General features: G+C 45.0%; 6 protein-coding genes and 2 long non-coding RNA genes across 27 annotated transcripts; 6 read left to right on the top strand and 2 right to left on the bottom strand.

Annotated features, from left to right (window-relative positions):
- Positions 1-1,147: 1,147 nt before the first annotated feature.
- PSMA3 (proteasome 20S subunit alpha 3) lies at positions 1,148-14,999 on the top strand. Its single transcript, XM_083439932.1, has 11 exons — positions 1,148-1,367; positions 6,273-6,355; positions 8,693-8,816; positions 9,119-9,220; positions 9,362-9,435; positions 11,391-11,466; positions 12,074-12,139; positions 12,514-12,560; positions 13,342-13,409; positions 14,292-14,356; positions 14,825-14,999. Exons 1-11 carry the CDS (start codon positions 1,347-1,349, stop codon positions 14,867-14,869), a joined length of 771 nt encoding a protein of 256 aa, XP_083296058.1. The 5' UTR covers positions 1,148-1,346; the 3' UTR covers positions 14,870-14,999.
- A 2,791-nt stretch (positions 15,000-17,790) lies between these two features.
- On the bottom strand, positions 17,791-25,242 carry LOC310677678. Of its 2 annotated transcripts, none has more exons than XR_014511361.1 (4): positions 25,134-25,242; positions 22,010-22,275; positions 19,336-19,418; positions 17,791-18,059 (listed from the first exon to the last, which is right to left on the bottom strand). It is a non-coding gene; the product is annotated as an uncharacterized lncRNA (long non-coding RNA). The 2 variants fall into 2 exon arrangements; XR_014511362.1 differs by having other exon boundaries at positions 22,010-22,278; positions 25,134-25,239.
- A 217-nt stretch (positions 25,243-25,459) lies between these two features.
- On the top strand, positions 25,460-87,507 carry ARID4A (AT-rich interaction domain 4A). 6 transcript variants are annotated; one of them, XM_083433921.1, is made up of 26 exons: positions 25,460-26,212; positions 27,321-27,398; positions 27,656-27,725; positions 29,468-29,578; positions 31,321-31,386; positions 32,305-32,395; positions 41,073-41,152; positions 41,245-41,339; positions 43,027-43,159; positions 45,883-45,962; positions 47,561-47,637; positions 51,161-51,327; positions 66,571-66,643; positions 70,129-70,223; positions 70,344-70,441; positions 72,216-72,444; positions 73,022-73,266; positions 75,084-75,281; positions 76,352-76,436; positions 76,592-76,793; positions 77,271-77,333; positions 78,082-79,212; positions 81,388-81,492; positions 83,530-83,742; positions 83,861-84,043; positions 85,620-87,507. In XM_083433921.1, exons 3-26 carry the CDS (start codon positions 27,720-27,722, stop codon positions 85,721-85,723), a joined length of 3,930 nt encoding a protein of 1,309 aa, XP_083290047.1. In that variant the 5' UTR covers positions 25,460-26,212; positions 27,321-27,398; positions 27,656-27,719; the 3' UTR covers positions 85,724-87,507. The 6 variants fall into 6 exon arrangements, with proteins under 6 accessions (XP_083290047.1, XP_083290050.1, XP_083290045.1 ...); XM_083433923.1 differs by having other exon boundaries at positions 25,822-26,212; positions 27,321-27,491; XM_083433922.1 differs by having other exon boundaries at positions 26,049-26,212; positions 27,198-27,491.
- Positions 87,508-91,636: 4,129 nt separating this feature from the next.
- On the top strand, positions 91,637-98,797 carry TOMM20L (translocase of outer mitochondrial membrane 20 like). The gene is made up of 5 exons (XM_083440566.1): positions 91,637-91,799; positions 92,907-92,950; positions 94,452-94,533; positions 96,707-96,849; positions 98,609-98,797. The coding sequence occupies exons 1-5, from the start codon at positions 91,667-91,669 to the stop codon at positions 98,651-98,653; spliced, it is 447 nt and encodes a 148-aa protein (XP_083296692.1). The 5' UTR covers positions 91,637-91,666; the 3' UTR covers positions 98,654-98,797.
- TIMM9 (translocase of inner mitochondrial membrane 9) lies at positions 98,735-103,303 on the bottom strand. Of its 4 annotated transcripts, none has more exons than XM_083440676.1 (4): positions 103,205-103,303; positions 101,793-101,856; positions 99,946-100,041; positions 98,735-99,316 (listed from the first exon to the last, which is right to left on the bottom strand). In XM_083440676.1, exons 2-4 carry the CDS (start codon positions 101,829-101,831, stop codon positions 99,182-99,184), a joined length of 270 nt encoding a protein of 89 aa, XP_083296802.1. In that variant the 5' UTR covers positions 101,832-101,856; positions 103,205-103,303; the 3' UTR covers positions 98,735-99,181. The 4 variants fall into 4 exon arrangements, with proteins under 4 accessions (XP_083296802.1, XP_083296804.1, XP_083296805.1 ...); XM_083440678.1 differs by having other exon boundaries at positions 103,200-103,270; XM_083440679.1 differs by lacking the exon at positions 103,205-103,303 and adding an exon at positions 103,145-103,200.
- A 213-nt stretch (positions 103,304-103,516) lies between these two features.
- On the top strand, positions 103,517-178,953 carry KIAA0586. Of its 11 annotated transcripts, none has more exons than XM_083433551.1 (33): positions 103,517-103,748; positions 106,237-106,592; positions 108,241-108,323; positions 109,091-109,157; positions 110,373-110,439; positions 112,291-112,456; positions 112,859-113,095; positions 114,426-114,591; positions 116,589-116,765; positions 118,373-118,493; positions 119,849-119,951; positions 123,299-123,340; positions 124,115-124,204; positions 126,171-126,394; positions 126,570-126,642; positions 126,849-127,004; positions 128,343-128,517; positions 130,943-131,122; positions 135,213-135,400; positions 136,161-136,244; positions 136,813-136,896; positions 140,702-140,886; positions 141,340-141,458; positions 144,399-144,589; positions 145,691-145,847; positions 146,477-146,708; positions 148,757-148,998; positions 150,961-151,037; positions 153,470-153,604; positions 153,752-153,923; positions 156,705-156,829; positions 159,575-159,662; positions 178,583-178,953. In XM_083433551.1, exons 2-33 carry the CDS (start codon positions 106,265-106,267, stop codon positions 178,720-178,722), a joined length of 4,674 nt encoding a protein of 1,557 aa, XP_083289677.1. In that variant the 5' UTR covers positions 103,517-103,748; positions 106,237-106,264; the 3' UTR covers positions 178,723-178,953. The 11 variants fall into 11 exon arrangements, with proteins under 11 accessions (XP_083289677.1, XP_083289684.1, XP_083289680.1 ...); XM_083433558.1 differs by having other exon boundaries at positions 119,804-119,951; XM_083433554.1 differs by having other exon boundaries at positions 119,804-119,951; positions 124,115-124,231.
- On the top strand, positions 162,483-166,821 carry LOC310678060. The gene is made up of 2 exons (XR_014511592.1): positions 162,483-163,328; positions 163,557-166,821. It is a non-coding gene; the product is annotated as an uncharacterized lncRNA (long non-coding RNA).
- Positions 178,954-217,684: 38,731 nt separating the features above from the next.
- Positions 217,685-245,655, top strand: DACT1 (dishevelled binding antagonist of beta catenin 1). The gene is made up of 4 exons (XM_083435430.1): positions 217,685-218,271; positions 232,633-232,765; positions 235,561-235,716; positions 236,924-245,655. The coding sequence occupies exons 1-4, from the start codon at positions 217,900-217,902 to the stop codon at positions 238,753-238,755; spliced, it is 2,493 nt and encodes an 830-aa protein (XP_083291556.1). The 5' UTR covers positions 217,685-217,899; the 3' UTR covers positions 238,756-245,655.
- The last annotated feature ends 347 nt before the right edge of the window (positions 245,656-246,002 follow it).

Here is a 246,002-nt window from a genome sequence, read left to right as displayed (position 1 = left end):
GTGAATTTGGCAAACTGCATTATTGGGGAAACTGACACAAAAAATACAAGTAGCAAGAGGCTAAAACAGGCTTCCTCAAACTTGGCCCGCCAGATGTTTGTGGCCTACAACTCCCATGATCCCTAGCTAGCAGGACCAGTGGTCAGGGATGATGGGAATTGTAGTCTCAAAAACATCAGGAGGTCCGAGTTTGAGGAAGCCTGGGCTAAAAGAAACACAGCATTTATGTCATTTGGTGTGGTTGCATTGATTATACAAATAATGAGGTATATTGAAGAACAGTACCCATCCTTTATAGCACAGTTTGGTGTGAATGAAGTATATGTGTTACTTTTCCCGTCTCCCCTATGAATTCCTATAAATTCAAATCGTTATTGAGTCAAAACACATTTTACTTAATCTCTTTCACCCCATGTGCTTCTCTTTTATGTAGGTTTACCTGGGAGTAGGAGTAGACGTCAAGTTCTGTTTTATCAGAGAGATTCTCAGTAGCAAGAACAGCTCTCTTGGGGGGGACACACTTATTGCAATGCCTGTCATTTAAAAACGAAGCATGCTATCCATCGTTCTTTAGGCTAAACTGAAAAATTGTGCAGAAATAACTCGTCAACTGATTAAGGTGCTCTGCAATCGGTTTTCGGGTATAATGAGCTGAGTACATTTACAACACACCCTTGGATGGATGAATCCCAGCTGTAGAAACGAATAGATGCAGTCCCCAGGGAGTTGTGTGTGTGTGTGTTGTGTGTGAGAGAGAGAGAGATTCCAACAGTTTGACTCTTCTTTTAACTCTTGAGAGAATAAGCGATTCGTTTTGCTGTAGGGGTTTTATTTTGCATGCATTTATTTTGTAGATAAACCAACAAACCACCGCAAAAGGAAAAAAAACCAACTGCGCCCAACGTGGGGCTCGAACCCACGACCCTGGGATTAAGAGTCCCATGCTCTACCGACTGAGCTAGCCGGGCACTACGTAAAGCTGCTTCCCAGAAGGTTTGTTGGTCTACTTGAGCTACGCGTGCGTGCTCCATCTGTTTCTCTCTCCCCCGCTTCTGACGAGCGTGCGCGCCCCGCCCTTTCCTGCAGTGACTCGGCGGTCTCTCCACGAGCGCGCACGCAACGCGTCCGTGGCTCCGCCCTCCGGCCGCAAAAGACCAGCGTGAAAGGCCATTGGCCCGGAGCGCGGAGTGCCCGTCCAACGGGCGGGCGCGTTGTTGAGCGGTGGGTGAGAAGCGCGAGCGGGTGGCTGCCTGAGGGGGTCTGGGGAGGCGAAGGGGAAAGGCAAGCAGGCCGGCTGGCGAGAAGGCGGAGGAAACGGTTGTTTCGGCTTTCGGCTCTCCGCCGCCATGAGTTCCATCGGCACCGGGGTGAGTGTCCCCTGAGGGGAAAGGGAAGCAGCAGCAGGCGGCGGCGGGGGAGCGCTGTCTCTGGGCGAAGCCCCTGAGGGGCTCGGAATGCGGGCGAGGCAGGAAGAAAGGGCGGCCTTTTTTCCACTCAGCGGACTCTGTCGCAGAAGTGGGTCTGTGAGGAGAGGTGTATGACGTCACACGCGCGCGCGGGGTGGGAGACACTGTGCTGCTGCTGCTGAGTCACTTTGGGGAAACCGAAAGCAAAAGGCCTTTTGGGGAGAAGCTGGGAGAGGAGGGGAAACATGGAGCTTGATTAAAAGATGTGCATCCTTTAAGTCAAGGGTCAGCAAACTTTTTCAGCAGGGGGCCGGTCCACTGTCCCTCAGACCTTGGGGGGGGGGCAGACTAGATTTTGAAAAAAAGAATGAATTCCTATGCCCCGCAAATATCCCAGAGATGCATTTTAAATAAAAACAAACATCATACTCATGTAAAAAGACCAGGCAGGCCCCACAAATAACCCAGAGATGTATTTTAAATAAAAGCACACATTCTACTCAAGTACAAACACACTGATTCCTGGACCGTCCGCAGGCCGGATTGAGAAGGCGATTGGGCTGCGTCCAGCCCCCAGGCCTTAGTTTGCCATTAGGCCCAGTCATGGCCGACTCTGGGGTTGCGGCGCTCATCTCGCTTTACTGGCCGAGGGAGCCGGCGTACAGCTTCCAGGTCATGTGGCCAGCATGACTGAGCCGCTTCTGGCGAACCAGAGGAGCTCATGGAAACACCGTTTACCTTCCCACCGGAGTGGTACCTATTTATCTACTTGCACTTTGACGTGCTTTTGAACTGCTAGGTTGGCAGGAGCAGGGACCGAGCAACGGGAGCTCACCCCGTCACGGGGATTCGAACCGCCAACCTTCTGATCAGCAAGTCCTAGGCTCTGTGCTTTAAATTAGCGGCAGGGAGACTCTGGTCTTTGGGACAGTGTTCCCCTGGCAAGCCGCTAAGTCCATCCCACCAAACGCCAACCTACTCCATACAAAATGTCATATCGTTTTATAGATTATAAATGTTTATATCATAGGGCTTAACACTATAATTGAGATGTTTAGCCTATTTCTTAGTTGCTGCTTTGCTAAGTGTTTTATAGATTGTAATTGTTTTATTGATGTTTCGTTGATTATGATTTATGCTGTTCTTGTGATGTTTTGTTATGTTGTTGTTTCTTTGTAAGCCGCTTTGGGATTCATGTCTTCGGAAGGAGGCGCAGAAATATAATCAAACTTGTATGCACAAGACCTTGTGTGGAGTAATTTTAATTACTATTGTCATCATCAATTTATAAACCGCTTAATCACAAATGTCTCTAAACAGTGTACCAAAAAAACCCTCGATGAACATAAAAATCAGAAGTCAGGTAAAACTTCCCTGGATTTTTTTTTTTAAATTTAAGTATTTGGGAAGTTCAACAGGGAGGGGGGCTGTCTGACATCAACCAGGAGCCTTAAAGTGCTCATTTGATTGTTTCCTGGCAAGCCGGGTGCCTTTTAAGTTCCGATTGGGCACCTCAAAGTACAACTGATCCCTGCAGAAAATGCAGGTTGCAAATGGCAACATCAGCTATAACACCTGGGATTGGTCACTTTGGCAGAGTTCCTAATCAAGTGTCCTGGAGTGCAGTCTATCCTGGCCCAAAACGGGGGTTGCCTTTGGTGCTGATCAGTGCTGACACAACCCTTACCCAGAATTGTTTTAAGAATAGGAAAGTAGATGGCTAACCTGTTAAGTATATTTTTGTATTTTATATAACGTTAAAGGATCATTAAGGATCTGGCTTTCTTGAAGTGGGTGGAAACGTACCAAACGGTGGGGTGGTCTACACATGGGTTGTTTGGAGGTAGTGGGTGGCACTGTAGTCTAAACCATTGAGCTTCTTGGTGAGCTCCTTTGCTCTGCCCCAGCTCATGCCAACCTAGCAGTTCGAAAGCATACCTGTGCAAGTAGATAAATAAGTACTGCTGCAGTGGGAAGGTACTGGCACATGCGCTCTGGCACTAAGATTTGTTTGGCCTCCCCACCCCATTGAGCTATAAAGTCATGAGGACCAATCTATGCCATGGTGTGATGTGCAAACTCTGCCAGTGTCTCAAACTTTAAGCAAGCTTTCATTAGAACAGACTTTGTCTACTGCTGCAAACTTCAATGTTTAGCACTGCAATTCTTTCTTAGAAGCTTGCACATTAGCTTTTAGGCTGGCCCAGCCAGAGGCCTATGGGCTTAAGAAAAATATGAATTAACATCCACACCCAACACCTGAAATAATGACCTGGATTTTCCATTGTATAATGTGCGAAATGGTCTTTTAAGATGAAAAGTTGAAACAGAAGAAAGTCACTGCAGTTCTTGGTTGGCCAGGAGAGGTAGCTGTTGACTCGTCCAAGTCACTGTGAAGTTTCTGCACCTGGTACCAAGAACCAAATTAGCTCCGCAGAAGAAAAAGAGAATGGAGCTCACAAAGGCAACAATACATGCATATTATAAATATAATTAATTAAAACAAAATGCATTTATTTCCAAATACCAAGACCCAAGAGGCAGCCTTACTCACCTGAAAACCCTGTGTTTGTATGCATTGTGGCATAAACTATAGCATGGGCTGGTTGGTAAAATGTTGGTGGTCTGCTATCATGCTTGCTGAAGACGGGTGAACAGAAAATATATTTATTTTGTCACCCAATAATTGATAGGTCTCAAACAAAGGAGGAATAAGCACCCTTCAAACAAATGCCTGATTTCTGTACTATACAGTGGTGCCTCGCAAGACGAAAAGAATCCGTTCCGCGAGTCTCTTCATCTTGCGGTTTTTTCCGTCTTGCGAAGCAAGCCCATTAAAGGCTTAAGGAATTAGCGGATTAGCTGCTAAAAGGCTATTAGCGGCTTAGTGGGCTTAGTGGATCAGCTGATAAGCAGCTTAGCGATCAGCTGTTAAGCGGCTTAGCGGCTTGGGGAAAAGGGGACGGGAAAAAACCCTGCAGGAACTCGCAAGTCCATAGCAAATTTGTTTTGCGAAGCACCTCCAAAACGGAAAACCCTTTCGTCTAGCGGGTTTTCCGTCTTGCGAGGCATTCGTCTTGCGGGGCACCACTGTACTGTGAAGTGTCTAAGATGACAACTGAGGTATTTGCCTCAGTGATTCTATTAAGACTGAAATGAGGCCTTGGGCTGCAGCAGAAAACAGCAGCCCCATACTGCCTGTTTTTCTTCCCTGTAATGTCAGATGCAGACCAGTGTTATTGCACTGCAAGTTTTCACTCTGCTTCAGGAACTCACTTTTGTGGTGATGGGGTTCTTGAAGCATGAGGTGATGCAAACTGTCCAATGTGACTAGATGTTATTGTAGAACAGCTTGTTGTGCTTCCCTGGCTGTACTGGAAGGCTATTGGTAATAGTACAGTGTGGATTGTTTTAATAAAATCAATGTAGTTTATAAACGACAACATGAGAAGACACAACTTAAATCATTTTTTTGAATTGGCATTTTCAGATATTTCCTAAATATACGTATTTTTCGCCCTATAGGACGCACTTTCCCCCCTCCAAAAATGAAGAGGAAGTGTGTGTGCGTCCTATGGGGCGAATGCAGGCTTTTGCTGAAGCCTGGAGAGCGAGAGGGGTCGGTGTGCACTCTCACTCTCCAGGCTTCAGGAAGCTATCCGCAAGCCTTCGGAGCGCGGTGGGAGTGCCCACCACGCTCCAAAGGCTTGCGGATAGCACCCTGCAGCCCGAAGCCCGGGGAGCGCTGCGCAGCGCACCCCGGGCTTCGTGCAGATATTGGGCAGCCCCACAAACTTGAGGGACAGCGGGGAGGCGCAGCGCCGCCATCCCGCTGTTCCCCGACCTGGTTTGGAGGCTGGCACTGGGGAGAAGCGCGCTTCTCCACACCGCCAGCCCCACAAGCTCAGGGGACAGATATCCGCAAGCCTGGGGAGACCGGTGCAACTTCCCTCCGGGCTCCCTAGGCTTACGGATAGCAGACTGTTCTGGGGGCTGGGATCGGGGGAAGCTCGGGCATCCCCCGCCCCCACACCTGGGGGGGGAATAAATCCCCCCCCTTTATTTCCCCCCCCAAAAAACTAGGTGCGTCCTATGGGGCGAAAAATACGGTATGTAATGAATTGCTTGAATTATATATTGTGCCACTTCTAAGGGTATGTCCCCCCCCCCCAATATATAAAATGCTTTGCAGATTCAGAAAATAGTGCATGGCATGTGCACTTAATATATTGCTTGCTCTTAATTTATGTGAGAGTTACAACAAAAAATTAGTTACACCAAACATACGTTCTATTTTTATGTCAAACATGAATATTTATTTGGTTCAGTATGCATATATTTCAAACATCTTTTTCTTTCTCTTTCCAACATTTGTAGAGAGCCTACAAATGTTAAACTGATGGTCAGACCCAGCAATTGTTAGCTACATAGGAGCTTAGTTCTCTGAGGCTGCAACCCTAATTTTGAACTTTGTGGGACTCAGTGCTCAGTAAATGTGCTTGGAATTAGAAGTTGGCTTTCTATAGGCCGTTGCCCCCAGATTTTCAATTATTAGGCAGAATGATTTCTTCTATTATTGCATTTGTTTCATGTGTAAATCATAAAATACATAGTTTTAACTGATTTTTATTCTGTAGTCTTATCTATTGAAGTTAAGCAGTATATATGTTGTTTAAATTAAATAAAACAAATATTTATAGTTCGAGAAATGTGCAAATTTAGAGATTGTTTTTATAGTAGGAGAGCAACACACCTTATTTATACAGCATGCAGCGGTATGCAGTGAAATTGACTAAGGAATCCCAGTTCCACTGCCACTTGCTGTTCTTTGAAAAAAAGCTACAAATGTATCCTTCTCTTTTGCAGTATGACTTGTCGGCATCTACATTTTCTCCAGATGGCAGAGTGTTTCAAGTAGAATATGCTATGAAAGCTGTGGAGAATAGCAGGTAAGAGTAAGACCATTTATTTATTTATTTATTTATTTAAAAAAACCCTTTTTTAAATGACCAAAACCGTGATATAAAACTTAATGTTAAAAAGAACACTTTTGCAGAGACTAAACAGTAGAATTTACAAATGAAATTGCTTTATACTGCATCATACCACTAGACAATATACCCCAGTATAGCCTCCTTTGACTGGCAGTGGATTCCCTTTAGTGGGTTGGGAGGTTTCCAGCTCACAGGCCTAATTACGCCTGGCATGTGGTCCCTGAGACAATCGTCCACAAATGGTGACCCTCTGCTATCATGTGTGATGGGTATAAGCAGGTAAGAACACAGACCCAAGGCAACAATTGGCTGAAAATGAGTGCTCTTTGTGCAAGCCCTGCTTTGTTCGCAACACATTTTGAACCTTACCTGCACCCACAAATGAACTTCAGAAGGGCTTGCTGCAGGAGCTGATTGGCAATTACACTGAGCACCTCTGAAGTTGTCATCATGACATTACTCTGACATGTGATTGATAGGTCAAAGTTGATCTACGGGGCGTGCAGTACTGAAGGATCCAGCCCACTAGCCATGTACACTTCCCCACTCCTGGTTGTATAGCGTCAGACAGAAATTTTCTATTACATGCTGCTACCTGGTTCTGCATGCAAAGCATGGGTTTCTCCACAGAACTGCAGGTCCTTTTATTTGCCCAAGCGGCTCAGTGGTTTCGACCACAGTGCCACCTGTGTCCCCCATAGTCGCCTTTAACTGGACTACACAATCCAGTGGTCCTTTAACTGCTTTTATTTGTATGTGTTCTGACCTCTTGAATTCTGTGAACTCCTTCTTGTACCTTGCTTACTTGGGAGTAAGTCCCATTTGGAAGTGATATCATTAAGTGAAGTTGGGTTTTAGCCTTACAGCCTTCCATCATGCATTTTTACTCAGAGGTAGGTCACAATGTGAAGCCTCTGTTTTCATTAAAATCAAGCAATGTTTTGCTCTGAACCTCTGTCGGAACAGGATTGCTGCTTTTTCATTGTTCCACCTTGGCAGATACATGATGTGATAGCAGCTAGTCAAACTAATTTCAGTCAAATCTACTTTCATCTAAAGCCCAGTCTGTGCATGTTTCCTCAGAGATACTTACTCATATGGAAGTATGCCTAGGACTGCAGCTGACAGCTATAAAAGTAATTTGGTTCAATTTTTTTTAAAAAAGTTGCATGGTGGTGTAAAACTAGCTTTAAAAAGTTTGGATATTGTTGAAGTTAATGTATACACATGATTTTCTTAGGAAATCAGTGTCTATGAAATGCATTGTTTCATTCAGGCTATATTTTCATGCCATAAGGAGGAAGCTTTTTTAAAACAGTGCAGTGAGGTTGCACATAGCAGGCAAGCTAACACATGCTGCATGGGTGGTTCAAAATATTAGTGCTATACAGTACTAAGTTGAAGTTCTGTCAAAATGGATAGGATTCAAGTAATGTGTCCCATCAGTGGAAGCCCTGCTCCAGGACTTCAACTTGTTTAACCAGGCTTTCCCTCTTTCCTCTGCTTGTGCCCCCACCCTATTAGCTCTGTGGGAGTTGTTTGAACCCCCAGAACAGTGGGGGGGGGGGTGTAATGAGAGGGTTGGGTGTTCTGACTAGAAAGTCAACGTGTGTGACCTAGCAGAACTCGTAATTGCCTTAGCTTGATGTTGAATTCCTCCCACAGTACATGTGTATGTTTTCTCGACTATATTTGATAGTACTGTGGTACCTCGGCTTACAGACGCTTCAGGTTACGGACGCTTCAGGTTACAGACTCTGCTAACCCAGAAATAGTACCTCGGGTTAAGAACTTTGCTTCAGGATGAGAACAGAAATCACGCAGCGGCGGTGTGGCAGCAGCGGTAGGCCCCATTAGCTAAAGTGGTGCTTCAAGTTAAGAACAGTTTCAGGTTAAGAACAGAGCTCCAGAACAAATTAAGTATGTAACCAGAGGTACCACTGTAGTAGCTTTTTATCTTGATCCAGTACTGTCCTAAAAAGATGAAAATTTGAATAAATACTAAAAACATAATATTTTAGTTCCAAAGCCATATAATATACCTTGTGGTTCTCTTATAAGCATCGTGTGCAGGCCTTTCCTGAACTGGCCTGGTTTTCATCAGTTGCAGATACCGTTTATTGTAGATTAGTCATGTTTGTTTTTTAAATTAATTAGGTTGGATTTTAATTGATGTTTTAAAAAGAATTGTTAACCTGTTTTTCCTAGAGCACCTTCTGATTGAAAATTCAACTGAAAAATCTTAGCAAGAAATACTTTTAACTGATTACTGTATCGTAACCTTTTTTTCAGTACAGCAATTGGGATACGGTGTAAAGATGGTGTAGTCTTTGGAGTTGAAAAATTAGTTCTGTCCAAACTGTACGAAGAAGGATCCAATAAACGCCTCTTTAATGTTGATCGACATGTTGGAATGGTGAGTTGGTCCTCCGTATCTTAGAGCATTCATTGCCGTTTAGCACGTGCTGAGGCTTATCCCCCTGTCAAATGGCCTCTTGGATAAGCCACTGGTAACTTTTAGCTTGTAACCAGGAAGGAAAGCTGGAGGCGTCAACTTGCAAGGGTGGAAATGCGAGTTTGACCAGTTCTGGAAACATGTGCCTGGCAATCATGTGTCTGTTGTAAAGGATAATGCCAGAGAGATACACAGGGAGTGTGGTATGTTGACTCAAATTTCTGTTTTGATTTTTGTTGTAAGATGGCTGATGTTTATTTCAGGCAGTTGCAGGACTCCTGGCTGATGCCCGTTCTTTGGCTGACATAGCAAGGGAAGAAGCTTCTAACTTCAGATCCAACTATGGCTATAATATTCCATTGAAAGTAAGGGGCTTTGTTTCTTTTTGCTTCTATCCGTATGCAACTTCCCAAAAGCACAGCATGCTTCAGATGTTTTGCAGGAAACTTATTTAAAAATATTTCCAGTGCTCTTACCATTCTTCTTTCTTCCCTCCTCCCCAACAGCATCTTGCAGACAGAGTGGCTATGTATGTACACGCCTATACTCTGTACAGTGCTGTCAGACCTTTTGGTTGCAGGTAAGAGCTTTTATTCATTTATACTGCAATTCACAACACACTTGCCAACCAGAACTGAGACCAGATAGTTACTTAAAATGTGTGTTTGTATATGAGAAAAATACATTTGTAAAACACAATTTAAAAGCCTTTATCTCTGAGTGCTAAATGCACAAACAAGGGTAATAATCAAGTGAAGATGCTCTGCTGGATTCTTGCAAGTTTCAGAAGGCAAGATCTCCAGATCTAAGGAATGCACTCTTGCTGCTTGAACTTGGAAATCTGGATTGCTTACTTAACACAGCCTCTTAAAAAATCCACCAAGACTGCTTAAGAGTGAAAAAGAAAAGGAAGGCATCAGCCAAAAGGGGAGGGGCAAGGAGGGAGGCAGGAAAAACACAACCTGGTGCTAGATGGAGAGTTTAGGCAGGCATGTTTTGACAGAGTCCTTCCTCAAGGGGAAATAATTAAGTTCTGCTTACAAAAAGGTGCGTCCTCTGGGTTCTGTTGGATTATATTCAAAATGTGTCGTGGTGTGTTTTATCCAAATTCTTGCCTATCAGCATTACTAAGAATATTCAGTGGCTTGGATCCAGACCTGCTGTTCCACTGTTTCTGTTTGTCTGCATTGGATCCAACTGAAACTCCTCCTGGATGGAGATACTTTTTTGGATGACTCCTTTGAAGCTTCTCTGAAAGTCTCTTTTGGCTGAAGAGCAGGTTTTTTTTTAAGGCTTTAAAAATGATTACTCCCCAGTTTCTTCTCTCACATTATTTTTGAGGGCTTGCCAACCTTCCAGAGCAGACTTTTGGAGGCATTGAGGGACTGCATGGTGAGGGGAATTGTCAGAAAATGCCTGTCTTTCCTCTGCCCAAGGGAGCATCCAGTTAGCAGAGTTCCACTCCATGCAATTCTGGATGCAAGTCCAACCCAATATACCTACAGTTCACAGTTAAATCCTATTCTAGAGGTCCCAGGCCCTAAGGAAGTTAGATTAGCCTCAACCAGAGCCAGGGCCTTCTCAACACTGGCTCCGGCCTGGTGGAACGCTCTGCCTCATGAGACCAGGGCCCTGCAGGATCTGATTTATTTCCGCAGGGCCTGTAAGACAGAGTTGTTCCACCTGGCCTTCGGCTTAGAATCAGTTTGATTCCCCCCCCCCCTTTCTTTTTCCTTTCTCCTTCTATGAAGAGGCTGCATCCTAATGTTTTAATGTTGTATTTTAATCTTTTTAAATTGTATTTTAATCAACTTGTTTTTATTATTGGTTGTTAGCTGCCCTGAGCCCGGTCTTGGCTGGGGAGGGTGGGGTATAAATAAAAAATTATTATTATTATTATTATTATTATTATTATTATTATTATTATTATTATTATTCTCTCCTCAGTATGTGACCTGGAAGTATATTCCTACCGTATTTAAATTAGCTGAATAAAAAGGATTGACCTTATAATTTCTGATTTGGAATAACAAATATTGGACATCTTAATCTTTCTATTAATTTTCTGGGTATGCTAGAAGCTAAAAAAAATTGGGAACCTTAACAAGTATCCATGGGTCAGCAAAACATACCTTAAGAACATCCCACGTTCTTAAGCAACCATTCTCAGCTTGACATAGTCCACATGTAATAATTTGGGAAGATATTTGCTACAAACAGAGCTTTTCCAGTGTTATCTGAGTGAAGGGAAGTGTGGCAGAACTATATTTACCGTTTGGCAAGGTGATGCCTATGGTAGGCAAGTTATAGTAGTTAAATATGAACCCAATGGTACATTACAAAATAGGGTGGCAAGTACAGAAGTTTCCCAGTTGTGCAGCTGATTTCAGTGAAACTTTCCCAAATTGCTTACTTGGAAGTAGGCCGCATTGAGCTCAGTGGTACTTCCCATTAAGTGTTTGTAGGATTGCAGACCTTTTGTCATTTATTCTCTGTCTGGCAGTTCTTCTTCAACAAAATCTTTTACATTTCCAGCTTCATGTTGGGTTCCTATGATGGTGATGATGAAGGTGCTCAGCTATACATGATAGACCCATCAGGCGTTTCATACGTGAGTTAAATCTTCATAGGTGGGGAACAGTTAGTAGATAGGCACTTGTGAGACTCTTGCTCATCCACTGAAGTCCTTTAGTTTAAAGTGACTGGGGCAGCGGGGAGCAGCTGGCGGTTGGTATTGGGCTGCTTACTGATCCCTAGTCCAGAAGATCACCAGATGTTCAGTATACAGTCATACCTCGGGTTGAAAACACTTCGAGTTGAGCGCGTTCGAGTTGCGCTCCGCGGCAACCCGGAAGTAACGGAGTGCGTTACTTCCAGGTTTCGCCGCATGCACAGACGCTCAAAATGACGTCATGCGCAGAAGCGGCGAAAAGCGACATGAGTGTGCGCAGACGTGCCATCACTAGTTATGTTTGCTTCTAGATGCTAACGGGGCTCCGGAACGGATCCCGTTCGTATCTAGAGGTACCACTGTACTTGTGCAGGTCTCTGGAATGGGACTGACACAGTATGAACTTCGTCTGAATTAAGGTTAGGACTGCACTGCTGTTTGATAAGGCACATGCATGCATTTGTTTGTGACATTCCAACACTATGTAAAACGTTTGCAATAATTACAGATATTGTTTGGTTTAAAGTTGTTCCTGTTGCATTTACAGGGTTATTGGGGATGTGCCATTGGAAAAGCAAGACAAGCTGCAAAGACAGAGATTGAAAAGCTCCAGGTAAGGCATTGCCTTATGACTTAGCTTCTAAACAAACATCCCAGGTGTCTCTGAAACAATTTTTCCACAGGGCAGGAATTTTTTTGGCTTATTAATCCAGGTATCTAGAAGTGTTGCCTTCTCAGTAAAATACTGGACTGCTGTCACCAGTTCAAACTTGACCTTCCAAGAGCTTTGTGAAGAACAAAGGATGTGTGTAGATATAATCTTGGTTCTTCAGGAATTAGATTGGTGCAGAAATGAGCTTCCTGAGAATCTAGATAGAATTTATTTCACACTTAACCATAGTGCATTGGGTTTGAGAGCTTTAATTGAGAACACAGTAAATACAATAGTATGTGATTAAAATGCTCACTGTATTTGTATATCCACAGATGAAAGATATGACTTGCCGTGATGTTGTTAAAGAAGTTGCAAAAATGTAAGTTTCTTATAATGTTGGTTTGGGTTGATTCACTGGGGCAGTTCTTATATTGAATTGTCTTTGGATGATGGGCTGGGATCTAGCAGTTCAGATAAAATGGACTTTCTGTTTACATCCATACTATGACCCTATTTGATTTCAAACTACTTTAAGGCTATGCATTTCATACTCATAATTTCATATTTTTGTGTGAAAGTCTACATAGCTAAGGGATGAATTATTTAGATGTTGAAATTTTGAGTGAACTTTCTGTTTGGAAGGGTGGATTCAACTTTTGATAGGTGATCGATTTCACGTGTAATGTTATCCTGGCTTATTGCGTAAGTGTTGTGCATTCAGCTTCACTCCTCCCTTGCTGAAAGCTCCCATCTAATCCTGACTTGTTTACAAGCCATGGGAAGCTATGTTTCAAGTGCTGAATCCTGGCTTATTTTACTGCTTGTGCAAAGGGAGGAATGAAGAGGCAGGAAATGATGGAATTGTGTGCAGCTTTCTTTAAACACTAATATCAAATTAAATCATGCCAAATAATTCTAAAAGAGGACCCTTTTAGAAGCATTTTATCTTCAGTAAGTAACAGGGGAGCCAGAGTTTTCATGTGATTTTTAGGAGTCCTGAAATTGTGATGTGCATGTTTCTGAGTATATGCTCTATTCTGAATGTATGTAAAAACTGTTTACTATTGAGTTCCTCCCGTCCCAAAGCTGTAAGTGGGTTCCTACTATACTTCTTGAGAGATACTTGGAGTAACTACTTTTTCTGTGTTTATTTTTTCTAGAATCTACATAGTCCATGATGAAGTAAAAGACAAAGCTTTTGAACTTGAACTCAGTTGGGTTGGAGAAAGTAATGTATCGTTCAAATCTTCTCTTCCTTCATTACTGTTTGCTGCTTTATGAAAATAGTTATTTTTGTAACTTGCTGTGATTTATCTTTAATTAACAGCATAGCTAAGGGACGCGGGTGGCGCTGTGGGTTAAACCACAGAGCTTAGGACTTGCTGATCAGAAGGTCGGCAGTTCGAATCCCTGCGACGGGGTGAGCTCCCATTGCTCAGTCCCTCTTCCTGCCAACCTAGCAGTTCGAAAGCACGTAAAAATGCAAGTAGATAAATAGGTACCGCTCTGGCGGGAAGCTAAACGGCGTTTCTGTGCGCTGCTCTGGTTCGCCAGAAGCGGCTTAGTCATGCTGGCCCCATGACCCGGAAGCTGTACGATAGCTCCCTTGGCCCATAGAGTGAGATGAGCGCCGCAACCCCAGAGTCTGCCATGACTCGACCTAATGGTCAGGGGTCCCTTTACCTTTAACAGCATAGTTAAAACAATGAACCTGTGTCCCTCCAGATGCTGCCAGCCTCCAACTCGCACCATCCGTGACTATTGGCAGGGGTTGTTGGAGGTTGGAGGCCAACAACATCTTTCGGGTCTCTGGTTCCCCGCCCTTGAATTAAAATTGAAGACATGTGCCCTTGTATGGGGGTACTTAATCTAAATACCATGGCTGTATACAACAAGTCTGCTCAGGAGTAGATCCATTGAAATCAGAAGCCGTGACTTAAGTCTGTTGATTTTAATGAGTCTACTGTATGACTATAGCCCATACTGTTTTTCAGGTAACAGTACCACAAAATGAGTTTGTGGCACATTTGTTTATGACGTTGCCTTTGCTTCAAACTTAGAAGATAGGTTTGCATTCTAAAAAAATAAAAATTTCCTCTTTAATTCATAGTAACCAAGGGAAAACATGAAATTGTCCCAAAAGACATTAAGGAAGAAGCAGAGAAATACGCTAAGGTATGTGCCGGAACGCCACTGTCTGTTGTACATAGGAAGCTGCATTAGACATACATTGGTCTATCTTACTCAGTAGTCTATTCCAGCTGGCAGTAGCTGTCCAGATTTCAGGCAGGGAATGGTCCCAGCCCTGCCTGGAGGTCCCAGGGATTGAACTGGGGACCTTCTGCTTACATTCCTGGGAGGAAAACATCTCTTCCAATTCCTCTTAAGTAATTTTGGTTTACAAAAGATAATCTGGTCCAGAAACTGTTGGATCTTAAAATACCAGTTACCTTTAAGTGGAGAAGTGATGATGCAGGCTGCTGTAGAATTTTTGTGTTTTTATGTAAAGTAGGTATAAAATGTCAGCTACTTAATTCCACAAATTGTGAAGACAGCTAGATTCCTGGTGTATGTATAACATGTGGGGTGCTGTCTGTAAGCACGGAAGCAGTAGGACCTGATCTTTTCTCTTTATTTCTACAGGAATCTCTGAAAGAAGAAGATGAATCAGATGATGAAAATATGTAACACATTGTTACTTTAAAACAAATGTTTTAATCTGTACCACAGGCCTGTGTATGTATTTGCCATGATGTATGTGCTGGAAAACTATTTTGAGTGACCAACTTGCACTAAAACATTTTCCAATTACTGTTTATATTTGAGTATCAATTATTTGCCCAAAGGCTAGGACAAGGTAACTCTGTGCAATGGGAGCAAGGGCTTGATGGAGGAATGTAATGAAAACAGGAAGATATTCCTGACTAGGAGCCAAAGAAACTTGGTGCACTGATGAGGACTTGCAGCTTGTCTTGAAATGCCACAATTGTCTTTTCCCTCTTCAGTGCCTCATAGCAAGCCCTTTTGAAATTTCCAAAAGCAAATTGGTTGTTGCATGGGTGGTGGTGTGGAGAAGGTATGTTGTTGAAGGAAAAAAAGTTTAAAATCACATTGGGCACCCTGATGCAGCATGCTAGATTGCACCCACTACTAAGAGAACTACACTCCCCAGCCCTGTTGAATCCAGGCCTTAAAGAAATGGTAAAAAACCCGCTCCCTCCTGTCAGAAGGTAGCAGCCCAGATACCTGGTCATACAAAGAATATCAGGGCTGTATCCTACAACTGGGCAAGTTTATGATTCAACCTCCGTACCTAGCAGTCCAACCTTCCTGTTGTCTGGATTGGATTATAGTAAATAGGATTACTGCTGCTTTGAGATGCAGTTTGTAAAAAGCTTGTGTAAAGCACGAACAATATGTATCTGTCTGAAAAGTAATATATATAGTAAGGTGTCACACTCAAGCTTTATCTTTCATCTTCCAGTTCAGCAGGTGGGGTGGCCTGAGGGCAAATAGTGAGCCTGAAGCTTGGTCATGCTTGAATAGAAGGGATCTGACTAATGCTGTTGGATATTGATTTGTGGCTTCATGTAACAGAGTGGTGGTTGTGAAAACATAATCTGAGCCCTACTTGGGAGAAGAAAATTGTTGCAGTCTTTTGTGTAGTGCTGTGTTTTAGTGCAGTGATCACTTTCAACTAATTTTTGCAGTGGCTGGAAAATGCTATGATTTTACAGTGAGATTTTCACACCGGATTCTTAAGATAGAAACCAGAACTTTGTGCTCAGATGAGATTGCTGTTGTTCAGAAACTACTTAACTTTCCAATTTATTGCACTTGTTTAGATGGAAATGCTTGCACAAGGATGCTTGTATGAAAAAAATATTTTTTTTTTACCTCAGAACCCTCCAGGGCAAATTTGGGAGAAGCCTAGCATTTCCTGTCCAGAAAGTTGTTTTCAGCCCATAGTCAGCACATTAAGCCACCATTTCACCCACTTTTGATTAACATCTGCACAAAATACAAAAGCTTGCTCACTATTTTGTGACAATCTTGGCATTCATGAATTTTTCAGATACTTAGCCAATTGCTTACACTGACCATAGATGGAGGTGGGGCATGGGATGCTAAGTATCTCCATGTTCATCCATCTACTTTGTCTACAGTCAAAGCCAACTTGTGTACTCAGCTGCCCCTGTGAATAGCAGGATTATTTTAACATTCTCCTCTCCCACAGCAGCTTTCTGCCATCATTTACACAAATCAGTACATGAACTGGAGCATTTCTTACATGATCCTGTTTAGTGTTGAATAATTCAGTACTGAAGTTCTTGAATGAGCACTAGTTTTGAAAGAGCTGCCAGTAGTGGAATATTTTTGCCTACTTTCCTACATCTATTGATAAAAAAGTAAGGTGAAAGGAAACATTTTCACCAATTAAGAGTTATCATACTTCTACTTATGAATATGTGGTAGAATAATGATTGCAGCTTCCTACTGGGAAGATGCTGAACCACACAGTATTTATTAATGATAGTTCAGATGACCAGTGGCAGTGTCACTTGACTCACTACTACTTCCTGTTCCTTTAAAAAAAAAAGTTTCTCAGTGTATTTACAGTGCTGTACTCAAGACCATGTTTCCACTTTCTCATGTCAGTCATGGCATCCCCAAACCACAGCCCTGCTTACGTCATAAATTAGTGTGACTAAGCAGGAAGCAAACACATGCAAACCAGCACTATGTGATTCACAGCACAAAGCACTTAATATATGTGCTACAGATAATTTGTACGTACAATATGTTGTAAAGGACAGGAGTTAGTAGGTGCAATCCAGCAGGTATGAGTAACCTCTTTTGCAAATGTAGGGCAAGTTTCTCCTACCTCTGTGAATGGGGAACCTTCACCCCAAGAACCCACATTCACTCAAGTGCAGGAGTCACATGTCGGTAGTAGAGATCAGCAGTAAAATAGTCACAACAATAGACGGGACTCTTAATTTTGTAGAGTAGACTATATTCTTCAGATTTACACACAGCCAGACAATAAGCAGCATCAGCACAATTCAGTGATACCTTCCAAACAGGCAAAAGCTGAGCAGGGCCAGTGAACGATGGTCTAGGCCAGCGTTTCCCAAACTTGGGTCTCCAACTGGTTTTGGACTGCAACTCCCATCATCCCTAGCTTGCAGGACCAGTGGTCAGGGATGGGAACTGTAGTCCAAAAATAGCTGGAGACCCAAGGTCTCGTTCAAAAAAGAAGCCGCTCTAGTTCTGCTAAATTAAGAGGTGCAGGTATTACCAGTAGTGGCCCTTCAGCGAGTAAAACAGGCATTATTAGGACTTATTAGAACTTAAGATGCAATGTACAGGTTTTATATTGGGAGTTATGGGTCTTCTACATGAACAGCAGACAATTAGTCTCTTTTCAATGGCTACTCTCTTGTTTATCCATAAATGGCTCCTCAGCCACAACCAAGACCAGAAGAAGCTGTGGTGCTCACACCAGGACCCAAATGCACAACCCTTAGAAGAGTGTCTTGAAACATCCACAAAGCATGTTTGTCCAAGCTCCTAGCTAGTGCAAGGTAAACAAAAGATGCCAAATGTAATCATAAAATAGGCTTTTATTCCATAAATCAGTGTTTAAAGTATCTGTTCATCTTGAGACATTCTGTCAGTGCTTGGATACAATGAAAGTTCTCTGCTTAACGAAGATGACTCGGAACAGATTATAAGCAGTCGGCACAAATGTACTGAATCCCACAAGCAAGATAGCTGATGTTTCATCATGGTTCCGGCCATACACACAAGCTCACACTGTTCTGTGCCTTTGGAAGTATTTTCTGCAGGGATCTCTACGTTCAGGGTCACAATTCTGTTGAAAGAAAAGATTAAAATGACACAAACATACAAATATTGGGGAAAGCTATATGTTCTCATCCTAGGGAAAGAGGCAAATCACACAAGTGTTTTGAAGATACTCTGTCCAACTGGCAAATAAAAAAACCTGTCACCTTTAGAGAGAAAAATCAAAGAGTACAGAGCTAACACCATACAATTAAAGGAATTATTTGCACATAATAGAATGCATAAGCTGAGAATACAGAAAAGAGTTACTGAGCTTGGGTGGAAGCCAAAAGTAAACATTTGCTTCTGCAGTACACCATTACTATTTGTAATCTTAACATGATTTAAAAAGAATAAAGGCTATATTGACTTGTAACATCAAAGTGAAATAAGTTGTCATCCTAAAATAGTAATTATATCCAGGAAGATGAAAACTAGCAAATTACATATTTTAAATACTAATACCCAAGTAGACAGATACAGATCAAAGGGTTGTATGAACAGAACCAGCTGTCATAACTTTTCTCTGCCCTTCTGCCCCCCCCCCCCAAATCCCCATTGGTGGTTGTCCTGTATAGCTATGAGTGTAGGAAGAAATCACCTGAACCAAGGCAGTAGGCAATGCTATACAATGCGGTATTTTTAAGTGTTTCCCCAGCAGCATGGGACTAAGCACCCACATCCCTCCAGGAGGATGTCAACCAAACTTAAATCACCCTATGCAGAGCTACTTCTGAGATCACATTGTTTTTCTGTGCAAAATGCCTGGTTTCTCATTTAAGCAGAAAAATATTAGCAACTTTGCCTGACCAGGCTCTTAGCTATCCATTCCACTGACAGGCATCCAGGGACCTCCTTACAAAGACCATTCCACATTGCTAAAGCTTATTCCCACATGTAGAAAACTTTATTAGACTCCAACAATGAAAGCAGGAAGCCAGGTGAGCAGACCAGTTTCAGCCAACAAGCAAAAACAAACAAACAAACAAAAAAACCAGCAATGAAAATCAGTCTAGCTGCATTTTCATTTGCTGCTACTTGCGGTGAAGATGGAAGAATAAGTGTCTTTATTCTACACAGGCAGAGCTTTACAGAGGAAAAACACACTGGGGATGCCTATGATTGGATTTTATTTGTGCGTTGGACTAGCTCCATAAGGATTAGCACTTGGAGAATGAGTTCACTATCAGCATATATGATTATGCAATTCTGACACAACAAAGCACAAAAGGCAACATGAAAATTAAGAGAAGGGGAAAACCTTCACAATACATAAGCTAGCAAATATTGAGAAACTGTCTTACCTTTCCAGATGGCTTGGTGATTAAACAAATCACTGATTTCCAAATGCTCTCTGGAATAGGACGGTAAGCAACTTGAAAGGCACCTGGTAAATAGCAAAAAGAAGTTACATTTCTAGAAAGCCTGGCTGTCCCCCCCCCCCAAGGCATTCCCTCTGCTCCAACACTTCTGCACAAATGGCAATATCTGTATTCTAAATTGCCTGATTCAATAAATTATAGTAAAATGCTCCAGCTGACAGTGCCTATTCCTTCTCTATACTGCTGTCATTACCAGTCTAGACCCTCATAGCTCAGTCAGTAGAGTGTGAGGCTCTTAATCTTAGATCCCTGCCTTACAGGGTTCAGCTAGTCCCTTCTCTACAATTCTATTATCAATGTGCACATTATTGCTTTCAGCATTAAAGGGCATCAACTGGTAATATAAAGTTTTCTTCTAGTTGTGGCTTTATGGAGCTAGAATACTGCTCTGGAGAGGCAGCAACAATTGAGAGACCAGAACTTGGGGAAAAACAGGAGGAAGGTGCCTGAATCACTGTTCGCAAGACAGATTGTTTTCCCAGGGGAGGAATGCTCAGGCTAGAACAAGTATTATACCTTTGACATTATCATAATCCAAACATTCACAGCAGCATGTAAATTATTTATGATGTATTGATTTTAAAATGCATTTTAAAAGCAGGTATCTGATCAAACTACACTTCCAAGTTTCTAAAAACTGTAATACCAAGTTTAGCCAGATCAGTAACTGGAAGAACACCCATAGCTTTTCCAGGATTCTCTAATCACTGTTCATCTCCATCTCAAGTAGCCATGGAGAGCCTGGCATGACAAAAATATTTAACAGCTGCTATAAAGCTGAACTGCTTTTCCTTTCTTTGGAAACATCATTGTTAGTAGCTCTTATGGGCAGAAGAAAAGCAGTGAGCAGACAGCAGGAAAAAAGGCAGGCAACAATAGCGGAGTGTGCAAGCAACAGGAATGTATTCAGCTGCTTCCTTCTCACCTTAGCACACAGTGGGACACACTCAAGTTTTGCAGATTCAAAGTGTTACTCTATGAAGTCTTAGCAGCCTTTCCCAATATATTTTTGTGCCACAAAGCAGCAAGAGCTGTAGCCTACTCTTGGATATTACCTTCAATCTATGATAATAAAAGCAGTCTTGTGATGAAGTGCAGCATGGGAGCTGATTCACATTGAATTGGCTCACCTCTAACACAACAGCAGTTAATGCTTTTGCATTGTGAGAGATTCTTGGGCTCTCAGGCATTGTGGTTTGAATAAGAGGAAAAGAACATCTACTAGTTTGAATGTAACAGTAAATCAAGGTTTGACATAAGGTTGAAATCAAAGCCTGCAAGGGGAGGGGGCAGCACACAAGCTCAAGCCTCAGTGACATAACATCAAACAAAAATTCAACCCAACATGTGAACCAAGCCATTCCTCCCATTGTGTTCACTGTATTTCTTAAAAAAAAAAAAAGACCTTTACACATATGTTAATAGCATGGATTTGTGTATTCAGCTGTAGCCACTTTCTGTACCACAAACTCTGTGAGTTAGTACAATGTCCAAGATTTCTTTCTAATAAACCTACAGTGGCAACTGCCCAAGTTGAATATCTGAGCTTCTAAGGATAATTACTTCCTTTGAAGTGTACAACCCAGCTAGCTTCCCCCTCCCTAAAATAAAATCAGACACTCACACCTTGTTTCATTTAAGAACTGGGGCAAAAGGCAAAACAGAAGAGGAAAATAAAAATGCAGCTACATCCATTTCCTTCCCTTCTTGGTTCCCAGGTTTATGAAGACCTATTCAGATACATGCTAGAACAAATAACATCACTAAGTCAAGCCCTAATTGCTTAACAGCTCATGTGTAACAAAAACAAAAGCATCAGAACTGAGTCTCCCAACAGAGACATCAAACAGCATTCACCACATAAAGGACAGCATGTGAGCTACGATATGAAGTACTAATTTGCTATGTGAAACATAGTTAATGGTCATCATCACAATTATCTGTACATGGCCAAGTTTATTTTGCAAAGACACAGAATAATCTTGTGATAAAAAAAGGTAAAGGGATCCCTGACCATTAGGTCCAGTAGTGACAGACTCTGGGGTTGCAGCGCTCATGTCACTTTATTGGCCAAGGGAGCCGGCGTACAGCTTCCGGGTCATGTGGCCAGCATGACTAAGCCACTTCTGGCAAACCAGAGCAGCGCACGGAAACACTGTTTACCTTCCCGCCGGAGCAGTACCTATTTATCTACTTGCACTTTGATGTGCTTTCAAACTGCTAGGTTGGCAGGAGCAGGGACAGAGCAACAGGAGCTCAACCCGTCATGGGGATTCGAACCGCCAACCTTCTGATTGGCAAGTCCTAGGCTCTGTGGTTTAACACACAGCACCACCCGCGTCCCAATCTTGTGATAGTTTGGTCTTTATTATTTTCATATTCTGTAAGGATTGAAGTTCACACCCCATTCCCACCCATCACCCTAGCAGGATCACTTTAATAATAGCCGTCTACTAGCAGGCAACGTCTATGGCTGGAGTATTTGGTCTACCTACAGTGCAGCTGTGTTTCCTCTCCCAACTGCAATCACAATGCAAAAAATACACTGTACTGTATGTGTCGGGATCAACTAATCAGAGCCAGTGTTAAGACCCACCGTCTCAGTCGTAGTTTACAGCCATCTTGTCTCCGGCATCATATGAAGTGCAGCTGCCCTCGCTCAGCTGTCCCACTCATCCTATGTTCCATGCGGATTATCTTCCTCTTGAGTTAGATAGCCCAGCTTCACAATGGCAGCAGCATCCTCCACCACATGCCTTTTGGCACCACGAAGTCGTTTGCAAGGTGCTCCAAGTTTATTTGTCATCACCATGCTGAACACGTCCCTCTGATGTCTCACTGGGTTAAGTAAGTAAGAAATTGCTGCTGGAATAAGAGATACAAAGTGTCAGCATTTTGGGCAGAGATTATAGGCCCCAGCTCAGTATGAGCTTGTCACCCGCTTCTCAATCAATTCTGTCCTATGATCCCCCTTGTCAAATCAGAACCAATAGTCTGCTCATGGCATGCAAAGGTCTTTGCATGTGGGACACTATTCCAACAAGGTAAGAGTTTTAGAAAAGGGGAGAAGTTCCTGCCAAATTAGGTGCGAGCTCACTCATCCACTTAAAACTCAGTATGAATCAATGAAGATTTTCTGCTGGGGTGTTCAGCCCATCGTGTCTTGGCCTGCTAGGGAGGAAGGTTCTACATGGCTTAAGGTTCTATCTCTTTTTGACTTTGAATTCTCCTTCCACGTGTTAAAGGGAGACTGCCCTACTGTTTGAAAACCACTGTCCTGGGTAGTTAAGTGCAAACATCCGTAATAAATACAGTCAGGTGTGACCAGCAGTTACTAATGGTCTCTTTCTGGCAATTTCTAGATGTCCTGGACAAAGCAAGATATAGCACCTCATTTCTCAAATCATTGCATGATTTGCAGACAACCCAAGGGGAGGGCTCTTTCTTCGTAACAGGTTGGAAAGGGAGACTACTCTCTCTCCAAGTTCTCTGACACACACAAAGAAGGAGCCTGCCTCTTTTAGTACCTCATTTAGAAGATATACCAAGCATTCTTGCTGTTTCCTAGTGTGTTGAAAGCCCAGGGTAAGTGAAAAGCTCTTCCCCGTGTGTGCCAGAGGATTCTGTATAGGAGAGGAGCCAGTGGCCAATACAAATGGCTCACTACTAAGGCCAGCAATAATTTGTGGAGCCCTGCTTAACATTCTCATGAACAGTCCTGTATTTTCTGTATCCAACCTGCAGATGGAAAACCTAGCAAGTTAGCCACGGGTGGCAAAATTAAGATAAATTACAAAGGAGGAAGGACATCCTCTCCCCACCCCATTCCAACTTGTGTGTCACAGATGACAAGATGGCTATGCGGCCTAAAGCATGATGAATATCTACCTCGTGCTCTGTAAATGTCACAACTGTTCAATTTTGTGTTGATTTGAAAACTGGTGTAAAATTATGTTGCTTGCAAATATGCAAATCCTTCTTAACTGAAACAATTTAAATACTGTGAAGGAGGTGCCGGCATACTTTCCCCTTCAAATATCAAACAAGTGCTTCTTGAAATTGGGGGACAAGATGGAGTTCAAACTGCTGGAAATACAAAATTTTAATCTGAAATCTTAGGCACAATACTGTGCCCAGAGCTCAGAACCTGCTTGCGATTATGAAATTCTGTCGCAAAATGTGCCTAGAACAATGGGAGTTTTGAACACTGCCCCTAGTTGCATAATTACCATCCTGAAGAACCAGTGAATTCATAAGTACATCTAGAGTGCAAAGCATACAAGCACATAAAAGATGGGCTGAAGTGATTTAAGAATTTTAAGACAAGAGTTAGTATTTGCAAGGCCCTCGTGAAATTTTATTTTACTCTCTTATAATCCTCAGTAAAAAGCTCTACTCATATTCATGGCAGAAGTTTCTGCTCTACTGATGACAAAAAAGCACTCTCTTATGAAGCTACCTTCTTTTCATCACTTGGCAAGTTGATGGAGAGCACAAAATTCCTAATTCTTATTCACGTTTATAAAGAAATGGTCCTTTTGACAAGGTGCGGTGACTTCTGTTCGGACTACCAGAAACTACTTATGATTTTAAAAAAACAAGGATGTCTGAGCAACTTGCATTTACTAGAAATAGAAGACAGGCACAAAAAGTCTGCACTACAAGAAAGCACAGCTTGCTGCCCCTTGCAGCACAAACATCTCTTAATCCACATTGAGCAGGGGCTCACACATGGCATACTGAAGGTATAAGATATGGATACCTATATATTTATTTGTATGGGATGGCAGGGAGAGAGAAGCATACAGCATTTAGACTTGAGAGTAGTCCTTTGCTTGGGACAATTTTTCGGCTGCAGGGCTAACCACACATACTTATGATGAGTGAACATGACTAGGAGAGTGCTATTAAAGCTAATACTCAACATTAATCCTGAAGAGGAAGTCAAGCTAGTCTTTAATAGAAAATGTTTTAATTCTTCACAGTTGAAGAAAGGCAATAGCCGAAGCTTTTTGTGGGCTAGAGCCCCTCTTCATCAGACAACAGAAGTACTATTCTAGGTTGAAAGGTGCAGACATACATGGATTGTGGAATGTAAGCAAATAGCCAGCGGGGGTTTATGCACAATGGAGCAGGGCCCAGCTGCTTTATGGACAGCCTCCTCGCGCAGATCTCTGAACAGATCTCACGACGGCGCCCCTGATCCACAAATGCATATCCCTCTCAATAAAACGCGCCCTTGAGGCGTCGCAGGATAGTTGGTCGTTTGCGGGTAGCTACTGGAGCAAAAAAAATAATGAAAACGCTATAGCCAAGTAGGGCTACGACAAGGCCCTTTTCACGAGGAAGGTACAGCCATTAAGCACTTTCAAGAAATACGAGGGTGGGAGAAAACTATCGCGCGTCCCAGATCCTCGCGGGAGTCCCTGGTCTATCAAAAGGAAGACTGAGGAGGGAAACCCGGAAGAGGAAGCCCCGCCCCCTTATTGGCGGCTGCGCAAGTCCTGACGTCACACTCGGCTTCCGGTCCGCAGCCCCGCCCCACTACGCAACGTTTACCTCGGGCCGTTGAGGTAGTTTTCCGCGGTAACGGTCGCGGGGCTCGCGGCCCTCTTCGCCCCTCGACGTTCTCCACACAAAATACGGCTGTTTTTAAGCCAACGGACGGAGGTCGCATTCTCCCCCGCCACACACATTAAAAGGCCTCACCGCACCCACACCTACCTCGGCTTCGTTTACCTCAGGCCTCCGCCGGAGCCGCTCCTCAGCACCCCTTCACCTCCAGCCCTCTCAACGAAATGGGACCGAGACGTGACTGAAGAGCGCACAAAATGGCGCCGGGCGAAGGCGATGGGGAGGAAAAAAATAATGAAACCCTGACGGCCGGAGGACGCATGCGCGTTAGGACTCGGCTTTCCCTTCGCCGCCTCCGCAAGCTTCTATTGGCCCCGCCCTCCACCTTTCCGTTTCCATGAGACAGGCGCGGGCAGCCAATCACTTCTCGCCATTCCTCCCACCAAGTCTTCCTCCAATCGCCTCGCGGCGCTTCACATCCGGCCCCTGCAGGCCTCTCGCTCGCTTCCCCTGCTCAGCCCAGGGAGGCGGGGCGGGTGGAAACTTTGACTTAACTCCCTTTTTTAAGCCCCCGGCCGTCCAACGGCGCTTCGCCCTTCCTCGGTTTGGACCAATGAAAAGTCTTTGATGATGGTGGGGGGGGCGGGGAAACGAAGAAGAAGAAGAAGTCAGGTGCGGGCGGGGGCGGAGGAAAGCGGCCGCCCAATCGCGTGGCGGAGAGCTGCCCTTCCGCAGTCCAATGAAAGGCGGGAGCTGCGCGCGGCGCCCGATCGGGGCGGGGCAGAGCGCCCCCTCGAGCGTCACGGGCGGGGAGGGGGCCCCGCGGGGGGGGGAGCCAATGGGAGGCCGCGCCGCGCAGATCCTGCTCAACAGCTTGTTATTTGGGTGTTGAGCCGCGCAAGGCAGCAGCAGCAGCAGCGCTGGGCGAGGGAGTCCCGCCCGCCGCCCGTCAGGGAGCCAGAGCGCGCGAGCCAGAGGCAGCCCGGGCTGCCGGGGGCGGGGAAGAGGCGGAGCTGAGGCGCGAGACCACAGGCCCGTCCTCCTTCCCCACCTCCCTCCCTCCCTCCCCGCTGCCGCCGCTCGCTCGCTCCGTCGTCGTCGTCGTCGTCCTTCGCCGCCTCAGCCGCCGCAGCCGCCGCTTCTTTCCTGCTGGGGGTCGGACGGCGGAGACGCGCCCACGGAGGAAGGAAACGGGGCCGCCGCCGCCGCCGGATCCTCGTCGGCGGTGAGTTGGTGGCGGGGCTGAGGGGGCCTGGCCGGGCTCGGAGGGAAGGCAGGGGACCCTGCTCTGGAACTCGGGATCCCCTCCGGAGGGTGCGGGAGGCCCGGGCGGGAACCTGCTTCTCTAAAGCCTCACCGGCGAGGCGGAGAAGCGCTGCCGCCTTCTGCCTCCTTCCCCTCACGGAGGAGCAACAACACACCGGCCAAGTCCTCCTTCCTCCGGCCACACTTTGAGCAGGCTCTCTTTCCCCGCCACATCTGGATGAGGCCCCCTTCAGCTCGGGGCGGGCCTCCTTCCCATTACTTCTCGTTTCCCTTCTCCCCCCTCAGATAAAGCCCTTCGTCAGTTGCCTTGGCCTTCCTCAGAGGGGGGGGGGTGGAGGGGTTCTTGCCCCCCCCCGCTTGCCATCGCCTTGGTTGGGGGTCCGAGGGGCTTGTGTCTTGGGGGGTAGTCGGGGTGGGCCGGGAGGCGAGGGGGGTTCACAGAGGCCAAGGCCTAGAAGAGGGGTAAGTTTTTTTAATCGGGTGGGTGGGAAAGGGGGGGAATGTGTTTCCTTTCGGAGTCGAGAAGGTTTCCCAAAACACAGCACGAATTTTGTTTCCACTCTGGGGGGCGGAAGGAGGAGGGCTTGGGCATATGGGGAAGTGCGTTTAAAAGGAATGGGGCTTGTTTCGAGCGAGGCCTGGATGTGAATCGGAGTGGGAACTAAGTGCAGGGGGTGGGGAAAGAAGGTCTGAGGTGCTTTTCAGCCAGGAAAAGCAAAAGAGTGATTTTGCTAAGCGATCGAGGGGATGTTGCCGACAACTTGCTGCAGCCCTGTGCACCCTTGGGTGCAAGTCCCACTTGAGTACATACTTTTGAGTAAACAGACAGAGGATCAAGCTGGAAGTCGTAAATGGAGGGTGTGTCTGCATTTGACTGGCCTGTCAGCCTCCCCTTTGCCAGGCAGCATTTTTACCTTCAGATGTATTCTTGTCTGTCTTTTCAGATTTAAGAAACTAAGGGGGCTGAAGATCCTGCCTACTTGGGATTCCTCCTGTTTCTTGATCATCCTCTTGCTTCCTTTAAGTGAATGTCGTCTCCGTGGCCTTAGAGTTCCTTTTCTTGACAGGCTGAAGAGAAAAGGATGGATGACAGTTACTGACGGGGGATGCAGAGATGAGCAAGAGGGAGCTGAAATAGAGAGAAGGTAGCAGCATCAGCTGCTTCTCAACCAGAACTCCAAATTGCCCACTTACTACTTTTCAGCACTTTCCTTCTCCTTGACAGTATGAGGCCTGGAGTGAGTGTTCTACAGATGCAGAAGTTCTGTGTTGTGTACACTAAGGAGAGGATTGTGTTTTCATAATTGACCACTGACTTCATAGTTTAATTTCTTGCTCTTGAGTTCTGTCACTTTTTTATTATTACATGTATGAATATTACCATTTTCTCCTTATTTTCTAGATTTTTCTTCAACTGTGGTAAAAAGAAAACTTTTGAGCTGGAATCCCTCAAATAACCTTCAAAGATGAAGGTAAATCTGTTTCTCAACTTCTCAGTTTTCCCTTCTATGTATTAATTTCCTTCAATGTTAAAAGTACATCATCCTGTTGAGTACATATTTAGTAAAATATGGTTCATATGCCACTGCTAAGGAAGCTTACCTTTTGCTAAACAGCCACATATGTCTGCAAACCCAGTGAACAATTTAATATTGCAGTATAGAAATACAATAGCATAAAATAGGATGCTGCCTCACACCAGGTCAAATTATTGATTCATCTAGGCTAGTACTAGCTCTCCAGTATCTCAGGCAGAGGTCATTTCTGTTTCATGCTACCTGATGCTGGAAATTGAAGTTGGGACCTACTGCATGCAAAGCATGGGAGAAAATGTTTATAACTTACATAGGCTTTGCAGTTCCAAAATGGTGGCAAGAATTTTGTTTTACTTATGTGTACTCACTGGGAAGCTACTTTCCAGCTCTGGAAAGAATCGAGGCATTCCTCTTCTGCTTCTTTACATTCAAGAACTTATATATCCGTAACATCAGTGCTAAAATTACGTTGTGTTTCACATGTTTCTCTGAAAAGTTGAAATTGCTGTTTTCCACTACGGTGTATTGGGAATGAGAAGTGAAATTGTATCCCTGCCCACTCATTTTCTGGATTGTAAGATTGTTTGCTAGTTATTACTTGCTGTTAAAAACATCACTATTCAGTGCTACTTGTTCGCTAGTTATTACTTGTCATTAAAAAGGTCACTATTCAATGATGCTAATTCATTGAACAGAAGTATGGTCAAAGTTGATCAAAGTGAAAGTACATAAGACACTGCCTTATACTTATTTTCTAATGAATTAAGTCCTAATTGTTGGACTAAGGCTGCAATCTAATGCACACTTACCTGGGAACTACCCTGTTAAAATGTGCTGTTAAAGTATTTTCTAATAAATGGGCTGTTAAGCTGGCAAATAATCCAGTGTTGTATCAGCAGTTAAAACTTTGTTAACCTCTTCTGTTCTGTATCCAGGTGCTTGTTTTTTTTGGGGGGGGGTGCAGCTTTTGGAAAAAGTGAACAGGAAACTAAGGAAAATTAGTGTTGCATTCTATCCTCATTAAGCAACAATTGGGCTTGTTTCTCTTTCTTTCAACTGTATATGAGAAATGTATTCTGAAACAAAAAGTTTGACTGTTGGTATGTCTGCCTGAGAAACCACTTGTGGCCAGTAAGACTTAAAATACATTGGCTGAAGCAGCAGCTGTCAAATTTTTTGTTTACAACTGCAATGTTTGAGTATTGTGCACTTCTTCAAAGACTTCAGAGCGTACAATCCATCTTGCAGAAATACACATTCTTGTAGGATTATTTTTAGTGTTTCCAGTGTGTACTGTTAAGTATTGGTCACTGTAAGCTGCTGTCCAAATAGCAGATTACAAATGGTATAAAGATTTGGATTAATCTATATGCTATCTTAGTAAAAGCAAAACACAAGAACCAGGTCCTTTCTCTTTTTGGTGACTAGAGTTTTTTATGAATGGATACACTAAATAAATCGCAATAGATTCTAATGACTTGTTGGGTCAGAGTAAACCTGTGTGTATATGCAACTCCACTGATTGCCAGTGGCAGGTCTTAGCCTGTCAGTTACTTTCTGGAGACTTAAAAGTTTTTCATCGTGGTTTTGTTACGATTAAGCTTAAAATTGTGCCACATGAACCTTGAGAAGTGTGCTTGAATGCTTCCACCCCTTGACCATTTTTTATCTCTCTTCAGGCAGCAGATGAGCCTGCCTACCTGACAGTTGGGACTGATGTCAGTGCCAAATACCGGGGTGCCTTCTGCGAGGCAAAAATTAAGACAGTAAAAAGGCTGGTGAAAGTCAAGGTAAGAGAGAGCACTAATGCCAGTGCATTAGCCACAGGTCTTTCACATCACCTATTTCCTTAGATACTTTTAGCTAGAGACCCAATAGGGCACCCTGCGGAAATAAAAAGCCAAAATGTAAGGTAGCATCATTTATTTTCCAGCAGTAAGAAACCCCACTTATTTTCTCTCTTCTGGTCCAAATAAGTGTTGCGGCATTGGGGTTGGGGAGAGAATCAGGAAATCCCTGTATTTCTCCTTGGATTTCTCATTTTAGGATTCTATCTTTGCTGAAGAGCAGGGTTTTTGTTTAAAAAAAGAAAAATCAATAACAATTTGTCCTTACTATAAATTTGATGGGTCTTTTTTGTAAGTGCTGAAATGGGTAAGGATTAAGGAGAGCCCTTCATAGGCTTCACCTGTATGATATCTAGAAATTCAGCTTTAAAAATACATTCATTTCTGAAGTGTTTCCTTTAAGGGTATCTTCTAGCAATGGAGTGCACGGGTCTACAGTTGCTGGATCGTTAAGAGAGCTTTCTAATTGGTGTAATCTGCTGTGTTGTCAAAGAGACAGACTTATGGCTAAGTTGCTGGTGTAGCAGGAATTGTGATTTGCTCAGTCATTGATCAAGAGAAAGCAAATCTCTAATGGATCTGAGTTAATGGATCGGTTGCATGTGAAGCCATGATCATGTTGGTATTTTGCCTCACAATTAGTAGTCTCATGGCACCTTTCAAAAGACTCACAGATTTAGACTGCAGTCTTGTGCCCACTTTCAAGTCCCTGTGACCATAATGGGACATCCTGTGTATGATTGTCCTGTTATTGTGGCATAAACCTCAGTCAGCTAAAACGTGTTCTTCTTTGATTTGTGTCAAGAGTTTCAATGTACTACACTGTATGTAAAAAATAGGTTTACTAAGGAAACATCACTGGAGTCCCCCATCCCCAGATCATTTATTGACCTGACTTGGCAACCAGACAAATACCATATACTCAATTGATAACGTGAAATTAAATTTATTGCAATTTCTTCCATAGTTGTGCTGCTGTTTTATTTGAATGCTTTTAGGGACGCGGGTGGCGCTGTGGGTTAAAGCCTCAGTGCCTAGGGCTTGCCGATCGAAAGGTCGGCGGTTCGAATCCCCGCGGCGGGGTGCGCTCCCGTTGTTCGGTCCCAGCGCCTGCCAACCTAGCAGTTCGAAAGCACTCTCGGGTGCAAGTAGATAAATAGGGACCGCTTACTAGCGGGAAGGTAAACGGCGTTTCCGTGTGCGGCTCTGGCTCGCCAGAGCAGCGATGTCACGCTGGCCACGTGACCCGGAAGTGTCTTCGGACAGCGCTGGCCCTTGGCCTCTTGAGTGAGATGGGCGCACAACCCTAGAGTCTGTCAAGACTGGCCCGTACGGGCAGGGGTACCTTTACCTTTACCTTTAATAAAAGCAAACTTCCATGTTTGAAAAATCTTACTTAGAATAATGTTCTACTCTGCATGCTGGCATATAGGGTGAGATCCGATGTCACAGCAATGTGCACTTCCTCCCCTTCTGCTCTCACCCCCAGTTGGATCTGGAAAGTCCCCATACCTGCTGGGGAATACTTTAGGGAGCGACCTACTGGCGCATAAAAGCCTTGTGTGCACACATGAAAGTCCATTGCTCAAGTGGGCTGACGTTGAATCTCACAGTAAATGACATGCATTTTTTAACCTCTTTGCAAGTAAAATCGTTTCCTTTAAAATCCCTCTCAAAATATGCAGGTGATCTTAAAACAGGATAATTCAACACAGTTGGTGCAAGATGACCAAGTCAAAGGACCTTTAAGGGTATGTATGCATGTTTTCTTCAAAAGTTATCAGTAAATTCAAAAAACTGTCCATTTAAATGCCTGATTCAGAGTAAGCCAAATGACAGCAGCATTCCTGTTTGACTTTCGTTCTCACATTCATGCATATATATATATTCACTGAAATATTAAAGTGAAGATCTACAAATAGTTCAATCAAAAAACGGAGGAAGGAATTATCTACGAAAGGAAAACTGTATAAAGTAGAATATTTCAGTGCAATGTTTATGTAACCATTCCTCACTTCAGAAACTTGATACAAAGTTTCTGAGTCCCAAAGCATGGCCTTCCATGGGATAATTTTCAGTCTTGGTTCCATGATAGTACAGACTATTCAGCTGACAATGAAACACATCCAGGTCCCACCTCAGAGTTCAGTCATTACACACTTAAGTGCTATTGAAATAAAAAGCCTTTAAGTGCAACATCTAAGGGCATTAGCTTCTTTAGTCTTGAAAGACTTTACTGCTGAGAGGAGTGTCAAAGTCTGCTAAGAAAAAAGTGTGCTGGGTGCATCCATTGCTCTGTGTACAGTGGGAAGGCCCCAAACAACTATTATTCCCTCTGCTGCTCGATGAGCAGTGGTATCATCCTGATGGAGGGCATAAGGAGGCACAAACTGCACGGCAGCTGATAATCCCACAGAGCAAGAGCCACACCCTTAACTGTGACTGAATGGGCAAAAGGAAGGCAAGTATACAGGCGGCTATCCCACACTTAAATGCAGGATGCTGACTTGTTCTGAAAGCAAATCGAAAGCATGCCCCAAATTCAAATCCAGGGGAGCAAAACTAGTGCCTTAGTTGTCAAAAAGGTTGGGGAACACTTATGCACCGCTGGGTTTAAATTTAGGGTGTTGATCTGTACGAGGAACTGAATGTGATTTCTAACATTATAGGTTGGTGCCACTGTTGAAACCAAGATGTCTGATGGATCGTTTCAAGAGGCCACTGTCAGTAAACTGACAGATGCAAGCTGGTATACTGTAGGTAAGTAGATTTCTGTGCCAAACTAGATTTCACTGGCACTAAGATATACATAATTTCTTCTCTGTCCCAGATGAACAGCGGTTTTTGAGCAGATCTCTTATGACTTTTTAAACTTCCCAGTAAAATACGGTGTCTGTATAGAAGGAATATTGCCAAATGTTTAACCATGACTTAGAACTGGGAGGGAAGACATGGAGCCAACTAAAATACCTCAAGCCACAGCCCTCGCCAGCCCTGCATGAGTCCTTTTGCCTGGATGTAATGTGTCCTTGAACTCTAATGGTGATAGTAATACCTGCTTTCTTGGATAGAGAGGGATGTGTGAGTGTGAAGACACTAACCAACATTGCAGAAGCAAAAAAACACATTTATTTCTGCACCTAGTATTGCCTCCGCTCTGCCTGTCACTGCCGTGTGGCTCCTATAAGGTTGCCCAGAGGGGAATGTGACCCTTGGGCTAAAAAAGGTTCAGGCTGCTTACATAGTGGACTCTTCAGCATTAGAAAGCAATACATCAAAAGTGTCTGCTGGGTTGTTGAGTTAATCCATGATCAGTAGATGGACTGTACTACTTCAGATTGTACTTGTGGGTCCGCTGTACAAATGCCCAATTATGCTAAAAACAGCTCCCCAAAATGTACCAGACTATCAACTTTCAGATTTCTCCTGCCTGCAGACTGAAATGGTGTGGTTAAGCAACAGATGCTTCATGTGGAGCTGCTCTGTTTTGCAAGGGATGGAGAACTTCTGGTCCTCCAGATGTTGCTAGAGTACTATTCCCATCATTCCCGACAATTGGCTGTGCTGGCTGGGGTTGTTGGGAGTTTTTCCAACATCTGGAGGGCTACAGGTTCCCCACCCCTGGTCTGAGGATGCCAGGCTTTGAGTTAGGAGCTCAGCCTCTTAGGAAAAACCAGGCTATGTGTATAAAGTGAGCAAACAAGTTTAGAAAAGTTAAGTGTAAACTACTTCCCTAGGGCTCATCTTTACCAGCTTCACTAAGCACCTCCATTAGTGTCATGCTTATTGGCTGTACCTTCATACTGTAGGAGATACTTTTGAATAGGAGAGACAAGAGAAGGGATGGATTGTTGCGAGTTTTGTCTTTCCTGATATGGCTTAGCCTCATAAACATTTGCCTTCTTGTCATTGGGGCTAAGGATTGCTTTTGGGATTCCCCCTTGTAGGTCACAAATAATAAACATACGTATGTATGAGCAGAGAGACTAGTAATTTGTGTGGCACTATCAAGGCTTCTGGAAGGGATAAAGGCCAAGGCAGTGGATTTTCTTTTAACTTCTGTGTTAAAATAAGTTAACAAGCTGAGAACAGTTTGCTGTATGACAGTGTTTTTCAAGTGTAATTGTGTTTACATAGCAACAAAATATTGGAGAACATAATTCCTTTGGCTGCCCTGAGCATCACTCCTAAAGTTTAAAGAAATTGCAGAATTGGTTTTGGCATGTTTGCATTTGATAATTGTGGCCCAGGAGCTTAGAAATTGTTTCAGGGACCCTAAATGCCTTCTCTAGCATTTCTTATTCTTGGGGAGATGAAGGAATAAAGAGTTCCTAGCCTGAGAGACCAAGATTTTGGGGAACTGCTGCCAGTTATGGTAGATCATACTGAGTTAGATGGGTTCGTGGTCTGATCTGGTACTGGATAACTTTACTTATTCATATTGCCCTCTGCCACATGAGAATTGTTAACAGTGTCTTGTAAAATAAAACATAACAGTATTTTAAATATTTGTCACTGGACTTTAAATTAAGTTGTAATGTTGTTGTTTTTAATAAAGAGTATTTGTAAGTTTAGAATGCCCGATATATTGTTGTTGAGATAACTGCATGGATTTTAAACAAACTTTATCCCATTTGAACAAAGGCTTATTTGTAAGTTGCTTCTTTCAAGAAGTTCTGCAAGTCCTTTGCATACTTAATTCTTGAGTAAATATTATTCTCTGGAAGAATGGCTTAAAAGTGTTCTAGGGCTGTTTCATGCAAGTGTCAAGGACAAGAATGTAGTGGCAGTCAAATTTCGGGTTCCAGCACTGCATTAAGAATTGAAAATTGACTTATAACTGTAAAGTTTGTTTTGGTAAGCCTTAATGTATTAACTAAACTTCACAGGGTTTCATGTGTTAAATTGTTTGGCTTTTGTCCCCCTTTACAAAAGCTCCAGGAAAGTGTATCTGTACTTTGCCCGGCTGCAGGGATATGCATTAAAATATTACCTGCCTCTGGAAATAGCTTGTGTGTGTGCCTTTAAGCAGATACTGACACTGCTTTATGTGGAATATGAAGGTTCTGGTTTGGTTAATTTCACTCTGGTCCATGTTTGCTGTCATATTGAGCAGGGCCAGGAGCTTCTTGAATAGACCAGCATTTTATCTATTTAACAGCTGGTCTCTGGTTTCCAGGTGGATACCTAGGTTCTTGTCCTAAGCTGGAATACACGTGGATAGAATTGTAGCCTTATGCCTCAATGAATAATTGTCTTCACCTGAACAAAGGTGGTTTGGTTGTAGTGAGAGTAAGAAAATGCTAAGGAAAGCATTGAGGAGTGAATGCCCCCTTTTTGTGGTGACACATGTATGCAAGGGGAAATCAGCGTCTCAGAGTTTGTTGTGGCTGGTGGGATCTTCCCCCGAGTGGAGTTCTGCTCAGGTGATGCTTCTGCAGGCAGAAGTGGGAGGAGACTTTCCTCAATTTCTGCCTGCAATCTCTTGCACTCTCCGAAAACCTGTTTTAGAAGGTTGGGAAAAGGCTAACTTAGGATCCCAGCCAGAATCATTCCTTCTGGTAAGCAAGTTCTAAAAAATATTGGCTGTGGCCCAAAGATGAATGCTGCAAGATCCGTGGAACTTAAATTTTCTATTTTAGCCGCAGCCCAGCCTCCACACTGCAAGAGATGCTGACATTTGGGTCACTCTCACTTGACTTGGAGTAACGTTTACATAGTTCAAATGGAATTCATGACTACAAGATGGACAGCAGCAATATACCTTTAAATACCAAATAAGGGGTGATTTATCATCTTCTTGCCCTGCTTGTGAGCACTTGGGTGGCAAAATCTCCGAAATGGAAGACAGATAGGGAGGCAAGCAGTTCATAGTTCTTTATTATTGAAAGAGAGGATAAAAGCCATAAGGACCACTGGTCAAAGATTTGACAGGTCTCCTGATTGCTGACAGACAGAAAGCAGTTCTATACAGTAACTGAATGGAAATTTAAGCTGCTATCTCTCAAAATACGGGTAGCCAACATAGTGCCTTCCAGATGTGATGCTACAGCTCCTATAATCCCTGACCTTTAGCCACTCTGCCTGCGGCTGAGAGGAGTTAGGAGTCATACAACACCCGGATGGCTCCATCTTGCTTACCCTTCCTTAAAACATGGGTTAGTGTATTGACCAGATGCAACTGCTGCATAGTATAAATCAGTCAAACAACATACGGATAAGGATGGGGGAAAGCTACAAAATAGGGAGTGAGCTATTGACACCCTAAGCACCTTTAACTCAATGTTGTAGATTCGTGTCAATTGCTTTTTTCTCAGTCTGCAAACACTGTTAAAGGAATAGAAAATCTTAGGCCTTCCCTATTAACTCCTCTGGGCCTGCCTCACACTGGACCGGTGCGAAGGCAACACTTGTTCCTTACTAAGAACAAACCTTCATTTGTTAACTGCAGGTAGCTGGAGCCAGCATTTAAGCCAGCTGTTGTTTAGCAGGGCACCAGTGTTACCATACATTGATAAACGTCTGGCCCTCAGACTCTGTGTGGCAATTGAATTGTTTCTTCCTTATTAAGGAAGTAGTTGTGTTAGTGGGCTTCAATTTTGGAGCTCTCCCCTCTCTCTCCAGCATGAATTTGCCATATCCAACTTTCTATCTTTTGGGGGAAATTGTTGCTGATTGTTAGGCATAACTGGCTACAGCTGCATGCTTGTCTGAAGTGAGTGCCATGGGAAAGGAGGGGGGAAGCTGTCCCTCCCCAGATGTTGGTGACTCCCAACTTGCATCAGCACCAGCCAGAATGGCCAATGGTCAGGAAAGATGGGAGCGGGATGGAGCCCAACAATCTCTGGAAGGCAACAGATTCAGACTTGAAGAGATTGAATTCAGTTCTTCCCTCAGCCATGAACATGAAAGGTGTCCCCTCAGCCTCTCAGTCTCATCATCTGTTATATGGGACTGATAGTTGTAGTCAGGAGTGTACTCAACATTTTTCTGAAATGTGTACCCATGTCCCCTAATTGTCACACATAAACCAGAGTGTTGTAGTGGTTAGAAGGCTGAATTGGGAATAGGGAGATTTGTGTTTAAAACCCCGCTTAACCGTAAAGCTCAATGTGTTAACTATGACCCAGTTGCTGTCTCTTAGACTAGCTTACTTTAAAGCATTGCTGCGGGGATTTTGTGTGTCATTGTGTGAGGGTTTGTTTGGTTTTGTGTGTGTTTTTGTGCCATGGGGCTTTTATACAGCCTTGAGCGCCTTGGTAGTACAGTATAGAAATGGTGATAAGAATAAAATGTCCTTTTGAGATCTCAGGGCTTGCCAACTTGGTGCCCTCCAGGTGCCCTTGGGCACTAACTCCCATCACTGAGGTCCAGCGCCAAGGGCGTTCTGGCGGTTCCCTCGCTGCGAGAAGTAAGGTTACGGATAACCAGGCAGGGGGCCTTCTTGGTAGTGACACCTGTCCCGTGGAACGCCCTCCCAGCAGATGTCAAGGCAATAAACAACTATTTTACTTTTAAAAGACAACTGAAGGCGGCCCTGTTTAGGGAAGTTTTTAATGTCTGACGCTGTATTGTTTTTAATATTCGTTTGGAAGCCACCCAGAGTGGCTGGGGAAACCCAGCCAGGTGGGCGGGGTATAAATTATTATTATTATTAGCCCTAGCCAGCATGGTCAGTGGTCAGGGATGATGGGAATTGTAGTTGAGGACTACGTTGTCCACTCTTGCTCTAATCATAAAACTTCTAAACAAGGGGACCAATTAAGTGTAATAAGAATGCTTATTCGGTTCTCTCATTTCTTGTTCCCCTGTGTTTTGTTGCACTTTCCATTTTGTATGTTTCAGTAAGGGAAATGTTGTAGAAATGGTGATGCTACTGAGCTAACTTACAGGTGTATAGGTATGAAGTGCTTTGCAAATTGTAAAGATGCAGCCTGGAAGCAGAGTAGCATTTACTATCTTTGATGTGTGTGTTTTTGGTGGGAAAAATATGGCCGGATTCTGCTGGATCTGCACTAGCAGTTAATAAGAGAGCAAAACAGTGGCACTGAGCTCTTGTCAGTTGTTGTTCTTCTAGGAATCTTTAATTTTCATGGCTCCTTGACAATGTACTCTTTTAAGAACAGTTAAGTGTATTGAAAAGGTCATGCTCAGGGAGGCTTTAATTTGAAGTAGGCTGCATGTGAAGTAGATTAAAAAGAAAGGAGATTTAGAACAGCAAGGAATACTTAGCTGGGAGGAAAGAGTGGGTGGTGATACAATGGAAGTGCGGTGTTTTTTTAATAAAATGCTTGAACCAGATGCTTGAACACCCTCTTCGCAGTACCAGTGAGACTGGTAGAAGCAGAACATTTAATTGGGTGGAAGATACTATATCTGTGACATAATGCTAAATTACTAAATTTCTGTCGCTTGATTTCACTATGTCCAATAGAAGTCGAACTTCCTTTTTAAAACAGAAGTGGATTAAATACCATTGAAAAGCACTCCTTTTCTCTACTGCAGTGTCTCTGGAGTGCTGGCTGGAATAGGGAAAACTGATGCAGTAGAAGAGTGATGGGTTCCTACCCTGTAGCTCCTTGCAGCAGAAGGAGGGCTGTGCGGAAGCAGTTTTTACTACACACATGACCCCTGCTGTATATGTGCAGTCCTTGCCTCTCCTCCAAGCGTAACATTTGAAAATAGCCCAGGCATGTGACCTGTCTCCAGTAGTAATGGGCAGATCAGGGGAACAGGCCCTGCATGTTGTGTTCTGTGTGTGGCATGGACACTGTCGCCCATAAACTGCACATAGAGGGACCAAGTATGAAGTGACTCCAGATTCACATATTGAGATAGCCAGTGGTCCAGCACCTCTGCCTTTCCTCATTGCTCAGTGTGGACCCCAAATAAAGAAACAGCCAGCAATGGGAGTGTCTCCCCATTTCAAATCCTTTCTGATAAAGGATTAGATCTGTTGCTTTTTCCATATACGTCTGACTCAGGAAACTGCAGTATTTCTCATCATTCATCCTTTACTATTCTAATTCATAAAAAGAACCAAACCTTAATTTTTTTTTTAAATCTAAAAGTCATATATTCGAAGAACTAAGTGTTCCAATTCTGTATTTATTTATTTTTTGTTTAGTATGGTGTGTTGTGCTGTCAGCTGAGACGAGGGAAACAAGCTGGGAACAAGTTTCAGGCAAAATGAGAGCCAGTATTTCAATAAATGTTGGCTCGAATATAGTGGGGGTGCTTGGTTACCTTTTGGCTCCTTGCCCTCATAACCTGCACCAGGGGTGGGGATCCAGTGGCTCTCCAGATGTTGTTGATCTCCAAGTCCTGTCGGTTGCAGTCGGCACAGCCAGTGGTCAAGGATGATGGGAGATGGGAGTCCAACAACTTTGAACTTTTTTTAAAAAGTTGAATTTGCGTTGACATACTTTCTTGTTTACTCTGTAGTCTAGAGGCGGTTAGACTTGATAACCCTCAGTGTCCCTTTCCAACTCTATACAGTTCTGTGATTCTATGACTTGATCATAATGCACCATGATCCTTTCTTGTGCCCTTAGAAACATCAGTGGTTTTTGATACACCCAATTCTGCTTAGAAAGTTAGTTTGTGGCAGTAGGGAGTTGTTTGTTTGGGGTGCTGCTGCAGGAGGGTCACTAGCAAAACACTTCCATCTTATGAGGCATTCCCAAGAGTCACACCTGCACAGGGAGAAAGTTATTTACCTGGCAACACACAGCTTACTCATAGTGCCGATTCCAATTTTAGTGTGTGAAGTAGCCTTGAAATCCAAAAGTAGACTGCAGCTCCTTCAAGGCAGGATCAAAGCAGATTTAACACATTGTTTGGCTTATCTTTCATTTAACTAATCTTTCTGATTTGAAGACTTAGCCCTGCACCAGCTCGGAACATCAGTGACATAACACTTCACCCCAGCAGCTCTTCACGTGTCAGAAATCGGGACTTTGATTAAATGAAAGGATCATGCAATTCCAAGATCAGTGGTGCATTTCCTCTGCCCCTAGGCAGAAAAAAAAAATCCCATGTGGCTGCTGAAGAGAGATTTTCCATCCTTGCTTAACCTTTAAGCCAATTGCCTTGGCTGCTACAACTTAGAAACTGGAAGTGGTTTCTGTTCAGTCCTGAACAAATGTGCAGCAATACTGAGGAAATGCCCAGAGGGCCCAGTTTTTTCACTGTTTCCTCCACTGGATCATAACCAAGTTCCTGACCCTCAGCACCCACCCCATTCTTTTCCCCCTGCTGTCCTTATTGTGGGCATTCTTTGCTGCTTGCAGTTCACATTCTCCTCTTCCCCCACCTCCGGCAGCCTAGGCTGTGGTGGATTTGTTCATGTTGCTGGTTTTCTGGTAAAGAGCATTCCTGTGCTTTGAAAGGAGGTGACTGTGTGTGTTTAAAGTGCAACATTTAGGTTCTAGACTTTGGTTAGGGGCTCAGTAAGGAGTTGAAATGCTTGTTCTAGGACCTGTCAAGATGGAAAGGCGATTCCAACAGTTGGATAGTTGACATTCACTCTCGTGTATTCCCTATGTACAATTATGTATGAGATGCAGCCCTTGGTTCAGCTCAAGAGAGATATGCAGTTTATCCAAACAAGTTCTCCTCAGAGTAGGCCCATTGAAATTAATGGGCCTAATTTAGTAATGTCAGTTATTTTCAGTAGGTCCACCCTGAGTGGTTGTATAAAAAACGCATCAAGGAATTTTATGCCGGCAACATTAAAAAAAAAAAAAGAATGATTATGCATTGCCCCTTAGGTGATTTTTGACCCCCGCATGCCTGGGAGAATGAATGTTTATTTATTTATAGTTTTTATATTTCACTGTTTCCTCCAAGAACTTCAGGGTGGCATACACAGTTCTCCACCTCCTCATTTAATGCCACAACAACCCTATGAGGTAGGTTAGGCTGAAAGTCAGTGACTGACCCAAGGCCACACGATGAATGTCATGGGGAAGTGGGGATTTGAAAACCGGTCTCCCAGGTCCTAGTCTACACTCTAACCACTATACCACACTGGCTGGCTGTAAATTTATATTGCATTGATCTATCGCACTATTCTGGAATGATGAAGCATTGCTTCCAATTGGCTGCTTGAGGTGATCGTTGCATATTGATCTTCAGTTTGTACATGCATTCTTTCTCTCTCTCTGGCTTTACAACATCTAAGCATATGTCCTTCACATGCTGTTCCACTGCAAGAAAGCTTTCATCACTAGTTGGAATATTCCATAAGAAAAAATGAGCAGAAAATGTGTACGATGGAATGCAAACAATGGTGTAACAGCAGCTCAAAAGTGAGACTATTGGGGGCACTAAATATATTCACATAACAAGAATAATTTGCACTTGCCATTTACTTGCCTTTGCAAATAAAGTGGTTTTTCCTTTTATGTAATTTTATTGGTTTGGCTTTGTTTAGTTTTTGATGACGGTGATGAAAGGACTTTGAGACGGACATCGTTGTGTCTGAAGGGAGAGAGGCACTTTGCAGAAAGTGAGGTAAGGCTGTTTCACTCTGAAGCTGTAAACTCAACACTCTTCTTTTAAATGAAAAATTAGCAAGTTGTCATTTTTTCCCCTTCCTCTCCCAGACACTTGACCAGCTGCCACTAACAAACCCAGAGCACTTTGGAACGCCGGTGATTGGGAAGAAATCCAACAGAGGAAGGAGATCCTCTCTTCCTGTGTGAGTGTGTTTTGTGATGCCTTGTTTCTAATAGTATTACTGGGCTTTTCTCAGACTTAATCTTTCCCTTGCATTGGAATGAGGAAGGCAGGCTTGGTCTTCAGTGATGAGCTTAGAAGAAGTGTGTCCTTTGCAAGGAACATAATGTTATGCAATTACACTTTGCTTTCCTTCTTCCCACCCACAATCATACCACACACAGTTTCCTGAAATCCCGTAATTTTCAAGAGATTTGCCATACGAAACACAAAAAATGCCCCACTCAGAGGACAAAGTTTCCTCAGAAGGATAGGCTACCCATTTCTTCTGATGCAATCCAGAAGGTGACAGCCTTTGGACAAAGGGCATAAATGGCTTCTGAGGTGGAGAAGTGTCTTGGGCTTCCAGTCTCCCTTCTTGCGTCAAGTCTCTTCTGAAATGGAAAGCACACTTCCCATTGAAATATCCTTGAGGATCTCGCTATTTGGTGGAGTTGCAGAAGTGGGTGAGAAATGCAGTGGCAGGAAGCATCTGGAACTTGGGTTTTAGGATTCTGCAGAAATGTAGCGCTGCGTGGAATTCTGCATCCTTTTCTTCTTTAACTTTCTTCCTTCTGTTGCTGTGAAGTCAGATTTGAAAATGTGCTGGAGTTATAAGAGGACAGGACCCTGCAAAAGCTCCTTGCCATTTAGGGACTAACAGAAGCTGAATTAATTATGCAGAACTATTTCACACTTTTTAATAATTTGTATGCATGCTGGCTTGTCTTGGTGTATGACTTGGACTATTTTTGGTACACAGGGCTTTCAGTTTTTAAATTTTAAAATGTGTACACACACACACACACACACACACACACACACTGTATTTCAGTACAAAGCCTAAAATAACAACAGAAAAATGTTCTGAAGTATATAGAAGTATGTATGTGAAGAAACATGCCTAAAGTAACAGGCAATGGAAGCCAAGCTGCATTTAAATCTTCCTTATTAAAACTGCGATAGATGCATGCCTTGTTCTAGCTTGATTATTAGAGAGCTGGAGGAGGCTGTTTCAAGAATAGAAAAGGCATGGATATGAGAGTGGTAGAAAAAGACAAAAATTGGCAGAATATAAGCTTGAGTGGAAAGAACAAGGGCATAAGAGAGGACAAGGAGGAGATACGGTTGAAGCACATAAGTGCTTTAAAAGAAGGACTAGTGTTTTAAGGAGCTCCATTCAAGCCTTGATTCAAGCTTCCCTGGCAACAATAAATATTGGCAGTTTATTCTTGGAAGTGCTGAATTTCAGAACTAACTGTGGACACAGAGAAGCTGTCTTTGCTGGGTCACCAAATAAAGCCCACGCTGACTTGGAATCCTTCCGGGTGTAAGGGGACCGGTAGGCTATGTGGGTTGGTTGAGACACTTTTGAGAATAACAGCAGAGCCCAGCCCCATGAGCCCTCTGGCTTGCAGCCATGGCAGCACCACACATGCAAGAGTTCTTGATTCTAGCCCCAGCACCTCTCGACAGCACAATGCACGTATGTCAGCACAGGACGAATCTTTAGTCTGCTGCATTCTGCTTTGTGTTAAGCCATTTCCCGCAAAAAGGAAGAAGGTTGCAAAGCAAGAGCTGTTGAGGTATCAAGGCTGCGACGAGGTTATGTGCTCCTGTTAATCTCCACATTCGGGCTGTCTATAATCACTGTATGTTTAACCCTCTAGTAATGAAGATGAAAAAGAGGAAGAAAGTAGTGAAGAGGATGATGATGATAAGAGGCGTCTTAACGATGAATTGCTTGGTAAAGTTGTCAGCGTGACTCCCAGCTCTGAAGAGGCTGAGTGGTATCCAGCTTTGGTGAGTGAGAAATATTTAGGGGCTTTTATAATAGGGCACAAAAGCCAGGTGCTTTTCAAAGGGGAGGAACTTCAATGGGGCAAAACGCCTTTTGAAACCAGATTTGAGTGTAAAACATTAAGTCCATATTGAAAATGTTTTTTTACATTCTTGGTAGTGCAACTCTTGCTCAATCAGTTCCTACACAAAGGCAAGTTCTGCTTACTGACTACATAGAATATAAACCTTCCTGGTAAATACGTTCGGTGGGGAAAACGTTGTTTCCTATGGAACTTGTTTCTATGACATCTGCATCATCACTGAGATCCTGCTATAAATTCATGGTTGTTTCCCCTAGTTTCCATCATAGCTGCTTCCTCTAGTTCCTCTAGTTCCCACCTTGCCTATTATCATAATTTGGCCCTACTCAACCCAGTGGGAGATACATCTTCTGAAGGAAAATTCTGTAGCTTCTCCTCCTCCTGCCTGCTACAAAGTTCAGCATGATGAAACCCAATTGTGGTTTCTGTGTGTGCATGCCCATGTGGTTTGAATGCTGTTCGCGTCAAATGCAATTAGACCTATAAATTATTTTTAGCATGCATTGTAGGCACCTAAACACTTTCATTTCTTAGCATGTTTCAGAAGGAAGATATGCCTGTTTAGGTTGAGCCTTCGGACTCATGATTAAGTTGGAGAAAATGTAGCTTTAGATGAAATCTTACTGTGTTACTCATTTGATTTGCCATGGTCATTCTTTTCATAGGTGGGTTTTTTGGTGTGAAAGCAGCCTTTTTATTTAGATTTACTATGATTCCTCTTTTTGGTACAAGTAAAATACGCTTGCATGCACTAGGATTTTCCTTTTTTGCATTTGCAGAGCTCACTATGCAGTCATTTGGACTGGGTTTTTTAATCATCATGATTTATGTCGCTTGCGACAGATTAAAAACAAGACAGAACCTATTCAGCTGAAGAGCAGGATATAAATGCTTTGCAAATAGTCCTACCTGAAGGCTTGCATTCCACAAAACAGTAGGCAAGAAAGGGACGGGGAGGGAAAACAAGCCAACCTGGGCACCAATTCTTAAATATACAGAGTTGTTATTAAAGTGCTCAGTTTGAGTAGAAATAGCTCAGGAACTAGAGCAGCCTGATGGAATGGACCCACTCTCTATCCCTCCTTCTGCTGCAGCCTGATGATAGTTGAGGAGAAGGGGAGCCAAATGGGAGTCAGTCTTCTTTTAGTTAAATATCTGGATTTGTATATAAATATGTATATTAATAGACAAGCATGAGGATTTAGGGATCACTGTCAATAGCGCATTGCTAATCCCTGGAGCTCCTGCCTTTATGGCAGTGAAATTTTTCTTACTGGTATAACTTTCCTAATTGGGAAAATGTGCTGGAATGCATGGAGTTCCTCAAGATGGTTACAGGAGGAGGAGCATGTATAATGTGTGCAAAATTGGAGGAAGTTAAAGATTTAAAAGCAGTAGGGTTCTGTGGCATTGTCACAGGAAGCAGCTATGTTTAGTAGTTCCCATAGCCCCCGGTGTTGTTTAACATGCATGCATCCCCTCTTCTGAGATGAGGGTTTATTTAGTACAGTTTATTTAGTACTTTCAGCCTCTCAAAACAGTGGGAATGAGCTGCCCGATCATGTGGTGCTGGTGTGCATTTAGAATGCATGACTGGCAAACGACAACACTCTCAATAAAGTAGGAAGATTTTACTCTATGAATAAGCTTCACTTTTCAGACTTATAGGCTTGAATCTCCTGGTGCACATTAAGGTTAACAAATTATTTCTGATGAAGAGCTTGGCACTGAAGAAGCTAACCAGGATAACCAAGAATATAGAAAGTTGCTTTATTCCACTGTCCTATTTAGCCCTGTATTGTCAACACTGACTGGCAGTGACTCATCAGGGTTTAATGCAGGCAGTCTTTCCAAGCTCTACCTGGAAGTGCTGGGATTAGACCTGATGCATGCAGAGCAGGTCCTCTGCCCCTGAGCTATGACCCTTCCCCAATCAAACCTCTTTTAACTGTAAACCTGAGCAAGTTTGATCTTGGGAGTACATACGCATATGTAATCTCATAGTTGGGCTTGTTGTGCGGGCAGAGATCTTGGCTGCAGTTGTTCTATACACATGATTTTAATGATGGAAACTTACTGGATTGTCTGTCTTGTTTTGTGGGGAGTTTGCAATACTTGAAAAACATAATAATTGCCTTTGGGGATCAGATCAAGCTTCTTTTGGTCTCATTGCCTTTCTGACAGTAACTAACAAAATGCCACATAAACTGTACAGCTGGTGGCCTTTCCTCAAGTTTGTTGGCAGCATCTGATATATTGCATATGGTCTCTGATTATATTTAGCCATCATAGATTATAACCAGTGTGGCATCTGTCCTCCAGGAATTTGCTAATTTTTAAAGAAATAATATTGAGGCTGTTATTTCCTCTTGTATCTTTATGGCTCATGGTGTGAAATGCTTTTTCTGTCCTGAGCTTACTGCTATTTTAACTGGGTGATCTCCAGCATTATGAGAGATGGAAGAAAAAATTACCTCCCCACAGTGTCATTACCTAGTGGATTTGTTCTGGAAAATAAAATGCTGCTATTAGGAGTTGCCATAACAAAGCTGAAACGTGATGTATGAAACCTTTCCCCCCACCCCCTTAGTAGGAGGAATTTTTAAAAATCCTCAATGCCATGTGTTCTTTTTGAAACTTCAGGTCTTATCTCCCAGCTGCAGCGATGACATTGCAGTGAAAAAGGACCAGTGTTTAGTGAGATCTTTTTCAGATTCCAAATTGTGAGTAGTTTTTCTATACATCTCTCTATCTCTCAGGTTTGGTGTGTTGCAAAATAAATACATAATCAACTGACAAGTTAAAGTTCAATGGTTTAACTTAGCTCTCCTCCAAAGTCAGAACCTTTTCTACATAATCCTATTGTCAAGAGTTAATGCAGGAAGGACATAATTAAGGTAGCAGTCTAAATTCCACCAGTGATCATGGAATTTAACAGGATATTCTTAATTAGGGTATTCCAAAAGGTAAGCATGAATCTTGTGGAAGACTTTCATTCTTCACTAGGATGATCAATTTTGTGTTAAAGTTTAAAATAAAACACTATCTTGCCTTTGTGGCATGCAAATTTTCAGCTGTAAGCTATTAGCTGTGGAGCTACCAAAATAATTTTGGAAGTGTGTTTAAAACTCACAATCCATTTCCTGCTTATATTTTTCCTACTTCATACAATATGCGATGGAATTTTCGCAAGACTTCTTGCCCCAACCCCTCGTTCAGAAAGGCTTCCCATTGGAAAAGAACCAATTAAGGGTACAGACGTACCAAGACAGTTACAAGATATTTCACATTTGTATTTTTACCTTATTTTTAAAACAACAAAATTTTTAAGAACTATGCTGATGAAGAAGAAGATGGTGATTAGCTATGTCAGATTAAGTTACATTGATGCTGACTTCATGCTCAGAGCACCTTATTACTTCCTTGTTGGTATTTGGGTACTTAGCTTGGTGAAACTGCCTTCAGGTGAACAGTTATTTCCCTGAACATCTGAACTCTTCCGTACTGTGAGACTGCAAGTAAAGAAAGGAAATACGTTGAAGGATGCTGTCCTTTATAGAGGCACATGTAAAAATTTTGTTTCAGTACTTATTTGGCTTTTTATCAAATGATTTCTTTTTGTTTTTAATTTTAAAAAATGCATGTCACCAAAAGTTAAATACAGCTGCCCTTTGAGTTCATCAGTGAAGATAAGTTACAGTTCAATAAAAGCTACTGCTTGTTAGAATGAAAGATTATAATTGACATTTTTGTATCTGTATCAACGTTTTTCCATTGATTGCTTTGAACTTGCTGTCTGCTGCTTTGGATTTCCTTTTGGCAGAAAAAAGGGCACAAATGAAAACAAAATGAATAATATTTTACTTTCTGTATTTAATTATTGCATACCAGATACACGATTGCATTGGAAAATACAGTGTTCTTAACTTGCAACCTCATGGACTATTCACCTAGTTTAGTTCCTTTACTGATAAAGGCTTGCAACTATAATATGTATCCCCATAACTCATTAATTAGTGGTGCGAGAGAGCCATACAGGAGTATGGCATGTATTTCAGATTAATCTGACAGAAGCACTGCATCACCCGCATTAATTCATGCAGAAACATCTTCATATAGATGGGTGGTCCCTGCCCATAGGTTAACTTTAGTAAATTTAAGCATTGGGATAACCTGTTCAGCTGTTTAAAAATGAAGATTGGTGCAAATTCATGGTATCAAAGACAGAGTACTGTATACACAGAGGTATACTTTTTTAAAATGAGAAGCTTCGGGAAAATGAATGTGGCATATTTAATCCAATTAAACAATTCTTTTGCAGTTATTCAGTAGCAAGAAAGGACATTGAGGAATTAGACATCCTAAACGTTACAAAATCCGAGTTGTCTTCTAGAAAAGGTAAATTTCAAAAGTTACTGTTTACGAAAGCAAATTAGTTATGCAATTATAGTTATGCAACTAGTCATAGAGACGGAATCCACATGGTCCCGGGCAGGTCCATCCAGTGTTACGTGGACAATAGACTTGTACAAGCATAGAAATGGAACATAAACTGGTAATTCACTTGCAGAAGGGAGGGGAAAAGATCAGTAGGCAGGCCTGTCCACAAAGTACAGGTTATTGATTATGGGTTTAAAGGTAAAGGACCCCTGACAGTTAAGTCCAGTCGCGAACGACTCTGGGGTTGCAGTGCTCATCTTGCCGAGGGAGCCAGTGTTTGTCCACAGACAGCTTCCAGGTCATGTGGCCAGCATGACTAAGCCGCTTCTAGCGAAACCAGAGCTGTGCACGGAAACGCCGTTTACCTTCCTATTGATCTACTTGTGCTTTGACGTGCTTTCGAACTGCTAGGTTGGCAGGAGCTGGGACCGAGCAACGGGAGCTCACCCTGTCACGGGGATTCGAACTGCCGACCTTCCGATCGGCAAGCCCAAGGCTCTGTGGTTTAACCCACAGCACCACCCACGTCCCTGTGGGTTTAATGACATACAAACGTGCATACACTAACAGACAATTTCTGACATGGAAATCAGCCTGGGTAGGGAGACATCTGAAGGGCTGAAGCAGTGAGGGGCAGGTGTTTAATACTTTCTCCACTTGCTACTTTCCCCTTTTTATTCCTCTTGCCCAGCAGCCTTTCTCTGGTGTGTTGGCAAGGGGGAAACGGATGTCAGGAAGCATGTGTGTTGTGAGAACAAAAAGCATAGTTGCAGCTCCTCCCACCTGACGCTGCTTATCTGTCCCCACTCACAGCTGCTTTCCTTGATAATGAGCCATGTCTGTTTTATTAAAAGTTGTTTGCATCTAATCTGTAGGTAGGTTCTATTAAGGATAATGAAGCACATAATAATAATAATAATAATAATAATAATAATAATAATAATAATAATTAATAATAATAATTTATTATTTGTACCCCACCCATCTGGCTGGGTTTCCCCAGGCACTCTGGGCGGCTTCCAACAAAGATGAAAAATACACTAAAATGTCACATATTAAAAACTTCCCTGAACAGGGCTGCCTTCAGATGTCTTCTGAATGTCAGGTAGTTGTTTATCGCTTTGACATCTGATGGGAGGGCGTTCCACAGGGCGGGCGCCACTACCGAGAAGGCCCTCTGCCTGGTTCCCTGTAACTTTGCCTCTCACAGTGAGGGAACCGCCAGAAGGCCCTCGGAGCGGGACCTCAGTGTCCGGGCAGAATGATGGGGGTGGAGACGCTCCTTCAGATATACTGGACCGAGGCCATTTAGGGCTTTAAAGGTCAGCACCAACACTTTGAAATGTGCTCGGAAACGTACTGGGAGCCAATGTAGGTCTTTCAAGACCGGTGTTATATGGTCTCGGCGGCCGCTCCCAGTCACCAGTCTAGCTGCCGCATTCTGGATTAGTTGTAGTTTCCGGTTCACCTTCAAAGGTAGCCCCACATAGAGCGCATTGCAGTAGTCCAAGCAGGAGATAACCAGAGCATGCACCACTCTGGCGAGACAGTCTGCAGGCAGATAGGGTCTCAGCCTCTAAGTGTTTTAGGCAGTTCATATAGATTGCAAGGAGCAGAATTCCTAAAAGAATGGAAATGTCCATGTGGCTATTTGGTGGTCAGTGTGCAGCAGAAGTGTCCCAAGAATCAAGGATTTGTGGCACACCTGGGTGTGAGCAGCAGAGCCCATAAATCTGGCCATAAGAGTTAGGCTGCATATATTTCTGTTTCCAGCCCACATTGAAACAGCTGGAAAGGAAAATGCAGGAATGTGGCTATTCTGGCAGTAGATTTTCTAAAGGAAACTTCCCTGTCAAGCAATATACAGTGGTACCTTGGCTCTCGAACATCTCCGTTGACGAACATTTCGGAACCCGAACACTGAAAACCTGGAATTAAATGCTTCCGTTTTCGAACTCAGCTCATAAGTCGAACGGCTTCCACTGTCTGTTTTTCAATTTTCTCAGCTGAATTTGCAAACAGCCCTTTGCGCCTCAGTTTTCAAACGTTTCAGAACTTGAACTGTCTTCCAGAATGGATTGCATTCGAGAACCGAGGTACCACTGTCCAATTTTCTGGTTATCATGGGTACTTAGTTTGCAATTTCAGAACATTATACTTCTAGGATAATGAATGTTATAGTGGGATACTAATAGTTTGACACTTGGCAGAAGGTGAGCATTATTTAAGATGTTAGGCTAGTATTACCAGTAGATACCCTGGTAACAAATGCCTAGATTTAGGGTGTATTGACATCTTGGATGTCATATATTGAAAGCGGCAAGTTATGAGTGAAATCAGAAGTGTAAAAATACTGTAGGGGCTTATAGGGCAGAGATGTATGTATCTATATGCATGCGAGCCAAGTTTGTACAGTGACACAATTGGATGCTCTCAAGAATATGACAGGCTTTTGGAACTCCAAGGACAAACATACTAGTATTAGCTTTGAGGTCCAGGGTACTGTCAAGTATTGGTGTAACTATTCCCACATTTTAGTTGATGTGTGATGCGGGGAGGACAAATCCTGCTCTTGGCGGGGGAAAGTCAGTGGAGAGTTGATTCCATCTGGTTAGGAAGGCTATGGCTTAGTGGCAGAGCTCACTTGCTACATGTAGAAAGTCCTAATTTCAATCTCTAGTATCTCTAGCTGAAAGAATCTTCATTTTGGGCCTTGAAAAGATCTGCACCCCAAATCATGGAGGAATGCTGCCATTCAGAATCGGCAATACTGAGAGCCAGTGTGGTGTAGTGGTTAAGAGCGGTAGTCTCGTAATCTGGGGAACCGGGTTCGCGTCTCCGCTCCTCCACATGCAGCTGCTGGGTGACCTTGGGCCAGTCACACTTCTTTGAAGTCTCTCAGCCCCACTCACCTCACAGAGTGTGTGTTGTGGGGGAGGAAGGGAAAAGGAGAATGTAAGCCACTTTGAGACTCCTTAAAGGGAGTGAAAGGCGGGATATCAAATCCAAACTCTTCTTCTTCTACTGAACCAATAGTCAATCTTCATTTGAGGCAGCTTTATATGCTGTGGAATATGTTCTTCTAGTCTGGAATAACCATAAACCCGCATTATGGTGTAAGAGCTTTGGTTGTGTTTTAACTAAGCCTTGTAAACATCAAGATGATTAAAGGAATGCTGAGGGTTAAATATTCCACATTGTAGGAACTGAAGAATTTACACATAAATGAAGGTTGTGAATTCTGTGCTAGTTGTTCGAAAGGTAATCATGTCTTAATTTGGTATATGCCCCTAGGAAGTGCCCCTTTATTTTATTATTTTATTTTGGCATTAGTTTCTCACCTTCCTCTTGATAACCCAATATTGAATTTGTGACCTTAACGTATGGCTGAAAAAGGAGCAAGGATAGCGCCAATTGGTAATAATGCAGTTTTGATTCTTAGTACCTTGAATGAGTAAGCACGGGACGTTTTCCTCCGAAGGGTTACAAGAGGCGAGCTCCTTCTTCAGTCTGAAAGTTATACCTTCAAATTGGAAGATGGATATGCGGGAAATCTTGGAATCCTCCAGCAGTGATGAAGAAGATGGCGGTGAGCCTGGGAGTGATGAAGAGGAAGACAAAAGAGAACATAAGGAGGAAGAAGTAGTGGTGAGTGGGTTGGCTTTCCTTTGTACACACGTGTAACTTAATATGCTCCACATATAACAGAGCTCCTCAAATGTCATGTTTGAAAATAATTTCAAGAAAAAAAATAGCTTGATCCTACAGATTGATCCTGTGGTCCTCCAGATGTGACAGCTAGCGTGGCCAGTTGTCAGAGATAAGGGATTTACAGTCTAGCAACATCTGGAGGACCACAAGTTTCCTATTCCAGCTATAGACACTTAAATGGAATCAAATACCAACATTTTCTGCTGCGTTTGCTCCTAGACGGAGCTACAGGATGGCTGGTGACACAGTGGAAGGAGCCAGTGAAAGCTCCCCAATCCTATGCCCCTACTCTAAGAAGCATGTCTCCTTCTGGTGGCTGGCTGTTTCTGTCTTTTAAGAGCTGTGAGGTGTGTGACTTCTCCCTGACCCAAAACTGTTTTGGGGAGTAAGTGCTGCCTAGCTAGCAGGAATAAAAAGCAAATAATACCCTATTTGATCATGTGCGAGAGATGCAGAGAGAGTAGCAGGGGAAGATTTCAGTCCATCTTTGGATGGTGTCCCCACTGCAACTGGAAACTGTAGAATGTTCTTAGCTTTTTAACATATTCGTGTGAAAGAGGAATCCATTTGTTACTTTGAGCAATTTCTTTCCAGGTTACTTTCCATAGGAACATTAATGTAGCACATTTTGCTAAATACTAGGCTTGAAAATATTAATTTCAGAGAGTTACTAATTTCAGGAAATTAAAAATGCTTTAAAAAAAACACTGAAGGCCATTTTGAGTGAGCAACACTGAAGCATGGTTTTTCCTGTGACATATTAATATTATCCTGCACATAATTTTCTTATTAGTTGCATTATTTTGTGCTCCTTGGATGCAGAACCAGGTGGAAAATGCATGAGTGTGTTATAGCAGGCACTTCCAACAGGTCAATCATGATCTACTGGTAGATCATTGGACATCTGTGGTAGATCACTGGGTCCCCCTCCCTGAAGAAGCTCAAGTACTTTGGCTCCCTAAAAAAAGCTCAACAACTTCGACCTCAACACCCCAGATCACTGCCAGTTTTTAATTCTGTCACTAGATCGCAGTCTCTTGGGAGTTGGCCACCCCTGTGTTATAGGTAGTAGACAATGGCAACAGGATGGGGGTGGGGGTGGAGATAGACTTTTGATGTTTCTTCTGCGTGTAATAATGATGGTACATAAGAATAGCCTACTGGATCAGGCCAATGGTTCATCTAGTCTAGCATCCTTTTCTGACAATGGCCACCTCGATCCCTACGTGAAGTCTGAAAGCAGGACCTGAGTGAAACAGCACTCTCTCATGATCCGCAGCTACAGAGCCATTGCGGCAAGTAGTCTTTGGCAGCCTGACCCATGAATTTGGCTAATCTTTTAAAACCATCAAAGTTGGTCATTACTGTGGGAACGAATTCCATAGTTTTACAATGCACAATGTACTTTCTTTGTCTTTCCTGAATCTTCCAACCGGGTGGAATCCTAGGAGATGTCTGTGGCTTTTTAGTTGAACCTCATTTTAGTTTGGGACAGCATTATAACACTTGAAGGCTACTTAACTAACTCTCAGCTGTGCATCATTGAAGTTACTGCAGACGAGATGCAGATTATTTTCACATTAATTTAAAATACGTGTAGTCTGAAGAGCTAAAATACAAATATTGCAGACAATTGAGGCAGAATTTCTATCCTGATATGCTCAAGAGTCATTGTGCTTCAAGAAGGAGGTAGGCATTTTCATACTCAAGTTCAGAATCAGCTGTCCCCCACTTCACCAGTTATAGCTATTGTTCCTCTTAATTTTATGTGGTTATATTTACATTATCGCCTATCCCAACCATCGGTGATGAAGCCTCAGGACTCCAAGCAATTGTGGTTTCTCTCAGTACTCTTTCCAGCAGTGAAGGAATCAATCTTCAGGGTATACTGAAGGTATAAACTTCAGGGTAGACTTGAGTTCCTCTAACTCTTTCTTTCTGAATCCATGAAGAGTGGACTTGGCATCTTCAAATAAAGCTGCTTGGGTTTTCCCCCCAGCAAATCATAATGTTGCTCTTATACCATGGCTTAGAAGAGCTCTTTAAGGCTGCATCCACACAATACATTTAAAGCACATTCTCCCCCCCCAAAAAAAGAATTATGGGAACTATATTTTAAGAGGGATGGTTCTTAGATGGGAGGGAAATACTTTAAATTTATTGTGTATATGCAACTTAAATGTACCACTGTGTTCTTGATCTCCTTTTCACAGATTTTTTTTATTTCCCTTATTTTTTGTACATACTTTTAGCCCACTCTTCACCACAGGGTCCCAGGGTGGGTTACAAAAAAAATACAATTAAAAGGAATACAGTGCACAATGTTTAGATCCTAAAATAAAACTACAAGACAAGCAATATCGGAGTTACAAAACAGCAGCACACAGCAGTTCAGGATGAATGAGATAGAAAGATGCAAGCAAAAAGAAAAAAGTTTTCATTGAGAGATCTCTCCTCACACCCCCTCTGATTTTTTGAAAAGTGCAGTGGAGGAGCTGACTGGTGGAGTAAATGGAATAGTTATCATGGGGGTCACCAACCTTTTGGGGCCTGTGGGCACATTTGCAACCCAGAGAAACCATTGTGGATATCAAGCACACACCAGAACCTTTTCTATGGGCAACAATAAATGCTTCTTTCAAGTCTAATTTAAGCAGGGAGGGAACACTCTGCAGGTGCCAAGGAAGGCCTCTGTGGGTATAAGAAGACGTCAGGTGAGCTTCCCTTGGAAAGTGATTTCATAACGGTACCAGTACTGAGAAGGTCTGCAGCCACCTCCCTCTCTTCACTTCTCTCTTAAGGTTTGGAGAGAGAGATGCGAGAGGAGGTGATTTTTCAGGTAATCTGGCCCTATTGCTGTTTAGATTAAATCCAGCGCTACATAATTGGGCCCTGAAGCAGGGCCTGTGCAGCAACCCTGTAGTCAACCTTTGTTAACTTGGGCAGCCATATTTCTAGATGGGGAATTTGAGAGCAGAGGCATAGTGCTAGACAGTCCCCGCACTCACTGTTGGAAAGTATGGGAGGGCTGGGCCCGGAGTGTGCCCAGAGGTTAGGTTAAAATAAAATGTAGTATGAACACCAGGAATTAAATGACCGGCATGTTTTTAGATTCAGGTTGGTAGCTGTGTTGGCCTGACACAGTCGAAATAAAAAATTGTCCAGTAGCAGCATACAGACACGAAAGCTTATACCAGAACAAACTTAGTTGGTCTGTAAGGTGCTACCGGACTTCTTCTTCTTCTTCTTCTTCTTATTTCGATGGCGTATTTTTGTTTCAGAAGGAAAACAATGTTAAGGATGCAGTTAACAGGGGGATACCAAAGTGTTCTTTTTCGTGCTGCATAGACATTGCTAAAATACTTCCAAGTGCTTTTTTCCAGTCCTTCAGACCTCTTAAATTAAGACACATTGTTTGAACATATTTGGTTGGAGTTTTCAGCAAGCATAGCAGAAAGCTATACCATACATTAGCTGATAGATAATACTCCATAACCATTCATATTTCTGGAACCATTCTTGTCGGAAATTATGGCCCTCACTGTTCTTTGGGTATAAATTAAGTTTAATCTGTTGAATTGTCTCACTCTTTTTTGAGGTAGGAGGGCAACAATATACCTGTTTGCCTCCTCCTGGCTGCAGTGCAACAGGTGATTTATTAGTTGCTTGTTTCTGTCATTTGTATGCTGTCCCATAACAAAGGTCTCTCTGTGGTTTACAGTAAACAAAACAACAACAACAATGTAAATATATGATAAAAGATACAAAGTAGCTGCATAAATACAACAAGAACTAATATTACCGCACACCCAAAGTTAAGAACACAGATATAAACATAGATGCCAGTGAATTATACAAATCGTTTGTATAAATCATATAGTACTATAGAAAAATGATACAGTCATACCTCATGTTACGTTTGCTTCATGATACATTTTTTCAGGAAGGGTTACTTCCAGGTTTTGCCGCTTGCGCATGCGCAGGCACGCCACTGCGGGTTGCGTTCTGCTCATGTTGCGAACGGGGCTCAGGAACGGATCCCGTTCACAACCAGAGGTACCACTGTATTTGCACTTAACAATTACTACCAAGGTTGTGGTCTGAAGCAATAGTGAAAGTTATACCAAAACATAACAAAGATCCTATGGTACCTCAGCCATACAGACTGATTTCTCTGCTAAATCAAGTTGTTAACATAGGGTCCTTCCTAATTGCAAAGCAAATAAACAACATACTCTACAAATATGTAAAACAGGATCAAACAGGTTAATAAAACAGGAAATTACAGCATAATGTCAAAAAGCAAATTAACCATGCAATCACAAACATCAACAAACAATAATCCAGGGTTTTTTAGGCACAAAAAGGGCTTTTGATAGGGTAGACTGGCCTTCCCTACGAAGAGTTTACAGTAAACTAATATGGGAGGAAAGTTCAAAACCTGGATAGATTTATTATACCAAAGACCTACTGTCAAAGTGTTTATCAATAATCATTTATCTACATTTATTTATGTGCAGCAAGGAGCACATTAAGGTTGCCCGTTATCACCTTGCTTGTTTGCAAAAATTTACTCAAACTCTGTCTCAGTTAACCACAATTTTAAAAAAATGACCAATAACCAAGTATAGCAAACTATTGACCTGACTATTTGGAATAACCTGTTAAACCTTAGTTGTTGGCTTGAACAAGAGCATATTTTCTCCTATGAACAGGTGGCAACAGCCTTAATTCAAAGGTGACCACCATTAGATATACAGTGGGACATTTATGGATGGAATTCTATTACAATCTGGTAAAAATAAGGAAATTGCAAAATATATTTAACACTTTCCCAGTTTAAAAGAAAACAATTAAATAAAGGCAATGCATGTGCTTTTGTAATCAAAGAAAATCTTTAATAGAAATTACTTTTAAAAGAGAGAACAATTGGACTTGTTAACTTAGTCCCAAGTAGAATAGGTCTGGATGTTCAAAAATATCCCAACAACACTACTAAGTGTTAATCTGAAATAAAACTATTTCAAGACACTCGTTCAATAGTATCTTACTCATTATAGCCTGAGCAAAATATAGTCAAAATACACATTGTGGGGGTTGTAAAAATACAAAGACAGAAATATTTTGGAACTGCATAAAAATAAAGACTCTGGGGGCAACAATTTTGAAAATTAAGCATTGATTATACACTTTCGAGGAATTCAAAAACTGCTCTCATATGCATGCCTTGGTCTGAAGTTATAAACAACAATCTCTAATTGGTAAATAACTGTTCTGATAGCAGCAAAGCTTTGTATAGCTTAGCAGTGGGGAAAATAAAAATCTTCCAACACTGATAGAATGTGTGAGGAAAACCTGGGAGACCATCCTGATGATAAAATTAGTTTACAAAAGGAACACTATATATTACAATCATGAAAATAAACTTATTGAGAGGTGAGCCTTATTCGTTTTTTGCAGGATAAAGCAAGAGATGAAACACCTCATTCACATTCCTGTAATGCTATGCAGTCTTCTCCCTTCTTTACAAAATAACACTTTCTGGCTTAATAGAAGCTTCATTCCTGGAATGTAAAATGCGATTTTTTTTTAAAAAAAAATGTGCCAAGACTATGAAAGTTACTTCTAAAGCACTGTCATAAAATGATCAAATTCTCTGCCAAGATCCCTAATGCCTCTGTTTTGAACCAACTGCAGTTTCTGGGGCGTCTTTAAAGGTAGCACGCATGCACACCGAGTTGTGAATAGTCTAAACTGGATGTTAACCAGCTACAAAGTCCTAGAACGGATGGGGATTTTGTGGCCCTCCAAATGTTGCTGGACCTCAGTTCCCATCACCTCTGACTGTTGGCCATGATGACTTGAGTCAACGAGGGTTGGGATCCAACAGCATCTGAAGTTCATCTGAAAACAGGAGCACCATTTGCTATATTGGATCTCTCTGGCAGGATGCCAGAGGCCAGGCCTTGTAGGGAAACGAACCATTTATGCTTCTGCTGTGTTAACGCCTTCGGTTTGTGGGGCACCGTCTGCTTTATCAGAGAACGTAAATACTGAAAGAGGGGACTGCCTACTAATGTAGCCATGTTGGTTTTTCTCTTTGAAAAGACCAGTTTTGGGCATCTCAGCACGTTCAGTGTTACCTGTGCATTCATGAAGAGAGCCTTTAGCAAGCTGGTTTCCCTTTGGATAGTCAGTCTGTGAAATATACTCCTGGCTGAAGTCAAACAGGCCTGCTCCTCTTCCTCCCCCCATTAACGATTATTTCTTTATTAAAGCTTTCCTGGCTCCTTGGTTAATCTTAACTTTTATTCCTCTTGCAACCTCATTGCACACTCCTTAGAAATAGTTACAGATAGGTAGCCATGTTGGTCTGCTGTAGTCGAAACAAAATTTAAAAAATCCTTCCAGTAGCACGTTAGAGACCATTAAGGGCATTAAGTGGTTTTAATAAAAACTGGAAGAACAAATTAAGGCTTCATTCTGCTTGCCAATCAAGTGTCTCTCTTGATGGTTGTTCTACTGCTCTCTTGGGTCTCTTCCTATAACAGTGATGGGGAACCTGTGACCATAGTTGTCAACTTTCAGATTTGAAAATAAGGGATCAGCAGCGTCACCTGTCCCGGGTACAGTCTATGGGATATATAACAATCTGGGATAGCAGCAGGAAGCAGTGGGAAACATTCTTGGACCCCAACCATTGGCCATGCTTATTGAGGTTGATGGGAGATGGAAGTCCAGCTGCATCTGGAGAGCAACCCATTCATTCTCCAGTCTTTTTCTGTAGCTTGTGGGTCCTGCTTTTAGGGCTTCAAGCCTGGAGCGGGATTTCTGAGGAGGCAGTTTGGAGAGTGAGCAGCGTGGGTGGCTTCACCTGCTACAAATGGGCACATCTGGCATAGGAGTGAGCCCAGTTTATAAACACAGGTTCGCAGCCCGAATCCCTGGCCTGACTGCCTTTTGTGGATGGGGGAGTGGGGACTACAGTGGCACCTCGGGTTAAGTACTTAATTCGTTCCGTAGGTCCGTTCTTAACCTGAAACTGTTCTTAACCTGAAGTTCCACTTTAGCTAATGGGGCTTCCCACTGCCACTGTGCAGCCGCTGCACGATTTCTGTTCTCATCCTGAAGCAAAGTTCTTAACCCAAGGTACTATTTCTGGGCTAGCGGAGTCTGTAACCTGAAGCATCTGTAACCTGAAGTGTCTGTAACCCGAGGTACCACTGTATTTCAGAGGAAACAATGGTTTGTGAGACCCATTATTCACAGCGTTCTTCCATGCCCCATCCTTGGTGGTCCTTTTTAAAAGCACATGGCAGGCAAGCACTGTCGCGCCCTTTGGGGGCCTAACCCCATTTGTCTTTGTTTAAGGCAAGAGAAGCCCCAGAGGTTCATTGGGTGTGCTTAAGAAAACTCTCAGGTACTTCTTAATTTCTCGATTTAAGTTCTTTTCTTTAAAAAAGTTAGCAAATGCCGAGAGCCCTCAGTGCATCGTTTTTTCCTAGGGAAGCAGCGGCAAAGCATTGCACCGCCCCTGAGGAAGAGCTTGTTTTACTTCGCCTGGCCACAATCCTGCAGTTACATGCTTTTGGGTGTGCGTTTGTTTTAAATCCAAGCACGGGGTGAGAGTGGTGGTGGTTTGTTTGCTTTTTAATGGCTTTGTGAGGGGTTTTTAATTTAGGATAGGCAATGTGGACTTTGCGAATCCCCCCCCCCTTGCTCCCTAACACCGGGGGGGGGGGAACCGGCTCTTGAGCCTGTTGGACGAGGAGGAAACTTGGCCGGGCTGAAAGCGCGGCGACGCGGCCGTGTTTCCCTTTCGCTTCCCCCTCGTCGTCTGCGGCCTTGCGAGGCTGCAAACAGAATGGCTGTTCATGCTTCGAGGCTGCCTGCGGGGTTGCCATGGCGACGCACTGTTGGCTGCGAGTGCGCATGCTCGGGGGCGAGGGGACGATTGAGCCGAGGCTTTTGGCAGGCTGCCCGGGGAGGCTTACCAGATGCTTTGAAATGGGCTGTCTCCTTTCTTCTCCTCCTCCTCCTCCTCTCATGTAATGTCCGATTCCTCCCTTTCCTTGCATTTACCTATTTATTTATCTATTTATTTACCTATTTATTTGAACGGACCGGGGGAGAGGATGTGAGGAGCAATGCTGCAGAGCGGCGGCGGCGGCTTCGGTGCAGCGAGAGAAAGGGACGCAAATATTTGCAAGTTAGGCTGAAGTACAGCGAGGCACCGCGAGCAGATTAGGTAGAAAAAGCAAATAAATATATATATATTAAAAAAACAACCCACAGTTTGCACTTGGGAGGAAAACGCAGCACCCGGGTAAGGACTCCTCGCGCGTTCAGTAGGTGTAGCATTAATCCATTTCGGCCCCTGTGGGTGGGGGTGGCTTTTTCTTCCTTTTCTTTTTTTGGTGAGGGGTGGGGTTTACTTTTCTTTTTTTTAAGTTTTCTGATCTCTTCAGCAATGCATGTGGCCATGCATGTAATCCTCTTTTTTTCCCTCCCCCTCTCCCCCCCTTGCAAAATAAAATAATTAAAAAATGCATGTATAGATATTTTTTGTTCCTGTGCCAGGAAAAAGAATGGCTTTTTAAACAAAATGGAGTCACTTTCCATGCAAACATGCCTTAATACTGAGCAAAGTGTAAGGGCTTGATCGTTTGTGGAATGTGGATTCTCTCTCCTCCTCCCCCCTCCCCCTCCCTCATGTTGTTATACAGAGTGAATAGGCCACATTTTGCAGGGTGTGAACTGTTGCAATCTGCGCTAGGGTTTTTTTTGTGTGTGACTGTGTGTGTTAGCATTTGTAAATACACCGTTGTCGCAGGTAAGTGAATGAAGGGCGATCCCCCTTCTTTTAACCTCTGGGTAATATTTTTATATGTGGTTGCTTACAACTGATACTTGGCTCCTAAAGAGCTTCTGCCTTTCAAACAAAAGAGGAGGGAGGGGGGAGCTTTGTTTTTTCTTTTTTTAAATAAAAACTGCATTCCTGTGCATTTCTTTTTAAACCTAACTTGGAATTAAAATGTTGGTAGAGACTGGAAGGTAAAGTACACCAGAAAGAGAGATTAGCATAGGGGGGGAAATGCAGAATCTATTGTTTCATGTGGCAGGAGAGAACCTTTATATAAAAGTGAAGATATGGAGATCAGTCTGGCTGGTGGAACACTGGCATTTGCTTTTTATATTGTCAGCAGAAATCATTCTTACTGGATCATTAAGTCAAAGTGTTATAAATGTATCTCCTTAAAACCTAGTCCAGTCCTTTCCTCCTCCTCCTCCTCCCCCCCAGTCCCCCCACAAGGAAATATTCAAGCATATTATGTTATTATGTCAGGTTTTTTCTTTAGTGGTTTGATTCAGAAGTAAAATGCAGTTCTAAGAAGGGGCATGTCATCCGGCTTCTCTTCCTGCTATGTAAAATCTTTTACATTTAAAATAATGTAATATTTAAAATAACTGGGGTGGAGTTCTGTTCGAAACGGGCTGTGATTTTTTATAAACCTGCTTTTGTGCTGCGATTTTGTCACCTGGTGGTTTTTCTTGCAGTTCTGGCAGTGGAATGGGCCTTGGGACTGGTAAGCCACCTCTGGATAAAGGCTACGCTGGGTCCAATCCACCAGTCACGGCTTCACTTGCTCCAGTGGAGATTGTTTGAGGCTCAAACCCATGCCCTATTGAAATGTACGGCGCCTGCGTAGCCTCAGCAGTGCTTGGTGTGCAGCTTAGTGTTGTGCCTCCCCTTTTCTGCATGCAGTTTTCACTGTACCTGTGTAGGAATTTGAACCCAGAACTCGGTCAGTGAAAAGAAACCAGTTCCCCCATTGCAACATACTACCCCAGGGGTCAGCAAGGTTTACCTCGCCAGGGCTGGTTAACTCCAGTGGAGATCCCTCCGTGGGCCGGATTGCACGGCCGCGATTTCCTGCACCTGTGCAGATGTGATTTTCTGCATCTGAGCATGCGCAGATGTGATTTCCGACACCAGGAAAGCAAGTCCCTGCGCTGCGCTTGTTTAGCACAGCACGCAGGGACTCACTGAATGGGCAGCTCTGGGGGCGGCTCATGGGCCGCTTAAACGACCCCCGTGGGCCACTTGTGGCCCATGGGCCTTAGGTTGCCTGCCCCTGTACTAACCCTTTCCCACATGGATATGTTAATACGTCAACTATTCTTATTCTTACATATTTATTTATCCTCTGATTTTTCCCCCTGACAATACTATAAGTCCCTTGAACCATTCAAGTACTGAGTTTCGACCCAGGAAATGTCTTCCTAGCCCTTGTAGCAAGTTGGCAATTTATCTGAAGCGACTTGTAGAAATGGTGCGTGTGATGTGGCTTTGCCATTCTTCTTCCCAAAGCCTGGTTTCTGGCTTTGTTATTACCTCCATGTGCAACAGTGCATCAAGGTACCATTATCCAGGTGATCAGGTTCTTTTTTTGCAGTTGTCCCAAAATACTGTTTGTTAATCCTGAGCTTTAATGAGTTGCTCTTGAGTTACAATTGAAAGCTTTTGTATTGAGATTTTATCAGGTTGAAAGCTATTCCAGTTATTATTCTCTTGCTCTTTTTCACTTAGCTCAGATCCATACCTATCCCATTCCCCAGCAGGTGAGGAGCTGATTTCAGTAAAACTATGCAACTCAGTAAATTAGCAGAAGGCACTTTCTTTCCTCAGACATTGTACCCCTTGGATCCTCTGGTGTTTCCAAAAATGGGGACCATGTCCTCTGGCCTTCGTGATCTTGAAGGACCTCTACAGAGGTTCAGAGGGTTTATCTCAGAGGAGGCAGAAACACCAAAAGCAGCCATTTTGACTTTCTTCAGATTTTTGTTTTCTCTTTTTCTCGCTTTTTATAGTTATTGGAGATCTGCCTTAGTCAAGAGCCTAGATCAGGATTGGCTAACCTTTGGTTCTCCAAGTGTTGTTGGACCAGCTCCCAGAATCCCTGACCATTGACCATGATTGATAGGTCTGGAGGGAGTTGGGCGTCCCAACACCCAGAGGGGGCACCATATGGATTACCCCGGTCTCCCTGCTAAATTCAGTTCTAAAGCTGGGCTTACACACACTACATGCATTCGGTTCAAAGAGTTTGGAAAGTGGGGTGGAGGTGGTCATAGAATCTGATGAAACCCCTAGATTAAGATTGAAACCAGGGTTCCTGTAGATGATTGGTAGCTTTTAGTACTGTTCTTTATTCATATTATTACAGGATTTTATTGGGAGATCAGATTGTTCCCCAAAGCTTGGAGACAGCTGCGTCTGCAAAAAAATACACGTTTGTTTAATGATAACTTTCAAAAGTGTGCAGGACTTTCATGTTCTGAAATTCCTTAACCTTGTAAACATAAATTTCCTTTCGGCTGAACATATTCAGCGCCCGTGTGACTGACAACATCTATACCTACTGCAGCATAATAATTACAATAGCCATTTGACTCCTGTGTCCTTGTTGGAAGGCGCATAACGTTTCCTGCGCAGAATGGACTTGACTCTCTTTCCAGCAGTTTCGTAGTACTTTGATAAAATAATGCAGTAAAAGAAAATAGACATTTGTGGCGCTCTTATTTATTTGGAATGCAAAAACCTAATTAAACCCTTTGCAGCATGTTTCAACACCTTGATACTGACACAGTGTGGTAACGTCAGCTACCGTTATAAATGTTTTGCATAAATGCTCTATACTCATATTTAGAATTCTCACTATATATAGACATTCCTCTGAGCCTATAAAAAAGATGGTTGGGAGGTTCTAGAAACTGCACACCAGAGGCAAATTCAGTGTTTATCTCCTTTTGAAGAATAACAAACTCTGTTAAATTTTCTTGCCATTTAAAACCCTTTTAATATTTAAGGCAGAACTAGGAATGAGAGGTCCTCCCCAGTGCCATTAACACTTCCTTAGTATTTATAATAATAATAATTTGTTATTTATACTCAGCCCATCTGGTTGGGTTTCCCCAGCCACTCTGGGCAGCTTCCAACAAAATACTAAAATACAATAGTCTATTAAACATTAAAAGCTTCCCTGGACAGGGCTGCCTTCAGATGTCTTCTAAAAGTCTGATAGTTGTTGTTCTCTTTGACATCTGGTGGGAGGGCGTTCCACAGGGCGGGCGCCACTACCGAGAAGGCCCTCTGCCTGATTCCCTGTAACTTGACTTCTTGCAGTGAGGGAACCACCAGAAGGCCCTCGGCACTGGATCTCAGGGTCCGGGCAGAACGATGGGGGTAGAGACGCTCCTTCAGGTATACTGGACCGAGGCCCTTTAGGGCTTTAAAGGTCAGCACAAACCAACACTTGATTTGGCTGTTGATTTCTGCAGGTGCCGGCTATATGTGTGGAGGAGGAACCGCTCCTCAGCAGCCTGAACAAGGGCTCCTGTTTACTTCTCTGGCAACAAATCAAACTTGGGTCACTTGCTGTACTTCCTTTATCACTGATAAAACCATTCTAAAAGATTGTAGTTACTCAAGAGAGCCCGTAATATTCCACAAGTTCCTTAGCAGCACACAGTGCCTGCAATTTAGTCCAAGTTACTTGGGAGTAACACCCAATCTACACAGTGGGGCTTAAACCTTGGGTAGACACATAAGATTGTCCTATGCGTTTGAGGTTTCAATATTTTATTCTATGCAGAGCATGGCCCGCAATACTAAATAATTAAATTAAGAAAACTGCAATGAACTTTCGTTATATTTCTTTTTCCAAGCTGATGTAAGAAGCACAAAAGTGCAAGTCAAGCTCATGAGTTTGGGGAAAACAACTCCCATTTTATTTAAAACTATATCCCATAGCATCACTAAATGAATTTGGCAATCATCAAATATGAAAAAATAAGAGTCCTGCTTCCAAAGAGGAATCTATAGGGGGTTATAGCTTTGTTTACAGATTAGTAGGTTTAAGGCTAAGGTGTTTTCCCAGTGCTCCTAAGGGATTTTGGGATTGAATTTCTGTCCCTGACACCAAGCATCATTCACCCTTTCCAGTCCAATCCCCATTTATGTGAAGCAGGTTAAATCAAATGGTGCATATTCAGAACTCCATTCAGCACTTTGCTCCCAGTAAAAGTAAGTGTGCACAAAAGAAACCCTTAAGATTACTTTTAACCATTTTGCTGCTACAGGATCACCTTGGTGTAATATTTAACATTTTGCTCAGTTACACCTGACACACATGCGTTTAACTCCTGAAGTACTTCTGAAGCATTTTATTGTGATGCTGTAAAATTTAACATAAAGGCTGGTGCACACAGTCTGTCAGAAAACAAGAAATTGCAAAGTCTTAAGGATTCATGTGATGCTACTGGAGCCTGTCTGAGAAATAAACATTGAACAGAATGGCCCCTGCAGCACTGTGGAATAGATATATTTGGCTTTCCTTCCCTCTCCTACCACAAAAAGTGAAAGAATATGAACACTAAGTGACTCTAATAATGTCAGCCCCCAAATACTCTCCAAATAAGCACTTGGGTGACACAACTTAGTTTTTTGTTCAGAACGAAAAGTTCCTTTAGTGAAGGAGAACCACGATAAATGCTCAAGAATAATTATGATTGTCAGTAGAAATGTTTGTTTGCAAGATCATGGTTTGTAGGCTGTCTAGAGGGGAGAATAACTCCCCCATGGAAATAATCTCCTTTCCAGGAATATTTCTGTCATTAATGATGTGATCTGGGATTCTCTGCCGTCCATCCCCCCCCCCCCCACCAAGGCATGTAGATAGATGCAAAAGTCACTTATGGAGAGGAGTTACCTATGTATCTCAGATATAGTTGGAATCCTGGGCTAGGAACAGGGAGACCAGACTTAAGTTCCCATTCAGCCTAGAAGCCTGCTTGGTGACCTTGGGCCAACAGCCCTCTTCCAGCGTCGCCTGCTACCGCAGGGTTGCTATCAGGACACAGCGGGGTGGGAACAATGTATTCTGGTCCTGTGTTCCTTGGAAGGAGACTGGGATTGGTAGCTGTCCCGCAAGAGGTGTGATGCTGCAGCATAGTCATGTGTCTCCCGTGCTTGGATGAGATTTAAAAATCTGTCGGCAAACGTGCTGCAGGAGTGAAAGCTTCATTCTTGGCATAGATCGCTTAATAGGGAACTCGGCCACCAGAAATTGAGTGGAAACATGAGAGAGGTATTGGCATTCTTGGAGGAACCCCAAGGTTTTCAGAAGTACAAGCACCTTAAACTATGCAGAGGCCGAAGAGCCCAGCGGGGACTGAGCATGTTCAGTAGCCAGAGAACGTGTCTTGTCAGTTGAAACCTGGGGGTGGGAGAAGGAGGCAGTGGTCCTGCTGGGGCCTCTTAAAGCAGGGGCGAGGAAGTGGCCCTCCAGGCCTCTTATCTGGCCCTTGGAACACTTCCCGGGCCACATCCCTTATTGGCCCTGTTTCACTTGAACTTTGATCGTTCCTCTTCCTTGTCTGGATAGAGGAGAGATGGGGGTGTGTGCGAAGAAAGCAGCCTGCTGTGCAAAGGTAAAATTCACATTATTTGCTCTGTTTGCTTTTATTCTGGCCCCTCCATCCGCTGGCCTCTGGCCCTCAGAAGATTGTCTGGAAGGAAACGTGGCCCTTGTTGTGCAAAGGGCTCCCTGCTGCTTCCCGACAGCTCACAGAATCCTGCAGAAGGGTGTAGTTGGCTGGAAAGAACCCTGAACCCAGAGCACTTCTGCTAAGAGAGAAGGGTATACTTTGTGAGTTGAAATTTGAAGTAATGCTGCTTGTGGTTCCATGACTTTCCAGCTGAAACTGAACAGAGATTAGTGACTCTAATAGAGACCTAACTTCAGCTGCTTTTCAGGTTAATAAGCCAATCCCTGTATATTTTCAGGGGCAGTGGTCTCTTGGGGATGAGGCCAGGCATCAGGGTCCCTTCAAAATGAAGACTGACCACTTGCATTTAACGGCAGCTCCAGATCCTGTCAAATCTCCATCAGACGTCAACATGCAAGACACTTTCTATCAAGTTGCTTGGATACCATATAACGTATTTTGGTGAATAGTTCCCTCTTGCCAATTTTATAATACTGTTTTTTTGCAGATCTGAAATTTGTCGAACTCGGCTCTCCGTATGCAAATGCTTATGATGCTGCAATTAAGGCAAAAGCATATACTTTTTTTAAAAAAAAAAAATGTGTCTCCTTTTTTCTTTTCTTTTGGCAGCCTGAGGAAGAGCTTGATCCTGAAGAGAGGGACAATTTCCTCCAACAGCTTTACAAGTTTATGGAAGACAGAGGTAAGACTTGACTGCCTTTTAGAATGATGGAAGCTCTGAACCTAGTGTGGAAGTGCATTTTAACAGTGCTATATTTACTGATTGCGCCGAATGCTTGTGATGTGCTCTGAATGCTGTTGAGACCACATTCCTGTGTATTCGAGGGGAAGTCCCATTGAACTTGGAGACATTTACTTCCAAGTAGATGTGCAAGGCATTTGGGCTGGTGTTTACAAACATTAAGCATCACCACCACCTAAAACGAATCCTCTTAAGCAATCTTACTGCAGTAATGAGTTTGCAGCAGCATGCGAGAGGAGTGAGGCATAGGGATCTGCAGGTATGTGGGACCCTTTTTTGGGTGGAACATGGGCACTGCCAGATGACCAATTTATTGAGCATCCATCCTGACTTGTTTGGAGGGAGGTTATAAGACATTGCATCAAAGCAAGTGTTATCCCACATTTTCCCGTGTCTTTCCTTACTGCAAAATTTCAATCTTTGGGGGAAGTGGGTTTGTTGCGCAGGACCTCTCAACCAGCTATAGTTGCACAACCTGAATTTGCCGGTATCTGACAGAGTCCCACCTGATAATAGCAAGCCCCTGAAAACCCCCTATATGTGTGCACCAACATCTTGTAGTATACCCAGAAGGTTATAGAAAGCCAAGTATAGAAACGTGTTGATACTGTAGTTATATGTTGTTCTTGTATTTACATGAAAACCAATACAAATTATTTGGATTAAAACAAAAACACACACACTGTAATATGCTCCCAGTGACCACTTCTTCCAAACTTGATCTACTGTGCTTGGTGCATGTTGTGGCCTGCACCTTTTCAAGGGCCAGGCTTCCATCATGTTTGCTGTGGGTAGTCTAGTATCAATGAAATACTGCTTATATTCACTGCAACTTGAAGTGCCAGGCAGAGTGATAGCAAACTAAAGCGCTATATGCTGTGAAAGCAGCAGCTGAGCATGATTGTTTGCAATCATGTTTTTTAAACCTGTTGTCATATGTTTGCGTTGAACTGATCCAAGGTCAAGGGGTTTAATTCACATAAATGTTCCCACATTGAAAAAGGGATATTATCATCATTTTATTATTATTATTAAAATTGTTTTTATTTAAATTTCTACTGCCCTTCATCCGAGGATCACTGGGCGGTTTACAATATTAGTGTTTCGGTTTGCCTGGGATTCTGAGGTTGGTTGGTTGGTTTGCAACTAAACCATCTTAAGATTGGTTGAAAAGGACAGATAAGACATTGAATTGCCTTCCTCAGTGCAAATTGTTGCCTGTTCATCACCAGGATGATGAAGAGAAACTTGCTTGTATTTCCAGGCTGGTAGAAGTTCGCTTTTTAGCGTTAGCCAAGGCTTCAAAAATCTCTTGCCTTGCACAGCTACAAATTCTGAAATGCATAAAATTGATCATTTTTAATCCTTGGCAACAGTGCTTGGCTGATGTTGCTGTCTCATGTAACATCTGTCTCCAATACAGTGTAAAATACTGGGCAACTAATTACTGTTGCTGAACTAATCTAATACCTCATGGGAGGAGAAGCCCTAGTTCATTTTTGTTTGTGGGAGGTTCCTGGTTCAATCCGTAGCAGCTTCTGTTAAAAAGATTTCTGGTAACACAGTGCTGGACTAGATGAATCTGTGCTCTGTGTATAAGGCTACTTCCTGTATGCTCATATATTAATGTCTTGCTGTGGGTAGCATAGATCAACTGCCTAGAGAGATCCCTGCTACAGAACAGGATCTGTCTAGGAATGCTTGCTTTGGATGCTCTCTGCTGGTAAATGATGGAAATGAAAACGACTTCTGGAGATTCCTCATTTGGATTTGACATTTAATTTCCTGGCATCATGCTCTGAAAATCTGAAAATCTCAATTACCAGTAACCATCCATAATAATAGCAGGCACATATTTAAGGGTGGTTGACCTCATGGGGCCACTGCATATTTTCATTTTCTATAATAAATCCTGGATTGCAGATTATATTTTTGCAGTGGGGGACTGTATTTATTTTTTCAGTTTGTATACTGCTAATTGCAGTTGTCTCTAAGCAGTGTACAGGAGACCCAATGCAATGAGACTAAAAATGAGTTAAAACATAAAATAAGAATTGAATGAAAATACCTTCTAAAATACTTTTTAAAAAGAAGTTCTGGAAGTTTATTAGGAAGAAGGCCTGCCTGACACCAGCTAATAGAGAGTTCCACAAAATACTGAGCATACAGATCCTTATGGATATGAGCCCTGGGGGACCATGCTGAGATTCCTGCATTGCAGGAGGTTGGACCCTAGATGACCCTTTGGGTCCCACCTTACTGTACGATTCTGTGACCACCAACAGTGACTCCACTGAAGACTTTGGTGATCAAGCAGAGATACAAGGGCCTTATTTAGGGCCTTGTAAATTATTACAAGACTTTGAACCTGGCACAGCATCAAATGGGCAACCAGTGTGACCTTCTGAGTCTTGAAGGACTCAGTGTTGGGGATTGCCTGTCCCAATCTACCATCCACAGTGTTTTGCACCAATTTGAGTGGTTTTCTATGGTTGAGCCTTGGTCCTAATTGAACCTAATAAAATATTAGGCTGCAATCCTGTTTCTACTTTCCTAGAAGTAAGCCCCATTGAGTTCAGGAGGATTTGGTTCTGAGTAGACTGTGAAGATTGTGCTTTTAAGCTCTTAATGGTCATTTCCCCCTCCCATTTTTTGCTGCTTGTATCCTCAACTCTTAAAAAAAAAATACTCCTCATTTGCAAAAAATGATTCTGTCAAATTACTAATTGATTGTTGAGTCTATTTATGCCCCACTCCGGAAGGGAGAAGAGATTGGAATTTCCACTACCTTTAAAGGTGACATTTAACTTGACACATCATTATCTTAAAGCCAGTCTGTATCCTATTTAGAAGAATCTGTTTTACCAAAGCAGGCACCAGGTATCAACTTCTGCTTCCAGATGCTCACAGCCAAACAGTTAGAAGAAGAAGCCTATAATGTAGCCATGCAAATAACTTACCAGCCAAATAATAATAATAATTCACTTGCCAATACAGTGGTACCTCGCAAGACGAAAAACTCGCAGAACGAAAGAGTTTTTCGTTTTCTGAGTTGCTTCGCAAGATGGATTTCCCTATGGGTTTGCTTTGCAAGACGTAAACGTCTTGCGCCTTTTTTTTAAAACCGCCAATGCATTCCTATGGGAAACCGTCAATACACAGTGGTGCTTCGCAAGACGAAAAAATTCACAAGACGAAAAAACTCGCAGAACGAATTAATTTTGTCTTGCGAGGCACCACTGTATTTGTTGATTGATTGTGGTCTAATAGGCTGGAGGGGAATAATGGGACCAGCCTGGGTGCCTCGAGATGACATCAGGCAAGTGGCTATTTATAAGCTGTAAAGTGTAGATATGTGCTTTAGAGTAAAAGTGCAAAGCCTGTGTAATAAATGCTTCCTTTGATATCTCTTTTATATTAATTAGGAACTCCTATCAATAAGCCACCTGTTCTGGGCTATAAGGATCTTAACCTCTTCAAACTTTTCAGACTGGTATATCAGCAGGGTGGGTGTGACAATGTAAGTATGGCATTTCATAAAGCTAGCCTTTAATTTCAAGCTAACATTGTTTTAGTTTTCTATTTAATTTATATATGTGCGATACTGTACTCCTAAAATACTTCTCTACCTCCTGCGCAGATTGATAGTGGAGCCGTATGGAAGCAAATTTATATGGACCTTGGCATTCCTATTTTGAACTCCGCTGCTTCCTACAATGTAAAAACTGCTTATAGAAAGTAAGTAGTCTCTCTTTTTATTTAAGGCACAACTACTCAAAACTTAGACCCGAATGAAATCATAAGCAGGATTTGGCAGGGGGAGGAGGCAATATAGACAATAGCAAGGGGGAATATCACTAACAATAACTTCACGGTGCTGTACAGGTTTTTAGCTACCATACATTTTTCTGTCTTGCTAACTCAGCAGTCCCAGCTGCTGTCTGCTGTGGCTAACAACTTAAACTTCCAAATGTAATATTACATTTAAAAGCAAAATGGTAAGTCGGCGGCAGCTAAAATTTATGGCCTCATTTGGGCAATCATGTTTCTGCTTAGTTAAGCCCTAAGTACAAACAAGCCTTGCAACTCCTCCTATAATCCTTCTGCTCCTCCCTTTACAGAAGCGAGTGAGCAAACTAGGAGAGAGACTTCAACTTAACTTAGAGTTTTGCATCATGTCCATACTGGGAAATGGTGATTAAATGGCTTCAGGACAAAACAAGATATTAAGCCATGGTTTGAAATTTTATAGTTTGACCTTTTTCTCTTTTTTTTTTAAGTGTTGGGATTCTTGTACCCTGCTTAGAAACTATTGTAATTAAGTGGTATATAGATTGTCAAAATAAGGAAGTCAGTACAAATGACATGGGGAAATTGTAGCTAACTGAAGACTTCCTCTTGACTTATTTATTCATAAACCACCCTTTATCAGACAATCCTAGGGCAGTGTACAACATTAAAAACATAATACAGTGGTGCCTCGCAAGACGAAATTAATTCATTCTGCGAGTCTCTTCGTCTAGCGGTTTTTTCATCTTGCGAAGCAACCCTATTAGTGGATTAGCGCTATTAGCGGTTTAGCGGCTATTAAAGGCTTAGCGGATTAGCTGCTAAAAGGCTATTAGCAGTTTAGCGGCTTAGAAAAAGGGGGTGGGGAGCGGAAAAAAATCTGAAGACTCGCAAGACATTTTCGTCTTGCAAAGCAAGCCCATAGGGAAATTCGTCCTGCGAAGCGCATCGAAAAACGGAAAACCCTTTCGTCTAGCGGGTTTTCCGTCTTGCGAGGCATTCGTCTTGCGGGGCACCACTGTATACATAGCTTAATAACAATTTAAAAAAACTTTAAAACAATTGCAGAAAAAAGTGTATCAACAATTCTCCCCACATTTAAAATGCCATAGATTGTGTAAAGAGGAATGTTTTTGCCTAGCACCTAAAGACATGTAAGGATGGTGCCAGACTGACCTCTCTGGAGAGAGCATCCCACAGTCCAGGAGCCACCTCAGAAAAAGCCCTTTTTCTTGTTGTCACCCTCTGTACCTCTCAGGGAGGGGGAACAGGCACAGAAGGGCCTCAGGTGACAAGCACAGAGTCTGGGTCAGTTCGTACCGAGAGAGGCAGTCCTTATTTGTCATCTCAAGCGAAGGAGCTGCATGGTTCATTCATATCTCTGCTTATTACCCTAGGATACGGCCACCCGAGCCAACCTAATAAAAATCACATTTCCAAGAGTCCTCTGTGCACTGAGCAGCCATATGTCAGGACACCAGGAAGACAGAGAGAAACCTTCTTCCCACTGTGACTGAGGATTAAAATGAGAGGGTGGCGTGGGGGAACGATAGCGCTGCAGTTGTTGGGAGAATTATTCTGTACATCAGAACCTCCTCTTTACTTAGAGCAGAACTTGAGGGTGTTAAAGGAGTGCGCGTTCTCCCTCTGTGCTTTCTAGGTGATGGAAAAAGCCTTTTTTTTTTTTTACATTGCCTATAAATTCCTTTTCCGAAACCTGTAGGTATCTTTATGGTTTCGAAGAGTACTGCCGGTCTGCGAACATTCAGTTTAGAACCATCCACCACAATGAACCAAAAATAATAGAAGCAGTACAGAAACCAGAAGAGCCAATGGAGGAAAGTATAAAAGAAGAGCCAGAGATGTTCCCCATAGAGGTTCGCAATGAGGAGGATGAAAACGATTGCAGCAGTGAAAGTGAAAAAGAAGAGATTGAGCAGAGGTCTCCTAGGGTAAGGTCCATCACTTAGAACCTTGTGGTATTAATTTGTTATGTTCAACTTTGGAATGGAAATGTGTTCCTATATGATTAGTTCTAGATATCTCTTTCTACTTTTATTTTATCTGACATCTGTTATACCTTGCTTTGTTATAAATAAATGGAAAGAAAGAAAAAGTACAGTAAAAAAGGAGGTTCCTACTCTTGCTCTCCCAGCAGGGGTTTAATTAACCAGCTATAGGCCAATGAGAGTAAGCTAATGTTCTGGAAAAAACTCGCACCTCATTTCCTCCTGCGTTTTCTCAGTCCTGTTTTCCTCATGGTTGTATCTGTTGCTGCTCACGCTGCTTACGTGGTAACAGAATCCATGTTTTTAGATACCTATTCATAAAGCTGTGATGGTGGCTTTCAGATATATATTTTGCTTGTCCGTGAATTCCCTGATGCGCCGCTAGTCAAGGAAAAAAGCTTTAACTTAATACTGCAGCAATGTATTGTGTAATGTTACTGCCTAGAAGGCAGCAATGCAGTTTAAACCGCATGCTTTCTTCTCCCCCCCCCCCCCCCAAAAAAACCCCCAACTATTATAGGGACGAAGGAGACTTGTTCGTGATGTCACTGTCGCTAAAAAGGAAGGCGAAGATGATAAAATGCCGGACAAACTAAGAGACAGCAACAAGGAGAACAAAGATGTAGAAGACGTGTCCAGTAATGCAGAAAAAAGGGAAAATGAGCTGCCACTTGGAAGCAGAAAGACCACACCAAAGCAAAAGGAAAAGAAAGCAAAAAAGGAAGAGGAATCTGACAGGGAGTCAGATGAAGAGGAGGACAGGAGGCAAGAAATATGTCTTTACTTCTACTTTTTGTCTGATGCTTGACATTGGACACCCAGTGAAAATGACCCTTAATCCATGTTAAATCGCATCTCAAAAGGTGTCGTTTTATAGGGCAGGCCCAGTATAAGAACGCGAATGGACAAAGTCTTCATCCTTTTTAAAAAGCTTGCGGCCAACAAAGAGCTTGGTAGTATGATGGCTCCAAGAGGAAGAAGGTTATAGGAGGCTTCAGTGCCAGGGTTGGGGAATCTGTGCACTGTTGGACTACAACTCCCATCATCCCTGAATATTGGCCATGGCAGCTGGGACCAGTGGGAGTTGGAGTCCAGCAATACCTGAAGGAGCCACAAGTTCCTGCAGTAGCTCTACACAAAATTCCTGCCTTTTCTTTGGGGAAATAAATATATGCCAATTTCCATAGTTTCCCATTACCCACAGGCTATGAATCTTTGTTGTTGTTTTGTCATGTCCGACTCTTCGTGACCGCATGGACCAGAGCACGCCAGGCACTCCTGTCTTCCACTGCCTCCCGCAGCTTGGTCAAACTCATGCTGGTAGCTTCGAGAACACTGTCCAACCATATCGTCCTCTGTCGTCCCCTTCTCCTTGTGCCCTCCATCTTTCCTAGCATCAGGGTTTTTTCCAGGGAGTCTTCTCTTCTCAAGAGGTGGCCAAAGTACTGGAGCCTCAGCTTCAGGATCTGTCCTTCCAGTGAGCACTCAGGGCTGATTTCCTTCAGAATGGATAGGTTTGATCTTCTTGCAGTCCATGGGACTCTCAGGAGTCTCCTCCAGCACCATGATTCAAAAGCATGAATCTAGGCTGCCTTAAAGCAAAATCCTGGGGTGTTCATCTTTAGCAAAAAAGAATCCCTATCTAAGGTGACTTCCGACAGCATAATCTGTGCTTGAGCACAGCTTATTCATCAGTTCCATCAGAAGGGAACTTTTTTTAGAATGTGGATAAGAAGTGCTGTTGTGGTGCTGGGCTGTACCAGGCATTTACAGAAGGCACTTTGAAAGAGCTTCTTGTATAACAGTAATATATTTATGTGCAGGGTTCTGTAAGATGTAATATTCAAGTTGATGTAGCTATTAGGATTGCCCTGTTTAATCCAGTTAGATTTATTTTATTTTTAAAACCTTGAGTTGATAAAAAGGTACGCCTGGTTTCATTGGGATTTATTTATTTACAAAATACGTAATAAAAACTGAAGGCAGCAAGCACCACCTAATGAGCCATTTCTCCTTCCCTGCATACACAGGAGAAAGAACTCTTCTAAGAAAATATACTTCTTGCTTCAGAAATACTGTTTTACCGATCTTCCGGTTTTAATTGATTGACTAAAACTCACGATGATTTGATTTAAGTGGGTTGCTGCTCTAATTCCTATGCATCCTTTGGCTTCTCAGATAATTGTTTGGGTACAAATTCAAGGTGGCATTAGAACACCATTCAGTTGTGCACTTGTTCGTGAAAGGCCTTTCTTTAACTAGTAGGCAGTCACTTGAGAAAAGTACTCAGCAGTAACAAATTAAAATGAATGTCACGAAAGGCTAATCGCGACTTGCATTGGGATTGACTTGAGCGCTTCCCATCAGCTCCACTGTGGCTCTGTGGGATTGATTAGGTGCTTGCGCAAGATTCATTACTTGGAAAAGTGCACTTTTGCCTGGATTCAGTTGCTGAGTCACTTTCATTCAAGGCAGAGGTTGGCAGTGCTGCATTGCCGCCATGAAAGCATAATGTCAGTGAGGAGGATCACAGCTGCTGCCCACGCCTGGCCTCTAATTAGTTTGCATCCTGTTACCTGCAGGGAAGAACTTGAAAACCGAGGAGAATCGGAAGGAGAGGAGGGCGACGAAGACACAGAGCCTTGCCTAACGGGAACCAAAGTGAAAGTAAAATACGGCCGTGGCAAAACTCAGAAAATTTACGAAGCCAGTATTAAAAGTACAGAGAATGATGACGGAGAGGTTTTGTATTTGGTGCATTATTATGGCTGGAATGTAAGGTGAGGAGAGAAGAAAGTCAACCTTGTCATCTTGTTTTGCAGTCATATTGTAGTGGCAAATAGACGTTCAGGTGGACTACCTGAGGCCCTGCAGACAGGTGCCTTCAGTCCGGCCCCTCCTCCTCTTTTATCCTGGTGTGCTTTGATCAGGCGTGAGCATCGTCAAGTGTTTTGCCTGGGCTGTATTAGGAGCTGCTTCATGCAGCCATTTTTAAAAATCAACTTGGGATGAGTCAGTGTGCCCCAAAAAGGTTCGCTTAGGAAAATGATACTGTCAAGAGTGCCTGCACATGGTAAGATTTGATGGACAGCCTCTTGTTTACTCAGCAATGTTAAATGAAGACATGGCAAACCTTTGATGATTTCCCTTTTCTTTATGGACACAATTGAACACTTAAGGGCAATATCCAGGAGCGTGTGACGCAGTGGGTCAGTGGGTCTGGTTGTTAACCAGAAGGTTGGTGGTTTGAGCCCACCTAGTGACAGCTGTGGCAGAATCCCTGCATTGCAGGGGGTTGGACTAGATAACCCTTGGGTTATCTATACTGTACAATTCTATAATTCTGTTACCAGTGCAAGGGTTTCTGCTTGTGCAGTGGAATTCCGCCTCTCTTTCTGCCACTCACCCACTGTTCTGGAGTGTTCTCCAACTCTCTGGAGCAGATTTGGGTAGGTATGGGGCACAGAGCAAGGGAAAATCTGTAAAGCAAGAGATAAGTTGAGATACATTTATATATATGTGTGTGTGTGTGTGTGTGTATATATATATATCACAAATAAGTCATCAGACGGTTTCTTCATTTTGGAAAAAAAGAAATTTATTTTACACCTAGAAGCATTCAATATCTGAAATGACTACTGACACTGGAAATGTTGGGATGTGCTGTTTATAGTTCACCTACTAACTAACCCTTTAAAATATTTTTGGGGGGTATGGTGCAAGACTTCCTTTGTAGGCTTGAAATCTGGGGGTGGGGATGCTTTTTCGGGTGAGATTCTTTTTACAATTACCTTTCCTCTAAAGCCATTTTTAACAGGAGTAATAATTCTGCATGGTATGTTTTCCGTAGATACGATGAATGGGTGAAAGCTGATAGGATTATTTGGCCTGTGGAGAAGGGAGGCTCAAAGAAGAAGCAAAAGAAAAAAGCAAAAGTATGTAGCATTATTCATAAGCCTTATTTTTCTAAACAACCTTTTTATTTTCAAAAATGGGACTTTTCCCTTTCTGATTACCCTTTCTTTCTGTAAATCCTTTTAAGATATGTTGCACAGTAGTAAAATGACCATTCGTATGTATCTGTGTTCAGAGTAAAGAAGAGAGTGAAAAAGATGAAAAGAGAGAAGAGGAGAAGCAAAAGGTGAAACGGGGGCGCCCTCCTCTGAAATCGACTCTTCTTTCAAACCTGTCGTGTGGTCTGCCCAAAACTCCTAATAGCGAAAGTAAACCAGGAGCCCGAAACTCGCGCGGCAGCCTGCCAGATTGCTCACCCTTGCCTAACGGGACTGAAGGTATTTCCAGTTCAGGACTGGTATTTTTGGTGCATGGTTTTTTACAAAGGCTCTTGAACAAGCAGCTAATGGTGCTCTTTAGGATGGCAAATCTTTTCTTCTGATTTAAAAGGCATGAGGTGTAAAGCATAATGTGCTAATAATAATAATAATAATTAATAATTAATAATAACAACTTATTTATTATTTGTACCCCGCCCATCTGGCTGGGTTTCCCCAGCCACTCTGAGTGGCTTCCAACAAAGATTAAGAATACATTAAAATGTCACACATAAAAATTTCGCTGAACAGGGCTGCCGTCAGATGTCTTCTAAATGTCAGGTAGTTGTTTATGTCTTTGACATCTGATGGAAGGGCGTTCCACAAGTAATGGAGACACACACACACACACACACACACACGGAGAATAAATAAAACCTTTTCTTTATAGTGTTCTTGCTCCCAATCACTGATACACCCTCTTCCTTTAATTTTTAGGAATGTCTCGCAGGCAAACAAGACGTAGCTCAGGAATGTTGGATTCTGACAGAGGGTCAAATGGTGAGTAGATTTTTTGTTTTTCTTATGTTGTGGGAAGATGTATTATGAAATCTGCAGAGGGTAGAATGTATGGCAAGAGGATTGAGACAGGACACTAGCTGCAGGTGGGGAGAGGAGCAATACCTATTGCTTCCGTTGGCTCTTGATTACAGCCTTTCATGGTGTAAAACAATGTGAATCTCATAAACAGATTCTTCATGCTTCTAATGAGACCTATTGTACTCTTGAGACAGAGAGCAGAGGGTGAAATGCAGCTGCGTCATTACGTATGAAATACTTACACTTTACAGAAGTTTAACCTTCTGAATACTCCCATCTCCCCAGTCATCATTAGCAATGAGAGAGGAGCTGTACTTTTATAGACACTTTCAAACTATACCTTTGTTCTATCCTACTTTCTTTGTAGCTTTATTGAAATGATATTTCTCTTTAGCTTATGGGGGGTATCCAACTAAGGTGACATTCACGCTATACGTTTAAAGCACTATGATACCAATTTAAGCAGCCATTCTGGGAGCCATAGTTTGTTAAGAGTTCTGAGTGGAGACGTATTCCCTTCACAGAGCTACATTTTCCAGAGTTCCCTGTGAAAGAGGGATTTCTAAACTACTCTGGGAATTGGCCTCAGTCATAAGAATAGAATGATTGAAATCAATGGGCTTTGAATGACTTAAGTGCTGATACCAACTTTCATATGAAGTTGTGCCTTGACTCCTTGTTCTGTGCTATGTGTGTATTTTTTTTCTAGATTCGATTTCATCTGACAGTGATGCAGATGAAGCTTCTGAAAAGAATGCGAATGAAGAGTTTTCTCCAGCCAATTCTGACCCAGAAAAAGACGAGAAACGAACAGTTGAAAAACCTGATGAAGAAATCCCAAAGATCTCACTGGTGCTGAAAGAGAATGACAGGAATCAGATCCACCCTTTGGAACCTTTGAAACTAGAAGTTGAAGAAAACGAACAAGTGGTTCAGATTTTTGGAAACAAAAGTGACCAAGTAGAAGATATCAAGAGAGAGATGGAAAAATCACCTAGAGCGAAAGGACGGCGGAACAGAACAAGAGACCCCTCCCTGGAGAATGTAAAGAGCACGCCACTAAACCAGGAAGAGGCAGCAAGCGAACATCTCTCGGATTCTGAAAGATTAGACACGTCGTCCTTGGACAGTAAAGGACTGAGCAGCCCTTCTGAGAATGAAACAGATCCTTGTGCAAAAGATAAGAAGCTTTCGAAAAGGAAGACGGCGGAACAGCCATCACCCGACAAGCGGGTCCGGCTGGTGGGCGAGATGGAAGTGCCAAATATCGTGTCCGAGGGGAGGACAAATGAATGTTCTGGGACAGAAGAATGTAAGGACTTTGGTGCCGATGACTCACTCCGAAACGAGAACGAAGAAATGCCGTCGCTGGTAGCAGAATCCGACCAGCGTCTTCAGGGCCGGGGAGGCGAACACTTTGATTGTTCCGAGGAAAACCGCAACCCCGCGCTGAAAGACGAGGACGATTCCATGCCTCAGATTGGGCCCGAAACTCTCCTCTGCCACGAAGTGGACTTGGACGACGTGGACGAAAAGGACAAGATCGGGCCTGAAAAGTTAATAGCAGAGAAGCCGGACTCCAGCCACCCCACTTCAAACCCTCCTGCCTTACCTCCCGTGGTCCAGCCGAACTTCTCTGTGGCCTCTCCTCTCACCTTAAGCCAGGATGAATCACGGAGCATCAAGAGTGAAAGTGACATCACCATTGAAGTGGACAGCGTGGCTGAAGAGTCTCAGGAAGGTCTCTGTGAGAGCGAGTCTGCCAATGGGTTTGAGGCTTTCACTACTACTTCAAGCAATTGTAGCATCGCCATCCCAGAAAGGGAGATCGGGGAGAGGGGTAAGTGCCAGCTTCTAAATGGAAACTTCATTTTGATGCCTCCATAAAGTGGTTTTTGTAATCCACATGGAGGTTTGCTTACAATCAAGCAGAATATAAATTTTGTTAAAGTAAGATTCCCTCTCTTCGTAAACATTCTGAAAGCATGACTTGCAAAAACACTGAAGGATTAGAAGCAAGGAGTTACATTTTGCTTAGTCATTCATTCATTCATTATTCTAATTTTATTTACAACATAAATCCACCACAACTCAAATAAACAAATCCACCACCATTAGACATGAACATAACATAAAATAAAATAAAATAAAACGACAAAATAAAAATCTTCCTTTATCCTGTACATGGCCTCCTTATTTACTTCTTATTAACTGTTTCCTTTATGAATTATTATTAGAATTTTTTCAAATTGTGACTTTTGAAACAAATCCAGGTGTGTATTTTAGGGCACTGTTTTGTAAAGTATTCTTTACATTTTCCCCATTCTTTTTGAAATTCTTGTCTGGGGAGTCCCCTAATTGCCTCATGTTAATCTAGCCAATTCAATATAATTTAGTCATTTATCCTGCCATTCCGTTTTTGTTGCTTAGTCATTTATTTTTATCCCATCGAGGCAGCCAAGAATAAAATAGGTGTTTGGGAGCAAAAGTATTGAAATTGGCTGCTGCTTGTAAACTAGCAGCACTTCGATATCCATCATCAGGAGCCCCCAATTCTGCTAGCCATGGCAAGTGTTCCCCTTTGCCCAGCCTGCATTTCAGTGATGCTCAGAGCAGCTGGAAGTTCAACACAACTTGAGGAGATGACTCCCCAATTCCAAGCTGGAGCAGGGGAAGGGAGCAAGGGCCTGTCCTTTTCATGCAGTTCCTTAGAGGTTCATTGCAAAAAATACCAACCCCCCCCCCCCCATCCCCAGCCCACGGGGATCATCACCCCAGTTGCACCAGGTTTGTGCCATCTCCATAGTGCAATTCTGGCAGTACTCATCTCTGTCCCTGTGCCAGTCCCCAGAAGCCAGAGTGGGGAAGCGGGGGGGGGGGGTGTCCTTGACCTTGCACCAAATTTTAGAGCCCCGGGTTCAAGGTCAGGGACAAGACCTTCTGAGGGGGGGGGGAGGAGTGGCTTCCTGGGCAGCCACAAAAGCTGGCCAAAATGTGTGGGTCTCAATCTGTTATGTTTGTGAAAAATAAGCAGATTATGCTAAGCCGGTTCACATAGATGAAGCAGAGGCTTCGGTGCCCAGCTTGTTTGCCCCTGAATTCGCATATGACGCAAGTACATTTCAAGAGTTGTGTGGACGTGCTTCTTTAGAACTGCAGCCTTACTCCCTTGTGGGAGTAATGCAGCCACAGTCTGTGAGGCATGCAGCTGGAGGTTATTGAAAAGGCTGCTAAGGCATGCACATCAGTGGGCCAGAATTCTGTATTTGAGGGGTGAAATGTATCGGTGAGAGGAGCTAGCCAAATCATGACTTCTGTAGCACCACAATTGCCAAAATGACAGTTGCTTCTCCCTCTTGTTTAGCCTGATGAGTTGCAAGTCAGAATAATTTATTGCTATTTGTTGTTGTTACTATTATTTATTTAAAGGTGTTTGGCCCTGGAGTGCCCAAAAAGATCTATAGAAATCTACCGTTTTTTACAGAAATGCATCCTTGGAGGTTGCTAGTGTAGTGAAGAACCCTTAAACTTCCTCAGGCAGGAAGGCCACAAAGAAAAAACCAGAATGGTGAGGGGCTGGGGAGAGAAATCGAATTGGCTGCTGCAGCTGTCATTGCTGAATGCTACCTCTTGATTCTGCTTCTGTTACTGGAATTGTATGCTTTAATTGTATTTTACCAGTGACATGTTTGGCACCCTGGGCTTCTTTGAGAGGAAGGGCAGGATATAATTTAGCAGTAGCATTAATATTCTCATTGGCTGCTTATTGTTGCTGGTCTCTTCCTGGTTGTTTTCTCTCTCCATACCATTCTCACTTCCATTCCTTCCCAAGAATATACTGGGCGTGTTTTGTTTCTGTTTGCGGCACACTGTGTTTTGTCATCCCTCATGGTATGGCTTGTTGTTATGGGGATGGTTGATCCTTCCAGTCCTATGACTTTAAAGAGCTTAGTGGCAATTCAGTTGTACCATTAAAGACTATAAAATGAAAAGGTACCTTTCCTTTTATTTTCAGGTCAAAAAAGGCCTGGTGACAACAGCAGCAGCTCACTGGCCAAAAAGCAAAAGCGTACTCCAAAACGAGCAAGCACTGTAGCCAAAAATGAGAAGAATGGGACAGGTACGTTTCATAATCTTTCTCTGGAAGGGATTTTGCTCTGTTTGCTTAGTCCAGCCTTCTCGTTTATGCTGCGGTTAGGGAGATGATTTAGGGAGAGCTGGGCTGCCTATTTTCCCCAGAAGGAGCTACTTTTGAACCCAGAACATGATGTTGCAACCTTTGTTTATTAGATTTCTTACTGTCCCTTACCAGGATGGGTTAGAATGATAAAATACATAGTTATAAAACAAACGAAATTTACAACCAGAAAACAAGTGAAGTGTAAAACATATTAAATACAGTCCCACATATTCAAATTAGTTAAAATAGTTCTAATATATATGCAGGCCCAGGGTAAAGATCTCCACTCAGAAAGTGGAGAGGAAACCTTTCCCTAGCAATAGTGGGAAAGTTGTCAGGACAGAATGCATTCCCTGCATTGGTTTCCAGTGTACTAAGCAGAGAGTCTAGATGGGGGCTGCTCTTCCACAGTATGGCTAGACATGCTGGCAAAAGACTTAATAAAATTCAAAGCAGCTCATCTAATTGTAAAGGTGAACTTTAAATACCTGAAGGGTTGTCACATGGAAGATGGAGCATGCTTGTTTTCTGCTGCTCCAGGGGACCTGAAACAATGGATTCAAATTACAAGAAAGAAGATTCTAACTAAACATTAGGAAGAACTTTCTGATGGTAAAAGAGCTTTTCTGCAGTGGAATGGTCTCCCTCAAGAGGTGGTGGACTCTCCTTCCGTGGAGGTTTTAAAGCAGAGGTTGGATGGCCACCTGTCAGGGATGCTTTAGTTGAGATTCCTGCATTGCAGGGGGTTGGACTAGATGACCCCCGTGGTCCCTTCCAACTCTCTGATTCTATGAAATACTTTTTTCACTTGATTGCCTTCCAGTAGAATGAGAGCTAGAAATACAAAGGCCTGTTGTTTTGCTAACATAGGCTTCAGAATTGTAATCTTAAACATGTCATCACTTTGTAAGACATTCTGTGGAGGGCTGTTTTCCCTCTAGAGGAGGAAACGTAAGAACTCCAATTTGGAAATATGGTTTAAATGGTAGCATTTGTGTGCCGTATGAGTTTTAATGATCAGATGGAATTGTTCTCTGCTCAGCTGAATTGTGTAGTAACTTTATGTCCTTAAAGACAGCTTGCCTTTTGCAGTCATGCATATGTTGAGTGTCTGCAAAAAAGCCGGGCGGGGAGGGGAAAACTGAGGTTGCTTAGACGTGCAGAGAAGGGCGTCCCACATTGCTGCATTCTAAGAACATCACAAGAGCTCTGCTGGATCAATCTAAAGGCCCACTTAGTCCAACATCATGTTCTCACAGTGGCCAACCAGGTACCTGTGAAAAGCCTGTAAAAGACTTGGGCACAACTATGTTTACCCCACTTAATAATAAATAATAATAATAGTTTTATTATTTATACCCTGCCTATCTGGCTGTGTTGTTTGTGTGCCATAGGTGGACTTCTCTTGTGTTTGCCTCCCCACCCCTTTTCTGCAGAGCCGTTGTAAATATTATTGAAATAATGTATTGAAGCACTTTTGAACTATTAAAATGTGGTACAGTGGTGCCCTGCAAGACGAATGCCTCACAAGATGGAAAACCTGCAAGACTAAAGGGTTTTCCGTCTGCAGTGGCGCTTCGCAAGATGAATTTCCCTATGGGCTTGCTTCGCAAGACAAAAAATGACGAAAAGATTTGAAAATTTTTTTCGCTCCAAAACCCCTTTTCCTGAAGCGCTAAGCTGCTAAAAGCATTTTAGCAGCAAAACCGCTAATCTCCCAAGCGTTAAAAAGCCGTTTTTAGCCCTTAAAATGTCAATAGCGCTAATAGCGCTACTCCGTCAATGGGCTTGCTTCGCAAAACGAAGGAACCGCAAGACGAAAAGACCCGCGGAACGGATTCTTTTTGTCTTGCGAGGCACCACTGTATATAGATGCTATTGAATGCATACTTTTTTTTATATTGAATGCATACTGTTGTCTAAAAGAGTACTGTGTAGGAATGGGACAACCCAATATACTGTGTCATGTTGTTGCAGGACAAAGCAGTGATAGCGAAGATCTTCCTGCACTGGATAGCTCAAGCAAATGTACTCCAGTAAAACACATTGGTCTCTCCAAGCCGCAGAAGCTCACTAGGTCGCCTGCTAGAGTATTATCCCCAAATATCAAAGATGGGGATAAGGACAAGCAGAGGGACAAGAACCATCAAAACATTTCTCCAAGGGTGTATAAGTGGAGTGTCCAACTCAGTAAGTGCTCCCCCCCCCTTTTGTACAGTAGATAATTTGGGTGGGAAATAGGGTTACAACAGTACATGGATGTTCCTTCTGGATCGTCAAAGCCTTTTCAATTATTTTTCCCCCAAAGATGAATTGGACAACATGAGCAGTGCAGAGAGGATCTCTTTCCTACAAGAAAAACTGCAGGAAATCAGAAAATACTACATGTCTCTGAAGTCTGAAGTAGCCACCATAGACAGGAGAAGAAAACGATTAAAAAAGAAAGACAGAGAAGGCAAGTTCAGTCTTTGTCAGACATACAAGCTTTTGGGTGAGTGGTGGTGTCAGAAGGCCTGTGCAGTTTCTCTTTCCAGACATTGTCATGCGTGCTCTCCATGTTTGGAGTGTTTATATAACATTTTAATTGTGGAATTGTGACCCAAGGCCATTGTCGGTTTTTAAAAACGGGCATACCATCTGCAACAAGGAGGGATGAAACTGAAATGTGTGAAGGGGCTGAACTGGATGTGCTCTTAAGATCTGAGCACAAAGAGACTGGCAGCACTTCACGGGAGCTGCTTTTTGGGTGATATTGGTGGCTGCTCTGGGAAAGTTGGGGCTAAAAAGCCCAAATGTGCAGGTGGCACCCCCCACCTCTTGTAGCACAGCATTTGTACCCTCTCAACTTTTTCTTCCATGTTTCTTCTTCAGTTTTGGATATTTTTTGACTTTTTTGCCCACAAGGTTCTTTCCAGCCCCTGCTCTGCATGTGTGCCCCATTTGGCACAACATAGTTTGTCATAGTTTGACGGCTTGCTTTAGAGCAGAGGGTCCTGCAGTCTTCTAGACGTTGCTGGAAAACAACATCCACTGCTGTCCGTTGGCGATACTGGTTGGGGCTGATGGGAGTTTGGAGTACACAGCTGGAAGGCCAAGCAGGTTCCCACATCTCCGTTAGGCATTAACAGGCCTCGATTCCAATTAACAGTGGGAAAAGCTGGTTCAAGAGATGGCAGTACCTGGCAGTATTCAAATGAGTGACTTTGGGGGGATAGCTTGTTTTCTCCTGCTCTGGAAAGTAGGACTTGAACTACAGTGGTGCCTCGCAAGACGAAATTAATTCGTTCCGCGAGTTTTTTCGTAGAGCGAGTTTTTTCGTCTTGCGAAGCACCACGGCGGGGAGGGGTGGGGAGAAGCAGGGCAGCTGCCGCAGCCGGTCCTTGGACTCACCCGCGCCTTGTGTCCACCGCGCAACGCAGCTGCTGGAGGGCGGCGGGGCTCAGGAGTGCGACTCCGGCTGCAACACTGGCGGCAGCGGCTCTCAGAGGAGCGCGCAAGGGCGGTGGGCAGCGGCGCAAGGCAGCCGGAAGGTGGGAGGGAGCCGGAGGAGCCGTCAGCAGGAAGGTGGGAGGGAGCCGGAGGAGCGGGGAAGCGAGCGTGCGACCGTTGCCATGACAGGAGAGGCAGGGCTGTTTCGTCTAGCGAAGCAAGCCCTTAGAAAAATCCGTCTTGCGAAGCACCTCAGAAAACGAAAAACCCTTTCGTCTAGCGGGTTTTTCGTCTTCCGAGGCATTCGTCTTGCGGGGTACCACTGTAATGGCTTCAGGTTACACAAAAGGAGATTCCGACTAAACATCAGGAAGAACTCTCTGACAGTCCAAGCTGTTTGACAGTGGAACGGTCTCCCTTGGAAGGTGTTGAACTCCCCTTCCTTGGAGGTTTGGATGGCCATCTGTCATGGATGCTTTAGCTGAGATTCCTGCATTGCAGCGGGTTGGGCTGGATGACCCTGGGGGTCTCTTCCAACTTGACGATTCTATGATCTTAATAGTTCACCAAAGGCGCAGTGATCACCTACATATATTGGTAAAAGGGTGCGTTAATGCTTTTTGTATTTTTCTTAACAGTGTCTCACACAGGAGCTTCCATGTCCTCTGCCTCTTCAGACACTGGAATGAGCCCTTCGTCCTCTTCTCCTCCACAGAACGTGCTTGCTGTTGAATGCAGGTGATACTGGTCTCCTCTGCCTTGTGCAGCAAGTCGCTGTCATGGACAGAAATCCCGAAATACCATAGAAAGCACTCAACTGGTTTGACATTGCCAAGTATATTCTGTATACTCTTCCACTGCTGGACTGTGTCTGTCTCTTCTCCTCATACCCCCTCCCTCCATCTTGTCATTGTGGATTTTTATTTTTATTTTTTACTTTATGGTGGATAGTAATTAAGCTAATTGGCAACTGAAGGTTTGTGGGTGCACTTGGACACCTGTCTTTGTGCTTATTTTTTTGTTTTGGTTTTTTGTTTTGGTTAAAACAGAAAAGGGCACTTAATCAAATTTGGAAACTTGGATAGCCAATGAAGCATTTGAGTGCTATTAGGAAATTCTTTTTTTTTTTTAAAGGAGCAAGTGCACCAAACAGTCATCAAAATAGGTTAATCAGAAAATGGAATTATTGCTGCACTTTTTTCACCAAGCTGTATCTTAATCCTGAGTGAGAGTCCCTCCCCCCCCTTTCTTTTCTTTTTGGAGAAGCACTTGCTGTACAGACCTGCCAAAGTGTGTATTCAGCAATGTTCCCAATTTTAATGGTGTAAATTGGACAAAATAAATTGTGAAAGGAAGCGTAGTTGACTGGAAACTACCGTTGTAATGAGTCTTCCACTTTTTATAGGATTTTTGAGCACACGATTATGCAAATATTTTAATGTTTAATGTTTACAGTGGAATCGTGAATAGGTTTTCAGTGGACTATCTTATCCCTTGACAAAAGTATTTTGTCTTTTTTTCTATGTAATTTCAGAGTTTTTATTTTGTTACAAAAAGGCAAAAAATAAAATATATAACAATGAAGTTATTTAACAAGATTTCTAAAGCTGAATTTTTTTGTGTAAAATAAGGTATCTTGCAACTTGTTAAATATATTTATTCAGACATTGGATGTTGTATTTTTATGTATTTTTAAAAAAATATTAATAAAATTGGGGAGAAAAAGTCTAAGTTAGGTTCACTCTTTCAATAAAATATACCTGTCACTTAAAATCATATACAGGTGGCTTCATGTACCATACCTGTATGTGAAGTGGTTTTGTCTGTTCAATCTTCCACAGTGTAAAACTATAATCTGGCATCTGGATTAAACTCTATCCTGTCTTGAAAACTTTGGCAATCCTAGTACTTCTGTTGCTTTTGAGGAACAAATCTTTGGTTACCCTTACAATGCTTTTGTCACACTTTCTTATTTGCTGTACTGTTGAAATCGGTTTTCTATCTGCCAAAGTTGATGAGCATAATTGAGAAGAGTTAAAATGACTGTTTCGGCTGTGGATTGTCCCACAGACTGAAAACAGTTTGTAAATAACTTTCCCAAAATCATGTATTTAAGACAGTTTGCATATACATTGTGTATAAAGTGATTTTTTAATCAGTTTTTTAAAATTCACCTTTGTACATTGAAAAGGGGTTTTCTGCCTTTTCCGTGTTAATATACTGTAGAGTTATAACTCAGATTCTCTAGACTGTCAGGATCTTAAAGGTTCACTAAACCTGAAGGTCTTGAGTGAGAGACTCCAGTGAAATGGTCATGTAGCTAAAGCCTGGTCTCTCTTGCAGTTCCATTTTATCAGTTTCTCAACTTATGATTCCAGTTCCTTCCATTTTCACAGAGATCTAAAGGAAAAAGTACTCTTGTAAAAATGCACTTTTTCTGTCTTTTTCTTAAGCAGAGCTATTTCAATGTATGATACAAATGAAGCTCGATGAAGAGCATTAATAAAGGTTATGTTTTTAAACATAGGCTTTATTTTATTTTTAACTGGTTTTGTAAAACTGCCATCATGTCCAAACAATAGATAATGGCTTCATAATGTGCTGTAAAGATTCTTCAAAGCAAACTTGGATCATATATTTTAATAATAAAAGAAGTTATCATTATGATAAAAACTTGGTCAGATGTAATCATGCTTAATATTGCTTTCAGCAACTATTAATCTGAGCCTAAAACCATTTTACTTTGTTGTAAAATTACTACCCTGTTCTTCAGTGGCCAAGAAACATAGACACATTCTCAAATATTTATCCTTTATCAGATACCTTGAGCCATCTAGATGCATTTAAATTGCAAAATGCTTTAAAGGGCTGGCGAACACTGGGTTATAGCAATTCATTAGAACACTCAACCTTAGCAGTTGTGAAAATATGAAAATGAAGTTGGGTAAAACTGAACAGTTGTAGTCCAACTAAAAAGGCTGAAAAAGTTTATCCTCTCTGGGGATCGCTACTAATGTGTGTAGTTTATCCAAAGCTGGGTGAACAGCTTTAATAGGATGGTACTACTCTACAAAAATTTGCTTCTCAAAACAATTAGACGTTGAACAAAGCTCCGGTTGTGGGACTAGATAAAGCAGGGTAGCTATATAGATATATTTTTTTAAATGCTGTATTTTTGTGCTTCTGAAACTGGCTTTTTAAGAAAAACTAGCTGAATAGCCCAAAACCATAGTATGCCAGAAAATCATTTAAAACTGCTCTTCAGGATCAGTGTTAAATAAAACAGAGGAGGGGGAAAACACTGGATATCATATTAAGGCCTCCAAGTCTGCAGTTAAAAGTCTTAAGTTGGAGTGAGAAGGTGTTGGGCAGAGACCTTGTTTAAAAGATTTTTATCCTGCCCTTCATCCCAGGTGGGTTATAGCAAGCCAAGAGTACAACTCAGTATACCCGAACTAAAACATGGTTTAAAATTCAGAATATTCAGCAGACAAAAAGTACTATGCACAGCTCATAGCTGGGTCCCAAGTTGCATTACAGTGGTACCTCGGGTTAAGTACTTAATTCGTTCTGGAGGTCCGTACTTAACCTGAAACTGTTCTTAACCTGAAGCACCACTTTAGCTAATGGGGCCTCCTGCTGCTGCCAGGCCGCTGCTGCGCGATTTCTGTTCTCATCCTGAAGCAAAGTTCTTAACCTGAAGCACTATTTCTGGGTTAGCGGAGTCTGTAACCTGAAGCGTATGTAACCTGAGGTACCACTGTACCTTAAATTGGCCTCTGTGACATGGCAGATAATTCAGAATTAGTGTTGAACGCACCTGGGCTGCCGGCCTGTTAGCACCCTGCTGTCACATTCAGGTAGAGCACATGACAGCTGTCAAATTGAGAAGTGACCTGGGCTTGAATAACTGGTCAAGCTTTCCCTGTCCAGGAATGGCTGCAGCTGGTGTAGCAGCAAGAGCTGGCAAGAGGTACTTGTGTCACAGAGGCCACCTGAGAACCCTTTGACAAGGTGGGATCCAGAACTGGGTACTTTGGATACTTTAGGGGGAGAGTGCAATGCAACTCGGAACAGCCTGTGCAACAAATAACCAGATCCAGGAACCAGCAGGTTACAGCACCCATCCTGTCAGGATCCCCACTTCAGTTTAGTCGCTGATAAACAATTGGAGAGGGAAGCATAGACCCGAGAGCAGCCTGCATCCATCAAACACAATGTGTAGAGTGGCTCCAAGTGCTTAATTCCAGATGGAAGCTTCCAGGAAGCCCAGAGAGAGAAAACACGAAGGCAAAAGAGAGTGAAATGCTTGCTCTTTTGACTTTGCCAGGTTCGTAAGGGATAAAGACGAAGCCGCTTTCAACTTCATGGAGCAAAGGTGCCCCCCTTGGCAACACCATCTCTGCAAGGTGGTGGTTTAGTTCTGCAGCGGTGCCTAAATACTATCTTGTCACTCACAAAGCACTTAAAATTCTATATTGGGACTAAAAGGATTGTGCAACTGGAGAATCGGTCCATCCGTGCACCGGATTGCCTCTAGAGAGCCCTGTGGTGTGGGTGCTGCCTTCTCTCCACCCGACCCCTGGTAGTCAGTGGTATACTAGAATCATAGAGTTGGAAGAGACCACAAGGGCCATCGAGTCCAACCCCCTGCCAAGCAGGAAACACCATCAGAGCACTCCTGACATATGGTTGTCAAGCCTCTGCTTAAAGACCTCCAAAGGAGGAGACTCCACCACACTCCCTGGCAGCAAATTCCACTGTCGAACAGCTCTTACTGTCAGGAAGTTCTTCCTAATGTTTAGGTGGAATCTTCTTTCTTGTAGTTTGGATCCATTGCTCCGTGTCCGCTTCTTTGGAGCAGCAGAAAACAACCTTTCTCCCTCCTCTATGTGACATCCTTTTATATATTTATATATATACTACCTCTGCCCCTTGCCATTTACTTTGGCAAGGGTGCAGGGGCCTACCAGCCCATCAGAAGCCCCCATCATCCAGAAGCACAAAGCAAAATAAAATGTTATATCTATTTATATATATATATATATATTTAAATCTATTTTATACACTTGCTTCCCTTCCTGTTCTGACACTTCCCTCTCCTCCTTCCCTGTCCCCCAGCCAGAAATCCAGGCACCGCTTCCAAAAGTTTGTCAAATCAGTGGTGGCTCCAGAAGAATAATTTGTGGGGTGCAAAAGGGGCAAAGTTGTGCCCCACATGTTGAGAGCCAGTGGTGGTGTGCAGCAGTTCTAGAGGGCCGGACTGGGACCTGGGAGAGAGTCCAGGGTTCAAATCCTACCCCACAAAGCTCACTGGCAATGGGGGCCAGTCACAGCCTAACCTACCTCGTGCCGGATTTACATATAAGCTAAACAACCTATAGCTCAGGGCCCTACTCTCTTGGGGGCCCCCAAAAAAATTAAAGAAAAAAAACCTGGATGTACATTTCCAAAATATAAGGTAAAAAACAAATACAGTGGTACCTCTGGTTGCGAACGGGATCCATTCTGGAGGCCCGTTCGCAACATGAAAATCCCGCAACATGAAGCGCTCTATCTGTGTAGGTGTGCAGTGCAATTTGGCATTTATGCGCAAAGCGTGCTTTAGCACTTCTGCGCATGCGCGAGCAGCGAAAGCCGGAAGTAACCCTTTCCGGTACTTCCGGGTCGCCACGGGACGCAACCTGAAAAAGCGTAACATGAAGCAAACGTAACAAGGTATGACTGTAAAATAAAACCTACATACAGCAACAGTGTTTTGTGTTCTGTAGGCTCATCTGATGTGAGCAATGGGCCCTGCCTGCTAGCTTTCTTCCTAAAGTATCACTGGTTTGCTCATTTTTATATAAAGGGTGCCTACATTCTGCATGGATGGGTTGCATGGCAACATGCGCAAATGGCTTTAGATACATACCTATTAGGTCAGTGATGGCCAAACTTGGCCCTCCAGCTGTTTTGGGACTACAATTCCCATCATCCCTGACCACTGGTCCTGTTAGCTAGGGATGATGGGAGTTGTAGTCCCAAAACAGCTGGAGGGCCAAGTTCCGCCATCACTGTATTAGGCCCATAAATGACCATATAGCATATATTCAACACAAAAAGCAGGGACAGCTGGACATATAGCTTAGGGCCTCATCAAACCTAAATCCGGCCCAGCCTCACAGGGTTCTTGTGGGAAATTAAGTTTAAATTAAGGTTCTTGTGGGAAATTTATGAATGTCATAATTAATAAACTCCTGAAAGGGAAAACAAGAGTGTATTTTTCACAAGGAGGAACCTGTGCAGTTTAGTGGTCAGAAGCTGCAGACCGAGACCTTCGAGGACAGGGTTCAAAATCCCCCCTCAGCCACCTTGGGCCGGTCAGTTTCTCAGCCTGACCTTCCTCACAGGGTTGTTGTGAAGGTAAAATGGGGCAGGACTGGAGGGAAGGTGGGACATAAATGCCAATCAATCAATCAATCAATCAATCACCCAAGGCTATTACCATTATCCATCTTTCCTTTCTACACCAACCGCTTTCTATATTCCAGGGGAAACCTCGAAGCGGTTCGCAGCGCCTTCAAGCTACTGAGGAGACTTAATTGTGTGAGAGAAAAAGAGAGAGACGCGCCGTCGCCGCCTCCCTTCGCCTCCCTCCTTCCCTCTCTCTCCCCTGCGGTCGGCAACGGGCGCCCGGGCGGCCATGGAGCGCTGGGCGTGGCGGGCGCTGCCGTGGCTGGTGGCGGGCGCCTGCGGCCTGGCCGTGCTGGGCTACTGCCTCTACTTCGACCACCGGCGCCGCAGCGCGCCCGACTTCAAGCGGAGGCTGAGGGAGAGTGAGTGGCGGGGGAGGCCTCGCCTTCGCCTCAGGGGAAAGAGGGAGGAGGAGGAGGCGCCGCGACCGGGAACTAGGCCCATCCCCGGCGAGGAGGCTGCCGGACTACAACTCCCATCAGCCCCAGCCGGTGTGGCCAGCGGAGGAGGAGGGTGGGAGTTGTAGTCCATAGGCCTCGGGAGAGAATTCGGTTTGCGAAGGCGTTGGGCAGAAACCCTTCCTGGCCCTTTAATCAGGCATAGGCAACCTCGGCCCGTCAGATGTTTTGGGACTACAGTTCCCATCATCCCTGGCCACTGGTCATGTTAGCTAAGGATCATGGGAGTTGTAGGCCAAAAAAACATTTGGAGGACCGAGGTTGTCTATGCGTGGTCTTATTCAACAATTGTTTTTAAAAAAACCCTCCCTGCGAGGTAGTCCTACGGCTCCATTTCCTAGCACATCTTTTCCTCCAAGGAATTTGAGGTGGAAGACATACTCCTTTCTCCATATGGGTGGTGGGTTTCACGGTGGTGGTCCTGTGCTGCTCCAGACATTTGGTCCACACATCTATGTACGTGCTTGGTTGGTACATTTATGAACATTTATTATTATATATATATAGTCATTCCTCGGGTTACGGACGCTTCAGGTTGTGCGTTTTCAAGACCTTAATTTTTTTATTTCAATACACTGAAATGTTTAAATGTTTCCAGTGTCCTTGAATCTCCCTGCCTCACTGGCCACGCTCTCCTGCCATGCACTTTGAGAACCTCTGTTCTAGGGTTTCAGGCAAGAGTCTTTTCACGATATACCTGGAGATCCCAGTATATTCTGCATGCAAGTGTGCATTCTATGACTTGCATATTAATCTAATGACCATGTTCGCCTTTCAGTGGTTGTCAAGCAAGGGGAGTGTTTGCTTTGCTTTGTTGGTCAGCAGTAGGCTACAGTGAAGCCACACATAACTGTCCTAGAAGGTTATTAGCACTGCGGAATTGCACCCATCAGCTTTAACGTTTGCAGTGGTTGGCAGGCAGGCAGCCGCAATGATGCTAGTCAAGTTTAAACATGCCACAGCTCCGGGCTGTTAATTGTGGATACTGACTATTCCATGTTACTCTTACAGAAAGAAGAAAAGAGTGTGAAAAGGCAAAAAAGCATGATGCAGAGGTGAAAAATTATGTTTGGCTTCCTCAACATGGCACCTGTAGGCACCACAGCACCCTCAGACACGTGCCCCCGCCTCTCAAAAACTTTAATTTTTGAAAATCAAAAATTGGTTTTGAAAATTGGACTCTAGTATGATCAAAATAATTCCACCTGCCACAGGATGGGAACCCATTTTATAAAAAGTATACTGTCATTTTTATTTTCAGTATGACAATAGCACCCAGTAGCTACAGGATTTTGCAGAATCTTAGCAGATCCTTGGGAATCTTTTTGCATTTAATTTTTTTAATAAAGTGATAGCCTTTGTGGTTCGATAATATGGTAGGGAATGGAAAATTGGGGTAGAGGATTTTTAGACACGTTGTATTTGACTGCAGATAATTTGAAGTCTGAATCATTTTGTCAATTTTCATAATTTCTGTTAAGTTGTGGGTTGACATAGCAGACAACACAGTGATTTCTCCAAAGCAGCTCTTTATTTTGTAAGCTGGAACAGAACTAAAACTGAGGAGCTCAGTCAGCCTGCTTATATAGAGCTACAGAACAATTGTAACTGTTGCAACATTCTAAAACTATCCAATCACTGAACGTCACTTTTCGATCCTTCATTTGCAAAACTATCTACTGTACTCCTGCTGGCCCAGGGTGAGAACTTCAGTACATAACAATTTCTATAGCAGTTTTTCAGAAACAGCCAGATTTTGGGGAGCAGTATTGGAATAGATATGTAATAGAATGTAATGGGTAAAGATAGCTCAGTCAGTAGAGCATGAGACATGTAATCTCAAGGTTATGGGTTCAAGTCCCAGGTTGGGCAAAAGATTCCTGCATTGCAGGGGGTTGGAATCGATTCCCCTTAGGTCTATGAAATACATTAAGGCTGCACACCAAGGAATAAGTCTCCCTGAATTAAGGGAGGGTTTTACTTCTGATTAGACTTGCATAGGCTTGCACTGTAGTTTTTGTTGACAATGACATGCAAGTAATGAACATGCAGATTAGTTGTGATCCTTCAGCTAAGAATGAAAGTCTTACGCAGCTTTTAAAAATTCCAATCCTGACAGATTCTCTAAGTCAGGGGTGGGAATTGTATTCATCTCTGAAGGCCACGTCACAAATACATGGCAAGCGCTTCTGTAATCGTGGCTGGCCCTGTAGATATTTCAGTTTCATATGACAGAGTTTCAGATAATGATATTAATTTTGCTTAATGTTGAAATATTGGTTGAATAATCTGGAAATAGTTCTGCAATTGCATAGGCTGTTTACGTGCTGGTGCAGTTGGAGTCTTCCAAGACTGAAGCCCTGTTACACTCAACGGGTTTACGTACTTAGAAAAATAGGGGCTTCTGCAGAAATGATTCCCAGCACTCAACGCTTAATCTTAGAAAAATACATTTTTGTTTTGTTTTACATTACAACCTTCGTTCTCATTAGCCCTCAAACTGATTAGCCAATGCTCCATTTTGTTAAGCTGAAAATATGTTTGTGACACCCTTAGTTACGTGAGATGAAAGATACTGCAAAGCTACAAGAGTTCTTTATGGAAGAGATACAGTTGGGACAGGTGTTGCTGGCAAGAGGTAAGGACAAGAGGAACTGGCTTTTGTGGAATATGCATATATGTGTAGACACACAGAGAGACTATAAATTGCCTGAAAATTATCCATTTCTATTGCCACTTAGGTAGGCAGTAATAAAAAAATAAAATAAAGGTAAAGGACTCCTGGATGGTTAAGTTCAGTCAAAGGCAACTATGGGGTGCTGCGCATTTTGCTTCAGGCTGAGGAAGCCGGCGTTTGTCCACACACAGACAGCTTTGCAGGTCATGTGGCCAACATGACTAAACTGCTTCTGGCGCAATGGGACACCGTGACAGGTGCCAGAGTGCATGGAAACACAGTTTACCTTCCTGCCACAGCGGTACCTATTTATCTAGTTGAACTGGTGTGCTTTCAAACTGTTAGGTTGGCAGAAGCTGGGACAGCGCAACGGGAGCTCACCCCGTCGCGGGGATTTGAACTTCTAATCAGCAAGCCCAAGAGGCTCAGTGGTTTATACCATTAACAAAGATGAGCCTGATGATCATTTTAACGCACTTCAGGCAAATTCATAGCTGTCTGCTGTTGCTGTTTGTGAAAGGCATCGTGTGTTCACCATACAAAGCTGAATTGAAAGTTTCTGTTCCTGAATACTGAGCAAAATACGGTAGATCTGCTACGATGTCACTGGTTTCCCCTCAAGGCTTGACAATACGGAATAAAGAATTTAAATGCACATGAAATCACAACTGAGAGAATTGACCTTTCCCTTCAGAAGTAGCTCCGAATTACAGAAAAGACAATGCCTTTATTAGTTGCATTTATGTAATCCATTCTGGGACTGCTTGGTGAAGGGCAGACTCCAATTGCACATAATACATAGTTTGGGACAATATTGATTTCCGATGACCTCTGCCACTTGTGGGTTGCATCCAATGTTACTGATACTCAGAGTAAAGCCATTACTGAAATTGGTGCCATTTTTTAAAACCCTGAGCAAAAAGAGGGTGCTTTTTCCTTCCACTGATCCTTTCACCTGCTACAATATGTAGGAATAGGGCAGCCATACCTCTGGAATTTCCCGGACATAGCCAGGATTCGGCCCCCACAAACAGCATCACTTAATCACTTAAATGTCTCTAAGCTCAACATCTTTTGTGTCCGGATTTTCAGTTTTTGAAACACGGCAACCCTGATGAATTTTAACAGGGAGAAATGTAAAGTATTGCACTTGGGGAAAAAAAATGAGAGGCACAAATACAAGATGGGTGACACCTGGCTTGAGAGCAGTACATGTGAAAAGGATCTAGGAGTCTTGGTTGACCACAAACTTGACATGAGCTGACAGTGTGACGCGGCAGCTAAAAAAGCCAATGCAATTCTGGGCTACATCAATAGGAGTATAGCATCTAGATCAAGGGAAGTAATAGTGCCACTGTATTCTGCTCTGGTCAGACCTCACCTGGAGTACTGTGTCCAGTTCTGGGCACCACAGTTCAAGGAGGACACTGACAAACTGGAACGTGTCCAGAGGAGGGCAACCAAAATGGTCAAAGGCCTGGAAACGATGCCTTATGAGGAACGGCTAAGGGAGCTGGGCATGTTTAGCCTGGAGAAGAAGAGGTTAAGGGGTAATATGATAGCCATGTTCAAATATATAAAAGGATGTCACATAGAGGAGGGAGAAAGGTTGTTTTCTGCTGCTCCAGAGAAGCAGACACGGAGCAATGGATCCAAACTACAAGAAAGAAGATTCCACCTAAACATTAGGAAGAACTTCCTGACAGTAAGAGCTGTTCGACAGTGGAATTTGCTGCCAAGGAGTGTGGTGGAGTCTCCTTCTTTGGAGGTCTTTTGGAGTCTCCTTCTTTGGAGGTCTTTAAGCAGAGGCTTGACAACCATATATCAGGAGTGCTCTGATGGTGTTTCCTGCTTGGCAGGGGGTTGGACTCGATGGCCCTTGTGGTCTCTTCCAACTCTATGATTCTATGTGGGAATATGTTTTTGTCCCATAGTAGATGGGGTGGATGAAGGGAGCAGAGGAGGGTAGGCAGCAGCATCTTGTGCCTCAGAGTATTTGAGAGGTTCAGACAGCTACAATTAGTAGCTGAGCTTGTGGGAGCACTATGAGGTTGATGGTACATGGAGCGCAAATGCTTACTGTAGTTCCAAGGATCACAAGTACTTGTGTTTTAGGAGTCTGAATCAATTACAGGAGAACACAAGAAGAGCATCGAACACCTTGCCAATGCCATTGCCGTGTGCACACATCCAAACCAGCTAATGCACGTCTTGAAGCACACTCTGCCCCCCCATATATTTGAGATGCTTCTGCACAACATTCCATACGCAGTGCAAGTAGGTATATAATAATAATAATTTATTATTTGTACCCCGCCCATCTGGCTGGGTTTCCCCAGCCACTCTGGGCGGTTTCCAACAAAGATGAAAAATACACTAAAATGTCACATATTAAAAACTTCCCTGAACAGGGCTGCCTTCAGATGTCTTCTGAATGTCAGGTAGTTGTTTATCGCTTTGACATCTGATGGGAGGGCGTTCCACAGGGCGGGCGCCACTACCGAGAAGGCCCTCTGCCTGGTTCCCTGTAACTTGGCCTCTTGCAGTGAGGGAACCACCAGAAGGCCCTCGGAGCTGGATCTCAGTGTCCGGGCAGAACGATGGGGGTGGAGACGCTCCTTCAGGTATACTGGACCGAGGCCGTTTAGGGCTTTAAAGGTCAGCACCAACATTTTGAATTGTGCTTGGAAACGTACTGGGAGCCAGTGTAGGTCTTTCAAGACCGGTGTTAGACTTTGTTAACTTTTGAAACGCAGGTGAATGTTGTACAGGAGGCACTGTCTAACCAGAATGGTGCTCAGACATAATTTGCCATTTGTGCTTTGTACAGAACCTTGAGATTTCTGCACGTTGCCATGCTGCGACTTGTTTAATTATTACCATAGGCAGGCAGCTAATTAAAGGCTCAGCTTTATTATTTTTTTATTTTAAAAAAGAATTTGGCAGGAAGGGACTCATACCCAGTAGCAAGGCCTTGGCTCAGCTTGTGGAGGAATGCAATGCGACTTACCATTCTCTGCACTGTGGCAAAAGTGTTTAAAAATGCTGTTTTAGTGCATTGTGCGCTAAAGCTAGTACAGTGGTACCTCGGTTTAAGAACAGCCCTGTTTACGAACTATTCGGTTTACGAACTCCACAAAACCAAAAGTAGTGTCCCGGTTTGTGAACTTTACCTCGGTCTAAGAACGGAATCCGAATGGTGGAAGGGCACTGGTGGCAGGAGGCCTCATTAGGGAAAGCGTGCCTTGGTTTAAGAACGGTTTCAGTTTAAGAACAGACTTCCAGAATGGATTAAGTTCATAAACCGAGGTACCACTGTATTGTGCGATTCAGAACTGAACTTTGCCCCATACTTTGCACTGCAATTTACTTATTTTTTTAATATTAAAATCCTACTCTTTTGAGGTGAGGTGCTAAGCAGGTTCACACTTCCTTAGCATCAGCAGTGTTGCAGCTTCTAATGTTCCCAAGTCATTCACTGGGCCCACACTGCCACCACTTTAACTACCGTATTTTTTGCTCTATAAGACTCACTTTTTCCCTCCTAAAAAGTAAGGGGAAATGTGTGTGCGTCTTATGGAGCGAATGCAGGCTGTGCAGCTATCCCAGAAGCCAGAACAGCAAGAGGGATTGCTGCTTTCACTGCGCAGCGATCCCTCTTGCTGTTCTGGCTTCTGAGATGCAGAATATTTTTTTTTTCTTGTTTTCCTCCTCCAAAAACTAGGTGCGTCTTGTGGTCTGGTGCGTCTTATAGAGCGAAAAATACGGTAAATTAGAATGTTGTCCATGTTGAACTTCTTGCTTAAATCCAAGTAGATTGCTTCCATTAGTCTACTGTGAGTGGTCCACCATCACCCATAAGCTAAAAGACAAAGGGTACCAGCACCTTGGGGCTGCAAAGGTGAGAAGAAAGATAATTGCTGAAGGACATAAATCTGTCCTTGGGAGGGAAATGAGAACATTTTAAAAGTTTCGGAACTCAAAAGTTTAAGCACATAAGTACCCATGCCATTGACATGTTTTTCCCCTCTGCTAGCGGCTTGAGACAGCCCTGAGTGACCAGGATCCTACCCTTGAATGAGAATGTGGCATCGCCCAAGGGGCTACTCTTAAGGCAGGACCTTATGACAGCCTACGAGACTTCATTTCGAAAGACTCTCGGTGAAAACAGTAATTTCAATTTATTTTACTTTGATTAAATAAAAAATAAACCTTGCTTTAGACACTTTGGGATATAGTTTTTGGGCGACACGCTTGTGTATTAAAAATTAAGTCATTGTATAAGAAACAACAAAAACTAAAATGTGGCTGTTCCCTCCCCATCTTTAACCTAGTGACGGTCAGAAGCAAATCTGTAAGCCTCCAGAAAAAAGGTGGTATCAACATTATTTCAATGCACAATAGAAGACGATCTCGGAACAGACTCCATCAGCTCTGCAGCCGCTGCCAACCCCAACTGCAGCTCCTGGTGGTTTCCACAGTTCAGTTGTTTCCTGAGCTCTTTTGTTCCGAGCTGGCGGATGTTGCCACAGCAGCGGTGGAGACCAATGCACCTTCGTGTGCAATGCAATCAACGTTGGCACTCCTTCACAAAGGCAGCCCCTGCCTTTTAGCGAGGCTGGCCAAGAAGTCCTGCTTTGGCAGCCAGCGCTTCATTCTGCTGAATGTGGTACTCCTGAAACCTCATAGATATCCTCTGGGTCATTTTTAAATACTTCTGTAAGCAGTGCTCTGAGCAAGTCATCTATATGAAGGAGAGAGAGATGGGAAGAACCCTGTAGTCACTCACATTTTTTAAAAAAATCAGTAATTTGAACATGGAAATCATTTGCGTTTTCACATTACCCTATATGAAGTTATGGCAATTTAAAAACATACTAATAACATAATGAAAATGTATAATAAACTTTGAGGGTTAAATACACTGCTTATCTGGGGAAATGGGAAAACAGAACACAAATATTTACCACTTTGCCAAAGCTCCCCTTTTTAGTTTACCACTGAGCTGGAATTTTAACACAACATTAACTCAGTTTCGAAACAGACAAGCCACATTAGGGAAATAGGTAACGTTTATCTGCCTCTGTCGTTCAATGCTTTCTTTGCCTTCCAGTGTTTGATGACAATGTCATTCACTCTAGCACATAACAAATAAAGGAGCTGTGTGAGTGACTATCATGGACTCTTGGACTGATCCAGCAGGGCCCTTTTATTGTTACTCAATCCAATTAATATCTAAGCTGAGAGCCACACAAACAGAAGAGCTACATCTCTTTTGAAATGTTTGGTTTAGCTAGATTTCTTGATTAAGGTGCAAATTTACCCTGAAGTTCTACCAGGTACAAGCCCAAAGGGCATAGAATAGCTGCATACCTCTTCTGGCTTGACTTCTCGGCTGGTGAAATCTTTCACACAATCCAGGAAGCAGGTTTCTGTCAATTTGTTATATGTCCCAAGAAATTCCTTGAACTGTTAATAAATCAACAGAGATCTTCAGTTATTTTCAGGGGTAGGGAATCCCTGTCTGTGGGCCCATCGTGGCCTGGGATGCCATTTTCTTCACACCACATACACCTGCCCATTAGCTGACATCACTGGTGACATCAGCTGATGAGCGTGAGAACCAGGTTTAATCCTGCATTGGCTGCTTGATAGTATTTCTGGCAAGGAACAGGTTTGCACAGCCAAGGCAGAAGGATTTAATCCCTACTCATCAGCTGAATGGTGATTCAGGTAAAGGTACCCCTGCCCGTACGGGCCAGTCTTGACAGACTCTAGGGTTGTGCGCCCATCTCACTGAAGAGGCCGGGGGCCAGCGCTGTCCGGAGACACTTCCGGGTCACGTGGCCAGCGTGACATCGCTGCTCTGGTGAGCCAGAGCCGCACACGGAAACGCCGTTTACCTTCCCGCTAGTAAGCGGTCCCTATTTATCTACTTGCACCCGGGAGTGCTTTCGAACTGCTAGGTTGGCAGGCGCTGGGACTGAACGACGGGAGCGCACCCCGCCGCGGGGATTCGAACCGCCGACCTTTTGATCGGCAAGCCCTAGGCGCTGAGGCTTTTACCCACAGCACCACCCGTGTCCCTGAATGTTGAATTCAATGGTGATTCAAGCCCTGTGCAAAAGCACCTTTTGTAGCAGCTCATGCATGGGAGATACTTCAAAAAGGCTTTTGCAGAGGCATTAAGACAGCTCATAAGCTACTATTTGCTAAAAGGCCATCTTAAAGCTTTTTTCAAGTCTCCTCCCTTTTCCATTATGTTCCTGACACTGGACACAAAGAAGGAAGGGGGAGATTTGGAAAAGCCTTCACAAGTCTCCTCATCTTCTCCTTCAAGTCCCCAATGCTGGAAACTTAAAAGTGGGAAGAGGGGGAGGCTAGCAAAGCCTTTTCCCCATCTGCCCCCTCCCGCTTCAAGTCCCTGATACAGTGGTACCTCGGGTTGCATACACTTCAGGTTACAGACGCTTTAGGTTACAGACTCTGCTAACCCAGAAATAGTACCTCGGGTTAAGAACTTTGCTTCAGGATGAGAACAGAAATCGTGCTCTGGTGGCGCGGTGGCAGCAGGAGGCCCCATTAGCTAAAGTGGTGCTTCAGGTTAAGAACAGTTTCAGGTTAAGAACAGACCTCCGGAACGAATTAAGTACTTAACCCGAGGTACCACTGTATTGGGGAACTTCGGCTGGGGAGGGCAGGATATAATAAAATTTATTATTATTATTATTAATGGAGGAAGGAGCAAGGCTTGGAAAAGCCTTTCTTTCTTTCCCTTCCTCCACAGGGTGGAGCTACCTCTCTTGTCTCCCAACAGGGCTTAAGGGGAGAGAGAAAGCGTCTGGTCTTGTCCCCACTTTATAAGGTAGAAAAGGAAGCCAGCAGGGTCCACCTGTCAATCATTTGCTGGCATAATGATACCATGTGACTGACAGTTGGGTAGTCATAACCACCTGTCAAATTTGGTCTGATAGGCCGATCCTGATAAAGACCTGGCCTGTGGAGCCCAAAAGGTTCCCCACTTCTGCTTTATTTGAAGAATTAGCACACAAGGGGTAGGCAGGGGCATCCGAGGGAAATGAACTTAACATAGCATATAATGAGCATCCGCTCTGTGCTGATAAATACATGATTATATACAGCTATTAAAACCACGCAAATTGCCAAAGTGTTAGATACACCGACATTTTAAAAGCATCCTTTGGAGCTACAGCATTTACCTGCTTGATCTGATCAGATTCTGATATTTGTCCAGCCATATTTTAGCGCTCAGATAACTGCCACCTAAAGTGAACACAAGATGTATACATCAACAATCATTCTGAAACATTTATGCCTGAAATGTAATATACAGCAGCCTAAATCTTGTTCATTTTTTGGAGGGGAATATATGTTCTTGGAAGCCTTTGCTGGCTACTAATAACATTTGAATTATTTTAACTACCCACCTAGCAACTGCTGTTTTATTCCAAATTTTCTTGTATTCTTGTGCACAACTTTGTTATTATATATGGAAGGCAGTATACAAATATTGAATATAAATACCCCAAGTGAACTAAGAAATACGATGGGAGAACTCTGCTGTAATATACGGCTATGCACAGAAAGAAAAGTATGTGCAATTGTGGGACAGCAATTGTCAGTCAGGTCTCAGGGTGTGGCCTCAAGGCATGTGAGGCCACCACCTTCCTGAAGCTAAGCAGGTTGGGGCTTGGATGAGTAACTACCTGGGAACCACATGCATACTGCGTTGGGTTCCATGATGAAAAAAGGTGATATATCAAATAAATATTGATACATTTTTAAAGTGCCAAATAAATGGGAATGCTTATCATCTTTATCAAGTATGGGTTCTTTCACAAGTTTGGGGGGCGGGCGGGCGGTGTTTGCCTTTACATGTAAAAATGTAATACACATGTGCAACACCACACACTCCCTAAACCACAGCTATGATATGGCAGCAGGTACACATTTTCCACCCATAATTGTCTGAATCAGTGATATCATGTTTTACTTTATTTTTAAGGCACAGGCTTTGAAATACAGAGATATGCAGCGTACCCAAGGTGGGATTTGAGTTCAGGCTTCCCAGATGCAAGCCCCAGACCCCACGGCTGCTTAGGTCCCTCCCCAAAGTGAAGGGCATGCAGTGTCAGTTTTTGAGCCAGCCAAGGTCATGCTTCCAACCTCTCCTCCTCCTTAGAGGAGCAGAGCTGGAAGTCAGCAGGGAACTCATAAGCAGGGAACCCATAGGCGCCCCCTCCTGGCTTCTTTCTCCCTCTCCCTTTCACCCCAGGGTTGCCACCTACCCCCGGGTCCACCTATGCCCCTGAGAAGAACCCTGCCCCGGGTTGCTTTGGAAATCCATGCAACCAGAGCTCTCCCGCGGGATTTCCTCTCCCTGTTAAGAGAGGCTCCACCTGGCAGATTTATCACGGGGAAGCCGCTATTAAAGGCACAGGCGCAGTCCTGATTGAAGAAGATGGCAACCCTGTTCAGCGCCTAGGGTCCTAGGGTCTCCCACGCCCTTCCTTTCCCCACAAACTCATCTCCCCTCACAGCCTGCGCTTACCGCAAGCACCATCTCCCCTCCCCGAGCTCCCCAATGCGCCTTCGCCCCATCTTACATTACCCTCGTGCTGGAGACGAATCAGCGCCGGCGGGCTGTAGGATAGCTTTACCTTGCATCTGCCGCGCGGGGTGCGTCGCCCTAAAGGGTCCCCCGCGCCCTCCTCTTTAGAAACCGCCCCCCCCCGCCCTCCACACACACCCAAGTCCTACCCCAGCGACGCGAGCCTGGCAAACTGGAGAGAGCGGGCGGGGCCTGAGGGCTTCGGCAGGTTAGGCGCGATAATGAGAGAGAGAGTTTAGGAGGGTGAGGCCGCTTGCGCAGTGGGGTTAGTTTCTACCCGGACACTTCTTCCAGTGACACAGACGAAGGGCGGGGAAAGAGGCGCCAGAGGGAGGCGCCCGCGTGCGGACGATGGGCGTGGGTTGTGCGCATGCGTGCTTCCCCTTCTCCTTTTAAAATAAGCGGCGCACGCGCGCTTAGCGTCCGGCTTTCGGATTTGTTTTGCAGGCGCAGGAAGGGGCTGGGCTCAATGTGTCCGTTTGGGAGCGGCGGGAGCCCCGGTTGGCGGTGCTGCTGTTACCATGGCAACAGGCGGTGCTTCCCGGTGGGTGGCTGTGAGGAGGGAGGAAGGGAAAGGGAGGGGGGTCTTCAGTGGGGGGGGGGAGGATGGAAGGTGAGCTCCAGAGAGGCAGAGCTTTAGGGGGACCCCCCTTCGCCACCTCTTTCCCTGCACCCGCTTTTAAATACATGGAATATAAATGGGGTACCGGGGGGGTTATTGTTTTGTTTTCTTTGTGTGCTTCTTTGTGCTTTTATTTGTTGTTGTTGTTTAGTCGTTCAGTTGTGTCCGACTCTTCCTGACCCCCTGGACCAGAGCACGCCAGGCACTCCTGTCTTCCACTGCCTCCCGCAGTTTGGTCAGACTCATGTTTGTAGCTTTGAGAGCACTGTCCCACCATCTCGTCCTCTGTCGTCCCCTTCTCCTTGTGCCCTCCATCTTTCCCAACATCAGGGTCTTTTCCAGGGAGTCTTCTCTTCTCATGAGGTGGCCAAAGTCTTGGAGCCTCAGCTTCAGGATCTGTCCTTCCAGTGAGCACTCAGGGCTGATTTCCTTCAGAATGGATAGGTTTGATCTTCTTGCAGTCCATGGGACTCTCCAGAGTCTCCTCCAGCGCCATAATTCAAAAGCATCAATTCTTCGGCGATCAGCCTTCTTTATGGTCCAGCTCTCACTTCCATACATCACTACTGACTGCCCTGTGATCCTCGGATGAAGGGGCAGTGTGCAAATCTATAACCTATTTTTTTTCTAGAAAAAGAGGTGCCATAACTCATCAGGAACACCTCCTTCTTTTTCTCTTAGAAAGGCAACAGCACGCACCTGACAGGCTGTCCGGAACTGTTCCAGCGAGTTCTGGCTGGGGGAAAAAAGCCCTGAATCATCATCATCATCTTATTATTTGTACCCAGCCACCTTGGGCAGCTTCGGACAAATATCAAAGCATAATAAAGCATCAGACATTTAAAACTTCCCTAAACAGGGCTAAAAATCAGATAGTTACTTATTTCCTTGACATCTGATGGGAGAGTGTTCCACAGGATGGGCCCTGGTTCTAGGTAGCTTCACTTTTCACAGTGAAGGAACCGCCAGAAGGCCCTCGGAGCTGGACCTCAGTGTCTGGGCTGGACGATGGGGATGGAGATGCTCCTTCAAGTGTACATTTGACGGTCGAACAAACAAATTAAGCGAACTTTCAGGTGGCATACCTTTGGATACAGCCAGCACTGGATTTACGGCAGTGTGGGCGGCAGAAACAGAATTTTTCATTTGACAGACGTAGGTCCGGTGAAGCCTAGAACAGTTCTTTAATTCTAAAGTGTTTGCATGCCTAGGACCACTTGTGTTCATCTTGGGGAGAGGACATTTTCCTTGTGGTTCAAGGGGTTGGGTGCCTTTATAGATGAATACCATGTCTTCCTTCCCCAAGGAACTTGGAGGTAATTACTGCCTTCTGTGAAGCCATCTGAAATTGTCATAACCCATGTAGAAGCAGAGGAACATAAGACTCTTGCACTCTATCCACATCCCATTTCAGGATCTCTGTTAACTCTGCAACCTTTGCCGTATAGGGATATGGCAGAGAGGGAATTGTGTCTCTGTGAACAAGAGCCTTACGATCCCTCTATACAAGTTGGTTGGATCACAGTTTAGTTTCTTCTCTGTAGTGATGGGAAGTTCTGTTTCTGCCTAGAATGTTCAGTTCGTAATAAGTTCATGAAACATTGTATCCTGACCTGTTCCTGTTCTTAATGCATGGTTGACTACATCTAGGAATGCGATGGTTATGCCCTTTTAAGTTTTGCCATATCAATCATTAGTTTAATAAAGGAGTATATCAATCATTAGTAGATAGTTTAACAAGGAGGTTTTCATACCTGTCTAACTCTGTGTTCCTTTCCCAACCTTTAATCTATTGATGATTAATGCCTATATGCAACCCTTGCTTTGTCTTTGTGTTAACCAATCAGCAACAAGCACATACGTGGCAATGCTGTAATATTCAATAAAAGGGACTCTCTGAGACATGCTCGAGAGATGCCTCCCGTATGACACTTGTCACTCGTCTGTCGTTTATTTCAACCCAACACTGTAGGATGTCATTTCAGATAGACTTAACAGTTGCCTACTGTGCATGTTTTTCTTCTCAGATCATCTGTAAACAAAACATCCCTTGGCACGCGAGGATGACATGCAGTACCCCTTTGTTTAAATGGGTGAAGGTGGTTATCTTTTGAGCATCTTGTACATTTTGTCATAAAATGTACATAAAATGTCATGGTGTTCCATTGCGCCAGAAGCAGTTTAGTCATGCTGGACAAATGCTGGCTCCCTCGGCCTGAAGCGAGATGAGCGCCGCAGCCCCTAGTCCCTTTTGACTGGACTTAACCTTCCAGGGGTCCTTTACCTTTACCTTTAATTTTGTCATAATCACAGCAATAAGTGATTGATATCCTAATCCTTGCACCTGTGTTCCCCTTTTCTCCAGTTGCTATGTGTGAAATTGTGGGTCATCTTGTGTTTTGTTTCATAGAAACTGACGCCTGTGCCGTGAGCTGTTAATGGAAGTGGAAGAGACGTCTGGTGTGAACAAGAGTTATTCTGATAGCCTCACTGCTGGTGACATTCTCATCCGCCCCACCAGCTTCCCCATGAAAAAGAAGCCCATTGACCCTCGGACAGCTGTGTCCGCTGACAGCAAGCCTGCTACTTGCACCAAGAAAAGAATACGCATTTCTGTGAAGAAGCTTCGGGAAGTGCCTCCACCCCGTCATCCGGAATGTGCTGTGTTGACAGCTGATGGTGCAGCTGATATTCCACCAGCATTGTTGGCCAACAAACCTGCATCTCATCAGCCAACAGCAGCAACCTCTGGAGATGTAACGGAGGGTATGTCTGTAGCCCTGCACAGTTTTAATTTTTTTGAAGTTAGTCAAAAACTTCATTTGTTATCGGTTGTGGTTTGTCTGAGGCTGTTGTCTCTCTATAGGTCATAACTAGTACAGACTCTGTCAAATATGTTCATTTAGCTGATGAGGAAAATGTCCAGTAAATTATGAATGTTGGTCGTCAACTCCCCATCACATTTATTTATTCAGATCATTTGTACCCCTCTCTTCAGCCAAAAATGCTTCCAGTGTGGCTTCCGTGAAATCAAAACAAGGCGCCCCTAACCGTGGGCTTGCATATATACATACATACAAACAAACAAATCTATCATATCTGTTTGATCACATCTGGTTTTGTCTTCTCTTACTTTCCCTTTGCATTGTCAGAGTGGTGACAGATTCACAGCCACTCTGACCACCTTTACAGTGGTACCTCGGGTTACAGATGCTTCAGGTTACAGATGCTTCAGGTTACAGACTCCGCTAACCCAGAAATAGTGCTTCAGGTTAAGAACTTTGCTTCAGGATGAGAACAGAAATCGTGCAGCAGCGGCCCGGCAGCAGCAGGAGGCCCCATTAGCTAAAGTGGTGCTTCAGGTTAAGAACAGTTTCAGTTTAAGAACAGACCTCCAGAACGAATTAAGTTCTTAATCCGAGGTACCACCGTACTGTGGTTTATCTGAGGTAAGAGAGACTTCCTAGTATGAGGCAGCTATGTCCTTGGAAGACTTGAACATAAGAACAGCACTCCCCTGTGGTTTCCAGCAACTCATATTCAGGAGCAATACTGTGAGGCAGAGCATAGCCATCATGAGTTCCTAGGTCCATGGGCAAACATTGTTAAGTTAAACTGCAGTTGTATTGCCAGGCTTGCTGTGGCTTTTCAGTTGCTCCAAGTGAGTGTAGATTGATTGAGTGATTCTGGAGTATTTCAGTGAAGACAGGACGGTGTTTGCTGTTTAGTTTAATGGATTATAACCTACATTACAGTGGTATGTGTTGATGGCATGTACAGGCTCTGTAGTTCTCTTTAGTACTCTGCTTATAGGAAGATTGTTTCCTCGGAGAGACAATGCCCCTGTGATTCTGGACAAATAGAAACAATAGAGCATGTGCCTCTCCAGTGCCTATATTATAGAGACATCTGTATTAGCCTCATCTCCCCACTACTCCATAAGTACCCAGCGCACACAAGACAATTCTATACCTCCCTGCTGCTTTCAGATACCAACCCTGCTACAACATACAGTTTTGCCAGGTTCTGCACAGTAGCGTTCAAAATTCGTTGGTTGATGACCTGCGCCACAAACTAGATTTAATGAACACCCATATCAGAGTGCTTTGTAAATTGATAGTCATAGCCTTTTATATACTAACCTTTTGAGCTCTTCCACATCCGTTTAATGCTCCTAACCCTTCTTTGGGCTTCTTTTAGATTCTTATCGTCTTTTATATATACCCTCTCTTTTAATAATTTTAGCTTTCCAAAATGTTTTACAGCTTTTAAATGATTGTACCCCACCCTACATATGCTGCTCTATGACCGTAATAAAGGTTTGATTGATTGATCAGTGCTCTGCAAGTATGAGCGCTATAAGCAAGATAGCAGTTAATCGAGATATAACCCAGTGAATTGACATTTCTTCTAGGTGTTGTAAGCAGGTATACCGGTAGACATTCAGAACTACTGCCAACTGAAAAAGATAGCGAGCCCTCAGAGTTACCTCCAGAGGTAAGCACAGTGGTATTCTGTTCTTCGGTCTACAGAGGATATTTCATATGCTTGCTCCTATACACCTTGCTTACCAAATATCAGAAGACTGTCCATTTGTATTTCTCTTTTGCATATTGCCTTTGCATCTGTACTGCAACCACCACCCAAGATGAGTTTTATCAGCTTCACAGTATTGTAATTCTGAAGTTACTGCTGTCAAACTGAAATATGTTGAAAATGTTTCTGGGTGCTTTTAAGGACTTGTAATTCATGATAGCTGAGACAAAATCGTTCTGCCTTTCTTTTTACTTCATTGTTTCCCTCTCCTTTTACAACCTTAGTGTTTCATTTTCTTAAACTTCTCTGCAAACCATATTTAGAAGCTTTTAAAAACAGCAACAATTGAGCTGTTAAGATGTTCACAGCCTGGCAATTGTACTGGAGGCTTTGCAGGTCAAATATTGTCGATTGCTGCTTTAAATGCACCTATTCAAAATATCTTCTGTATATTCTATATATTTGGCACATAAGGGACAGTTAAATAGTAATAAAACCAGAGTCCTTTAGGACTTTAAAAATGAGCAAATTTATTGTGATTTAAGCATATGGCATAATAAATTTCTGAGTTGTTAAGATGTCACAAGACCTTATTTGCTGCAATAAATTCACAATGCTACCCTCTGGAATTAAATAACAGTGTGATTTTATTTGATGAATATAAAATACATGAAAGCTTATTTTATATTTCTCTCTTACCTTCTTGCTCCTCGCCCCCCCCCCAGCAGGCTTATTCACACGACACTGGAGTACACATTCCTTCACAAGTAAAAGAGGATGGCAGCAAACAAAAAGGTAATGCAGCTCACTCCTTTGCAAATGCTCTCTGAAACTAGCAATGGTGTTTATTACTAGGTAAAAGTGCATAGGAGTCCAACTTTCGTTCCTGCTTTTATTTGTCCTTTGGGGACATTTCCCCCCATATTTCTGGGGGTTTTTTAAATACAGTGGTGCCCGCAAGACGAATGCCTCGCAAGACGGAAAACCCGCTAGACGAAAGGGTTTTCCGCTTTTTCGATGCGCTTCGCAGGACAAATTTCCCTATAGGCTTGCTTCGCAAGACGAAAATGTCTTGCGAGTCTTGAGATTTTTTTTCGCTCCCCACCCCCTTTTTCTAAGCTGCTAAACCGCTAATAGCCTTTTAGCAGCTAATCCGCTAAGCCGCTAATAGCCGCTAAACCGCTAATAGCGCTAATCCGCTAAGCCGCTAATAGGGTTGCTTCGCAAGACGAAAAAACCGCTAGACGAAGAGACTCGCGGAACGAATTAATTTCGTCTTGCGAGGCACCGCTGTACTGAAGATGAAAACCAGCATTTATCAAAGTAGTCAAGTACACAAAAGGCATACAACGGTGGCAGTGTTGGGGAAGTGAATGAGGGAAAGGAAGAAGTCAACACTTCTGGGTTCTTTCGAGGCAACTTCTGGGTTATTTCCATCTTTCCCTGGCAGAGAGGGAGGGCAGATGGGGATGGGGGGGTGGCATAATGAACACCACAGTTGCTCAGGCACAATGTCAATTGTTTCATAATCGATCAATGCGGCAAAAATTCAGTGGCTTCATGTGATATTTTTGTCTATAACTTTTAGGTGTGACTTGAGCTTTTAACAGTTAAAATCTTAGTGTTCTGATTGTGCTGCAATGTTGTGTGGCCAACAGTAGTTGTCCAGAATCCCGTTGAAAGCAGGGTTTCAGTTACAAAGTTAGAGAAATTCCAGATTCAAAATAAAGCCTGATCTCCATAAGTTGTAGTATTATGATGGTGATGGAAATTTCAAATCCCGCCCTTCCTTCCGAAGATGCCCAGGGCAGCGTACAGCAAAATGTTATGTTCTGTGTGAGGTTGGGATGAGGTGACGAGTGAGCCCAAGATCTTATCTCCCTCTTTATAGAGATTCTGATGATAAGTGGTATCTGAACAGGCCTTTGTTTTCGTTTTGTAAGATTGTGCTTTGTGAGCATTTTAGATTCTAATGAGTATAGTTTCTTCTGTTTTTTTGTTCCACATTAGCTGACATGTTTATTTCCCAGTATGATACTGGGCAGAAGGAGGCTGTAAGAGCTGTATTCAAGCAGAGGTAAGGAAGCACATGTTGAACGCTTCTGTTTACTTGATTCCATCTACAAATTCCTTCCCTCTTTAATGGCTCAAAAGTGTTACTGCTGTCTACTAATATGTTGGGGACACAGTGGGTGGAATGGCTGGAGAAAACTGGCAGCATTGAAAGCTTCTTATGTAGGGATCTTCTTATGTGCTGCGCCACTGAGCTTTGTATGCTGGTGGTGGGAATTAACTGTTTCTGCCTAGAACCCTGGAGAGCGCCTCCAAGTTGCAGCAGCCCAGGGGCACATTTGTAAATACAGTCATACCTCTTGTTGCGTTAGGTGCATGTTGCATCTTTTCGGCTTGCGAATACGGCAAACCCAGAAGTGTATACTTCCAGCTTTCACCGCATGTGCAGAAGTGTTCTGCACTCTTTGCACATGGGCAGAAGCGGTCTATCACGCTCTGTGCTTGCGCAGAAGCGCCGCTCTAGTTGCAGACTTTTCGCACCCCGGAATGGATCATGTCTGCAACTAGAGGTACCACTGTATTTTTAAAAAATAAAGCGGCCTCTCCAGGGTCCAAGCCTGGGCAGTGTGTCTGGAGGTCCTGAGCTGCCCTGATGACAAGACCCCCCCTTCTCAGCCTCGCTGATGTGGTCCAAAGAAGAGTTTTGGATTTGATATCCCGCCTTTCACTCCCCTTCAGGAGTCTCAAAGCGGCTAACATTCTCCTTTCCCTTCCTCCCCCACAACAAACACTCTGTGAGGTGAGTGGGGCTGAGAGACTTCAGAGAAGTGTGACTGGCCCAAGGTCACCCAGCAGCTGCATGTGGAGGAGCGGGGAATCGAACCCGGTTCCCCAGATTACGAGACTACCGCTCTTAACCACTACACCACACTGGCTACAGTGTGTACGAGACTACCGCTCTTAACCACTACACCACACAGGAAAGCAAGCTGTTTGGTGCCAGCTTGGTTGCAGGAGTTGCCAGAAGGCAGTGTACAAGGCGTCACCCAACTGCCTTATGGGCTCCATTCTGTATTTGTGCATGGTTTACTCCTGAGCCCTTTTTCTTCTCCCAAAGATGTCCTGCAAGGCAGCGGGTTACTGCATGAGCACTACAAAATACCCATTTTACTGAAGTCAAATTTGTGATATTAGGAACCATCCCCCAAACAGAAGCCCAAACACACTCAAAATAAAATACAACACAGCCACAAAGAGCAGGCAATCTCCAGACTCAAAAATTTTAAAAAGACAGGGGTGTACTTTGTTGTTTTTTAAAAAAAAGCACAAGAAAAAGAAGAGGAAAAAAGGTAAAAGAAAAAGAAAAAAAGTCAATACATAAAAAAGAACAAAAAACACAATACATAAAAACACAAAAAAGCAAAAACAATTAAAAACACATCCAATATTTATCCTTATCTTTCATTAACTTATTTCCTCGACCCCCTCACACCTCCCTTTTTTGTATTCCGGTTATTAACTATATCAGCAAATCCTTTCCCTCTTTCACTGCTTTCTGTCATTTAATTATCTTAATTTATTTTAACATTATCTTACCATCAAAACCTTAAAATTTATTTATACTTAACTCCTTATAATGTTTCTACTAAAGTCGGCAGGGGTGTACTTTGAGGCTTCAAGAAGTAGATAGATTGTAGAGTTCGAAAGCACCCCAAGGATCATCTAGTCCAACCCCTGCAATGCAGGAATCCCAACTAAGATGAACAAGTAGTATGTCCTGGTGTAAAACATCTTACTTCATGTACCAGGTTTGAAGTGACATTAGTTCACTGAAAATACTTTTAAGGGGGGGGGCGGGAATGGCTCTTACAAAATAAAATAATAACACTTTTCCACGCCTGTTTTGTATATTTAGAATTCAGACTGTTCCTGTATTTAAAGAGGTGAAGGTCCAACTGCTGGATGATTTATGCTCTGACAAAAAGGACAGTACCAAGTCAACCCAAAGCGAGATAGAGTCAGCTACAACCATCGCAGCTGCCACAGCAGCAGCTATTGCTTCCACAGCCCCACTTTTCAAAGTAAGTAACTGGATTCATTTTTTATTTGTTTAAAAAATATTCCCCACCTTTCCCCTCCATGAAACAACTTGCAAATATTTTTAAAAATGTAAACAAACCTTTGTAAGCTTCCTGTAGAAACTAAACCCTCCAAGATTTTTTCTTGGGGGTGTGGGGGGGGTGTTGAAAGGTGCATGCATGTGTGTGTGCTGGAAATAGAATTTAGATCTTGTTTTCAGAAAACCTGAATTCCCTTTTTACCAAACAGACCGCTTAGAAATTGGAGGGTAGCCCTCCAGTTCCTTGGACCAGACTCAGCCATGTTAAAGGGCAGCTTTTCTTGCAGCCCAAGGACAACCATCTAGGCTTGGGGGAGAGAAGTTCTGGCCTTCACAACTTATTGGCTTGCATCTTTCCCTCCAGGTCCAGAGCGACTTGGAAGCAAAAGTGAGCTCTGTGTCCGAAATGCTTACCAAGTTGCAGGAGACAGACAAACAGCTGCAGCGTGTTGCAGACCAGCAAGCCATCTTGAAGGCTCAACAGCTTGAGGGGCCCCCTTGCCACCAGAGAGTCGGCGAACTTGAAAAGCAGATGAATCAGTTCATGGAACAGCGAATTCAGCATCTGGAAAATTTGCAGCAGCAGCAAATGAATATTCAGGTACTGGCATCATCATCATTATTATTATTGTTTTATTTGTACCCCAGCCGGAGCCGGGCTCAGGGCGGCTAACATCATGAAACTAAGACAGCATACAAAGAGCATAAGAACATAAAAACAGGCAATCAATTAGTTAAAATACATCTTGAAATTACCGTATTTTTTGCTCTATAAGACTCACTTTTTCCCTCCTAAAAAGTAAGGGGAAATGTGTGTGCGTCTTATGGAGCGAATGCAGGCTGCGCAGCTATCACAGAAGCCAGAACAGCAAGAGGGATTGCTGCTTTCACTGCGCAGTGATCCCACTTGCTGTTCTGGCTTCTGAGATTCAGAATTTTTTTTTCTTGTTTTCCTCCTCCAAAAACTAGGTGCGTCTTGTGGTCTGGTGCATCTTATAGAGCGAAAAATACAGTAGTTCAGAGCAAAATCTGGACAGATGGCGGTCCATGGGTAAAATTGAGAGTGGTTAATATTCTCCAGAGCCAACTGGTACCACTGGTCTTATAAAGGACCTGTGAGCGGGCTAGGAGGCCTCTTTAATGCTTGTTCTTATACAGAAAGAAAAGAATCAGACTGAACCCCAAAGGCCTGGTGGAGGCCACCTTAGCTGGTCCCACCCGATTCAGCAGGCTCTGGTGGGGAAGGGGGGAAGCAGCTTTTGCCAGCCCACTTCTGCACGCTCTTCTCAAGATCCAACCCACAAAAACACACAGAATGGCACCCTTAGGAGGAGACACACTGTTCCTGTATATGCTCCATAGGGTTGGGGGAGGGTACCCCCAGAACAGATATGGGGTGAGGAAGCAGAGGGGGAGAATGTTCCCTTATGCAAAGAGAAATCCTTGCAACCCTTAATAAATAAACTTCTTGACCTTCCTCCCAAAGGAGTCTGGGGTGCCAAGCAGCATAACAGACCAACAGCACATTATAAATAAATAAATGAAACATTTGGAATTGGTCGAATTTCCTCGCAACTAATATTCTCAGGATTTCCAGGAACGGTACCTTTGACCCATCAAATGGCTGGATGAACAGGGATGTTTAAAAATTCCTCTTGAATGTCAATGTGGTAAACAAAAGGCACCTCACCAGGGAAGACATTCCGCAAATGGGGAACTGTTTCCAAGAAGACCCTTGGATAAAGGGAGGGAGGTCTTTGGAGTCTAGGGCTAAGCTGGAGGCCATGTGGGCAGCCCATAGAGGTGGGCAGAGCCCCTGAGCTACAGGCGAGTATTTATGATATTTTCTCTGCAACTGATACTGTTTTTTGTGTGCACGGAAGTTCTTGCCAAGCTATTCCTGTGTTTGAACTGAAACCTCTTTCTCCTAGTCCCGTTTGATTAGCTCTGCACTGAACTCGGGTGGCTTCCAAGATGTCAACACAGCAGCTTCCAAAAGAACGGCAACACATGCCATGAATGCAGGCAAGCCTCTTACTGACCCTATCTCTGCTCACCAGCATGGTTTTTTCCCTTCCAACGCCATACCTGCACAAGGTGAGAGGCATTGGGTTGCTCTGATTCATATAGAACTGCAAAGCAGTTAAAATTCAGTTAAAATTGTGTGTTTTCTAGCTCTTGTCATCTTCAATTTAAGACTCCATAAAAGGTAGACCAGGCATGAGATTAGGATTGCTTAATGCCCCAAAGCAATAATGGCAAAACTAATTACAGTGGTGCCTCGCAAGACGAAAATAATCCGTTCCGTGAGTCTCTTCGTCTAGCGGTTTTTTCGTCTTGCGAAGCAACCCCATTAGCGGATTAGCGCTATTAGCGGTTTAGCAGCTATTAGCGGCTATTAAAGGCTTAAGGGATTAGCGGATTAGCTGCTAAAAGGCTATTAGTAGCTTAGTGCCTTAGAAAAAGGGGGTGAGAAGCGGAAAAAACCCCCCAGGAATCGCAAGACATTTTCGTCTTGCGAAGCAAGCCCATAGCAAATTTGTTTTGCGAAGCACCTCCAAAATGGAAAACCCTTTCGTCTAGCAGGTTTTCCGTCTTGCGAGGCATTCGTCTTGCGGGGCACCACTGTATTGCCTTTAGAGGCCTGTTCAGCTCAGTTAAGACCACACCAAAACATGGTTAAAATTAATCATAGTTCAGAACCCAAACTATGATGTGAGCTTCCAGCCATGGAATGGCTAAACCATGATTGTCTTCTCAGATTCACGTCATGGTGTAGCAGCCTATGGTGGCAGAGCAATGGCCACGATCCTAATACCAAACCTACTTCAGATCGCAGTTTGTGGTTTGCCAGCAATCATAAATGACGGTTTTTCAGTTGAGACATCTCAATGCTTATGCCTCCTTAACCAAGGGTTGCTGTGACTTCTGGATCAGAGTCCCTGTGTTGAAATGCATAGTAGTGAAAAAAGCAATGGAGAGGTTTGTGTAGCTGCGGCTACTGAATAGTAGCTGGGTTCTAGTACAAACAGAATAGTGAATTGTGAATATTCTGCCTGTGAATAGGTTACGGTAAATGTCCCAGCTGGAAGACAGGAGAGACAAAAGGGCATAACTTAAGCAATCTCTTTCTTTCTTTTTTAAAAGATATTTATTAAAAGTTTTATAGTTACAGGGAAAAAAAGTATACAAGTAAAAACTTTAACAGCAAAAATAAAAAGGAAAAAAGAAAGAAAAAAGAAAAAACAATACATCAAAACGACAAGAAAAAAAACCCAACACATTTAAAAACACATCCAATTTCCATATCTTATCTTTCATTTACTTATTTCCTCGACTTCCTCACACCTCCCTTTTTTGTATTCTAGTTCAAATTAGTTAAATCAGCAAATCCCTTCCCTCTTTCTCAATTTTTTTTTTGTTTTTTTGTTCCATAGTTTATCTTAACACAATCTAACATTAAATTTTCCACTTCAACCCATTAACAATCAGTTTTTGCTTAATTCTTTATAACATTTCTGCTAAACCCATATAGCTTCATTCCATTATTCTTCTAACATTCATTAATTTTGCAATATTTCTGTAAATATACTTTAATTTTTTTGAAATCTTCTTCCATCAACTCTTCTTCCTGGTCTCGGATTCTGCCAGTCATTTCCGCCATTTCCATGTAGTCCATCAGCCTCATCTGCCAGCAATCTCTTTCTTTCATCCCCACTTCCCTCTGTTGGTTTCTACTGACTACTGAAAGGTTTCTTAAATTGAAAGATCGCTTCTGAAACATGTTCAGGTTTGGGCAGATCTCCACAAGTCCATAACTCTGGAGCAGTCACCAAGCACGTATTGTAGCTCATGACATGTGTTTTAAGTACTTACGAAACAGATGGGCATGACTATAATCTGCCACTTGCTTCCTTCCAGATATCCAGCTCTGTTTTGCAAAATGTGTGTTCTCTTTATCTGAGAAGTTGAGACTGTTGATCTTAAGGAGGTTATTTTAACCCCTGGCATGATTCTGGTGATTTGCTTTTCACTGTTCACTCTCTTTAATATGCTTTTTTCTAATTGGGCAAACCTATCTTCCCACATTCCAGCATGTTCCCGGAAACATGAAAGCCGCGGTATTAGTTCGCAGAAGACACCAGCACCACGCAGATACGCTCCTGTGCCGGTATCTAAAGATACTAAAATCTCACAGAAACTGGCAAAGAGAGAACAACCGGTTGGAGAAAAAGAAAATGTGCAACAGTCAACTTGTGGAAGAACTTTGGGTGAGCTCCAGGAAGCTTCAAAGCTTCTCTTTCTCATTATTGATGTGGATCTGCCCACTTGCTGTTTCCCCACAACCATGACTCTTCTCACCTACATCAACAGTGCTCTGGCTGGCATTAGATGTACAGTGGTGCCCCGCAAGACAAATGCCTCGCAAGACGGAAAACCCGCAAGACGAAAGGGTTTTCCGTTCTCAGAGGTGCTTCGCAGGACGAATTTCTCTATGGGCTTGCTTCGCAAGATCAAAATGTCTTGCGATTTTTGAGGGGTTTTTTCGCTCCCCAACCCCTTTTTCTAAAGCACTAAGCTGCTAATAGCCTTTTAGCAGCTAATCCGCTAATCCCTTAAGCCTTTAATAGCCGTTAATAGCCCTTAAACTGCTAATAGCGCTAATAGCGCTAATCCGCTAATGGGGTTGCTTCGCAAGACGAAAAAACCGCAAGACGAAGAGACTCGCGGAACGGATTCTTTTCGTCTTGCGAGGCACCACTGTATTGTTGTTTTTTATCAGCACCACTCGAGACTTCACAGTTTTCAAGCATTTCACACTCTTTGAATGTGTATTAGGCTTTTATTCTAAATAAGCCTTCCAGCTTGTCCATTACAGCTCAAAAAGAGTATCAGGTCAGGTTTAAGGTGTTGGTTTTGACCTTTAAAGCCCTTTGTGGCTTAGGGCCCTCGTATTTACGGAACTGTCACTCCTGGTCTGCCCTGCAGAGGACCTTAAGGTCCATGAATAATCATTGTTTAGAGGTGCTGGGCCCTAAGGAAGTCAGATTATCCTCCACCAGGGCCAGGGCCTTCTCAGTGATGGCTCCGACCTGGTGGAATGCTCTGTCCCATGAGACCAGGGCCCTGCAGGATTTAACTTCCTTCCGCAGGGCCTGTAAGACAGAGCTATTCCGCCTCGCCTTTACTTTTAATTCAGCCTGATCTTTTATTTCCCTTCTCTTCTCTTCCCTCCCCCTCCCCCTTTTATGAAGATCACCCACTATGAGACCCCACAGCTAATTCTCCCCTGGTCTCCTCGCTGGCCCAAAAAGGACTAATTTAGCCAGCTAGCCCTGGTGATCATCTAATGTTTATTGGATGGATTTCCCCCCTAAATTTATTTTAAATTTTTTAATTTGTTACTCATGTTTTATACTGTATTTTATGCTGTTTTTTGTTGCATCAATTGAGTGTTTTAAATTTGTTGCTAGTTGCCCTGAGCCCAGTTTTCTGAACCGGGAAGGGCGGGGTATAAATAAATTATTATTATTATTATTATTTACAAACCCATATGTGAATTTTACAATTCTCTAGTATTCATCATGTTGCGTCAGTATTTTACTAATGCTCAGACAAGTAACATTATTACAGCCAATTTGCTACACGCCTACCTTTAAAAATCAGTGGGCAGTATATGATGTCTGCTCACGCATATGCATAGATATAATTTATAAATACATAAATGCTATTCGTTCTGGGAAGGAAACCAGGAATGTAACTATCCCATATATGTGTCTCTGTGTGGGCACACACACACACACACACTTGAACGTGCGCACACACTATACTCTGCCCTATTCTGCTATAATATGGCATGCTCTTTTTTCTCATCTAGGTGGAGGGAGACTTCTAGAGCACATCTTGAATTCTCAAGAAACCCCATTAAGCCAGAGTGCATCTTCTTGGAACGACCCCAGAAGTGACAATGTGATGCCGTGGTGTTTTGGAAGAGAGCAGTAAGCATCTCCCTTGTTAAAAAGCGAACAGCTTGTAGATATTTGATATCCTAGAAACTAAATTTGACCTGCAGCGATATCCTAATCTCTGTTCAAATAACGGAAATAATAGAAAATCAAGGGGTTTCCATTTTTGGTGATTTATATAACACTGCTCCCATAATTCCTAGCTGAACTCTGTACATGCTTGAGACGTGTGTTTCATGGAAGAGACTGTCTTCTTTAAAAGCCTTGTTTGCATAGGCATGAGGTTGAAAAGTACACTTGCATACTGTGTTTGAGCTTAACTGTGCTAAACAGGGCAACTGACCCTTGAACTTTGTCCACCTCTTTTGTACCTAGCCTGAACTACTGAATTAGAATCAGACAAGTGGAACCCGCAGGAAAAAGTGGTTGTGTATACTCCCTCCTAAAAGGAGCACTTGTATGATTTCCCCCATCGTTTGATCCTAGCAGGGCTTTTTTGTCCTCTTTCCACCCCCTTGCACCTCCTTCTATTTTCCTTTTCCAGGTGACAGTCAACAGTCCATGGCTGCTGAGCAGGCTCAGTCCTCATTCGACTGTTGAGAGGGCTGCCCTGCCCCCTTAGGGGTTTGTTTTTTTTAAACTACTTCTGCAAATCTTGGGGTAACCCCAAGCATGCTGATACTTCCTCTTACTTCTCAGTGGGCCTTGTTTGGCTACAATCCACTCACCACCTGAGTTTCCCGTTACAAGATGTGATGCTGTGTCTGCATCCGTTAACCAGTGCATACAAGCAAAACCTGGGGTAAACATTTGTTCTCAGTTCCCATCCAGTGGTCAGGTGTTTTGCTTTATTTACCTTGGATAATGGCTATTTTATTGTCTTGTGTTTGTTTTAAGTGATGGAGAAGTGTGAAATTCTCAAATTGGGTAAAACTTTTGTCTTGTGAACCACCCTGAAACCTCATGATGAAGGGCCATATATATAATAAATAAAATAAAAGGGCTAAGTAGCAAATTGGGTAAAAAAAAATAGTTTTTACCCACACCAGCTCTGCCAACATATGGCAGCTTTGGTGGCCAATAACATGGCTTTGCTTAAGCATCTGTTTCCTTGCCTTTCTGGACTTTTTTGTTCTTATAGGAATGTGTGTCCCTCTCCAGAGTTGTGTAACTTGATTCATAAACACCCACACTTTGGTTGGGATTTTCCCTGATTCTCAGTAGTAGGTGGTGAAGGCCAATTGCTGGTTCCTTCAGCCTTGATTCAGCACTTGCCTGTAGTCTAGACAGTCTCATAAGAAGAAATGCAGGAGTGCTGAGAACTCTGAAATAATTCTTTGTAGCAGATCGAACATTCAGCAGACTGAGCCCTTCCCTGCATCTAAAAGCACGCTTCAAGATCACAATCCAGTTGAGAGAACAGTTAAGAAAGCAGATGCAGTGCTTCACGATCTCGGGCAACTGAAACGGGACATGCATGACATCTTGCAGGTAAAGCAAAATATGACCAGGCTGCTGAAATAACTTGATTGATTATTGATTGATTGACTAGTTAATTTCTGTGCTGCTGCTTGTTGTTGTTTAGCCATTTAGCCGTGTCCGACTCTTCGTGACCCCATGGAGCATGCCAGGCACTCCTGTATTCCACTGCCTCCCGCAGTTTAGTCAAACTCATGCTGGTAGCTTCGAGAACACTGTCCAACCATCTCGTCCTCTGTCGTCCCCTTCTCCTTGTGCCCTCCATCTTTCCCAACATCAGGGTCTTTTCCAGGGAGTCTTCTCTTCTCATGAGGTGGCCAAAGTATTGGAGCCTCAGCTTCAGGATCTGTCCTTCCAGTGAGCACTCAGGGCTGATTTCCTTCAGAATGGATAGGTTGGATCTTCTTGCAGTCCATGGGACTCTCAAGAGTCTCCTCCAGCACCAGAATTCAAAAGCATCCATTCTTCAGCAATCGGCCTTCTTTATGGTCCAGCTCTTACTTCCATACATCACTACTGGGAAAACCATAGCTTTAACTATCTCTAAGCGGTGTACAAAAAACTGAAGCAACATCAGCCAGCCTAAATACTACAAAAAATACAGTCACATGTAGAAATGTTAAATTAATACAAAGATACTAATATATATAAATCAATTCACTTTCCTTCTGACACTACTTCCCTCTCAGCCTCCGGGTTCTAACTCCAGGTCCAAACAAACTCTCAGCTCACTCACTAAAGTCCCACAATGAGAAGAGATCCTACAAACAGCAGATATCGCCCTAGTCTCTCATTCTAGTCTTGCTTGTTCTGGGCAGGCCCAAGATGCATGGTCTTTCCTCCGGCTGCCCACACCTGTGTCCCATTCAGCTGCCCTCTCTCCACCCAGTTCCAGGTGCAGCAGGTTTGCTGAGTTTGCCAGGGGGTCCAAAGGATGGGAAGAGGGCTCTTCTCCACTCACAGCTCTTTCTTCACCCTCTGTCCTCTCCTCCAGCTGCTTAACAACAACTTAACAACTTAATAGTGGGAGAAGTTGAAATACTTGCAAGCAGGAGCCTGAAATTTGAACTTGCAGAGGTGGTTTCTGCAAATGAAAATGTAGCAGCGAGGAAATCCATTTTTCAGACTCTTCTCACCTGGAGTACTGTGTCCAGTTCTGGGCACCACAGTTCAAGAAGGACACTGACAAACTGGAACGTGTCCAGAGGAGGGCAACCAAAATGGTCAAAGGCCTGGAAACGATGCCTTATGAGGAACGGCTAAGGGAGCTGGGCATGTTTAGCCTGGAGAAGAGGAGGTTAAGGGGTGATATGATAGCCATGTTCAAATATATAAAAGGATGTCACATAGAGGAGGGAGAAAGGTTGTTTTCTGCTGCTCCAGAGAAGCGGACATGGAGCAATGGATCCAAACTACAAGAAAGAAGATTCCACCTAAACATTAGGAAGAACTTCCTGACAGTAAGAGCTGTTTGACAGTGGAATTTGCTGCCAAGGAGTGTGGTGGAGTCTCCTTCTTTGGAGGTCTTTAAGCAGAGGCTTGACAACCATATGTCAGGAGTGCTCTGATGGTGTTTCCTGCTTGGCAGGGGGTTGGACTCGATGGCCCTTGTGGTCTCTTCCAACTCTATGATTCTATGTAAGCAGAATAAATAATGCAAATGGCATGCAATGGCTGTAATTCAGTGAGCGCCTTACAACTACTGATGCATGTTGGCTTAAAAGCAGTCTTTGCTACTTGGGGTTTAGGAGAGAGGGCTTGCCTTCTGGAGGAAAGTGGATGTTTCACTGCACATTCAGTGTAGTGTTGAATTTGGGCCGGGGGCACCTGGTGTCAGCACTCTGCTAGCCTATGTAGTTCTTTGGAGCCATACAGCACTGTTGTGAGGGAGCAATGTGAAATAGCCTGAGTGCACTCCTGCCCCAAGCTCCTTTTGCTTCTTTCCTGGGTTGCGGAGGCATTGTTAATTATTAAATGTGGAATCCACATTTTATTGCAGTACAATAGGCTTTCGTAACTGTTCAGCTGTCCTGTCGAGTTGAACTTTGGTGGGCATGGAGGGTAACCTAAAGGACGGAATCAAGAAGAGAACATTTTCTCTCTCCCAACACATGATAAAATTAGGCCTTCTAGCGTGATGAATAAGGGCATTACTTGGGGTCACAGAGGTGGTGGTGATATTATGGCCTACAGTAGGAAGACACAAGTGCATATTAGAACTCCATACAGATAGCCTTAGTGAGATTTTAACTGAGAGTTCTAGCATACTTTCTTTCCAGACAAGTTGCTGCGCTCGTCTCTTGCAGCAAAAACAGCTTAGCCCATCATCACGTCAAGCATCTGACAAAGTGGGCTTGAGTCTGTACAAACTCATGTCATAATAAATCTGTTAGCCTTTAAGATGCCTCATGATTCTGGTATGTTGTTGTTTAGTCGTTCAGTCGTGTCCGACTCTTCGTGACCCCATGGACCAGAGCACGCCAGGCACTTCTGTCTTCCACTGCCACCCGCAGTTTGGTCAGATTCATGTTTGTAGCTTCGAGAACACTGTCTAACCATCTCGTCCTCTGTCGTCCCCTTCTCCTTGTGCCCTCCATCTTTCCCAACATCAGGGTCTTTTCCAGTGAGTCTTCTCTTCTCATGAGGTGGCCAAAGTATTGGAGCCTCAGCTTCACGATCTGTCCTTCCAGTGAGCACTCAGGGCTGATTTCCTTAAGAATGGATGCGTTTGATCTTCTTGCAGTCCATGGGACTCTCAAGAGTCTCCTCCAGCACCATAATTCAAAAGCGTCAATTCTTCGGCGATCAGCCTTCTTTATGGTCCAGCTCTCACTTCCATACATCACTACTGGGAAAACCATAGCTTTTACTATACGGACCTTTGTTGGCAAGGTGATGTCTCTACTTTTTAAAATGCTATCTAGGTTTGCCATTGCTTTCCTCCCAAGAAGCAGGCGTCTCTTAATTTCGTGGCTGCTGTCACCATCTGCAGTGATCATGGAACCCAAGAAAGTAAAATCTCTCACTGCTTCCATTTCCTCCCCTTCTATTTGCCAGGAGGTGATGGGACCAGTGGCCATGATCTTCGTTTTTTTGATGTTGAGCTTCAGACCATATTTTGTGCTCTCCTCTTTCACCCTCAATAAAAGGTTTTTTAATTCCTCCTCGCTTTCTGCCATCAAGGTTGTGTCATCTGCATATCTGAGGTTGTTGATATTTCTTCCAGCAATCTTAATTCCGGCTAGGGATTCATCCAGCCCAGCCTTTCGCATGATGAATTCTGGTATATTGTACTTTATATCTGTGTAAGGAACTTTATCTTAAGTGTAACAGATTCTTTCTCCCCGCTTGCCTTACAGGATGCAAAGGAGTGGAAGTCGGACATGAATAGTATTATGAAGGTTCTGCGTCAATTTGTTTGTTTTTAAATTATGGAGACAATGCCTTGGAGCAATAAAATACCCTAAAATCAAATACCTCTAATCCAGTTTACGGCAACCTGCTGGTCCCCAGAGGTTTTGGTCTACATACAACCCTGGGGCTGATGAAGGTTGTAGTCCATAATTTCTGGAGGGTTGGCGAAAGGCTCCTTTAAACATTCGACTGCAGGACGTGTGAGCAATGAAATCACTAAAAACCATAGCACCCAGCTGCCTACCTTGATTCTGCCATAACCTTAAAAGTGGGGTTTTAAAAGCAGGGCTGGACCATGTACAACTAGAAAGGCAGACCTGATGCTTGCATCTGCCAGGCATTCATTGCCACGTAGTTCATTCCGTTTTTGAAGCCATCGGCACTCCTGGTCTGTGGCTCCATCTGGCTTCATGCACTAGCGGCAAGCTAGCCGGTTGCCAGACTGCAACAGCCTGGGTGCACCTTCAGTAAAACTACAGGCATTTAAATGTTCCTGTTCTGTAGTTTGTATAGGGCCTGGCAGCAATGCAGTGCTATGAAGCTCCCACCACCTCTCTTGAAACTTGTGTACCAGTTCCCTATACCATGAGAACTAAGATTCTCCAAAAGGGCTTGGAAGCTGGGGGTGGGGTGGGTGGGTTCTCCTACCGCAAATGGCGTTGGCCTGTTGCAGACACGTATTGCATGGCCGAGTAGTTTTATTTACTTGTGCAGATTGCCTTGGGAGTCAAAGGGCCACACTTTCTCCTTTTAATTTGTAGGCAACCTCGCACTACAGAGACGTCACCCGACAGAAGGATCGCCTGCCTCCACATCAGTCTGTCTGTTCGCTGTGGCCGTCATCATCGGAGGTGCTTCTACAGGTTCCCACAACTGTGGTGGGTGGTGATTGGGGTGCCGTGTCTGCGGAATGCTTTCCTGGTCCCCACAAGAGCTGTGTCCCTGGCACCAGGCAAAGACCTCATCTCCCCAGATCCTGGGCTGAAGGCTTTTTGTGCTGCTTCTAAATTTCTGCCATGTTGTCTTTATAGTGGTTATTATATTTCATGCTTACAATTATTTTAGTAACCTTATTTAGCCTAGCCAACCCTCACAGGGTGATTATGTGGATAAAATGGAAAGGGTGGAGAGCCATGTGCACCACCCTGATCTCCTTGGAGGAAGAGTGGGAAGGGAAGGGAAGGAAAGGAAAGGAATGTGTCAGGGAACTGCCCTCGGAGCCAGAGGGAGAGGGAGGGCTCCAGAGGGATTCCGGAGAGCGTCCCGGGAGGGAGAGAAGCAGCACATCTTCTGGGGAAGGAAATCAGCATAGCACCAGTGGAGAAGGGGGGCAGATGGGGGAATCGGCGAGGTGGCTCCAAGACTCCTCGCCGGGGACCAGCGGGGAGAGCACGGGTCCTCCGATGCCCACACCCTCCCTGCGCAGAAGGCTTCCGCGCAGGGAGAGTAGGCGTCAAAGAACTTTTATGCTGGAAGAAGTTCAAGAAACGCCCACTGACGGATTCTGCCAGCGACTGAGACAGCCACGGGCGAGTGGCTGTCCAGACAGAAAGGGTTCACTCAGGCAACCCACCCAGGTGTGGCGCCGATTTACGCACAAGCAACCCCCTAGAACCATTACAGAAAGGAAAGGAAAGAAAGGGGTGGTTCCTATTTGGGACTTCCACCATCATGGCTGTGTGGTCAGGAATGCACAAGATTGCAGAAGACGGGTGTACACAGTGATCTTCATACAATGAAAATTTCCGGTTTTGTGGCTGTTTTCCAGGATGTTTGAATCGGCAATAAATGAAAAAGTAAATTATTATTATTATTATTATTATTATTTTATTTCATTTCTATACCGCTTTATATTTTTAAGAAAAATCTCAAAGCGGTTCACAGCATATTAAACGTCAATAAAACAATGCAGAATCAAACATTTCCGAAAAAAGTCAAATATAAAGTACACAGTCAAAGCAACACAATTAACAGGAAACCAAAATACAATTTCAAAGATTTCAAAATAAAACATTACAAAGGTTAATTACAGAATACATATTTAACACAAACAAAGTTAACAAAAACAAAATCTTAAACATTTCAAACGACAATATTGCTAAGTGAAGCCAAATATGAAATGCACATTTAAAACAGCATACTTAGGTAAAGGTAAAGGTACCCCTGCCCGTATGGGCCAGTCGTGTCCGACTCCAGGGTTGCGCGCTCATCTCGCTCAAGAGGCCGTGAGCCGGCGCCGTCCGAAGACACTTCCGGGTCATGTGGCCAGCGTGACGAAGCTGCAGCTGGCGAGCCAGCACCAGCGCAGCACATGGAAACGCCGTTTACCTTCCCGCTTTAAAGCGGTCCCTATTTATCTAATTGCACTTAAGAGTGCTTTCGAACTGCTAGGTGGGCAGGAGCTGGGACCGAACGACGGGAGCTCACCCCGCCGCGGGGATTCGAACCACCGACCTTACGATCAGCAAGTCCTAGGCACTGAGGTTTTACCCACAGCGCCACCCGCGTCCCTATAAACAGCATACTTACCAAGAGAATAAAATATGTGTGACACGGCTGTTTGGCAGGCACAAAAAGATGGGGCAAAAGAATCCAATAATTAGGATTTGTTGTCAGGCATAGCGATGTCCCTCCAGTCTCCCCAAAATAATACCCAAGGCTTTGTTTTGGTTTTAACTGGAGTTGACAATACTGGTGTCAAACGGAGGGCAGTTGCTTCCATTAAGCACTGCTGACCTTATCAGGGTATCTGGCTGATCAGCATTGAGGACAGTCCTGAAGATTTGAAGCTCTGATCCCATTTTGTTTGGATTGTAGCAAAAATACCCTGTTGCCCCAAGCCTTCCAGAACTCCAGGAGCTTTCGAAGTCAGCCATTCTTCAGACAACCATGGCTTCCAAATCCATACTGAGGGATGCTGAAAAGATCCTGAGAGCAGTGCGCAAGAACAAGAAGCTCCTTGAAGAAAACCTGGAAGCCATTATCCGTGCCAAGGATGGGAATGCTTTGCACGCCTTCATTGACGAGTTGACAGCAGACAGGTAGAGCTCTGTGGCAGTTATTTTTAATCCTGTGTTGATATACCTAAATGCCAGCAGCAAATACTGTATTAGGCAAGCTTGGTGGTTTCAAAGTTTTTAGTTTTGTTCACTAGATGCAAGTAAAAAAAACAAAAAAAACCCATCCTAAATTAGATCACTTCCTTCTCTCATCTAGAGATGTCCTAGAAGAGATACGAATCAGAAAGTCTGTAGATGAGTGGATTAAGACAATCAGCATGGAAATCCAGGTATGGCTTTTAAGAACCACCTATTGATACTTAAGTCTTCATATTTTTAAAAGCTATATTGAAGGGGAAATTATACAAAAGAGAAAGTGCATGTCGTTACAAAATAGAAGGCCAGATAGTTGAAAGAGTCCATCAGTGATTTTGGTCGAAAGCTGCTCCCTTGCTGTCCTTTAACCTTACCAGCTGCTTTTACATTTTGCCTTTAGGATGAAATGGCAAGGAATGATGTCCTCGAGGCACAACGGGCTGTCAAGACAATGAAAGCCAGCAGAGAAACACATGCAAAATCTCAGTACCCCACGGGAATCCCAACTAAAAGGCATTTGCCTGCAGCAAAGCCCACTCCAGTGCTAGCAGATAAGGTGAGACTGAAGAGTTTGGGAACAGTCAGGGATTCTTAGCTCTCCTCAGCAACTTCCATGGACCGAGGTTTGGACCAACCATAGTATAAATGCTAGAAATTATGCTCTCCTCTCTCTCTCTAAAAAATAAATAAATAGTATATTTTCCCTGCCGTAGCTCAGGGCAACTGATTTCAGGGACCTTGGGTTGTGGAACACATTCTCCAGGTCTGGATTCTCATATAGCCGAGTTTTTCTTTTTTGGTTATGCATTTGGATACCTCTTACCGTATTTTTCGCTCTATAAGACGCACCAGATCATAAGACACACCTAGTTTTTGGAGGAGGAAAACAAGAAAAAACATATTCTGAATCTCAGAAGCCAGAACAGCAAGAGGGATCGCTGTGCAGCGAAAGCAGCAATCCCTCTTGCTGTTCTGGCTTCTGGGATAGCTGCGCAGCCTGCATTCGCTCCGTAAGACGCACACACATTTCCCCTTACTTTTTAGGAAGGAAAAAGTGAGTCTTATAGAGCAAAAAATACGGTAAGTTGTTGTAACCAAATTTGCATGATGGTTGCTTTTGGATCAAGGTGGCAGGCTGAACCTTTTGAACCTGCACTGATTTTAATCACCGATTTCAGAAATGCGCTGGGGTTTTTTGTTTGCTTTCTTTTAATTCCCAGGCAACGCCAAGTACAAAGCCACTGGTGGCATAAGCTACCCTGAGAGCTTTGTTGAAGATCTAGGTATAAATCCCTATAAACAAATGCAGCATCGCTTGTATCATTTGCTGGTGCCCTTTTGCTCAAGCACTATGTCTGCCAATGGTGCTGCACAAATAAATAGCAGTACAGTGGTACCTCGGGTTACATACGCTTCAGGTTACAAATGCTTCAGGTTACAGACTCAGCTAACCCAGAAATAGTGCTTCAGGTTAAGAACTTTGCTTCAGGATGAGAACAGAAATCGTGCTCCGGCGGCGCGGCAGCAGCAGAAGGCCCCATTAGCTAAAGTGGTGCTTCAGGTTAAGAACAGTTTCAGGTTAAGTACGGACCTCCGGAACGAATTAAATACTTAACCCGAGGTGCCACTGTAATTGTATCCTACATTTGCACCCCACCTTTTTCCGAAATGCTTGGAATAGTTAATCCCGTTTTATTCTAGCAACAACACTGAGAGGTGGTTAGGTTGAGAGAGTAAGTTGACCAAGGCCATCCCATCAGGTATTTCAGGCCAAATCTCTGCCATCCAGATCCAACTCTCTCTCTCTCTCTCTCTCTCTCTCTCTCTCTCTCTCTCTGCCAGCATGTTGCCTTTTTTATTAAAAAGTTTCAGAGTCATTTTCTGTTTTTTGCAGGGGCCTCTGAAAAGATGGACGGGAGCACGAAATGAAGATTATCTCTCTCAGATATACGGCCGGCCGATTTACCAGGGTCACAGGAGCACACTTAAGAAATCCCCCTACCTGAGGTTCAACTCGCCTTCTCCCAAATCAAAGCCTCCAAGACCTAAACTGATAGAGAGTGTTAAGGGTAGGTAAAACGCCTTCTCCACCCGCACCCTAAAAACCAGTGTTTCAAACGGTCTGCCTTCATTTCCTGTTTAAAAGTTCTTTCTCCTTGATCTTGTAAGAAGGCTTCATGGCAGTTTCATTGGCATTGCTTGGCGTAAGTGGCAGGTTGGTGGGGCTCATTAGCGTGGGCTTGATGTTTATGGGATTGATAGACTCGGTTGAGAAATCCATTCTCCCAGAATTTCAGAAGAGCAAGCTTCCTTTGGCTCCATGAAAGGGCAGTTCCACTTAGGCAGGTCAGGGCACTGAATCAGTTCCTAACATGTAGGGCCTGAGCCCAGGGGCCAGTGGTGCTTGTGCCCTTTGCATGCTCCCCCCCCCACAGCTGGATGAATGGCAAGCTGACCGCCCTCCATGCTTTAAGCTCAGATGCAAAGTAAATCACAGTGTGACAGCCAGAGAAATTACATTTTTAGACCTCTGAAGCTTGCTCTAAAGCAGAGGTTCCCAAACTAATTTGGCCTAGCACCTCCTTTTCAGAAAAAACAATTACCGTATTTTTCTCTCTATAACACGCAGATTTTTTCTCCTAAAAAGGAAGGGGAAATGTCTGTGCGTGTTATTGAGCGAATGTGTGGTCCCTGGAGCCGACTGGTGCGAGTGGAGGCAAAAATCAGGCAAAAATCAAATCGCGCGTCTCGGAGAAGGCAAACCTGAAAAAAGGAAGCTGCTGCTTTCCTGCATTCTGCCTCAGGGTCTTACTGCCCACCCTCTTCTGTTTCGTTGCTGTGTTTGGGAAAGCCCCTCCCCTCCAGGCAAGCAGAGGGGAAAGCAGAGCGTCCTTCCTTCTAATTCCTCTCCGTGCTCCGGTGCTGCTGCTGCTGCGTCTAGGGACTCGCAGGCAGCCGGAAAACATGCAGGTGGGAGAGAGAGAGAGAGAGAGAGAGAGGGAGCGCTGGCTGGCTTGGGTGGGTGGGTGGAAACTTTTGCCTTCGTTTCCTCCCTAACCCGTTAAACCCCTCTCCTGCCTTCTTAGCCAGCTGCTTCTCTGCTCACCCCTCTCGTGCTCCTTGTCCCTTCTGTGTTTTTCCTTCCCTCCCCACTTAAAATGTGGTTAAAAAGCATGGATCCACATGGATTCTCAGGATCTTTGCATTGGGTCACCCCAAATTCACCATCAGATCACATAGCATGTCCATGGCTACAGCCTGCCCCCCCAAAATCACGCACCCACTGTTGCCTGGGGCTGCAATGTTGCAAAAACGTGGTTAAAAAGCATGGATCCTCAGGATCTTTGCATTGGGTCACCCCAAATTCACCATCAGATCACATGTCTGTGGCCACAGCATGAAGCACAAAAATGATACATCCACTGTTTCATTCAGAATTTTTTCCCCCTTGTTTTCCTCCTCTAAAAACGATGTGCGTGTTATGGTCAGGTGCGTGTTATAGAGTGAAAAATACGGTACTCGGCACCTCCCTGGAAATCTACGTCCAGTGTGGTGTAGTGGTTAAGAGCGGTAGTCTCATAATCTGGGGAACCGGGTTCACGTCTCCACTCCTCCACATGCAGCTGCTGGGTGACCTTGGGCCAGTCACACTTCTCTGAAGTCTCTCAGCCCCACTCACCTCACAGAGTGTTTGTTGTGGGGGAGGAAGGGAAAGGAGGTTGTTAGCCGCTTTGAGACTCCTTAAAGGGAGTGAAAGGTGGGATATCAAATCCAAACTCTTCTTCTTCTTCTTCTTCTTTAAGCGAACAAACAGAAAGATGCATTGACAAATGTGTGTTCTTTCATGTATCTCTATTTCCACCTACATCCTGCCAGCTCAGTCCAATCTGCCGCAGTGGCGGGGCTGGCGCCGCAGCCTGCCTGTCATTGGCCAAATAGGCAGGCAAGCTGCAATCCACTTCTCAGGCCTGGGTGAAGCCAAAGAGGGTTCACCCAAGTCCAGAAAGAAACCCTCACCACCGTCCTGCAACAGCGCCCAGCCTGGCATTAAGCGTCATTACTCAACAGATGAAACATCTTCTTTATGCTTCCGCCACCCCCTTATTTTTATTCAGTGCTCTCCCTATTGCATCAGAGGCTACTGCTGCCCCCCTGGATCATTCCAGCGCCCCCGGGGGACAGTTTCACTCACTTTGGGAAACACTGCTCTAAAGCTTCATGCTCTTCTCATAGCCTAGGAGACAGGTTTAGAGTTAATTTTTGTACGCTGCTCTAAGAGACTGTTTGACTCAAGGGTGAGGTATAAATGCTGTAAATAAATAACCTGCTTTATATCATGTCAGACCATTTCTACACGGAATGGCAGTGGCTGTCCGGGATTTGCAGCAGGAGATTTTTCTCTTCCTCCCTGAAGATGCCAAGGACTGAAGCTGGCACCAGATGCTCTTGCACTGAGCTGCTGGAGACTCACAATTTATCGGGCTTTCTTTCCAGGTACGAAAGTGAAATCGGCAAGGACGCAGACTGCTCCCTACTTGCGCAGCAGTCCTAGGAAGCCACCTCCAGGATCTGCCTCTCATCAGGAGCTCCAGTATCTCTTCAGCCCCACCAGAGAGACCTCCGAACTCTCAGCTGCTCTTGAAGGGCACCTCATCCCAATGGCTATTCCATTAGGTATGGAAAAGAAAAGAGAGAGGCTCAACTTACGTGAGCCACCTTCACTCAGGGAAAAAAGTCTGCTGCTACACCTCAAATTGTTCTTCCTCGTTTGTCCGTGTAGAGGTTCACGTGGGATTTTTCTGGATGCAGGAGCAAGGCAGCTCATGATTTTGGGGAGGCTCCATGTCCCTAATTATATTCTTAGCCCCAGAATGTATTCATGGGTGTGTCTGATTATCCTAATGAGGAAAAAAATACTGCAAATGAGAGGTGCAGAGGATCTATTAGAAAAATGAAGTCCAAGGAATCGGAACCCTTTCTTAGTAAATTATTGGTTAGGCTAGGTTAAAGTACAGCAGGGCTGCTGCTCTTCTGAATTTATCGGATGAAAGCCTATTTATCAAACTGAAGCCTATTGAGTGGAGCATCCCGTTTCCCATGGCAGCCAATCAGCTGCCCCTTGGAAGCCCATAAGCAGGGCAAAAGGGAGTAGCCCTCCCTTGCTGCTGATACTGGTCCTGATACCATATCAAAAGCCACTGATGGCTTTCTCTGCCATGAACTTGTCTAATCCCTTTTTAGTTCCGCCACCTATGAGTTCTATATGTGTGTATGTGTATGATGTGTGTTGCACAGAGGTACTTCCTTCAGTCTTTCCTGAATCTCCTGCTTTTGGGCTTCACCGGAGCACCCCACATTCTAGCATTAATAAGAGACAGAAAACATTTTTTCCCTTATCCTGTGCACAGAATCATGCTGCCTTCCTCACCCTTTTTGTAAATTAAAGAGGCCAGTCATTTGCGTGTGTGTTCTGCATGTGATTACTTAGTTATGATACATCAGTGGGTTCTTTTTACTCCAGATCTTGTATCTTAGCCTCCCACAAGCCGATGCCTTCCAGATGTTTCAGACTACAGTCATACCTCGGGGCTTCAGGTTGCGTTTTTTCAGGTTGCGGACCACCAAAACCCGGAAGTACCGGAACGGGTTACTTCCAGGTTTCGGCGGCCGCACATGCGCAGAAGCACTAAATCGCGCTTTGTACATGCACAGAAGCACCGAATTGCAACTCGTGCGTGTGCAGACACACCGCTGCAGGTTGCGAACGCTGCGGATTGCAAATGTGCGTCCTGCACGGTTCATGTTTGAGACCCGAGCATCCATTGTACAGCTCTCACCAGCTTCCACAAGCATGGCCATGGGGAGTGGGGCTGATGGGAGTTGTAGCCCAGAGCACCAGCTTCAGTGAAGGCTGTTGCAGCCATTCCTAGTTAGGAGTCTTGCTCCATCACTCTGGTAATTTTGGTTAAACTCTTTCTGCACCCTTTTCAACTCCAGTGTCTTCTCTCTCTTTTTTTGAGATGCAGATGTAACTGCATCATAGGTTTGTCTGAGGCTATTACAGTACTATTGCTATTTTCAACTCCTTTTCCTCATAATTTCTATCATGGATTTTTCCTCCCCACCTCCTTTGGGGGGCGGGGGCGTAATGCTGTAAAAACAGATGTTATCTCCAAACTTTCCATCTTAATCTTAAGATCTCTTCCCTGGGCAGTTGCTTCCAATTCAGATTTCATCAGGGTACATATGAACTTGTTACCTTCATTTGAGGCTGTTTCACTGGGATGTGTGTACATACAGATATGGAGTCCCCGCCCCCTATGTAACTTTTATTATTTTCACTGTAGTTATTTTTACCATCCCTAGATGTCACTGTAGTAAACGAAATTCTCACAAAACAGTGGGGAAGTTTGATATTCAGGCTAGTGCTTTTAGGAGAAATCAGTTCTAGGAAAACTGCCGCAGATTTGAAGCCTGTTAAACTGTTTGTGAAAGAATAGTAGACACAGTCCTGAACATGCTTGGTTTGGTAAATCACGCTTAAGGCACAGTACCAGGATGTTATATAGTACCTCCAAGATTCAGAGACAGTTGCAGGGCAGCATGGGTGAGAGAGTGCTGTTACGCTCTGGTCCTGATTTTTGGCTTCCTACAAAGTTGCTCGGGGAAACGAGCCTTTGGTCTGATCCGGCTGGGCTCTTCTTAGGTTCTTAAGTCAAACTGTAGCTGGTTCACCCTTTATCCTAGTGTATAGGCATGCTTGGATAGCTCAGTTGCTTAGAGTGTGGTGCTGACAGTGGAAAGGTTGCAGGTTTGATCCCCGTATGGGAGAGCTGCATATTCCTGCACTGCAGGGGGTTAGATCCCTTCCAGCTCTACAATTCTATGATTCTACAGTGGTACCTCTGGTTGCGAACAGGATCCGTCCCGGAGCCCCGTTCACAACATGAGCAGAATGCAACCTGCGACTGCGCGGGTTGCGATTCGCCGCTTCTGCGCATGCATGTGACGTCATGTTGACCGTCTGCGCATGCACGAGCGGCGAAACCTGGAAATAACCCTTTCCAGTACTTCCGGGTTGCCGCGAGACGCAACCTGAAAAGACGTAACCTGAACTGAACATAACAAGAGGTATGACTATATATGCAGTGGCCTGAGAGGGGGAGTCTCTGATTCCTTTTGTATGCCTCCGCCCACATCCTGTGCCTATATTTTTATTTATTAAAAATGGTTGTACAGTGGACCCTCCAGATATGAACTTAATTTGTTCCAACGGTTCGTACGTACCCCGAAAAGTCCACATCTAGAGGCACCGCTTCTGCATGCACAGCGCAATGGAGCACTTCTGCACATGCACGCACGGCAAAACCTGGAAGTATACACTTCCGGGTTTGCCACGTTCACAACCCGAAAGTTACGTTACCCAAGGGTCCACTGTATTCTGAAACTTCATTTTTAAAAAATCAAAGCAGTTTATAGCAATTACATATATACAGTACACAGTAAAAACCACATAAATATTTAAGATTACAGATCATCATCTAACTGTTACAGGAAATGTCTGGCAGCACAGAAATGTTTTCAACAAATGTTGAAAGGTTAGGACAGAAAGTGCCTGCCGAATCCCTGTAGGCAAGGCATTTCACAGGACAGGGCTGACAACGCTACTGTCTCGTTTTTGTGTCAGTGTCAAATGAGCCCCACCAACTTGGGATGACTGCAGTGCTCCTACGGATGATCTCAGAGATCAAGCTGGAACGTAAGGGTTCAGATCGTGGTTCAGGGCTTTGCAAATAAATACAAGGATATTGAGCTTGGCTCTGTAGTAAATGAGCAGGCGGCCCGTAAAACTTCACACTTTTCCCCCCCATGCATATGTGTGTGTGATCTTTATGACAGAAATGAGGAAAGTAGCAGGTTGGGTAGGTGTTACAGGCAGTTTACTGTTGGTCTGGTATGAAATCACAACAGTGTGACGCGGCAGCTAAAAAAGCCAATGCAATTCTGGGCTGCATCAATAGGAGTATAGCATCTAGATCAAGGGAAGTAATAGTGCCACTGTATTCTGCTCTGGTCAGACCTCACCTGGAGTACTGTGTCCAGTTCTGGGCACCATAGTTCAAGAAGGACCCTGACAAACTAGAACGTGTCCAGAGGAGGGCAACCAAAATGGTCAAAGGCCTGGAAACGATGCCTTATGAGGAACGGCTAAGGGAACTAGGCATGTTTAGCCTGGAGAAGAGGAGGTTAAGGGGTGATATGATAGCCATGTTCAAATATATAAAAGGATGTCACATAGAGGAGGGAGAAAGGTTGTTTTCTGCTGCTCCAGAGAAGCGGACACGGAGCAATGGATCCAAACTACAAGAAAGAAGATTCCACCTAAACATTAGGAAGAACCTCCTGACAGTAAGAGCTGTTCGACAGTGGAATTTGCTGCCAAGGAGTGTGGTGGAGTCTCCTTCTTTGGAGGTCTTTAAGCAGAGGCTTGACAACCATATGTCAGGAGTGCTCTGATGGTGTTTCCTGCTTGGCAGGGGGTTGGACTCGATGGCCCTTGTGGTCTCTTCCAACTCTATGATTCTATGAAATACAGCATTGCAGTTACTAGAAGGGTGTGTATTTGGATGTCTATGGCTGGCTGGCTGGATTTATAGATCATCACACATGTTCAGTTTTCTCTTTTGTGTATAATTTGCGTTCTGGCTCAGGATTTGTTAAAGGTGGTTCTCACCTGCTTCCTTTTGTTTTGCACTTACATTAGGTCAAAAACAAATCAACAGCATCTCTTCTCAGCCTACAGGAGTAAGCATAGGCAAATTCCACCCTCTTACTGTGACATCCTCTGTTCCACCTGCTCCCCTGAAACCACAGCCAAAGGTAAAGAAGCCCAACATTGGCATAATAGAGATGAAATCGGAGAAAAAAGACCCTCCCAAACTGACTGTCCAGGTATGGAACAAGAAGGGCAAGAGCTGCCTCTATGAATTTAACCCTCCATCTTCTGTGTCCCGTTACTTCAGCTTTGAGATCTGTTTGATTTCGTGGTCAGAAAAATGTGTGTTTGTATGGATTGTGGGTTTTCGTTTTTGTTTAAATCAGAGCTTAAAAGTCAGCGATTTACGAAGTTCAAAGAGCCAAGCAGAACCTCCCAGCTTCACCTGGGAGCTTGTTGGTTTCCTGACAATCCAGTTTGCAAATCAAAGGCTCTAGCCCTCATGACCGCAAACTGAAACTGGTACAGCAGGCATAGGCTACACAGTTCCCATCTTTCCCAACCATTCACCATGGTTGGTTGGGACTGATGAGAGTTGGAAGTCCCGCAACAACGGGGGGAGCTCAGGTTCCCCATCCTTGTGCTAGAGGGTCAGCAACTTAAATAAGAATATTGGAATATGTACTACTTCCACACACCCAGTAGTTTGGCTCCATCCTTTTCTTTAAAAAAATTAGGTTAAAGCAGTAATGATGATGATGATGATGATGGTGATGATGATTTTATTATTTATACCCTGCCCATCTGGCTGGGTTTCCCCAGAATCTGATGAAGGGCAGTCCAGAAACTGAGTAAATAATAAATCAGGTGAATGCCACAGGCTGAGCATTTAAAGGCATAGGGAGGACAAAGACTGCATCGGAAGCTTGGTTCGTGTCCTCCTGATACTTCAGAAGATGGGAAACTAGATTGAATCTGTGGGCTTTTACTTTCCAGGTGCTGCCTAATGTTGACATTGACAGTATTTCAAGCGACAGCACCAGCGTCAACCAGATTTCCTTTCCAAAGGAGGTGATACAGGTATTTGAATTCACCCTTGCTAGTTTCGGATACATAAATATATCAGTTTATTATCACAGGAAAAAGGTCTGGAACGGCTGTTGTTGAGAACATTTGCAGGGCACTTTGTCATTTGGTTCTTTTTTGTATGCCGACACTTGTCTCACTGCCAGTCCCTCAGAACACACTTTGATAAAGGCTTGATTGGAAGTCTCTAAAGTCAATATTAAGTCCCATTGGCTGTTGGGATGGGAGAACTCTATAGAGGAAGGGCAGGATGCAAACTTGATTGCCTTGTCTTGTTCCCAACATTCCATCCTCCATGACCAAGAAAGGCTTGATTCTTAGTGGTTGGGGTCTCCAGTGCTGGGGAAAACAGGCTTGTCTCCCACCCCGGTGGCGACTCCAAATGCACCTCTCCTCTTGCACCCATTCATATTTATATTGGTGGGTGGTGACTGGTCCCAAGATATAAGCCTCCCCACTCTACTTTCCTGCTTTCTTTCAGTGTCGCAAGAAGCTTGTTGTGGCTTTTTGCATTCTTTTCCTCTACTAAATCTCAAGGTTCACTTAATCTGTATTTTTTTAGGCTACTGCAGAAAGCAGTCTGTCCCAGGACGAAGAACTGAAACTTCCTGGTGCTGACTTCATCGATGTTACTGGTGTCAGTCAGGTGGGTTTTTCAATAGCTTCTCACTTTGCAGGGGATAAAATGTGATATTTATTTTTTAAGGGTCACCATTGTTACCCGCTGGACATTCTTCTTAGTAAGCTGATTTGATGAATGTTTAATTCACTAACGTGAAAATTACTTCTTAAAGAAACAATCAGACCTCATTTATAGCAGCCAGTGGCAATGCTCCTATTGATATCTTCACTGCTTCATTGGAGTTTCACCTCAAATCTTCTTTGTATAAAAAGGTAAAGGTACCCCTGCCCGTACGGGCCAGTCTTGACAGACTCTAGGGTTGTGCGCCCATCTCACTCAAGAGGCCGGGGGCCAGCGCTGTCCGGAGACACTTCCGGGTCACGTGGCCAGCGTGACATCGCTGCTCTGGCGAGCCAGAGCCGCACACGGAAACGCCGTTTACCTTCCCGCTAGTAAGCGGTCCCTATTTATCTACTTGCACCCGAGAGTGCTTTCGAACTGCTAGGTTGGCAGGCGCTGGGACCGAACAACGGGAGCGCACCCCGCCGTGGGGATTCGAACCGCCGACCTTTCAATCGGCAAGCCGTAGGCGCTGAGGCTTTAACCCACAGCGCCACCCGCGTCCCTCTCCTTCTTTGTATAGCTTCCCTCTTATTGTGAAAGCCTGCCGCTCCGTGTAAACTGCTGCTAAGGCTGAGGTGGGAACAAGGAAATTAGAGGCCAAGGAGACTTTGACAAAAGGTATTGTGCAACCAAATCCACAGGATCTGCCCAGCAAGACCAAGCTCTGCTTGTACCAGGCAGCTTGCAACCACCATACTTAATTTTGCACCACATGGAGCTTAAAAGCATCACCAAAAAACCACAGAGTAGTTGGAAATTCAGCAATTTGTGCATCTGGAGATCTTTCTGAGGGGCTGGAATGGAAGAGGAAGCCCCTAAGCATGGCATAGGCTCCTCCACTTTCTGTTTGCTATCAAGGGTGAAAAGAGAGAGTAAAGAAGGCGACCAATGCTGAGCACAATCAAGTCCCTGGTTTTTCCTTCTCTCTTGGCTGCTTTTTCACAGCCCCTTGTTGTTGTTGTTTAGTCGTGTCCGACTCTTTGTGACCCCCTGGACCAGAGCATGCCAGGTGCTCCTGTCTTCCACTGCCTCCCGCAGTTTGGTCAAACTCATGCTGGTAGCTTTGAGAACACTGTCCCACCATCTCGTCCTCTGTCGTCCCCTTCTCCTTGTGCCCTCCATCTTTCCCAACATCAGGGTCTTTTCCAGGGAGTCTTCTCTTCTCATGAGGTGGCCAAAGTATTGCAGCCTCAGCTTCAGGATCTGTCCTTACAGTGAGCACTCAGGGCTGATTTCCTTCAGAATGGATAGGTCTGATCTTCTTGCAGTCCATGGGACTCTCAAGAGTCTCCTCCAGCACCATAATTCAAAACCATCCATTCTTCGGCGACCAGCCTTCTTTATGGTCCAGCTCTCAGTTCCATACATCACTACTGGGAAAACCATAGCTTTAACTATACAGACCTTTGTCGACAACGTGATGTAAGCATCACTAATCACAATCCAGTGAATGCCCTAACTTCTGTGTAGCATTGAATTTCCATGTTCCTTTACCCAAAATATGTTCCCTGAGTTAAGATTAATGAAACTGTTTCTGTAATCCTGGTATTCATAAATGCAAAAGGCTATCTTAATTGTATTTCATGGATTCATAGAGTTGGAAGGGACCCCGAGGGTCATCTAGTCCAACCCCTGCAATGCAGGAGTCTCAGCTAAAGCATCCATGACAGATGCTCTCTATCCAACCTCATTGTGTATCATCCAATTGGCCCTCCAATTTCACTTTGTATCATCATTGTCGTGACAACAGTTTCAGCAATGCAAAATTGGAGATTAGCTTTGTATAACTGCGGTGTTGAATTCATGCAGTTTCCTTTTTTTCATTTATTTTCTTAATTGGGAAGGAGTTGTAATATTTCCTACTCATTTACCTAAGCTGTAGCTGTGTCAGAAGCCAGAATGCTTCTCCTTTGAGATGCTTCCTTTCTTTTTTAATAAGTAAAGTGAAACCTCCTGGTCATTTATTTCCAGCTTGTGCTTATGTAGCAGCAATAAAAGACACCAGGATCATCATTTTTTTCTTTTTAGATGTGAGCAAGAGGCAGGGTTTTTTCCCTGCCCCTTGTCCTTTTTCCCATTTTCTCAGGCGTTGCTTTCATCCTGCATCCTTAGCAGTCTTGGCCTAGTGTTTGACCACAAAAACATTCCAACTCTAGCACATGTTTGGCTTGGGTTTGCCTAAACGATGAGCCTAAAGATGTGGAAGGATTAACTTTAATCTGAAAGCATATAAATACTTGAAGGGAGAAATACTTGAGACATCAGAAGAAAAGCCTCATAACAGTTTTGTTGAGAGCACATGCACACAAAGGAAATGCCCACAAAGTGTTTGGCAGAATACTTACTTTTTCTTTATGAAAAATATTATAAACTAAGGGTAGTAGCCTTCTGTGTTATATATTTCAATTCTTCAGTGACTGTTTCATTGAAATAGAAACACAAACAAAACCTGTGGGGAGAAATGCTGTCCAGTAATTAGATATTGAGTAGAATTTGCTGGGTAGAATACACACACACACACTTTTTTTGAACTCTAACATTCACATGCAACATAAATTTTAATGTGCAGAATACAATTTGTTGCAGAAATCCAGTTGAATTGTAAAGTGTGCACCAACACAGCATATGAATAGATGCTTGCTCTAGAAGCAACGCTTGAGATGGCAGAACTTGGTCAAGGCCAGGGGGAGACCGGCATTTGAGTTCTGCTTCTGACATGGAGTAATTTATGACCTGGAGCAAGTTGCCCACCATCTCAATTTTTCATCTGCAAAATGGGAATGCTAGTAAACCCTACCTTTCAGGGCTTGTGAATGCAGAGGTAGTATAAAAACATTACCTGCTGTGAGCTTGAGGGATAGGGCAGGCTCTGCATCAAGATAAAGGACGGAAAAAAGAATAAAAGTAAATGAAGCATAGTTAGAACAGAAAATTTGGATAGAAATACTTGTCAGTGATTCAGAGAACCACATGCCTGGTTTTCTGTGCCCAGGAGGACTTGGTTCCTTGATTTTGCTTGTGGTGGTGGTTGGTTTTGGTGAACAGGAGTATTAAAAGCCAGGTGGCAACCACTTTTTTTGAAATGAGTATTTTCAAAAAGAGTTTCTAAGGTGCTTTTAGCTTTCAAGGGGCTTCTGCTCAAGGGTTGAAGTCAAAAATTCTTCTAGCCATGCCTAAAGGAGCTTTATGGATCTTGGACTATAAATAAGTAAATGGATATTCTACTTTTGTAATACCCTCTTGAATCAGGTTCATGCTGTTCCAAGTTGTTTTCGCTATATCTGTTTTCAAAGTATGGCCTTCCCTGCTCATGAGGGACCCGTGTCAACGTAGCTGATGGGATTGGCAGAGCACTTAGCTACCAACATTAGCAAAGACCTGATAGCTGATGGGAATAGGAAATTGGATTAAGAAATGTGATGGAGCTTACAGGGAGGGGAATCTGGTTCTAAAAATTTGCCATCAGTGCTACTTAGAGAGTCCCCAGACCCACTCTACAATGTTGTGGTTGTGACTTGCTATGCAGAATAAGTCCGTATGCCATTTTTTGAAATTTGCACAACTTCTTGTGAAGCATAGCATTGTTGCCAACATTTCTGAATGTCGAGCGTGCTGGACCCTGAACTCAATGAAATTTATTGCTAATGGAGGTGTCCTGAAATACCGCTTGGCTGCGCAGTGTTAAATTAGCCTTTGTTGTCATTAGGACGAAGGAGACGATGATGTCCCGGAATTCTCCGAGCCGGTCCTACATTTCGACAGACAAGGAGAAACCGCTTCTCCAAAATACAGTGGCCCTCCTTTTCCACCTGCTGCTCCTCAGCCCACAGCAGACATTCTGGATGAGATCATAGAAAAACGGGAGACCCTGGAAAACAAGCTGGTTGGCTGGTGAGTTCCCAGAGCAGGCGCTGTGCAATGGTGATGCGCTGATGGAATGTCATTAGCTCTATAGGACCATCCGTGTATGTGGCGTTTTACAGAGCAACCTGTGCAAAACCGATCCTTGCTCTTAGAAATTCATGGTCTTGCATTTGGGCTGTGAAGGCCGTGATGGAGGGAGGGAGGAAAGGGTAAACCCCATTACACGCACTTGGCCTTGGTTTTTGTTAGCCACACAACGTAAGGGATTAAGCTGGTGTCCCCCACATCCATTCAGATGTTGTTGACCTGCAACTCCCATTGGCTGCAGCAGGGCCAGCCCTTCCATTAGGCAGAGGGAGGTGGCTGCCTCATTTGGATGCTGGGAGCCTGCAGGCCAAGGCTTCTAACTCTGCTCTTCTGTATTTGGGATAAACAGCATAAAGGCAGGTGCATTAAATATAGAAATCATTCTTCCACCAGGGTGGAGCAGGAAGTAATGGCACGAATCATCAGTAGGATGTTTCCACCCCAGAAAGAAGCAGTGCCCAACATAAGCTCATCAGAGAGCGAGGACAACCAAGATATATCCTCAGACATCGGTAAGCAAAAGCTGCAATATTTTTCTCTCTTTGTTGCTTCCCCAACCCCCGATGGAGAGAAGTATTTACAGAAAGAAGAGAAGAGTTTGGATTTGATATCCCGCCTTTCACTCCCCTTCAGGAGTCTCAAAGCGGCTAACAATCTCCTTTCCCTTCCTCCCCCACAACAAACACCCTGTGAGGTGAGTGGGGCTGAGAGACTTCAAAGAAGTGTGAGTGGCCCAAGGTCACCCAGCAACTGCATGTGGAGGAGCGGAGACGCGAACCCGGTTCCCCAGATTACGAGTCTACCGCTCTTAACCACTACACCACACTGGCTCTCTACGTTAAGGAAAATGAATGTTCTTAATAGCCTGATTTGAGATTAGAGCCTTGCTTTCGTTTAGCTCAACCGAGAAAGGTGTTTAAAGACACTTGCTCAGGCCAGGTCAAAAAAAAAAATAACCCACACAGTTCTCAACCTTAACACTCCCTCCCCTTTTTAGGTTTCAAGTAATTTCCCTGCCCTACCCCTCAGATAAACTCAACGCAGCAAAGCATTTTTATTATGTATACTAATGTAAGAATGCCTGTGGGAATTGTAGGGTCCACTAAACGTGTTCTCTGTGCCTGGAGTTCTCCTTCAAGAACACAGCAGCAGCACGGTGTTGGTTCATATTGCTCCAGCACTAAGAGAACTCTGCTGGCTGACATATAGTTAGTTTCCTGGTCGGATTCAGAATGCTTCTGGTGGCCTCCAAAGGCCATCTTTGGCCTAGGTAGACCAGCATATCTTTGGGACTTCCATGTGTTGTTGAGATAGTCAGAAGCTAGATTGGCACTGACGTTATCACCCAACAACCAAAATGGTCAAAGGCCTGGAAACGATGGAGGGCAGCCAAAATGGTCAAAGGCCTGGAAACGATGCCTTATGAGGAACGGCTAAGGGAGCTGGGCATGTTTAGCCTGGAGAAGAGGAGGTTAAGGGGTGATATGATAGCCATGTTCAAATATATAAAAGGATGTCACATAGAGGAGGGAGAAAGGTTGTTTTTTGCTGCTCCAGAGAAGCGGACACGGAGCAATGGATCCAAACTACAAGAAAGAAGATTCCAGCTAAACATTAGGAAGAACTTCCTGACAGTAAGAGCTGTTCGACAGTGGAATTTGCTGCCAAGGAGTGTGGTGGAGTCTCCTTCTTTGGAGGTCTTTAAGCAGAGGCTTGACAACCATATGTCAGGAGTGCTCTGATGGTGTTTCCTGCTTGGCAGGGGGTTGGACTCGATGGCCCTTGTGGTCTCTTCCAACTCTAGGATTCTATGATTCTAACTGCTATTCTAAAGGATACTGTTCCTGAACCTGGAGTCTCCATTTAGCTAAACTGGGTGAGAGTCATTGTTAGAGAGACGGCTTCTTCCTGAGTTTGTCTGAGCCCCCTCCTAAAGCCACCTTTAAGTTCAAAGTATCTGGAGTGCACCAGGTTGTGGGTAGGCTGACTTAAGCCACCAGGCGCCAGCACATCTCTTGGTAGTGTACTTCGTGAGTGAGTTAGGCATTCTGTAAAGAAGTACTTCCTGATTTTAGAAAAGAATGCACTGCCAATCAGTTTCAGTGGGTGACCACCACGTTCAAATATTATAGAAGAGGAAGAATAACTTCCTTCTCTTCTATCCATATCATACATGATTTTGCCTTATGTTGAAGTAGCATACTTTTTAAAGAAAAGGAAGTTTTTCTGCGTGCCAGAAATCTGAAAATCAAGGACTGCTTTTGCCACACAAGCACCTCACCTTGGATCCAGATATCGCTCTAGCACAAGCAGGAAAACCCGCTTAAAGTTTATGCAGAGGGTCTTGATTTCTCTCTGCTCCCCCCCCCCGACCCTCTGGATCCATTTTTCAAGGGGGGTGGAGGGTAAGAGAGGCTGGGGAAGCTCATGCTGCCCAAGGACAACAGGACTCTTGATTCTTAATATACAAGCCTTTAGCATTATTTTTAATTTACGATGGGGTGGAGGGAACCTGCGTGGAGGAGGAGGAAGCAAAACAACATGGCGGCGCCCTTGCAGGTTGCGCTGAGGTTTTTGCGGTTATCTGGGAACCCGATCCGAGAACCATCTCGTTCTGCATTCAGGGCACAGCCTGATGATATAAGCAAACTGAACTGGGTTAAAGTTGGCCTGACTTTTGGTGCCTCAGTAGCAATATGGGTGCTGCTCCTAAAGCAGCATAATGAACATCAAGCAGAATATGAAAGGCGAAAAGCAGTGAGAGGTTCATAATGGAGGTGCTAAAATTATGGTTGAAGATGGTCTCCATAGAAACTGTTCCAGCCAATGCATAGTCTACAAGGATATTTTTGTGTTAGTAGATAACCCATTGGTTGTTGGATTAACTCCAAACTAATTCTAATTTTTCTGAAATAAAGCAAAGAAAGCATGGAAGGTGGTTGAAATCTCTATGCTTCACATGGTTGCTTTTAAAGGCTATGAATAAAATATATTCCATCAGAAAAAAAAGAAAAATTACGATGGGGTGGAAGGTTCACAGGATATGAAGGACTTTCTCACAAATTCATTGACAGCTGCACAAATTATTGTCGCTAGGAAGTGGAAGGGGCAAGTAGAATATAAAATGGAAGAATGGTATAAAGAGGTGTGGGATATAGCTATTAATGATAAATTAACATGTGCCTTTAAGGTAAGGTGGGGAATATGCAGGAGAAACGATCTTGAGAAGATATGGAAGGTGTTTGTAGAATTTGTACGGTTAAAACAGAAAGGGGTCAAACCATCACAAGATGTCTTGAAATTTTGGGAGGCTGGATAGTTACAGTGGGAATGGTCTTGGTGGTTGGGTGCCCATTTGTATTCTTACTAATTTATGATTATTACTTTGTCCAAAAAAAATAGTATACAAGCCTTAATATTTGGTTCTTGCCTGTGTTCTGGTTTATCTTTAGTTGAAGCAGCAGGTACCGGGGGGTTTCAGCTGTTTGTCGATGCCGGTCTCCCAGTGGATTCGGACATTATTAGACATTTTGTGAATGAGGCTCTTGCTGAGACAGTTGCCGTCATGCTGGGTGACAGCGAAAGCCAGCAGGCAGCCTCTGCTGTTGTTGTTCCTCAAACCACAACACCCTTGCCAGAAAAGGTGACTTGTTTCTTTTTGTTTGTGATTAAGAATTGGGAATTTATTTATTTATTTTGTAGTAATTGGATAGTATTCAACTAAGTTTTATTCAGAGTGGACCGAATGAAATTAATGGACCCAAGTCAAGTTCATTCATTTCAGTGGGTCTACTCTTGAGTAAAACTTAGCTGAATACCACCCTTGGCATTTTGCTTCTTGCAGCATGTAAGCAACAAGGACACAAAGTTTGAAATAAGAGGCTTTCTGGTCTTCCTGCCCCTATTTGGCAAAGATGGTGTGCAACTTCTGAATCTGTTGCCAGCACTGAAACGAGCCTGGAAGTTACATCTCCTGACCTGGACGCTGCAATTCTCTTTTGGCTAGGAACTAAATGAGCCAGAAATATACTCTCCACATTCCCAGAGTCACTCTTTTCATTACTGGTGTGTGCTCCAGGGCCAGGGTGCACACTCCCTATATCAGACAGTGACTTCAGCAACAAGTTTGGTCATTTGTTTGACCAGAAGAAATTGTTGTCTGGGCAAGTGGACTTGCTGCAAGGTGGGTCTATAGGCAACTAGTTAACAGCTAAATTGCTAAATATAGGGCCCTCGGTCCACTGTTGTTTAAAAACCCAGAATTTCAGACTTCTTGCAGTTTGTCCTGAAACTGCTCCTTCTCCTGAAAAAAATAAATAGCATTCACCCAAAATAGCATTTCAGCCCAGACTGAAAATACTTGGCATTGCTTGAAGGCTAACCCATACACATTCTGCATGCAGCTGCTGCAAATTGTAAATGTAGCCCAGTACCATTTATGCTCCATTTATGTTTTGATTCTAAAGGGTAAGCTTTTATTAACCATAAGAATAAGCATGTGTCCTTTATTTATTGCTTGTGGGTTTTCTTGAGATTCAGAAACATTTGCAAGCTAGACTAAGTCCAATCAATATTCCATCTCACTTCCCCTTGAACTGTGCACTGTCGCAGAAATCCTACGTCCTGTAAGCTTTGAATTCCTGGCTCTCTTCCAGCCAGATTTGATTATTTAAAATAAAGTGGAGGGAATATTTTGTAACAGCTTAACTACTTTCTTTCAATCGCCTTTGTGTGTTTTTTCCAGGAAACGATACTGTCTACTCCACTCGCCACACCTGAGGCCACACCTCCTCCGTCCCCTCCTCCTCCAAAAGAACCGTCTCCAGTAAAAACCCCAGAGTCCTCTCTGTCTGTAACTGAAATTGATGGAAATACTGATCTGAGGCAGCTAACAGCAGCAGGTATCAAAACAGGTTATCAGATTAGAAAAGTTGCTAAATTAATTACACTCATCAGCTTTGTTTTCAAGCATGGTGTATTTTAAGTGTCCAGAAAGAGTTTTCTTGATTGATTGGCATATTGGGAGTTGTGTTGTCATCACCCCACCCTCCAAAACAACAACACAAGCCTCTTCTGCTATGAACTATCAAAATTATTCTAGTAATTCTTCTGTGTTTGGGGAAGGGATCAATCATAGAATTGTAGAATCATTGAATCTTAGAGTCGGAAAATGTTCAGCCCACATTTTACCAGCTTGCTCTCGAGCATATCATGGGGGACATTGTCAAAGCCTTACTGAAATCGAGATACATCATGTCCACAGCATTTCCCTGATCCCCCAAGTTTGTAATTCCATCAAAAACAGAAATCAGATTCGGCATACTTTGGAAACATACTCGGGGAACTTTCAGAACTTCAAAGCAATCGGGAATAGAAACAGAAAGAAATTAGTTTGTTCTTGACCAATCTGGACTGTCGAGTGTATATTTGCTCCATGCAGCAAGCGAAATGTTTGCAGGCAAGAATCATACATTCCTTTGCTGTAGCAACATAGCTTGGCTTGGCATTTCTTTATCCCTTCTTTTTGTAGGATCCAAGGCTGGAGCAGCCATCAGCCCAGTGGCTACCCCTGTGGTCACCCCTGTGGCTTCACCGCCCAGAGTAGCCACGCCTAGCCCTCCTGTATCCGAGCATGTCCCAGGCAGAGGAGTGGTGGAAAGGCAGACTCCTCCGAACCCCTGGGGAGATGCAGAACTTCCCCTGGAAGAAGAGAAGCCCAGCCTTCAGAGTGAAGAAGAAGGGAGCTATCGCCCCGCAGCTCTGTGAGTCTTGACAAAAAATCACCTCCTAATCTTCCTCTTGCAAACTTCTTAGCTGCAACAATAAAGAGAAGTACTGATTTATTACTAATATTTATATTCAACTTAATATGCAAAATCCCGTAGTGGTTTACATAAAACGCAATAAGATTGCTAAAAAAGAAGAATCTATAACTACAACATTTTAACACTGCTGGAGCCATCACAGCCAACTTTCAGACACTCTTGTTTCCCCTGGCCTTGGGTTGATTAACAACATAAGAAGAGCTTGCTGGATGAGACCAATGGCCCATTTCGTCCAGCATCCTGTTCTCACAGTGGCCAGCCAGGTCCCAGCTGGGAACTCGCAAACAGGACCTGATCTGCTAGTGATACCCAGCAACTGGCATTCAGAGGCCTTTTTGTGGTGCACACCTGGGCAGTTTAGGTTCCATCCTTTTTACCACTGCATTTGCTTATAAATGTTTGTCAGCCTTGTGCGTTTTATGGCTCTAGAAGTCCTATTTTGAGTCGCCTTTTGCAGAAAGTTGATGAACAAAGGTTACTATTATTAATATTAAATTCTTATATAAAAATGAAACGTATCAGTAAAAAAGAGAGTCTATCAAGAAACAGTCAGTGAAATATTGGAACGTAATAATAATAATAATAATAATAATAATAATAATAATAATAATAATAATAATATATAATAATTTATTATTTATACCCCGCCCATCTGGCTGAGTTTCCCCAGCCACTCTGGGCGGCTCCCAATTGAATATTAAAAACATAATACAGCATTAAACATTAAAAACTTCCCTAAACAGGGCTGCCTTCAGATGTCTTTTAAAGTTAGGATAGTTGCTTATTTCCTTGACTTCTGTTGGGAGGGAGTTCCACAGGGAGGGCGCCACTACCGAGAAGGCCCTGTGTCTGGTTCCCTGTAATCTCACTTCTCGCAATGAGGGAACCACCAGAAGGCCCTCAGAGCTGGACCTCAGTGTCTGGGCTGAACGATGGAGGTGGAGACGCTCCTTCAGGTATACAGGACCAAGGCCGTTTAGGGCTTTAAAGGTCAGCACCGACAATTTGAATTGTGCTCAGAAACATACTGGGAGCCAATGCAGATCTCTCAGGACTGGTTTTATGTGGTCTTGGCGGCCACTCCCAGTCACCAGTCTAGTTGCCGCATTCTGGATTAATTGCAGTTTCCGGGTTACTTTAACAGTGATTCACCCATAAAGCAGTGCACTGTGAGGCTAGCTAGCTAGGTTTTTTTGCCAAGGAAGGAGTTGTCCTCTTGGCACTATTACCTGAAGTGGGCATGATGAGTAGTTGTTATTTAGAGGGTACAGGTACGGTTGGCAAGGAAGCAGAAGGGAGAGAGCTGAGATGAGTTGCCCCAAACCAGCCAGAGTGTCTGTGGGTTGTGCATCATTTTATAGCAAACCGTTTTTCAGTTTTGTTGATTATGTTGGGATGCATCCAAGGAAACGGGGGCAATTTGCAGGCCCCCAGCTGGCTCCGGCCCACTGGCCAGTAGCCGGGCAATCTCTGGTCCTTGGAACAGCATCAAACAGCGACCCGCAGCTTCAGTACTCTTCAGAAGCTGGAGCATGCTCTAATCAGCAGAGTAATTAACTCTTTGCGACGGAAGGGCAGACAGAGGCATATGTAAAGCATATTTACAAGCAGTTTATTCAGCATAGATCAATGCAAAGAAAACATGTCAGCTCTCCTTCATGTCTAAGAGCAAGAAGCATAAGGCAAAGGCTATACACAAACGGAAGTTCCCAGCAAGCTGTGCTGGAATGTAAACAGACATGCGACATACAACAGGTCCACATATCTGTTTAGGTGGAACGGAACATCAATATCCTAACAGATTATGCTCTAACGTCGCCCAAACAAGTGTGATCATTAAAAAAAACCACCATTTTGTGGACAAGTAAAATTAAAGACAGAAAATACATTTTTGACAAACTGGAGAAGGTTTAAGCAATGTTAGCAATGTGTGACATCAGTTTTTGATGGTGCTCTTGATTATTATTATTATTTGTCATTTTTAGCATAATGTCTGTGGCCAAACACGAAGAGCCGGACACTTTGGTCTTGCCAGCTCCTGAGCCAGCTGAGCCCCACGAACGGCCCCCGCAGGAGCCCAGGGCTCCATCCCCTTCCCTGCACACCCCCAGTTCTGGCCTTTCCACAGAGGAGAGCAGTCTGACCGCCACGGAAACTGAGACTACGGGAAGGCCAATCTCAGAAGGAGAAATTCTGTACAGTTACGGACAGCTGCTGGCTGCAAAAGGTGAGGCTATTTCCAGCTCTTTGTTTTCCTTTAGCATTTTGTTTTTGATTTTCTAATTGTTCCAAGACCGAATACATCCCCTCTTAATAGTGTGAGAGCTCCGAGGGTGACCTTGCAAGATTTATGGAACATGTGGAAGGGCCCATAGCTCAGTGGCAGGGAATCTGATTTGCAGGCAGAAATGTCCCAAGTTCCATCCTCTGCCAGTGAGTTCAAACAATACTGAGTTAGGTGCATCATTGGTCTGATTTGGGAGCCAGCAGTTTCCTTTGTTCCTATAATCAGCAACTCGTGTTTTTTTTCTGGAGGTCACATCAAGCGGTAGCGGAGGTGGTAGAATTCTGGACTACTACAAGGGAGGGGACACAGGTGGCGCTGTGGGTTAAACCACAGAGCCTAGGACTTGCTGATCAGAAGGTCGGCAGTTCGAATCCCCGCAACGGGGTGAGCTCCCGTTACTCAGTCCCTGCTCCTGCCAACCTAGCAGTTCAAAATCACGTCAAAGTGCAAGTAGATAAATAGGTACGGTTCTGGCGGGAAGGTAAATGGTGTTTCAGTGCGCTGCTCTGGTTCGCCAGAAGCAGCTTAGTCATGCTGGCCACATGACCCGGAAGCTGAACGCCGGCTCCCTCGGCCAACAAAAAGCAAGATGAGCGCCACAACCCCAGAGTCGGTCACGACTGGACCTAATGGTCAGGGCTCCCTTTACCTTACTACAAGGGAGAGGAAGCCTATCTTTTTTTAATGTTCCCCTGCTTTAAATTAATTAAACTCTTTCAGCTTGGCAAAACAAAGCATTATCTTTTTGCAATGGGGATGCATTATTTCTTCTCTTACACCACAACACTCCACTGACTATTTCAGAGCTAGAGCAAAACAGTTTGCCTTGTTTGCCATCAGTGACACTCTCGTGCCACTAGGCCTGGGCAATATATCAGTTTATCGCCCAGGACCGGTATGAGGAGCTGACCCCGATGTTAGCTTCACTCAGTGGTATATCGCTGGTGAAACCATCAGTGCTCCTGGGTCCCTCTCCTAGCAGCGTCTGCTGGAAGGAGTCAAGAGTGGTGGCCGTTCCACTCAACGATATATCGCTAGTGTAGAATCACCATCCCACTCTGCCCTCATATGACGCAGAGAGAGAAAGCCAATAGCAGCTTGCTCCTCCCTCTGCAACTGAGGAGTGTGCAGCTGCTCTTGCCTCAGTTGAGCAGTTAGAGGAGCCCCCAGCCCACAGGCAGCAGTGTGGGGGCTCCATGAAACTGCCCAGGTGAGGGGAGTGTGATTGCCGTTCCCCATAGTGAGCAGTTAAAGGAACCCTGATGCTCTGCCTGCTCGTACACAAGCGGCAAGAGAGCTGGGGCTGTCTCAGCTGGGAGCAATATATAAAAAAACAAATAAATGTCCAGCAGCACCTTAGAGACCAACTAAGTTTGTTCTTGGTATAAGCGTTCATTCCCTCCCCCCAAATGAGCAGCACAAACAAGGTGCATGGTCCCAGCCTGCAAGCCTGGGTGAAGCTGTTTCACCTCTCGAGGTGAGAGCTGGGGCAGTTTCACCCAGTGTCTTGCAGACAGAGACCAATGCATCTTGTTTTTTCAAAATCGCAGTGTATCGCCAAGCCGTGATGTTTGGCTTGCGATACACCCCAGCCCTACATGCCACCAGATCTGATTGGCTGTGTAATGCTGTGATGTCATTGCATTTACGGTGTGACCTCACCTGAAGGAAAGCAGAGAAGTCGTGGGGCGGAAGAGCTGCACAGTGGCCTGAAAATAAATGCAGGAGGGGGAAAGGTAGGGAGAACCTCCCCCACTATCACCTGAAAGCTTAGAACCCTCTGTGCCAAAACTTGTTTCAGTCCTTGTTTGTAACCTCCTCTTTCGTTATTTTGCAAGTGGAATGGATTTGTGTCTTCGCCTGCTGTGCGTAAGTGCATGTTTGTTATGTTTTCCCTTCCAGCTTTTGCAGAAGGAGGACTGTCTCTTCCAAATCTAAGTGACAGTATGACCAGCACTCTTCATGATGCCCATGAGATGGTAATGAAATCATTTAACTAGACACTGCCAAAATTGATGGGGTCTACAGGGTGGCAGCGGCAGAAAACTGGGTGCCCCACAGGTAGCCACCTCTAACTGGTCCAGATAGACAAATGGGCCGGTTTGGTCAGAGACAGTGGCTGAGTTTTGTGCATATCACTAAGCCAAACCAAAGCTAAGAGTGATTGGGTGAGTGAGTTTGTTGGTACTCCCATCAATAATAATAATAATAATAATAATTAATAATAATAATAATTTTAAAAAACACACGCAGCTGCTCTGCTCCTCCCATTGTCTTGTTCTGGCTTGCTGCTCGTGGGTTGATGGGAGACCAGCCATGAACTCAGGTTCAAACATAATTCTCTCTTCTAAGTATTGCAGTGGCAGCAAAGACAGGGGCCGGGGAGGCAGAGTCGCTGCATTCACACAGCCGCCACTCAAAGCGGATTAGAAATAGAGGAGCAAACAGCGATCATTGAAACACAGGCTGCCACAATTAAAAACAATGGCACAAAGAGCAAGACAATGAATCAACAGGGTCAAAAACTTGCTTAGAAAGGTGAATTGCTGGTGAAACACAAAACAAAGATAAAGGCGATTCTGCATCTTGGAGCAGAGAGTTTTGCAAACAAGGGGGCACCACAGAAGAACTTTTCTTTTTGTGGTCATTGCTTTAGCACCCATATCATATAAGAACATAAAAGAACATAAGAAAAGCCTGGCTGCTGGATCAGGCCATGGGCAGATGGGCAGAGTATAAATATTATTCTTATTCTTATTCTTATTATTCCTGTTCACACTGGCCAAACAGATTCTTATGGGAAGCCCACAAACAATGCATAACTCACCTGTTGTTGTTGTTATTATTATTATTATTACTATTATTATAACTGTTTTGTAATAGCTTTTATAAAAGCTATTACAAAACAGTGAAAAAAATTAATGGTTTGTTTGTTCCCCTCCCATCTTACTGGGTTGCCCCAGCTAATCTGGGCAGCTTCCAGCATATATAAAAACGTCGTAAAACATTAAACCTTAACAAGCTTCCCTATACAGGGCTGCATTCAGATGTTTCCTAAATGTTATATAATTACTCATCTCCTTAACATCTGATGGGAGGGTGTTGCACAGGGTGGCACCACTACCGAGAAGGCCCTCTACCTGTTTCCTTGTAGCTTCACTTCTCACAATGAGGGAACTGCCAGAAGGCCCTCAGTGCTGGACCTCAGTGTCCGGGCTGAACGATGGGGGTGGAAACACTCCTTCAGGATATTTTGTACATCACCTTAGACCATATGTGGAACACTAATAATGATAGTGATGATAGGGACGCGGGTGGCGCTGTGGGTAAAAGCCTCAGTGCCTAGGGCTTGCCGATTGAAAGGTCGGCGGTTCGAATCCCCGCGGCGGGGTGCGCTCCCGTTGTTCGGTCCCAGCGCCTGCCAACCTAGCAGTTCGAAAGCACTCTCGGGTGCAAGTAGATAAATAGGGACCGCTTACTAGCGGGAAGGTAAACGGCGTTTCCGTGTGCGGCTCTGGCTCGCCAGAGCAGCAATGTCACGCTGGCCACATGACCCGGAAGTGTCTCCGGACAGCGCTGGCCCCCGGCCTCTTAAGTGAGATGGGCGCACAACCCTAGAGTCTGTCAAGACTGGTCCGTACGGGCAGGGGTACCTTTACCTTTACCTTGTTGAGACACGTGGGTGGCGCTGTGGGTAAAAGCCTCAGCGCCTAGGGCTTGCCAATCGAAAGGTCGGCAGTTCGAATCCCCCGCAGCGGGGTGCGCTCCCGTTGTTCGGTCCCAGCGCCTGCCAACCTAGCAGTTCGAAAGCACTCTCGGGTGCAAGTAGATAAATAGGGACCGCTTACTAGCGGGAAGGTAAACGGCGTTTCCGTGTGCTGGGCTGGCTCGCCAGATGCAGTTTGTCATGCTGGCCACGTGACCCGGAAGTGTCTTCGGACAGCGCTAGCCTCTTTGAGTGAGATGGGCGCACAACCCTAGAGTCTGTCAAGACTGGCCCATACGGGCAGGGGTACCTTTACCTTTAATAATGATGATGATGATAATTGCAGCAGCACAGAGTGTGTTAGTGCCCCTATGCACTAAGCTGCTGTGTCACTGAAAGAGTCTCCCAAGGCTTCAGAAGAGTGACTGAGCTCAGTAATGAATTCTTTTACAGTCCAACCTTGGTTTACAAACATCCATTCCGGAAGCCCATTCGGCTTCTGAAACGTGTGACAACCAAGGCGCAGCTTCCGATTGGTTGCAAGAGCTTCCTGCACTCAGGTGGAAGTCGCATTGGACGTTTGGGTTCCCAAAAACATTCGAAAACCGCAACATTTACTTACGGGATTTTGGTGTTTGGGAGCCGAGGTCTGACTGTATTTTATGCATTTATTTTTTTAAAAGTATGCCGTTGTTCATCTTTCAGGATTTTGATCCTCCAAGCGAAGGACAAGTGTTACAGAGACCTCACAGAGGATACCACAAGGACCCAGTGCTCTCCCTTTTCTCAAGACTGAACCAAGCACCCCTTGCTTCCCAGGAAGAGATCTGTCGGAGTGAGGTATGTTCATTTCTCAAAACAGAACAGATCACACCTGTGATCCCATGCTCCACTCTGTGTGGGGAGGAAATCTGCCTCATAGTACTCTGGATGATTGAATATTGCCCCTCCCTTCTCTCCCCTCTGTTTCTCTCCCTTTTACTCCAGAACACAAGTGACAGTGCTGGGGAACTGAGCGAGGGGCAGCGGCCAAAGCTGACGGAAGCTGCAGAAAGCATCTTGATGGGACGTGGCGTTTACATGGACCAGCCTAGCGGCCGGGTTTCTAAAAAGCCACCTCAGCGCGCAACATCTCCGGGACAATATGACAGGGTTGCAGGTACAAGTTTTAAAATATATTTTTTTTCTGTGGGTTTCCTAAATAGAGTACAGAATTTGCTTGAAAATGTCCCCTGCTACTGGTTAGCAGTGTAATGCATATCTCCTCTCAGTCCCTTCTTTTCCAAGCTAAATATGCCCAACTCCTTCAACCACTCCTCATAAGGCTTGGTTTCCAGACCCTTGATCATCTTGGCTGCCCTCCTCAGCACATGTTCCAGCTTGTCAACATCTTTCTTAAATTGTTGTGCCCCAAACTGGACACTGTATTCCAAGTGTGGTCTGACCAAGGCAGAATAAAGTGGTAACTATTACTTCCCTTGATCTGCACACTATACTTCTGTTGATGCAGCCTAGAATAGCGCTAGCATTTTTTGCTGCTGCATCACACGGTTGACTCATGTTAAGCTTGTGGTCCACCAAGACCCTTCGATCCTTTTCGCAAGTACTGCTAGTAAACCAGGTGTCCCTGGTCTTATACAGTGGTACCTTGGGTTACATAGGCTTCAGGTTACAGACTCCACTAACCCAGAAATAGTACCTCGGGTTAAGAACTTTGCTTCAGGATGAGAACAGAAATCATGCTCCAGCGGCGCGGCGGCAGCAGGAGGCCCCGTTAGCTAAAGTGGTGCTTCAGGTTAAGAACAGTTTCAGGTTAAGAACGGACCTCCGGAACGAATTAAGTACTTAACCCAAGGTACCACTGTATTTATGCATCTGATTCTTCCTGAGTGCAGAACCTTATATTTGTCCCTATTGAAATGCATTTTGTTAGTTTGTGCCAAGTTCTTCAATCTGTTGTTTTGAATCCCGATTCTTTCTTCTGTGGCATTAGCTACCCCTCCGAGTTTGGTGTCATCTGCAAATTTGATGAGCATCCCCTTAATTCCTTTGTCCATATCATTTATAAAGACTTTGAACAACAATGGGCCCAGGACAGAACCCTGTGGCACCCCACTTTTCACATTTTTCCAGGATTGTCTGGCTATATATAAAGCACCTTCCTATGTTGATCTCTTTGTTAACCACTTCCAGAAAACAACCTGGTAGGAAAACCTCTAACTTCTCCATGAGTAGCGCTTTTATTTTGCAAAAGCAGGGAAAAACACAGCTCAGTTAGAATAGCGCATTCAACACAGAAGAGTCTTTTCCAGGAAAAACTAAAATTCTTGGTAATTATTTTTTGAATGGCTGCCACTTTTGAGGCTAATTCCTTTTTTAAAAATTATATGTATAAGGTGCAGCATGAGACTATGCATCAATCCATCAACAGTTATGGTTAAGTGCTGTTTTTTATTTCAGTCTTGTTCCTGTGTTATAATTTAGAAGTTTAACAATCAAATAGCCCATTACATCATCTTCTTATAAAATATTACATATTTCCAGAGTCTGACCTTGTGTGCGTATTGAAGAAGTACATATTATGCTAATCTTTCTGCTTAAAAGTGGGGGTTCGGTTTGGATATTTGGGGGGGGGGGGAATAATCACGTGACAACTGATACAGTACAGCATTCCAGGGCTCATGGCCTATAGCATGTCTTCAGTCTTGTGAGCTGCCTTCGCTTTGTATGTCATAAATTCAGTGAGTGGTTCCAAGAGTTTATGAGCTGGTCATGTCTGCTTGAGCTGCCAAGTGATCATTGTGGCGCTATCAACATTTCCAGTATAAATCAGTGTTTTCTGTAGCTAATGGCTTAGCTATAAAAATTTCAGCTCTGAGTTGAAGCGCAGTCGGCTCAGTGCTGTTGATGCTGCAACAGGTTATACTGTTCCTTTCAGAGAGTCTGCAAATGTGTTGTGGATCTTGCGGCAAATTACTCTGTTTTTAATTAGAGTGTGCTGGGTTATTTTGCTTGTTCACATAATAAAATGACTTTCTCTCTGTGCTGCAAACCTTTATAATGTACCTCTCTGCTTGGAAAGCTCATAAATGCATGTGCTTGGATTCTTAGCAGCTCTGAGGTTGTGCATTAATGTCTGCTCTGCTTAAAAATAAATTATTCCACAAAGTCAGTCTGGGCCAGTGCTGATGCAACAGGGCTAGTCTCTTAACCATGTGATTGAATGCTGCATTCCCCTGTCTCCAACACAAATTCCCCCTAAGCTGTGATTCAGCAATACATCAGCACCAGCATCAACCACAGTTTTGAGCTAGATGGATTCCTTACTTAACCAGGACTCTTAAGCTAACTGGATTAAAGCCACTAGTTCAAAATCTTTAGTCAAGCAGGGAACCTGGTTGGTACCAGCGTTATCCACAGTTATAGCAAACGTAACACTCCCATCTCCAGTTAAAAGATTGGCCTCATTTTGTCTGTGCCAACCCTCTTCAAAAACATTCGCTGTGGTTTTCTTTTTTCCAGCACACAAAAATTTCAAAAGGGTGATCTTAAGAGATTTATGGCTAAAACCTTTTTGTGATGCCAATGAGAACAAGCTGAGGATTTCTCCGTTTCAAAGCTTTCTCAGGCTCTTGGCAAAGGTTGTTCCAGAAAAAAATCACCAGTACGCACGCAGAGAAGTACAAAGAGCCCCCGACTTTTTGACATGGGAGTTGTGCTCAGAGTATGATGAGTAGGCAAGAGAATTGCTTTTTTTTCTTTTGAGGGTAGCCTACAAATGAGTCTAAATAGCACCTTCGCAGCCAAGAGAATCCCAGGTGCTTGGGAGGATGGCAGTCCCTCTCGCTTTGATTCATTAGGGTTGTTTTTGGAGTAATGTATTGTTTTGTTTTTAATTTTAGCTTTGCTATGTGCTTTAAATCTGGTTTAAATCTCTCAGGAGAAGTTATTGGAGGCGCTGCTGCTACTTGTGGGCCAATGACCATGGCTGAGCTGGATCGACCAGTCTCTCCAACAGCGCAGGGAGATAGCAATTTGGTACCGCACTTGGATGGCACATCCCAGGTAATGCATCTTTAGTAGACCAGGAAGTAAACCTGCAACCTGCACGCATCTAACACGCATGGACAACAAAAGTTAAAAGGGGCAGAAAGGTTGCAGGGTTCGAGGGGGAAATTGAGGCAATCCCACCCTTGAACCTTGTATAGTTTTGACTATACATTAATTTCTCTTTATGTGCAATCCCCAGAACATAACCCCCATGTAAGTTGCAGGCTTACTGTACCTAAATAAGTTGTGGGTTTGTGTGTGCATTTTTGCAAACGAAACACGTAGACTGTTTGGATTGTGTTAATGTCACCCAATGTAAGGTGGGGCTAGCTTCAGTTGTTCTTTATTAGTTTTCCTGTTTATTAGTTATTAGTTTTCCTTTGAGGGACGTGGGTGGCGCTGTGGTCTATACCACAGAGCCTAGGACTTGCCGATCAGAAGGTCGGCGGTTTGAATCCCCGCCACGGGGTGAGCTCCCGTTGCTCAGTCCCTGCTCCTGCCAACCTAGCAGTTCAAAAGCACGCCAAAGTGCAAGTAGATAAATAGGTACCGCTCCAGCGGGAAGGTAAACGGCGTTTCTGTGCGCTGCTCTGGTTCGCCAGAAGCAGCTTAGTCATGCTGGCCACATGACCCGGAAGCTGTACGCCGGCTCCCTCGGCCAATAAAGCGAGATGAGAACCACAACCCAAGAGTCGGCCACGACTGGACCTAATGGTCAGGGGTCCCTTTATCTTTAAGGAAAAGTGGGACATTCCAGGATCAAATCAGAAACCTAAATCAGGGACGTCCCTGGAAAATAGGGACACTTAGTGTCTCCTCTTACTTTTTAAATTGCTTTTTATTAAAGATTTCTTGGGGGTTACAAAAGTGCATACATCATCTCTATTTTCAGATCACGAAGTCTTTTCTACGGATCAGTTATATTCAATGTGAGACTTTGAAGTTGTACACAGAATAAAGTTCGGGAAGAAGAGAGCTGGGAGGGAGAGTAGGGTTGTAAACTTTAGTTCTTGTACATGTGTGAGGTTTTTGTATCAGCATCACGTGGGGAGGTTCTCTTTGTATTCATTGATTAGTTACCATTGGCACTGGGAGCCCTCCTCTTAATTCTGAGATGCACGGGACCCAGCCTGCTCAAGATACAAAATTAAGGCTACAACATCAGCATTCGCTAGGGGGACCTTCTTCTTCAAGGAGCTCAAAGTGGCATGTGTGGTTGTCCTCATTTAATCTCAACAACTACCCTGTGACTGGTCACACCAAGGTCACACCAAGGCCTATTTATCTACTTGCACTTTGATGTGCTTTCGAACTGCTAGGTTGGCAGGAGCAGGGACCGAGCAACGGGAGCTCACCCCGTAGTGGGGATTCGAACCGCCGGCCTTCTGATCGGCAAGTCCGAGGCTCTGTGGTTTAACCCACAGTGCCACCCACGTCCCTCCCACTTTTCCTTAGGATGTCCCTATTTCGTTGGAGGATATGCCGTTCTCCTGAGCCATCTGAAGGCAATCCTGTATAGGGAAGGGGGTTTTTAATGTTTAATGCATAATTATGTTTTTATATTTGTTGAAAGCTGCCCAGAGTGGCTGGGGCAACCCAGTAAGATGTGTGGGGTTGTATATAGTAAAATTATCGTTATAGAATGGGATGCCTCTGTTTTCATCGGAGAAATGTTGGAGGGTATGGAATGATGCCTGCCTTCTTGTTGAATTAAGTCCACACCATCGGTGCCTTCCTCTGTCCCAGCTAGCACGTTTGACAACCACGGACAATCAAATCTAATCAGCTCAATTTTACTGATTGATTGTAGTCTTATCTGAAAAGATGGACATGCATTACAATCCACACTTTTCTAAGAAAAGATAAATGCATAGTTAATGCACCTTTTTTTCTTAAATGAGCTTTTAAAAAAGGGGGGCAGCTGTAGCTCAGTGGTAGAACATCTGCAATCAGAAGGTCCCTGGTTCAAACTCCAGTGGCATCTACAAGAAGGGCTGAGAAAGATTCCCTTGCTGAAACCCTGGAAGGTGGCTGCCAGTCCGTGTAGACAATACTGAGCTAGTAGTAGTAGTAGTAGTAGTAGTAGTAGTAGTAGTAGTAGTAATTTATTATTTGTACCCCGCCCATCTGGCTGGGTTTCCCCAGCCACTCTGGGCGGCTTCCAACAAAGAGGAAAAATACATTAAAATGTCACACATTAAAAACTGCCCTGAACAGGGCTGCCTTCAGATGTCTTCTATATGTTTGTTGTTTAGTCATCTAGTCGTGTCCGACTAAACGCCAGGCACTCCTGTCTTCCACTGCTTCCCACAGTTTGGTCAAGCTCATGCTGGTAGCTTCGAGAACACTGTCCAACCATCTCGTCCTCTGTCGTCCCCTTCTCCTTGTGCCCTCCATCTTTCCCAACATCAGGGTCTTTTCCAGGGAGTCTTCTCTTCTCATGAGGTGGCCAAAGTATTGGAGCCTCAGCTTCACGATCTGTCCTTCCAGTGAGCACTCGGGGCTGATTTCCTTAAGAATGGATGCGTTTGATCTTCTTGCAGTCCATGGGACTCTCAAGAGTCTCCTCCACACCATAATTCAAAAGCATCAATTAGGTAGTTGTTTATCTCTTTGACATCTGATGGGAGCTAGGGGGAACAGTGGCCAGACTTGGTATAAGGCAGCTTCTTGTGTTCCTATTAAGCCGTTTTTTGTTTGTTCTGAACATTCCAACGTCTAGTTGATGGTCTAAAATGACATTTAATAACTGACATACAGAAAGAGCGCCAGGAGCCACAGCAGGCAGCACCCATGAAATCCAGAATCATCTGTGTGAAACCGAAATCCGAAGTCGCACAAGAGCCAGGTAAATTATTTCTTTTATGTTCTCTTAGACCTGATATGCTGGTTCACATTTTTTATGGTATCAGATAGTCACTTTAAACCAGGCACCCCCAAACTCGGCCCTCCAGATGTTTTGGGACTACAATTCCCACCATCCCTGACCACTGGTCCTGTTAGCTAGGGATGATGGGAGTTGTACTCCCAAAACATCTGGCGGGCCAAGTAGGGGGATGCCTGCTTTAAACCAACTGGCACGATAGCCTTCTGTTCATTTCCGCCCCTCCCCCTTGCACTGCAGTGCCACTTGGCAGCACATGGCACATATGGCGAAGTGCAGGTGCTCAAGGTAGCAAATGGACAAAAGGATGGAGGTAATTTTGCGGGGGGAGAGCAGCGAGTGCCCGGTTCGCCCTCTCTGAGCACTTCCAACTCTGGGTGGCTTCCAACAAAATATTAAAATGCAGTAATCCATCAAACATTAAAAGCTTCCCTAAACAAGGCTGCCTTCAGATGTCTTCTAAAAGTCTGGTAGTTGTTGTTCTCTTTGACTTCTGGTGGGAGGGCGTTCCACAGGGCGGGTGCCACTACTGAGAAGACCCTCTGCCTGGTTCCCTGTAACTTGGCTTCTTGCAGGGAGGGAACCGCCAGAAGGCCCTCGGTGCTGGACTTCAGTGTCTGGGTAGAACGATGGGGGTGGAGACACTCCTTCAAATATACTGGACTAAGGCCATTTAGGGCTTTAAAGGTCAGCACCAACACTTTGAATTGTTCTCGGAAACATACTGGGAGCCAGTGTAGGTCTTTCAAGACCGGTGTTACGTGGTCTCGGCGGCCGCTCCCAGTCACCAGTCTAGCTGCCGTGTTCTGAATTAGTTGTAGTTTCCGGGTCACCTTCAAAGGTAGCCCCACATAGAGTGCATTGCAGTAGTCCAAGCGAGAGATAACTAGAGCATGCACCACTCTGGTGAGACAGTCTGCGGGCAGATAAGGTGTCAGCCTGCGTCCCAGATGGAGCTGGTAAACAGCTGCCCTGGACACAGATTTGACCTGTGCCTCCATGGACAGCTGTGAGTCCAAAATGATTCCCAGGGTGTGCACCTGGTCGTTCAGGGGCACAGTTACCCCATTCAGGACCAGGGAGTCCTCCACACCCGCCCGCCTCCTGTCCCCCCAAAACAGTACTTCTGTCTTGTCAGGATTCAACCTCAATGAAAAACCTTCAGTGAAGTAAAATAATAGCAATTTGTTCGGATCTGGAATTAATAAGCTATAATTCTATCTTATAATAATACTGTACCATCTTTCATATCCATTTGTATGTTGAAATTTAGTTAAGCTTGGCAGCTTATTGGAATAGAATGTTATAGAAGCTGAGAGAAACGATAGATTGAGGCTGAATTTCAGAAATGTGCTTTGCTAAAAGCATATTGCAGGTTTCAAGGTAAACTTTTATATACTTCCTTGGGAATCTTAGCATAGATGTGAGAAGCAGCCTCGTGCAGTGGTATTTGAACTAAAGAAAAAGGATATAAATACTGCGATTCTGTGAAATCGTTTTATTTGCTTTTTTAAAAAACAAGTTGAAATCTATTGTTGTTTTATTTCATAAAATTTATATACTGCTTGATTGTTAAAAAACAAAGCTGTGTTATCAATTTAAAATAATGGCCTAAAACCTAAAGAAAAAAAATCCTCAATAAGCTAAAGACCTATGTCAACGATCTGTAAGTCTGAATAGGTTTATAGGTTCTTGGGCTGGGGTCTTGTTTGGAGGGCATTGTTGCTGTTCTTGATATTGGTTTTATTTTGGATCTTGTGATTTCTGTGGAAATGGTTCAGTTTAGTTGTGTATTTTTTAATATTTCATTTATTGATTATGACTACTTTTGTTATGTTGTAGTGTGTTTTTTCCACTTTTTCAAAGTAACCTTGAGCATGGTTTGGAAAGGCAGCATATAAATAAAATTATCTATGTATGTAAACAAAAGATGTTTTCAGCAGGAGCTGAAAAGAGTAAAGTAAGCCATTCTAATGTCAGAAAATCTATGGGTCTGTAAATATACGATATTTTTTAGAAGTGTGTACCCTACATATGTTGTGAATGTGGCTAACATGTATCTGCATGTGCATTACAGAACATGTTCCTGCTGCATCATGTATGAATGAGTCAATCTGTTAAATATGAGCTCTTGACCACAAGGTGGCAGCTTCTGTTCTTTTTATAAGGAAGAAAGGCAGGGTGGGTTTCACATAGAACAGGGGTGGGCAACTCCCAAGAGACTGCAATCTACTTACAGAATTAAAAACTGGCAGTGATCTACTCCCATTTTGGGAAGAAAAGCCCTGATTTTGGGGGGTTCAAGTCAGTGTTGGTGTGCTTTTTTAAGGGAGGAGGAAAGCCCCATTTTTAGGGGTGTACAGGACAAAGTTTGCTGTTTGTTCTTTTTGCTTAAAGATAAGCTCTAATAGAGCATAATCCATTTAATATATATGATACTAGTCTTCCTCTTCCCAACTAGCTGAACAGTCAGCTGCTTAATATGACGTACTATGCAATCACCTGTGATCCCAATCCTAAGTGTTGGTAGTCCCCAAAACTGGAGGGTAAGGATTAGACACACATACCAGTATTTTCTGACCCATAGACCAGCGGGTGAGTTTGAGTGATCATTGTCTTTTCCACGCAATGCTCAGGATTTGTGTTCCTTATGCAGTGGGATGTGCCCTCTTCTGGGTCACAGAAGGGGGTTCGACTTATAAACACTTCCCCATCACATCTATCTGTCTATATCTATCTATCTAATCTATCTATCTATCTATCTATCTATCTATCATCATCTATCGGGTCGTGCAGAAATCTCACTCGCTGAAAACTTTGTGGTCATGGAGCCAATTAAGTATTGGAACCAGTCCAGTTCCTAGCAAGCAAGAAATGCAGGATAGTGAATACATGGCATTGAAAATGAGTAATCTGGATATTTTGTGTGCGCGCGCGATACGCAGGAGAAACCAAAATGCTTATCACCCCTTATGCAACCAATCTAGCAAGTGCTGCAGCTTCCGCGGGGGAATGGGTGGTCTGGAGAGCGATTGTGAAAGCTTCCAGGGGGGTTCGTGTTCTGTGCTCAAAACATCTTCCTTCCTTAGATTTGGAAGCTATTATGTGTCACAGAATTCATTTCCTTGGTTAATAGATTCATTACTTGGCTTTGCAAGATAGTTTGCTGTCGTCTCTTCATTAGCCAGAAATTATTCTAATGAATTGCAGTACTTACTGTGGTATAGCAAATCCCTACCAGATGCTTCAGCTGGAAGGGATGATGTTGGAGCCAACTGTGGAGCTCAAATCAGGACAAGGAAATGATAAGGCCATGGGGATTGTTTGGCTTGGCTTGGTTTTGGGGGTCTTTTTGCTGGTGTTCCAGAAGTGGCTTTAGGAAGTGGCATTATAGAGCTGGCCAGAATCAGAACCTGGGACAGCTTTTAGGGACAGACTTCCATCTGAAAGGTCTGAACAATCCTGGGTTCATAGTTTAGTAATTACTCCTCCCCCTTTGAGATATCACTGGAGGGGTTCACACCAGACAACTTCTAGTAGATTTCAGAGCCATAAGACCTTCTGAGCCTAGAAAGTTGATGAGGTTTTAGGGCCAGGTCACAACAGAGTAGAGTTGGTTACAGTACAGTGGTACCTGGGGTTACATACGCTTCAGGTTACAGACTCCACTAACCCAGAAATAGTACCTCAGGTTAAGAACTTTGCTTCAGGATGAGAACAGAAATTGTGCTCCGGTGGCGCAGCGGCAGCGGGAGGCCCCATTAGCTAAAGTGGTGCTTCAGGTTAAGAACAGTTTCAGGTTAAGAATGGACCTCCGGAACGAATTAAGTACTTAACCCGAGGTACCACTGTACTAAGTTGCTACTCCGCTGTTCAGAAAAATGAGTAGCTAACAAAGCACATTTTGCTACCTGGGTTTTAAGGTTTGGTAAGCTTATAATGCCTGGTCTTCCAGTTCTGGTTTGTTGCTTGCTTGAGTAAAAACCTTTAGGAATTTGAGTCAAAGCATGGGGCTGAAACAATTATGACAGTAGGTCTTACTGCAGGATTTCGTATCTCTATGTCTTCTGTAAAGGCCAGAAATGCTTCTGTAACCTTGAGCCTGGATTCCTGTAATGCACCCTATGTGGGAATGCCCTTGGGCCTGGCTTGGAAGCTCCTGCTGGAGCAGACTGGAGCAGCCAAACTGCTGATGGTGACACGTGTCCAACAATATATAACACCCTTGTTAGAACATCTGCACAGGCTGCCCATTTGCTGCCAACCAGGATGAAGGTCCTTGCCAATATACAAAGCCCTGAACAACTTAGGTCCAGCAATACCTGGGGAACTGTCTAAACTCTGATCCCAGCTCAGTCACTGAGATCATCTGCAGGAGTGTTTGTGGTGACAACATCCCCCAGTTGACAAGGAGCAGCTGACCTCAGCACGAAGGAGAACGAAACAGTGACATCGGCCCAGTCTTGTAGGATCCTCTACCAACAGAGATTGATCGGGCACCTTCTGTTTGAACCTCTAAAGGCCTGCTGAAAAGTTTTGTATTCCACCAGGCTTTACATAGACAATTTAAAGCACGCTTTTCAGTAATAATGAATTGCTGATCTCTGGTTTTAAATTGCTATGTAGCATTGGTACATAAAAATATTATTGTAAGCCACTTTGGGTTTTTTTGTGATATAGTAGTGTCTCGATATTTTTTCTAAAGAAGTAACATAAAGTAAATGGCAGGTAATGTGGAGCCTGGTGAGGCCTTTCAATATAAAGGGGGAAAGTGGGAAAGGAAAGGAGAGGTGCTACCAGCTGCTGCGATAGAAATCAACATTAATATTGTTTTCTTCTTGGTGCTACCTTGGACTCCTATGCTACTGGTGAAACTTCATCCTGTAGGGCCTTTGCTTTGCCATCTGTGCCAAATACGCTTTTAAAAACAATTGTTATTCTCCCCTCCTTTCCCCTCCAAAAGGCTTCTTGCCAGAAACAAATCTTTCTCACAGTCCCTCGCAGGACCCGGACACTTACTCTAGGATATAGCTGGAACAGCTCTGAGCTGAAACTAGTAATTGCCACTGCCTTCACTGAGAAAAGCGAAACGGCGAGATGGGCAAGGATCCCGCTGGCACCCGCCTTGAGTGGCCCTGAATAAAAGCAGATGAGGGTGATGCTGAGCTGGCGAGGCTGACCTGCCTTCACCCCATCAGGCATACGTCCCTTTACATAAACAGGGAACCGAAAAGCAGAATGAATGGACGTTTAAAGGAAGGGGCACGCTGGGATGCTAATGACTGTATTAGCCCAGGAGCCGCTTAGTTACCCTTCCCTACGCTTCTTGCAAATTAGGGCCGCAGCAGCATGGTGCCTGTCACTTCCGAGTTGCGCCAAGCAGAAAATATAAAGCTGTCCTTAACTGCCCCCCCTGGCATATACAATGCAGAAAGCTGGGGACTAAATTAGAGGCTGAAAAAGTTGAGCTGGTGCTGCGTGCGTCTGTATGTACGGAATTTCAGTTGTTTCGTTTCTGGGAGTAATTGTTGAGATGGTGTGATGGGGATTCATGATAAAAATTATGTGGAGGCAGAGGGACATGGCTGGGGGGAGGAGAGGCTGTTGGTCTCCGCCGCAAAACAATCCACCCTAAAGGGCCAGTGATGAATGTGGCTGAGGAGGTGGTGGAGGCTTGGGGGCCAGGTTTGAGGTTCCCCCCTTAGCACTACCTTCATTGGACTCAGTCCCAGGGTTCCAGAGGGAGGAAATCGTCACAGGGAGTCATGGCTGCCACTCTGGCGCACAACCCAAGCAGGTTCAAAGCTAATGGCAATCATAGCTTAAGGGATCCCACTGATTTCAATGAGAACTGGGTGCAGTGAACTTCCTCTGACCCCTGAACTTACTGTAACTTATCTCCTGGTTCTCATGTCTAGGATTGCAGCAGAGGGATGTTCCGGTACTATATATTTAACTCCAACCATGTAGGCTAGTTGCTTGTGTGACACTCCAGCGTTGCCAGGCTGCGCGAATGTGTTGTTCTGTACATAATCTGACATCAAATAGGTTTACATCAGTTCAATGAAACACAGCACTTAACTCAGAAAAACCGTTTAAGATTTTAAGTAAAAGCCAGGCCTATTTGGGTAGCTCCCTAATTGCCAGTGTTTCAGGGTGCTGCGTGTTCCCCCTCTCCCTCTCTTAAGAGCATAATTGTAGTTCTTCAAGTGATTGCTGCGCATAGTTGGCAGGCCTTAATGAAGGTTTCTTTTAGCAGATTGCAGTCGTGAATTATTATTTTTATGAAAAAATTATCAATAGGGAATATTTAATACTATTCCCCGTTGCTTGAGCACAGTGATATGCTACTTAGAAAACATGCTTCTTATTCCCACTGTTGTGTCCCACACATGTACGTGGCTGCCTGGCTTTTGAATTTATTTATTTTTCACATTTATATACCACCTTTATCTCGCAAGGATCTCAAGGTGGTTGATGTGGCTCTCCTCCTCCTCCTCCCCATTTCATCCTCACAACAACAACCCAGTGAGGGTGGTTGGACCTAAGAGATGATGGCTATCTCCAAGGTCACCTAGCGAGCTTCATGAGTGGGGATTCGAACCCTGCTGCCCCAGGTCCTAGTCCAAACGCTCTTAACCACTAAACCACCACTGGCTCTCTGGTTCAGGTGTTGGCTCTCTAGTTCTCTGCTTGTCGTAAGAGCAAAAGCTTCTGAGCTCCTCCTGCCGGCTGCGCAGGAGGAGAAAAGGGAACAGAGAAGCACACAGTGCGTGTTGTGCTTGCTGTGGTTCATGCATGTTGCACTAAGCCAGGTGCGGGGTGCTGCTCAAATGTTGCTGGATTCCCATAATCCCTGGCGGTTAGCCATGCTTGCTGGGATTGAAGAGAATTATATCAGCCACATCCGGAGGACCAGAGGTTCCCCACCCTTGCACTAGACCACAGTTTAGTGTGGCATGCTAATCCTGTGATGATAATTTGAAAAGGTAAGAACCAGAGAGATAGTACAGGCAAATATGGGGCTTTCAAAAAAAGTATACTGCCCTTCATCCATAGAACTCAGGGTGGTTCACAGCATGAAAATACAAGATAAAAACACAAAATGCATAATAAAAACAAGAACAAAAATAAAGCAATAACCCTCCCTCCCACAAATGTATTTAAAAGGGTACAGGATGTTAATCAGCCAAATGGAAGGGGCCATTAAAGGTGTTCTGAGTACCTGAAAAGTTTGCATAGTGTATCTGGCATAAGGAGTGAACCCTGATGTCTGTGATATCTTATGCATGGTCCTCAGTTGGATGGTCAGTAATGGTGAAGAAGACTCCCTGAAATCTTCCCTTGCCTCCATACTGCCAATCGGTAGACATAAGAGTGTCTGCTGTAGTTAGCACTTTCAGTTGATGCAGGGGCCACAGTGAGGTCCAGCAGACCTGGCTATGTGCTGTGTGTGCACCTGCTAAAAAACATATCCCAGAATCCTCTGGACCACACTGGGTTGTTGTGGCACACACCTGCAGGAGTTCCTCAGTAGGCAAGTTGGTGTGAACAGGATTTCTTGAAAGAGGGAATACTTCCAGCACAACAAAGCCCACTTAGATAAAAATGGGTTCACCAATGTTGTCGCTATGTGGATAACTCATTTTTTACTGTCAAAGCAGTGAGATGGCCACACCTTCTGGGAGGTGTTCCAGGAAAAGAAGGTCCGCCTTATTTAGGAAATTCCAAGTAAAATAAATATATACTTTACAGTTTTCTTAAGGTGCCTTAAGGCAGAAGCAGAATGAGCAACACACACACACAAAAAACACACATACACACTCGAAGCACTCTGGAGGAAAGGGGGATCGGGAGGCTAATCTGGACTGAAATTAATGAATGTAAGAATTAGAAATAAAAACTCTTCAGCCTAAACAAAAGAGGAGCAATTTCCCCTCTTAACCAGAGCCACACAACCGTTTCTTGTTTGCTTCCACTCTGGTTGACTGTTGTTGTGTTCTGCTAACTCTCTTGGGCAGTAGCTTGACTTTTGTTGAATGAACCGATTGTTTTCCTTTTGTGTTGCCCGTCAAGCGAGCCCCCATCTGGTTTGCATCAGACTGTTTTCACAGCCAACAACTGCTGCCTTTTCTATATCCTGACACTTAAGGGCCCCCACGCTATCAAAGCATTGCTGTGAGAGCCTGTCTGGCTGGACCCATGCAGCTGTGCCCTGGCAGCTTGAAGCTATTAGCCAAATAATGGCAACTTAGAACTTGAACCGGCTCTTATTCCCATTGGTGGTGTGGGTGTGGGTGTGCACTGAACAGAATACCGCACTGCTGAACCCCACAATTCAGCAGTGGGAGCCCCCAGTTCCATCTCTTCTTTCTAAAACTTTCTAGGGTTGTGTTTTTGCTTTTTAATTTGCAAGCATCTGAGAGAACTGCAATTTCTAAAACACACACAAACACATAAACCAGGGGCACCTCCTTTAATGTTGCTTTGAACGCTTCCTGTGGCATTGTTCGAGATAATAGTTGGCGTGCTACAAGGAGGATTTGCTTGTTCAAACTGTGATTTATTTATCTTTTAGGATTGCCAACGGACACAAGGTTGCTTTTGTATTCAGGAAACTTCAAGGGCTGTTTGCAGACCCTGACTTTATGCCTCTTCATGCATTTTCTGCATGAGGATTTTTCTTCTTCTAACATGCAGCACAGTTGGGACCCCTGGCAGCCCCTGCTTCCAGATTGTAAAAGGGCTATCTGGTCCTCAAGGTTCATAGGCCTTCTCTGAATGGCTGGGCCGGACCTATTAAAGCCCTGGAAATCACAGCTGGCCTTAGGGAGGCTTCCTTCGGTCTGCGATAGGACAATCCTCTTTTCCCCCGGGGCATCATCTACGTGTGGAAAAGTAGGTATTGCCACTGGCAATTATTCAGATATTATTACGAAGTCGATGTGCTTTCTAGCGAGCAGTGATTACTTACCGCTACTCCTACTGTACTTTTTAACACAGAGATGTGCCTTATGTATGTGTGTGTGGATGGATGTGCTTTGTTTGTGTGTGTGTGTATTGCACGTGTGTGTGCTCACTGTAGAGACAGATTGAGAAGGCGAAGGCTCTGACATTGCTCTTGAGTGTCTGTGTGTGTGTGTGCGCGCGCGAGCATGGCGATGCGATCTCTTCTCTCTCACACACATTTTCTTGCACAGCTTTGAGGAATGCTGGAAGAGCAGCGTGAGGCCACAGCGCTACAGTTGCCAGCACGCCATCTGATGTGAAAACGGGGGGGGGGGGGGGCTTCCTCAACGCTGCATTAATTTTGTTTGCTCCTGGCACCCGTTGCGTGTAGGATTCTTATCGCTGTCACTTTCAGAAAGAGATCTGATTGTCTAAAATAGCTTCTCTCTTGCGGGCTTCCTCTGCTCCAGTATAACACAAAGCTTGCAAGTAAATCCGTCTGCTGATGCTTCCAAGCAGGACAGCCGAGCAGCCCCAGTTGTTTCCCTCCTAAATGTGGTTTTCCCCAGCCATTGTGCACATCCTTTTAAGCTTATCCTCACATGTCTAGAAACACTTTATTTTTTTTAAAAAAATCAGCTGGAACCAAACTGGAATGTTAAAAGTCTTGTGCTGTAAGTCGTTCTGAGTTTCTGTAAGAAATGCAACAAATAAGTTTAATAAATAACAATATTTACTCAGGTTACTGTTATGTTGTGTACCTCTGCCATCTGGTGCACTTGGCCCCAGCAGGACCCTTGGAATTCACGTGTTTACTGCCTTGCTGCTAGGATGCTTTTCTGGCTACAGACAAATTCTTCTAGTAGCTCAAATGGTAATAAAGACACCTGATCTGTTGGCCTTGCCAGAGCTCCGGAGAGAGGAAACAGAATTGTGCTGGGCCATCAACATGCTTTACGGTTTATGAGACAACTGGACCTAAAAGCCTCTGTGGAACAGCAGGAATGTGTACTGCTGTTCTTCGGCTTCTCCTAGGGAACGTGTTTGCAGATGGGGGAAGCACGGCACTCACTCCCTCTGCCTGACTGCCCAGAGCCATTGCCTACATTGTGTATTTTGGGTTTACATTCAGCTGTCCTCTCCTCGGGCATCTACATTGGCTGACAGTCTGTTTCTCAGTGCAATTAATGTCATGGACTGGTTGGACACAGAGGAATAATGGGAGGAACCAGCTGGCAAACCACCAAGGGAAGAAGGCTCAGAACCCAGGGATTGGTGGTGGGACAACAAGTGGTCAGAGACAGAAGACTGGGAGGGAGGGGAGGTGTCGGAATCTGAAGAGGTAACAGGGCTTAGTAAGCGGGGGCAGTCTGTGGCAGAGAGAAGTCCAGAATCAAAAGCAGAGCAGGAGAGGAGGGAGGCCAAGAGGCAGAAATGGCTGGTGGAGAGTCATGGGTGTCTCCCCCTCCTGCTGTGACAAGCTCCCTTCCCCCTGAATCAGAAGAGGCATGAAGAGGGCGGAGGAGAGGTTAGTGTCAAGCAGGCGCAGTCTCGGATTGCTTGGGGGGAAAACCCTTCAAAAAGAAAACCTTTAAAAAGAAAACACTCCTAAATGACTTAGGACATTTCAGCAAATGTGGGATGTGCTTCCCAGGAAGGTTCACCTGCCATAGCCTTTGATATCTTTCTAGTACTGGGTCAAATCCCATCAAATGCAGGACTGCGAGAGTACCAGCTAGCTGGTTTTTGTTCTGTTTTTCTTTCTTGTTTTCTAATGTGTGTTTCCCTGTACACTCTGTAGTATTGCATTATTTTATTTTGTGCTTAACTTGCTGGTTCGGTGTTAATATTTTGTAAGCCACCCTTCAGAGGCCCTGGCTTTAGGGTGGCAGATACATTTATAAAACAGATAGAACAAAACAGTAATTTGAGGGATGCTTTTAATCTGCGTATTAGCTCAGTGCAGATATTAGGGTGTGTGAGCGAGAAGGAAGCAGACTTAATGCTTAACTTGGCTGCATTTCTTCCAGTCCCAGAAGTTTCTGTTAAAAATCTGGGCCACTTTCCTAGTGAGCCTGGGTTGGGCTGCAGATGAAAGAGATGAGATTAAAGCGAAAACACTTTTCCTTGTTTGCATAGTTTTGACCCAAGCCCAGGCAGTAAGTGATAGCAACAGTGCTATCTCCTTTCACTAAAATAAAAACAGTTTATCCCAGTGTAATCATCTGCTTATGTTTCGGTTTCTTCCCCTCTTCATAGCCTTCCCTTATATAGCATTTTTGTATAAAACATTAAGTTGAATATAAGCTACAAATATTTGTAACAAAAGATTAAAGCTTCATATTTAAAGCCAGGGGAGGGGTGTGAGAAGTGCAGAATAAACAATAACTGAAAATGGATTTTCCCAGAACTTGGGGGTCAGTGTTTCTCCCCCCCCCCCCAAACAACAACAAGAAAAACTGGGTGGGGAAACAATGCAAACACGTCACTATTGTTATTTTAAAAAGCAAACAGAAAGGAAGCATCTTTGGAAAGTGTCCTGAAAGAAGACATTGAAGTCATTTTTGTTGTCTCCATTAACTTGTGCTTAGCAGTGAAACGACGTCGGAAGCGGCTTTCAAATTGTACAGACTACTCCCCACTTATGCAGGGGTTATGTTCCGAGGTATCGCCTGCCTCAGTGAAAAGCCTGCAAACACCCCCTCAACCTCTGGAAAGCCTTGAAAAAAACAGCAGCATTTACCAGGCGCCAAACTCCACCACAATCACCCCCTCCAAACCTCCTTGCTCAAACACCAACTCTCCACAGAGCCACAGCGGTCTGTGCAAGGGCTCCTGGGATTGCACTTGCAAAGGCTTCTGGGATGGCTAGGTGTTGTTTTCGTGCCTGGGCTCTTTGAGGGTTGTTTTTGCCATTTTTAAAGTGCTTCCAGGATCGGCATGATGCACATCAGTTGGTTATGGCCTGTATTTGAAAGGGACTCTGAGATCCATGGTAGCTCTCAAGACTTCCTCAGTGAACCTGGCTGCAGAAGGCAAATTTGTCCACCACGCCTGATCTTCTGCTTTGGAGCTTTCTCACGGGTCACGGAGTGAGACTAAAACCCAACAAGTCTGTCCAGAACAGATGTCCTGTGGTTATCAAGTGGAGATCCTTCAGCCAGCTAGTCAATATGGAAAGGCAGGCCAGAAATCTTGAAAAGTACTGCAGTAGGAAAACAGATTAATTTTGACTGATTTGGTTTGTTATATTTCTGTGCTGCTTTTAATTCAAATGAATCCCAAAGGGGCTTACAAAAAAACAAATAACAATACAGTAACATGATTACAGCACAAATACAGCACAAATCATATAGGGGCAATGAACAAATCACCAGTAAAACAATCCAAAAAACACCATCAACAAAACAACTAAAAAATAAGCTGAACTGAATTGTTACAACAAAAGCCATATTATATGGTTAACAGATCAGTGTTTTATCATCTGTAAAACAGTAGCAACAACATTAACAAAATAGCAACCAAAAAACAAAACAAACCCAACTGAGTTCATGCACACACTGTCTGTCTCTGTCCCATGACTCATAATCTTTCACTCTATTCAGTTCATTAAGAGACACATATCCACGATGCCAGTGGCAGGAATTCCATTTGGAAGGTTCCTTGGGCTGGAAATGAGGCAGCGCAGGTGAGCCCAACCACCCCATGATGATAGTCAAAGTCTCTATCCCTTCACTGTTCTTCTGGAAACAGCTCCCTTATGTTTTTAATGGCTCCGTGGGTTCAGTCTAGGTTTTAAAAACTCTGGATTCTGCAGAGCTCTAGATTCTGGGTTTCAAAAGAAAAATCGGGGTAGGGGAAATGATACCAGCCAGCTTTTTGCTTTTTCTGTGTACTGTAAGAATCAGGTCTATATTCCTACCCTCTGCCTCCTGTTCCTTTGGAACGATTTAATCTGTACAAAGGCCCATCCCTCTCAGCCCATTTCTGTTTGTAGGAAATCTCCTCCTCCTCCACTGCAGCACCGTGTGACATGATCCGTGAAGGAGAATGGGAAACCTTTTGCTTATTGACGGCTCCCTCTCTCCAGTACTGTCCCAGATGCTTGCGAGTAATTTTGGAAGCGCTGGCACTCAGCCCAGTAGACTGCCTCTCCACAGACTGCTGCAAAAGCAGCTGAGGTGCGGACCTTTTCACACCATTAAACTCTTCACATTATCATGAACGTGTCTCGGTCCTGCATGTAAATTCTGCCGTGGTTTTAGAGAACCATCTTGTACCCACTCTGGGAGAACTGGAGTCACTGGTCCAGTGACCTTCAAGGGAGAGTGCAGTGTCGGACACAGGGATAATTTCCATTAAGCGTTAGATATGAAGGGCTGGATGAAACCTGAAGGTCACCCAGTTTCTCCGTTTTACGTTAGCCCAGGCCATAGTCATCAAGCAAAAATGAGTAATGAAAAGGTATCTCCTGCGGCAAACATGGTTTGGTCTGGCAGGAATACGTGAGTTAATTCCAAGAAGCTGTGTGCTGCATTGGTTAGAGTGTTCAACTATGCGGGGGGGGGGGGCTTTTGTCAGTCCAAGGGTCAAATTCCCAAATGGGCAGCCTTCTGAGGGCCACACGCCACACCCAACCTGGACCTTAACCTCTGTTGCTTGGCCCCTCCTCTTTATTTGTCCCGTTAACATCTTTTGCTGCTCCAGTTTAACCACCATCCAGAGATTTTTTATCCCTTGCTGCCCCTTATGATTCAAACTGCCTTAAGGTAAAAAGGTAAAGGTAAAGGGCCCTTGGACGGTTAAGTCCAGTCAAAGGCGACTATGGGATGTGGTGCTCATCTCGCTTTCAGGCCGAGGGAGCCAGCATTTGTCCACAGACAGCTTTCCAGGTCATGTGGCCAGCAGGACTAAACTGCTTCTGAAACAACGGGACACTGTGACTGCTATTTACCTTCCTGCTGCAGTGGTACCTATTTATCTACTTGCACTGGCATGCTTTCAGACAGCTAGTTTGGCAGGAGCTGGGACAGAGCAACGGGAGCTCACCGCATCACGGGGATTCAAACTGCCAACCTTCCGATTGGCAAGCCCAAGAGGCTCGGTGGTTTAGACCACAGCGCCACCTTACCCAACACTTGCAAGGTGCCCCTTCTCTTACTTCAAGCTCCTCCTCAAAAAATACTGTTTGCTTTGGCACAGGCCCCTCATTCAAATGCCCTGCAGTAAGCAAGCCATGGGACAATCAAATGTTCTTCCTCCGCCTCCCCTGTTGCCTTCCCAGTGCCTCTTCTGAGACTGTAAGCTGCTCAGGTCAGGGAGCCATCCTCTTCTGTTTAGCAAAGCCGTGTGCACTGATGCCATGTTGGTAATAATGCTGGTTGAATTTTGTTTTGTTTTTTAAGAAAATGTAAAACAGAAGTGCCAATTGCTCCAACAGGTTTACTAACTTCCTTGGGGAGCTGTTCCTTTCCCCATGCCCAGGGTATATTATCATTTTTGCCAAGCTGCCTTTCCTGGTTCTGCAGTTGTGGGCACACAGGCATGTGGGGCTGGCTGCCTTGCGACTGTGGCATCTCAACTTCCATGGAGATTCCTAGAGAGCCTGAACGTCCCTTGAGACCTTCACATTTCGGCTGCGCTTCGGCACTGGGACTACAGGGGAAAGTTGTTGTTATAAATATTAACAATGACCTTGGGGGATCATTCATTCCCTGACTGCAAATATGGCGGCAGTTTCTCTTAGAGAAGTCAGAAGTAGGCAGTTTGAACCTTGGAGTTGCCTATATTCCCCGTGCATTTGCTGTGTGTGTGTGTGTTGAACCGGGATGCTTGAAGCAATTAAAGGATCATGCAGCAGTAATTTAAACTGGAAGCCAAGCTGCCTCTCATGAATACAAACTCCTATTGCAAATGTGGAATTACCAGTCATGGCGTTGGTTCAGATCTATATTTCTTGGACCCCACATGTTTCTAACCCGTGTGCTGATTCTCCATCCCTCAGAGGAAGCACTCCTATTTGCTTCCTACTTTACCTTGCTTATTCTGCCCAGAAAACTACTATAGCAGCCTTCAGAATAATAATAATAATAATAATAATAATAATAATAATAATAATAATAATGATTTATTTATACCCCCACCCATCTGGCTGAGTTTCCCCAGCCACTCTGGGCGGCTCCCAATCAAGTGTTAAAAACAATACAGAATTAAATATTAAAAACTTCCCTAAACAGGGAAGAAACGGGGAAGATAAGGCTTTCTGTGACTAATAACCCCGATGGAGGAGGAGCTGGTCACAGCAAGAGAGGGAGACCCCCCTGGCTTCTTCAGCCACCTGCCTCATCTCTGCCTCGTGGCCCCCTCCTCTCCAGCCTCCAGTCTCTTGACTTCTCTCTGCCACAGCCTCTTCCTGCTCACTAAACCCTGTTACCTCTTCAGCTTCCAACACCTCCTCCCAGGCTTCTCCCTCCTCTCCCTCTGCCCACTCAGTGTCATCCCACCAGCAATGAGCTCTGAGCCTTCTTCCCTTGGGGGTTCCTCAGCTGGTGCCGCCCACCATTCCTCTGCATTCGGCCAATCTGTGACAGGGGACCCTTTCAAGTTCCACTTTTCTGTCTGCCACAAAGACATTCCTGTCTACTCACTGCAGAAGATTCTGGGGCAAATTTGCTTCATGTTAGCCAGGCCTGTTGAACAGCTCTCTCTGTTGATCTGTGTGAGCTGAGAGCATAAGATTCTGCATTTCCTGATATAATGGCAATGTGGCATGGGCCCTTTTGTTTCAGTCCATTTCCACTGCTGTCACACACTGAAAGGACATTGAGCTGCAGTGCACTATGGCCTGAGGTCTCTCTTCTTAAAAACTTATAAACTTCAGAGGAAACCCAAGGTTCTCCAGAATATAACCCAAAAAACGCTCATGTGAAACATGGTGAAATTAATAAGTTTAATACATGGGTAGGCAAACTAAGGCCCGGGGACCGGATCTGGCCCAATCGCCTTCTCAATCCGGCCTACAGATGGTCCGGGAATCAGCGTGTTTTTATATGAGTAGAAGGTGTGCTTTTATTTAAAATGCATTTGTGGGGCATAGGAATTGGTTCATTCCCCCCCCCCCAAAAAAAAATATAGTCCGGCCCCCCACAAGGTCTGAGGGACAGTGGACCGGCCCCCTGCTGAAAAGGTTTGCTGACCCCTGGTTTAATACATGGTGGTTTGTAGCATTTTAAGACTGTTGTTAGATCCCTTTCATTGTATGCTGTTTTCACTTGCAGCCAAGTGAGCATTTTCAGCAGCCTTCAGTCTTTATCTTTTGTGAACAGCCATTAGATCCACAGCTTTTAGGTCCACTGGGAAAATGCTGTTAGGCATACATGTAGCGCATTAGTGCTTCTGGAGGCATCGCTTTCGAAAACCGTTTTCGCAAGTCAGGCAGCTGCTTGTGCATCACGAGGCCCAGATTTTCCTTTCCTTTGCAACAGCAGCCGGCAGTTCTCATTCAACCTTAAAATAAAAGGAACAGCACAGCTCAGAAGAAGCAGAACACCAAACCACTTCTCTGCAAAGAAAGGCTCTAAAGGGCTGGAGACCCTCTCATTCTGGAAAGACGCAACTGAGAAAGGAGGAAGCAGGCCAGCTGGAAAGGAGCTTCGCAGCAAGACCTCTAAATACTCTCCTTGTGAATTGCTGTTTTCCTTGAGATCTGTGACTGTCCACATGGCTGGTCCAAGAAGAGCCCATTGACTTTTCTTTTTAATAAAGTTTGGGTGTCTGTTCCTTTTCTCCTGGGAGTTGCGTGGCCTGCCAGGATGTGCACTCCAGCATCTTTCAGAGGCAGCGTAAGAAGTTTTTAATTGAGTCCGGCCTTTCATGGCATGTGACTCTCGTTTGCTATATTTATAGGATGTTATATCATTGCCATGGAGAGACAGGCACGCTCTGCCTCCATGCCTCTGCTGTTTTCCAAGAGACCGCAGAAACCCATATTCTTATCCATGGCTGTGCTGAGCACCTGAAATGTCAGGCTTCTTAGCATCTTGAGCAAGAGCAGCTTCGATAGTTGACCTCACTGCCTTCCTTGAGAGGCCTTACCAAAGTGCAAAGGCACGGTTCGCTTCACTGTCCTTCATGCTAAATAAACTCAGACTCCCTGTGCTAGATCAGAAATTTGGGCTGGCCTGGTGGCGAAGAGACCCTGGGAGCAGGAAGAGCCAAGTGGCCTGTTGCTGGTCACTTTAGAACAGGTCAGCAAACTTTTTCAGCCATGGGCCGGTCCACTGTCCCTCAGGACTATATTTTGGGGGAAAATATGAACAAATTCCTATGCCGCACAAATAACCCAGAGATGCCTTTTAAATAAAAGCACACATTCTACTCATGTAAAAACATGCTGATTCCTGGACCATCCGCAGGCCAGATTTAGAAGGCGATTGGGCCGCATCCAGCCCCCGGTCCTTAGGTTGCCTACCCCTGCTTTAGAAACTCATACCCGTTGCTTGTCTGCAGCTTCAATGCCAGGGCTGATCTGCTAATTAGTAGTCTCCGAAGCGCAATACAGAACAGACTATATGAATCTGAGCTGCCGTTGCATAGCCACAGTTGATAATTAAGCAGGGGAAGAGTTGGTAAATATTATCCCTCTAGGGTTGAGGGAAAATGTTAGTTGCTATGCGTGTCAGTGAAAGAAGCAAGATTATTAATGTAGCATGCCTCAGTAGTAATGCAAACTGCGCTAGAGACTTGGGTTCGTACTTCTAATGACTCAGGGCCCCTGCGCTCTCAACTGATACTTCCTTTTGGTTTCTTGCACCTTGGGTGGGCAAGATGCACAGCCAGTCCTGGTTTCTTCATATAACAATAGCTGCCTGCTCTGGATTTCAGTTTCAGGTGAGGTTAGTTGAGCTTGTGGCTGAGGGGGCTGCCTTATGAAAGTCAGATGTGGTGGACATTCAAGCTGCTGTGCACATCGATCCAGTAGAATGACGAGAGTCTATGCTTTGTGCAAATTAGCAGTCGGAAAAGAAGTCCAAAGACTATATATGATTCTCTAAAATGTTTACTAAATTCATATCCTGTCCTTCTTCCCAAAGGGGCCCAGGGCAGCAAACACATTCATGATTTTAAAATGTACAATAAAAAATGCTTAGAAGCTCTTTATGACATCTTAAAAGATGCACAATGAAATTTTTAAAACAATTTTTAAAACAGATGTAACCGGATTGTAACCAGGCATCGTCGCTGTACTCTTTTCACATCAACAGGCAGAGAGTTCCAGAGCACATTAGTGTCAATTGATGGTTGCCACACTGGTGTGCAGAGAACAGGTATCATAACATAAGAAGCTGCCATTTCCCGGGCCAGCTCACACACGTGTGCCCAAGACTCACGTGTGCGTTCTCTGTCTCATCTATGTTCATGGAAATCGCAGGTTCTCTGAGTACATCAGACTAGGCAAACGATGGTTTTCACTTACCCTCCCAAACAAACTTGCAAACCGCAATTTGAAGTGGCCCCACTAGAGAGATGGGCAGAGTTAAGGGGATCGAGTGGTCTTTAGCGATTATAGTCGTGGATGCTTGTAATCCTCATACAGTCCGGTTTGAATAACTTAACATTTCTTCTCCTATTTTTGGATTTGGAAAGAAACTAGCCCCTCTCCTGTTTAGTGTTTGTCCGGGTTACTAGCAGTGTGGGTGGCTAACAGATGTCAGAGAACACACCCAGGAAAATCTGAGTCAACAATGCAGCTGCCTGCATAAAATCTTCTGGCGTTGTCTTCCCATGTGCCGATGCTGCATGATCCAAACAGCATGCGCAGGGCCTCACGGCGTTTTTACATACGAAGATGATGAAATCAGACGGCACCTTTAGCACATCTTGCATTTGTTCGCTTGGCTCAGCTTGGAATCGACTAAATCTTCTCTCTGTTTCAGGGGGAGAAACGGCACCTGATTTAAGTTTCCTGCCTGCGCCAGCAAAGATGTCTACGGTTGTACCATCTGCCAGCATAGACGACCAAAGCTTGAGTTCTGTCCACGGCAGTGCAGATTCGTCAGGGGCAGATACGTTTTGAAGTGTGCGTGTGTATTTGTGACAGAGACGCATGAGCTGGGAAAGGGGAGCGTTGACAGCTGTTTGTGCGGAAACAATACACGGTGCAGAAATGCATCAACCACATGTTTTGACATCGAATTAATTGGCTTGCCTTTCATCACTAGAAACTTTTTATACGTGTGTGTTTCTTACATGTGAAATATGTACACTATTTTTTTAACAAATTAAATATTTTATTTTAAAAAATGAATTTCAGCCTTGCTGGGTATCTTACAAGCCCTGTGTTTCCTTTCCTTTCCTTTCCTTTTTTTTGACTTGTTGTTGCATGTTTATAATAATAATATTTTTATTATTTATATGCCACCCAACCGACTAGGTTGCCCCAGCTGCTCTGGGTGGCTTCCAGCGATAGAAGACAATAAAATATTAAAAACAACAACAACAATAAAACCTTTAAAAATTCACTATATGGGGCTGTTTGGAAGGGGAAGGGAGATCAGGCCATTCGGGGAAATGTAGGACCAAAGCAGGCCATTCGTTCCTCTAGCTCAGTATAACCTACACTGATTGGTAGCAGTTATGCAGGATTTGAGACATAGGGCTTCTCCAGCCATATCTGGAGAAGCATGAATTTGAACCTGGGACCTTCAGCGTGCAAATCATGTCATCTGCCACTGAGTTATGACCCTTCCCAGCAGTTGGCGCCAGAAAGGTTTCTTTGTTCTGCCAAGGCGGTAGGTAAGCACCAGTTCCACAGCTTGGGAGCCTTTGCACAAGGAGTCCACATTGGGTCTCCCTAACCTGGAAAGGGCAGGATGTGTAAATCCCATGAGTGCTTTCTTACTGCCTCTTAAAAAAATGCAGGTTGTTTTTTTTTTAATTGTCCTTGCTCATTAATCTTCCAAAGGGAGTAGTACACACAACAGCAGGTGTATTGAAGCTGTGGGGAGCACCTGCCGACTCGTGCTGGAGCAGCACTGGAGAGTTTGAAGACTGAAGTCTGTCCATATTGTTGTTTAGTCGTTTAGTCGTGTCCAACTCTTCGTGACTCCATGGACCAGAAATGCCAGGCACTCCTGTCTTCCACTCCGTCCCGCAGTTTGGTCAAACTCATGCTGGTAGCTTTGAGAACACTGCCCAACCATCTGGTCCTCTGTTGTCCCCTTCTCCTTGTGCCCTCCATCTTTCCCAGCATCAGGGTCTTTTCCAGCTTCATGATCTGTCCTTCCAGTGAGCACTGAGGGCTGATTTCCTTCAGAATGGAGAGGTTTGATCTTCTAAAGGTCCATTAGAGATGTGCACTTACTACAAGATTTGGTTTAGGCTGCAGTTGGGCGAATCAGAAAGGAGCCTGCTTTCTTCCTAAGTGCTTTTGGAGGCTGCCTGATTTGGCTGAAGATCCACATCTGCAGAATTGGATGAAAACTGCAGGCATGTTAGGATGAAGCCGGCCAAATTTTGGAAGGGGAGCTGCAGCAGTTTCCCCACAAGGGCAGTCTTTACAGTTTGGGATGGGAATAATAATAATAATAATACAGTGGTGCCTCGCAAGACGAAAAGAATCCGTTCCGCGAGTCTCTTCGTCTAGCGGTTTTTTCGTCTTGCGAAGCAAGCCCATTAGCGGATTAGCGCTATTAGCGGTTTAGCGGCTATTAAAGGCTTAAGGGATTAGCGGATTAGCTGCTAAAAGGCTATTAGCAGCTTAGTGCCTTAGAAAAAGGGGGTGGGGAGCGGGGAAAAACCCCCCAGGAATCGCAAGACATTTTCGTCTTGCAAAGCAAGCCCATAGGGAAATTCGTCCTGCGAAGCACATTGAAAAACGGAAAACTCTTTCGTCTAGCGGGTTTTCCGTCTTACGAGGCATTCGTCTTGCGGGGCACCACTGTAATAATGGCATCACTTAATCTCCCCCTAGTGTTTTGTGGGCAGTTGTACTAAAACGGAGACATCAGAAAAGTGTGTCCCTGGGTAGGAAACCTGTCAAATTACAAACAGGCCCAAGAAATTTTGTGCTAGATAATTTTTAAGTTCATTGGGGGGTGGTGAGTACACAAAAGCGATTTGCTCCCCTTCCTGTGGTTTTGCAGGCAACAATTGTATTATGGAAAGGGCACACATCATAGAGGTGCCCCGAGGATAGTAAGCTGTGAAACGTCAGAAGGATGCCCAGAATTTCCCAAGCAAGCATGTCTAGAATTAGCAAAGAGCAGAGTACAGAGAACAGAAAAAAACAAGGTGATATATTAACATCTTTCCCTGACAGCATCGTGATCAGAAAGCTGCTAAAATCATTCCCAACTTGGGATTGGCCATGCATGCTGAAGCATGGGCAAGAAATTTATTAAATAAGTGAATTTAAAAATGAGAAACTTTTGAAACAAAGCTGCTGTAATTTCTGGATTTAAAATTTATTTGTGTATTTTACGTGTGTGTGTATATCTATATACACAAACATGTAAAATACACACACATACAATTATCATATTTTTTTGGTTAAATATCCTTAATACATCAAACTAAATACCTAGTCGCAGTGACAGCAACTTTGTACATATTTAAACACCATCAAATAAATCAAACATGAAAAAGTAATATATCTAAAAATGCACAGCTCTCTGGTAGCAGTTTCCAATGTTATGTATGTACACTTAGAATAACCTTAGGGCTCGGGTGATATTACACTCTTAACACAAACATAGTAAATCAACCCTCAATGTCAAAAACCCTGCTCTCTGAGCACAGTAATTACAAAAGGACAACATAAACGCTGCTGGCAAGAGGCGGGGGAGACAATTAAGGCAGGAGTAAGAAACGAGAAACGATGGAGAGAGGAGTCAGCGAGTGAGTTATGGAGCAGGCTGCTCCTTAAGAATTGGAATAATTCTCTTTCTGAAGCAACTGGATGTCGACAAAGTGCTGAACAATAACACAGACCAAAAGACAACATTCCATAACTAAAAATTAATAAGGAACTGGTGCTACCATGAAATTATTATGAAAAGGGACTTTCCCTTGATATTACAATAATATTGGTTCTGTGACTACCTTAGTTCTAACATGCCTATGGTTTGTTAAATTACCGTCAGGGCTTGGAATGATTTCATTCAGTTGAACAAAGCTCAAGTAGCTCCTTTTAAAAGCGAGCTGCTCGTTTTATGGAAGGCAGAAGCCATTTTGGGAAGGAAGCAGGATACGAATGAATGACAGTGAAATCCCATCATTTTGTTAGCCATTCAGGGGATTCACTTTTCTGGTTTCCTCCAACCCGTAGAACAAAAGAGTCTTTGTCTTTAAAAAATGACATCCAAATACGTAAAGAGACATAAACTGGAGAGAATCTTACTATATCTATAATATATATACATTCCTGTAATGGTGTATTACGTGGGTGGTGCTATGGGTTAAACCACAGAGCCTAGGACTTGCCAATCAAAAGGTCGGCGGTTCGAATCCCCACGACGGGATGAGCTCCCGTTGCTCGGTCCCTGCTCCTGCCAACCTAGTAGTTCGAAAGCATGTCCAAGTGCAACTAGATAAGTAGGTACTGCTCTGGCGGGAAGGTAAACAGCGTTTCCGTGCGCTGCTCTGGTTCGCCAGAAGCGGCTTAGTCATGCTGGCCACATGACCCGGAAGCTGTACGCCAGCTCCCTTGGCCTATAGAGTGAGATGAGCGCCGCAACCCCAGAGTCGGTCATGACTGGACCTAATGGTCAGGGGTCCCTTTACCTTTAATGGTGTATTGCAGGAAAAAAATAGTCATCTTGGACAAGCTATTTCCCCATCTTCCTGCTGACCTTCCAGAATTGCCCAGAACATAGCTTGGAAACCACTGGGTTAGCAACAGCACGTGGGGTCTGTTGAGGGCAATGGTGTGAAGACAGCCCATGTGATCCAACCACATGATATCACGATTTCACATAATCTTAGGCAGTGGTTTTTTCTGGGGGGGACGCATGCCCCTTAAATTTTTGTGAATCTTTGTACTTTTGTCCATTTACTGTATTTATTTTTCCCAATTTGAACTATAAAATGGTGATTTTCTTGAGTCAAAATGAGAGTACCCCTGAACATTTTTTTTAAGAAAAAAAGCACAGATCTTAGGGAAGTGTGGGCATCAGGCATAGGAGAGCATCAGCCCTACTGTTGTGGTGTGGGTCTAGGAGACTGTGCTGACCTGGCAATCTATCACCTATGACTGAAATTGGTTTCTAGATCTGTAAGAGACGGAACAGCTGTGGGGCCAGTTGTGAACTTCAGGCTTCACCAACTTTGTGCCTCCAGATGTGTCAGGGAACTGCCCTCAGAGCTGGAGGCGGAGAGAAGGCTCCAGAGGGATGCCGGAGAGGGTCCCAGTAGGGAGAGAGGCAGCCCATCCGCTGGGGAAGGAAATCAGCGTAACACCAGTGGAGAAGGGGGACAGATGGGGGAATCGGAGAGGTGGCTCCAGGACTCCTCGCCGGAGACCAGCGGAGAGAGAGTATGGGGACTCCGCTGCCCACACCCTCCATGCGCAGGGAGGAGACTGGGTGTCAAACAGCTTTTATGCTGGAAGAGGTTCAAGAAATGCCCACTGACGGATTCTGCCAGCGACTGAGGCAGCCACGAAACTTGAGGCTGTCCAGACAGAAAGGGTTCAACCAGGTAACCTAGCCAGGAGCGGCGGCAACTTACACACGAGCAACGCCTAGAACCATTACAAGATGTTTGGGCACCAGGTTGGCAATGGCCAGTGCATCCGCTGCATTCCATTTACCGCAAGGTAAATGCTTGCCCAACTGGAAACTGGGTGGTAGACGGATGGTACAGAAAATATACAACAATCATCGACATCTGCTCTCCAGATGCTAAATTTGCATAGTTGGCCTTGAAGGGAACAACTCTCCCTGCTATGGTGTATCCTTTTTGTTATTGTTGATGTACGATGTTTTCGCTGCTCTGCTCCGCCTGCTGCAAAAAGGGACAAAAGGGGGCAAGGAATAAAAGCGGTTCCCATGAAACGAACGTGGTAGAGAGCATCCATCATCATCTCTCACACACAAAAGTAAATAAATAAAAATATGAAGTCCCCACAGCATTCCTGAAAGGGAAGGGATTTTGGCTGGATAATGAGAAAACCATGTTGTTGTTGAAAATCCTTTAGCTCAATCCATGTGTGTGTGTTCTAGTAAGCAGGAATCAAAGAGCCAAAAGGGATTTTTTTAAAATAAAAAATAAAGACTGTAATTTAATGGGGGTGGGGGTGTTTATGTTTCTTACTTAGTTTGCTTTTTATCTTTTTAAACTATTCATATAATTTTTTCATTTCACAAGACATGTTGTTAATGTTCCAGTAGGGGAGAAGAAGCTTCTTCGAGAGTGGGGAACCTTTGGGCCTCCAGCTGTTTTTGGACTACAACTCCCATCATCCCCAGCTAGCAGAACCGGTGGTCAGGGATGATGGGAATTGTAGACCAGCACACCGCTGCACTTCCAGCTTGACACTCTCTCCCCCAGCCACCAGCCCTGACCACACACACCCCGTGCCACATCTGAGCAACATGGAATGATGGCCAGCGATGCATTCTCAAAAGGGAAAGCTTGGCTGCATAGGTTTGGACTTGATTCTGGCGACATATACAGGGCAGGGAGGGACCTAATTTCGCTCAGTCAAATATAAAGGTAAAGGGACCCCTGACCATTAGGTCCAGTCGTGGCCGACTCTGGGGTTGCGGCGCTCATCTCGCTTTACTGGCCAAGGGAGCCGGCGTACAGCTTCCAGGTCATGTGGCCAGCATGACTAAGCCGCTTCTGGCAAACCAGAGCAGCGCACATAAACACCGTTTACTTTCCCGCCAGAGTGGTACCACATTATCTACTTGCACTTTGATGTGCTTTCGAACTGCTAGGTTGGCAGGAGTAGGGACCGAGCAATGGGAGCTCACCCCGTCACGGGGATTCGAACCGCCAGCCTTCTGATCGGCAAGTCCTAGGCTCTGTGGTGTTAACCCACAGCGCCACCCGCATCCCTAAACAGTGTGGTACGCTATCTTTATTTTCTTCTTCTTGGCTAACTCAGGAGGTGTTTGGCGTAAAACGGCTACATGAACACCTCATCGCCTCCCGGCTACTTTGTCTTCTGCTTCTCCAACTTGGCTCAGCTATAACAACAATAAAAAGGAGGGGTGGAGAACCATTTCAACTTGGGAGAGGAAGAAAAAGTCCAGATCAGGAACTCTGCACTCATGAAATCTTGGCCTGGTTGAAGGCTACGAAGCCGCTGCTTCCTTTGATGTGCGCTGCTGTTTTTAGACTTTAAAATGCGGCCAGAAAATCGCGAGGCCTGTTCCCTTCCCTACTATGGATAATAATATCCGTTCGCTAAAAATGTGTGCACAGGAGGAACGGCTCGTTTAAGATACGGGGACATCCGACCACGGGGAGAGAGAAAGCTGCTCAATTATGAAACAGCTCCACAAGCTCAGTATTATCTGAGTTTTTAAAATAAATAAATAAATAAAAAAACCTCCGTGTTTAACAGGATGCCAAGTTGATTAAGCCCAACTTCTGTCTCCTTGGGAAAGTAGAACCATCTGCTCCTGATTTGCCAAGGGGGAAAAAAATCCAAATATATAACTGGAAATGGCTTAGCCTAAGAATGTGGCACCTGAGACAGTTTGAGGAAACACCAAAGATGATGGTAGAAACCAAACCACCATAAGGATGTTAGAAGAGTCCTTCTGGATCAGAACAATGGCCCAACGCGTCCAATATCCTGTTCTCACAGTGGTCAAGCAGATGCCTGTGGGAAAGCCAGAAGCAGAAGTTGAGCACAAGAGAACTCTTCTCCCCTAAGGCTTCCGGCAACTGTAAGAAGCAGAACACAGCCCATTTGGGTTGGTAGCCATTGCTGCTGTCAGCATGCAGAGGGCTGGGAGGCCATCTGGCTAGCCGTGGCTGGGCCTTTCACTTCCAGTGGCCCGGTGCAAAGACCATCAGCAATCCAGGCTTCAAAGCCAGGGCAAACTATCAGCAGATTGAACTGCGCACACAGAATAGGCATGAGGCTTGCGGAAGCATACTACAGCTACAGATTTATTAATCATAAATCAGGACAAAGAAACATGTTGTCTCTCCCTCTCATGTCATCTCAGAGAGAACGGCTAAAAGCAAAAGCTATACACAAAACGGAGGTTCCCAGCAAGCTGTGCTGGAATGTAAACAGACATGTGACACGTAACAATCCCGTGCCTGTTCCTTAAGGTGGAACGGAATTCTCAACAGCTACTACCAGCATGAATTTAAAGCTCTCTCCTGTGGTTCCACAGTTTAGTTCTGCACTATATGAAGAAGTGTGCGCAGATCCTGCTATCCAAACACAATGCATCCTCAATAAATGGTTCGTTAGGTGGTTTGCATAACAAGCTGACGATTTCCAGTGAGTCCTATGGGGAAATTTCCAGTGTTAGAAACTGGGATAGGAAAGGTGGGGGCCAAATGGCTTCTGAGACTTGGGGTGTAGGAGCCAAAACAGAATGTCTAGTCGCCACGGGCAGCAGGGGGACAGGACAGCAACACTTTTTATTTATTATTTTGATAAGCATGAACTAATACACAATTCACATAAGTGACACACTGTTAATATCACATTTTCAGCAGAAATTGTGCATACATGTTTAATTTGGTGTTTCCAATAAAAATATTGGTACAGTGGTGCCTCGCAAGACGAAAAGAATCCGTTCCGCGGGTCTTTTCATCTTGCGGTTTTTTCGTCTTGCAAAGCAAGCCCATTGACGGAGTAGCGCTATTAGCGCTATTGGCGATTTAAGGGCTAAAAATGGCTTTTTAAGGGGTGGGGGATTAGCGGTTTTGCTGCTAAAATGCTTTTAGCAGCTTAGCGATTCAAAATAAGGGGTTTTGGAGGGGGGGGGGAATTCAATTTTTTTCGTCATTTTTCGTCTTGCGAAGCAAGCCCATAGGGAAATTTGTCCTGCGAAGCGCCTCTGCAAACGGAAAACCCTTTCGTCTTGCGGGTTTTCCATCTTGCGAGGCATTCGTCTTGCGGGGCACCACTGTACCATACTTCAGTCTTCAAAACATTCTACTTTTTATTGTTAAATTCCTTAACGTATTGTCTATCTTTAACATATACAGTATTTTTTGCTCTATAAGACTCACTTTTCCCCTCCTAAAAAGTAAGGGGAAATGTGTGTGCGTCTTATGGAGCGAATGCAGGCTGCCCAGCTATCCCAGAGGCCAGAACAGCAAGAGGGATTGCTGTTTTCATTGCGCAGCGATCCCTCTTGCTGTTCTGGCTTCTGAGATTCAGAATATTTTTTTTCTTGTTTTCCTCCTCCAAAAACTAGGTGCGTCTTGTGGTCTGGTGCGTCTTATAGAGCGAAAAATACGGTACTTTGAGGCTTCAAAGCACATACTTTTCAGTAATCCTTGAGTGTCAGCCAGGTGCAAAAAATTGGCACCCAGACTTTTGGAGGTGCTCGCAAATGGAGAATCAGGTGCAAAATGCGACTGCTGCCCTGCTGATTTCGAACCCTGGAAATTTCTAATTTTGAGTGCAAAATGACCGGGGACGGAAGGGACTGTGGAAACCCAGGAAAATCCTCTGAAACATTGCAAAAGGCAAAGAAGGAAAAGATGCTGTCTTATTTGTCTGATTTCTCCCTCTCCCTCCCCTCACTGCAATCATGTCTTCTGTCAAAACAGCTGCAAAAGTAGTAAGGCTTGCATAGGCTGCTTATTGTTTACAAGGGGTTTGGTACTCAAATCTCATGTTTGGATAGGTTAATTTTCATAGAATGAGCATTTGGATAGCGGGACAGCATGAATCCTGAAATATTTGACTTCATTGTATTATGAGATATGTGGTCTTCTTGAGCCTGTGCCTTCCCACCCTGCAAAGCTTCACTTCTTCTGTGTTGAGTGATGACACTCTAGAGCAATCCCAGGCATATTTTCTTAAACAGTTTGATGTTATTGAGGCTGTTTTAGCTCCAGTGCGGTGTAAGAACAGGGACGGGTGGATCTGCTGGCAGATCCTGAGAAGATTTGCAGCAGAGTCAATGAAGTGTATACAACTGTACACACATATGGTTGCAGCCAGTAATCATGATTCTGAATCCTAAACCGCTTCTGGCGCAAAGGAACACCTTGATGGAAATCAGAGCGCATGGAAATGCCGTTTACCTTCCCACCACAGTGGTACCTATTTATCTACTTGCACTGGCATGCTTTTGAACTGCTAGGTTGGCAGGAGCTGGATTCAAACCACCGACCTTCTGATCAGCAAGCCCAAGAGGCTCAGTGGTTTAGACCACAGCGCCACCACTGGCTTGTACCAGCAGTCTCTTCTTTTGCTCTTATGGAGGTGGGATTCTTTCAGATTTGAGACTTGAAACATTTGTACGGCGAGAGAACATTCTTGAAGGAAGAAGGCTTTGTCTCCTTCACTGCAAATCAAGGCCGATGAACTCTTCTGAGAGAAGGAACGGTTGTGTGAAAGACGATTTCCCCTGCTGAGTGCTGGAATTCGTGCCTTTGCAAAGCGGACACTGGGTGTCCTTTTGGAATCGGCGAGCGAGATTAAGGTCTCGGCGCTTCTCCTCACGTAGTTTTATATCTGCCCTCTGCTTATCAGTCAAGAGACCCCGGGAGAATATCACTTCCCTCCAAGTCTGTTGACTCTCCATTTTAAAGTGAACCGGGTTTTCCCACGGCACGGTGCTAACAAGTATAATTTAACACGAAGCACTTGAAAGGCACTGCACAGCCGCAGAATTTAATTTAAAAATTGCTCCTAGGGAACAAAACAAGGCAGAGATCCTTTCCTAGAGGGATCCGACAACAGTGTTGAAAGGAAACGCATTCCATTTAAAAGAAGCTTTCTTTTCGTTTTGTTTTGGAAAGCAATGTTAAGAGTCGGCGCCAGATCGACAGATTTTGCTGGAGGGGGCAAAAATATTCATTGCTGCCCCCTCCCCGACTTCAACACTCTGGGTAGGGGTGTGTCTCTTGCCCTTGGTGGCCACCCCAGTCCAGGAAGCAACGAGTGGCAAATGAGGCGTCTGGCTGTGAACCTCGCAAGGCCTTTTGCTGCTTATGGAAGGCAGGTGGCCATGACGGGGGTGGGGGGCAGGAGAGGCTGAGAAGCTGTTCTCCAGCTTAGTTTGCGCTGGGCAGGATGTGCTGTCGGCATATGCCCAGCCAGCAAGCGGGCGAGGGAGCCCAGCCAGCTAGTCCGCCAGCCCTTTCTGTTGGGAATGGACTGAAAAGTCCCAGGCCCCCGTGGACTGCCCAGAGGACTGTCAAGGAGAGGAGAATGAGAGAAAAACCCACATGAGAGGGTGTTCGAAAAAGGGCCCTGTTATGTACTGAGCTGAATAGGATCCAAAATGCAGCAGTCTGATTGGTCCTAGAACAATAGGATCCAGAATGCAGCAGTCTGATTGGTCCACAGGAGATACCCAATCTAGCTCCAGGTGGAAGTGAATCTGCAACCTGATTGGCCTACAGGAGAATCCCGGAATTAGCCAATCACGTGGGGCCCATTGTGTAAATAATGTATATAAGCAGACATTTCGGGGGAACTGGCATTCCTCACTACTATGAGCTGAATAAAGAGCATGAAATCCACACTCGACTCCGAGTATATTTCAGGCCCGGAGCGGAGGAGAATGTGGTCTCCAAAGGCTGATCAATCGCCAAATGACTGATATTTGTGGAATACAGTTTATCTACATTGCAATATTGCAAACAGTTTTGCCTAACAATTAACTTGGAAGGTACTGGTTTAATAAAGCTCAAAAGGAAGGTTTGGACAATTAATGATTGGGAGTTGCTGTGCCATTAAACTTCAGATAACAAACTTGGACAACATCCCGGATTGGAATGGAGTCAGGGGAAGCTGCGCTGATAAAAAAGGCAGTTGGAAAAATACATACTAATAAAGCTGTATTCGACGTATGAAAGCATATGATGTTTGACATGGTTGAGAATCGTGGACTCAGGGATGGAGAATTGTAAAGCATCAAAATCGAGATGTGGAAAATCTGGAAACAACAAGGAGAGGCAGAACTGAGCTGTGGAAATATGCTTCAGAGATCCAGACCGTGGGGAGCTCTGAAAAATTAATAATTATAATTTGGGCTATAATTTGGTTCTTTTTTATTTTAGTTTTTAATTTTAATTGGAGTATTACGATTGGATATATTAATTGGATGTTTTTTATTGGAAAATCAAGAAAAATGATTTAAAAAATAAAAGGAAAAAGGGCGAGAGGCTGCCGGCTCTGCAGGCAAGGGGCTGGGGTGCCGCAGAAAGAATGTAGCTGGTCAAGGGAGCCGTGGACTCAAAAAGGTTGAAAACCTCCGATCTACATGAAATCATTGAGAGGTTGCTGGGAATTCCATGTGGATGGCGTGCTGTCGCTCTCATGTCCAGCTTGTCAGCTTCCCTTTGAGGTGTCTGGCTGGCCATTGTGAGAGGTTGCATGCGCCAGCTCAGAGCTATGGGAAGAAGCCCAGGAGTGGCGACATCCCATGCCAAGGAAGGGCATTGCTTACATCTCAGCGGAGGGCACATTCAGACATCCAGAATATTGCATCACTTTTCCTCATTATAATGGTAGTGCTTCTGTCCTGCTTTCTCACGTTCCTATCACACTGCACGAACCTCTTGTGTTATGGAAGTGGCTTGTGGACTGATACACCAGCAGTTTCATTTACACCAGTGGGCGGGTGTGACACAAGAAATAAACACCCCGGGTAGAGAACTTATCCCCCTCCGTTGGAAAAGCTCTTCGAAACAAAAATGTCTTCAGTTGTGTCCAGAAAGTACAAGTACAGTGGTACCTCTGGTTAAGAACTTAATTTGTTCCAGAGGTCCGTTCTTAACCTGAAACTGTTCTTAACCTGAGGTACCACTTTAGCTAATGGGGCCTCCCGCTGCTGCCACACAGTTTCTGTTCTCATGCTGAGGTAAAGTTCTTAACCTGAGGTACTATTTCTAGGTTAGCAGAGTCTGTAACCTGAAGTGTCTGTAACCTGAAGCATCTGTAACCTGAGGTACCAACAAAGGTCAAGAAAGGTCCGTATAGTAAAAGCTATGGTTTTCCCAGTAGTGATGTGTGGAAGTGAGAGCTGGACCATAAAGAAGGCTGATCGCCAAAGAATGGATGCTTTTGAATTATGGTGCTGGAGGAGACTCTTGAGAGTCCCATGGACTGCAAGAAGATCAAACCTCTCCATTCTGAAGGAAATCAGCCCTGAGGGCTCACTGGAAGGACAGATCCTGAAGCTGAGGCTCGAAGACTTTGGCCACCTCATGAGAAGAGAAGACTCCCTGGAAAAGACCCTGATGTTGGGAAAGATGGAGGGCACAGGGAGAAGGGGACGACAGAGGACGACATGGTTGGACAGTGTTCTCGAAGCTACCAGCATGAGTTTGACCAAACTGTAGGAGGCAGTGGAAGACAGGAGTGCCTGGCGTGCTCTGGTCCAGGGGGTCACAAAGAGTCGGACACGACTAAACGACTAAACAACAACAAATAAGAACAAAAGAAGAGGTCTGTAGGAAACCCACAAGCAGCATCCCATTCTCCTCTTCCTTTGGTTTCCACAAAATAGTACACAGAAGCATTTGCTGCTTCCAAATTTTGAGGTGGAGCATAGCCATCAGGACTAGCAATCAGAAATGACTCTCTACTCCATGAATTTGTCCGGTCTTCTTCAAAGCCATCCAAGTTGGTGACCATCACTGTGGCAGTGAGTTCCATAGTTCCCTTATAGTGTGAAGAAGTGTCTGTCATATCGCAACAGGAATTACAGAATATATTGTATTAGATGGGAGCTGGCTGTGAATCCTCCATTCTTCCTATGCTCCGTCAACTCTCCCCTATATCATAACTTTGCATGCTCCTGCCCTGTGTTTTGGGGTTGGAAGCATTTGCTGAGAATGAACCCCAGGGATCTGTGCAGGGCTGCCACCAGCCAAATCTTGCCTCTCTTCCAGCCCCCGTTCATTTGCAAATAGATGGCGACCTTCCTGGCTATGATGTTCTGTTCTGGATGGTGCATGTTTCAGCTCTCCCTCTGGCTGCTGGGAGATTGATGCACAGAGAGGGAAACGGAACGGTCTGGTTTAAAATGAATCATGCTTTGGCCTTCAAGAGGAGATGTGAGATGGAAGATCTTAACCCTGGCCATGTGTTAGAAAGGAATGAGCCCCTGGAACGAGCCAACGGAGTCTAATAAAAAGATTTCTGCTGCCCTCCTCAACGCAAGTCAAGCCCGTTTCATATTATTCCTAACTCAGCAACAATTTAGCCCTTAGTTGTCCTCCTCTCTTCTTCAGATTTGTTTCCTCTTTGACACTTAGGGAAGCGGTTTCAGGGGGTGGGCGAGGAAGCAGTCGGGTTTTTTTTCTTTAAAAGGGAGCAAGCAGAGGGCTGGTTTTCGGGACAGTCTTCTGCGTAGCTTTCCAAATTGCTTTAGAAATCGAGAATTGCTACGATAATTCACTTTATGCACCACAGTCTCCATGCTGTAGCCCTCTTCACATTTTACGCTGACTATACTTAGCAGAACCCAGTCCTCTGTCCTGGCTCCTTCATCCTACATGCATCTAACTTTTGAATGAGCCTGTGTAGAGAGATAGCTCAGTCGGTAGAGCTTAAGACTCTTACTCTCAGGGTTGTGGGTTCGAGTTCCACGTTGGGCAAAAGACCTCCCGCATTGCAGGGGGTTGGACTAGATGACCCTCGTGGTCCCTTTCAGCTCTGTGATTCTATGATCTGTAAACGGGGGTCCCTGCCTTTTCTGGGCCCGGTTGAGCCTGTGTTAAGGTCACATTCCCACCATTCATTTAAAGCACACGGCTTTCCCCCAAAGTATCCCGGGAGCCATAGTTTGTTGAGCGTGCTCAAAATGGTACCCCTGTGGGGTGAACTACAGTTCCCACGATTCTTGACACATGCTTTAAATGTACGGCACAGAGGTAGCCTCAAACTGGATTTGACTTTCCTTCGCGAAGATTGTAGAGAGGCCAAAAATGCAGCCGCAAGATCTGCTTTTAAATTCCACATCTGAAAAAATAAATTGGTTAAAGCCTTTCTTTGCTTCTGCCTCCTATTAGAGCCAACGGCCTACACTGGGAACTTGTAAAGCCAACTCCAACAGTGAGCCGCACATTGTAATTATTTCCTAATGTGCGGATGGCTTCGAGATCTGAGCGCCTGCTACCCAAACCCAGTTCCTTCATTAAAGAGCAGGCAGGCAGAGCCTCTTTTGTATCTGAGTCATCTGAGGGGGTGCAGATCCTGAGCCAGTGTGTCTGGGAGCAGGAGCAGGAATGCTGGCAGCTGTCTTATACCAAGCCGGACTATTGACCCATCTAGTTTAGTATTGCCTACACGGACGGGCAGCAGCTCTCCAGGGTTTCAGACGGGCGTTTCTCCCAGTCCTACCTGGAGATGCCCTGGGATTGAACCTTGGACCTTCTGCATGCCATAGATTTATATTATATGTTGCATTTATATCTCACCTTTTCCTCCATTGAGCTTAAGATGGAGTACAAGGCTCGTCCCTCCACGTTTAATCTCCACAGCAACCCTGTGAGGTAGGCTGTGCTGAGAAGCAGTGACTGGCCCAAGGTTGCCCAGTCAGCTTCATGGCTGAGCAGGGATTTGAAGCCTGGTCCTCATCTGGTACTCTAACCACTACACTACTCTGCCACCGAGCTGCCTCAGAGTCTCCTAATGGACTAAATGAGGGCAAATAAACCCAAGCCCAATTCTGATGGGTCAGAGATGCTGTGTGTTTAAGGTGACGCTCAATTCGTTCCATACGGGTTGCAATCTTTCTAAAGATGAAGTTTACAGCCTGGAAGTCCTCATAGAGGAAGTTGACCCCCGGACTCAGCTATTCAGCTGCAAATAAAACGTTTTAAGGTGAATATGCAAATGCAACACTAGATGGCGACAGTGAGCTATGCAAATTTCAATGTATTTTTCAAAACATTTTAAAAGCAATTTTACAGTGTTTTTTTATATGTGTGTAGATTCCACCCCTTTGTGTGTGGGGGTGGGGGTGTGACTTCATGTTTTAGACTGCAAATGCCATAATGGCTTTATACAAGTCTATGGCGCTGCCACACTTAGAATACATTTTTGGCCATCTGTCACGGGTGCTTCGGTTGAGATTCCTGCATGGCAGTGGGTTGGACTGGATGACCCCTGGGGGTCCCTTCTAACCCTGCAATTCTGTGACTCTACAACTGTGTCTCATTCTGATTGCTGCCCCTCAAAAGGGCGATTGTGGTGCTGAAAAGGGTACTGAAAATGGCACGGGGGTGGAGCAACTCTCTTAGGAGGAAAGGTTGCATTTGGGGGGTTTTAGTAGGCGGGAGACAAACCTAGACAGCATCTTAAGAAGTAGAGACATCACCTTGCCGACAAAGGTCCGTATAGTAAAAGCTATGGTTTTCCCAGTAGTGATGTATGGAAGTGACAGCTGGACCATAAAGAAGGCTGATCACCGAAGAATTGATGCTTCTGAATTCTGGTGCTGAAGGAGACTCTTGAGAGTCCCATGGACTGCAAGAAGATCAAACCTCTCCATTCTGAAGGAAACCAGCCCTGAGTGCTCACTGGAAGGACAGATCGTGAAGCTGAGGCTCCAATCCTTTGGCCACCTCATGAGAAGAGAAGACTCCCTGGAAAAGACCCTGACGTTGGGAAAGATGGAGGGCACAAGGAGAAGGGGACGCCAGAGGACGAGATAGTTGGACAGTGTTATCGAAGCTACCAGCATGAGTTTGACCAAACTGCGGGAGGCAGTGGAAGACAGGAGGGCCTGGCGTGCTCTGGTCCAGGGGGTCACGAAGAGTCAGACACGACTAAACAACTAAACAACAACAGCAGGGAGGGGGAGTTCGCTTTAGACGCATGATGGAGATGTAAAATTACCCGTAGTGTGGAGAAAGTGGTTAGAAAAATTCTCCCCCCACAAAATGGAACCCAGGACCATTCAGTGAAGCTGAGGAGATTCAGGACTGGCAAAAGGGCAGAGAGCATGTAGTGAACCATGGAGTTTGCAGTCAGAGCTTGCACAGCTTTAAAAAAGGGATCAGACACGTTAACGGAGGAGAAAGCTATCAATTCCTAGGGGATAGAAATTCAACAAATAATAAACAAATAAATGTGTGTAGGCAGACTGTCAGCTGAGCGCAGAGTGGCCTTCCTGCTGAAGAAATTAGGGTGTGCATTACAATGGTACCTTGGGTTACATATGCTTCAGGTTACAGATGCTTCAGGTTACGGACTCTGCTAGCCCAGAAATAGTACCTCGGGTTAAGAACTTTGCTTCAGGATGAGAACAGAAATCATGCAGAGGCAGCAGGAGGCCCCATTAGCTAAAGTGGTGCTTCAGGTTAAGAACAGTTTCAGGTTAAGAATGGACCTCCGGAACGAATTAAGTACTTAACCCGAGGTACCACTGTATTTTTAAGGGGTACAGGGTACGTCTTGCTTGGTGTGCAGCTTCACAACCCCCAAAGCTTCTCAGATGAAAATAGCAACACTTGTGTATTCACAGCATTCCTAGCCTGACTGACTGAGACTGCCTTGCCTTCTTCACCGCACATTGCTGCAGGCTGTTCTCAGCTTGCTGTATCTACACTGTATGTGTTTATTTGCTCTGCAATGCTTCGGAAGCAGACTGCGCTAGTAAACTGGGATAATAAACTCACATTTAAATAATAAAATCAGGGGCGCTTAATGGAATGCAAGCTCGCAGCCAGGTTTATCCCAAAGCATGTATATGCGCCATACATTTAAAGCACATGGCTTCGATGCAAAGAAACTGGGGAACTGTAGTTTTCTTCTTATCAGAGCTAGAATTCCCAACATCCTTTTAAAAGCTACAGCAGTTCCTGGGACTCTGGAGCATGTGCTTTCAGGAATATTCTTTTTAAAAAACCCAACAACAACTGTACCCCGCCTGTCTGACTGGGTTGCCCCAGCCAAATAAGAGTCATTTTCTCCTCAGGAACCTGAAAATGGAGGTGGGTCTGGCAGATTTGGACAGTTGGAGTCATACTGAGCAGTCCCTGAAAATAATCCTCTGGGGTTGCCAACATGACGCCTTTCAGATGTTATTGGCCAGCAACGCCCATCGACCCTGACCCTTGGCCAAGGTGGCTGGGAGTTGGGGTCCGAGAAGATCTGACAGCCATCACAGTTCTGTGGGCACACCCTGTCCTGCCCCCCTCATAGTGTTAGGATATTGTTCCGTTCCATCTTACAAGGGAACAGGCATGACTGTTGTGTGTCACATGCCTGTTTACTTCCAGCACAGGCTCGCTGGGAACTTCCGTTTATATATTGCTTTTGCTCTTGCTGTTTGCTCTGAACACGAAGGGAAGAAGACATGTTTTTTCCTTTCTCCCTGAACTATGCTGAATAAGTGCTGTAAATATGCTTACACATTTCTCTGTCTGCCACTTCTGCTGCGCAAAGATTTATTCACTCTGCTGATAGAGCGTGCCGAGTCTCTAAACGTATCTGAGGCTCGTGTTGCTCTTTGATGCTGTTCCAAGGGAGACCAGTGATCGCCCAGCTGCCGGCCAGCGGCTGGAGCCAGCTGGGGGCCTGTCTGATGCCCCCGTCTCCCTGGCAGTATCCCAACACTTAGAAGCTCACCTATGGACCATCGCTGCCACGTTGCCATGCTTCATTGGCACAAAGCATTTGTGGGTAGGGAGTGCAGCAATTCTGTCTTCCTCAAGCTGAAGGTTGGTGTTATGTACTGAAGTTCTCACCCTGGGCCAGCAGGGGGATACTGTAAATAGTTTTCACTCAGGTCCACATATGCAAATAGGGGGTTGAAAGTGACGTTCAGTGATTGGCTAGTTACAAAAAGTTGCTACTGTAGCGTTGTAGTGGAGCTCTATATAAGCAGGCTGGCTGAACCCTTCAGTTCAGTTCTGTTCTGGCCTGTGAATAAACAAGAGCTGTTTTGAAGAATTGCTGTGTCGTCTGATATGTTCACCCACAACCTAACAGTTGGCTTCCTTGGTTTCCTGCCCAAGGCTTCCTGGTCCTCCCTCCAGTTGCTCCCTCTACCCCAAAACGTAAGTCTTTAAATGGTCCTGGCTTCCTCCAAAGAGTTCTGGGAGCTTTAGTCTGCAAAGGGCACTGAGAGTTGTTAAGAGACCGCCCCATACCCTCCAACATTTGTCTGATGAAAATAGAAACGTCCAAACAAAGAGCAAGACGGGGTCAAATCAGAAACCGGGATGGCTTCTGTCAATTTGGGACTGTCCCTGCAAAACAGGGACTCTTGGAGGCTCTGCCATCTTCCCCACGCCCCTCACAGAGCTACGATTTCCAGAGCGGCTTAACAACCAAATCCCTCTTCCTGGGGAACGCTGGGAATTATAGCTCTGTGTGGAGAACAGGGAGTCTCCTCAGCTCTCTTAACAAACTACAGCTCCCAGAATTATTTGCGGGAAGCCATGCCTATTTGAAGTGGCATCTCAGCGCTTAAAAAGCATGGTCGGTCCGTGGCCTTTACTCATATCATCTGTCTCCTTTCATAGCATGAACATCTTTGAGGCAAATACTTGTTTTGAGCATGCGTGTGATTGTGGTTGTTTTAACCATCAGCTTGAGAGCTGAACTCAAGGGAAGAGAACAATGTGTGTCTGGTGGGCCAGCAGCTAGAGGAATCCTACCTTGATCTTTTCCTGTGTTGGTCTGGATAACTTTATATATTGGCATGTGATTATTGCTGCTTCTTTTTTTTTTACAAAGCAATAAAAATCTTTGTGCACCTTCTCTAGCGACAAGGCATTACGAATAGGACCCTTTGGAAAAGCCCAGGCTTTCAAGAGCTCAATCTTCCCTCTTGTTCATCTTCCTTAGATGCCGACCCAAAAAGGTTTAAAGGCTTTTTTTGCTTTTTGGCTGCTTCGTGGGGCCTCGGAACGAATTGACAATGGCTCTTCTATGAACATTTTTTTGATCTCTGAACCAACTTGGTTTCCCTCTCGTTTTTAAAAACACACACATGCATGCAATGGAGCCAAGCCTGCCAGATGTCTGGATCTTAAGCAATCGACTGTCTTCTCCTCTCGCTCACTTTCTCCAGGACAATCTTCCAGCTGTGGAATATAATACCGTTTCTTGGAACAGGCTCAAACAGCTTGTAATGGACAATGTTGGCCGCCGAACCTTCCTAGCATTCGGGTTCTCCCAGGGCGTTGTTAACGCCACGGTTTGTGCAACAGGATTATATACCTGGGAGTATCATGTATCCACAGCAGTGACCAGAGGAGGAATGACCGCTGGGAGGAGCGCAGAAGGAAGAATTGCTGTGGTGCATCTGCAGCAGCACAACCAGACGCTTTCATCTGCCCCAGCTGCAACAAAACATGTCTCTCCCATATCAGTCTTTGCAGTCGCAGCAGGTGCTGTAACTCTTCGACCTCACCCCCGAAGGCAGCGGCGTAGCGTGGGTTGTCAGCACCTGGGGCAAGGCAAGTAATTTGCGCCCCCCCCCGCTGCACTGTCCCTCCCCCAGATAGTCCCTCGCTCTCTCTCCGCACCGCACCGCACGCCTGGCACCCTCCCCTCCACAGTGGGCGGCGACCCGGCGGCTCGGATTGGATTCGCACAGCCAGCACTGCAGTGAGAGAGAGTGAGTGAGCCAGGTAGGGGCAGAGAGCTGCGAGTGCGAGCGCGCCCCCCCCCCCAGATGTTGCGGCCGGCCCCCCCCTGCACCCCCCACGCTACGCCACGCTACAGACATGTCAACCAGTACACAGGCCTGCAGTTTTTTCTCCCATTCCAAGGGAAAGTAGGGAATGAATCTGGAGGCTGAGTTCTGCCTAAGGGGACAGACTAAAGTTAGTTCATTGTGTGTGGGGGGGGGGGGAACACTTTAAAAATAATAATAGCAGATTTGAATTGCTCACACCCAAATATATATTTTTAAGAGACTGAAGAAACTGGCAAAAATTAGGTTTCACTCCCTAAAATGAGTCGGAACATTGGTCCATTTTGCCCAGTACAGTGGTACCTCAGGTTAAGAACTTAATTTGTTCTGGAGGTCCGTTCTTAACCTGAAACTGTTCTTAACCTGAAGCAGCACTTTAGATAATGGGGTCTCCCACTGCCGCCCCTCTGTTGCCATGCTGCCGCAGCACGATTTCTGTTCTTATCCTGAAGCAAAGTTCTTAACCCAAGGTACTATTTCTGGGTAAGCAGAGTCTGTAACCTGAAGCATCTGTAACCTGAGGTACCACTGTACTTGCCAACACTGACTGGCAGATGCTCTGCAAGGCTTCAGGGCCTCTCGCTGCCTTTTCTGGAGACACCTGGGATTGAACCTGGAACTTTCTCCATGAAAAGCAGGTGCTCTGGAAAGGCACCGAAGAAAGCCTGCTGGAGACCCTGCTTCAAGGCTCCACCCTCAGCGTCTTACACAGGCTCTGCAGCAGCCTTCTCCAAGCTGGTGCCCTCCGGGTGCAACTGGACAACAATTCCCCAGCCCCCAGGGTTCAGCGTTGGGTCTCAACCTGGCCAGCCTTGTCAAGGGATATTCTCTGTTCTTATCAATATCTGAAACTGCCAAGCCTAGTCTCTCCTTCTCTGCAAGGGGCTGCCAGGGGAACTGCTCCCCAGTGATTTCCCCAGCCACTCTCAGCAGTAACAGTTTTGTCTCAAGGCTATGATTCATTGTTAAGGCCAAGCCTGCTGTTTAAAAACCACCCAAGGAGCAGTTAAGGAGCATTTCTATAGGCACATCAAAAACTTGCCTTTTTTTCTTTCTTTTTTTTTGCAAAAAAAATATGCAGCATTAGTGAACAGCTTTGAAATTGACAATATCAAATGAGGGAAGTGGTATGATCCATCGTTAAAAATAAATCACTATATGCAAATCTTACAATAGACAGAATAGCCCCCTGTTTGAGTTAGGTAGAAGGAATAGCCCCGGGACAAGATCTCTGGAATTCTGAAATATGCAGAAGATCTGCCTGCATGGCATGCATAGGATTCCATTGTCGGTTTTTAAAGAGGGAGATTTCCTTTGGGAACATTGGTGCCTGCTTTTGGAATCCTCCACATCCCTCTTTCTCATCACTGAATCCACCTGTTTGCTTTGACTCAGGGTATTATGAATGAACACTGTCTCCAGTCCTAACTGAGATCAGGTAAACCTGGAAATGAAGTCCAACTACTGACCGTAGGGACGTGGGTGGCGCTGTGGGTTAAAGCCTCAGCACCTAGGACTTGCCGATTGAAAGGTCGGCGGTTCGAATCCCCGCGGCAGGGTGCGCTCCCGTTGTTCAGTCCCAGCGCCTGCCAACCTAGCAGTTTGAAAGCACCCCCGGGTGCAAGTAGATAAATAGGGACCGCTTACTAGCGGGAAGGTAAACGGCGTTCCGTGTGCTGCGCTGGCTCGCCAGAGCAGCGATGTCACGCTGGCCACGTGACCCGGGAGTGTCTTCGGACAGCGCTGGCTCCCGGCCTCTTGAGTGAGATGGGCGCACAACCCTAGAGTCTGTCAAGACTGGCCCGTACGGGCAGGGGTACCTTTACCTTTACTGACCGTAGATCAGGTGTTCAAAGCACTTCCCCTGGGGAATTCAATAGCAGGGCAGGTATTTGGAATGCAAAAGGCCCAGGGTTCAAATCCAGGTTGCACTGAGGAAGACCCTCGCCTTAAACCCTGGAGAGCTGCTGCCAGTCCGTGCCAGCAGTAGTGAGCTAGATGGACCAATGGTCTTATCTAGTGTTCGTATGCTTACAACCATCCTTGCAACACCTTCAGAAGGTGGGCGAGCATTTATCACCCCCATATCTCAGGTAGCTGAGTCTGAGAGTGCCTTGCTAAAGACTGCCTAATGAAATCACCGCAGACGTGAGATTCCCACTAGGTCCTTCCTGATTCATAGCTCAGTCTTTTAACCACTGCCCTTCCTCAGCCTTCACTAAAAGGTAAAGGTAAAGGTACCCCTGCCCGCACGGGCCAGTCTTGACAGACTCTAGGGTTGTGCGCCCATCTCACCCAAGAGGCCGGGGGCCAGCGCTGTCCAGAGACACTTCCGGGTCACGTGGCCAGCGTGACATCGCTGCTCTGGCAAGCCAGAGCCGCACACGGAAACGCTGTTTACCTTCCCGCTAGTAAGCGGTCCCTATTTATCTACTTGCACCCAGGAGTGCTTTCGAACTGCTAGGTTGGCAGGCGCTGGGACCGAACGACGGGAGCGCACCCCGCCGTGGGGATTCGAACCGCCGACCTTTCGATCGGCAAGCCCTAGGCACTGAGGCTTTAAGCCACAGCGCCACCCGTGTCCCTTCACTACATTTGCTCAAATGCAGCACTTACTTCCCTTGCCCCACTGCATTTCCTTGTTGTTGTTGTTGTTTAGTCGTTTAGTCGTGTCCGACTCTTTGTGACCCCATGGACCAGAGCACGCCAGGCACTCCTGTCTTCCACTGCCTCCCGCAGTTGGGTCAAACTCATGTTCGTAGCTTCGAGAACACTGTCCCACCATCTCGTCCTCTGTCGTCCCCTTCTCCTTGTGCTCTCCATCTTTCCCAACATCAGGGTCTTTTCCAGGAAGTCTTCTATTCTCAGGAGGTGGCCAAAGTATTGGAGTCTCAGCTTCAGGATCTGTCCTTCCAGTGAGCACTCAGGGCTGATTTCCTTCAGAATGGATAGGTTTGATCTTCTTGCAGTCCATGGGACTCTCCAGAGTCTCCTCCAGCACCATAATTCAAAAGCATCCATTCTTCGGCGATCAGCCTTCTTTATGATCCAGCTCTCACTTCCATACATCGCTACTGGGAAAATCATAGCTTTAACAATACGGACCTTTGTCAGCTGGTTTGGCCTTTATCCTGCCCCTTTCGCAAACCTACAAATCTCCTTTTTGAGCTGGGATGACCAGAGCTGAACACAGTACCCAAATGTGGTCATATACCATAGATTTGAATAGTGGCATGATAATATTGCCTGCTTTATTATCGGCTGCTTTCTGAAGGAACCCAGCATGAAATTTGTCTTCTTTACACCTTGGATTCTGATGGCTCCCTTCCAACTCTGAAGATTCTATGATTCTGTGATCTCAGACTGCCTGGCTCCTGGGTGGGTTCTGTGTAATGAATTAATGCTGAGAGCCTCCCATCACCTTCCTGAATGTATACATGTTATCACTGCCCCCCTCCCCATTGTCACTTGCCACAGTGCCATTGCGGCCCCCTCCCCTCTCCCCTCCGGGCATCTTAAATACACGTCTAATTATTGACGATCCTTTTCGCCGCAGACCAACAAGTGCACCAGGGGGCTCCGAGATTTAAATTCCATTTAATGCTCGCTGCGCCCAGCTAATAAAACCATGTCGGGCAAGGGCTTCAATTAGCCGGCGTATCATCCGAGGCTTTCAAGTGGCTTAATGATGGCGGAGGTTGAAGAATGTGACACCCGGCGGCGGCGCTGCTTTCAGCCTCTGCTCGGTGGGTGCTTTGGGATGAAAGGTTAGTCATGTGCACCAGATGCTAAGCAACGTCTTCCATTATTCATGGGTGTCAAACAGGGAAAGGAACATTTCTGGGCTCCCTGTCGCTCACTGGTGTACACACACACAGACACATACACACTGAACCGCCGGGGCCATTAATACACATCACTCCCAAGGGTGCTGACACTAATGATTCCGTAGCGCATGATTCCATTGACTCGGCTCCCGTGCGAAAGAACAGGCCGTCTTCATAATACGCCCTCCACAGGGCACCCCAGGGAGCCATAAATTTCCCAGCAGTCTTGAGGCGCTTGGCTTTGTTGGTTTTCTTGTCTCGGGGTCCCATTGTTTCGGCAGGCCTGGACAATGTGAAGATGATATTTCACACTGGGCCGGCAGTTGGGTACCAACTTGGTCCAGGCAGAAGGGGTGAGTACCATTCAGTCCAGCAGGAGTGGCTCTCAGGTAATGATGTATGGGATCTGGCGGCACTTATAGGAAAAGAGAGGAGGGGTTCAGGAGGGTGTCATGGTAGATTCAGGATATGAGAAACATGTTCAGACTTAACCTGAAAAAAGGAAAAACACACAAACTCTGGGGGTGCTTTAGAACTCCCTGCCTATATTGTTCTAGACAACTGCCCCAAACTTGCCTGTTTTGGTTTTTGAAAGATTTTATCTGCACTTTAAGGCTGATTATTTCTGAAGATTTGCTTTTTAATTGGTTTGTGGGTTTTAGCTCTGTGTTTAGCTACACTTTCATTTGCATACCACTTGACCAAGCTCTTTATAAATCTTCTAAACAAATGGATTAAAAATAATAATAAAGGAGCTTCTCATGATCGATACCCTCTTGGGCTCCTGTGGAAGGGTGGGGGAGAAATCAGCTCAGTTGGTGAGAGCGTGGTGCAGATAACTCCAAGGTTGCCGGTTTGAACCCTGCATTGCAGGAGGGTTGGACTTGATGACCTCAGGGTCCTTCCAACTCTACAATTCTATGATTCTATAAAGTAGTAGTAGATTTCTCTGCAGTGGAATCCTGTGCATGTCTACTCAGAATTAAGTCCCCGTTGAATTAAGTGAGACTTACTCATGGGTAAGTATGCAAAGACTGAAGCCTTTGTTGGCAAAAAAAAAAAAAAAAATTGTTACTGGAAATGTTTGTGTTGAAGATGCTGTTATTAATTTTTATTTTAAGCTTTTTTTTCTTTTGCCGGGCTCCTTGAGCTGTCCACAGTGGCACAGAAATGTTTCCAAGGCAATTCTCTTTCAAACCAGTCATTATGACGGATGGTTAGTACGGTTTGGCCGTGGTCAGAGGCTACGCCTTGATAGCTCATTCAAAGCACGTTCCCCAACCGCAAAGAATTCTGGGCGCTGTAGTTTGTTAAGAGTTGCTGGGAATTGCAAATCTGCAAGGGGTAAACTAAAGTGCCCAGAATCCTTTGAGGGAAAGAATGTACTTTGAATATGCCTTCAAGGTTTGGTGCGTATAGAGCCCGGCATCAGAAGAACCAGGATCCAAATGCCCACCATTGCTTGGGTGGCGCTGGGCTTGCCCATCTCTTTCTCAAGGCACACACTGCAGTCATCTTGCTGAAGCGATGAGGCTCTGCATCTGGTCACTTCCTGGAATTGCTGCGAATTCTAGATGATGCGCTGGAAGAAATGTGGAATGCCAGTTTAATCAATGAATAAATAACCTACCTCAAAGGGTTGTTGTGAGCATATAAAGAAAAACAGTCCTCCTTTCTGTCATCATGGAACTTGTGATTCCCAAACAGTCTCGCATCCAAGCACTGATCCAACCCAATCCTGCTTTATTAGCAAATGTATTTTCAGACCATCCCCAGGATCCAACGTGGGATATAAATGGAAAAAAAATGTAGTATAAGCACCAACAATTGGGAAACAGTGGCCTGCGACCGCTCCAGTTGGAGAGCAGCCTTTACCAAAGGTGTCATGGGCATATTCGAACTCAGGACGCAAGGGAGAAACATGCTAAGAGGAAGGCACGCTTGGCAAATCCACACCGTGATCAACTCCCACCAATGTCTCCACTGTGGAAGGACGTGTGGGTCCAGAACTGGCCTCCACAGTCACTTACGGACTCATTGTTAAAACCGTATTTATGGAAGACAATCTTACTCAGCTACGAGGGATCGCAAAAGAAGAAGATAAATGTATGCAACCAACAAATAAAACAGCCTGCCTCACAGGCCTGCAGTGATGATTTAATAATGCCCCAATGCACCACCCTGAACCACAAGGGACAAATGGATGGATGAGTTTTGCAACGATGGGAGGATGTATGAATTGGCGTTAAGGACAGCGTGTTCCGTCCCTCACAGCTGTGTTTAGATGACGCTCTTGTGTGCAGTTTCCTTCTTCACGCTGCAATATAATTCTCATCCGGATGGCGCAGGGGTTTTGCTGCGGTGTGTTCAAGACACTGCCGCAACTCAGTGTCTCCGATCAGGTGCACAAGCGACGTTTGTGCTGGGAATGGCAAACTCCCCGGAGCATCCTAAGGGCTGCTATGAGCTGTGCTGATAAGAAAGTGATACTCACAAAAGCACCCCTTCCAGAAAGGTGAGGTTGCCTGATTGCTGTGGCATCTAGCAAGTTTCACACCATCAGCACTCTCTGATCTGCTAGTCGATGTCACCTTGAAACCACAGGTATAGTAGCTATTGTGGGTGAGGTGCAGTTGCCTTGGGGGCAATCAGGAGGGAAATGGGCACCCGAAATCATGACATAATCAGGGGTGCAATCTAATTAAGGAAATTGTAGCTGGTTCATCATAAGAGTTTCACAGCACAATCTTATACACGCTTACCTAGAGGCAAGTCTCGCTGTATTCAGTGGGGCTTTCTGTATAATAAAGTAGGGCTGAGCTTCACAGCGGAGGATCTGCATTGCATACAGGAGGGAATGCCCCATACCTGAAACCCTAGAGCATGGGTAGGCAAACTAAGGCCCGGGGGCCAGATCCGGCCCAATCACCTTCTAAATCTGGCCCGCGGATGGTCCGGGAATCAGCATGTTTTTAAATGAGTAGAATATGTCCTTTTATTTAAAATGCATCTCTGGGTTATTTGTGGGGCCTGCCTGGTGTTTTTACATGAGTAGAATGAGTGCTTTTATTTAAAATGCATCTCTGGGTTATTTGTGGGGCATAGGAATTCATTCATCCCCCCCCCAAAAAAAATATAGACCGGTCCCCCACAAGGTCTGAGGGACAGTGGACTGGCCCCCTGCTGAAAAAGTTTGCTGACCCCTGCAGAGAGTCAGTACTAGCCTGTGAAGCCCATACTGAACTAAGATGGTCTGTGAAGAATCCAGTATGCAAGAAACTACTATAAAGCCAGGAGGTGTAAGTTAGACTTCTGTAAAGTTGCACCAGACCCAAACCTCATTTAGCATCAGGGCTGCTGTTCCTGAGGCCCGGCTTAAGCCGAACAGAGGAAAAACTAGCTTTTAAAATAGTGCTCTCTGTCACATTGCCAAGTCATGTGATTGAACAGGTTTAGGATCCAGCCTATGTCTCCTGCCTCTGCTCCTGCGACAGCCTTGAAATACCCCTTTGGGGGGACTTACACTGGCCTCTGCTTAACCCCTTCAGCTCAGCCAGCTCAGACCTGGCTGATTGACAGGAGCAAACCAGGAACAAATCACACCATAGAATCATAGAATCTTAGAGTTGGAAGGGGCCCGAGGATCATCTAGTCCACCCCCCTGCAATGCAGGAATCTCAGCTCAAGCATCCATAACTCTTCATTAGCAAGAACACGCTCTGCACAAACTTGACTGAGTGTCCGGGCTAAGGAACACAGCAGCTCATCCCCAGTAGGTCTTGCCCCATGGATTAGTTGCCGAAACCGAAAGGAATTTCCATCTCCCCAGGAATTTACCCAAGCAGACGGAGACTATGCCTACATGAAGCCAAGCTCTCCTCTGCCCTTTTCATACCCCTTCTGGTTCTAGGAGACCATCAGGAGGGGAGCTTGTCACAGCAGGAGGGGGAGACACCCGTGACTCTTCGCCAGTCTGACTCATCTCTGCCTCTTGGCCTCCCTCCTCTCCTGCTTCTGCTTTTGATTCTGGACTTCTGCCACAGACTCTCCCTGCTCGCTCTCACTAAGTCCTGTTACCTCTTCAGCTTCTGACACCTCCTCTTCCCAGTCTTCTCCCTCTGACTACTCACCAATCCCCGGGCTCTGAGCCTTCTCCCTCGGGGGTTTCTCAGCAGGGCCGTCTTACCCATAGGCATTGGGGTGCGGGGCACCCGGGCACCGGGCTCTCAGGGGCGCCAGGCCAAGAGTCCGGGGCCCAAGAGTTGAGTCCGGGGAAGAGCCCGTCCATCGGTAGGAGCGCCGTGGTGGGCTCTTCTGCTGCGGGCAGCTCTGCACCTCAAGTTTGGGGATGAGGAGCCAGTGAGACGCTGAGGCGGCCAGCTGGCTCTGCCCTCCTGCGCGCCTGGGACTGGGAAACCTGGAGGGGCACCGTGCAGATCTTTGCACCCTGGCGCCGCATATGCTTAAGACAGTCCTGTTCCCCAGATGGTTCCTCCCACCATTCCTCTGTGTCCAACTAGTCTGTGACACTGTGTCAGGCTGAGCAAATTCTGGTGGCGTATCTTCAGCTCAGCCAAGGTTGGGATTGGGAAGTTAGTGGTGGCTGAACCCGGCTGAGCTGGGAATCAGCTGGCTGAACTGAAGTTCATCTGCACCCTAAGCTTCTCGTCCTAGTGGATCTTGCCACGTTATTGCCCCCTTAGTCAACTAATGTACTGATGAAATTTCTATAAATTTACATCAGGGTAAAGACCGTACTTTTTTGTTGTTGTTTAGTCATTTAGTCGTGTCCAACTCTTCGTGACCCCATGGACGAGAGCACGCCAGGCACTCCTGTCTTCCACTGCCTCCCGCACTTTGGTCAAACTCATGCTGGCAGCTTCGAGAACACTGTCCAACCATCTCGTCCTCTGTCGTCCCCTTCTCCTTGTGCCCTCCATCTTTCCCAACATCAGTGTCTTTCCCAGGGAGTCCTCTCTTCTCATGAGGTGGCCAAAGTATTGGAGCTTCAGCTTCAGGATCTGTCCTTCCAGTGAGCACTCAGGGCTGATTTCCTTCAGAATGGATACGTTTGATCTTCTTGCAGTCCATGGGACTCTCAAGAGTCTCCTCCAGCAATGGTTCCCCTTCATCGATCACTGTCTTGCCATTGCGAAGGGGCTTGAATAACTCAGAGAAGCTATGAGCTATGCCATGCAGGGTCACCCAAGATGGACAGGTCATAGTGGAGGGTTTTGACCAAACGTGATCCACCTGGAGCAGGAACCGGCAAGCCACTCCAGTATCCCTGCCAAGAAAACTCCATGGACAAAGACAACAGGCAATACTTAGAAACTACTGTAATAAATATTCAGTAGGTTAAGGTGGAAGCCAGTGTGGAGTTGTGGTTAGAGTGTCAAACTAGCACCTGGGAGACTAGGGTTCAAATCCCCACTTGGCCATGAAGTTCAGTGGGTGACCTTGGGCCAGTCATTGCCTCTCAGCCTAACCTACCTCACAGGGTTGTTGTGGGGGATTAAATGAGGTGGGAGGAGAGCCCCATGTACCCCCTTGATCTCCTGGGTTGGGGAAGTGGGCTATAAACGCAATTGGTAGATAAATAATTTGTGCTCACTCAGGTCTTAATTCCTGGAGAGGACGGCACAGGACTGAGAGCCTGCTCAGGGTGTACTAATGAGCAATTAAACCACTAATAGATTCCGCAGTCCCTGTCCGTGGTTCCCTGATTTGGATGCACATTCATATTTCCCTGGATGAGAAGCATTTAATTGGGGAGAGTTTCGGCATTGCAGTTTATAGACCCAGGAGTGCTACCAAGCCTAATGTTGGGCTTTAATGTTTGGCATGAATCGCAAAAGTATATATGCCAGTAACCTTACCTCAAAGTGCAGGCCAGAGTTAGAGGCTGCCTTAAGGCCTGATTGCACTTCTGTTAATGACCTCCTGATTAGCAACCTTATAATTGGTTTGCCTTTTTTTTTTTTAATAGCAGGCTGGGTTGGGATGGGAAGGAAAACCATCAGCCCCACAGCTGGGGCCACGTTTAAGCCTCCTGTCTCCAGCCATAGCCTTGGTGGAAAATACCCCATCCTCTCTAGGGCTGCCAAAAAATGGAAATCTGGACAAAAAAATTGTTGAGCAAATCCAAATAAGAGATAAATGGATTTTTAAGGAAATTGGCCAAAATGCCAACACTTCTGACATCGGCCTGGGTTTCCCAGGGCATTTCGCCATTTTACTGATATTGCACCCGGACGCTATTTCCGCCGGACAAATCCAGGATATGTCTGGGAAATCTTGGACGTACATCAACCCTACTGTCTTCCCGGAGCAGCACTAGGGGGAATCTCCCTTTGGATCCGCTAAGTGGTAATAGTAATGAAATTGCTGTTCAGTGCAATCCTATGTGTGTCTACTCAGAAGTAAGTCCCCACTGAGTTCCGTGAGACTTACTCATGAGTAAGTATGCAAAGGGTGAAGCCGCAGTTGTCAGAAGCTGATGTCACTGACTCAAGTTCATCCATTTTGAAGTAATTGAACTAACCCTTTTTAATTGGATTTTGAATAAATGTGCAATTCATTGTTACTGCTTTGAATTTGATTGTGCTATTATCTTTCTTAGTGGGCTGTGCAAACCACTCTTTTGAAAAATGCTTTTTTACAGGCTAGGGTAGGGGTCACTGGGGATGAGTTTATGGAACCGAGGCGGACAAGCCTGAAAAAGTTTGGGAACCATTGGACTAGACAATAGTGAGAAACATGGCCTGCTCAGTTTAAGGCAGCTTCGTAGGTTCCCATGAAGTTAAATCCAGCTTAAATCCAACAAGAGGAGATAACATGATTGCAAAGAAATTAAAAGTGAAAGCAGAATTTAAGTTTGAAAGGACATGGGGAAATGTGGAAGACTAGAACCTTCTATCACATGGAATGGTTATGGGAAGCAATAAACATCTTTTGGGACATTAGCACAATTACTCCACAGTCAGTTCTTTGTACCTTGAAATTAGCTCCGCTAAGTACTTTTGATGGGCAGAACAGAGACCTACTACATGGAGTGTATTGCTTTTCTATCTGAGGAATGAGACAACTACCTGCATGCAATTCATTCTGTCGGTCAGACTGTTCCTGTAGAAAGAAGGATGAGATCAGGCAGACACAAAATGCAGTTTGGGGGCCACATTTGGCAAGTGGGGTTGGCGATGGAACTGGAACTGCCCACTCCTCCCCTGCCTGCCACAGCTGAAGTGCCTTTCTCCAGCGCTAATTTCAGAACTCTTTTCCTTACTTGGACTGCGCATCCAAACTCCACACAACTGGTGTGAGGAAAGGGAGGTTTGGAGGTCACCCGCAGAATTGTATTGTAGGCCCCAGCTCATCTCTCCTGAAACTGTTTGCCTCAGGCTTCTGCTATGCTGCCTGTTTAACATATCCCCCTTCCCACTCCCGAAAGGCTTCCGTAAAACAAAAGCAATTATCAGAACCCAGCTACCTCTGTGGCTTCGCCTTGAAATGAGCCCAATTAATTTCCATGCATTTTACAGTAATGTATGCATTAGAGATGACAGCTTGCTATGTGGCACGCCCCCCCCCCCTTTCTTAGAAAAGCCTGCCTCTGCCTTTTAATTAAAACGGGGATTTCATTTCATTTCATTATTTCATTTTCTTTCTTTCTTTCTTTCTTTCTTTCTTTCTTTCTTTCTTGGCCTTCTTATTTGGAGAAGTTCCTCCATGAAGCCACCCACAGAGCTCACGGCCCCTCTGGGTGCACCGGGGTGTCACAGCCGTTTAAAGGGGGAAGGGAAAAAAGAAAAGAAAAAGCCATTCCATCCAATAATTAGTGTCATCCCAAATTCATATTTATGCTGCTAATTGCAGGGCTAAGTGAATCTGCAGTTTAGCCACAGACGAATCAGCCTAAGTAAACACAGAAGCAACCCGAGCACACACAGATGTGCTTCTGTCTCGGAAATCTGCATGCTAATTACTGTTTGCAGTCTTCATAATCCCCCCACCCCTTTGATTACACCAATACAAAAGGATACAGCAATTAACACTTCACAGGGTTTTTTTTTTTTTTTAAGGTTAGTAAGTGGAAAGGATGACAAATAGCCAGCACCATTTGTGCATTTTCTCCCTATGCATAAGAATTCCCTTCCTGGATTTTTCTTCTGGGGTTTATTTACTTATTGCATTTCTATTAGGGCGATCTATCTCTATCTATCTATCTATCATCTATCTATCTATCTATCTATCTATCTATCCATCTCTATCATCTATCTATCTATCTATCTATCATCTATCTATCTATCTATCTATCTATCTATCTATCTATCTATCATCTATCTATCTAATCTATCATCTATCTATCTATCTATCTATCTATCATCTATCTATCATCTATCTATCTATCTATCATCTATCTATCATCTATCTATCTATCATCTATCTATCTATCATCTATCTATCTATCTATCTATCTATCTATCTATCTATCTATCTATCTATCATCTATCTATCTATCTATCTATCTATCTATCTATCTATCTATCTAATCTATCTGAGTCGGACATGACTAAACGACTAAACAACAACAACAACAAATTTATATTTGTTCCTTTCCCCACAACAACCCCGGAGGTAGGTTAAGCAGAGAGCAAGTGACTAGCCTGAGGTCGTCCGGTGAGTTTCATAGTGGGGTTTTTCCCCCCCTCGAGAAAGCAAAGCAAAGAGAAAATGTGCAAAGGGCACACAGGGCCAGTAATTCAAGAAAGGCTAACAAAAAGCCATGCCTCGTGTATGAATACTGCTATGATGAAGGCATTTTCTGGACGTTCTCGCTGCATGGTGCTGATAACGCCAGGGTTGCAGGTTCAATCCTTGTATGGGACAACTGCATATTCCTGCATTGCAGAGGATTGGACTAGATGATCCTCAGGGTCCCTTCCAACTCTCCGGTTCTATGAAACGAGAAATAAAAAGTCACCAAGCTCTGGCAATACACCTTTGTCAATACTATGGCAATACTGAAGCTATGAGCCTACATCACAATCGTCATCACAAAGCGCATTCACAAGCCGGGTGGCCAAATGTGGCTTTCAGTAGTAAAAGGGGTGCTTGCCCATTATTTCACCATCTTGGGGAATCTCAGCTATGGAAGACCTGCTCCCTGCCTTACAGGACTTTTCCCAGCTGCCTTGGGAGGGCGGAGCTCGGACTGACTCCAGCTGCAAAAGCTGAGCCTCCTGAACAGACTTTTGGGCTGGGGAATTGCTTGAAGTTTTTTGTTAGCGTGGCGGTGGAGTGTTGCTATTATTGATATTAATTATTTGTATCTTTATATTGTATCTTGTATTGTATATTTATATTGTATCTTTATATTGTATTGTGGGACATGGGTGGTGCTGTGGGTTAAACCACAGAGCCTAGGACTTGCTGATCAGAAGGTCGGCAGTTCGAATCCCCGCGACGGGGTGAGCTCCCGTTGCTCGGTCCCTGCTCCTGCCAACCTAGTTCGAAAGCACGTCAAAGTGCAAGTAGATAAATAGGTACCGCTCCGGCGGGAAGGTAAACGGCGTTTCTGTGTGCTGCTCTGGTTCACCAGAAGCGGCTCAGTCCTGCTGGCCACATAACCCAGAAGCTGTATGCTGGCTCCCTCGGCCAGTAAAGCGAGATGAGCGCCGCAACCCCAGAGTCAGCCACGACTGGACCTAATGGTCAGGAGTCCCTTTACCTTTACCTATTGTATCTTAATATGATTTGTGTGGAAATTGTTTCAGTTGGGTTGCATACTTTTTGATGTTTAATTTGTTGTTTATGACTACCACTGCTGTGTTTGCAATGATGTAAAGTTTTTCATGTTCCAAGCCGCCTTGAACATGAATTGAGCTATGGAAAGCTCCACAGAAACGCAGCGGAGGCTCATGCCCAGGTAAAAGACACTAAATGAAGGCATGTGTAATGCATGGCAATAAGATTTAGAATCTCAACGTTGCAGAGAGTTCAGTCCTCATCAGAGACCAGGAGCATAAGCAGGGTGTTGAGGGAGAAGAAAGGCATTTTTCTCAAAAAATAGAGAGGCCAGTTTAAGTAGAAAAAACAAGTTTGCTGATTGTAATTGCTAGTGCTTTCCTGGGCTTGAGCAAAACAAACAAAGGAGGAGACTCATTTACACAGTTCTGCACACAAGTTCACTTCATTTCTATAATTTTAGTAAGATGGCAGCTTTTGGTTTGGGGAAAATCTCAGAACAATAATGCAAGACCACCCCCCCAAATGCTGGATCGTGGAAGGCGTTGCTCACACTGGATCGCAGATCTCGATAATTCAGTCACTTCGGAAGGTCAAGTCAAAAAGCACTGAAATATGGATATTTTCTCTCTCTCTATCTATCTGGTTTGATCTGCTTGATGCTGATTCACACATGCAAGTGTGTCCAGCAAGCATGTCTCTGCCATCCCTTTGCATCCCTCCGCCACAGTGGAAAAAACCCTTCTTGAGGTGGGCAGTATGTGATGTTTCGTGACAATAGATAGGGATTAATTGGTTTAGCAATGTCTGGAAGGCCATTCCTGAGCTTTGAAGCAAAATGAAATGCATTCCAGAGTGCTGAGTGACGACTGGGGGAGAGCGGGTGTTTTTCTTTTTTTCTTTTCCTGTAGAGCATTTCCCCCCTCCCTTGTTCCACATCTGGTCCTCATAAAAGAGCAACAAGCAAAATGCTGAAGATCCGATTTCCTCAATCAGCTGCTTGGTCATGAGATTCCAATAGAGCCGGGTGGGAGGGAGGCTGTTCTCTTTGGGAAAGAGTCAAACTGGCTCTCTCTCTGCGCAGTGAGATGACTTTTCCTCTAATGCCTTTGTCTTCATTCCTCTTTCATTGTCACGGTCTTCCTAATCATGATGTGGGTGAAGAGAAACTTCAGTGGGGAGGATAGGAGAGGTGCCTAGGAGAGGAGTATTCCTGCACATTACAGGGGGTTGGACTAAATGACTCATAGGGTCTGAAGGAGCCTCTCCAACCCCATCGTTCTACCCGGACACTGAGGTCCAGTGCTGAGGGCCTTCTGGCGGTTCCCTCACTGTGAGAAGCCAAGTAACAGAGAACCAGGCATAGGGCCTTCTCAGTAGTGGTGCCTGCCCTGTGGAACGCCCTCCCACCACATGTCAAAGAGATAAACAACTACCAGACTTTTAGAAGACAACTGAAGGCAGCCCTGTTTAAAGGTAAAGGGACCCCTGACCATTAGGTCCAGTCGTGACCGACTCTGGGGTTGTGGCGCTCATCTCGCTTTATTGGCCGAGGGAGCCGGCGTACAGCTTCCGGGTCATGTGGCCACCATGACTAAGCCGCTTCTGGTGAACCAGAGCAGCACACGGAAATGCCGTTTACCTTCCCGCTGGAGTGGTACCTATTTATCTACTTGCACTTTGATGTGCTTTCGAACTGCTAGGTTGGCAGGAGCAGGGACTGAGCAACGGGAGCTCACCCCTAGGCGGGGATTCAAACTACTGACCTTCTGATTGGCAAGTCCTAGGCTCTGTGCTTTAACCCACAGCGCCACCCAAAGCTTTTAATGTTTGAGCCATTACTGTATTTTAATGTTCTGTTGGAAGCCACCCAGAGTGTTTATCTACTGGTACCGGCGTGCTTTCAAACTGTTAAGTTGGCAGGAGCTAGAACAGAGCAAGGGGCGCTCACTCCGTCGCGGGGATTCTAACCGCTGACCTTCCAATCCGCAACCCCAAGAGGCTCGGTGGTTTAGACCACAGCACCACCCGCAAACTGTGTGCCATTGAGGGTCCTGCTTGCAGAGGAGCCCATCAACGTACACTCCAATGTTCTGGTTGCCCTTTCTGTCTTCTACCAAATGGGATGCAATGTGGTATTCTGCAGTGCGGGAGCTTGGATGCACAGAACTTGGGGGTGGGGGGTGGGCCTGGCAGGTGCAATCCGGATACAAAACGCATCTGTTATGCAGATTTAAAGAGAGTCTCGGAGCTGGTGATTATGCAGAATCATCTATAAAATGCTGACCATCAGAAAGGAATGGGGTGGGGCAAACGAGGAGTTCTCTGCTCTCGAAATTCCTTTTCCCTGCAACCTCCCCGTCTCTGCACAGCTGGGCTAACAGGAAAGATGGTTCGCATTACGAGAAAGGATTGCAAGCGGGGGTGGGGGCGGCAGCACACGTTTTAGGCAATCTGAACCCATCCTTTAAGAAAGCACTGCAGGTTTAAAACAGACACCAAAGAAGAGTAACTTGAGAAACTCAGCCTAAAGGGCAAATCCATTATTAAAAAAACAATCTATTAACCTATATACCTATTAGCAAAGTCAAAGCCGGATTTGGGATAATAATAGTCTGCTAGGAACTTTCCTCTGGTTACGGATGGGGATCGTATTAAAGCAAAGGAGGCAAATGATTCGGGTAATTGACTCCCCAAACCAGATAAAATTTGACAAGAGAGAAAAGCAGAACACGGACAACACTCTTTGAAACTTCTGGCTGCACTTTCTTGAAACCAGACGTTCCCAGCCATTGGCTGCGCAGGTGAGGCACAAGGGAATGTTTATGAACATTCCATGTGCTCATGAGTTATCTTTTCAAAGTGTCAGCCCATTAGGTGCGTTTCTGGGGGGGAAATGCAGGAAAGGGAAGACGCAGCAATATCACAACTGGAGTCAGTAGAATGTATGACTCATTCATTCATTATTTTCTGCATTTATATCCCACCTTTTCCCCTCTACTCCTGCCGGGAGCTCAAGGCTCAAGTATATGGTACTCCCCACCTCATTTAATCCCCGCAACAGTCCTGCGAGGTAGGTTAGGCTGAGAAGCAGTGACTAGCCCCCCAAGGTCACCCAGCGAGTTTCATGGCAGAGTGGGGAATCGAACCCTGGTCTCCCAGGTCCTGGTCTGGGAGCCCAGGGTTCATTCATATTGGATGGTAGAACTGATAAATTAACTGATTGACATAAACCAGCTATATTAACTGATTAATTTGGCTGATTAACATATTATACCCCTTTTTAATGTGCTTTTTTTGGGGGGGGTTATTGGCATGTGATTTTTTTGTTGTTCTTGTTTTTATGATGTATTTTGTTTTTTATTATGCATTTTTATGTTATGAACCGCCCTGAGATCTATGGATGAAGGGTGGTATACAAATGTAATAAATAATTCCAAAAGGATAGCTTCCTTTAAAAAAAATAAAATTAAAATGGTGTAGTGGTTAAGAGCGGTGGACTTGTAATCTGGTGAACCAGGTTCGCTTCCCCGCTCCTCCACATGCAGCTGCTGGGTGACCTTGGGCCAGTCACACTTCTCTGAAGTCTCTCAGCCCCACTCACCTCACAGAGTGTTTGTTGTGGGGGAGGAAGGGAAAGGAGAATGTTAGCCGCTTTGAGACTCCTTCGGGTAGTGATAAGGAAGGCACTGGACATAGTAAAAGATCCATCGCATCCTGGTCACTGTCTCTTCGAGCTCTTGCCGTCGGGACGGAGATACAGGACGATGAAGACAAGAACGAGCCGTCTTAAGAACAGCTTCTTCTCCAGAGCGATCTCGGCCCTGAATGGGAAGCCCGGACTTTGAAAGTCATCAAATCTCCTTTGCTGTATTTTACTATATTTTTTAATTAGTGTTTTTATGGAGCAGCCAAGTAATTTCGTTGTCCCCGAAGGGGGCAATGACAATAAAGATATTATTATTATTATTATTATTATTAAGCGGGATATCAAATCCAAACTCCTCTTCTTCTTCTTTTCATTAAAGTTTTTTTGTGTTCCAAACCAAACAGATAAATTCAAGACAGCTTCTTATTATGTTTATTCCTATCAATATTGGCAGAATGTGAGCTTTTTCGGATTCTGGACCTTTTCAGATTTTGATTTTTGAAATTCAGTTTGTGGGAGGGATTCTCGAAAGCAGGATGGCTCTGAATATCAGTTGTTGGGAATTGCAGGTGGGCTGAGAGTGTAAAAGGTAAAAAGGTAAAGGACCCCTGGACTGTTAAGTCCAGTCAAAGGCGGCAACAAAACACTGTGACGGAAACCAGAACGCACGCACTGGCATGCTTTTGAACTGCTAGGTTGGCAGGAGCTGATTGGCAAGCCCAAGAGGCTCAGTGGTTTAGACCACACTGCCACCCGCATCCCTGTAGGCAGACTGTGTAGGTTTTGCACAAGCATCTATCTGGCCACTGTGAGACAAGGATGCTGGACCAAATGGACCACTGGCCTGATCCAAACAATGGATGTGTTTTAAATGCTTGTGACCAGCAGATAAGCAATTTGTAGACAGCCTCAGAGGAATCGTGGACCAGAAGCTGAGGAAGGATTGCATACAATGGTTTGTTTGAGGTAGACGAATCAATGGTCTGCCAAATCCATGCAGTGTGGGAGCCACCCACCAACTTCTGTTTAAAATCCTCCACTGAATGAGGGCCCACCACCTTCCAAGTCTATTCTGCTGCTGAACTCCTCTTACCATCGGAAACGTCTTCCAAATATTTAGTGGGAACCTCGGTTATTGTAATTTGGCTTCCAACGTTCCCCCTTGCAGTGCCTTGATTTCATGGAATCGTGGAGTTGGAAGGGACCATGAAGATTATTATTATTATTTATTGAATTTATATACCGCCCTATTGCAGGGGGTTCGATCATCTAGTCCAGCCCACTATGAAGTGGGAATCTTTTGCCCCATGTGGGATTCGAACCCACAACCCTGAGATTAGTAGTCTCATGATGCTATACAGACTTGAGCGCTGCCACGCTTGAGCAGGGAAAGATTGCTGGCAAAAGATTCCTTCATTGCAGGGGGTTGGACTAGATGACCCTCGTGGTCCCTTCCAATTCTACCATATGTTATATGATATATCATGATATTATATATGATATTATATGTTTCCTTGACATGGCATGTCAACTAATTGTGGCCTAGGGTTTATAGCGAGGCTCACATGGGCAAGTGAAAGAAGAAGTTGGTGCAGCAAGAGACTCTCCATTTCAAGGTCGTGGGTTCGAGTCCTACACTGGGCAACAGATTCCCTGCCTCGCAGCGGGTCGGACTAGACGACCCTCGAGGTCCCTTCCTTGCAACTTTGCCATTGCATGATTCTAACCGACGTCCAAGCTGCTCCGCAGACTCTCTTTCCCCGCCACTCCGTCCGCGCGCCCCTCACCGCGGCGTCTGGCCGGCTGGCTCTGGGCCGCGGCCGCTTGGCGCGCGTGACCTCCAGGGGGGCTTCCTTCGCCGCCGCCGGGGGGCGGGAGAATCGGAGGGAGGGAGGGAGAGAAGGAGGGAGACGGGGAGGCGCAGCGCCCGAGCAGCCGGGAGAGGGCGAGGGGAGGAGCCGGGAAGGGAAAAGGGGGCTTGGGAGGAGAGCGAGCCGAGACGCCGCAGAGGAAGGAGGCAGCCCGGGCGCTCCGGGGAGAGGCGTCGGCTGCGGTGGGGCAGGGATGCGCTTGTCGGGGGGCTGCCAGATCCCGGTGCCACGGGGCTCGGCGCGCTGAGCGCCTCGGCGATTTGCGGAGCGCATCTTCCGCGCTCACCCTCGCGCCCGGATCTCCATGCGCTGATCGAGGGGAGTGCCGGCTCGGGGATGAAGCAGGCGATCGCGGAGCCCGGGCAGCTGCAGGGCCCCCCGGCGTCGTCGGGGCGGGAGCCCGAGGCCCGGTGGCCGCGCGACGGCGCCGCCAAGAGCGAGGCGAGCGAGGCGGAGCGGCTGCGCACCCGCGAGCGCCTGGAGGCCACCCTGGCCGGGCTGGCCGAGCTGGAGTTGCTGCGCCAGCGCCACGAGCTGCGCGTCAAGCGGCTGCTGGCCGCCGCGCCCGCCGATGCCCGGCCGGGGGGCAGCGGCTCCGGGGAGACGGCGGCAGGAGAGGCAGCCGCGCCAGGGGTCGCCGCCGCCGCCCCGCGCAGCCTGGAGGAGAAGTTCCTGGAGGAGAACATCCTGCTCCTGCGGAGGCAGCTGGTGAGCCCAGGGGCGCAGCGCGGCGGGGGCGCGGCGGAGGCGCAGCGCAGCCTGGCGGGTGGGGCGGAGGGTCGCGGAGACCCCCCCTTGCGGCGGAAGGAGTAGGTGCCGGCACAGCAGTCCCCCAGTCCCCGCACCTCTTTGCAGCGCACGGGGCGCGCGGCGAGGGGACTTCTGAGCGCGTGCAGAAAGCGCCTCGTCTTCATCCGGGCGCACGTGGGAGTTGGCAATCGGGTGTCTATTTTCATCTCCCTTGTCTGAGCCTTCGCTCGGGTAACGGCTGCTCTTTATTAAGAGTCCTGAGCGCCGGATTCGTTGGGTTGCAGATCAGAAGCGCCTCGGAGAGAGGCGGTTTGCAGGGGATAAAAAGAGGTTTGTCTTGGGCGCCTGGAAATACACTTGGAGATATTTTTTTTTAGAGCTGCTCCATTGGGAGCGGAATGACCGGTCACTTCCATACAGGGCGAGTCCGGGGGTAGGGACACCCCTTTGCTTTCTTAGCACCCCCAAAAGCTTATGGGGTGACTCTAGATGGGTGGGGGGAAGAAGGAAAGAAAGGGCAAGCGCCAACTCATTGGTGACGGGGTGTGTGAGATCGAGTGTGCATGCAGAATAAAACCGAGCTGTCTGTCTCAGTCGGTTAGAGGTCAGTGGCAGGCAGCCCCATTGCAGGGGATTTGAGGGAGCAGAGAGTGGATCTGGGCACTCACCCGTGGCCCATCCAAAATGTGGGGACACCCCCTTTCTTGTATGAGTTTGTGGGAGACGCAGGGGCAGTGTGTGATTTGGCGTCTTCCAGTGCTCCAAAACATCAGAGCTGCAGGATGCAGAATAGACACCAGTCTGTCTCGAAGAATCGAATGGCTCTGTCTGAGGCAATCTGCGGATAGTATCCTAGTGCAGAAATCAGAATAATAATAATTTTTAAAACCTGGTCTATCCTAGGCAGGGCAGCCAGCCTCCTGCTCCAGTTCTCTGGCCTCCCCGTTGCTCATCCTCTTTGGGGTCTAACAATAGCAGCCATAGCCGCTAGTATGTAGTGATTAATTACTGCAGCTTCCAAATGAGGTGGGGAGGGGGCTGTGGGTGGGTGTGTTTGCCATCGCACTGCACTGAAAGTGACCTTAGGGAATGGCTTTTCCTTTTTCCCCTTCCTAAATTCAGTGGTTTTTTCCTTTCGTCTTTTCGTGGGAGATTTGGGGAGGGCACTTGGCGAAGGACTGTATCGCTAGCTCGCTGTATTCCTTGGGCACGGACTCCAATATTAGATTGCCTGCTGCATGGAATTAATTTGCCTCCTGCAGATGCTGTTAAGGGACTGTGTGTCCGTGTTGGCAAGAGCGGACATGAGGGCCAGGAAGGAAGCATTTATCTTATTGAGTTTCTGTCCTCGCTGGGGCCTTTTGGAGATTGCTTTTGTTGAATCGTAAAAGGGGAATTAGGAAGAACTGGGCGAAATGATTAGAGCATCACCTGATCACTGTAGTCTATTTCTGTAGTCAACTCTTAGGCGTCCAAGAACACGGTTCGGGGTACCTGGATGAAGCATGGCGCAAAGGAAGCTTGCCTTAAATTGAGGCAGACCGTTCGCCCATCTAGTTCAGTACTGCTTGCACTGGCTGGCAGCAGCTCTCCAGGGTTTCAGATGAAGGGTGTTCGTGGAGAGGCTTGGGATTGAATTAGGGACTTTTCTGCGTGCGGACGCTGTGCCTCTGAGCTTACAGCCCTGCCTGTCCTGGGAGGAGGAGAGCCTGCAGAGAACAATGGGTGCCAGGGAAATTCTCCTGCACAAGCCTCACTGAAATGAATGGGAACGGTGCTGCTCTTGCATGCTTTCCACTCTGTAAAGCCAGCGGGAACACCTTCTGCAGCGCCGCTAAGAAATACACTGGCAGCAAAGGCATGGGAATTGGCTGGTGCTCCCCTAGACTGGATCCTGCTGCATTCCACTGGGGATGGTGCAGGAGCAAAGGGATCTTTGCCCATTGCAGCGAAGGAGGGTTTTCCTTCCATTCCTGTGCGCAGCTTGCAAGGCAAGAGGTTCCAGCTGGCTTGCGACTGCTGGCACCCAAGGCCTTTCTGTGTGCTCCGTTCCAGCGGAGGTTTGTGCAAGGGAAGTTTCAGGGGAGCTGTTACTTTTGCCACAATGAAAAAAGAAAGGATTGTCAGACTCGAGTCTCTTGCCCTTGGCAGCTTGTTAAGCGAGGCTGTTCATGTCTTCCGTGCCACGACTTTCTCTGCCAAGGAAGGCGAGGTCTGTGCGCCGGGGTGGGGGACGAAAGCAGCTCAGCTTCTGCAGTCAAAGGCAGGGAAGCCAAGAATCACCCCACCTCGGTAAAAATAGATGGAAATGTTGCTTATGGCCCAACAATGTGCTCGATTGGTATGTTTGATTTTGAACATGATATTAAAAGGCCGTGTGTTGCGCATGCAAGAGTGGGCAAGGAGCATTGGAGTGGACTAGGAGCACTGCAGTGGGGAACATTACAGGGGGTCATGAAATAATAATAATAATAATAATAATAATAATAATAATAATAATAGTAATTTATTTCTCCAGCCACTCTGGGCGGCTTCCAACAAAGTATTAAAATACAGTATGTTAAACATTAAAAGCTTCCCTAAAGAGGGCTGCCTTCCGATGTCTTCTAAAAGTCTGGTAGTTGTTCTTCTCTTTGATATCTGATGAGAGGGCGTTCCACAGGGCGGGTGCCACTACCGAGAAGGCCCTCTGCCTGGTTACCTGTAACTTGGCTTCTCGCAGTGAGGGAACTGCCAGAAGGCCCTTGGCGCTGGACCTCAGTGTCTGGGCAGAATGATGGGGGTGGAGATGCTCCTTCAGGTATACTGGACCGAAAAGGGGCTGGGTGATGGGTGAAAGTGAAGGACCCACAAGTAGCGGTCACTTGCGAGAACAAGCAAGAAGCCTGCAGCCAGGAAGCAGAATGGTCAGTTCAAATAGCTTCTACTCCTCATTTTATCAGCCCTGGTGTCCCCCTTCCCCCACTTGCCAGGTCACTGTTGCACCCACAGTAGAAGTAGCATGCAAGATTCCCCATCCTTCAAACTCTTAAAGTATATACAACAGCTCTTTCAGGATCTAGAACTTGAATGCCGCAGTGCTCATTCCGTTCCACAATGCCTGTGCGAGGTTTTCAGTCCCAGCCAAAGGGACAGCTTTCGCTTCCCTCACAGGAGTTGGACTGCACATGTTCCAGCAGCTCTGTTCCCGGAGAAGTTGGAAAGTTTGTGGACATTCTGTGTCCAGGCAGCATTAGAAACTGGGATAGAAAAGCTAGGAGCCAAATGGCTTGTGGCACCTGGGTTGTGGGTGCCAAAACAGAATGTCTAGTCGCTACTGAAGGGGGGGGGGTCGGCAACACTTTTTATTTAATATTCTGATAAGCATGGACTAATACGCAATTCACATAAGTGACACATTGTTCATATCACATTTTTAGCAGAAATGGTTAATACATGTTTAATTCAGTGTTTACAATAAAAATATTGGTACCATACTTCAGTTTTCAAAACATTCTACTCTTTATTGTTAAATTCCTTAACATATTGTCTACCCTTAACGTATACAGTGGTACCTCGGGTTACATACGCTTCAGGTTACAGACTCCGCTAACCCAGAAATAGTACCTCGGGTTAAGAACTTTGCTTCAGGATGAGAACAGAAATTGTGTGGTGGCGGCGCTGTGGCAGCGGGGGGGCCCCATTAGCTAAAGTGGTGCTTCAGGTTAAGAACAGTTTCAGGTTAAGAACGGACCTCCGGAATGAATTAAGTTCGTAACCCGAGGTACCACTGTACTTCAAAGCACATACATTTCAGTAATCATTGAGTGTCAGCCAAGCGCAAAAAATGGCGCCCAGACTTTTGGAGGTGCTTGCAAATGGAGAATTTTTAGGTGCAAAATGCGCCTGGCGCCCTGCTAGTTTCAAACCCTGTGTCCATAATAATAATAATAATAATAATAATAATAATAATTTATTATTTGTACCCTGCCCATCTGTCTGGGTTTCCCCAGCCACTCTGGGCGGCTTCCACAGAGACCAAAAATACACTAAAATGTCACACATTAAAAACTTCCCTGAACAGGGCTTTATTACCATAAACACAACAAGGTACAGGTGTGTGTGGAACATCTGTTTTGCAGGTGTGAGCTGGGAACTGGGCGATGAAGGAATGCAGAAAACTCATGGGCGTTTTTAGCAGCTGTCGTTGTAACCACTGCCGTTGGATAGTTCAGCCAGGAAAGAGAACCGGGGGGTGGGGGGGGGCAGTAATTCGGACCACAGACTTGCCCATAGTTTCAACCAAGTAACAAGAGAAAGAAGCGCTTGTTGACAGTATGTTGCAGATAGTGTTTTGGAAACCACAAGACAGGAGAGGGCTGCTTGTGCTCAGATCCAACGTCCGGGCTTCCAACTCCAGCATCCTATTGACCACTGTAAGAACAGAATGCTGGATCATTTAGCCAGGCTCCTTTGAAGGCAGGCAGGTTTTGCACTAGCAATAATCTTGCTCCATGTGTCCAGATGTTCTGCGCGTGCACATCCACACCAGCGTCTCCTCCAGGCTGCATGGTGCGGGTCAGGGCCTCGCTGTCCCAGGGGGCGTATTTTATCCTAGGAGATCTCTGCGGTTGCCATTGATCTCCTTGGTAGATGCCAGGCTGAAAGCAACCACGCTTCTGCCCCTCCAGAATCCCAAGCCAGCTTCCTCTGTGTTGCAATGCAATCTTTGACGCCCACTATTCCTCAAAGGAACCGGAAGGAATCAGAGCTGTTGGAAAGCAGTAGAATACAGGTCCTGTATGCTGTCCTTCAAAGGCAGATGGACCTGGGGGAGGACATCAGAAGGACCTGATTTTCACGATGGTAAACCTGATGCTTATGGGAAGCCCATAAGCAGTACCTCAGCACAACTGCCCTTCGGCCCAACTGCGCATTCAAGCAGTTGGCATTCTTTCTTTTTTTAAATAATTTTTATTGATTTTAACATATACCATATTTTTCGCTCTATAAGACGCACCAGACCACAAGACGCACCTAGTTTTTGGAGGAGGAAAACGAGAAAAAAAATATTCTGAATCTCAGAAGCCAGAACAGCAAGAGGGATTGCTGCGCAGCGAAAGTGGCAATCCCTCTTGCTATTCTGGCTTCTGGGATAGCTGCGCAGCCTGCATTTGCTCCATAAGACGCACACACATTTCCCCTTACTTTTTAGGAGGGAAAAAGTGAGTCTTATAGAGCAAAAAATACGGTAAATTATAAAATGTACCACAAAACTTATCACTTATACAATCTTTTTAGACTTCCGTCAGCACCTCTGATATTCCGTTTTGACCACTTCTTCTGCATTTCTTAACTTTATATTGCCTTTACATCTCTTAACAAACCATCCTCCCCCTTCTCCATTTTTGCAATACTTCCAATAATACTCCTCACAAAACTTCTTGCAAACCTACAAACGTCGTCTGATCTTCACAAATACTTTTCAAATAATCCGTAAATTTATTCCAGTCTTCCGTGAATTTCTGGTCCCGCCGGTTTCGAATCCTTCCTGTTAGTTTATCTAGTTCTGCATAGTCCATTAACTTCATCCTCCCTTCTTCAATCGTTGGTAGTTCTTCTTGCTTCCATTTTTGGGCCAGTAATATTCTTGCTGCTGTTATTGAATATAAAAAGAGCTTATATTCCTTTCTATTTATATCACTCCCAACAATGCCCAGTAAAAATGCTTCTGGTTTCTTTATAAATGTATATTTCAACATTTTTTTCATCTCATTATATATCATCTCCCAGAAGCATTTCACCTTTTTACATTCCCACCACATGTGATAAAATGTTCCCTCTTTTTCTTTACATTTCCAACATTTATTACTGACTTTATACATGTTCGCTAACTTGACAGGTGTAATATACCATCTATACATCATTTTCATCACATTTTCTTTTAGGGCATTGCATGCAGTAAATTTTAAACCTTCTTTCCATAATTTTACCCAGTCACTAAGCTGTATATTATACCCAAAATCTTTGGCCCAGTGGATCATAACCAACTTAACCTCTTTCAAGCAGCTGGCATTGAGAGGAATACTTCTTCCTGCAGTGTTGGCACAACATTGCCCTTGTAACTGGTAGCCATTGACAGCCGTATCCTGCATCAGTTGGTCTGATCCTCTTTGGAAGCTGCTGGGCTTACAACAGTGCGTGTGAAAAGGGTCTAGGGGTCTTGGTGGACCACAAGCTGAACATGAGCCAACAGTTGGATGCAGCAGCAAAAAAGGCTAATCTTCTATTTTTGAATCTGGTTCTTTCTGCCCAAGTGCAGAACCTTGCATTGTTGGAGCCCCAGTCAGTATAGACTTTGGAGGGAGGGAGGTTGAGAAATGAGGGCCTGGCCTCACTCGGCCTCTTTCCATTTATTTTAATATATATATTAAAGGTAAAATAATAATATCGAGGGCAGGGGTGGACTCACAACCATACTTTAAAACATACAAGATATAGAATACTGAAACAGAATAAAGTTGCCTCAACTTTCCGAGCATCTGGGTATGCTAGTCTGAACAGGATAATTTTTAGGAGGTGCCAAAAAGAGGACAGTGAAGGCGCATGGTTGAAAATATTCAATTTGATACTACAGGATTGAAATTTCATCCTGAAAAGGCTTGGATGGATGGATGGATGGTTAGATAGATAGATAGATAGATAGATAGATAGATAGATAAATGATGATAGATGATAGGTAGATACATACTGTAGATAGATGATAGATAGATGTCTTCAGTGTGCATCTAAATGAATGGATTGTTGATTCATTACTAATGTTAATGAATGAATGAAAGGGGCTACCACACAGAAGGCCCTGCTTCTGGTGGACACAAAGTGAACAGTGGAAACTGTTGATGCCACCAGGAGGTCAGTCTCTCCAGTAGCCCATTCCCAAGTTGTTTAATAAAATCGTAGAATTGTACAGTTGGAAGGGCCTCCAAGGGTCATCTAGTCCAACCCCCTGCAATGCAGGAATTTCAATTAAGCATCCGTGACAGATGGCCATCCAGCCTCTGCTTAAAAACCTCCAAGGAAGGAGAGTCCACAACCTCCTGAGGGAGACTGTTCCACTGTCAAACACCTCTTACTGTCCCAAAGTTTTTCCTAATCGGAATCTCCTTGGACTTTTAAAATAAGAAACACCCCTTTGAGCCTTGCCCACCTTGAATCTGGCCTGGCAGCAGATAGACAGCTTCAACTGATGGCGTTTAGCTTCATCTTTTGATTCTGTGATTCGCCCCTACTTTTTCTCCTTGCCCTACCTGCCAGGCTGCTCTGATGAGCTTGGCCTCCGCTTTTGCACCCGCTCCAGTCAGCTGCTTTTTGCACAGAAAGGGGCTGCCCTTCTGCCTGCCCAGAAGTGGCAAGGAAGCCTCCTTAACAAATGTGATGCTCTCATGGGTGCCATAAATCGGAAGCTGCGTCGGATATTCGGGTTCCAAAAATCGGAGCATTTACTTCTGGGTTTTCAGCATTCAGGAGCCGAAACGTACGATAACGAAGGTGTTCGGGAACCAAGGTTTGACTGTTTACAAAAAAACAAATGGAACAGAACCAGTGTTAGAAACTCAGATACAGTGGTACCTCGGGTTACATACGCTTCAGGTTACACACTCTGCTAACCCAGAAATAGTGCTTCAGGTTAAGAACTTTGCTTCAGGATAAGTACAGAAATCGGACTCAGGCGGCACGGCAGCAGTGGGAGGCCCCATTAGCTAAAGTGGTGCTTCAGGTTAAGAACAGTTTCAGGTTAAGAACCACCGGAACTACTTAACCGGAAGTACTTAACCCGAGGTACCACTGTATATATGCTAGGTGCCAAATGGGTGCTTAAATCAAGATTACAGTCGCCAAAACGGAAATTCTACTTGCCATTTGGGGGCAAGACACCTCTAAAGTCTTGTTTTTCAAATGACGGAATGGCTTTGTTTGATTCTCGGTTAGACATCTAGCTAGTTCAGACGACAGCCTTGAGCTCTAGGCTAAGAACTTTGAGAACTTAAAGAAGGAAAGTCACTTGATTCAGGGACAGTCCACAAATATATTTGGCCAATTCCTGCCTCTTTTTCTTAATGTTGACACGGACCATTCATAGCGTAAGAATATTTTTCACAACTGGGAGCAGGGCAGTGGGGTGGGGGAAGTGAAGACAAGCAACAGCAATTAACTAGAACCTTGTTCACTGCTCCTGCTCAGGCTGCACAGAAAAACAGGCATTTTGGTTCCTGACATTCATTCCGATTGTGCAGATAAAAGATAATAGTTCTACAGGATGGGCTATTAGTGTGTGAAAACAGTCCAGACCCAATGATCCCCAGATGGTGGAGATGTCAGGCACCATCCTGGCACCCAGGAATCTTCACTTGGTCGCAAGTGGCCGATAGCTGGGTGAAAAATGCCCCTGGCGGATTTCGGACAAAAGAGGTGGGTCCTGCAAAACAGCTGTCAAAAGGCCAGAGTAAAAAGTCGTGTCTTCAGCATGCGGTGAAAACTGTACAAAGAGGACGTCAATCCTTGGCATTCTACCCCCCCCCCCCGGTAGTCTTCTCCGACAAATGTTGCATTGTAAGCTCTTTGCAGGCAGAGACCTGTGTCTTTTGCTTAAGGAATCCTGCAAAGCTCTTCATATGTTGACTGTGCTGCATAGATGACAGCAGGCAGATAGATGCCAGAGGACTCTTGAAGAGCCCTGTCACATCGATAGGAGCCTGATGGATGGCTCACAGTCAGACCAGCCATCTGGAAGTCACGGGAAATGAATCTCGTGAGCAGCAGCCCATCGTGGTGTGTGCATATGGGGGAAGGGGGGAAGAACGCTGGGTGTGCTTTGTGCTAATCCACATCACAGAATCGTAGAGTTTGAAGGGACCCAAAGGAGCATCTACCCTCTGTCATGTAGTGAACCAAGGTGCATTATCTCAGCTCCTGGCTCTCAAGATGTTGTTGGACTCTTACAAGCTCCAGCTAGCATGACCAGTGAGCCTTTATATATTTATTATTTGCCTTTATATCCAAGGAGTTTAAGGGTGGTGTGCTCGGTTCCCCATACTTCCTATTTTATTCTCACAACAACCCTGTGAGGTGCTTTAGACTGAGAGGGTGTGGCAGGCTCAGGGTCACCCAGGTCTTAGTCTAATAATAATAATAATAATAATATTTATACCCCGCGCATCTGGCTGGGTACTACCAGCCATTCTGGGTGGCTCCCAACAGAATATTGAAATGTTTGAGAACATCAAACATTAAAAACTTCCCTAAACAGGGTTGCCAGTATGTTTCCGAGCACAATTCAAAGTGTTGGTGCTGACCTTTAAAGCCCTAAACGGCCTCAGTCCAGTATATCTGAAGGAGCGTCTCCACCTCCATCGTTCTGCCCGGACACTGAGGTCCAGCTCCGAGGGCCTTCTGGCGGTTCTCTCACTGCGAGAGGCCAAGTTACAGGGAACCAGGCAGAGGGCCTTCTCGGTAGTGGCGCCCGCCCTGTGGAACGCCCTCCCATCAGATGTCAAAGCGATAAACAACTACCTGACATTCAGAAGACATCTGAAGGCAGCCCTGTTCAGGGAAGTTTTTAATATGTGACATTTTAGTGTATTTTTCATCTTTGTTAGAAGCCGCCCAGAGTAGCTGGGGAAACCCAGCCAGATGGGTGGGGTACAAATAATAAATTATTATTATTATTATTATTATTATTATTATTATTATTATGCCTTCAGATGTCTTCTAAAAGTCAGATAGTTGTCTGACACTTTTAACCACACTGTACTTGACAGCCTCAACCTTTTTCTCTCCAGTAGGCCAGGACTAGCACATGATGACCCAGTGTTAGAAACTCAGGTATACAAGCTAGGCGCCAAATGGCTGGTTAAACCAAGGTTACAGTCACCAAAATGGAGTGTCTAGTTGCCAATTTTGGACAAGACGGCTCTAAAGTCTTATTTTTGAAATGCTGGACTGGCTGTGATTGATTATCAGTTAAACATCTGGCTAGTTCAGATGACAACCCTGAGCTAGGTTAAGAGCTTTGATGATAACTTAAAGCATTCATAACATAAGAATATTCTTCACGACTGTGAGCAGGGCAGCGGGGTGGGGTAAGTGAAGACAAGCTACAGAAAATAACTACAGTGGTACCTCAGGTTAAGTACTTAATTCGTTCCGGAGGTCCGTTCTTAACCTGAAACTGTTCTTAACCTGAAGCACCACTTTAGCTAATGGGGCCTCCTGCTGCCACTGCGCCGCCGGAGCACGATTTCTGTTCTCATCCTGAAACAAAGTTCTTAACCTGAAGCACTATTTCTGGGTTAGCGGAGTCTAACCTGAAGCGTATGTAACCTGAGGTACCACTGTATGACATTGTTCATTGATTTGCTCAGGCTGCACCAAAAAACAACAACACAATTTTGGTTCCTCAAATTCCTTCTGATTGTGCAGATAAAATATAACTGATAGAATTCCACAGGATGGGGGATTAGTGTGTGAAAACAGTCAAGACCCAGTCATCCCCAGGCACGCACCTCTAGATGGTGGAGATGTCAGGCATCATCCTGGCATCTTCACTTGGTTGTTGACACTTTTTTAATAGGTTTGTGAGACAGGACTTCTCCTTGCAGAAGCCATGCTGGCTCTGTTTCAGCAAGGCTTGTTCTTCCATATGCTTGACTTTTTTTATCTTTGCCAGTACTCCCCATCCCATCAGTTTTCCCAGGATGGACATTAAGCTAGCAAGCCTGCCGTTTCCCCCTGGATCCCCTTTTTAAAAATTAGGGTTACATTGGTTACTTTCCAGTCCTCAGGTGTGGAGGCTGATCTGAGGGACAAGTTGCATATTTTGTTAGAAGAGCAGTAATTTCACATTTGAGTTCTTGGAGGACTCTTTGAGTAGAGGCTATCTGGACCCAGCGTTTCGTCAGCTTTTATTTGGTCTGTTCAGCCTAGAACTTCATCTCTAGTCCCCACTGTCTGCCTCAGTTCCTCAGATTCCCAGACAGTTGTCTGTTTACTTAGAAAGGGCCACCATGATCGGATTTGAGAACATGACCATGTAATCCTATTAGCTGGGGAGTCCCGGAGAAAGCACCAAATCTTGGGACTTGAGTAAGCAAGAGTTTGGTCGCCTTCCTAGTCCAGTTAGACGAAGCGTCAGCAATGCTGTGTTGGATTTGCCAAAGTTCTCTGCCCGTCACGTAATCCTGGTCTTGTGCCTGCTGGAGTGGACACTGGCACTACTAGAAAGGAAATTCTGGCATCATTAGAGAGGCGATAGACCTGCCTTGCCAATAGCCTACAAAAGAAACTCAAGTCTGGGAAATCGAATATATTCAGGTCTTCGTTTTGCAAGATGCTTTGAACTGCGAAGTTCCCTTTCAATCTTAATTTAGCTCTTTTGTGCATTTGACGCTGGAAAGCGTCATTTGGCATAATATTAATAGCAGCTGCAACCAAATATTGCAGCATGGAATGCTGCTGTTCAGGATTCCACCCGTTGCATTCCCCCTCCTCCCGCACTTGTTCCATCTCTGTCCCCAAACAGCCAGCCAGCAATAATTTTCTTAAGATGATTTTCTATCTTCTAGAAACCTTTGGGGTTCTTTCAAGCATGCTGATGCCCCCTTCTTGAGCATGGGGTGTGCATTTTGGACACAAATGCAACAGCATGCACAGCCTGAAGATCAGAAACAGAGGGAGGGATAATAATCTTGTGTCGTACGTCATTGTTCGAAATTCACAAGCTGCTAGGTGCATTTTGCACTTGGCTATCAGCCACTTGCTACCAAGTGAAGATGCCATGATGGCACCTGATTTCTACATAGCTGTCAACTCTTCCCTTTTCTTGCGAGGAATCCTATTCGGAATAAGGGACTTCCCCTTAAAAAAAGGGAAAAGTGGACAGCTATGTTTCTGCAGCATCTGGAGGCGCATACCTGGGGATCATTTGACCTTACCTGTTTTCACACACTAACAACATAGCCATCAGAATTCTGTCTGATATTTTATTTGTACAATCAGAATGAATTTCAGGAATCAAAAAGTCGTAATCCAGAATGCAGCAGCTAGGCTGGTGACTGGGAACAGCCGCTGCGACCATATAACACCAGTGCTAAGGGATCTTCACTGGCTCCAAGTACGTTTCCGAACACAATTCAAAGTGTTGGTGCTGACCTTTAAAGCCCTAAACGGCCTCGGCGCAGTATACCTGAAGGAGCATCTCCACCCCCATCGTTCAGCCCGGACACTGAGATCCAGCGCCAAGGGCCTTCTGGTGGTTCCCTCACTTTAAGAAGTGAGGTTACAGGGAACCAGACAGAGGGCCTTCTCGGTAGTGGCACCTGCCCTGTGGAATGCCCTCCTATCAGATGTCAAGGAAATAAAGACCTACACACCTTTTAGAAGACATCTGAAGGCAACCCTGTATTGGAATGCTTTTAATGTTTGATGTTTTGTTGTGTTTTTATAAGTGTTGGAAGCCACCCAGAGTGGCTGGGGCAACCCAGCCAGATGGGTGGGATATAAATAATAAACTTATTATTATTAAATTATTAGGTTAGGCTGAGAGATAGTAACTGGCCCAGTGTTGTCCAGTGAGCTTCATGTGACTGAGTAGGGATTCGAACCTGTGGCCTCCCAGGTCCTAGTTCAACACTCTAACCACTAAGCCATATGCTAGATCTATTCACAGTGGCATAGAAATGGCCTGAGACTGCTAGCTGATTTTAGTTGTGTGGAACCTGAATGACAACATCCCGCAAGCAAAGGCGTTGACATTTTTTTGTCATCAGATCAGACCTGATAAGTTAATGAATTTTCCACCGTTCCCTGTAACATTTTTTTTTCTTCAGAGGAAATGCAGCAAAACAATGATGCGTACAAAGCAATGTAGACAGGCAAGATGATGGAGAGATATAATTATGAGATTCAGCAGGAAAACTGATTGCTCTGACCCGGAGGTTAATGATTGTATTCTAAATACTTTCTTTATAGCAGTTTGCATCAAGAACACCTTTGCAAATTTGCTTAAGCTCTCTTGTTATTTTGAGAAGGTAATGCATTTGTGTAACTGAGGATAGAGAAGGGAATTAGTGTGTGCCTTTATCCCCCTTTTAACGTTGATCCAGCTCTCTTGCTTGCATGCTTATAAGCATATATAGATTGCAACAGAGGTTATATCTCAATGCCTGCATTATAAAACACATTCATAGCCTGACATGTTCAGACCCCGGGTCCTTTACTTTCCTGAAGACTGTATTGGATCAAACACACAGGGCTCCGATTCTGTTGACGTGCCCGGGGGTGGGGGTGGGGGGAGTACGAGAATCCAGTTAGGAAACTGGGTTTGACTGGGTCCAAAACTGGCACATCCTCCAGGGGGCCACTTTTGACAGGTGGGGTTATAACATTCTTTAACATAATAATAATTATAATAAAGCTTCCAAGATCAAGGGGGAGAGAAGGTGTTTCTTTTAAAAATGGCATTGGATGGGATACGACGACATGGGTGGGAGGAAGAGGAAACACTCCCCTTCCTGGTCAGTAAGGCGTGCAGGATTTTAGAGGGCAGCATCATGGGTAGGACTGTACCACAGACCTTGAACAATGGCCACACTGCACCTGTAAACAAATAAATCCCAGGTGTGTGATGAGTGCAGAAGGGAAGGTTTGAGGAGACCAGGCCTGGCTTGGTGTCAGGGACTGTGAGGAGGAATGGTGGGAGCCACCCTGCCCTGCTCCTGCTCCTGAATCTTTCCAGGAACAGAAGGACAGCATAGATTTGGAACAGTGGTTTGCAGAGGGGCATAGTTCAGAAGGCAGAAGCTGGGAAATACTGGCTGGGGAACAGCTAGCAGAAGAAACACTGGAAGAGAGAGAGTTAAAAGATTCACAATCTCTGGAAAGCATCCAACCCCCTTCTGCAAGGACACGGAGAGCTCCGGAAAGTGTCAGAACAGAAAACGCAGAGGGTACAAGCTCAGATTACAAGGCGTAGGAGTGACGTAGATTAATAGGGACGGAGGGGGTGTAAGCCTTAATTGGGAGCACTGCCATTTCTAGGTGATGTGTTCTTTGTTCTCACACTGTGATTATTAAAGATTCTAACTGGTAAGAAGTTCCTTTCATTTGATCTTTTGTTTACTGCCACGGGGGAGGAAGCTGATTCCCTGAAGCCTGATGCTTGAGTCCGTGAAGCAAAGTATCAAGCTCAGTTCTAAGTTTGCAGATCTCTGCTATTGCAGCGCATTTTTCTCTTCCTGTCCCATCATCGCTTAGGAGTCTCTTTTTCTTTTCATTGATTTTTAGAATTGCCTGCGACGGAGGGATGCGGGTTTGTTAAACCAGTTGCAAGAACTGGACAAGCAGATCAGCGACCTGAGGCTGGATGTTGAGAAAACGGCCGACGAGCAGCTTGAGACGGACAGCCGCCCCAGCTCAGGTAGGAATGAACCAGGGCTGTTATTGTTTCTGGAACCACAAGAGGGGAGAGTGTGTGGTCAGGTCTTGCTTGCATGTTTCCCATTGGGGCATCTGATTGGCCACTGTGAGAATGGGAAGCTGGATGAGATGGGCCATTGGCCTGACCCAGCAAAGTTCTTCTTATGGGAATCATAGAATTACAGAGTTGGATGGGACCCTGAGGATCATCTAGTCCAACCCCCTGCAGTGCAGGAATATGCAGCTGGCCCATACGGGGAATCGAACCTGCAACCTTGGCGTTATCAGTGCCACTCTTTAACCAACTGAGCTATCCAAGCTCACTGTTCTGATTCTTCTGGTCATTTTTGCCAATTCGGCATAATCCATCAATTTAATCTGCCATTCTCCTCTGGTCGGGACTTTATCTTCTTTCCATCTCTGGGCCAATAACATCTGCGCAGCTGTGGTCGCAAACATAAATAGTATTTTTTCTGCTCCCTTTGGATTTCAGCAGCTAGGATTCCTAAAAGAAAAGCTTTGGGTTGTTTTTTTTTAAGAAAAAGTTATTTTAAATATTTTTTCAACTCATTATAAATCATTTCCCAAAATTCTTTTACTACCTTACATGTCCACCACATATGATAAAAGGTGCCTTCTTTTTCCTTACATTTCCTACATACATTTGACCCCGTTTTATGCATTTTTCCTAATTTACTGGGGGTTAAATACCAACGGTAGATTTTGCAGCTCTAGACTGTTATTATTAGTAGTCACGATTGTGATTGTTTTATTTAACAAAATTCATACTCAGCTTGATGGTAGGGAAGCATCTAAGCAGTTTGCGAGAAATATCAAGGTTATCAATGAAACCAGATGAGTGAAAACATTTACACATGATTGAAATCAACAGCCAAAAAGATGCAGACACGTCAGCGCCTGCAGGTCTCGATAGACTAGTTCCAGCAAAAAATGTTTAAGCAGGCACCAAAAAAAGAACAGTGAGGGCAGCTGTCTGATTTCAATAGGCAGGGAGTTCCAAAGTTAAATCGTGCTACACATTAAGCATTGATTCCTTTTCCACCTGTGCATGCCAAGGGCTTTGTGCAGAGAAGGCCACTGATAGCAACACTGCGAAGGAGACATAAAGTGGGCACGGCTTCTCACAATTTTGCATTGTGGGGAAATGCGGCAATTTTTTGGCCCGTTTCAAATATTTGCCAGTGTTCATTTCAGCCTTGGTTTATAGCTGCAGCTGCCAAGCTGAAGTACAGTGGTATATTCTCACTTCCAGAAACAAATAGCAAACTCTGGCTTCAGTTGTGAAGTCTGCGTAGCCAAAGCAGCCTAAAGGTAAAGGTAAAGGGACCCCTGACCGTTAGGTCCAGTCGTGACCGACTCTGGGGTTACAGTCCTCATCTCACTTTACTGGCCAAGGGAGCTGGAGTACAGCTTCCGGGTCATGTGGCCAGCAGGACTAAGCCACTTCTGGCAAACCAGAGCAGCGCACTGAAATGCAGTTTACCTTCCCGCCAGAGCAGTACCTATTTATCTACTTGCACTTTGACGTGCTTTTGAACTGCTAGGTTGGCAGGAGCAGGGACCGAGCAATGTGAGCTCACCCCGTTGCGGGGATTCAAACTGCTGACCTTCTCATCGGCAAGCCCTAGGCTCAGTGGTTTAGACCACAGCGCCACCCGCGTCTCACCTTACTGAGAATCAAAAGGGGAGGTATCAGGATGCTCAGAAACTTTATTGGGGGGGGGACCTATAGTCTGGAACTGGGAGAGAAAAGCAGAGGGCAGGCGGAATCCAGTATCCTTTGAAGAGCACAAGGCTGTAACTCCACACGAGAAACGCTTATGTCCCTGTGGAGATGGCAGTACTGAATCGGTGGCACACGCCCTTCTGGCTTGCACTCTTTATAAAGACTTGAGGAATGAGATTATCACCCCTCTTTTATTTTCCGTTCCGGGTCGCCCAACCACTGCCACAGTGTCCTTTCTCTTGGCAAGGTTTTTAGCTGGGGTAATCAGAGTAAGACCCACTCTTTGACTATTGATTCCAAACCCTAAAATGTATTTTATATAATTGACTTTTTATATCTATTCTTTGTATATCGTATTGTTGTTTTATTGCTATGGCCGATGGCTGACGCAAATAAAGATCCATTCATTCATTGACATGGCTGTAAGGTGTATTATGTAACGTGTGTTATGTGTTTGCTCACCTGGAGTACTGTGTCCAGTTCTGGGCACCACAGTTCAAGAAGGACACTGACAAACTGGAACGTGTCCAGAGGAGGGCAAACAAAATGGTCAAAGGCCTGGAAACAATGCCTTATGAGGAACGGCTAAGGGAGCTGGGCATGTTTAGCCTGGAGAAGAGGAGGTTTAGGGGTGATATGATAGCCATGTTCAAATATATAAAAGGAGGTCACATAGAGGAGGGAGAAAGGTTGTTTTCTGCTGCTCCAGAGAAGCGGACACGGAGCAATGGATCCAAACTACAAGAAAGAAGATTCCACCTAAACATTAGGAAGAACTTCCTGACAGTAAGAGCTGTTTGACAGTGGAATTTGCTGCCAAGGAGTGTGGTGGAGTCTCCTTCTTTGGAGGTCTTTAAGCAGAGGCTTGACAACCATATGTCAGGAGTGCTCTGATGGTGTTTCCTGCTTGGCAGGGGGTTGGACTCGATGGCCCTTGTGGTCTCTTCCAACTCTATGATTCTATTATTCTACTTTCCAGCCTTGGCTTTTTCTATCAACTAGGTGTCGCATGATTAATGGGTTTTTTTGTGTTGTGTTTTTTTAAACAGGCTTCTACGAGCTGAGCGACGGGGCCTCAGGATCACTCTCCAACTCTTCCAACTCTGTTTTCAGCGAGTGTTTGTCCAGCTGCCACTCCAGCACCTGCTTCTGCAGCCCTTTGGACACATCCCTGAGTGGCTCTGATGGACGGCCCATGTCTGCAGGTATGGGAACGGAGGTGGGGATTCCCTGGAGTGGTTTCGGGGATGGCTTGAGCCCTGTGAACCTTTCCCCATTCACCTCTTCATTCTTCAAGTGAATGCAGGAAGTGAGCCATGTGGGACTGGAGGCTGCTTGTGGGACACAACTTTTGGTTCCATCCATGGGGCCTGCTGGGTCAACCAGGGTCACACCTGGACTTTGGGGATCAAGCCTACTGATACAGAAGACTTGTTTCTCAAAATAAGAGCTATACAGGTGTGCTTAATAATAATAATAATAATAATAATAATAATTTATAGCCCGCCCATCTGGCCAGGCCTCCCCAGCCACTCTGGGCGGCTCCCAACAGAATACAGTGGTACCTCGGGTTACAAACACCTCGGGTTGCAAACACTTCGGGTTACAGACTCCACTAACCCGGAAGTAGTACCTCGGGTTAAGAACTTTACCTCAGGATGAGAACAGAAATAGCGCAGCGGGAGGCCCCATTAGCTAAAGTGGTACCTCAGGTTTCAGGTTAAGAACGGACCTCCGGAACGAATAAAACATCAAACATTTAAAACTTCCCTAGACAGGGCTGCCTTCAGATGTCTTCTAAAAGTCTAGTAGTTGTTGTTCTCTTTGACATCTGGTGGGAGGGCGTTCCACAGGGCGGGAGCCACTACCAAGAAGGCCCTCTGCCTGGTTCCCTGTAACCTTACTTCTCACAGGGAGGGAACTGCCAGAAGGCCCTTGGATCTGGACCTCAGTGTCCGAGCTGAACGATGGGGGTGGAGACGCTCCTTCAGGTGTACTGGGCTGAGGCCAAGGATCTCTTGTTGTTCAAAGTGAAAGGATGAAGCGAAACCTTTCTGAAAGTTGACTCAGTTTCCATCTTTTAAGGTTTGAGTTTTGGTGGGAACATTCCTATTTCCAGAAACATTTAAAGAAATTGCAGACAGGGGAGCCCTGCCACGACCAGAAGAGCAATATTTAAAATCTAGTATTTGTTAAGGTGGTTGTTGTTTTGCGGGAGAAATCCATGTTTCTGTAGCATTATGGGAAATCTGAATTCTACAGGAAACTGTGTCCTTGAGCATTTCTGGATATGGATTTTGAACTTTGGTTTTTGGAAGGTTAAAATTTCTCAGCCTATTTACCATCCACGGATATTGTTGTTTCCTTTGACGGTGGAGTATTTCCTCACTTCCCCCCACTTCTTCCTTTCAGATCTCATCGGCTGGCTGGAATATAACAAAGGGAACCAGCATGAAGACCCGTCGGTGGGGATGGCTTGCCGAGTGTTGTCGACACCGCACTCTAATTCCCTTGAGGTGGTTGCAGACGTGCATCCCAAATACCAGTGCGACCTGGTGTCGAAAAACGGGAACGACGTTTACCGCTACCCCAGCCCTTTACACGCCGTCGCGGTGCAGAGCCCCATGTTCCTTTTGCCGGTGACAGACAACCCCCCAAGGGAAGAGGCAGAGCACAACGTTGCGGACCTTTGCGTGGGACCCGAACACGACTCTGCGAAAGCGGGCGCCTCCTGTCTCCCGCAAACCTCTCCTCCCGAGTCCTGTCCCCCAGCCAGCAAGAAAATAGACGGCTACATCTTGAGCCTTGTGCAAAAAAAGACCCCTTTGGTGCGGACTAACAAACTGAGGACGAATCTGAATGCAGACCCCGCCAAAGGGATTTTGAGGCACGGGAGCCTGTGTCTCCGGCAAGCGCCTGGGGTTGCAAGCGGCAGTTCGGCCGCTGCTCTCAAGAACCCAAATCAGGTCTTCCCCCATTCCAGCAGAGCCAGCACACCGCTCGACAGCAGCGCCTTCTCCCCTCTGAAGCAGCATTCGAGAGAAACTGAGCATCTGGAGAGCAAAAAGGTTCCTGCGCCCGTGGTCTTCCCACCAAATGCTAACCACGAACTTCAAAGCCAGCAGGCGGCGAGGAACGTCAAACCGCCAGAGCCGCCGCGGTGTCCGGCCGCAAGCAAGGCCGACGTCCCCAAGGAAAGTGGCCAGATTTTTGCGGAGAGCCCTCCCCAACACACAACGCCCCCGAAGGAAAGCAAAACCCTTCAGCTGCCCCGAAAGATCCTGTTCAAAAACAGTGGGGCACAAGCGGTCCACGGTGTTTTGCCGCCTCAGGAAACCAGGCCTCCGCTGGATTTCAAGAGCGACGGGTCGTCCTCTCAGGGCCTGGAGGAAGGCCTGCTGGTGAACGCCAAATACATCCCGGCTCAGCCGCAGACGGTCAGGCTTCACAAGGGCAGCCGGAGCGTCAGGATACTCAAAAGCTCCTTGGTGAAGCACAGATCCCACCTCGTCACCGTGCTGGAAAACGGGCCGCAGGCCGGCAGGGAGAAGGCCAAACCCTCCGGCAAGAAGTGCCGTTTCCCCGACGACCTGGATACAAATAAGAAGCCGAAGAAGGCCGCCGCGAGAGGGAAGAAAAGCGGCCACTTGCCGCCGGAGGCCGCCCTCCTGAGTCGGCCTCCCGGCGTCCTCAAGTCGGCGGTTAGGCCCCACAGCCGGGAGCCGGTGGTGGCGAAACCGAAGCACAAGAGGGCCGACTATCGCCGCTGGAAGCTGTCGGCCGAGGTCTCCTATGAAGAAGCCCTGAGGAGGGCGAGGAGGAACCGGAGGGAAGGCCTTGGGGCCTACCCTCAGGCTCCCCACCCGTACGCCAGCCCCTACGCCTACGTCGCGAGCGACTCGGAGTATTCGGCGGAGTGCGAGTCGCTCTTCCACTCGACGGTGGTGGACACCAGCGAGGACGAGAGGAGCAACTACACCACGAACTGCTTTGGGGACAGCGAGTCCAGCCTGAGCGAGGTGGAGTTTGTGGGCGAGAGCACAACGACCAGCGACTCGGACGAGAGCGGGGGGCTCATCTGGTCCCAGTTTGTGCAGACGCTCCCCCTCCAGGCGGTCGCCGCCGCTTCCGAGCTCCACGAAAACGCAGCCAAAGCCTTCGTCAAGATTAAAGCCTCACACAACCTCAAGAAGAAGATCCTCCGCTTTCGGTCCGGCTCTCTCAAACTGATGACTACTGTCTGAAACGCATAACTAGTAGCTGAAGATGGCGGCAGTGGTGACTGACATGCCTACGGGGGGGAGAGTGTGTCTCTTAAGGCAGCCTTCCCGAAGTTGGTGACCTCCAAATGTCTTTGACATTTGTGGAGTTGGAAGGGACCCCCGAGGGTCATCAAGTCCAACTCCACTGCGATGCAGAAATCTCAGCATGCGGTCCCCCATCCAATTTCAAACCATACTGGACCCTGCTTAGCTTTGCAAATGTGCTAGCAGTTTTATATTACTGCAGTTTGGAGGTCATGGGAGCTGTAGAGGTTGTGGGTCAGGGGAACTGCAGTGGTTGGGAATCATGGGAATTGCAGAGGTCGGGGAGCATAGGGACTGCAGCGGTCAAGGCTCATGGGAGTTGTAGTCCAAAACATTTGGAGGTCACCAGATAGGGGAGGCATGGTGTAAGGGTATGTCTGCATTTGGGAGTTTTCGATGTGACTTGGGCACACTTATTCAGGGCACAGAAGCAACACAAGCCAGCTTCAAGAGAAAATGCACTTTTGGGGGGGGGGGGCTTCCCTTGCAAGAGGCGAGGCGCCCCAGCGGAGAATTCATCCGGTCACCTCATGGCTTCACTGCTGGAAGGCACAGGACCCTTTGCTGAGAGCAGTAAAGCGCTCAGCCTGCCACCCTCCAGAGAGGCAGCCATGTTGTGTTACGTTATTGTTTGTGTATACATGCCACCTGCCAGCCAAAAGTGCTCCCAAGAACAAGCAGATGCATACAAAGACAATAACGCAAGCGCAGCATGGAGAACGATGCAAATTCAAAATGTTTCGGCAGTATTAAAACCTGTGCACATCGGTGTTTCTGGCAGGCAAAGAGCATTCCCTACAAGGACAAGAATACTTGAGCAGCCCCTTTGTCTCATGAGGGTCCTGGGCAGCAGGGTTTTGCAAGCCAAGTGGGAAAGCTGGTGCCCCATGAGGCTTGCTGTAGACTCTCCCCCCTGTGACCACGTACCCAGCAGTCAGGTTGACCTCTCCTTGGTCACCTTATGCTCAAAGATTGTCCACTTGCACTAAGAGCAGCCCAGAACTACTTGCAAGCGAGAGCAGCTCCTCTTGGCTTCTTTTTGAAATGCTAAGCTGGGGCCAGTAGATGTTCTTGTGGGGTTGCATGCCTGTTGCCTGCCCGAAACACCAAACCAGGATGCTGCTTGCCATATCTGCTTGCAGGTAGATGCTTCAAGCTTCCAAGGCTGCCTCTCCAGTCTTTGAAGAACACTGAAGGGAAGTTAGTCGCTTTTTATTGAGATACCGAGGGAGCAAGCAATATATATCCTAATTGCGAAGTGTGGTGCTGTGTGATTATTATTTTTTTTAACACTAATTAGCCAGCCATTGGGACAGGGGAGAATCAGGATTGGGACTGTGATGGACAGGGAGACGAGCAGTTAACCTTTTTCTTCTGCGCTGCTGAAAATTCCCACTCCCCCCAAGAAGCTATTGTTTGGCATGGGAAAAGGGGGGGAAAGTTTCAGAGAGTTAATTTGAGTGGGATCACGGCGCTGGGGGAAAAGGTTTTTTGTTTTGTTTTTAATCTGCTCATTGCGGTCCTCATCCTGATTAGTACCTCCCCTGCAGGAGCTGTTTATTTAAATAATAGTAATAACAATAACAATGGCCATGGCAAATTATGCATTTAACATAACATGGAACTGGGGCTGTGGCAATCAGCCTTGTTACAGTGCTGCCCCTTCAGGTACATCTCAAGGCCCTTCCTGAGACAGACTGCCCTGAGACCTTCACATGAAGGGCAGTAAACAGATATAATGAACAAATAAAGTAAATAACAGCTTTGCAAAGAGGACAGGTACCTAGCTCACAAAACATTTACTCTCCCGCCAGAGCACACACGCCTGTGTCGGTCACTTATGCATGTTGAAAGCCTTGCAGGAGGGAGTAGTGTGGACAAAGCAAGTTCTCTTCCACTTTACAAAAGCTTTCTTGCTTGGTCGCCTGATGGTGATGGTGACTCGCCCTAGGCGACCGGGCAAGTGGCTATTTGCAAGCCTGCTAGAGCAGAAAAATGAGCAAAGCCTTTCTCTATGCAGAAACGTTACCCACCCTGGTTTCTGGTGCTGCTTCCCTCCTTCCCGGACGTGTGCTAATATGCCAAAACGACGGTCTCATGCAGACGTGCCGAGCGTGTATGCGCGCCTCTCGCTACTTACACGAAACAAGGTGCTTCTTGTAAATATTTTCCCAGAATGCTGTTGTTTTGAGTTCCTTAAATGCACATATTTAAATCTTGACGGACTGCTTAAATGATGTTACTTGAACCTCCCAACTTTTTTGTTGGATACTAGTGCCTTGGAAGTGGCAAAACCCACTGTGCTAGTTTTTAACAAAGGAACAGTACCACCACTTTTTCAGCTGTGATGGCTTCAAGTGCATAGTGGAGTGGGGAAAAACGTCTGCAGCGAGCGTTGATTTCTCTCCTAGTCGGGGATGGGTTGAAGGACATCTGGACCCTATGCTGAACCTTACTTTGGCTTCTAAACATCCTTGTTTCATACAGAAAAGTTGCTCCTCTACCTCTTCTTACAGAGACAGAAACACACCATTGACATGCATGCAACACACACAATGTAAAAAAGACTGGTGGCTTTTTTTGAGCAGGGGCAATGTGACTTCCCTCTCCTGTGGTCTTCCTTTTCCTCCCTTTTTTCCAAACAGAATCCCTAGAGTTGTCTGGATGTGGTTTTTAATCTTTTAAAATAAAACTAGAATTCATTTTTAGGATCTCGTAGGAGGCTGCCTTATCCCAGATCATTTGTCAATCTGGCCCAGCATTGTCTAGGTCGGTCATGCCACCACCTGCCATCCGTCTACCTGGAGATCCTGGGGATTGAACCTGTGGCCTTCAGGTGTTCTGCCGTTGAGCTGTGGAAATATGAATTTGCCTTAGGGGGACTGGTCCAGCTAACCCAATGTCTGGCTAGCAGGAGTTCTTCAGAGTCCAAAGGTGGACCTCTTTCTGAACATGGCTAAATGATGTCCTTGAGATGCTGGGGGCTGAATCAGAGATCCTTCTGCACATGTTCTACCTCTGAGCTGTTGGTCTCTTCCCATCCCTTCCCAGTTGCAGCATCAGTGCTGCTCATGCTAAGCACTCTTCCTTGATAGCAGAGACCGAGGTGCACATAGCCTTGTATTTTTGTTTTAAAATCCCTGCGAGCCACAGATATTAAATAGGTGGTCCACCACAGTTTTCCATCCCTGGTTCAGAAAACCTCATTGGCTGTGGTTGGACACAGCGCCCAATGTTTCCTGTAGCAGAATCTGCTGGATGACCTGGAATCTCAAGAGCGTGCCCTCTAAATGCTTATTATTATTTGCCTTGTTTTAAGAACAAGCTCTAGTGTTCACAGCTGAGAACCAAGACCTGGAAGTTGTGTTCCAAACACCAAACGAGGCACTGAAACAAAACACTGTGCAGATCTTGAAATTCAGTAAAGGGTCTGGATTCTGAAATCTATTGTTTCCAACTGCAAACCGATTTTCACATGTTTTGAACTTCAACACTATGGGGATACTTAAAAAACAAAATAATATACGTGCAACTTAGATTCTGTAATGTTCAGTATCAACATGCAAGATTTTAATACGTGAAGATATTATTTGTATTCCAAAACCACCTAAACAGATAATTTGGAATGTCAAAATCTCCAAGTGGGTTAATTGTTAAGGATAAGTAGGGTTTTTTTTTTGGGGGGGGGGTTAAATAAAAAATGACATAAAAATAAGAATTGCCAGATTGGAGGAGATGCTTTAGAGAACAGGTGGGCAGGGATCAGGCTACTGACGTCTACCTTGTTTTTTACTAGAACCCCAAGCAGAGATAAGTAGTGGCAGGAGACAGGCATGCAGATAAATAAGATGTACTTGCAGGCCTTTTGCATAAAACAACCACCCTGGTCTCCTCTTCCCCTAAACGTTTGTAGTTTCAGCCAATAGGTTGGGAAGAAGCCTTTTAGATGCAGTTGTTCAGCGTGATCCCTGTGCATTGCCTAGTTGTAACAACTCAAGAGAGAGTTGGGACTGTAGCTGAGTGGCAGAACATCTGCCTTCCATGCTGAAGGTCCCAGGTCCAGCCCTGGGCATCGCCAGGTAAGGTGAGGAGAGAGCCATTTCTGAAACCCTGGAGAGCCACTGCCAGTCCGAGTAGACAATATAGAGCTAGATGAGCCTATGTTGTGTCTTGTTTTAAGGCAGCTCCCTGCGCCCTTACCCAGTTGTGAAGCTCTCTTCCGCCAAGGCCAGTGGTCTTGCTGAACTGCCAGCCAAAACTAGCATGGAGACGTTGGGAATCATAGTTGGAGGAGACCATGTGGGTTTCCTCTGGTCTACAAGGACTTGTCAGTAGCTCTGTGGGGAACACAAGTATGTTCCCAGCCCTACCTGGAGAAGACGGGGATTGAAGCAGGGATCTTGCTGTGCACAAAGCATGGACTTGTACCACCAAGCCACAGTCCCTTCTCCTTGGCCTGAACCAAGTCTTGGAAGGCTGTGAAAGTTGATAGCCCCCAAAGACTGCTTCCATAGGCCATTTTTACCCCTGATGTGCTATGAGAAGTAAGCTCTCCTAGACAGCCTTGCGGAAGTCTTTGTGGAAGTGGTGGGTGGAGCCAGAGGGGAAGTGGGTGGAGCAACAGAGAGTTGGTTCTTACCTTTTGTAAGGTAGCTTACATTCAGTCAAGAGGTTGGTTTTCACTGTGGTGCCCACCTGGCTTCCCTCCTGTGGGGCTGCTGCCACTTGACAGGAGAGGCAGCAGGGAGCTTGGTGCTGTGGGGGGGGGGGGCAAGGACAGCAGGTAGGGCAGAAAGTGGGGAGCCCAGCAGACGGCAGATCTATAATGTGTGATAGGCTGAGTCTGCTAATTCTATCTTTGTCCTCCCTGTTGAGTTTTGCAAGGGCACAGTAAGGAGGAGGAAGCGGACGATTTAGCTGAGATTCCTGCATTGCAGGGGGTTGGACTAGATGACCCGTAGGGTCCCTTCCAACTCAACAAGTCTGTGATTCTGTGAAGTGGGCAGGCTGAGGTGAGTGGGGCTGAGTTCCAGGGGCCAGACAGAAAAACCTGAAGGGCCACATTGGCTGAACACCTTCCACCCTTTCTGCTCACCGGGTCTGGCTAACTTTAGGGAATAAACAAAAATCCCCTGCTGTTGAAATAGCAGCCTTTGCTCTTGTGTCATGTGGAAATGAACAACCTTGGCAATATTATGTGGCGGTGCTTCAGATAAGGGCATTAGGCAGCTGTGAAACACAGAGATTTGCAATCTCTGAGGAACGCTGAGGAGGAACGAGTTCAGTGCGTTTCCTAACAAAAAGACCTGGTGTTTACAGTCCAGTCTGAACTTTGGTTTGAGTAGGGATTATGAGCTTTGTGTTCTGTCGCATGGTGCTTCAGCCTTGCGCTTCTCTGGTTAATATGTTCCTGGGCTTTGTATGGGACTATCCCGTAGCATAAAATGTGGTGCAGTTAGGGTGTAGCCATTTCTTGCCATGCCACGTTAGCGGCTCAGATTATGCTGTGCAGGCCCTGTCTACTTCATGTCTTAAGGACGTGTAAAGAGCTGTGTGCATGTTCAGACCAACGCGCCATCTTCTAGCCAAGCATCCTGTTTCTCACAGTGACAAACCAGAGGCCTCTTTTGGAAAGCCAACGAGAAGGACATGAGCTCAAAACTCTTGCGTTTTTTCCCCGAGACGTGGCATTCAGTGATGTGGTGTCTCTGGTTCTTGAGGTGGTATTCTGGCACCCTGACTAGTTAACCATAAATAGCCTTACCCTCCGTGAATTTGTCTAATCCCCTTTTAAAGTGGCCACAAGTTGGCTATCGCCACGTTTGGTTGCAAATTCCATTATTTATTCTGTGCTGCGTGAAGACGTCTTCTATCCTGGACTCTGGTTAGGCGCTGTCGACTTATAAAGCAGTCTCATACTTCTTTAGATAGTCACCTGAGCATCTTGGGAACTGTAGTTGGTTAAGGATGGCCGAGAATTGCTATAGGGCCCCTGTGCTCTTTGAAGAACTACAGTTCCCAGATGCTCCCACTAGCCATCCTTTCTTTTTAAATAGTGCTTTTGGTCATCATGGTTTGTGCTCATGATGCTGTCAGGACAGTCAGACGTGATCCTGCAGATGCACTGGGAAGTTCCCTTGGAAGAGGGGTTGGATGTTGAATTGCTCTAGAAATTGTAGCTCTGGGAGGGGAACGGGGTCTCCTAGCAACTCTCAACAAGCCTCAGTTCCTATGATTCTTTGGGGGAAGCTATGACTGTTTAAAGTGGTATGATAGTGCTTTAAATGCATAGTGCAGATGGGGATAAATTGGCTTTCTTGGATGACCTTGGGTTTGGTAAAGGGAGAAAAACTTTATTTCTACTTCATGCCATCTATGATTTTATAATCCTCTTAACGTGCCCACCCCCTTCCTGGCCTTATTTCCCCCAAACTAACCCCCTTCTCTCTCTCACACACACACGCACACACAGTGCAACTTTTTGCTGCATCCTTGAACATTTCTGAACCTTCTTCCAGTTCCGCAATATCCTTTTTGAGATGTAGCAGCCAGAACTACAGCCAGTATTCAGTATTCTTGATTTCCCACCCTGTGAACTCTGGGGAAAGCCAAGAAAGGTTTGGTTTTTGTTGTTTTTTTAAAAAAATTAGTATATTGTATAATACTCACTTTCTTAAAACACACACAAATATGCATGTTGTGAGCATGAGCGTCTGTCATGTTGATACTTCAGTCATTGTCCAATAAGCAGCTGTGTTTTACAGCTATATAAAAATCATATCGCTTTGTAAATTAATATAATGCATCAATATGCTGTAATAAACAGTTGTCTTTTAAGCCTGTGTTGCATGTGATGCTTTTGATCTACAACTCCACTTTTTAAAAAAGTGCTGAACTACAACTCCCGTTGTCCTTTGCTATAGACAGATGGACTGGTTGGATGCAGACGATTGATGGGAGGCCCCAGCTAGGGAACCCCCAAGGGATCGAGGTTCAAAGCCTGGGGACTGGTGGGACAACAATGAGTGGTAAGAGGGAGAAGACTGGAGGAGGAGGTGGTGGAAGCTGAAGAGGCAACAGGGTTTAGTGAGCAGGAAGAGGCTGTGGCAGAGAGCGGTCCAGAATCAGCGGCAGGAGAGGAAAGGGGTCAGGAGACAGATGAGTCAGACTGGCAAAGAAGCCAG

Source organism: Podarcis tiliguerta (assembly GCF_965153285.1).
Source record: "Podarcis tiliguerta genome assembly, chromosome: 1".
Taxonomy (NCBI): domain Eukaryota; kingdom Metazoa; phylum Chordata; class Lepidosauria; order Squamata; family Lacertidae; genus Podarcis; species Podarcis tiliguerta.
Note: the sequence above shows the minus strand (reverse complement) of the source record. Positions and strands in the feature narration are given on the sequence as shown.

Bases quoted from the DNA above. Each gene is read 5' to 3' on its own strand.
- PSMA3 (XM_083439932.1), top strand. From the start codon at position 1,347: ATGAGTTCCATCGGCACCGGG. The intron at 9,221-9,361 runs GTAAGGGGCTTT...CCTCCCCAACAG, and splicing joins GCTATAATATTCCATTGAAA to CATCTTGCAGACAGAGTGGC. The intron at 11,467-12,073 runs GTGAGTTAAATC...TTGCATTTACAG, and splicing joins ACCCATCAGGCGTTTCATAC to GGTTATTGGGGATGTGCCAT.
- ARID4A (XM_083433919.1), top strand. The intron at 41,153-41,244 runs GTAAGGCTGTTT...TTCCTCTCCCAG, and splicing joins GGCACTTTGCAGAAAGTGAG to ACACTTGACCAGCTGCCACT. The intron at 47,638-51,160 runs GTAAATTTCAAA...TTTCCTCCGAAG, and splicing joins CGAGTTGTCTTCTAGAAAAG to GGTTACAAGAGGCGAGCTCC.
- TOMM20L (XM_083440566.1), top strand. From the start codon at position 91,667: ATGGAGCGCTGGGCGTGGCGGGCGCTGCCGTGGCTGGTGGCGGGCGCC. The intron at 91,800-92,906 runs GTGAGTGGCGGG...TTACTCTTACAG, and splicing joins CAAGCGGAGGCTGAGGGAGA to AAAGAAGAAAAGAGTGTGAA. The intron at 92,951-94,451 runs GTGAAAAATTAT...TGACACCCTTAG, and splicing joins CAAAAAAGCATGATGCAGAG to TTACGTGAGATGAAAGATAC.
- TIMM9 (XM_083440676.1), bottom strand. From the start codon at position 101,831: ATGGCTGGACAAATATCAGAATCTGATCAGATCAAGCAG. The intron at 100,042-101,792 runs GTAAATGCTGTA...ATTTATTAACAG, and splicing joins AATCTGATCAGATCAAGCAG to TTCAAGGAATTTCTTGGGAC. The intron at 99,317-99,945 runs GTATGCAGCTAT...TCCTTCATATAG, and splicing joins GAGAAGTCAAGCCAGAAGAG to ATGACTTGCTCAGAGCACTG.
- KIAA0586 (XM_083433549.1), top strand. From the start codon at position 106,265: ATGGAAGTGGAAGAGACGTCTGGTGTGAACAAGAGTTATTCTGATAGC. The intron at 140,887-141,339 runs GTGAGTTCCCAG...TTCTTCCACCAG, and splicing joins GAAAACAAGCTGGTTGGCTG to GGTGGAGCAGGAAGTAATGG. The intron at 151,038-153,469 runs GTAATGAAATCA...TTCATCTTTCAG, and splicing joins TTCATGATGCCCATGAGATG to GATTTTGATCCTCCAAGCGA.
- DACT1 (XM_083435430.1), top strand. From the start codon at position 217,900: ATGAAGCAGGCGATCGCGGAGCCCGGGCAGCTGCAGGGCCCCCCGGCG. The intron at 218,272-232,632 runs GTGAGCCCAGGG...ATTGATTTTTAG, and splicing joins TGCTCCTGCGGAGGCAGCTG to AATTGCCTGCGACGGAGGGA. The intron at 232,766-235,560 runs GTAGGAATGAAC...TTTTTTAAACAG, and splicing joins GGACAGCCGCCCCAGCTCAG to GCTTCTACGAGCTGAGCGAC.